The sequence below is a fragment of the Felis catus genome, chromosome C1, assembly GCF_018350175.1.
Source record: "Felis catus isolate Fca126 chromosome C1, F.catus_Fca126_mat1.0, whole genome shotgun sequence".
NCBI lineage: Eukaryota > Metazoa > Chordata > Mammalia > Carnivora > Felidae > Felis > Felis catus.
The window spans coordinates 98,338,910-98,588,882 of NC_058375.1; the positions used below are offsets into that span (position 1 = coordinate 98,338,910).

The window sequence follows — 249,973 nt, forward strand, 5'->3', positions numbered from 1 at the left end:
GATAGGAGCAGCTCAATCGATAGTTGTTGAACGTGGTCATTGTTGTTGTCATCTTCACAGATTCCTTATTAGTGTCCATCTGGTGCTGCACAGAGAGCTCTCCCACCCTGCGATGCTGACATATGAATATGGATGCACACATGACCATGGGAAGGCATCAGAAAGTTATGTAACTCGCCAGTAGAGAATACACATCAGTTACACCTAAAGGTTAAGTGCATTCTGGAGGTCAGAAAAAGCGATGAGTGAATAATTGAGGTAAGAAAGTAGCTTGCGGGAACCACTTTAAGACAGATTGATGCAGGGTGGGGCAGGGGAAACTGCTTATGTGATTAATCTAAGACCTTCCAGAGGAAGTGGGCCTTCAGGAGCAGATGGATTGGAGAAAGGGATAGGCTTGGTGAAGAGATGGCCAGGGAACATTCCAGGCACATGAGTGTTGTTTCCGCAGGCTGAGGTGCTGAGATGCCCTTAGGGTGGTTCACTCCTTTGGACTCCTTGGAGTGGCTAGAGGTATGTGTTTCTGTGTGTGTGTGTGCATGCTCACGTGTGTGCCTGTGTGTGTGTGTGCGCGTGTGTGCAGCAGACAAGGAGGAGGGCAGTGAGACTGTGAGGTGGGAGAAGAAAGATTGATGAGTGAGGAAGAAAGTGTGAGACTGATCAACTCCAGGTGTGAGATATTTCAGAGGAACCTCATCAAGAGCTATCTTTATGTCTAATAAAGATGTCCCGGCTTCTGTGTTTGGATTCAGAACCTGGACTTGGGGTGAGATTAAAATCAGAAGCAGGGATAAGGCAGAGTAAAGAACCTGGGTGCAAAGATCCATACAATGATTTACAGATCTTACTAGAATTTGGCTGAGACCCAGCCAGTTGGCCTAGCACCTTTCCTTTTGAAGGTTTATCATTGAAATTGAGATTTTATTTCCTTGCTGCTGTTGTGGACCCTCATCGTCAACCCCCTTCATTCCCATTCGTTCTAGGCCTCAGAAGGGAGCAGTGTGATCAGGCAGCCATGTGACATTGGTCTGCACTTCTGGATGTGCACATCCCCTGGAAGTTAGGAGGAGGACCGGCCTTCCCTCTGTCCAAGCCAAGAATCCAGACATGATCTCATCAGGGCCACTCCCTGGGGGGAAGCGGGAGGCATAGGACTGTTTCATCCCATTTCCAGATGGAGAAACCGAGGAATGGGAGGAGTTTAAGGACCAGGCAATGAGCTCGCTACAGAGCTGAGAAAAAATTGGGCTCCTGCTCAGAGGGGCTGCCGTCCAGGACAGTGTGCACGTGCATGTGTACGTGTGTGTGTGTGTGTGTGTGTGTGTGCACGCGCACGTGCTCCTCTCTGGTCCTCCTAAATCTTCAAAAAGGACATTGGAAGTGACATAGTTTAAAAACAGACCCCAGTCCATGAGAAAGAATGTGTGGCATTTGGAGAATTACATAATCTTTAAATTTAATGTCCTGATGTATAAAAAGGGAATAATTTTAACACTTACCTCATACCACCATTGAGGTCACTAATGGATCTAAATCTCAGGACCCAATTTCTGACCCTATCTGACCACAATGCCCACTTGGTGGATGTTCGTCTACCCGAGCTGAGCCCACTCTCGCTTACCCTGTTCAGGAGTGGGAGTCATGTCCTGGTTGGCCTAGACACCAGCTAATCCAATGTGGGTCTGTATTCTGTTAGATTTATTTTCCTAATTGTTTTATCCAAGTACGTATGGGGGGGATGGAACTAGCTTTGAGTGACTACTAGGCGGGGCAATTTTCTAGGTGCTCGATATAAATGATCTCATTGAATTCTGGTGGTCCTGTGAGGGGTGTTATCAAGCCAAGGGTTTGCATCCTCTTGGAAATATTTTACCTGGGCATTCCTGGATGCTGAGTGGTAGAAGGAGGCAAGACCGATGTTTTCAGAATGCAAATCGAAATGATCAGGAAGCCAAGTGTGAGACCACACTCCCTCTCTCAGCTTCAGGTACTCTTCAACAAGACCTGTGGTCCTGGTGGTCATTGGTGGAGACTGATCGCACGCCTCTTAAAGCTGTCTCTCCCATGGCTTCAGTCCTTTCTGGTTCTCCTTCAACTTCAGTCCTTCCTCTTGGTCTCCTGGTGGTGGGGCGGGGCAGCTTTTCCTCCGCGTGCTTCTTACAAGTTAGCTTCCCTAAGGATCTACCCTCAGCTCCTTCCTCTCTTCGGGTTGACTGTGCACCTGCAGACATACTCCCTTCCAGTGCCAACCCCCAAATCAGTTCCCGGAGCTCCAGACTAAACCAGGCAATTGACAGCTACCTTCCAGAATTTCCAGACACATCCAATTCTAGGTGTTCAGAACTGAGCTCACCTTCTTTCTTCCCGATCGGCTCCTCTTCGTTTCGGGTCTGACAGATGACGTCACGGTCATGCTAACCTGCTTCCTTTACCCTCCGCACCCCGTCTAACCAAGTCCTGTAGATTTCCTTCCTTCCCATCTCCTCTTCCGTGCCAGCTTCATCCTCAGTTATGCCCTGGTTTTTTTGTTTTCGTTTTTTGCTCGACGTTCAACGTCTGCCCCCTTTACCAGAGGAATCCTTTCAAATTTGTAAAATTGACTGATGTCGCTCTGGCTTCTATCACCTTTGGGATGAAGGCCAAGCCCTCCATTATCTGACCCCCCCTCCAGCTTCTTCTCTGGCTGTGGCCCCCACCTTCTGTTTCTCCCGGGGGGGGGGGCGGTACTGGAACACCTCCAGTCCGTGCTATCCTGTCTGGAAGGCCTGTTTCCCACTCACTTATCTGGCAAACGTCTCAGCCCGAGGGTCGCCTCTCTGGCGAAGCCCTTCCTGTGCCCCCACTTCTGCCTCTGCGTGGCCATGGCCTCGACACACACTCAGCTACCACGACTTGTCCAGCTTCCCCAACCAGCCCGAAGCCCTCTCGAGGGAGCGATTACGTCCCGCTCGCCTGTCTACCGTGGTGTTCAGCGCGTAGCGGAGGTGCAAGCAGTGTTTGCGGAATGAATGATGAGAGGAGGTGACGGAGGTCAGATCCACGCCGCGGCGCGCAGACCTGAGGGGTGGCGAGCGCTACTTCCCCCCGCTAGAGGGCACTCTCGCCGTGCGCTTCGCTGGGAGCCGGGCGGGTGTGGCTCCGCCTCCGACGGCCTCGCCGGCCCCGCTCGGCTCTGCAGTGTGGCCTCAGCGCGTCTTGGTGAGTGCCGTCGGCCCGGGGGCTCTGGGCTCGGGCCAGCCCCTTACCAGCCTCCAGTCACTCCTGTCACATGTATCCTTTATTTTGCGTACTACCCTTCCTTACCTCCTGCTCCCCTGGATGTAGACGACCCTCACCTGTGGCAGATTGGGGACCTGTCCTTCCTTCCTTTGACGGTAGCCAGTAGCATCGTCTGTAACCCCAGCTAAGACCCTAATTGTAACAAGTTGGAAGGGGGCATCCTCCTGGTGACGTGGCTGCATCCTAACAATTGCTTTCAAGGCCTTTGAGTAACATGGTGGGTGCCCTGGTGGTGGCCATATTTTGGTGGGGAGGGGGGGTGGGGAACGGGACGCTCTCAGAGCCCCTCCAGTCACCCACAGGGCGGCCTTTCGCAGTGCTCCATCCGCACTGATGTGCTAGGGCACACGTCCCTCCGCGGCCCAGCCGCAGCACGCCTGCGTCTGGAGAGTTGTGCCCACCTCTGACAGTTAGTATCCAGGTTTGAACCAGGCGGTACTTTCGATTCGTAGAAGATGTTGAGAAAGCAATACATTCTTTAGCTTCACTGAGGGAGTTTCTTCTTCATGAAAAGTTCCACCGCGCTCTGCGTTGCGAAAGCCCACTTCAATTACTTCATTCTGTTCCGAGCCCCTCCTTTTAAAGGCAATGGGGATTATTTAAGGATAGTATCAAAAGGAGGGTGATCAGAATGGTGGAGGCTCTGGAGGTTGTGCCATTTGGGGGTCCGATGGGGACATGGGGGCTGTGTAGACAGGAGAAGAAAAGAGGTAGGGAACATGTGATAGCTTCCCGGCGTGGGGGTGCTTCTGTTTCCACCAACATGTTACAGAGGAATAGAAAACAAGTGTTTTCAAAATCAAGGAAGCTTCTGGGCCTTCTTTTGTAGTGCAGAATCTGGGTGGTGGGTAGGAGAGGAAACAACAGAAAGTAAGAGAGCTAGGGAAGCTAACATTATCCACGAGAGCTGTACAATCAGAAGGCAGTTGGGGGAGGGGCGCTGAGGTCCATGGGCAGGCTTGCTGGGAATGGTTCAAAGGGAGGGTTTGGGGGGTTTCTGCACTGAGTAGGAGATCGAAAGAGAATTATGTAGAAAGAGGACCGTGAGACATGGTCGTTGATTACTTGATGGCCTTTTAATAAAATCTTTAAGAAATTCCAGGCCAGTTTAGAATTGTATCTTCACCTATTGTTGGTTGTTGGACTGTCTCACTTGAATACGATGTTATTGCGACTGGAGCGCAGGAAAGTCTATGATTATTATATGGGTGACACGAGCAAGCATTTTCTAATAATCGGTCAAGAATAGGATAGGCTCCCTCATGATGTGGTGGGACGTGCTGAATTGGGATGAGCAGCACTTCAGGGTGCTGCAGAGAGGTGTTCTGCTGGGGTGAGGGTGGGGAACGTTGCAGTAGCTTCTAGGAAATGACAGTGACATGAAAATGACAAATCGCTGGGCAAGTGTGGGGGGGCCCACCTTCTCACCTGTCCTCCCCCAGTCTGATGTGGAGTTTATACTTGACATATGTATGTGGAAATATATATGGAGATGATGGGCCTCCAAGCTATGCTGGGCGGTTTTTTTTCTGGTTTCTAATTTAGCTCTAAGAGACCCTGGTTCCCAAAAGACCATTGAAGGATCACCCTGTTTTATTGTGCATGCAGTCAGAACAGTTAAATAAAAGGCAAGTGATCAGCTCTACAGAGGTCTGCTGCATGCATTCTAGCTCCTAGGACAGCCCTAGGAGCTAGGGGTGTGTCACTGAGATACAGTCCTCATTCCCTTCTTTAAAATATTTTAGTTATTAAAAAAAGTTATTATTGAAGTATAGTTGATATGCAATGGTATATTACTTTCAGGGGCACCACATAGTGATTCGACATTTCTGTACATTACACAGTGCTCCCCATGATAAGTGTAATCACCATCCATCACCATACAACATTATTACAATATTGTTGGGTATAGTCCCTATGCTGTGCCTTTCATCTCCTTGACTTACTTATTTTATGACTGGAAGCTTGAACTTCTTCACCTATTTCATCCATGCCCCCCCCTTGCCTCTGGCAACCACTAATTTGTTCTGTGTATTGATAAGTCTGTTCCTGTTTTTTGTTTGTTTTATATCCCACATACAAGTGAAATCATATGGTGTTTGTCTTTTTCTGACTTATTTCACTTAGTAGAATATATTCTAGGTCCATCCTTGTTGTTGAAATGGCAAGATCTCATTCTTTTTTATGGCTGAGTAGTAGTCCATCGTGTGTATATGTATTATGTATGTATATATATGTGTATGTATATGTATATGTATATGTAATATCTTCTTTCTCCATTCATCTGTTGATCGGCACTTGGATTGCTTCTGTTTCTTGGCTATTGTAAATAATACTGCTATGAACATAGGGGCATACATATCTGAATTAATGTTTTTACTTTCTTTGGGTAAACAGTCATAGAATTACTGGATCATATATAATTCTATATTTATTTTAAAGAATGTTTACTTATTTATTTTTAAGAGAGAGAGAGCGAGCGAGCATCCCAAGCAGGCTTTGCGCTGTCAGTGCAGAGCCTGATGCAGGGCTCGAACTCATGAACCATGAGATCATGACTTGAGCCGAAATCAAGAGTCAGATGCTTCACTGACTGAGCCATCCAGGCACCCGATGGTTCTATATTTCAATTTTTGAGGAACCTCCATACTGTCTTCCATAGTGGCCGCACCAATTTATGTTCCCACCAACATGCACGAAGTTTCTCTCCATGTCCTCACCGACACTAATTATTCCCTACCTTTTTGATAGCAGCCATTCTGACCGGCGTGAGGTGGTATCTCACTGTGGTTTTGATTTGTATTTCCTCATGACCCTTGTTCTAGAGGAGTTCATCTTCCGTGGGAGAGAGTCACGTAAGCCAGTGGCTGCATCCAGTGTCCTGGGCATGGATAGAAGTATGCACAAGGTGGGGTGATGAGCAGGACAAAAAGCTTTGCTGGGGAGATCATTCTTGAGCCAGTTTTAAAGAGTGAACAAGGGTTTACCAAGTGAGCAAAGGTAGGGAAAGGGCATTCCAGACAGATGAAGTCCCATGGGCCAAGGAGCAGATATGTGAGGCCACATGATGTACTGGGGGCCTTGGGGCCAGGGAAACAGAGGCCCCGTCCAGGCTGGAACTTCTAGTTACAAAGTTCATGGTGTCAGACTGTGGGGTTATAAAGGTCTTTCTCTTCCTTGCTAAGGGACTTTGGCTTTATCATACCGGGGCTTTGGATCCCAGAAGCATCTTAATCCTGTCAGTGTTTGGTGAGCAAATGGAGGGCGCCTTGGAGAGGTGCGATTGAGTGCGAATGCACATATCTGGATGTACATGGTCGGGATGACATTAATCAAAAGGTCTACGGATGTGGGGGCCTTCCCAGTGGTCAGACTGACAATGTACTGTCCGTCCTTAATTTGTTTCCATCCTTAATTTGTTTCCCTTGCCTCTCATGAAATTAAAAAAAATTTTTTTTATTTCCCTCAATTCTCTCAACTGACAGAGAAGGCAACTGGGGATCAGAGTGGGACAGCCCTTTACCCAAGGTCACACAGCTAGGAAATGCCTTTGTTTTCTTGGCTCTTAATCCAGTGTTCTCTTCATGATGTCATTCTACCTTCTGAGAAGCTCCAATAAGCACAGGGGAAAGTTGGAGCTCTGGAGAATAGTAGATAAAGCTTTGGCAGTCTGGACACAGCCGTCTTTCCTCCCCAGGGAGGACCCCCCAGCACACAGCATGCCTAGGGACACCTCTGTTGTGTCATTTAAAAAGCTCCTGATACTCTTCTTCCTAAAGAACCCCTACTCTTTCTTTCAGGTCCAGGGTAGAGGTCACTTCTTATCTGAAGCAGTCTGTTACCTCAGTGACCCCTCTGGGCAGAATCAATTGTATTACTTCTGTTAGCACAGCACTCAGTATGGCAGGTTTATAAGTCTTCTGCCCCATGAGTCTTGACGCTTCTTGAAGGAAGGCATCGTTTCCATGTGGTGCCTGGTTATAGCCCCCAATGCCTAGCATGGTACCCAGCACAGAGTAGATGTCCAGAAAATGTCTGTGGAATGACGAAATTGATGCATGTATGAATCAAGAGTGTGACCCTGAATCCTTTTGTGGGGCTCTATTATGAAGTTTTCAGGGCTCTCCCAGCACATGGTTTTCTTATTTTATAGTGGCCGAAGCTGGTGTTCCAAGTAGAAATATGTTAGAGCTAGGAAGCTTTCTATGTGTTTCTTTGTCTTTTTTTTCCTAAAGCAAAGTGAACGTGGTGGCTCCGGGTTCATTGTGCCTTTGTAATTCTTCTGTAATACTCTGACCCCAGGAAATTAATTTCCCTTGGACACTGACACTTTCAGCCTAGAAGTTTTGTTTTTGTTTTTGTTTTTGTTTTGTTTGGTTTGGTTTTTTTTTTTAGCTGCTAAGAGCTAAAGCTGTTTAGATTTGTTTTGGGTCTTTTGGTAAGAAAAATTCTCTCGCTTTTTTTTTTTTTTTAATTTCTTCCTTCTCCCTCCCAAATTCCATGCTTGTTTAATCTTGTTGAAACAATTAGATTCATCTTAAGGAAGCCAAATATGGAACCACTTTGGGGAGGGGGCTGGGGACCCGCACTCCTGCCCAGCCAGCTTTTTTTCTCTTCGAGAAGAGCCATTTCCATCTGTGCCCTTCTGCCAACTGATTAACACCTTGTGATGAAGCACCAGGCTGTGCATTTCCAAGGGGTTAGCTCTTTCTGCGTGGTACTTGTTCTTTGTTTAAGGGAGAACTATTTACTTTTTTTTTTTTTTTTTTTTTGCATTTGATTAAAACTCCAGGAGTGGCAGACTCCTGGGTCTGGTCCAGGCAAAGCTGTGAGAGGGTGATCCTGGGGCCTGGGTGGACCACATGTGAGAAAGCTCTGGGCTCTCTTTTGAGGAAAACAGCAGGAGCCCTTTGGTTGTAGGTGTGCAGACACTTTCTGTCCCTCTGGCTTCATGTGTGCTGGAGCCTCAGCTCCCTGGGGCTCTTTGCTGGGGGGCGGGGGTGCTGTTTGTGGCTGTTGTGAGTTGGTGGTTCTGGGCAGAAGCTCACATACCAGCCTGGAAACCAAGTGGTGTAAAGCATTTCCCAGAGCTTGGGGAGGTCTGAGGGCAGAGCAGCTGTGGGGTGACAGCCCTATGGCTGTGGGGAAGGGAAAGGAGTGGCATTTGAGGATCACTTTGCAAGTGTGAGGAATTGGGCTAGGCATATTTAATTTTTTTGTTAAAAAATTTTTTTTTGATGCTTATTTATTTTTTGAGAGAGAGAGTGAGACAGAGTGTGAGTGGGGGAGGGCCAGAGAGAGGGAGACACAGAATCCGAAGCAGGCTCCAGGCTCTGAGCTGTCAGCACAGAGCCCGACGTGGGGCTCAAACCCACAAACCATGAGATCGTGACCTGAGCTGAAGTTGGATGCCCAATCGACTGAGCCACCCAGGTGCCCCGGGCTACGCATATTTAAAATGCACATTCATTTATCCTGATAATAACAATCACTAACATTTATTGAGTGCCTACCTCACACAAGGCACATTAATATACGGTTACATTTAGTCCTCAGAAGGTTCTGTTTCCATTTTACTGATGTGGAAACCGTAGCTGGAAGAGATCTGGTCAACTGAAGAGCTTGCCCTGGGTGGGAACCAGACCAGGCTCAAAATCCCCTTCCACCCATGTCTTGTTATGGAGTCTATCCGTTTTTTTTTTTGTTTTTTTTTTTTCTGAATGCCATAAAATATGATCTCTTGAATTCCTTCAAATGATTAAGGGGCGATTTCCCCCAGCAAACATGATCGTATTAAACCACAAACACCAGCAGCCAGGGCCACAAGAAAGCAAGCTGTTGAAGGATGCAAGGGTATTTGTTTTGGAGTTTCTCATTAATAGTTTCTGCTCATTCATTTATTTTGTCTTATGCTAGCTCTGGCTAATAGGCAAGTGGTAACAGGCAGCAAGGCAGAACAAAAATTTATGGGAGAAATGCCTACAATTGAGAAAAGTCTGTCAATGTTCACATTTTTTTAGTGCATTGGGAAAGCTGCTAATGTTTGATTGGAGCAGCGCAGGCATGCTTCTGCCCTTCCTTTGGAAGGTAATGGTGGGCGGATGGGTAGGGTGGGGAAATAGTACTAAGGCTACAACAAGGCCAATACATTTCTCCAGCTCACCTCTGTTGCCAGTCTCCGCAGTGAACAGAGGCTGGGCTCCAGATGATAAGACACTAATGAAATGATTGGGCTGCACTTTGCACTTGTAAAAAAGAACAAATGTTAAATAACAACAACAATGGTAGTAATCTGATTTTGGTTTGGGGCCGAGGCCTCGGGATTTCAGAGACGGAGCGCATATGGAATACATTCGTAGGTCTGTATAATGCCCTATAAACTGATTGGGTTCAGATGAGAAGCATTTGTCCGCAAAGTTCCCATTACTGGGTGTGGTGGGGTCTGGCCTGGGCTCTTACTGGAGGGGCTGCCTTCGGAGACAAGATGCTATTGTTAGCTGCGGTGGTGGGAAATGTCCTGTGGGGGAACTCTCCTTGTCTTCATATCAGCTCCAAACCAAGGAATGGTTGAGATGGTGAAATTGCTCGTTACACTCTGGTATACCGAAGATGTGTTGTATCAACAAGGAAATGCTAAGTGCATGGGAAGACACCTCCTCAAGTCACGGGCTTTGAGAATTTCAGATTTCAAGCTCTTCCTCATCAGACCCAGTCATGGGATGTTGTTGGTGAAGTTTTTGTAGGTTTGAGTGATCTAGAAGACCACGTATGATGAATTCCAACATACTGCTGGTTGTTTGTGGTAGATCGTGGTACAAAGCCCCTGCCCTTCCAGTATTCGGGCCGGGCACCCCTTTCATGATAAGATAAACCACCGTATGAGTACATTTTTGTTCTGGAGAAGAGGAAGCTGAAGGTTTTCCCGGAGGGCTGTGTCCCTGAAGTTTCCTGCTCCTCTGTGGTTTGGCTTCCCCACTTGGGTGGCCTTAGTGGTCTGCTGTTTTTATCCAATTTCCTTGCTTCTATTTTGATCATCATTGCCACCAGTCATTGTTGCATGTTCTAGTGGAAATTTTACAAATATTTAAAATGAGATTGAGTTCGAGGTTTATCAAATGGAGATCTTTGCCACATTCAGCGAGTATAGGTTCTTACATATGCAGAATACTTGCAAAGCCAAAGTCTATTTTAAGCAGGTTTCTCCTGTGTGACATAAATCAGTTTTTTTAATTTTGTTTTATGAAACTCGTTCTTCACTGGAACTTATCAGGGATACGGGTCAGTTTGAGAGCTTCAAGGAGCCTGGAGGGGAAAGGCGTTGGGAGCAGGGGCAACAGTGGGAGGACGGACAATTAAAGGAGGGGAACTGTGCACGTGGCTGCTGTAGTAACCATCAGTATCACCAGATCACATCATTTAGCATGAAGTGCCCAAGTATACCACTAATAGTAACATGGGGATGTTACTAAGAAAATCTAAGAAATCTAAGAAAAGTGGCAGGTAAGCTAGTGGTTCTCATCTTATCAAAACAAGGGGGCTTCCTGGAGGAGATGAGGCATTTGGAATGATGGGTAGAAAGAATATTGGCTGGGCCAAAGGGCAAAGGTTGGCCTTGCGTCTGGGGCAGCCTGCATGGGCTGCTGGTCTTTTCCTATTCATTTTCTCTATTTCTGCTATTTTTGCCATTTCTTGATCTATTCACATATTTCAAAGCAGTAGGAGAATTTTAGCAGAGAGATGTGCTAACTTCTGGAAAGGCAAGCTTTGCTTCTACTGCTTAAATCATTTCCCCCTGTTTGTGGGACTTCTCCAAATGCATGCCTAGTTGGTACCTCACATCTGAAATGTGTAAAATATAATTTTCTTATCATTCCTCTCCTGACATCCAATTTTACTCTGAAATGAATTCCACCTTTTTTTTTCTATGATTTTTATTCCTATCATGACCACCACGATTTTCTTTTAGGGCCAAATTATGTTGTGATGCGTGCACTAGCATGGTTATCTTTCCTCTTACTCTCCCCCACATTTTCTCTTCTTCCGTGCGCTCATCCTAGAATGGCTTCCCATATATAGTCCAGTTAAATAAGTATTGACTGAGCGCTTAATATGTGCACTCATAGGCCCCCAAGTAATCACAAAGCCAGGTACAAAGCCATAAAACAAATCACTGAACAAAGGAGGGGAAAATATTTGTATAAAAGAAAAGGATTAAGAACTTTCTAGGCACTATAAGATCGTAGTCCATGCACTTGCAACCAAGTGCAATACTATACTTACCAGGTGCAGTACTGTACTTAGTTACCAAGCACAGTACCATACTTACCAAGCACAGTACTGTACTTACTGGTTATAGGACCTTGAGCAAGTCATTCGCTATCTCTGAGCCTATGTTTCCTCATTTTCAGGGTGAGAATTAAAACCTAGATCATCACCACGGTCCCTTCGAGAGGAGAATTCTCTTGTTGTGTTATTGACTTGTGGTCATTTTCTAGCTCTGCTAAGCCCAAAGGCTTAGGAATGGGGAGATGATTGGTGATTCAGTTCTGAAATAAGTAACTCAGTAGCTTATTTGTAAATATAAGTCCTAGAGATAATAAGCACAACAGGCCTGCCAGTTTATGTTGAGCTAACAGACGGAGGCACACAAGTGACATCCTCCTGGAGGACTTTCATCTGCATTTCTTCCTGGTTTGGAATAATGCCAATGTTTGTAGCTGTCCACCAAGACAGGTATGTCTGCAAGTTCCTCAACCTAGAGTAGGGCTTAGCCACCAGCCCCTATCCCTGCCCCCTGCTCCTCTAAGAGTTCGCCTTATTCTTTCTTTACTCTCAAAGCACAAAGTTCCACTACAGTTCTTGCTTATAATGGTCTGGTCAACGCTTCAAAAGGCCCAGACATGGGGCACCTGGGGCTTAGTTGGTTAAACCACTGACTCTTGATCTCAGCTCAGGTATTGGTCTCAGGGTTGTGAGTTCAAGCTCTGTTTGGTGCTTCAGGGTGGATGGGAAGCCTTCATAAAAACAAAACAAAACAAAACAAAACAAAACAAAAGGCCCAGGCGCTACGCCATGCTGGATGTTGAGATAAAGCCTGGGACTTTGGCTAGTTAAGGTTGCCAAACTGTGGAATGCAGAAAGGCTGCTCTCAGCCTCAACACAGGCTTCTGAAAATCTCGTTCCAGAGTATATATTAACTGAAATGTCAGGAAAGAAATAATGAGATGAATACAACTCCAACTTGAAATATTGCCAGCATTTATTATTTTTTTAATTGGCTAATGTCAACTACATGGCCTAACATCTAGTTTCTCTGGCTTATTAAATGTCAAAATATTAGTTCTGAAGAGCAGCACTATGGGCCTGGGAATGAGCTCAGGAAAAATGTATCATACGTCTTTTAATTCTTCCCAAAGCCCAAAGTGGGGAAGGTTTATAAAGGTTAATAAATTTGGTCAGCCTGACAAGTCTAGGAAAAAAAATAATTTGGGTCCAAGGATAAGATTAATAAAATCATCCGCCATATGCATTCTTTGCTCTTCCAGCCAAGCTAATTGGCTCTTAGCTGCCTCTTTCCCCAGACAACGTTGTATTCCTTCACCTCTGGCAGGGTTTGACTCTTCCCTGTAATGACCTTCACCCCCTCTCCGTAGAATTGTGTCATTGGAATCTTCCCAAACGCATTCCTTCTGGAAGTTTTCCATTATCAAGACAACCAACTGGAGGATCACATAGTTGTATGGTAGTGAGCAAGACTCTTAACTCTGGTGCCTCATTATTTTTTTTAATCTTTGAAATGAGAGGGTAGAATATTAAGGGCCTATCTGGTCTCAGGGCTATGGCTCAAGATGTGGAAGCCTGTATGCATTTACCTTCTTTGTAAGAACTTGACTGCAGATGCAGATATAAGGAGAACACAAAGAGGTTGTTTGAATAAAAATAAAACACAGAGAGCACACTTTATCTCTCTTTGCAAAGATGATTTTCATCCTCTTCAGATTAATGTTATCTGCACCCTTCCTGACATCTACCCTTGTAGGGGCAGGGTCATTTTTCATTCTTCCTGCTCCTGTAGGCCCCCAACAAGGGGGTGCCATATTCATCACAGTCTGACCATCATTGAGGTCATCATCGCTTGAATCCTATTATAAGGTTGAACCATATGAAATTGCCTTTTTGATTTGGTATGTCAAAAAATGGTCTAATATTGGCAATTCCATGTGGTCAACCTAGTATATAAGGCCTTTCCCGAAGCTGTTCCCTCACTCTTGCTGCTCTTGTCATCTTCCCCGACCCCTGTCATAATTCTTTGACCAACTGACAAATTTCTGGCCCTCTTTCAAGCCTTTGCTCAGGTATGAGCCTTATGTCTGCAGCTTTCTGTGAGGCTTGGCCTCTCACGGCCCTTCATGCTTCACGTGTTTCACTTGTGCTCTGTGAGGTCAGGGTGCCCGTAGGGAAGAGAAGGCACATCCAACTGGGAAATGAAGGAGAGCTTAAGGAGGGGACTATTAATAAAGAAGTGGTCAGAATGAAGGGAAATCGAAAGGATGGTGAAGCCACCGGGGCTGGTGATGGCAGGGAGCCATTGCCTCCCTCACCAGGTCAGAAGAAGAGAGGGGAAAGTGGGGGGTGGGTGCAACCTAGTGAGAGCCATGGCAGAGCCCAGGAGAGGCCCACGTTTAGGAAATATGGCCTTCAGTAGAGACAGACAGCAGCTTCCAACCGGTAGGCCTACAGAAGTAAGCCGGGGAATAAGTACCCAGTCCTTTTTTTTCTTTCTGTCTAGCCATCTCAGTTTCTGCCTCCTGTTTACCAAGCGCCATCGGAAGCCAGAAGGCAGGGACCGGTTGTCTTTACAGGTCAGCTTCCCAGGGTGTAGAGCAGGGTGGAGGGGGGTCTGCCTAGGTCAGAGACGCTTCTGTGTCAGGAACAGCCTGGAGGAGAGTCGACGACCCTACTGCCAACTTTCGTTCATCATAAATTTCCATTTGCTTCTTGAAGAAGCAGAAAAATCTGGCAGAATCAGACAATTTATCCTTTGTGAAGGAGGAAGGAGCCTGGAGAATGTTTTCAGAGTGGTGAGTTACATCCATCATTTTTCTTAAGTTAGACAATATTTCAAACATGATACTGCACAATAATGCAATAGACACTCAATACACCCACCATCAGATCTAAGAGATTGTGAATATTTTCCCGTGTTTGTTTCGGATACTTATTGAAAGAAATAAAACGTTAGAGATTCAGCTCTAGCCATCTTCCCCAAGTCCCAGGACCTTTCATAAGTGACCACTTTCTTTCCCTCTCTCTCTAATTTTGCTACATCTTCATAAGCAACATGCCTCCTCTTGAAATGCTTCAACGTGTATAAATGGCATCATACTACAACTTGCCTTTTTTACTCCACTATATATTTTTGAGATTTATTCCCGTTAATAAATTAGATCCAGTTCACTCATTGAAACAACTGCTCACTCCGCGACTGCTCTGTGATTTATAGATCTGTGCCTAGATTGGTGGATATGTAGGTGGTTCCAGGTTTTGTGTTTTTATATTTTCTCTCTCTCTTTTTTTTTTTTTTTTTTTTTTTTGCGACGACAAATAATGCCACGTGACATACCTTTGTACCTGGGTACTGTGTAAGAGATCCTCCGAGATACATATTTAGAAGTGGAATTGTGGGGTCACTGGAGATGTGCATCTTCGACTTTACCAGCAGGGCTAAGTCGTCCTCCAGGTTGGTTGCCCCAGTTTACAGAGTTGTGGAACAGAAGGCAGAGGCTTGTGAGGACGCTTGTGAGCCCCCCTCGCCTGCCCCCCCTTAGTTTGGGCCTGCTGGAACAATGAAGGAATCTGCCTCTGGGCCCCTTCCATCATCTAGAACCCGGTCCCAAACGGAGAGGGAGAGGAAGGTCAATATTTGCCTGCGACAGCTTTTTGTTTTGGGAGAACAAAGTCTGTGTATTAGCTCAGGGGTGACAGGGGTCCTGGGAGGATAGTAGTAGAAACTATTTTCTGTGTGCTTACTGTGTGCTTACAGGTACTTTAATTAATTTTATTTTAACTTCTTTATTAAGAAATATAACACAAATATATATATATATACACACAATATATACACTACATATATATTTTAAAAAGAAATAAGTGTGCACCATAAATTATAACAAAGCAAATACCTGTGTAACCCCCACCAGGTCAAGAAAAAGAACACTGTTACCACCAAACAAACTGTTCTGTTTGCACACTGGAAACTTCCTTGAAATTAACCATTGACGTCTAATGCTTTAAGTTTACTTTTGCCTGTTTCAAAGATTATCTGACTAGAACTACACCCTAATTTTTCTTTTGTGCCTGCCTTCTGTGGCTCATTTATGTTGTTAAAGGTACCTGGAGTTTATAAGTTTTGTGGCTGTATGATGCTACATTGTATACATACACTGTAATTTACCTATAGGTATTGACTGTTGATGGACATTTGGGTTGTTTTCAGTTTTCGCTATGACAAAGAAAGTTACCATGAACATTCTTGACCATGTCTCTTGGTGCCCAGATGCATGCATTTCTGTTGGATCTATGCCTGGGTTATAGGATAGCAGTGTCTTTACCTTTATTGCTTAATAAACTGTTTTCCCGAGTGGCTATGCCAATTTATGCAAATGAGAAATTATGTTGTTCTAAATTTGTACCAACACTAATTATTTTTAATTTCTTAAACGTTAGCTATCCTGGTGGCAATGTAGAGTGCTAGTGTTTTATTTCGCATTTTCTTTTTATTTAACTTAAAATTTTTACATTTTCATTTATTTTGCATTTTCTTGATGACTGATGAAGTTGAACCACTTTTTCTATTTACTGGCCATTTGGGTATTATATTTTGTAGAGTGCTTGTTCAGATCTCTTTCACATTTTTCTATTGGGCTCTATATCTTTTTCTTATTAACATGTAGGAATTCTTTATATTTTTTCTGAATGCACACCTTTTCAGTTACCTAAGTTGCTGATAACCTTGTTTTACTTTTTGACTTGCCTTTCTAGTCTCTAAATTGTGTCTTTTGGTGAACAGATGTTCTTAATTTTAATGTATCCCATTTTATCAATCTTTTTCTTTATGATTGATGCATTTTAACCTCCTGTTTAAGAAATATATCCCTCACAGTCACGAAAATATTCTGTATATTAATGTCTAGAAACTTGATGTTGCCTTTTCCACTTAAAGCTACATTCTTCTTGGAATTGATTTTTGTGTATGGTGTGATGTGGAGTTCAGTTTTTTTTTCATATGAATATCCAATCAATTCAGCACCATTTATGAAAAATATCAGGGGCGCCTGGGTGGCTCAGTCGGTTAAGCGGCCGACTTCCACTCAGGTCATGATCTCACAGTTCGTGGGTTCGAGCCCCGCGTCGGGCTCTGTGCTGACAGCTCAGAGCCTGGAGCCTGTTTCGGATCCTGTGTCTCCCTCTCGCTGACCCTCCCCCGTTCATGCTCTGTCTCTCTCTGTCTCAAAAATAAATAAACATTAAAAAAAATTTAAAAAAAGAAAGAAAAATATCATACTTTCCCCACTTATCTGAAGTATCACTTTTGTCACAAATCAAGTGGTTTTTTTTGTGTGAATTTCTGAAATTGCTACGTTATTCCACTGGTCTGTTTGTTTATTCCTACTCAAAAATCATTTTCTTAATTTTGTGGTTTTAGAATAAGTTTGATATCTGGAAAAAATGTCCTCCCTCTTTGTCTCTGTCAAGGGTGTCTTGGCTATTTTTGGCCTTTGAGTTTCCATACTTATTTTAGAATTAGCTTATTAAGTTCCACAAGAAAGAAAGAAAGAAAGAAAGAAAGAAAGAAAGAAAGAAAGAAAGGGAAAAAAAAGAAAGCCTACTTGTTGATGCAAAATGGACAAAACTTTTAGAATTTCTAAAAAAAGGAAGAGAGCTTTATTCAAGACTGAGTTAGGACAGCTACCCAGGATATACAATCTTCACAAAGAAGAAAGTACTCTGGCAAGGGAACGTTTGGGGTAGGGTTATATACATTTTTTTTTTTTCATAAAAAGTTGCAGATTATTAGACAAAGAACATGTCAGCAAGTTGTAAACCCTATCTTTAGTTTCTAGTATATGCAGGGCTCTATGCCTTTAATCTGATAGGAACCAGGGAAGTTTCTTACTTTTTCTTATCTTTTGTGTTCAGAGTGATTCTTTTTTATTATTTTCTTTAATGAAGCAGATGTATAATGTGTTCTTGGGGCATAAATAGAGCCCATGCTTTGAGATTTTGCTGAATCATTTTGACGTTGGTAAATGTGAAGGCATAGCTTCCCTGGGAGCCTAGGAACAGGCCCCACAAATGTTAAAAGTTGAAAATTTCCTTTATCATACTGGAATTTTTATTGGAACTGTGTTGAATTTAAAGATCAGTTACGGAGAATTGATAACTTTACGTGGTTCTTCCAAGCTGTGAACATGGAATATCTTTTCATTTATTTAGGTCTTCTTCAGTTTATCTCAGTGATGATTTACATTTTCTTCTCTGTGAAAGGTTCACACAGTTGTCATCAGAATAATTTCCAGATATCTGATATGTTTAATGGCTTAATAAATCACATTCCCTTTTTAAAATTGAGGTTTAATTTATAAACAGTAAAATGCATAGGTTTTCAGTGTATGGTTAGATGGATTCTGACAATTGTATGTTACCAGTATAACCCAAGAAATGGAACACTTCTTTCACCCCTGAGAGATCCCCTTTCTCGCTTTGAGTCAATCCTTCCCTCCTCCCCCACCAGAGGTAACTACTATTCTATTGTTCATATTTCTTTCACTGTAGATTACTTTTGCCTGTTCAAAAGATATATAAGTGGGATAAAACAGTATGTACTCTGTTGTATCCAGGTTCTTTAACTCAGTATATATTTTGAGGTTCACCTACATTGGTGTGTGTTCCAGTAGTTCTTTCTCTTTTATATTGCTAAGTAGTATTCCACTGAATGGACATACCACAATTTGATTTTCCTTTGTCCTGCTGGTGAAAATTTAGGCTATTTTTAGTTTTGGGGTGTTATGAATAAAGCTGATCTGAACATTCTTGTTTAAGTCTTTATGTGAATATATGTTTTCATTTCTGTTGGGGAAATACTAGGAGTACCTGGGTCTTAGGGTAGGTTTATGTGTAACTTTATGAGAAACTGCTAGACTTAGTTCCAAAGTGCATGTGCCATTTGGCAGTCCCATCATCAATGTTTGAAGTTCCACTTACTACACATCTTCACCAATATTTGGTATTGCCATTCAATTTTAATTATAGTCATTCCAATGGATATATTTGTAACTTATTATGGTTTTAATTTTATTTCTCTGATGACTCATGATCTTGAGCATCTTTTCATGAACTTGCTGGCCATTTATGTATCGTCATTTGTCAAGTCTCCTGCCCATTTAAAGAAAAATGGATTGTCTTTTTATTATTGAGTTGTGTGTTGAAAATATACTCCTATATATTCTTTTTTTAAAATGTTTTTTTATTTTTGAGAGAGAGAGAGAGAGAGAGAGAGAGAGAGAGAGAGAGAGAAAGAGAGAGAGAGAGAAAAGCATGAGCAGGGGAAGGAACAGAGAGACAGGGAGACACAGAACCCAAAGCAGGCTCCAGGCTCTGAGCTGTCAGCACAGAGCCTGACGTGAGGCTTGAACTCATGAACCATGAGATCATGACCTGAGCCAAAGTCGGACGCTTAACTGGCTGAGCCACCCAGGCGCGCTACTCCTATATATTCTTTAAACATGTTTATTTATTTGTTTTGAGGGAGATAGAGAGTGGGTGGGGGAGTGACAGAGAGAGAGGGAGACAGAGAATCCCAAGCAGGCTCCACGCTTGTCAGCACAGAGCCCAATACAGGGCTCAAACTCATGAACTGTGAAATCATAACCTGAGCTGAAATTAAAAGAGTTGGACACTTGACCGACTGAGCCACCCAGGCACCCCATGTGTTCCTATATATTATTGTTATAAGTCTTTTGCCAGATATACATAGTAGAAATTTTTCTTCCAGTCTGTGTCTTGCTTTTCATTTTCTTCACAGTGTCTTTTGATGAACAAAGGTTTTAAATTTTGCTAAAATTTCGCTTCCAGTTTTTGTCTTTTATGGTTACTGTTTTCTGGGTCCTGTCTAAGAAACCTAAATATTGTAAATATTTCTTTCTATCTTGTCCTCCAAAAGCTTTGCAGCTTTCGCTTTACACTTAGGTATATCCATGTATAATTAATTTTTGCATATGGGTTCTTTTTTCGGACATGGAAAGGCAATTTTTCCAGCATCATTAAAAAAAAAATTCATTTGCTTTGACACCTTGGTAAATACTAACTGACTATATAGTATGGGTCTATTTTTTGACTCTGTTTAGTCCATTGATCTATTTGTCTATCTTCATGCCATTTCCACATTGTCTTGATTATAATAAGTCTTGAAATCAGGTAGAATAAATTCTCCATGTCTGTTCTTTTTCAAGAATGTTTTGGCTATCTAATGTCTCCATATAAATTTTATAATCAGCTTATAAGTTTCTACAAAGAAATTTTTAAGGACTTTGGATATATAGATCAATTGAGAAAAACTGACATCTTAAAAATATTGACTCTTCCCAGATATGAACATGGTATATCTCTCCATTTACTTAGATCTTCATTACTTTCTTTCAGCAATGTATATTCTACATAGGTTTTCAGATTTATCCCTGAGTATATATTATGTTTTTTGATGCCACTGTGAATCAAATTTCAAACATTTCATTTTCCATTTGCTTTCCAGCCACACAGAAGAAATACAACAGATTTTTATATATTGGCCTTATTAGTTATCAATTGTTGTATAACAGATTGCCCCCAAATTTAGCATATTAAAAAAACAAGCACTGTTTCTGAGGGTCAGAAATCCAGGAGTGACCTGGTTGAGTAATTATGGCTCAGAATCTATCATGAGTTACGGTCAACTCTTGGCTAAGGCTACAGTCATCCAAAGGTTCAACTGGGGCTAGATGATTTTCTAAGGTCACTCAAGTGGCTCTTGGCAGGAAGTGTCAGTTCCTTACCACATAGGCCTCTGTATAAAATTGTGTATGACATGGCAGTTGAATTTCCCCTGAGTGAATGATCTGAGAGAGCAAGAGAATATCCTATCACTTCTGCCACGTGTCATTGGTCACACAGACAAACCTTTGTGCAACATGCAGGGGGAACTACATGGGATGTGAATAGCAGGAAGTGCAGCTCATCATGCAGGACCCATCTTGGACTCTGCCTACCACAGTCTGTCCTCTAGTCCCTGGTAACCCATCTGCCTTACACATACAAAACACACTCATCCCTTCGCCAGGCCCACAAAAGTTTCATCCCATTATAGCATTAGCTCCAAGTTCAGAATCTAATCTTCTGAAGCAGATCCAGGTTCTTGGATGTAATTCCCTTAAATACAGCTTCATGAGCATAATTCCTCTCAATCTGTAGACCAGTGCATGATGGAACCAAGTTGGGTGTCTCTTGTCCTTACGACATACAATGTTGGCACAGCAGAGGATAGCCTATATAGACACTCCTGTTCAAAAAGGGGGCAAGTGAGGCACAAAGGAGACACTGGTTCATAGTCACCCTGAAATCTAGCCAGACAAATGTTGTAAGTTTCTTGATTAGGACTCAGCACTACGCCTGCCTGGAAATGACTTTGCATAGTTTTTGGTTCTGTTCTCTGGGCTCTTAGTCCTCCTTTGGAATCATCCTTCTCTTTTCATGGAACTTACCATGTGTTTGCAGCTGAGTGGTTTTCTCAGCCTGTTTCTTGTTTGTAGAAGTTTGGGGGTTCAAAGGCTTCTTTTTTATTTTATACTATTTTTGTCACTTTCAGTTCAACCTGGCAGTATTTCTGGTCATAAAATTCTCTCAAACTTTGTGGTCCTCCTGTGAATCTCATTGAGGTTTGCTCCATTCAACAAATCCACACCTACAAATCTCTTTGAGATAAATCTTCTATACTTTGGACTTCTGCTAAGATGGATGAGGGACAAAGCCCGTAAGCTTCTGAGGATCCATATTATTTTATTTATAGGTGCTGTGAGGCAAATCTTTAAACTCTTTAGAGGGCCTTTTGTCTGTCTGAATATAACCCTGAAGATCCACCTTTTAACTTTCTGAGGTCTTAACAAAGGATTCTACAGACATATTCTTGGCTTTACCTTTGGAACATTGTTTCCTGAGCGTGTCCTGGATTTGATCTTTGCGTGGGAGCAATTTCTTAAGTTTACTATTGTTTCCCATTTGGGGAGCCTCAGAATCTTCAGAATCAGCAATTCCCATCTTCTTTTGGTTTAACAGTCCTTCCTTTAGCTCGTCTGTCGCCTCTCATATTTTAACATGAGCAGTAACAAGAAGCCAATGGCACCTTCAACACTGTGGCTGAAAAGCTTCTTAGCTAAATTCCCCTTCATGTGACTGACTGCAGGAGAGAGTGCTGCTAAACTTGCTGCCACGAATAACAAGGATCCCCCCCCCCCCGGTCTCAAGCTTCCAACAAGATTTTCCTCATTTTCCTTTAACACCTTACCAGCTACCTCCTCAAAGTGTGTTCAAGGTAATTTAGGCTTTCAGTACTGCTCTCCTAACGTCCTTACAACCATTCCAGCTCTGCCCATTGAGTGGTTTCCACACCGCTCCTACATCTTACGTTTTTATTATGGTAGCACTTCATTTCCAGGTACCAACATTTGCACCAGTTCAACCACTAGAAGGTGCGTATTTTTAGGGCTTTTTGGGGGGCAGTGTAATACACCCAAGGATGGTAATCGAGAAGTGCCTTGGCATACACTGATTCTTTCAGTGGAATGGTCATCTGGGTTCATCTTGAGACCCTGAATAGTTGGAGTTGGATGTGTAAAACTCTAGGGACGTAGGGCTGAGTTAATGATGAACACATATGGAAGGATCTAGATCGGTAGTAAATGTTTAAGAAAATGCACACACACACACACACACACACACACACACAGAAAATCAAGACTGGACTCATTTTACAGGTGAGGAAGCTGTGATTCAGAAGGATAAAGAGACTTGCCTAAGGTCACGTGGCCAATTAGTGGTGGAGAAGGGAGTAAATCCATTTCTTCCAACTCTTTATTCAATGCACATTCCAGGTACCATATAGCCTTAGGTTTCTATCATGTTCATGCCTTGAAGAAAGCATTTCCTGAGAATTCTCAGTGGCAGTGCGTGAGAAGAAAACAAAGGGAAGAATCTTAGGCTTTTCTGCTGAAACATTCATTGTTTTTTATGCTCTGCAGTAATCCAGCTAACTAATGTTTGGATGACTACTGCTGTTCATGGGAACCTTTCCCTTGGGATTCTGAAGATATGAGGACTTTATTATGACCAATTCAGAGATGAAAGGGTGGAAGATTACCTCTGGCTTCTCTCGTCTTTGCTTTTGTTTCATGAGTAATGAAGCAGGGATCTTTGAAGACACTTTTCATTTTCTTAGTTACTTTTTTCTTTGGAAACAAAGTTTTCAGCACACCTTTAAAAAAACCTAGATTTTTAAGAGTTTGGTTCACCTGCGTCTATGAGTGGTCATGAGTATAAATCAGCCAATGAATTCTTCTCATGTCCTGATGCATATTTACAAATGTCTACTGAACTTTAGGACCCTGGTCCACAGATACCTCCAACTCAACATGTTTTTTTTTTTTAATTTTTTTTTTACATTTATTTATTTTTGAGAGACAGAGAGAGAGTGTGAGCAGGGGAGGGGCAGAGAGAGAGGGAGACACAGAATCCGAAGCAGGCTCCAGGCTCTGAGCTGTCAGCACAGAGCCTAACGCGGGGCTTGAACCCACGAACCACGGGATCATGACCTGAGCCGAAGTTGGACGCCCAACCGACTGAGCCACCCAGGTGCCCCTAACTCAACATGTTCTTAACTCATTGCCTTTCTCTCTCAATCTACTCAGCCTCCTATATTTTAAAAAATCTTAAAGACCTTATTAGTCAGACAACATGGAAACTTTGGATTTTTTCCATTTTCCTCAGACCAAATTCTTTAGAATCTTCCCCAGAAAATATTTCTTGAATATGTCCTTTTCTGTACATCCACACTGTTGCTGCCTACTTTAAGTCCCCATTGATCCATTCATCTATGGATGGCACTTATTGCCTGCCTATACTATGTATGCCAGGCATTGTGTTCTGGGCTGGGATACAACGCGAATAGGATGTGGTATCCACAGGGATTTATCTGTATGTGGGGTTGGGGAAGGAGACCAAAACGAGTGACAGTAAAATGTGGTATGTTGTACATTTATCATTTCTCTGCTAGCTATTGTAGTAGATCTTGATCTTTCTCTTTATTCTCTCCCTCCCAATCCATTGTCTTCCTTGCTATCAGAATGACCTTTCTAATATACAGTTCGATCATGATCAGTATTATCTTTGTCTCTTTGTTACCTAAAAAAGTGAAGACCATAGCCCTTAGTCTGTTGTTGTTCCTTCACAGGCTGGCCTAAACCCGCTTATCTTCCTCTGTATCCCTTTGTGTTCTTGCTTTGAACCCTACACTTTAGCCACATTAGACTAGTAGGAGGTCTCCAAACACTGCTCAGGTAGGCTCACACTTCTGTGTCTTTTTTTTTTTCTTCCCCCTATTTCTCTTGCCTTGAATGCCCTCCTTCAGTCTCATTCATCACCTGGCTAGTTCTGACTCATCTTCAAATTCTTACTCACTGTTTAAGACTCGCCTTCCTCAGCTTCCCTGCCCTGAGGCAGAATTAGTTACAAACCCCTTTTCAGATGCCACCATTGTAGAATTTATTTCACTGCGTTGTAGTTAATTCATAGTTTCAATACTGAGTTCCCTCCCAGCACCTAGCACAGTGCTAAATATGTATTTGTTGAATCATTGAAAAAAAAAGGATAAAATATTAAAAAAAAATGCAGTGTACCATTGTAAAGGGTGTTTTGATTTTTACGGGTAATATATTGTGAAAAAGTAAACAGAGTCCCAAGGGCCTGGCCAGGGTAATCAAAATAACTGCATTTGGAAATCAAAGAAGTTTCCACGTCTGTTTTTCATCCCTTCTTTCATGTAAAGTTTGGGGATATGAGTTGGGACATCTATTGGGTTATCCTGAGTTTCCAAGATGTAAGATGGAACTAAATGACCTCAGGGTTTCCATCAGAGAAGTAAGTGGTGGCGAGAGAGAGCATTCCTCAGGGATGCTGGAGGTCAGGAGAAAGTCCCACTTTCACTTCTGCCATGTGATGGAAGCTCTTTCACAATCCGCCTTATGGTTCTGGTGGTGTGAGGTGTGTGTGGATGTGTGTGTGGCAATAGTTGGCGATGCTTTAAAACCTTAGACATGAGATGACCCAGACGTGATTCACCAATCATTGTCAGTGCATCTTCCCCTACAGCTTTATGAGTAAGTGGCAAGATATCTGGGCCTCAGTGCTTTTTTCCTACCAAACCCTGCCTTGACAATGCAAACAGGATGCTTCAGAGGAGAATCTGCCCCATATCCAATTGGATAAAGATTTCTCATACATTTGGGAAAGCTCACTCAGAAAATTTTCAGCCCCTATTGCAGATGAATCCCCAGAATTTCATTTCATGGAATGTCCACTATTTCAAAACATCTCCCACAGGGAATCCTACCAATGGATAGAAAGTCTCCAGGAGGTTACAGATAAGGGCTAAAACTTTTTCCTTTTTTTTTTTAAGCTAAATTTCCAAAAACGAAACCACATGATTCCTAGACCTGGTTTAGGTTTGCGTGTTTTCGGGCTCCTAGAATGTTGGAGCTGGAAGGGAGTTGAGGGAACATCTGGTTCAGCCCCCCTCCACTCTACAAATGGTGTCAGAGGTGAATAGCTTTTTAAGGTCACATAGCTTGTCGGGCTGGAGCTGGGACAAGGACTCAGGTCTCTAAACCCTCAGCCTAGGGATCTTTCCTCCCTATGAGTTTAACTACAGGCAGGTACCTGTATGAGATGCGTGGGGATGTTGTAAATAATAGATATCGGACTTGAAACATTTTGAGTCTGGACAGTTTCAATGCTCTCCTGAGACCTGAACTAGATCTCAGAGGCAGGCCTCCCTGCGAGGGGCATGCACTGTCAGCCCTCTTCTTGGACCTGCTCTTAGAGGAGCCAAGGACGTTGATGATGGATCAATATTTAACTCAGATTATGGGGACAAGTTAATTCAGTGAATGTATCTGGTATCTGCTCTGTCCTCCCATTACGATCGGGAATCTGCAGCCCATCTTCAGCCTTCACCTCCTCAGGCAGTGCCTCCTGTCCTCCTCTTTTTCTATCCAGGTCAGTCCCAGGCCTACCCAGGGCCCCTTTGCTTTGCTTCTATGGGACTCTTCTACTGAGTCCAGGAGAACCCTTGTATTGTTGAGGACAAGCTCCTCCCTCACCTTTTCTTAAAGCCTTCTTTCTGCCTCCTTATCACAGCAGAAAGTGGCCTTTTCCCTGGATACTGTTCCCGCAACTTTCTCCAACAGAGACCTTCCTCCTCCCACTAGGAATGGCTCATAGAGTGAGGAGAGTGAAGTGAGTGTGCTCTTTCATTTTCCTCCAAATTATGCGCATTAGTCATCCTTTGGTCCTTGCTATCTATTTTGCAAAAAATCATTACTGAATCACCAAAGCTTCCTCAAGGAATCTAGTTCTTCCCAATCCTTTCTTCTCTCTTTAAACCTTCTACAATATTTCTACTTCTACATCTACATCTACTTTGTAGATGGCTCCGTGTCCTTCCTTCAGAGATGACTGAGACTTTTCTTCCTTCCCATCTCAAAATTTCTGTGTGTCTTTCCCCATAGTTTTGTTCTTCCTTGCTTTTTCGGAGGAAGAAGTCAAGACTTGAAGGCTAGCTTTCTCATGGATTCTTGCTGTGTCTGCTCTAGGACCTCAAGACCCCCGTCTCTGAATTGCATCTCCTGGTGTTTTGTTTTTGTTTTTGTTTTTGTTTTTGTTTTTTTCCCACTGGATGTAGCCTTTCCTTCCCCATTTGTATCAGAATCATTCCCAGTATTTCACAGGTGTGATTTCTTGGGCCCTTTTCCAAAGAGTGCTGTCCAGTTAGTGCTGTATCTCCAGTGCCTAAATAAAAATTTTTGGGTCTGGTGCCCAGAATCTGCATTTTGACAGATGCCAAGGTAGTTCTTAAGGACAACAAATGTTGAAACTAGAGTCATGTGCAGGCATCCCTTATCAAAGATACCCATCCTGAGGTACCTGGGTGGCTCAGTTAGTTAAGTATCATACTCTTGATTTCAGCTCAGGTCATGATCTCATGGTTTATGGGATTGAGCCCCGTATCGGGCTCTGTGCTAACAGCGTGGAGTCTGCTTGGGATTCTTTTTCTCCTCTCTCTCTGTCTCTTCCCCACTCACATGCATGTGCGAATGCTCCTCTCTCTCTCTCTCTCTCTCTCTCTCTCTCTCTCTCTCTCTCTCCCTCTCAAAATAAATAAATAAATATTAAAAAAAAAAAACCCATACCCATTCTGTGTTAGATCCGTATTGCTGTGTAGGAAAATTATCCTAAATTTAGTGGCTTACAGCAGCATTGCTTATCTCCCAGTTTTCTGTAGGTTAGGACTCAGGATGTGGCTTAGCTGAGCTTTGTGTTTTGGGGTCTCTCAGAGGCTGCAGAGTGTTGGCTGGGGCTGCTGTCCACATCAAGACTCAGTCATGGAAGGATCTGCTTCAAGAACATTTGTGTCATTGTTAACAACACTCAGTTCCTCAAGGATTGTTGGCCTCAGGGCCTTAGTTCCTTGCTGGCTGTTGGCTGGAGGTCATTCTCAGATTCTTGCCATGTGGGTCTCTCCACGGGTGGCTTGTAACATGGCAGCTTGCTTTGTCAGAGTAAGCAAACTGAGAAAAGCCAGGGGAAGACAGAGTGCAAGTAAAACAAAATCATAGGCTTCTGTATCTTAATCTCAGACAAGACATCCCCTCACTTTTCCTGCATTCTGGTTGTTAGAAGTGAATCACCGGTCCAGCCCATATACACAGGGATGGGATTAAACAGGGGTGAGTATCAGTAGGAGGGATTTGGGGGAGCCTTTTAGAAGCTGACTATCATATACCCCAACCCTAAATCCTTTTCCTTAAACCTGCTGCTACCCATTTAGGATGGCAATCTATTTTTCCCCTTATATTTACCACTCAGCTTCTCAAGGGAGGGGTCTAAATTGGTGGACCCATTTTCCGGCCACATGCTCACTCCTTAACATATTCCATGGTGGCTTCCGTTCTTGCCACTCTACACAGCTGTTCTCTTGAAGGTCCTAAGAGAACTCCTGAGAGCCGAGTCCTTTTCTTCTCCTCCTGTCAGAGCCTCTCTTCAGCATCTGATTGCTCCTTTTTTCTTAAGATTCCCTCTTTTTTGGCTTCCATGATACTCTACTTTCCTGGGTTCTCAAGCTTTTCTGCGTGTTTCTTCTCTGTTTATTCCTCTACTGCCCCCGCCCCTAATTCTGATCAATTACTACAGTGGGCTAGACATGGTATCTTATATTTTTGATAGGACCTATTATTTGAGAGAGACTGAAGAAGTTTTGGGGCCAGCTCACGATTCATGTAGGCACAGAGAAATGACCAATTCATTAAGCCTGTTTGGAGAGACAGCATAAGGAAAACTCTAGTTGTTTTAAAAATGCATGCTCTCACCTGTCACAGTCATGAGCACCCTAAGGAGACATAGTGACTGAATGCAGTGTGGTCCCAGCTAGGACCCTGGAATAGAAAAATGCCATTTGGTTAAAAATGAAGGAAACCCGAATAAAGTATGCACTTTTGTTAACAATAATTGATCAGTATTGCTTCATTAGTTGTGATACATGTGCCACACTCCTGTAAGATGTTAAAGTGAGGTACTTGGGTGTCGGATATATGCGAACTCTGTGCTCTCTTCACCATTTTTCTGTAAATCTTAAAAGTATTGTAAAATACAGCATTTATTTAAAAATTTTTTTAAACGTTTATGCATTTTTGAGAGACAGAGAGAGACAGAGCATGAGCAGGGAAGGGGCAGAGAGAGGAGGAGACACAGAATCCAAAGCAGGCTCCAGGCTCCCAGCTGTCAGCACAGAGCCCGACACGGGGCTCGAACTCACAAACCACGAGATCCTGACCAGAGCCGAAGTTGGACGCTCAACCGACTGAGCCACTCAGGTGCCCCTGCAACATTTATTTTTAAAAACGCACCCCCTCAAGCTCCATTCTTCCCACAGGAAGGTCACACTAGTATTATGTACATTTACCTTCATGTCTCGTGTCTCTACAAGATTTTGCCCTCAGCTCACCTTTCTACCTCTTTAGAAGTGAGCCCAGGGCCCTGCACATTCTACATTGTTGTTGAATGAACGAGCAATCAAATGTGTGATTGGGAAAGACCCAAGTGAACTCTTGGACGGGCTGTTCTGTCAGGACGTAATTAACCCAGATGAAGCCCCGGGGAATGGGAACATTTCACTGGCCTTTGTTTTCAGTTCCTTCGGTTCGACCAAACCTCCGAAGTGGCATGTCCCCACTTTCTTCTTCAAATTACAGGTTCTGCTCTGTTTTTATCTCCGTCACATCCTCTTCTCTCCCTTCTTTTTTCTCTCTATTGTTGTTTCTCCTACCGCGGTTCCCTTTCCACTCATTTTGACCCAAGCAATGGTTGTTCTTCCTAGTGAGTTGTGGTCTAGTGGGAAGTTTCTTGAGCGTCAGTGATGAGCTTGGGCTGAAGGAGCACAGAGACGTTCGGTTCTGGATGCGTGCCACCCAGGTAACCACAGATCCTAGATGGGAAGGCTTCGTGCCACTTCCCGTGGAATTTGTCAGAACGGATTTGTTTTGACTGGCACTGAACCATTCGACTTAATTTTCAAATTTCAAAAAAACAGTGAATGTAAATTGGAACAATTATTTTGGTTTCTGAACTACCTTCAGGTTTAGTGTTTGCTCATGGACAGGCTGGTCAAACAGAGAAAAAAGTCTCCCTTAATGGTCACTCACAGAGCTCCCGGCTCTAATTCATAATAATCATGACAAACCTTTGCATACTTAAAAATATTTGCCTCCTCCCCCTTGCCCTCCCCTTCCCCTCGCCCTCCCCTTCCCTCTCTTCCTTCCCTCCTCCTTTACCTCTAGATATATAGCTTGCTTATTCTTACACTTGGATTTCCCTGGGCCTTGCACAATGTCCTTTTTTGTTCTTTTTTCGTGTTTCAAAAATAACATGCCATCCTCTGTAAAGGAAGCCAGGGCTATTGGCTGGTCCTCAAAAAAGATGGATGGGAGTCAGCTGATTTCTATTGGTTTTAATCAGCCGTTTGGAGTTTAAATCTGGGATGTGACATGAGAATAAATGCAGTTAATGAGACCACAAAGTTTTGGCCTCAGCAGCACAATTTTCTGATCCTTTGACCTGACTGGTTATAGATTACAATTAACAATGCCTTGTAATTTTACAGTGTTTCGTGCTCTTCAAAGAAGTTTATTTTATCTGGTTCTCATACCCTTAAGCCGCCATGGTTCTTTGTAGAGTTCTAGTTCTCAGGTTTACAGACCAGCATGGCACTGGGTGGGGAGCATGTCTGCAGGGTACTGGAAGTTGGGAGAGACTAAGCTTGGGGTGAATTCCCTTGGACTGTGTTTTGGAGTGGTGAAGGCTTAGTAAGCCCAGAAGGGAATTTCTGGTCCTTTGTGGAGGCAGGGACTGTGTCTGTCCTGTTAATACTGTATCCCCAGTGCCTAGAATAGCACATGGCATAAGGTAGGCATCCAGGGAAAGTTGGCTCAGTATCTCCTTCCCTTGGTGGAGATGAGAGAAGGAAGCTAAAATGGACAGAATGGTGATTCACTCCCGTCACCTGTGTCCCAAAATAGAGATTTCAATCAACAGTCTCGGGGAGGTTGTGGTTCCCAAATTGTTCCTATTTGTACGGGAGGATGAGCCTAGCTCTCTTTCCACTTCCCTTCTTGTGTCTGACAGGGAGGATGAGTTGTTAATTAGGTTAGTCACAGTTCAGAACACTGAGCCATATTTACTCATGGGTAGGACTTTGAGGACAATGGGCTGGTGTGTTTAGCAACCCACACAGGTTTGTGGGAGCTCATCTCTTTGGCCTTCTACAGCTGGCCAGAAGGTGGTAAGACCCTTCAGCCATGAAATTGGGGCAGTGTGTCAACTTATTAGGGGTTGTCCAATGGAGTTTCAGGCCCAAACCCAGTTAGATGTTTAGATAGAGGTATGTTGACCACGTATGTGCTATTTTCCCTCGTGCTCCTGTCTCTCTTAGGAACCCACAGGAAGGAGGGCTGGCTGAGCCAAAGCAGGTCTCGAGAACCGCTGGACCCGTTGTCAGGACCGTAATAAGAGCCCCTACGTCACCCAGATCCACGTGTAGACGATCTTACTGTCCATTCTCCCTATTCCTTTTTTTTTTTTTTTTTAACCTCCACCTCCAGGCTTGTCTACGATAGTTCTTGGAAAAAGGAGCATCGCATTAGTTTCCTGTGATTGCTGTTAACAAATTATCACAAAGTTGGTGGATTAACAACAGAAATGTATTCTCTCACAGTTCTGGGAGCCAAAAGTCTAACACCAAGTCAGCAGGGCGTACTTCTCCTGAGGCTCTCTCCTTGCCTGTTCCAGCTTCTGGTGGCTGCTTCATTTCTTGGCTTGTCTCTGCCTTACTCCAACCTCTTCCTCTGTCTTCTCCTAGCTTTTTCTGCTTCTGTGTGTGTCAGGTCTCCCTCCGCCTCCCTGTTATAAGGACACATATGATGGTCCTTGGCACTCACCCAGGTAATCCAGGATGGCATCTCCATCTCAAGGTCCTTAACTTACTTACATCTGCAAAGACACCTTTTCCAATCAAGGTAACATTCAAGGTTACAGAGATGCAGACCTGGTATCTCTGGGGCCACCACTCATCCCACTATTAAGCAGTCTCCAAAATCTTGCTTTTACCTCTTTTTCCTCCTCCTTTCTCCCTTTAAAAAAGAGACTGGTGTGTCCACAACTGAATTTCTTTGGGCAGGTTAGGCCCCCAGGTCTTGTTCTTGGGTACGGTGCTGAAAAGGACAAACAGCGCCTTATTTCTTCTAGTGATTGTGACATACTCTGAATTGGAATAAAAAACACAGGACTTCTAGGCTGGTTTTACGTGACACCAACATCTGGATGAAAAGCTAAAACAAATGAAACAAACAAACAAACAAAAAACCCAGCCAGTTAACCAGTTGCTTGTTTCCAAGCATCTAGATGTTGGGTCCTTGTATTGGGGGTGGAGGCAGTCTTGAGAAGAGGAGGAAGGTCACAGGTGGCCTGATGACAGGATGTCAAGGGTCTGGAGTGGAGGGCACACTCTTAGGAGTGGGGGGAGATGAGAGGGAAGGAGGAGGGACTGACTACCGAGTGCAGACCCGCAGAAGTGTGTCCAAAAACTTGGGGTGGAGGCACAATCAGAAGACAGGAGTAGCTGCAAATGCCCGGATCCTGGTCCCTCCAGGCAGCCATATTAAAGATCAAAGGGAAAAAGTCCGTACATTCCAGAAGGAATCAGGCAGCCAAGCGCCAGTATGAAAGCATTCTTGACTGTCATAGCCTCGAGTGCGGCGAGCGGGCTCTGTGCTCTGCCCGCAGAGTAGAGAATGCTCCTTTCGTCTTCACGGGGTCTGAGCTGTGACGGGGATATTTTCAGTACAATCAAAACAAGATGCTTGGGTGCAATGGCTCCTTTTTTGCTTCCCTGGGGACGTTTAGGGGCCTCTGGGAATAGGAGTATGAGGGGACCCTGTCTCTTTGGTTTCTGGCTTCTCAAGAGCAACTTAACCCATTTACATTTAGGCCTAGGCTTTTGGGACAATGACCTGGTTGACAGCTCCTTTTCCATTTGGGACTTTCCTGAGAGCTCAGGACTCCAGGATCCTGATTTGAGGGTGCTGCTGAGCTCGTGCCTGAGCGCAGTGGGCCTGACAAAAGGATGGCAGGAAAGTTGCTTGGGTCTGAGCTCCTAGGCCTTTAGCCTGGGGTGGTGATGTGCTTTCTTTTCGTCTCAAACCACAGCGGCGACTCCCCCTCCTCCGCTGCCTGGCCTGGATTTTGGATTGGCTAATGGACGCGGGCCGTGTGATTTGGCCATAGCTCAGCTGAGGCCAGACATCCATTTGGGTCCTAGGAGTCAGTGCAGTTGGCGATTAAAGGCCCAGGCTGTGAATTTAGTGATCCTGCCACTTACGAGCTGAGTGGACTCAGATCTCTGCTGCTTTCTCTGTGGGAGTATGAGGATGCCCACCTTTCAGGCTGTTTGTGAGGATTGCATAAGAGAAATTTGGAAAGCACTAGCTCAGTGCTATAGTGACCTATAGTAAGTGCTCAATAGATGCTAGCTATTTTTGTGGCTATTATAAAAGCACTTCTCAGAGAACATCCATTTGCTCTCTTTCCCTCCTCTGGTCTCCCCCCACTTTCCTTTCCTAATAGGAGTCTACATCTGGGAACCAAAAACATGAGAGAGAGAGATAGAAAGAGACAGAGACACAGACAGAGACAGACAGATGATGGATGATGCTTCCAGAGATCCTCTCAACTTGGCTGGGAGCTTCTTTGTCCATGGTAAGCCAGTTTTGTTATGTTCTAAGGCAATTAACAACTTAAAAAAATATGTAAATTTTAATTAATGCAAAAATTATGAACCACTATTAAGATTCCCAGGGAGGGGCGCCTGGCTGACTCAGTCGGTTAAACATCTGACTTCAGCTTAGGTCACGATCTCGCAGTTCATGAGTTCGAGCCCCGTGTTGGGCTCTGTGCAGACAGCTCGGAGCCTGGAGCCTGCTTCAGATTCTGTGTCTCCCTCTCTCTCTGCCCCTCCCTCACTCATGCTCTGTCTCTGTCTCCCCAAAATAAATAAATGTTGAAAAAAATTTTAAAAAAAGATTCCCAGGTAGAGTTAAATCCAGTTGGTAGGTTACTATGCCTGCGAAATCCTGCCTTTTGTACAAGAAGTCAGGGCAAGAAGTGCAAGTGATGGGTATAATTGTAAACAAGGCCTTTGAAGGTCATTTTCAGATCAAGAATCATCACCTATAAGAAGAGTGATAACCAATGGGGCGCCTGGGTGTCTCAGTCGGTTAAGCATCCGACTCTTGGTTTCGGCTCAGGTTATGATCTCACAGTTCGTGAGTTCGAGCTGACAATACGGAGCCTGCTTGGGATTCTCTCTCTCCCTCTCTCTGCTCCTCCCCTTTTCTCTCTCTCTCTCTCTCTCTCTCTCTCAAAATAAGTAAACTTAAAAAAATTAAAGAGAAGAATAAATAACATTTCAGACACTATAAATTTCTTTTCTTTTTTCCTCCCTGCCTCTCTCTCTCTCTCTCTCCCCCTCTCCCTCTTTCTTGCTTGCTTGCTTGCTTGCTTGTTCTTTTTGTGTAGCTCATGCCTACCTGATTTTGGAAATTCTAGTGAAAAATTCTAATGAAAAATTCTAATGCTTGGCCCATAGTAGGTGCTCAATAGAATTAGTTTGAATGAATTTCTTCCTTCCTTGGAAACATTTTTCTAAAATATTATTTTATATACCGTGTAAGTTTTAATATTTTTCTAATTAAATTTTCTACTATAAGTGAACTTTTAGCTATTTCCTTCACCACCCTCCATGTTTATACATTGAAATGGAGAAAGTGCTTTTGGGTAGCACTGGACTTGGGAGCTAGGGACTGGAAGGGACAGGGCAATATATTTTCCTCTCCCCTCGGCTTCTCCACACATGTTAGCTTTATCCTGCTGTCACTGTGGAGATGCTTTCTAAGCTTTACTGGTCACATCATGGGAAAATTGGTCCCCCCCACCACTCCTGAGTCTTTACATCTTCCTTGCTCAAGCCTTTGGTCCAGACTGAGATTGGCATTTCTGAGCCCCTATTCAGAATTTCACAGAAGAGATTCAGACTGGCCCAGGTTAGGTCAGGGGCTCACCCCTGAACACTTGGCTGTGGCCAGGGCCACATGGCATGGACACAGCTGCCAGAAGTTCGTTCTTCCCACCCTCCATGTGGCTGGCAACAAACTACATACAGTGTTAGGAAGACACATTTTGACTGAATTTGGTATGAGATGAAAGTTTTTGAGCAGTAAGCTACATGTGAGGAAGGTTAATCCGGTAGTAATGTCAGGAATGATCTCAGTGGTGAGAAGAATGATTTACTAGGCATTCTTCTAGCAGAGTGGGGGGAGGGCATTGGAAGGCATTGGGGCCTTCAAGAATTCTCTGGTAATAGATTGCAATGGCCATGGAAGAGCTGCTTTTTCTACAATTGTACCCTAGGAGATGATACAGAAGCAGGTTGCGGTAAGGGGAAGAGAGGGGCAGACTAGGGAGGACTTTTTGAGGAAGGGGAGAGAGTTCCTGGTAGGGCTCAGGGTAAGCAATGTGCTCAGCCTTGGGCCTGGACCTCCTTTTCATTGGGGCGCCCACAGAGGGCCTGGAGGAAGCATGTGGCTCCTGGAGACTGACAGAACCTGGCTCGTAAGCAGATCTCATGGCCCCTGACATACCGTGAGGCCTGCCAAGCTTCACCTCTGTTGGAAGGCATTTCTCCTGGGGGAGGGCAGGTAAGCGGTGAGTCACTGACAGGGCAGCCCAGTAACACAGCTTGAATAAAACGTGAGAGAAGCTCTTGACTCATCCTGGCTGCTGTTGTCTGCTGAGTGTGTTGGTATAGACATAAACACACGGACGTACACATGCCCCCATACCCTCTCACATGGGAGGGCAGGTCCACAGGGGGTCAGGAGGTGACTCAGAAGGTAGCAACACAGATAACCTGCTGACTCACAGTTTTACACTCCTCAGCTCCCTCCTCCAACAGGGCCTGGGTTTGAAGGACAGGTGACTCACAGACTGACCCTTTCCTCTCTGGTCTGGTTTTTCTCAGTGCTACCCTTAGTTCTCCTGATCACCCCAACCTCTAGGGCATCCCTGGTGTGGAGGCCAATCCAGCCACGTCAGGTCCTCAGCCCCCTCATTCACTTGCTCACTGGGATTTCTGTTCCCTCAGCCTTTCCATTCCTCATCATTCAGTCAGTCAACAAGTATTTAATCAGAGTCCACGATGTGCCAGCTCCATGCTGGGTGCTGGGGATCCAGCCGTGCACAAGAAATGACCCCCGCCTCAGGGAGCTATGACCTCCTTAGGGGGGTTGTCCTGACTCACTTTCTGTGGAAGTTGGTCCAATCAGGAAAGAGATACCTCTTCAAACGCCCCTGTCTCCATAGCTCCATGAAGCTCTTGCTTCTGGGTGGTGACTGGTGGGATCTCTAGTCTGGCCCAAGTGGCTGAATCCTTTCCCATGTACCTACTTCATATTTTCTGCCACCTGAAGAGATTTTGTAGGCAAAAGGCTGGGAATGTGTACAGAACCCCCCCCCCCCCCACTAGCCCCTAGCCCTGCTCCTAGACACTTGGTCACTGCCCATGGTCTTGCCCTGGGAGCAGCACTTGCTTCATTGACTGAGCCTTAAGGTTTTGCATGTATTTGATAATCACAATGACTCTATGAGAAAGACTATTTGTCATCAGTTCATAGTATCATCATCATTGTCTTTCATCCCAAGAAACTTAGGCTAAGAGAGGTGAAATCCCATTGATCACACAGCTTATAAAGAGACACTCCTGGTCTGCCCAGAACCCATTGCTCTCAATGCTCGCACGTATCGGACAAAGAAAATGAAGGACTGAGGAGATTCCATAACTCCTGGAATGGTAGTAGGCCTGGGACTTGAACCCAGGCCTCCTTTCTGTCTGGTGCTCTTTCTCTGACATCACCTTTCAGCACTCTGACCAAGATTTACAGGAAGCTCTAAAGTCTTGCAGTAGGGCATGAACTACAATGCAACTTTCATCCGTGCAAGTCTACACAGATGGGCTCCTCCTTCCTCAGACCTCCCCTCCCCCAGTGACGTCTTGCTTTCCACCCCAGGTCCCCTTGGGGCCCATCCTTCCCCACACTTTATTTATGTTGTCTTCTATTGTAAAGATCCTCGGTGTAAGTTACTTTCCAACAATGGCATTCGAGAGTGGAAAGTTGAACCGTAAGTTTGGCTGGAAGAGCAAGCATTCTGTTCATCTGCAGACGTCCTCTTTCTCTCTCTTTTGGCACTCATGACTGTTTTTTTTTTTTTTTTTCTTTTGTGGAAGAACCTGTGTTTGGCCGCATAGGCCTGTCAGCATCCTTGTAAACTACAGCTTCTCTTAGTGAAAGGCCTTGCATAGTGGGTGCTTAGCTTTCTTTCACGGGCTCCGAGGACTCTCCTTCTGGGAAGATCCGCAGTTCCCTTCCATTCTGCCTTGAGGTGGCAGGTGCTGCAGGCAGGCTTTGTTCCTGAACCTACTCTGAGTCCCGACCTGAGCACTTGAATGGCAGTGAGACTTTGGAAAAGATACTTAACAGCTTTGAATCTTGATTTCCTCAGCTGTAAGACGGGCATCTTGAGGAACACGCAAGGAAAGGAGAATGAAGGCATCTCACACGCAAGATGGTCCAGATGCCCCCTGGAAGAGGCATCTTCGTCTTCAACAGATTGAGGACAGTTGGCTGCCATTCACTGCTTGCGAAGGTAAAAAGGCTTAAACTTCAGGTAAACCCCACAGTGATCTCTTTGGTACCCACATATTTATGACATAATCGTTCTCTTGCTGGTCTCTGTGTGTTTTTCTCCAGTGACGTGGTGGGAGACGGTTTGGGGGTGCTGTTACCTGTCTGTGGGGAGAAGTAGGCCAGAATGGGGGGAAGTGTGGCTGGAGGGCCCTGGTCCTTCCCCAGATGCCATTTGCCGGTGGTCCCGAGACTTTGGGCAGGACGTTATCTTCAGTTTTTTCCTCTATAAAGTGACAGGAAGCCTAAACCCTTTGTCAGGCTGATGAGCAATGAAACGAGATAGGCTTGGGAGCATTTTGTGCAGTGCCTAGTATGGAGTGAGTGCTGCGGATCAAATTGGCATAATTTTGGAGGGTCCTTGTTTCAAGGGTATTTTTATTTTGTTTATGAGGCAACATCTTCTTGTAGGAACCTCCCCAAAGAAGTGATTCCCCCTCAAGTTATTCCTTGAAGGTCCCCCTGAAATGTTTCCAGTTGGCTGGGCCGTGTTTCTGATTTCGGAAATAGAGGCTCTTCTCAGCAAGAGGGTCCCTGTGCATGAGGACGCTGGCCTATGTAAGGAAGCATTGCTTGTTGTCAGTCCCCTCCACTTTTTCTGGAGCTTGAGGATTCATAATCTTGACCTTGATATGACCTTGCAGCACAGAATTTGGTCCATGGTGTGTTGCTCATTCTGGACCCCACCTGGGATTGGGGGAGAGAATAGCGTTTATTTTCAAAGTGTCCCCATACTGTATATGCTGTTTCCTCTGCCTGGAACAGTTTTTGTCTTCTCATCTCCTCTGGTAAATGTCTGGCCATCATTTAGGAGGGGTGAGTGTGTGTATGTGTGTATGTGTGTATGTGTGTGTTTGTACAAACTTCTCTGGGCCATCCTAAGCGAATTCCATGGCTCTCTTCTCTGCGTACCCATAATGCTCCTCTCACACCGCTATGACGCAACTGTTGTGCGCTGTGCACGGAGGCCCTGCCTACTATCTGCTTTCTGTCTCACCTGTACCCACATTTTATACTCGAGTCTTACTGTGTTCCCTATAGTTTTACAAAGTGCGGACACACTTTGTGTCAGTTCTGTGACAGCATTGTGTGCCCCTCCCCTGTGTCCCACCCCCGTGTGGTGAGCCCCTGATCATCATTGGGAGTCTGTTGAACACCCCCTGCTCCGAAAAGATGTCCCTGAGCACCCACGTCTGGGTGGCCCTCCTGTGGGCTTCAAGGACACCTTGTCATGGTCCCTGTCACACACACTGAGCGGTCACTTTCTGCTTTCATCTCTTTGTCCCTGCTGGACGGTGCGCATCTCAGGGGAAGGGGCCATATATCTTGTTCCTTATTGTATCTCTGAACCAGCCCAGGCCTGTAGTAGTTGCTCGTCGTATTAAACCATCACATCCATTTTCATTGCGAGGAGGGAGCTTGTCTTCATTATCTTCATGTCTGCAGTGGTTAGCACAGGCCTGGCTCACGAGAGTGCCTCATCAAGGCTGGCTTACGGCATCGACTCTGAGGCCCTGTTGCAGTGAGCTCCAAAGCTCCTTCTTCCTGGATAATCAGATTGCTCTTTTAGCATCAGAGCACTAAGAAGCTGGAAGGGGTCCCTGAGGCCCATCTCCTCACAGAAAGTTCCAGCTCCCTCCTCTCTCCCTGGCAGGTGGTCCTGCAACACCTTCCCTCCCTCCTCAGCACTTCCACTCGCCCCCCGCCCAACACCTAGCTGAGTGGTTATTGGCAATTCATGTAATGTTTCTGGGCCTTTCTTCAGGCTTAGACTCACTCTGGTTGTACTTAAGAACATGAATTGGCGTTGTCCAATGTTAGCAAATGTTCGCCCAGATCTGGCTGTTGCAGACCTGTCTCTGTCCCCTTCATCTGATCAATATGTTGAGCACCCAGGTCAATGGGAGTCACCCCGTGAGTTCCTGGCCCATTTATTAAAAATGTGGAACAGTTTAAGTTCTTGCTGCCTTGACTGGAAGTCGTTGAGCACATGTTGTTTCCAGCAGGCTCTGGGGCTAGGAGGTCAAGTTTCAGATGCGATTAATTCAGTGTAAAGGTGAGCCTGCCAGGCCTGGAATAAAGAAGAACTGACAGCTGATTTACGATGTGGCTTTTAAACAAATCACCCCTAAAACCCAACTCGTTTCATTATGGAAGGGGTTCAATTTGTATTAAAGTGTCATCCTTGGCCCCTGTAGTCAGCAGCTGGTGGAAAGAAATGGGATTTCAGCGATTCCAGAAAGTGTCTCCACAATGTTTGGCAAAAGCAATGCTGGTGCTCAGGTCCCTCTTACATTTACTTAATGACAAAACATGCTGTTGGCACCTGGGAGCGCGTGCGACTGAACAAAAATAGCTCTGGGAGGCCCCGTCCTTGTCCTCGGGGCTGAGGGTGATCCAGGATGTGCGAAGGCCCCCACGCAAGCTGCCTTTTTGCGCTGGTTGACCTGCTGTGGTTTCTGTCCCCAGAATGGGGAACAGGGATAGCGACAGGTCCAGAGAGGAAGCTGCCCTCTGCTTTGGGGAAGCAATGCCTATCTGGGAGCGTCCATAGGACACTTTCCCTAATTAAGGCATTTCAGTTCACTGCGTCCCATGCAGTAAATAGAAAGCCTGCATTAGTGTCCAGGAAATACAGAATGTGACTAAACCTTCTCCTAATTCTGGCGCTGACTTCCAGGTATTTCAGTGTTTAATGACACACCATCTTGTGTCTCTTTGCCCTTCCTGTTCCAAAGATGACACGGAACATTTTGGCGCCCTTCAGGAGCGCTGGGCTCAGGTGGAGCCCCGAGGGTGGCGGTGTAAAGAGAGGCTCTCGCAATAGCGACTTGCATTTTCATGGCTTTTGGTCTTCCTGTCCCCGTCCCAATAACAATGACTAAGCGGCAGAGAAGGTGGAGTCATTTCTGAATCCCAGACAGGCCGCCCCGGGGGGCTCCTCGTTAGTGGTCAGTCCAGCAGTGGCTGGCGGGCGCGGAGAGCGAGCCATCTGTGTGTACGTAAGAGGGCAAAACTTGGAGCAAGAGGCCCTGAAAAGGGATTGTGACCGTGGAAGGAAACCCCACCGTGACGTGGGTGCCGATTTAGCCGGACAGGGCTGGGTACCAAGCACGTTCACGTCCTGGGTTTCCAGGCTGAGCTCGGCAATCTGTTGGGCCCGAGGCGGATGTGAAATAGAAGATTGCTCCTGGGATGGGCAGCCCTCTCTCTGGGTGCTTGCACACAAAACGTCTGGGAGCATCTGGAACCATGAGCCAGAGATGCCAGCTTCTCTTGGCTGGGCAAGTGGCTTCCCGGACTTTGGAACTGCAGTCCATAAAAGGAGAATTTATGAACAAACAAGGAAACCGATCTCTCTTCTGCAACATTAAAAAATATTCTCAATGTGAAGTCTTTATTGCTGCCTTTTTTTTTCTCGTAACCCAGTCCAAGTCAGTGAATACACTATAGTTCCAAATTTCTGTCACCTACCACCTCACCTGCTGAGCCCCTCCAGCTAGGTCTTTGTGTTTCTTATTTTACATGCATCACATAAGGCCCAGTGTTTGGGGGTATTTATACTTAGATCTATGTCCTTGGTATGGCTTCATGGAAAGAATTTGAACTTTGGGGCCAGACAGATCCAAATTTAAATCCAAATCCAACTTTTCAATGGTTGTGTGAGCTTGAAAAATCAACTTAACTTTTCCTAGCCTGGTTTTCCTTGTATGTAAGATAGAGACAGTTCCTATTTCAGGGTGCAGTGGGGATTACGTGGGGCAATGCATTATAATTCCAATGTAGGAGGAGGCCTGGGGGAGGGCAGGCTTTATACTCTATGTTGGTAACCATCTCTCCACCAAGCCTGTTTGCAGTTTGCTTAAGGGAACACTGTATTATGTTTATTTCTGTATCTCTCTCAACACTCAACCCATGCTTTGTATATACTGATACTCCAATAAATAGTGAATGAACTACTTTTATTTTGAAGTCAAAGTGGTGTGAGGAAGGGATTCAAGGGCAGTGAAAGGGACATCTGACTGGGCCAGAGCCTCCCTACTCAAAGTGTAGTGCATGGGTCACCAGAGAACTAATAAAAATGCAGAATCTTGGGGTGCCTGGGTGGCTCAGTCGGTTAAACAGCAGGACTCTTGATTTTGGCTCAGGTCATGATCTCACAGTGGATGAGATCAAGCCCAGAGTCGGGCTGTGTTGACGGTGCAGAGCCTGCTTGGGATTGTCTCTCTCCTTCTCTCCCTCTGCCCCTTCCCTGCTCACTCTCTCTCTCTCTCAAAATAAATAAGTAAACATTAAAAAACACAGAATCTCTTGTGCTCGTTTCAGCAGCACATATACTAAAACTGGAACGATACAGAGAAGATTAGCGTGGCCCTTGCACAAAGATGACACACAAATTCGTGAAGCTTCCATATTTTTTCAGTAATAACCAAGTTATGGAAAGAGCCTAAATGTCCATCAACTGATGAATGGATAAAGAAGATGTGGTTTGTATATACAATGGAATACTACTTGGCAACGAGAAAGAATGAAATCTTGCCATTTGCAGCAACATGGATGGAACTGGAGGATATTATGCCAAGTGAAAGAAGTCAGTCAGAGAAAGACAGATATCATATGTTTTCACTCATACGTGGAACTTGAGAAACTTAACAGAAGACCATGGGGGAAGGGAAGGGGGAAAAATAGTTACAGAGAGGGAGGGAGGCAAACCATAAGAGACTCTTAAATACAGAGACCAATCTGAGGGTTGGTGGGGGGGGGGGGTTGGGGAAGAGGAGAAAATGGGTGATGGGCATTGAGAAGGGCACTTGTTGGGAGGAGCACAGGGTGTTGTATGTAAGCGATGAATCACGGGAATCCACCCCAAAACTGAGAGCACACTGTATACACTGTATGTTAGCCAATTTGACAATAAATTATATTTAAAAACATACAGAATCTCAGGCCACACCCCAGACCTACTGAACCAGAGTCCAAAGGTTAACCAGTTGCCCAGGTGATTCATGTGCACGTTAAAGTGCGAGAAGCTCTGTTGTCGATAAATGAAGGAGTAAGAATTAGGAAGCTAGCAAAATAATTTGCTAGGACCTACTGGTTTTATTTAAAGGGAACATTTGGGGTGCCTGGGTGGCTCAGTCAGTTGAGCGCCTGACTCTTGATTTCGGCTCAGGTCATGATGGCAGGGTTGTGGGATCGAGCCCCATGTCAGGCTCTGTGCTGAGCATGGAGCCTACTTGAGGTTCTCTCTCTCTCTCTCTCTCTCTCTCTCTCTCTCTCTCCCTCACTCTCTCTCTCTCTGCTTGCCCCTCTCCCCCATTCACTCTCTTTCTCTTTCTAAAAAATAAGAATAAAAAAAATTTTTAAGGAAAATTCTATTCACAATGAAATATAACACTAAGAATTTTAAGTCTGATGGCAGCTTTCCTCCACTTTCAGAAGACCCTGTCCCTGGTGGTTAGTCCATGGCCACAGACGGAGCTGCCCCTGGACTTCCCTTTCCCCTCGGAGCCCCAAGCACCCATCCCTTGTGCCGTGCTCTCAGGAGGCTGTGTCGTCCCTGATGGCCACCTCCTCTCCGAGGCTCTGTGAGTCGGCTTGCTGCCCAGGGTCTCCTGGCTTGGCGCCATGGCCCGGGACACACTCAGTCACCACAGCTGTCTGTCTGCCTGAGCGCCAAGCATGGGGACCTTGCTCAGCTCTGCACAGAACACCCATTGTTTCTGTTTGGATCGTTGCCCTAAATTCGGTTCGTTGGAAAGTGCTTGAGAGGATCTGTCCTCTCGCATCCACTTTTCAGAGTTGTGGTGTGTACCTGGAGAGTGGCATAGACCCACTTCTTCCAAAACAGGGTGAACCTTTGTCCTTCCCACCGGCACAAGCCGTGCAAGCGTGTGGTCTTTCTCGCCTTCCTCTGTGGACTTAGGCTTGGTAAATAAGGCATCCACGCGGGGTCTAAATCATGCTTCTGTCTATGCAACCTGCCTTCCATGGGGGTGGGAGCAAAGTGCCTGTGGGTTCTACTTCTAAAATATGTTTCCAGTCACGTTCCTTCTCTCCACCCCCCTCAGGCGCCACCTGGCGGGCCACCACCCTCCCCGGTACCCTCCTAACTGGGTCCCTGCAGGTGAACTCTCCACACAGGCAGCCAGAGAATTATTTCTTAAAACATAAATTGGATAATGTCTGTTTCCTGCTTAGAGGCTTCAATGTCTCCCCACAGCGCCGCTCTCCAGTCTCCTCTTGGGGACCTCGGGGTGCTGTCTGTCTCCCGCCCTCCCTTCCGTCACCTCTGCCCATCCAGTGCTCCCTAATCACGCTGGTCTTTCACTTCCTGCACCCACCAGGCCCTGTCAGGTTACAGCTGGGCCGACCCATCCTCAGACAGGCCTTCCCGTCCACCTCAGCTAAAAGAGTCACCTGACTCTTATTCTCCATGCCATTCATCACTTTTCATTTGTTGGCTTTCTTTTTTGGCTGTCTCCTCTGCTAGACCGTAAGCCCCACGAAGGCAGGGAGGGTGCCTCACCATTGTGTCTCCTGTGTCTGCACCGGGGCCTGGCATATGCCAGGAACTCTCTAAACGGCTGCCAAATCGAATGAATGAACCCACTGTGTGCTCAGCATTTTCACCCCAAATCCCATATCTGCCATCCGGAGGCACCTCCTTCACTCCTCTGGGCTTTCTCCGGCAGGTGGATAGACTTGTTTCACGAAGCCTTCCTAATGCACCCTAGCCCAGAGTCATCTTCTGTCTTAGAATCTACTGTGGTACCACTCACCACCCAATCTCTCCTCTCTCATACGTCCCCCGTACACGCACGCTGACACGCTCACTTATAGTTACACCTGTTCTCTCTGTGTTGGCTAGACTTTGTTCCTCTGAGAGAGGAGGTGGGGACGGTGGGTAAGCTTGGGCTCTGGAGCCACACCGCTTGAGTTTGAATCTTGCCTCTGTCAATTACTTGTTGGGCACCTGACAAATTCTCTGCGCTTCAGTTTTCTTATCTGGAAAGCAGGGACAATAGCAGAACCTTCCTTACATGGTTGTTGTGAGAATTAAAAGGCCTAAAACATGTAAAAGAACAAGAACAAAGAACAATGCTAGGCATGTAGTAAGTGCTATATAAGGGTTAGGTATTATTATTATTATTTAATTGAGGAAGAAACCAAGGACCAAAACATGATTTTGCCCCGTGACGTTCTCCTGGAACTGGGCTTCGAATCCACAGAGTTTCCCTAGACCAAGAACCTTTCCACCTTCACCGTGGCTGCTAGAGGCTTCCTTTGGGACCATATCCCTGGGGTCTCCTAGGGCTCGGTCACGGATGCATGTCAGTGAAAAAGAAAAAGCAATTCAGGTATTGAGCAAAATCATACGTTCATTCAGCAATTTACATCATTCTTCCCTGCTGGCTCCTCAGCTGCAAACGAGAGGACAAGCACTGGCCATGGTCCCCAGGACGGGCTTCCAGTACAGGTCCATCGAGTGACGCACCTGAAGGGAGGGCCCTACCCAGCTGTAGTGTCAGGGCCAGGTGCGAGGAGTCCTTTCCTTGAGCCCAGCCTCCCCTCCCTCCATCTGCCCTTCTGTCTGCCAACTTCTTGCCATCCCTGCCCTCACGGTGGAATTAAGGCTTCTTTTCGTATTTGTCTTGAGTTGTACATCTCACCTTGTCTCCATCTTTCACCACATTTTCTGCCCTTCCCCCAGCCCTTCCCGCGGCGAAGCCTGTGGAGCTGACTCATGCTTCCCAGGGCTCAGAGCCTTCCCTATGTTAGGGATCATCTGGGGCACAGGTTTATCAGGCCTTTCTCCTGCCTTCTGGATGCAAGTCCTTTTACAAGCACTCCTAGTGACTTGTCTTTAGGGAAGCTGGGGAGTCCCCGCCCAGGGCTTACTCATGTTCCTTCTCCACAAAATCTCCACGGTTCTCCCCCAGCCCAGGCTGCATCGAACGCCTTGACCTGGTGACGATTCTGGTTGTGGTTCTCTGTGTTGCTGTCTAACCCTCCACAATCCATAGCTCTTCTGCTCATGCAATAGAAATTTCTTGACAGTAAGCATCACGTTTTCTCTCACACAGTGGACCCTCAATACATAGTTGGTTGAAGTTCTACTTTTTCCCTCTCGTTGTATTCATTTTGGATGAACACTGGAATGGTTTTACCTACACACCATCACAAGGCAATGAGGGAAGAGACTTCGAGATACATTAAGCAAAAGAGGGGCAGTGTTCATTGTGATTAAACACGTCTCACACACTGCGGTCTGGATTACTTGCTGATGCCTACAGGAGAAGATCCATGGACGGAGCTGGGTTGGGTTTCTTGTCTGAAGAGCTATTTCCATTCCCAGCTCCAACGTGAGCTACGTGTGTGACCCTAGGGAGATGTGTCAGCAATCCCAGCCTCAGTTTCCTCACTGTAAAAAGAAGGTTAAGACCCTATATCGTTGGGATGGTTGTGAGGGTAAACGAGATACCAAGTACGAAATCACTCTGTAAACTGTAAAGTGCTGTGGCGATGGTAGTAATTACCCTTAGTCGTCCCTAGAGTTGGTTTTCCAGCTCACCTGTTTTCTTCATAGCCTGGCAGCTTTCCTACCTGGGGCATGTGACTAGAATTTAAATGCCATGCTAGGGAGCCCAGAAAAATCTACTTCCCAGCAAGAGCTGTAAAACATCCCATCCTAATCGAGAGAGACAAAGAGGAACAATGACTCAGAGGCAGCTCCAGGGGAGCGGCCAGCTCAGACAAGAGACTCCTCAGACCTCAAAACGTCTTCTTACATGGGTGTGCCAGAGAATGTGAGCAGACCCATTGTAAGCTTTGGTCGTTCAGGGAGAAACTTGGAAACCAGACTACGATTGGATGGGTGTTTAACGTCACTGAGAATGAACAAGATTGTCAGATGGTAACACTTAAAATCTGAACAATAACAATAAAAAGACAATAAAGGCATTACAGCGAAAGGGGACTGTTGTCCTGTAAATGAACTCTTAGAAAATCAGATTTTTCTGAATTTGATAAGAATGTATCAGAGGAGGCAGTTTGCAGAGTTCCGTGGGCTCTGGAGGGGCTGGGCTGAACGTGTGAGAAGAAAGCAACAGATTTAAAAAATCTGTACAAACACCAATAGAAATAAACTTGTAACTTGTTGCGACGCACCCACATCGTTAGAGACTCTGCCCTTAACATCTCTCTTTTAAATCTGACTCCAGGAAATAGATTTGGAACCGGATCAATCCCATCCTCGACTCTGCCATCCTTCTGTCAGAATTATAAACAGAAGATGATTACAGCACATCCTGCATGTGCCTTCCATGTGGCTCCAGTCTCGGCCTCACAAACGCAGCGAGTAAACACTCTCCAAGTGCAGTTCTGAGGCGTCGCCCTTGTGGTTCGCTCTCGAAGGGGGAGAGGCCGGGAGGCTGGGCCCCGGGGGGCGTCTGCCCTGGGAGCTACCAGCCTTTTCCCTTCTCCTGGTGGCAGACAGGAGGTGGCGGACCCTTCCTTCAGTGCTTTGCGTGATGGGGTGGGGTAGGGGAGGCTACAAAGGACAGTTGGAAACGTTTTCTTTTCTTTCTTTCTCTTTTAAAAATCCGTTTCATTCCATCCCATTCCTGGAAAACCACAATCCCCCCAGCAGTCTCCCGAGTCCTTCGGTTTTGAAAAACTCACATTTTGTCTGCTACCCTTTGCTTCTGTGGATCTGTTTCGAGCAGCAATTACTTTCCGTGTAAATGAGTATGGAGCTGAGGCTTTCATTAATGTGTCAGGACGCCAGGCTCCTGTGGTTTGACACCATTTAAATATACAAATTGTTAACTTTATGATTTTTTGACAAATTTCTCCCCTCTCCCGAATCTCATATGAATCTCATTTTCCAAGGAACTGACCAAGGAACTCTGACCTCTTGCCTCAGTCGTTTGAGGGCCTCTGGTATTTTTTTCTTGGCCTGCTACTCTTGAGATCCGAAGGTGAATTGAACTTCAAAGGGCAGCAAGCCAGATGTCTTCTGTCCCCACGAAGGGCTGGTTTCCTCTCATTTGTCTGCGTTCTGTGTGCGTGAATTCAGGTCGGTGTCTTTCCCCTGGGCCTCCCCTGCTCCCAGCTCTGCCCCCAGGTCAAGTTCCTTGTTATTTGTGCTGCTCTGGCATGAGTGTGTGCATGCATGTGTGTGTTCCCCATCAGCACCAGAGGACGCCGGGCTCACACTGTCCAATTCAGCAGGCCGTAATTCACGTGGTTCATGTTGATTCGTACTAAGCGCTTGAAATGTGGCTTCTGAACGGAGAGGTGCTCTCAGTAAAAGACGCACTCGATGTCAAAGATTTAGTACGGAAAATAAAGCGTAACATGTCTCAATATGCTTTTATATGGATTACACACAGCATTGATAATATCGTGGATAGATTGGGTTAAACTAAATATGTTATCCATATTAATTTCACCTCTTTTTAAAGCGTGGCCACGAGATCATGTAAAATGACATATGTGGCTCCTGTAACATTTCTGTGGGACGGTGGTCATCTGGACTGATGATGGAGACTTTGAGATGCATTAGCCGAGTCACAGGCTTTGTCTGCACTTGCGCTGGTAACCTGCAAATGTTAAGGCTCTGTGTGATGAGTAGGTAGGCTTTCAACAATCACATTCCATAACTTGGAACCGCGGAGACACTCTGTCGTCATGTGTACCTTCAGGATGCCACATCGAGTCAAGTTTCTCAGGTGGTCCCTCTTCCCTGGCCAGGCTGATGTCCTGTGCATGTCCTCGTGTGTGGCATAGAGAGCCTCGTGCTCACTGGCTTAGGGCTGGACGGAGGCTGCTGGTGACTCAGACCTGGCTGCAGACCCCCCGTATACCATGAGTATGTTTGTCCTAGGCAGTATCCAATCACTTGCCACCAAGTCTGGGCTGGATCACTTCTCTTTGACCTTGACATGTTTAGGATGCAGCTCAGCAGGAAAGGACTTTAAAGATTAGGTAGTCTAATCTTTCCATTTCACAAAAGAGGGCACCAAGACTCAGCCGTATGGGGCGAGAGGGTGGTTTTTATGAGCTTTAGACGTTGGCAGCAGAAGTTGCAAGTTCAAATCCTAGCTCTGCCACTTCTTAGCCAGGAGAACTTGGGTAGGTTAGTTGAACATTTCTGGGTTCAGTTTAGATGCCTGTCTAATTAAATGAGGATCATCATATCTCTCTCAAGGAATTGTTGTAAGAATGAAATAAAAGATGCTTGTAAATGCCATGGACTAAATATTTGGGCCTCCTCTCCCCCCATATTCATATATTATTAAACCTACCCCTCAAAGTGTTGGTGTCGGTGGGTGGGGCCTTTAAGCCCATTAGGGCTCTGCCCTCTTGTATATGATTAATGCTCTTATAAAGGGGACCCAGGGAGCTCCCTCATCCCTTCTGCCTTGTGAGGACACAGCACAAAGACGGCCATTTACAGACCAGACACCGAATCTGCTGGCGCCTTGACCTTGGACTTCCCAGCCTCTGGAACTGTGAGAAATACATTTCTGTTGTTTATAAGCCAGCCAGTCTATGGTACTCTGTTAGAGCAGCCCAAATGGACTGAGACAGTAAATTACTCCTACTGTGATCTGGCAGAAAGTGAGTACTTGATAAATAGTGATTACTCTCGAAAGGTCCTACAGCCGATTCACAGCCGAGGTTGGGCTTAGAGCCCAGATCTCAACTTTCTATTCCAGTGTCCTTGTTTTATGGGATACACCAGGCTGGGCATAACCTGTCGCCTCTAAAGTCAAATCACCAGGTCTCAGAGATCAGTTGCCCACAGCTCTGCTAAGTGTTCCTGCAGCCTCCTGGTCTGCCACACGAATTGCACTCCTGTTTTGTACCGCGCTGAGCCATTGGCTTGTCTATGTCCCCCGGGCTCTGCAAGCTCATTGAAGGCAGGGTCTGTACCTCCTTCACTATCACTGCCCTTTTATTCTTTCAACAGTATGCTGAGGACTATCCTGCACCAGGCCTTTTCCTAGACTTCTGGGGTGTATCAGGGAACACAAGCAGACAGAGATCTTGCCTTTGTGGAGCTCAATTTCTAGTTGGGGGAGATGGATGCCATATTGGAAGGTTATGCAGGATTCAGCTTATGCACAGTCAGGATCCATGGACTGGCCTGGCAACGGCTTGGTCTGTGCCTGCCAGCCTGGGGCCACTGGTGCCTGCATTTTGAGGCAGTCCTGGGGCCACCCACTGCTGCCACTCCTACAGCTCCGGGGCCAGTTGCAAGGAGTGTCCCTCAGGTTGCTTCCAGGCACGCCCCATAGGCACTCGCCCGGTGCCTGTCCTGCATCTTTCAACTCCCACCTTCCACTCTGCGGCTTCCTGTTCCCATGAAGGTGAGGAGCCCCCTCTGGGCTCATCTGCTTTCACATCGCTTGGATGTATGAGGGTGTTCAGACCCACAGGGTGGACTTTGACCAATGAGAGACAGAGACTGAAGGCTACATTCTTCTCTCTTGGGCAGATTGTTTGGAGATGCACTGCTTCATCCAGACTCTCTGAAGCTGTCCTGTGCGACCCAGCCCTCACTTTTTACAACACTGTGGGCATTTGGAAACATTTTCCCTCAGGTTTATTCTCCCTGCTTTTGTGCTCTACCCCCTTTTCCCTCATGTCCACTTCCCTGGATCGTATTCCTTTAAATTACATTTTCTAGGGAACCGGGCCAAGGAAGTAGGGTGATAAGTGCTGCAGAGAAAGAACATTTAGAGCGGGTAAAAAGGGGGGTCAGGTGTGCTGGTGAAGGGTGGCAGCTTCCAACAGGATTGTCAGTATCAGCCTTGTGGAAAGGTGATATTTGAACAAAGGCTCGAAGGTGAGGAAGTTAGCCACTCTGGGGAAAGGACATTCCGGGGTGGGGAAAGGAGGGAACAGCAAGGCATCAAGCCAGAAGGGGGCAGGCGTGGTCACGGCACAGCAGCAAGGCCAGGGTGGCTTTGGAGGTTCAGAGGGAGAGGTGCAGGAGGTGAGGTCAGAGGGCTGTGGGGGGGGGGGGGAAGGGGGGTATCTTACAGCTTACAGGTCACTGTAATGATGTGAGCTTTTGCTCAAGTGCACAGGAGGCTGTGCTGAATTTTGCCCAGCGGCGTGACATGGCACCTTGGTGCGCCTGATAGATAACGCCATGCCTGGCACACAAGGGGCGCTCACTCAGTGTTTGTGGACTTGAAGCAGGATGAGCAGGTGATCTTTCATGGACCCTGCTGGGGAGCAGTGCCCTGCAGAGGAACCCCCCCCCCCCCCAGCCATGTAGAGGCTAGAGGCTGACTTGGACGTTTCTAAGCAAGAGTTGAAAACAGATGGAAACAAAATGCCAGTGTTAATCCAAAAAGCATGTGGAAGAAAGATCAAATGGGAGAAGAGAATGAATATGTTTTCAGAGGAGCTGTCTGCCTCCTTCAGAACCAGATTTGTGGGAAGCCAGCCGAAACAACCTTGTGACTTGCGGCAGAAAGTGGGTTTTTGACTGTATCCGGGGAGTTGGGAAAAGTGTATCCACCTTCCCCACACCCTAGCAGTGAGGGGAGGGCTCTCCACTACCAACCAAGCAAGTTCTGTGAGCTTGGATTTGCTGGAAATGTACACAACCGAGTTTTCCATCGTTGGTTCTATGAAATCTCTTTGTGGGGGTCCTTTCGGGTTCGAGTTCTGTGGATCACGTACTTTTGGGTTCTGGGTGGATTTAGTGGCTGGATCCATTACCACCCCCCCCACCCCCACCCCCCCGCCCCCATCATGGCTTGGTTGAGGGCAGCAGGAGTGTCAGGAACAAGAATCCTCATCATGCATCCTCGTTTTCTCCAGGGCTTGTCTTCTTCCCTGACTCCTTCTCTTTGTCTTCACCTCTCAATGATTACGAGTGTCAGAGGAGAAAGAGTCTGGGGTGGTGCCTGGGGAGTTCGAGTTCTTGGAACATAGACAAGGCAATAGGTCAGCGGGAGCATCTCAAACATCTTCTCTAATAAGGAGCAATGCCTGCTTCCAGAGAGCAGAAAAGAAGGAAAATGTAACAACATGAATCCTTTTATTCTGGGTGCAACGGGTCAGGGGGAGGGGAGATTGAGTGGGTTTTAGAGTCTGAATTGGACATGATATTGATGATTAATTTTAAGGAAATCTGGAGACTTGTGCCCGGGCCAAGGAAAATGGCTGGGCTCTTTGTCAAGAATCTTGTACGTCAGTCTTCCTAATCACGTTATGTTGATGTGCAGCTACCCCTCAGCTATGCTGCTGGGAGAGAAGGCAAAGCTCGAGGATTCTTAAGTATTTTCCAAGAAAGACCACATAAATGTTTGGAATCTAAAAAGATCATTTAGTATCTAATAGGTGAAGAGATTGAGCCTTGGGAGAGTAAATAACACACTGTGTGTCCGCAGAACATCTGAGAGCCTTACAAGTGGAAGCAGCCCATTGGGCAAGAACAGGTCTCAGACTTGTATAGGATGTGCTGCCATTACCCAGATGGGCAGTTGGGGCCACAGTGAGGCCCAGTTGTTCACAGGCACACCGCTAGGCGTTACCTGGCTTTCTTGGTAGCCAGAGGAGCATATCATAGTCAAAATACACATAGCTGTTGTTTCGTTATGGGTTTTCTTGAATACCATAATATGGTTTATAGAAATATAGGAAGCAGGATTTCAAAATTTAATTAATATAAAAGCAATGTAAAACCCCATCGCTATATCCTTGATTGTGGGAAAAGGAGTGGTATGGCCCATTCCTAAACCACTTATCATTAGCCAGGGAAGCCCTCCATGAAAGTGTAGAAACAGTTCTGTTTTTCACTTTCTGCCCTATATCCCATCCCATCTGGAACCCACAGGAGTATAGGTTTGGGAATGGCTTTTCTGTGTTCCTTGACCTGTCCCAGCTCTTCATCTATACGGGACCTTTATTCTAAACCAGGGATGGCAAACCACACTCCACAAACCAAACCCAGCCCATTGGTTATGTTGGTATGTGAGTTAAGAATGGTTTTTACATTTTTAACTGATTGAAGCAATCAAAGGCGAATGTTTTGTGACGTGAATATTTTACAAAATCTAAATCTCAGCCTCCATAAACAAAGTTTTACTGAAAAAATAGCTACTCTTCTTTATTTACCTATTGTGCTAAATGGCACAACATGCTAAGTGCCAAGGGGCAGAAGTGAGTGGTTAAGACGGAGACTGAATGTCCCACAAAGTCTAATATTTCCTGTCTGACCCTGTGTACTCCTATGATATTCAGATCGGTAAGGGGACCTCTTGCCCCGGACACTGTCTTTCTCTCCTTTGCCCTTGACCCCTCAGTCATTTTAACACTTTCTTCCCCACCCCTTCCCATCTTACTTTTCTTTGTTCATTGGCACAGCTCATCAGTCAGTCCCTGGATGGCAGGGAGTGGGACTGGAGGTGGGGAATGAGAAAGCCAGAGCAGGGAAAGGAGGTTCTCCCCTTGTCTGGCCACAGCCTGGAGTCACCAAAAGACCACCAGAGCTTTCATGCCATCAGGAGGGACTCCGTCTTTTCCTTTCTGGATTATAGTCTAGAAGAATTCCTGAATTTTTCTCTATGTTTAGCTCATGGTAACCTCTTTATGCCTTAGGAAAGCAGGGGTTTGGGGAGGAAACAATCTGTCCTGCATAAATGCATTCTCTGTATGGGGATGAGAATTTACAATGTAGAGGGCCTGTCAAAGGTTACACATTCTTACTGTCAACTGACTGACTTCTTCTGTGAACACAATCTCCATATTATGGTTTCTTTGCCTTTGTTAATTCCTTTTCTTCCACTGGGATCTGCCCCTTTCTCCACCTGTGTCTTCTCCTTCTTTCAAGAGCTGCTCATGTCCTCTCTGCTCTACTAAGCTTTTCCAGACTGTCTGTTACAAAATTTTTTCTCAAGTCTTAGGAAAGTACTTCCTTTCTATTTTTCACTGGGCTCTTGGGATTGTTCGGGACTGTCTTGCTGTCTGGTTTCCATCACCCTGATCTCTGTGTCCATGATCTCTGTTCCAGTGCAGACTCACCTTTCTCCTGAACCCCTAGAGGTGGCCCTAAACTGCAACCCACTATAGGCTCTGGAGCATCTGTCTGAGCTGTAAAGCTGACCACCTTGACACCTGCTTCAAACCCTTCACTGCCCTCTGGAGAAGGTGTATGAAGCCTCATTTGAGCTGGTTCCCATCTCCCTCTCCAATCTCATCTCCTGCTTCAAATTCCATGCTCTGGAAAAACCAAATTAATTATTATCTAATACACCATTCCTTACATCTTCCTCTCTGCCTAGGATGTTTTTCTGCCGTTCCACCCAGTACCCTCCTTTTTAAAATTTATATTCAAATTAGTTAACATACAGTATAGTCTTGGCTTCAGGAGTAGAACCCAGTGATTCCTCTCTTACATATGACACCCAATGCTCATCCTGAGAAGTGCCCTCCTTGATGCCCATCACTCATTTAGGCCATCCCCCCCTACCTCCAGCAGCCCTCAGTTTGTTCTCTGTATTTAAGAGTCTCTTATGGTTTGCCTTCCTCCCTGTTTTTATCTTATTTTTCCTTCCCTTCCCCTATGTTCATTTGTTGAGTTTCTCAAATTCCACATATGAGTGAAATCATATGTTTTCTTTCTCTGATGGATTTATTTTGCTTAGCATAATACATTCTAGTTTCATCCGTGTTGTTGCAAATGGAGAGACTTCATTCTTTTTCATTGCCAAGTAGTATTCCATTGCATATATATCACATCCTCTTAATCCATTCATCAGTCTATGGACATTTGTGCTCTCTCCATAATTTGGCTATTGTTGATAGTGCTTCCATAAACATTGGGGTGCATACACCCCTTTTAACCAGCATTTTTGTATCCTTTGGATAAATTCTTGGTAGTGAAGTTGCTGGCTCATAGAGTAGTTCTATTTTTAATTTTCTGAGGAACCTCCATACTGTTTTCCAGAGTGGCTGCACCAGTTTGCATTCCCACCAGCAGTGCAAAAGAGATCATTTTTCTCCACATCCTCACCAACATCTGTTGTTTCCTGAGTTAATTTTAACCATTCTGACTGATATGAGGTGGTATCTAATTGTGGTTTTGATTTGTATTTCCCTGATGATGAGTGATACTGAGAATTTTTTCATGTATCTGTTTGCCATCTGGATATTTTCTCTGGAAAAGGGTCTGTTCATGTCTTCTGCCCATTTCTTCACTGGATTATTTGTTTTGGGGGTGTTGAGTTTGGTAAGTTCTTTATAGATTTTGGATACTAACCCTTTATCTGATATATCATTTGCAAATATCTTCTTCCATTCTGTCAGTTGCCTTTTAGTTTTGTTGATTGTTTCCTTTGCTATGCAGAAGGTTTTTATCTTGATGATGTTAAAGTATGTTCCTTCTATCCTAATTTTCTTGAGGGTTTTTATCAAGAAAGGATGCTGTATTTTATCAAATGCCTTTTTTTCGTCTATTGACAGGATCATATGGTTCTTAGCTTTTCTTCTATTAATGTGGTGTATCACGTTGATTGATTTGCAAATATTGAACTGCCCTGCAGCCAGGAATGAATCCCACTTGATCATGGTCAATAATTCTTTAAATGTACTGTTGAATTCGATTTGCTAGTATCTTGATGAGAACTTTTGCATCCGGATTCAACAGGGATATTGACCTATAATTCTTCTTTTTAGTGGAGTCTTTGTCTGGTTTTGGAATCAAGGTAATGCTGCCTTCATAGAATGACTTTGGAAGCTTTCCTTCCATTTCTAGTTTCTGGAACGGTTTGAGAAGAATAGGCATTGACTCTGCTTTAAATTTCCAGTAGAATTTGGGAGATTTTTGATAATTGATTCAATTTCTTTGCTGGTTATGGGTCTGTTCAAATTTTCTATTTCTTCCTGTTCGAGTTTTGGTAGTGTGTAAGTGTCTAGGAATTTGTCCATTTCTTCTAGATTGTCCAGTTTGTTGGCATATAATTTTTCATAATGTTCTCTTCTAATTGTTTGTATTTCTGTGGTGTTGGTTGTGATCTCTCCTCTTTCATTCATGACTTTATCTATTTGGGTCCTCTGTCTTTTCTTTTTGAGAAGTCTGGCTAGGAGTTTATCAACTGTCTTTATTCTTTCAAAAAACAGCTCTTAGTTTCAGTGATCTTTTCTGCTGTCTTTTTTTTTTTGTGATTCTGTATCATTTATTTCTGCTCTAATCTTTCTTATTTCCCTTCTGTTGCTGGCCTTGGGCTTTATATGCTGCTCCTTTTCTAACTCTGTTAGGTGTAAAGTTACGTTGAATTCAGCAAAGTTGCAGGATATAAAGTTAGTGTACAGAAATTGGTTGCATTTCTATACACCAATAATGAAGCAACAGAAAGAGAAATCGAGGAATCAATCCCATTTATAATTGCACCAAAACCCATAAAACACCTAGGAATTAACCTAACCAGAGAGGTACAAGATTTGTACACTGAAAACTATAGAAAGCTTATGAAATAAGTTGAAGAATACAGAAAGAAATGGAAAAACATTCCACGCTCATGGATCGGAAGAGCAAATATTGTTAAAATGTCAATACTACCCAAAGCAATCTACACATTCAGTGCAGTCTCTATCAAAATAACACCAGCATTCTTCACAGAACTAGAGCAAACGATCCTAAAATTTGTATGGAACCACAAAAGACCCTAAGTAGCCAAAGTCATGTTGAAAAAACAGTCCCCTTTTTTCTAACTAACTCTTGTTTATACTTAAAGGCTCAGTTCTGGGGCCAGTGCTTCCAGAAATCCTTCCTAGACTTCCCTCATTTTCCCTCACCAGGTTGGATTAAGTGTTTATTGATCTATGTTTCCAAATGCCTAACTTTGTGATTATGTTCTCTACATTATATTGTATTTGTTTCCGGGATTATTTCTCTCCCAGTAAATTATCCTAAGGACTAAGTCCTATGTATCTTTATATTACTAGTTGTTCCTTTGGCCTCCGAATTATAACAGGTACATAATAAATGTTTATGAGTAGGCAAAAAGATAGATGGTAAATCCCTTCAGGACAGATGGTGTTTTACACATTTGTATTCCGAGGACCTGGCTCAACACGTGTTTTCACTGCTGGTAAGGACGATTCCACATTGTTGTTCTCTGGGTTAAAGATGTCATTGCAGACTTTTGGCCAAACCTGTGCCTTAGAGCAGGCCCTGCAAGTCCTGTCTGTTCTCCAACACACTTCTTGGCTTATATTATGTAATAATAATGATAAAAATAATCACAGTTTGAGTGGTTGGTCTTTGTGTATTAGGTGTTCTAATACATAATCACTAATCCTCAACAGAACCCTGCAAAATTAGTATTATTCTTTGCCAAAAAAAACCTGATGTACAGAGAAGTTAAATGAATTTCCCTACATTGTATAGCTAGTCACTGGCAAAACCTTGATATGAATCCAAGTGTGCCCAGCTGCAAAACCTTTCATCTTCCCATGTTATCTATCTCTTAAAAAAATTTTTTTTTAATGTTTATTTATTTTTGAGACAGAGGGAGACAGAGTGCGAGTGGGGAGGGGCATAGAGAGAGGGAGACACAGAATCTGAAACAGGCTCCGGGCTCTGAGCTGTCAGCACAGAGCCCGATGCGGGGCTCGAACCCACGAACCGTGAGATCATGACCTGAGCCGAAGCCGGACGCTTAACCGACTGAGCCACCCAGGCGCCCCATCTATCTCTTTTTTCATACCTACAACTTATATTTTAACATCAACAAAACTAATAGTAATTAGTAATTACTAGTTAGTAATTAGTAATTCCAACGAAAGTAATAGGAGAAAGAAAGAAAAAAAAGGAAGGAAGGAAGGAAGGAAGGAAGGAAGGAAGGAAGGAAGGACGAAAGAAAGAAAGAAAGAAAGAAAGAAAGAAAGAAAGAAAGAAAGAAAAGGAAATTTTAGCCACTAACTATCCTGCTACATGAAGAAAATCCAGCTGTTTAAATTTGCCCATGTTCTTGTCCTGTAACTGTCCATATGTGTATCAAGTGAACATGGGTAGACATGCTATTTGTGCTCTGTTTTTTTTTTTTAACCCAACATTACATCAAAAGCATTTTCTAATGTCTGGTCATAATCTTCAAAATTGTAACTTTAATGGCATATACTTAATTTCTCATCTTGGTGTTAATAACAAGGCTCTTCCAACTCCAACAGCACCTCCACCCCTTTCCCTTTCACTCCCTGCTCTACTAGTGCATCTGGGCTTTATTGGAGGCAGCCGTGAAGAGAGTACTGAACTTGGAGCCAGAAAAATTGGATGGTGTCCCAGATCTGACAGTAAATAGCTGTGTGACCTTGGGCAAGTCAAATTCCTTCAGTTCTGAGCTCCTCCTTTGGTCTGTGGGCACCTTTAGGGCAGAAACTGTTTTACATCTCTATTGTAGGCTTTGTGTCTGTCACAGAGTATGAGATCAAAACATGCTTAAGAAAGGCTCTCAACTTCCTCGTCTGTAAAATTGGATAATTAAGCCTATTCCCTAAGGATATGGTCATCAGATGAAGTTAAACACACATACACACACACACACACACACACACACACACACACACTTATACATATATGTACCCTGCAGTTGTAAATCATGGAAATATAAGCATAACTGCTATAATTGCTAGGTTTATACAATTCACAATAAAAGTCTATTCAATTATCTGGAAGAACAGTGAAATTCTTGATGGAATGTTGCATCTTCTATCCAGATGTTTGGCATCCTGTAGGCACAGTAGACCATAGACTTAAAGAAATTGTTATTCACTGTTTATGTCAAATTGTCTGTATTCCCTCTTCATGATGTTCTCTACTTTGACAATAGAGGCTGCATGTGCTTAAATTGCTGGGTATGGCAGCTTGCTCAGCCATTCCCTTAAAGTGCACTTTGGTATTAATATAAAAGATGAGGAATATTAAACATTCAAGTCTAAGGGATGCAGTAGTTTGCAAGAACTCATTCTAGTTAGTGCAGTCCTTTGCCTGGGGATAGAAAGTGCTGGGATGGTTTGGTTTTATCCTTAAAGAAACAGACCAAGAGCGTGGGGACAGTTTTCTATACTTCTTTAAGAATTAGGACAATAGTCTTACAGAATATCAGGAAGTAGTGCAGAAGCCTGCTTTGTTTTGATTACCAGTTGCATGGAATATGTTTTTCCCTTTCAGTCTATGTGTGTCCTTAAAGCTGAAATCTCTTGTAGTCCGCATATAGTTAGATCTTGTTTTATTTATTTATTTATTTATTTATTCATTTATTTATAATAAACATCCAACCATGCCTTTTGATTTTAGAATTTAGTCCTTTTACATTTAAAGTAATTATTGATAGGTATATTATTGCCATTTAAAAAATTGTTTTCTGGCTATTTTGTAGTCCTTTTGTTCCTTTCTTCCTCTGTTGCTATCTTCCTTTGGGTTTTGATGATTTTCTGTGGTGGGATGCTTGGCTTTCCTTCTTTTTCTCTTTTGTGTATTTACCATAGGTTTTTGCTTTGCGGTTAACATGAAGCTTACTTAAAACTTCCTATACTTATAACTGTCTATTTTAAGCTGGTAAGAACTGCAAATGCATATAAAAACTCTACATTTTTATACTCTCCCCCACATTTTGTGTTTTTTTTTTTAAATTTTTTTTTTCAACGTTTATTTTTGGGACAGAGAGAGACAGAGCATGAACGGGGGAGGGGCAGAGAGAGAGGGAGACACAGAATTGGAAACAGGCTCCAGGCTCTGAGCCATCAGCCCAGAGCCTGACGCGGGGCTCAAACTCACGGACTGCGAGACCGTGACCTGGCTGAAGTCGGACGCTTAACTGACTGCGCCACCCAGGTGCCCCACATTTTGTGTTTTTTAAAAAATATTTATTTATTTTTTGGGGGGGAGCGTAAGTGGGGGAGGGGCAGACAGGGAGACAGGATCTGAAGCAGGCTTTGCACTGATAGGCTGATAGCAGAGAGCCAGATGTGAGGCTCGAACTCAGAAATGTGAGATCATGACCTGAACTGAAGATGGATGCTCAACCAACTGAGCCACCCAGGTGCCCCTCCTCCCACATTTTATGTTTTTAATGTTACACTTTACATCTATTTATATTGTATATACCTTAACAAATTATTGCAATTTAGTTATTTTAGTACTTCTGTGTTTTAACTTTTATATGACAGTTATAAATGATTTGCCTTCAACCATTACAATATTAGAGTATTCTAAATTTAACTTTACCAGTGAGTTTTATACTTTCATATGTTTCATGTTACTAATTAGCATCCTTTCATTTCAGCTTGAAGAACTCCTTTTAACTTTTTTTTTTGTTTGTTTTTTTTGGTAAGGCCAGTGTAGTATTCCTTTAGCTTTTGTTTGTGTGGGAAACCCTTTATTTCTCCTTAACTTCTAAAGTACTGCTTTGCTGGGTAGAGTATTCTTGGTTGGTAGTTCTTTTCTTTCAGTACTTTGAATATATCATCCACTCCCTTCTATCCTGCGAGGTTGCTGCTGAAAAATATGCTTAGTCTTAGGGGTGTTTCCTTGTATATAACAAATTGCTTTTCTCTTGCTGCTTTTAAGATTCTCTCTTTGTCTTTAACTTGACGATTTAATTGTAATGTGTTTTGGTGTGAGTCTTGTTAGTTCTCCTTATTTGGTACTCTTTGGGCTTTCTAGATCTGGGTATCTGTTTCTTTCCCCAGAAAGATTAGGGAAGCTTTCAGCCATTATTTCTTTGAATAAGCTTCTGCCCATTTCCTTCTCTCTCTTCTCCTTCTGAGGTCTCCATAATGCATATATTGGTTCTCTTGATATTGTCCTATAAGTCCTTTAAACTATCTTTAGTCTTTCATTCCTTTTTCTTTTGCTTCTCTGATTGGATGGCTTCCATTGCTCTGTCTTTGAGTTTGCTGATTCTTTCTTCTGTTTGACCTAATCTTTTGTCAAACCACTTTACTGAATTTTCATTTTAATTATTGTATTCTTCAGCTCTATGATTTCTGTTTGTTACTTTTCCGTATTTTATGTCTTTCTTGAAATTTTTACTTTATTACATGCATTGCTCTCCTGGCCTTAGTGAGCATCTTTATGAACATTATATTGAACTCTATTGGGTAAATCACTTATTTCCATTTCATTGAGATTGATTTCTGGAGACTTATCTTTTGTTTGGAATGCAGTCCCCTAGTTCTTCACTTTCCCTGGCTCTCTGTGTTGGTTTCTGTGCATTAGATACCACAGCTACCTCTTCCAGTCTTGACAGATTGGTCTCATGTACGAGTTGAACCTTGTCAATAAGCCTGTCCAGAGCTCCTGGTTGACTCACAAACTTCTGTGATTGTCCAAGCTGCTGTCTTTGTTCTTGGTGGCTCCCAGCAGTTAAGGGTGTGCCAAGACCTGTCAATGTCTCAAAGGGGAGGATCTCAGTCAGCACCTAGATGCAGGTTGGTTGGAAAAAAGTTGGAACAGTAGATACTGAGTCCAAACCCATCACTCCTCAAGGAGAAGCAGGGATTTGTAAGTTCCCTCTTGAATGTGTGTTGCCATGCCAGGGGTGGGGTTTATGGAGAAATTCTGTCTCAGCTTCTCTTGTCCTTTTTTTTTCTCATTTGCCCCATGTGTGGGATTTACTCAGCTAGTTTCTGGATTTCTTTCAGGGCCAGTTGCTCCATATGTAGATGAGATTTGGTGTGTCTGTGGGAGGAGGTGAGTTTGGGAGCCTCCTATGTTGCCATCTTGAACCATAACTTCTTACAATTTCTTTTTGACATTTTACTGGAGGCCACAAATGATAATCTTGCACATGAAAAATCCTAAAGAATTCACAAAAAAATGATAACAGTAAAAAGTGAGTTTAGTCAGGACACAAGATAAAAAGAATATATAAAATTTAGTTTTAATTCTATACCTTAGTAATAAAAATTGGAAAGTTAAGTTTAAAAACAATACAATTTATAAGAATATAAAAAACTAGAAATACTTAGGGATAAACTTGACCATTTTGTGCCAGACTTGTACAAGGAAAACTATAAAACACAGTTGAGTGAAATTAAAGAAGATCTAAATAAAATTGAGAGATAAACCATGTTCCCATATCAGAAGACTCAATATTGCTAAAATTCTCCCTAAATGGAACCATTGATGCAACAGAAACCTAACAAGAATTCCAGCATGTTTTATCATTAAAAATTATACAGGCTAATTCTAATATTTTATGTAATTGCAAAAGACTTAGACCAAAATACTTTTTTAAAGAGGAAGAAATTGAGAGGACTAAACTGCTTGATTTTAAGACTTACTATGAAGCTACAATAAATAAGACAGTGTAATACTTATGTAAGGGTAGACATGTAGATCAATGGGACAAAACAGAGAGTTCAGAAAAGACCCACATATATATGGACAATCGATTTCCACTAAGGTGCAAGGTAATGCAATGGGAATAGTACATTTTTTTCAGAACAGTTGGCAATCCATTTGGAAAAAAATGAACCTCAGCACTTAACTCCCTCCTTATACAAGTATTATCTTGAAATTAATCATAGATCTAAAAGTATAAGCTAAAACTAAAAAACTTCTTGAAGAGAGCAAAGCAGAAAATCCTCGCAAAATTGGAGTAAGCAAAACTTTTATAGATGTAGCAAAGAAAAAAAACGGAACTATGAAAATTGTTAAAAATTGTTTAATTTTCATAAATAGTAAAAAGTTTTGCTCTTTGTCACCATTAAGCATATGAAAAAGGAAGGCCATGACCTGGGAGAAAATGGCTGTCTTACATGTATCTGACAGGACTTCTCTTTGGAATATATAAAGACTTCTTATAGAATAATAAAAATGTAGCCTAGTAAAGATTTTAATAGGCACTTCACAAAGGAAGATATACAAAACCCTTTGAAGCAAGTTAAATGGATAGAAAAAAAAAGAGCCATTTCACAATGATAAATGTGAAACATTTCATTATGATTTAATCAGGAAAACCTCATCATAAATGAGTACTCACTTAACAGCAGGGCTTTTATATCTATGAAGCAAAAACTGACAGAACTAAAGGAAGACCCAAATATACATCACAGATGGAGTTTTTAAAGTCTTCATTCAGAATTCCGCACCTTACATTTCTACACTGTGTGTTGCCCTGGGCAGTCCGCCCTGACCACAGGGAATGTTTTATCAGGCACCAGGAGGTCTGCATTTCATTCAATTAATCAACAGAGATAGACTAAGCTTCTTGCATGTGCCAGAATTTCCTGGAGGCAGCAATCCAGAGGCAGTCTGCCTTCTGGGTTCGTGGGTTAATGAAGCACACAGGTAAGTACGCCTCCCTGAGCCTCAGTTTTCCTGTTGATTAAGTGTGGGTAACAGCAACATGAAAATACTGTAAATGACCAGCAGCATATGAGTGCATCACTAGATTGTGATATAAACTTGACAGTTCTATACATCAATGAAAACAGATAAGCTAGAACTACATTTGTCAATGGGGATAAGTAACTTAAGTGAAAAAAGCACACTGGAGAAGGATACATTTGAATGATCATTCATATAAAGGTTTAAAACATGCAAAACAATAATAGATTATAGATACATCTTTTTATACAGCCCTTAAAAATCTTAGTGGTTTAATGAAACCAAAGTTTGTCATTTATGCAAAGTATTTCAGGTAGTCCAACTCTGCCTTGTAAATATGTCACCTGGATCATGGGTCTCCTGGGGTAAGTAGTTGTGGGAGGGGAAAATAGGCTTTTACAAACCAGGCACACTGGTTGGTAACTTTCTTAGCTTGGAAGTGACATGTGTCACTTCTACTCTAGCCACTTGGCCCTAATCCAATTGTAGACAAAGCTGGAAAACCTAGGGAAGCACATGCAATACTTAATGTTTTGCATACCAATAATTGGAAACAAAAAAGATGGTCCTTTGCAACTGGTCATATACACAAGATCAGGAAGTAAAATGGCTTTGCATTTCTCAGTAATAACATTGGAAATCCGAAGGCAGTGGAGTAATGCTTTCAAACATTTCAAAGTGATTTGTAACTTAGAATTTGATACCTAACCAAACTATCAGTCAAGGGTCAGTGTAGAATAAAGCCATTTCAGACAAGCTCTCAACCAATTTGCTTTCCATAGATCCCTTCTCTGGAAGCAGCCAGAGAATGTACTTCATTAAGTTGAGAGAGAAAACTAAGTGGGAGGAAGACAAAGAATATAGGACACAGGAGAAAGGCAAAAAGAATTCTCAGGACTATTGTGGGGGAGATCTCCACAATAGTGGGGCACCTGGCTACAAGGAAAACAGGAGCAGGTGGGAAGACTCCCAGAGAGGCTTCTTCAAGACAATGTAATTGACAGACTACCTGAAGTATCTGAATATACTGAGAGAAAAATTAAACAGTTGCCAATGAACTTGTTGCATTAATCATAGTTATTTAGAAAACAAGGAAAATGGAAAAGGTAAATTATTAAATACAGAAAAAACAAAAAGTTGTGCAGGGAAGGAATTTAATTATAGCTTAGCACACAACTCAGCTGTGAATTGCAGAGTGGTTATCATTGTGTATCCTGAATATTGATCTATTCAAAATTGTGCTCTAAGTATATTGGGAGAACGAAGGGGTGGGAAGGATGCTTGTGGGATGGTGCAGTGGGAGGGAGGAAAGAGAGCCAAACTTCATCTTTTACCGTGGGAAAGTAATTGATAATTTCTAAAACTAATATATATATATATATATATATATATATATATATATATATATATAGTAGCAAGAGGTATGAAGTCAGTACCGAAAGAACCAGACAGAGGAAATCAGCAAGTGGTTGCCTATGGGAAGGAAGAAATGGGAGTGGGAAGTCTGGGGATCACTCTTTGACTTAATAAACCTTATTGTCCTAGTTGGCTTTATAAATTATGTGCTTGTATAGCTTGGTTAATAGTAAAAAGTTAAAAAAAAAAAGAGCAAGTTCTAGACTGATAGATATAGCCTGATACAATTTTTATAAATGCCACCACACCATATTTTATAGGCACACTCAGGTGTGTGCGAATGACCGGAGAAAGTCTAGGATATCCACCAAACTGGAAACCATTATCCCTGGGGAGGTCAGCCTGGCATTTGAAGCTATGTATATAATTTTTGATAAAGAATTTGGCTTTATTGTTCTGAAAAATGTAGTCATATGTTATTCGTGAAATTAAGTGTAAACAAAACCCAAATTTTGTTATTTATAGAAGGCAAAACAGTGTTTTGGGATGTAAGTCTGGGATGTAATAGCCTAATTAAAAAGCCATTTTTGAACCTGCCTCACTTTTGCAGAGCTGTTTGTGGAAATGTCCACAGGGAGAGTCAGCCTGAGCAAAGGGACAGCCGTGAGAGGGAGTAACAGAAGGGGTACCAAAGTGGACCACACAGGAGACTTGCACTGAACCTCACCACTGTAGGTACCTGTGTGGCCCTTGCTCAGTCCGAGGCCCACAGAGAGGTCTGAACATTTTCTTTCTTCCCCCACATCCATTATTCACTATCATATTCATTCAAAATCCATTTGCATTCATCTTTTCACCATCCACTTGCCATCCACCCATCGTCCTCCGTGTATACGTTGAACCATCCGTTAACCGTACACCACTCACTACCTACCACCCAGCTTTCATCTCTCCTCCATCTACCATGTACCATTCACCTTTTACATGACAATCTTCTATGATGTAGCCATCCATCATCTCACCATCAGCCATTCATCACCCAGTCATCGTGTACCCACCACCTGCCTTCCATCTACGATTCTACAGTACACAACCCATTACCCACCCACCTAGCAACCACCCATTTATTTGCCATTTATGTCCCATGCATGCATCATCCAGCCACCATCTACTTGTTCGCCACTTTCAGTTAGAAGGTCCATTCAGGAGGAAGCTGATTGTTACTATCCTCATATTCCAGGCAGTGAGGGAAAGCTGGGATAGAGAGGGTGGGTGAGGGACCTGGCTGATGTCAATCAATGGATCAGGAAGTGTGTCAAGTTGCCGAGGAGTTTCGTCCCAGTTACAACTTCTCAACTGCTGCATACTCAGGCAAAGCGACCTGGGTTTGAATTCTGAATCCCCTACGTATGGTCTCGTGAGGTCAGCAAGTTCCTTAACTTCAATGAGCTTCAGCGACCTCTCTCTTAAAATGCTAATAATGCATGTAAAATCCTTAGTGATGCTGTATTGTGTGCCTGGCACATAGTAAGCACTCAATAAATGTTGATAATAATAATTATCAATACAAATCAGCAAGTGAAGGCTTTTATCTTCCTTTCCTCAGAAATCAAATGGGGTGTTCCATACCCAAATAGATATGCTTAGGGTTATCTGTTGTTTGGGTTCTCCATACTACCATAGAATTGACTGATTATAGGGATTTAAAAATTAATTATTTTTATGAGTTCAATGTAGTATTAAATTAGTTTATTTCTATATATTTCGGGCAGACCAAAAACGTAAGTAATATAACAAACACGCAGGTACCTACCAGCTCATTGAAAGGATAAAACATTTCAGGTTCAATGGAAACTCCTGAGCGTACCTTCTGGCAAAGTCCTGAGTGTACCTTCCAGTGCATCTCCCTCCCCAGGGGTAATAGTTTTTCTAAATTTGACATAGCATTCCCATGCATAATTTCTTGCTTTTATTACAAAGCATTACAAAGGAATGTATTTATAATCTATTATTGTTTTGCGCGTTTTAAACCCTTATATGAATGATCGTGCAAATGTATCCTTCTCCAATGTGCTTTTTTCACTTCACTTACTCATCCCTATTGACAAATGCAGTTCTAGCTCATCTGTTTTCACTGCTTACACCGTAATCTAGTGTTGCACTCATCTGCTGCTGGTTGTTTACAGTGTTTTCATGTTGTTGTTGTCATCCACACTTCATCAGTAGGAAAACTGAGGCTCGGGGAGGTGCTATTTATTTGTGTGTTTCATTAACCCATGAACCCGGGAGGCAGATTGCCTTTGGATTACTGCCTCCAGGAAATCTCTGGCACTTGCAAGAAGCTTAGTCTCTATCTGTTGAATAACTGAATGAAGTTTGCTCAGAGACACCCAGAGTCAGATCCAGTCCCAGAACGGAAACCTCCCCCATTCCCTGCGGTCAGGGAGGCTTGCCCAGGGCAACATAGGGTGTAGAAATCTAAGGTGAGGAGTTCCTTCCCTTCCTGTGTGTGAATGGGTCAGGACCTATATCATTCATGGGATTAACCGGGGCAGTAATTCTGCGTTCTTGACGAAACGTTGGTGAAATCAGGGGAACTTGAGAGGGGCGTGCTTTACCAGGAAGAAGAGCCCAGGACTCTTGGCTTTGGTTAGGCTCCTGAATTCCTGCCTATTCCTTATTACCCCACTTGCGGCCAACAGGAGATGCCCCTCACCTGCCCCATTCCTAAAGAGTTTGGGGGAAAATGCTCTCCATTCAGGCAGAAGCTCCAGGGAGGTTATAATATTCCCAGCAAATTCAGAGTGGGGGCTGGTACCAGGGCTTCTAGGAGAAGCCATATCTGTGACATGTGAAGGCTTAATTTATTCACCCAGAAGTAGGCACCCGTTGAGCTGGCCAGGGAACAGTCTCTGTTTACAGGCTGTCCAGGCCCTGCCGTGGCTCCGGCAGCAGCCCTGCCTCCACCTCCTGTGTGGAGAGCCTGGGCAGTTCACAGCAGGACCGTGCCCTGTGCCCTCTTGGTGACACACCATGCTGGGATGGTGTCCTCTGTGGAAACCTCTTGAGCGCAAATGGCCCCTTTATGACAGAAACACCACAAGAACATTCCCCAAGGGTGCTGTTTGCTCTGGTAGTTTATCTACAGATTTTCCCACCAGGATCCTGGAGCAGGTCCAGTGCACAATTGCCACTGTCATGAGATGGGAGCCGATGACCAGGGACTTAAGTAGTAGCCCTTCCCCCTTCCTTCCCCAACCCCTTGATTTCAGAGGAGTTGTTAGTGGTCAGGAGTCCCGCACCTCCTTTTTGAACTAGGAAGACGTGGGAATGAGAGGTCTTCGGGGCACTTAAAAGCAGCAACAAATAGCCCACAAAACCACTATCTGCAGCTTGAGCAACCCTTGCTATGAACCTCCCTGGAGCACAGCCAGGAAAACAACTCAAGTCAGCCCCCAAAATAGGCTCTGCGCAGGCACTTTCTTAAAGGAAAAAAGAGAGAGAGAGAGAGAGAGAGAGAGAGAAAAGTAAAACAAAACTCCACTCAGAAGCAATAATAATATTTGTAGAATGCGTTTTTAACTGTTGCTTCCTTGGCTCAAGTCTAATAATCTGGGAAAAAATATGTTATCAGCTGACAAATAGCATGGCTGTCAAGAGATTCATCACCATTTTTTTTTCCCCCAGAAGCAGCTGATTTCGGATTCAAGCGAGAGCTCTGCATAGTGTTGATTTTGCCTTCACCAAAGCTGTCAACAAAAGGGCCTGTGAGGCAAGGGCAGACGCCTTCTGAAGGTGGTGCCTGTATTTTCCCTTGCATTTTTCTAGAAGGCTTTTCAGGTTGAGTAGAGCAGACAGCCCTTGGCTGAAAGAGGCCTATGTTGTACTGGATACTTTTGCAAATGTTTGTTCCTTTGGTCCTATAACAACCCTTCCTGGTAGACACCACCAGTGACCCCACTTCCCAGACGGAGAAGCGACTTGCTCAGTAAGTGACAGATGATTCTGGTTCTGTGCGGCTGAGTGAGTGTTCTTTACTCTCCTTACGACTACTCATTCGTTTTATCACTTGACAAATTCATGAGAGGAGTTTAATGAAAGATTACCCTGAACCACATCCATGTCCTGCCAGTTTACATTTGTGACTTGCCAGCCCGATCTCTACCTGAAATTCTGGGCTCATTTCCAACTGCTGACTCAACATCGCCATTGGACATCTAGTAGGCCTCTCCAACCTGACCAGGACAAAACAGATCTTTTTAAGTTTTGCCTCAAAATCTGCTATGCCTGTAGCTGTGTTCATTTCTGTAAATGGTCTCAGCATTCATCCACTAATGCAAGCCAACGTCTTATCCGTCAGAAGCTTGCTGAAAAATATAGCAAAATGAGTCCCCACTTCTTTCTTTCCCACTGCCACTGGCCAAATTCTTCTTCTGTCTCTCACCTAGATTATAGCAGTAGTCTGTTTGCTGGAAGTCTCTTGCTTTCGACCTCCTTCTCCATTCCTCGTACGCAAATCAGACATGCGGTGTCTTACCTAAAGCTCTTCAATGGCTTTTAGATTAATACCCAAACTCCTACAGGGCTTCCTTATCTGACCCTCATCTCACACCGTTTTCCCATCACCTACTATGCTCCAGTTACTCTGGCATCCTCTCTGTTTCTTGAACATGAGTCAGGGCACTTGAGCCTCCCCGTGGCCCCTCATTGCCACGTGTCTGGCTCCTGCTTGTCATTCAGATCTCAACTTAAATGTCACTTCCTCGGAGAGCTCTTTCCTGAACACCCAACTTGAAGAAACCATCATCTAGTATGTCACCCTTTCTTTTTTTTTTTTTAATGTTTATTTATTCATTTTGCGAGAGAGAGAGAAAGCGTGAGAGCGAGCGTGTGCAGGGGAAGAGAGAGGGGGGTGAGAAAATCCCAAGCAGGCTCTATGATGTCAGCACAGCTCAGTCCCACAAACTGTGAGGTCATGACCTGAGCCAAAATCGAGTCGGCTGCTCAACCAACTTCAGGCACCCCACATAACCCTTTTGAAATTTCTCTTTGTAGTACCTATTACTACCTGGTTGTATTCATATACTTGTGTGTTTACCTCCCCCCAAAAATGTAGATCTGAACTGGTCTTTCTTGTTTATCTCTGAAACCCAGAGCAGTTGTTCTCAACACCTAGAATAATGCCTGGGATATAACACGCACATCATAAACATTTGTTGGTTGAATGAATGAATGCTTTTGTAAGTAGTGGCAAAGGAAAGTTTCTGGATGCCCTCTATGACCCAGTCCTCAATGGCAGAGATGTATACTGCTTTGTATTATCTATTTCCAGATAAAAAGATGGCAATTCTAGAAACCAATATGTATCCGAGGACATGAATGTAGTCATCGATGGTAGAATAACAACTGGGCCATAGTTCTTTTTTCACGAGGCTACTTTCACTTTTCTAATCCCACTCTGCCTCCTCAATGCCACAGGCTTGCTGGGTGAATAGTGAAGTTCTCTTTACCCTCCTCAAATAAAGCTGTTTCTCTATTCTTAACTCAAAAAATCCACTCGCGGGGCGCCTGGGTGGCGCAGTCGGTTAAGCGTCCGACTTCAGCCAGGTCACGATCTTGCGGTCCGTGAGTTCGAGCCCCGCGTCGGGCTCTGGGCTGATGGCTCGGAGCCTGGAGCCTGTTTCCGATTCTGTGTCTCCCTCTCTCTCTGCCCCTCCCCTGTTCATGCTCTGTCTCTCTCTGTCCCCAAAATAAATAAACGTTGAAAAAAAAATTAAAAAAAAAATCCACTCACTTATTTAGTTTGCCATGCCTTCATCAAATATATATACTCAACGTTCAGTATTTGCAAGCCTTTGCTATGATAGTGGTAGAGGGTATGTATTTGTGATCTGAGCTTTCTGAGAAAAAAGGCACTGATTACAGCCTCTGGGAGGTTTCTGGCCAATCAGAAGAAACACTTGACTAGAGGTGAGGCAGGGGCTCAAAGACCCCACTGCCCCCATAATATCTCCCTCACTGTGTTTGTTTCCAGGAGTTATGTGGGTACTACTGTGTATGTATCCCCACAGGACAAGACGCATAGGACTTCTCCCCCATGGACCCCTAGCTTGACTACCTGGGGTCTAGTTGTAATCCTACAATTGCTCACAGGTGAAGGCAAATAGAATAGTCTGGGCCAGTCTTATGATGAAGATGAATTAGACTCTGACCTTCATGGTCACCTGTTTAATACTTCCCCCAGTGTCCTACCCTCCCCTCATCTTATATACCCTGAAGAAAGAAACTAAAGAATATATTTGGAGCAAAATTACATGAGTGAGGTCTTTGTTGACTTCCTTATTTACATTTATAGCCTTGTCCCCACCCTGGCACTTCCTGCCCCTATCTCCAATCTACTTTTCTCCATAGCATTTAGTACTTTCTAACATACTAGGTAATATACTTTTTTCCTTATTAAAGGGTCACTCCAGTGAAAGGTAACCTCCTCTATGACAGTAGGGGTTTTGTCTGGTTTTCATACTTCCCTATCCCCAGTGCCTTTAAGAGTGTCTGGACATTATACATGCTTAATAATTATTTGTTGAATCTATTAGTCAATCAGATACTTTGAAATGTACAATATATATTTTTGGCCTAGAAATTCTATTTCTAGGAATCCATTCTTCACAAATTGGCTTGAATGAAAGAAAAGTGTGTGAACCATCTCTTATTATTTATGAGTGTGAAAAATAGGAAAAAACATAATCCTTTAGCATTAAGTGATTATATAGATTGTGGTATGTCCATACAATAGAATGTTATGAAGTCATTAAAATTCACTTCTTAGAAGAATCTTTAATAATGTGGGAAAATGTTAAGAATGATAGTCATTAGTATTTCCTGATTTGATTGCCAATTTATAAAATGACTATGTATATGTGCTTTGAAAAAGTAATGGAATAATGGAATAACAGTATCTGTGGGAGATAGGATTATCTCTGGTTGTTTGTGGGAAATAGGATTATCTCTGGTTGTTTGTGGGAGATGGGATTATCTCTGGTTGTTTGTAAGAAGCAGGATTACAGATTATTTTAATTTTCTTTTTTGTGCCTTCCCTGTGTTGAATTTTCTAAGAAGCAGAGAGGGAGAAGCTGGCAGCAGTGGTGGGATATTTCCCTTGAGCCTGGGGATTTGGGAGAAATGGCCTCCTCTTTAGTTACCTCCTGGTAACCACACCCTCAGATAAATCCCTCCCACACTGACCCTGGGGTTAGCTCATGTGTCTCAATCTGGCCAACGGGACTTTAGCAAACATGAAACAGATGGGGGTTTGAAAGTCACTTGCGCATTGGCGTTCTGTTGCCAATAGGAACTCTCCCTCTGTCATGCAGACAAATCTGGAGGATGAGATACTATGTGAAGAGAACCCTCAGCCATTCCAGCCATCCCATCTGACACCATAGACATGTGAGTGAGATTCTAGACAGTGGCTGTTGAGCCACTAGTGAAATGTGGCTAGTATGAATTGAAATGCATTGTTGTTTTTTTAAGTTTTTATTTATTTATTTTGGGAGAGAGAGAGTATAAGACGGGGAGGAGCAGAGAGAGGGGGAGAGAGACTCCCAAGCAGGCCCCACACTGTCAGCGCAGAGCCCGATGCAGGGCTCGAACCCACGAACGACAAGATCATGACCTGGACTGAAACCAAGAGTTGGATGCTTAACTGACTGGGCCACCCAGGTGCCCCTGAATTGAAATGTATTGTAAGTGTAAAAATACATACTGGACTTTAAACACTTGTATGATGAAAGAATGTAAAGTATTTCACTAAGAATTTTTATGTTAATTAGACATTGAAATAATAGTATTTTGGACATATTGTGTTAACTTAAACTTCACTTGTTTCTTTTAGGTTTTTTAAATGTGGCTACTAGAAATTTCAAATTTCAGATGTGGTTTGTATTACACTTCTATTGGATAGCTCTATTCTAGACTGTTTAGCCACAGACAAGCCATCCCAGACCAGAAGGACCAACAGGATTGGAGCAAATAAAATTGTTGTTGCTTTAAATCACTAAATTTTGTCATGTTCTGTTATGTAGCAAAAATGATCTGTTACCAGAAGTATACTGTATTTTACAGATCCTCCCAATTCAGCATCTTGGCCTTTATGGGAATGAGCCAGACCCCCAAGGAAGCTTGGAAAGAAAGTGGTCATTGTGAAGAACAATGACCAGTGATCTGGTGCTGGAACTGGGAACATCAGTGAAAAGGTTGCAGAGTTTGGAGGGGCTGGAGACTGTTGAGAGAGCTTCACCTTCTCAGATTCCCAGCCTGGAAGACACGCCTCCTCAGCCTGCAGCTCTGGAGAGCAAGGGCTTTTGGGAATCCTGGAGAGGCCCTTCCTCCCCTTTCCCACTCCTGTTCTCCTTTCCTATCTTCTCTGTGTGTGCTCTGCTGTCCTATCCCACAGAGCTCTGTGGGAAAAAAACACTACATCAACAACAACAAGATAATAAAGGGCATGTCAATGAGAGAACAGGAGGAGGGAGGGGAAAGGGTGATTTTGGCAGCAATAACCCATCATCTAGAGCCTCTGTGCTTCCCTCAACTCCCTCCTCCCTGAACCAGATGGGACTAGATGTCAGAGCTAGAGGAAGCCATAGAGATCGTCCAATCTAGCCCTCTTCCTCTTACAAATGAGTTAAGCCAAGGCTCAAAGATGTTAAATGACTTGCCTAGGGTCAACAGGAAATGAGTGGTGGCAGGTCTAGGGCCCAATTTCTCAACTTCTGGGCATAGCACCTCTTTGGAAGGCCAACCCTCTCATACCACTCTATTTACTGGCTTTTGCTTTCATCATTTGATGTCTTATGGATACTCTGGTTCTTGATGACTTGAGCACAGTATTAGAAAGTATTCATCCCAGGGACTTTGGCATCCATATGGGAGCATCTCTGCCCTCCCAGGTCAGTTCTTTGAGGAAGTCAGTTCCAATGACCTTTATCTCTGTTCCCTTTAGTTGCTCATCAGCCATATATTAGGTATAGTTGCTACACCATGGCTCAACTCAGAATTGCTTTTCTTCAAGAGTCCAGCCTCCTGTATATCGAGTCTTCTCACTTGCCTGCTTCTGTGAAATGTTCTCTTAGGTTTCCTCTGTGCTGAGGTGATTTCCCCCCAGGGTGGAGGTGCTCAGCACTTCCTTCCAGGAGCTTGCCACCCTTCCTTGGAACAGAAGAATGCTCAGCTGGAAGGCTGCTTACTGTTGACAAAGCAGCCTGCAAGAAGACATTGAAACCAATAACCGAAAAAGGATCTGGATAAAGGATGAAATCTGTCTGGTATCTGGAACCTTGTCACCAACATGCTAAGCATCCTGATTTTCTGAAAAGATTTTTGACTTTTCATCCAGGTGTTTAAAGTCAGGAAGACACATCCAATGCTGTATAACTACAAAGCTGATCGCCATCTCAGTATCAGAAGGCACAAATAACAATGTGGCTCAATCCAGGGAAATCAGCCAGAATGACGTTCATGGGCCTAAGGAGCTGGCCTTTGGATTCTTTCTGGTCCACCTGACAAACACTCCAGGTGGCTGTCTCGGTCCATTCTGGTAGCTATAACACAAATACCACAGGCTCGGAAGCTTAGAAACCACAGGAATCCACTTCTCACAGTTCTGCAGGGTGCGAGTCCAAGATCAGGGTGCCAGCACGGTCAGGCTCTGGGGGAATGTCTCTTACGGACTGCAGGTTGCCCAGTTCTTGCTGTGCCCTCACATGGTGGAAGGTGCAAGGGCTCTCTCTGGAGTCTCCTTTACAAGGGCATGGATCCCATTCATGGCCTCACAGCTCTCACGACCTAGTCATGTCTCAGAGGTCACAGCTCCTAGCACCATCGCCTTGGGTGTTTCAACATAGGATATCAACATATGAATTTTGGGGGGACACAAACACTCACACCATGGCAGTGAGACAGAAGAGAAAAGCTCCACGAAGTGATGTGAGAGTGGAAAGGAGAAAAGCATGTGATGCTATCCAGGAACCATCTAAGGAAACAACTCTTCTGAGGCAGATTGAGAATTTTAAAACAACACTCTCCCACCCAACTGCCCCATGACATCTGTTAACACAAGAGGCAGAGCTATTTCCTGGAAAGGCTCCTTGTGTTTACAAGGGTGAGACCCTCTTGATGTTTTCGTAACTTTAATTAAAGAGCTGAGGGATGGATTTATATCCTCAGCAGTTCCCATGGGGGAACACACAGGCTGGTTGTACACAATGCAGCACATTCAAATAAAAAAGAGAAAAAGTCAATCAATTATCCAGATGTTTTTGCATTTTACATGGATGTAGCCACAGTGGGGCTTTGGTCCTTGATAATAATGGATTATTCTTGCAAAATGGTGGAGAAAAATGTTCTTGAAAGGAAGGAAAAGGGTGTTTTCCCAGTACTCTTTTGCATTTTCTTTTCCTTTGTGAGTTTAACAATATCAAGCAGAACATGGAGACAGAGGAGACATGACAGAAAGAAGCCTAAGACATGCCCCTCCCTTCAGACTGCAGTGGGTGCTTCTGGTTGGAATAGAGCAGCCTTGAAGTGGCGGGTAGGGGGGTGGAACATCTCTTAAGCAGAGTCTGCCATTCTGTAGTGTGCAGAATGCCACACAGTAGGTGTGTGCTCACAAAGTGTTAATGGTGGGGCGCCTTGGTGACTGTCGGTTAAGCGTCTGACTCTTGATTTTGGTGGTTGTCACGGCTCGTGGGTTCGAGCTGGCGCTGGGCTCTGCGCTGACAGCAGGAAGTCTGCTTGGGATTCTCTCTCTCTCTCTCTCTCTCTCTCTCTCTCTGCCCCTCCCCCACTCTCTCTCGAAATGGATAAACTTTCTTTCTAAAAAAGGAAGTGTTCATGGCATTCAACATGAGTTTCTGTTTCTCATATAGTTCTTTAATCTTTCTCTGAAATCTGAATTAGAAATCTAGTTCTTTTGGGGCGCCTGGGTGGCTCCATCGGTTAAGCTTCTGACTTCAGCTCAGGTCATGATCTCGCGGTTCGTGAGTTCGAGCCCCGTGTCGGGCTCTGTGCTGACAGCTCGGAGCCTGGAGCCTGCTTCGGATTCTGTCTCTCTCTCTCTCTCTCTCTCTCTGCCCCTCCCCTGCTCCCACTCTGTGTCTCTCTCTCAAAAATAAATAATAAACATTAAAAAAATAAATCTAGTTCTTTGGCTCAAGGAAAAGGTTCTGAGACATTAGTGTGCCTAAGAATTGTCCTAGAAATTAAGATGTTAAATTACAGGTTTCTGGGCCAGTCTCAAATATTCAGATTCAGTAAGTCTAGGGTGGAGGTTTTTAAGAATCTGCTCTATGAAGAAGCACCCCGATGGTTCTAGCATGTCTTTGCCTTGAGAAATAATTAAGGCATTGCCTATTCCAGCTGTTCTCTTCAAAAAGGGCACACACAGGCTGACAGAGCAATTGTCCGGCCAGTGTGGGAACTAGGTTCCGGAACACTCTGATCAAGTACCAACACCCATCTTTCTAGCTCTGTAACTTTGGGCCGGACAATTCAACTCGAAGAACCTCATCGAGTTTCCTCATCCACAAAACGGAGAAGAAAATCTCAGCCCTACCTAACTGAGGAGCCAATATCAAAAACATCACCAGGTGAAATAACAAACGTAAACGTTTTGAAAAGTGTCCATCACTTGGAAAAGATTTCATTGTGTACGTATGTAAAGCCTTGTCATTGTTATTTTCCATTAACAGCCATTAACGCATCCATCTGAAATTGTTCGAGAAATTGTGTGACGGGGCAAGAGGCCAACTGGGGCACCGGGGCTGCTCAGGAAGGGGGCACGTGGGTTGTGCTGCTCCCAGGCTGCCAGGAAAGCTCAGGGAGTACCAAGGGGGGAGAGAGGCAGGCAAAGTGTGTGTGTGTTGTTGTGTGGGTGGAGGGGATGTTGAGTGTTGGAGACAAACTTAACTAACGCAAAGCTACAGTTTTGTATCGGGTTTCAGGTTACTGGACACGCATAACATGCTTGGCGGGGTCCGGGGGGGAGGGGGTAGTTCTCTGGTTTTTTTCCCCAAGATTTTTGAATAAGCCTTGAGAGTCACACATAGTAGAGTATAGGAGGATAGCTTTTCATGGAAAAATAAATAACAAAACGGAACATTATGGAAATAGTATGGGAAAAGAATCAACTTTAACATAAAACTTAAAGAATGTGTTCCAGCTAGCCACAGAGGGCCTCTCACCTTCTGGATATTCTCACTCTCTTTTTGGACAATGGGAATGGCCAGCTATCTTCCTATCCCCGAGGCTGGTTTCAAAATAGCCGCTTCTCTTGGGAATTCAAACCAAAAAAGAAGCCTGCCTGCCTTCCAGGAACCGGGAATGGAACTACGTGCGTGCGCTTCATCTCGCACAATGTGGATGGCTGTGTCTCTACCTCCCCCGCGATCCCCCACGATTAGGGAAATTATGCCTGTCCCCTCCTTGGCACAGACCATCAGAGACTCCAAGCTGTGCGTCTTCAGGGAAGGGGAGACGGTACGGGGTGGAGAGGGGACCAGAGCCACTGGCAAGAGGAGCCCCCAGCCCGAGGTCAGAATGGGTCAGCCTCTGGGTCCAGTAGATTCCATCTCGACAGGTTAGACTCACTTCACTCTGAATGGAGACAGCACCTGCGGTCCCTGCCCGCACCGTCTCTCGGCACACAGACTGGAGTTTGCACGGCAGCTTGGTGTGGCACCAGGGATCACTGAGGGCATCCACCCCCACTGGGTGGGAGGTGGCAAAGGGTTTAAAAGTCAACAGAGAGGGAGACGGGAAGTGAAGAGGAACCTATCTCCCATTTAAAGTTTTTTGCAGAAGGCAAACAAATGGAGATTGGATTATCAGCTCGGAATTCGGCCTGGAACAGTGGAACGTTGAAGGGACGAGGTCCAACCTTGCCTGCAGAGGCCCGGGGAGGCCTTTTGTGGTCAGGCCTGGGCTGCTGGGCGGAAGAGGATGCTACTTTGCTAGTGAGGCCCCCGTGAAGTCTCTGGTGCATCCTGAGCTTGGAGAACGGACGGCGCCATGCAAATGCGGGGCTGTTTTCACATCCTTAACACGTCCCAGATTTGTGCTGCCGAAGGCCAGGTCCAGTTGTGTGAAATTCCTGCTGGTTTTCCTTTTTGAACAGAGCCCCGAGTGAGATGTCAGACCTGCTTCTTTAAGCAGGATAATAGAATATGCCACAGTGCAGTTGACTTCTAGAGGAACAGTGAAGCAGATAATCCCTAGCTCTGGAAAAATCCCCAAATCACATGTAATTAGCTTTTGGAGAGAGAAAGAGAGAGAGAGGGAGAGAGAGAGTGTGTGTGTGTATGGGGGTGGGGGGGTGGGGCAAGAAGAACATATTTAACTGTATCATGCTTGCTTTCGTTGATATTAAAATGCATAAGCACACCCTAGTCCTCGCTGACTAATGACAGGTGTCGGAACGCTCTGCAGCGTTTGTGGGCACAGGGGGCCGTCACCCTGCAATGGCAAATGGGGTGGAGCATTTGTGAAATAATGAAGTCACGTGTGTGTAATGAGGTGTTTACTGCCCTTGAGTATTCTCTTTAAATTGCACATGATGTAAACTCTCGGTTAAGCTTCTGTTCCTCTTAACTCGGCGATCTAGGGGTGGAGCGGGCTTTCTTGTATGTGCGAAGTCGGTTCTCCAGCCCCTGAGGATGAGCCTTGTCCCGGAGGTGGCTGGCAATTAGAATGATTCGTTTGTGGATGTGCTCCTGGGAAGGGAACCTTCCAGGGGGAAAAGCACAGGTGGACTTGGGAGAACTTTGGCAGAAGTCCCCCCGCCTCCCTCACAGCAGCACATGTTTTATGAGCCTTGACTTGAGAGCCGTGCTTTGACACCCCTTGAGACGGCATGCTCCAATTTTCCAGACACCTGAAGGCGAGAAGTCCTTTCGTTCTGACTTTGTTTCTGATGTTAACTTTACCCCTTCTGGTTGGGTAGAACGTTGAATTCCCTGGCCTATCAGAATGTCTACACCTTGCTTACTTGGGCTCTTTTCAAGTGTCGCTTCACGTCCCACGCCCGACTTGACACAGCCTTTTGAAAATTTCTGGAGACGTAAACTGGAGTCTCCCCTAAATTTTCCCATAGACCAATCAGCCCATTCACCACCTCAGCTGGTTATATTTCTGGAGTACCTGCTTTACTTTCTCTGTGGGGCAAGGAGGACACAAAGTCCTCCCGGCTGTGTCCCCCCGAAGGTTGTGATCTCATGAGCAGGGTGATACCTTTAGCAGATATACAAATAATGGCTTTTGAAAAATGCCATAATGTGCTGTGGTCAGAGGGGGAAGGTTAGCTAGGGCTGGATTTCCCCAAGGCAAGAGTGAGCTTCCCCCCTCAGGTAGAAAGCCTTCAGGGAAGACTTAGGAAGCTATCACACCTTCTGGCTATTCCACAGTCACCAGCAAACAGAATTGGGTGAGTTTTAAAGATTTATCCTTGGTAACAGCACCCCGAGTGTAAGTCTCCAAGATCGTAGTGACCCTGGGAAGGTTGTTAGACTTTCCAAAGGGTCACCAATGGGATTCTTTGTCTCCTCATGGTGGAGGGGAAAGTGGCATGGAACAGATCTGAATCCTTACTCTGTTTATATTTATATTTGTCTTCTATAAAATGAGGATGATATTACCTACGTGCAGAGTTGCTGTGAAGGTTAACCCGTGTAACTAACTGCCCAAATACAATGGCCCATTGTAGAATCTCAGTTGGTAGCAGCTATTATAACTTTGGTTCAATCCTAAACTCTCGAGACAGATAACGTCTTTGAGACCAGTCACAGAATTCAGCTGGAAACTATTGAGGAATTTCGGCAGTAGAAACAAATGAATTGTACCATTTTATCACTTAATAGCTCTGGGACCGAGAACACACATACTCTGTCTAAGTCCCAACCTCCTCGTCCATAAGACATGCTTTATAGGTTTGTTGGAAGAATTGAAACAGTAATCATGAAAACGTTTTCCCCTTGAAATGTAAAGCCTCCAGATACGATTCGACTCAAATTTGTGCGGATAAATATGTGCGTTTAGCAAAGCTGGAGAAAAGTCAGGTGCCTCTTTGTGGGTCTGTAAGCAATTCCTGGGTTCAGGAGGAAATGATTTCTTATTGAAGTCTTTCTTACTTAAACAGGAAAATTGAGACTGAGAGAAGTTATGACATGTGTGACATGCCCCAAATTGTGACAAAGCCGAAGAGGAACTTGGTCTTCCCATCTGGTATTTTCTGTCAGACCAACTTTAAGAGCAGGTGATGGACGAGCATAACTGAAGGAGGATTTCCCACCCTGTCTGCTCCTGGCTCTCCCGAGCCAGGTTTCCTCTCGTGCCCACAGAGTGTTCAACCCCATTCTGGCAAGATTGGGCAAATGGCTCCACTGTCTCCAAAGGCCGATGGTAAATGGAGTTTCAGGTAGTCGCAGGGATTGATTTTAGTCTTAGGTACTGTAAAGGAAATACTTTTAAGGCTCTTCTAAAAATAAAATTCCTCTGACGAGATGTTTGGCCTGTGGCTGATGTGTTTGGAAACCTGTTTTCTGTAAAACTCAACCTCATTAATCTACTTGCAAATCCAGAAAGACAGCTTTCAGTGCACACATCAGGGCTTGCCCCAAACCTTCCATGCAGAGAAATGAACCTCAGGCTCAAGGTGCCTCTATCTTCTTTTCCCCCCAAACAGTTCAGGAACTGAGGATTTGGGTGTCACGGTCAGCCACACCTCAGCTCTGGAAGCCAGCACTCAGGGCCCAGGCTCTTCTAGGGAGGCCATTTTCTCTCCCTGAGTCTTAGTACTTCCCATCCCCAATGCCATAGGGGACCTTGGAAGGGGCTGAAAGCTGTCACCCTCTTACAAATCAGGGAGAGTCTCTCCTCTCCAAGAAAGGCTTTTGTATCTTTCTGGCTCCTAGCTATTTCCACAGTTCCTGAAGAATCAGCCTCTGACATTCCAATTATTCATTCATCAGAACTGTCAAATCTTATGAATCTCTTCCTCCCTTCCTCTGGCTGGCTTACTGTAGACACTCATCTTCAACAAGTTTTGAAATCATCAAAGACAGTGAAAAATACAAAGAACTCAATTCCAACCAACGCTGTAATTTACTGCTATGTAATTGGGGGAGTTGCCGTTTCGTAAATGGAGGTGACTGTCTCCGAAGGAATTAAATAGTCAGGTGAACTCAAGGACCAGGACTTGGGTGCTCATGACCTCCAACTTTTCTTCTCTATTTTACAAGGTTGTTGATCCAGGTGGGGGGAGGGTCGCAGTTTATGTGATGTTCACAGGATAGAGATGCATGTTGTGAGTCTCCAGCAAAGTCCTGGTGTGTCCTCAGTGTACCCAGGGTGAGTCCCACACGGAACAGACTTTGCCACCTTTCGTCAACTTTGCTCAAGACACGCTCCTTCAATACCGTGCCTTGACCTGATGTGATTTCCTGTAATAAAAGGATTAAAATCCATGCTTGTTGACCTACATATTCCACGTGCATATTAAGAGGGTCGTCCCAGTAGCAGCGGCTTGATGTTGGGAAATCTGAGCCTGGATCGTGTGCTGGGGGAACTTTATGAGGCATTCCACGATGTCTAGGCTTTAATTTTGCTTTTATTTCAGTGTGACAAGATGTGTTCGACTGAGATGCCTTTGGGCTCTAGCCCTGGAATTTATGAAGAGAGAACACTGCAGGGTTATGGCATGGGCGAGACTGGAAGATGTCACCCACACACAGGGTTCAGCACAATAACACATGTTAGAAGAATAAACTAACACTGGAACAGTAAACACACACACACACACACACACACACACACACACACACAGCAAACCCAGTGTCAAATCCTGGACACCCTCCATTTGGTCCTCTCAGTCTTGTGAGGTTGGGGAACAGTTTCATTAATACTGTCCTTTCTTTCTCCCTCTCTCACACATAGGACAATAAGGGAGGACAGGAGCCAGGAGCTACGTGTCTGGGCCCCTCTCAACCCTGCCTTCATTTCCACTTATTATTGTAAGTAATTTATCACTATTCTCTCCTCTCTCAGTCTCTCTCTTGAGCCTTCCCCTGAGCTGCCTCAAAGGTGGCAGATGACAGGCTGGTCTGGCCAGGAACAAAGACAGTTATCCTTGACTGCCACCTGTCTCTCTATGGGTGCCTGCCCTGTCTTGTTGCACTCCCTCTGTGTGTCTAATTTACACGGCAAGCCCTCTGGGCAGGGGCTTTTTTTTTCCTCTGCTCTCCTTTATGGTTATGGCTTATGTCTGATGTTGAATTGTTCTACCTCCACTCCCCTTCACTCTTAAAAAAAAAAAAAACACCAACAGAAAAATCTTTAACATGTTTGACTGCTGTTAGATATACATAAAAAAATTTTTTTAAGGGTAAAATGAGACTTGGGAGGTGCTATGGTTGGAATGTCTATGTCCCCCTGAAATTTATATGCAGAAATCCTGCCCCCCAACGTGATGGTATGGGGCCTTTGGGAAGTGATTATTAGGTCATGAGGGTGGAGTCCTCATGAATAAGATTTGTGTCTGTATGAAAGAGGTCCAAGAGGACTCCTTCACCCCTTCCACTATGTGAGGACACAGCAAGAATGTAACCATCTATGAATCAGAAAGGAGGCTGTCATCAGACACTGAATCTGCTGAAGCCTTGATCTTGGGCTTCCAGCCTCCAGAGCTATGAGAAATAGATTTCTGTTGTTTATAAGCCACCCAGTGTATGGTACTTTGTTATAACAGCTTGAACTAACTAAGACAGGAGGCTTTTTGTGGCCATTATTGGGTGTTTGGTGCAGCTGGTGATTGCCAGGGAGAAGACCTAAATTAGTCCTCAGCCTTACTGAGAATGATGACCTGAACACAGACCAGGACCAGGACCACTGATTGCTTTGCTCAGAACAGAGAAGACTTAAAAAAAAAAAAAAAGAAAGAGAAGACTTTGTGATTTGGACCTTGAGGTCGGGAAGTTTTCTGGGATAGAAAAACTGGCCTCATTGTCAGAGAAAAATACCTCTTGAGTACTTTTCAGAGTACTATGCTGAAGATTCCATACCAAATATAGGTCATTTAGGGTTAGACAAGGTCCAGGGCCTGGTGGAAGCTATTATGTATTTCTTTAATCCATCCATCTATCCATCCATCCACTCATACAGACTTTAACTACAGAGATAATTTTAGAAGATAAACATGGTAACATGCTCCCAAACTGTCATCCACTTGCACATAAGTCATTGTAATGTGACTAGAAGACCAGAGGGCTACAGATGAAAGGGGAAGGACAATGATCTGGCTAGGAGAGGTCCACACAGCAGGTTTTCTGGAGGAGTGCTCGGGGTAGAAGAGAAGGGCTGCAGAGGAGACGAAGCATGCCGTTTGGGAGGAAGGCCTCTAGAATGCTCGAAGGTGGAGTGAAGGGGCCGGTGGTCATGGCCTAGGGCCTGGAATGGGTGCTCAGTAATGAGGGCAGTAATGACAGCGGGGGGCAAGCTAGAAAAATAGAAAAGAATCATGGTAACCGTCAGGGTGTAGTTGGGAATCCGATGAAGAAGCCATGCATCATAGGCCTAGAGGCTCATTTAAGGAAGTGGAACAAGCAAGGAAATGGTTCTCAGTACAAGCAAGGATGAGCATTCCATATCTGACATCTGCCCTATGTTTGAGAGCCCATGCTCACAGCTCTGAGTCTGTGGCGGAGGAAACGGTCTGGTTGAGACACTGATAATGTGCAATGTGTTCATGCCCAAACGGCCAGGGGCTGCTCCTATGGCACAATGAACGCATTGAGAGTCAACAGTTCTAGAGACTGGGAGCTCCAACAAGATGCCAAGGCCTAGAGAAGTAAGACCTGAGCACATGCCATGAAGGTGCAGAGAGCTGTGGTCTCAGACCTTGGAAACATCATCAAAAGAAGCCGTTCAGAGCAAAATGCATTCCATGTGTTGGCTCTGCCCATGTGTTTCTTGTCAACGAGGCTGATCTTCCTGGGTTCGGAGGGTTTCTGTTTGAAATTTTATGAGCCTTGGCTGGGAAGCAGCATTTACCCCTGAGCTGTGGGAGTTAATGGCTTCTTCTGGCAGCATGACTCCGGGGGCCTGGGGGAGTTCCCAAATGCCAGGCAGGGATAAACTTATAGCCCATATTTCAACTTAATATTGCACTTTACTTATAGGAAGCCAGGGACCAAAGGCTCCTCAGAGCTCTTCTTCAGCATCACCTCAGAATCTGATGTGGTGTATCTGGGTTCACAGGACCTTCCTTGGGTCAGTGCTTAGAGCGAAGAGCAGCACTTTTATGGGGAAGATGCCCAAGGTCAGTGCCAGTGCCAAATAGGGACATCAACCTACATCCAGAGCAGAGGCTGTATTTGCTCCTTAGTCTTCCATTGACACTAATGGAACACTAATAACACTAGTTATTGACACACCACTGTCTACTTAATTTAACTCAACCAACGTTTATGGGGCAAAGACTGGGAGTGGATCTTGTATCGGGTGCCATGATGAATACAAAGGGACAACATTGGGCTGGGAAATCCAGAGGATGATGGTTCATGCTCTGCCCTTCTGTAATTTATCAAGTTTTGTCCCTGTGACAAATCATTGCCCTTCTCTGGGCCGCTGTTTCTGCATTTTACAAATGAGAAGTTTGGATCAATTAGCGTGAATCCAGAAGAAATTCAAAGTAATGGAAAGATTCTTAAAGTATTGATCTTTGGATGAGCGTTGAAGGAGACTTGTGGAATTTCTGCAAATATTGGTGTTTTGTATGAGTGTCACTTAACTGCTTGTGATCTCTGGTAGAGTATCTACCTGGAATAGCCTAAGAAAAACTCCTCACTGCTGCCCAACTTAGCTGTCTGGGACCCCTTGCCATCCTGTGTCTTCATGCCAGCCTGACATCTTATATGCTAATTTCCTACAGATAAGCTGCTGTTCACAGCAACGATCCCAGACCAGGTTATTTACCTGCACCATCCCAATATTCTTTCTGCCTGAGCCCGACTCTTGGCTCTACCTCCTCTTTACTGTCTTCTGTCCTCTGGACTTAGGGTTGTTCTTTGTTCTTCTTGGCTTGACTCTTAGCTTTCCCTCAAGGTCTTGGCTGGGACCCATGCATGGACTCATCTCTTTTTCACTACCTCAGTTAGGATTTGAGTGCCCCATTTGATCCCCCATGACTCAACTCCTGTTGCTAGGCAAAAAAAAAAAAAAAAAAGAATGAAAATCCGGGGAATTGGAAACTCTTGAATGTAATACTCCTAGCTGGGAAGTAAGCACCTTACCAGAATTTTAGCCAAAAGTAATGTGTATAAAGGAAACTGTGGAAGATAAGCTAAAATATGACTCATTTCAGATTCCAACCATTGGTCCCAGTTTTATCTTTTGAGGTCACACATGAACAAGTTTAATTCCTTCCTCCTATGCCAGCTCTTCACATATTTCATTACAATTATCAAGCCCTTAACCTTCTGTGATCACCTCACACCCCTGCCAAGTCAGCTCTTCTCCAGGCAAAGCATGTCAGTTTTTCCAACATTCCTTGGATATTATGGTTTTGAGTATTTTTGCCAACCTAATTGCTCTGCCTAATCTTGTCCAACTGATCTCTATTTCTCTTCCTTTGAGGTGTCTGGAGCTACATGCTATACTCTAGACGGGCTCTGCAGTCCTTTGCTTCTCGAAGTGAATTCCACTCATCCCAGCTTCTGTGACATGACCTGGGGCCAGGGCTCGGGGCAGGGGGTCAGTTTGTTGCAGTCAGATATGTTTGGGAAATCCTGTGGAGTACCATAAAGTCTTGGAGATTTCAGAATGTGCTTCAGAGTACTGAAGGACCTGAGTAGTCCTCTTGATCCTTCCCTAACCTACTGTTTCGTAAACTAATTTGACCACAGAGCTGTTATCTACACGTAGACACCCTACCGGTCCAAAGCCTTGGAGAGCACTGCTCAATTTTCACCCCTGCCACCTAAAATAATTGATTTTTCCTCTATCTGTCTTCCTCTCTTCCTCTTTCCCTCTTCTTTCCCTCCCTTCTCCCCTCCTTCTTTTCTTCCTTCTTCTATCATTCTGACTTATTGAGTTTCATACCCGTCAAAACACTTAGATATTTTTCAAATCCGTTGCTGATAAATCATGACCAACTCCTCCTACCCTCTTTCCTGTAGCTGGGCAATTGGTATGAAGCATAACTTGTGTATCTTAACTTAAGTCATTAATAAAAATATGGAACTTAACTAATATTTTTGGAAAAATTTAAGTGTAGGGCTGAGGACCACGTCCTTCCAATACGGTAATTCAATTAGTTATTAACTGTCTTGATTGTATTATCCAGCTAGTATATCTTGGCATCCAGCCCTTGTTTTCATGCTTGGAGTCTATCTTGAAATGCTTGTCAAATGATTTACTGCAGTCGTATTCACTACCCAATCAGATTCCCTAATATACCCATATTCTAGATATGCAGTCTAGAATCAAACTGTCCTAGGAGGAGAGGAAATTGAGACGGAAGTACTTTGTCCTTTGGGATTCCATGCACAAGTTTAGAAACAGGTGAGCCTTGAATAGTGGGCAGATTTTGAACAAGCATAGGACATCAGGAAGGGGATGGTGAGAGGACCGGGGTAAACATAAATAATGGACTGTAGGTATGTGTAGACAGGCTTGCAGCAGTGAAGATAAATTCAACACATATTCATCCAGAGTTTTCTGTTGTGAGGCTTTATGCAGGGAACTGGAAGGAAGGGAGCTGAATGAGATGACTAAAGAAGTATCCAATGATTAGCTTTGTAATTACCACTTAAAGGATAAAATATGACAAGTGTTATGTAAAAGGAATGAACAAAGTAACATAGAACTTTTGCCCTTGGGGGAGTCAGGAAAGGCCCCCAAGCTAAGCATAAAGACTGGGCAGTCTCTGCCAGAGGGCTTCAGAATTCAAACAGATCCCACTGCTCACGAGTTGAGTGTGACTAAGGGGAGACAAAACTTGGTGGGGATGGGAGTCACTGACATGTCATGGGGGCATGGTATGAGAAAAGACCCCTTCTGCAGACAGTATTGGAGGGAAGACATGGGTGGCAAGAGGGTCATAAAACAGGTGCAAAGGGGATGAGGGCCTGGGCCGGGGTTGTAGTCTCATAGGTAGAAAACCAAGAGCAAATGCGAATACTTTTCAGAAGAAAAATTAGCAGGATCTAATGATGTTGGAATCGGAATAAGGAAAAGAGTCAACAATGCTCGTAAAGCTTTCAGTCTGTGAGGCTGGAGGGAGGGCCATGTGGGGAGGGGAGGTAAGGAAGAGGATGAGTTCAAGCACAGGGAGGGGGTTTTGCTGGTAAATGCCCGTGTTACCCATGAGTGGCTGAAAACCCTGAGATTAAACATTCTGAGTGTTTGGAATTGGTCTAGGGCCAATTAAGGTTTTTATTTTGTTCCAAACATTTCTGGATGTGGTGAGATTAGTTCATGTCATTTATACGAGCCAGTCTCACAGAACAAACACATTTTTGTGTTTGTTGGACACAGGGCCGTGCAGGAAGTAATTCTGGTGTATGTTGCCCTGGAGCCAGATGGCTCCACAGGGTCTTTTCTTTGGGGGTTTTCCACTGTGGGACTTTTCAAATGTTCAGACACTATGGCTTCTGTTCTGGGGCTGGTGTGTGTCTAAGACAAATCCATATGGATCCCTAGAACCTTCAAACTGGCTCCCTTCCGCTTTTCTCCACTGCTGCCTCTACCAGCCGGAATAATCCCAATCCATTCATTCATTGGTGGATTGCCTCTTTCTTTTGAATATGTTCTATCTGCTAGTTTCTTATTGGTTCTTTTGGGAAGGAATAAAGTTTTATTTGCTCCTGATCATTCCTTGCTCCCATCTTCCCCAGAGCCTCACAGCACATTTCTTTGGTCTGTTTTCCTGCCAGTTTATATTTTCTGGATGAGGTAGGCACTAAGAGGAAACCTTCCTGGCGAGCTTATAGGGCCGTGATGACCATCCACTGTCACCCATCTTTCCACACTGCCATGTGTTCATCACCTCTCCACCCCTAAATATGCTTCAAGGTCTTAGAGGACCACAGAGGTGGTGGGATAGCGCAGCTCCGGTATGATGAGGAATTTGTGTGGGTCCCTTTGTCCCTTATCTCTTGTGAGAAGTGACTGGCTAGCTCTGTCCAGGCCAGTGCTCCTCCATAATGAGTAGACCAGCATAAAGGGACCAGGTGACAAAGGGACACTGTGTGTGAGAATGGCAGAGAGTGGTCGCAGTGAATGTTTTTTAGCCAGAAAGGTACCTTAGAGCAGATGCTTTCCGTTAAGGATCTCCGGTCCCTGTGTGCCCTCCTTCTCATAACTTCAGCCCTTCTCCTCACAGGGTCTCTGCCCCCCAGATCCTTCTCCTGAGACAAGCACTTTCGAACTCTTTGGGAGAACCAGTTGGACTCTATTTCACCCATTTCTTTTATATAGAGATACAATTTCTCTCTAATATGCCTTTAAAAGAGCAAACTTTCTTCTGCTGGGAGACTTGGAGTCTCAAGATTTATTTAAGAAAAGTTTATATACAATAGGCTGAATTTGTCAAACAAAAGAGCTTGGCTTTGCGGCAGACCTCACCACGAGTCGCCCAAATGATAATAGTTATAATCTAATAGTGCTAAGAGATCTTCGCACTATTTCATTTCTTACAAAGACCTCATGTGATAAGTGATTAGCCCCATTTTACACATCAGAAAAGATCAAAGAGATACAAAGGGATTGAATCACTTTCCAGAGGTCCCGCAGCTGGCAAGCGAAGGAGCCAGGATGCAAATCAGAACTGTGCCCCTTCAGGAAGGTGCCTGTAGCCTCCGCACTATGGGGCAGCACCCTGTACACCTAAAACGTTCACACTGTCTTCCTAAGAATGCATTCTTGGGGTGAATGTCCCCCTTTTCTTCCCTTTCCCCTGAGGTTCTTAGCATTGGACCGGCTAATACCTCCTAGCTGTATTTCCCAGGCCCAGGTCTGGGACTCTGGTGGAAAGTTCACAGATGATAAACTGTTGACAGTTATCCTGAGTTTCCCCGGACTTCTGGTCCTTTGCTCCTTCTAGTAAAGCTGGGACCTCAGGTTTGAATTAGTTCAGAGCTTCACAGAGAAAACAAGAGGCTGTACTTGCCCATCTAAGAGGTCATCAGGGTGAATGTGGTTTTGAAGGAATTGCTTCTCCTAAGTGTAGCCTGGAGTCGCTTAGTTTCTTATGTGGCTGAGCAGACGGGGTTGGGCATGGGGAGGGGGCAAGGGGCGGGGCCACAGCTCTAGGCCAAACACCAGATTAGGCCTTTCTTAGCCCCAGAACACTGAAGGATTTGGGGATTCCTTGTGATTAATTAATATTAATAATTTAATTAATAATAAATAATTAAATCTCAAAGAAAGTAAGTAGGAACTAACCTGACTTAATGTTAGCTAGGGACACTATTCAATTCGGCGTTGTCCATTTAAATATTGTTGAATGTATGGCTTAGAGAAGAGGGACCTGTGGGCCTTTGTCCCAGCGGTGGGGACTACATGTGTAGGGATGCAAGAGGAAGGGGAAGTTGAAGTGTAGGGTCTGGGAAACAGGTTGAGCAGATGGATCTGGGAAGTCCTGATGGGATGGAGCCTGCAGTACCCTGTGGATTCCACCTGTGCCGACACGTGCTCCATGGGTGAGGACACTTCTCTCCCAGTGTACTAGGCCTGGAATGACCACCCTGGCTCACGCTCCTAGAACGCAGGCAGGCATGTTCGCTCCTTACAAGTCAACAAGGCCACCATTTCATTTTATACTTGAGGAATCCCTGGCTCCCAGAAGCAAGACCTTGTCCAAGGTCATCCAGCTAGTTAGGGGCAAAACAACAGCTAGAATCGACTTTCCAGATTTCCAAATTCATGAGCTCTTTCTTGGAATTTGGGTGAGGTCCTGTGGAATCTTAGAGCTCAGTTTTAGCATCCTGCACACTACTGGCACTGTGACCTTGGTCTTTGTCTGAACCCCTCTTTTATCATCTGTACAATGAAAATATTAGTACTATCGCGGTGGTGAGGGTTGCATAAACAGGTAAGAAAATCTACCTACCAGAGGTGCTTAATGAACCATCTTCTTCCCCACACAGATTGGCCTCCCTGTCCTGTGTGGACTCAGTGTGGAAGAGGTGGCCGCTGAAGGACAGTTTCCTTTGGCATTGGCCCGGGGCCGAGCAATCGAGGTTCAGAAATCCTTGTCTAGCTTCACCCTGATGAGGCTGTGGCACTCTGGTGGTGTCAGCCTAGGCCCCAGGCACATGGGGCACCTCCTCCCTATGGACTACAAGGTCAATGCCATTGCCTTCTACTATGACATCTTCTCCAAGGGGCTGGCCCTGGCTTGACCTCCTCTGAGCCCAGTGGACTTTGGGTCCTGGAAGGAAGGAGGACTTTTCTTTCTTTGTTTAAAATACATATAGAAGAAAATAAACTCACTTTATCCACCCGCCACACCTCCCAAAACCCATCTTTCCCAACTATTCCAAAGAAGGAAGGACAACCAGTGCTCTGATCTGTTGACCCAAAGATCCTAAACCCAGACTCTCTTAAGTCTTTCACTCCGTTCAACTCTGACCAGTTGGTTGGCGTATTGAACCCTTAATAATAATTGGTGATAGTTATTACAACAATAATAGAAATGGTTAGCAGTTATTGTTTTTGGGAGGCTCTATGCCAAATACCCACATTATCTCATTAAGTCTTTACAGAAGTGGTATGAGGTGGGGTTATTATCCTCACGTGACAGAGGAAGAAACTGAGGCTTAGAAAAGTTATATAATTTTTTCACAGTTGTACAGCTAGCCAGTGGCTGAACATGGATTTGAATTTAGACTCCAGAAAGCCGATTGCGAGCCTGCCACCCTAGACTGGGTCCACCTGCCTTGGAATCACACCCTCCCCTTTGACCCCAGATCTGGAGCAAGTTGGCAGGCCCAGCAATGTCCACTGCCAGGAGGGACTTGTCTTCATCACTTCCACAGAGACTGCAACAGAAGCAAATAAAACATGAAGAAAAGGCTTCCCAGAGTACCCACCCTCCCCTGGTGGGGCTGGCTGTTTTAAATCCTTCAGCACAACATGAAGGTCATAAAATAGGACGCTTGCAATTTCCTCCCTTCTGCGCTGGCTCTGGTGGCAAACAGAATTGATGGAGGAAGGGGACACCCTGGTCGGGTCTCCACTCCTTGCTCAGCAGGCCTGGGATGTTTCATTGGCTGTGCTGTAGTTGGGACTGAAATGGCATTTCCATCTCCGTTCAGAAACTTGAGGAGTGGTGCCCAGCAGAGAATATCAACCACCACTAACATTTTCTTGAGTTTTTTAATTTACAGAACATTTGTACTTTATACCTTGTACCTGTATCTCCTGATTATTTTCCAAATTTCCTGAGCCAAGTCTGTGAGTCCTTTTGACCTTGAGTATCGAAGTTGCAATAAAAGGCTAGGGATTTAATCAAGAAAGTTGTCAAATTAGTTTGGCCCTTTTGCCCTTGAAAGAGCCCTGCATTAAGAGTCAGAAGAAATCGATTCTGAACCTTAGTTTTCTCATGTGTAAAAAAAGAACACTGATCTTACCTGCTGTACATGGATATTGTGAATATCTAATGAAATGTAAGTAAGTAGGTGTTAGAAGCCCTAAAGTCCCCAAACCAGGTAAATTAGAGGGAATTTATTATCGCTACTACAAGCATTATAATCGAATTATAAATGCATGCATTTAGCTCCTTTTGTTAAAATTTTTTTTAACATTTATTTATTTTGGGGAGACAGCATGAGCAGGGGAGGGGCAGAGAGAGAGCGAGACACAGAATCCAAAGCAGGCTCCAGGCTCCGAACTGTCAGCACAGAGACCGATGAGGGGCTCGAACTCACGAATCGCGAGATCATGACCTGAGCCGAAGTCGGACGCTCAACCGACTGAGCCACCCAGGCGCCCCTAGCTTCTTATTTACACACTGCAGATATTTCATTGTTCATCCCTGAAATTTATTGATCTTTTTAAAAGAATTGCAATCAATGAACTTCTGTTAATTTTTCAATGCATGATCTTTTAAAAAAAAACACACAAAACTTCATTGTTTAGAGCAGTTTCGGGTTTACAACAAAATTGGGAGGAAGGTACAGAGATTTCCCACACATCCTCCACCCCCACACATGCATAACCTCCCCTAGGATCAACATCACTTCTCAGGATGCTACATTTTTTACCAAGGATGAACATATATTGACACATCATAATCACCCAGTTTACCTTAGGCTTCACTATTGGCGTTCTACTTTTTATGGGTTTGGACTAGTGCATAAGAACATAGACCCATCATTATAATACTCTACAGAGTATTTTCACTGCCCTAAAAATCCTCTGTGCTCTGCCTATTCATCCCTCCCTCACCTCCTGCACCCCTGGAAACCACTGATCTTTTTATTGTGTCCATAGTTGTGGTTTTCCAGAATGTCAAAAATATCTTCTAGGTGGCTGTGTCCTTTCGCATCCTTGCCAGTAATTTCTGTGGCTCCACATCCCCACCAGCATTTGGTGCTGTCAGTGTTCTGGATTTTGGCCCTTCTAATGGGCGTGCAGTGGCATCTTGCTGTTTTAATTTGTATTTTCCTGATGACATATGATGTGGAGCCTCTCTTCATATGCTTTATTTGCCACGTGTACATCTTCTGTGGTGAGGTGTCTGTTTGTTAAAGTCTTTGGCCTATTTTTTTTTTAAGTGAGTTGTTCTTTTTTTTTTTTTTTTTTGTACTGTTGAGTTTGAAGCGTTCTTTGCATATTTTGGATAAGAGTTCTCTATCAGATGTGTGTTTTGCAAATATGTTCTCCCAGTCTGTGGCTTGTCTTCTCATTCTCCTGATATTCAGGGAAGAAGTTTTTCATTTTACAAAGTCTCACTTATCAATTCTCTCTTTCATGGATTGTGCCTTTGGTGTTGTATCTAAAAAGTCATCACCATACCCAAGGTTTTCTCCTATGTTATCTTCTAGAAGTTTTATAGTTTTGCATTATAGACACAGGTCTCTGATCCGTTTTGAATTAATTTTTGTGAAGGGTGTAAGGTCTATGTTTAGATTCATCTTTTTGATCCAGTTGTTCCAGAACCATCTGTTGAAGAGACCATCTTTGCTCCATTTTATTGTCTTGCTCCTTTGTCAAATGTCAGTTGACTGTATTTATGGGGGTGTATTCCTGGGCTCTCTATTTGGTTCCATTGATCTAGTTGTCCATTCTTTTGTCAACACCACACTGTCTTGATTACTGTAGCTTTACCATAAGTACTGAAATCAGGTAGTATTAGTCCACAATTTTATTCTTCTTCAATATTGCATTGGTTCTTCTGGTCTTTTGCCTCTCCATGTAAACTTAAGAATAAATTTGTCAATATCCATAAAATAACTTGTTAGGATTTTAACTGGGGTTGCACTGAATCTATAGATCAAGTTGGGAGGAACTGACACCTTGACAATATTGTCTTTCTATCCAGGAACATAGGATATCCCTCCATTTATTTAATTCTTCTTTGATTTCTTTATCCCTTTTCTGATATAACAACTAGGATCAGTAATATTCATTTAGCAATAAATCATGAATTGTTTCATGAGAACTCCACTATTATTTTGAGCTCTTATTATCATGTGGCATTTTATGTGATAATAATTCCTCGTCTTCTAATTATACTGTAAATGCCATCGTAGTGGGAAACAAATTTTAGAAAGTTTTGGTATACTGCCCAGGGCCATATGTGGCTCACCTAAGTTAGAATTCTCTACGAGTGGCAGCTTGACCAAGCTTCCCTTTCCCAACAATAAGGGTTTCACTGCAAATGTCAGTGGGATCCGTTTCAAATAGTTCTTAACATCCCCCTCCCCCAAATTCTTTAATGTTGACTTTCAGTAAGGGCAATAATAAGATGGTTGATAGAAACTGAAACTATACTATAGAGTGAACTAGATAGAATTTATTAAACAGTTCATTTAAGAGCATGGTGAGTGCATGCGTGTGTACCCCAAAACACATACATGCTAAATTAAAAAAAAAACAACAACAGGTGGTATAGTTCTGGTTCTGCTGCTTATTAAAAAAAAAAAAAAATCCTTGCTCTGTAGAACACCAGTGAACTACTGAGCCAGAAATGATTAAGGAGCATTTTTTTGTGGATTCTCGTTTTGGGCCGCTACCTCTGTTGTTCTTTTCTGCATGTCAAACTGATTCAGGATAGCACATAGATATTGGTCACTGCCTTTGACTAATCTGGGGGTTTATGCTAACTGTGGACAATGTGCTCCTATGATTCTCTGCCTATGATTGGTTTAAGAAGCAGGATTGCCTTCTCCTTTATTATTGCAGTCTTCACTCTGGTCCTGCTGTTTGTCATGCATTTGTGTAATGCTGAACCTAAAGAAAGAGGGACTTTGCTGGACTATCTTTTCTGTGAAATTTCCTGCTTTGATGGCATGCTATATACAACACCTGCTTTCTATGGCCTGTGCAGTTAAAGAGGAGTTATAAGGTTCTACAAGACACACTGACCTCAGGGCTGAATGATGCCACCTTTGTCTTCCCCCATCACTTAGGGTTACTTTCTGCCATATATCAAACCCTCCTCTCCTCACCTGCTGAGACAGGCTGAGCATTTGTTGTTGGACAGCAACACATTTGCTCTACATCTTGCACATAAAACTTCCTTTATAAATTTTGTTAATGTGGCTCTTATCTTGGTTTTTACTGACCAAGGTGGAAGGAATACGGCAAGACAGAGGTCAGAAGAGGGTGTATTCTGAGAGGGAAGACAGGGATAATGTGTGCCAAGGACAGCGTGAATGAGGGAAAGATGGCAACAGGGGGAGAAAGAGCAGGATAGAAGCGGTGCCTTTGGAACTATGTGTAGACAGCAGGTGTGAGGGTCCACCCTAAAAGGTGAACTGAAATACCTGATAAATTCTGGTATTACTTCACACATTTCTCTCTTGGAAAACGGAAGAAGCAGTCCAGTGAACTGTCATTCTGGACTTAATTTTTTTTAATGTATTATTTTATACATTGAAGACAAATATGGGAAAGTACCAAAAATAATCTAACAGAAATGAATGTACCCATTCCTCTCCAGAATTAACAAACGTCACTCCTTCAAGATACCTGCTCTAGACTTTCATAGAAGTAAACTCTTTGCCCCTGCCCCCCCACCTCAGTTCTATGTCCCTCCCTTTCGCCAGAGACTGCCACTATTTTGAATTCGGGAAGGTCCTCACAGTCTGTGAACTCAAAGGTGATCAAAAAGAAACGACTGATTTTGAAGATAAGGAAATGACAGAGAAATTGGGGGAAATAGTCCTAGATAGAAGTAGCCAAGGACGGCAACCCTGGTACCTTCCCTAGATTTAGGGAAACGAATGCCATATAAAATCAGATGTAAACTCAGGTCTCTGTAAAGCGGAAGCAGACTGAAAAGTCCGGGGAAAGTCTCGGAAATAGATTTGGGACTATTCAATGCAAAGGAGTCCGCTGAAGAAGAAAAAGGGAAACCAGCCCTTAGCAATAATGTAGTTGCCTTCAGAGCTCTCCTTGAATTCAGCTTTCCAAAAGCACATCCTGGAGACCGGAAGGCGGTGACTAATCCAAGGTTAGCAGTGAGGGAACAAATAAAAGAAACCTCTTTTCAAAAGGGTTCAGGGAGCCCTGAAGGGGGAGCTGTCACGCAGGTCCCACTCATGGCAATCTGCTGAACTGCGGAAAGGAGGAAGATCAGGATTATCTTGACACGGGAAGACATTCTTCACATAGGAATTTCACCTCCTGCTTTTAAGAGATCCCTCCCTGCCAGCAACAACTCAGTAAGCACGCTTGCAGCCCATGAGAAGCCACCTCAACCTTGAACTCTTGTTCTTCCCCAGTGAACGTTTGTTTAACACGAACTTCCGTAATTTCCTCCTAAAACCTAATAAAAGCTGACCTTCTTTTCTGTCTCTTCAGACTTGCTAAGGTTCGCCATAGTTTGCTTGTCCCGAATTGCAACTCCCCTGCTTTTCCTGAATAAACTCATTTTGCTGATAAACTAACTGGCTATTTTATCTTTAAGAAGAGCGTCAGAGTTCTGAAATTGTTAAAGGAGATGAAGCTCTCAGCCGGTGCTGAGAACAAGAACAAAAGAGCTGCCTTTAAGACTATGATCAGAACAAAAGAAAGATCAAAGGGGTTGCCGGCCCCGCCCACTTCTTGGGATCGCTGGTGAGATGTTAATGGATGGTAGAAAGAATCCAGAACAACTCCTTCTCCGTTCTAGTTCATTTTGTTCTTTTGTTCATTTCATCCATTTTTCCACGTAGGAAGAATGTGGAACAATCAGTTACGCAGAGCCCGAGGTCTAAGAGAGGTGAAGAGCTGTAAGTGAACACGCAATATGGCCGGATGAGCGACAATCCCAGAGGCAGCTGAATTATGTCCCAAGGGATGACTACAATCGCAGATAGATTATAGAATCTTAAGTGCTTCCAAACTTGGGATGGGCGGATGTCCTGATTTTCAAAATGGTGGGAAAAAATTTATTCAGGATTTAGAGACCAGAAAACGTGCTCTCTTTCTTAAGATGTACAAGGTAAGATATGGAGAGAAGCCTATAGGGGCAGATCTTTGCTAAGAGGTTTCCTCTACCCGAGACCCTTCAGTTCTTGGTGGCAAAGGAACCAGGAGACAGAATCTCGAGGGGACACCCTACCTCCAAAGGGTGTAGTTCAGAATGGAACTACCAGAAGGCAGTGTGTTCATCTTTGTGACCTTTAGGGACCCCTCCCATCTGTGAACCTTTTTTGGGAAGAGTGTCCAAAAATCTTTTACCAGCCTTAATTTGACGGACATGGAAGCTTGGGTGCCTGGACTGGCGAGGTCCAGAGAGAGGAAGCAACCTGTCCAAGTTTACATAGCTGTTAATGGCTGAGCTGGGATCAGAGCCAAGTGGGTTGACTCACCACCTGGGGTTCTCCCCCTGCATGCCACACTCGCCCTGCCTAGCATGGACTTTTCACTGGTGCCTATATAGCTTTTATCTTCCCAAGAAGATTACATTCATTGCACATTGGTTGAGCATTCATTGTGTGGCAGGCACTATGCTAACTGCTTTGTGGATATAAAGATGATGAAAATCTTGTTGTTGGATTTGGCAAGCTTCTAGTATAGCAGGGACATGAGCAGTGATCCACTCACAGTGTGAGTCTCAGAAGACGAACAGGCACAGTGCTAGGGGATCACGGGAGAAGGTGCCATTGCGATCTGGAGGATCCAAGGAGGCTCTATCAGGAGACATGAGCTTCCTTTGGGCAGGGACAATACTTTACACAGCTTTGTATTCATCCCAGAGCATTTGGAAATTGAGCAAACTGCATTGCCACAGTCATCCAAGACCTCACTGAACTTCTTGTTTGAGAATTCAGAGCACTAGCCCAACCTGCTCTTGCCCTCTGCTCTGAAGGATACCTGAGACCAAGATCTATCTCTTTCTCCTTCCCCTCTCTCTTTTTTCTTTCTCAACCCATTCAGTTCTCCTGGGCTCCCCTTCAAAGATTTGATGAAGATTAAAATTCATTTTTGAGCCAAGATATGTCACTGGCTGGGAAATGAGAGACCAATGAATCATAGGAGGAGGCCGCCAGTTTCTAGTGCTTGCACTGGCTCTGAGGCTGGACTGCACCCAGGCCTGCCTGCGGGAATGAGAAGGAGTTATGGGGTAGAAAAATTTGCATCGTGGGGCCTCCCCTCTGAGGCAGCATAGAAGCATCCACAGCCCAGTGAGGAAATTCAGAGAAAGAAATGGAATCAAGGACATGGAAGTTAGGAATACATTCTTTCCCATTGAGCCTTGCTCCCTGGGGTGCAGGCTGTGGGGTGGTTTGGAACAGAGACAGCTCCCTGGGTGCCTGGACTGCACTAGCAAGGACTGGATTTGACCTGGGGCTCCTTCAGGCTCAAGGCCAATGGTGAGAACCAAGATACTGTGCGGGCAGCCTGCTGGGGTCTCCCCCCATCCCCAGGTACACATTAACCTGCACTGGGTGTCTACAGCAGGAGTCTTGTCTAAACTAGGCAGAGGGGGTTGCGGGGGGTACTGTGCTGTTAGAGACATCAGGCTTTAAAAGTCAGCCTCATTCTCATATTAGGTTGGCCTTCAGTTCAAGCGCACATACCTAATTCTCCAAGGCTAAGAAAAGGACTTCATGTAGCTGATGGGTGTTTGGAACGGAGAACCCCTGAAGCTCTTTCTATCTCAGGGATCTGGGGTTCCACAAGAAAGAGTTTGAGAAAGCCCACTTGTCCCCTTTTCCATCTTTGTTGCTATGTGGCCATCCTCACTTACCAGCCGTGTGACCTTGGGCTCTCACCTTCCCTAAGTGTGAGTCTCCTCATTTGTTAAATGGGCATAAAACTTCCTGCTGCCCCAGGTTATTGCAAAGACTAAATGGAATGACAAATGTGAAAGTGTGTGTGTGTGTGTGTGTGTGTGTGTGTGTGTGTGTATGTGTGTGATCAAGCTTCATAGGATACAGTTTCCTCCCTTTCTCCCTTTCTGGCTCTCCAGTATCTTACAAAGAAGCTGAGACGGTCAAGCGTAAAAACTGGAAGCAGGTCTTATACAACACTGAAGTTGCTCACGGTGAATAGCATTAAGAAGACCCTCCTTGCCCTACCTTAGACAAAAATGTTATCTTCCAAACCCTGTGATGACTGTGACTGTGATAATGCCTGGTGAGGTGCCATTAGTCATTTCTTTTATCATATGATATCGTACTATACGTATTAGTCATTAAAATCTCAGTGGGAAATAATTTTAAAACCATAGCTTCTCAAGGTTGGAGGTCACTTTGTCCAACTTCCACCCCCCGCTCCCAAATTGTGTTGATAACGCCCCGGTGGATAGCCATCCAGACTCTTCTTGATTCCAATGGCAAAGTGCTCAGTACTTTATGAGATAGGTAGTCCATTCTACTGTGGTAGAGCTGAAGTTGACAAGACATTCATTTATAAGTTGAAGGAAGTCTTTCTCCTTTCTCCTTTCTCAGGTCTTTGTTTCATTGGCCTGAGTTCTGTGAAATAGAGCAAGCATTCTGCTCCCTCTGTCATTTGACAGCTGTATTTGAAAACAGCAATCTTCTTTCCAGACTCTATAAGTTGGTTTATCTGATTGCTTCTGCTGTAACAGTTTCTAGGTCCTTTACAACCCAGGCTGTTCTTCTTCTCCGAGGTTGCCCACATTTTCCAGTGTTCTCTAAAAGTCTCCCCTGAGCTACACCAGGAGGGTTCTAACACCGTGGAGGCCAGAAGGTTAAATCTCCCTCGGGCTGAATTTGGGCTGATAGCATTACAGTATTTGTTTTTTTTTTTTTTTTTAAATCAAATTGCATGATTGTTTAATATTTCGTGTCTAATGCATTAAAACTTCAAGACATGTCCATAGAGATTGCTATCAAGTTAGGCGTTACCTGGATTAGACTAGTATATTAAGCAATTAATATTTTAATCTAAATGCAGATAACTTAATCATTAGGTAAAAATTTCTCTCTCTCTAACCCTTCTGTTTCAGGCCATTGTTCTTGTCTGTTCACTCAATCTTAATTTGTTACCCCACCTACTAGTGGCTACTCCTGGCTTTGTATCATCTGTAAGTCTGAATAAGCAGATCCAGTGAGAGCCCTTCAGCCCAACACTGAAGTCTTTCCTAAAACTGGCACATAGCCACCATCCCCGAATAAGGTTGCTGAACTGCAAAATTATTTAATAGTGCTGTCATTGGTACAGTCTTGAGAACTCCCAAGCCCAGACACTTCCATAGTCATTCAGTTAGCGAGTGAAAGTTCATTCGTTAATAATCTGAGTAGGATTCTTAACATGCACATGCTTGGCAGACAGTATTAATCAGTATGAGGTTTCTGGATGCCTGCAATGCCACCTGCACGCTGGAGTGGCTCTAGCCCAGAAGCAATAAACTCATTCGTTGTATAACAGGAATATTGAGAAATGCACATGAGAAATTCTGGATGTGCCTTGATGTCTCAGAAGGTTGAGGAAGAGCTGGCTGGATTTAATTCTGACAGCAAAAGGAATCCTGATTGACCCAGGGGTTAGGATGCCCAATCTTCAAGGGCTTCTCTGTTTTCACCTTGCCCCATAAACCAGCCCTCTGCAGTTGCTAAGAAATTCAAGGACTTGGGGGCGCCTGGGTGGCTCAGTTGGTTAAGTGACAGACTCTCGGTTTTGTCTCAGGTCATGATGTCACAGTTCATGGATTGAGCCCTATGTCAGACTCTACGCTGACAGCACAGAGCCTGCTTGGGATTCTCTGTCTCCCGTTCTCTGCCCCCTCCCCTGCTTGTGCTCTCTCTCTCTCTTTCTCAAAATAAATAAATACACTTTAAAAAAAGAAAAGAAAAAAAGAAACTCAAGGACTTGGACAATAGGGGAAGGAGGAAGGACTGTCATTGAGAGGAAACCCTAGCCTTAGAAAAAGGAAGCTTTGAACACTGGGCTCCATGTTGGGAGAAGTAAGGCTGGGGACTGAAGTCAGTGGGAGGAGGAGATTGTGCTATATAACTATTTTCCTGAGACCACAGGCTTAGCTTGGACAGTTGAGTTGGTTTTTTCCTCCATGAACTGGTATGCATTGTAAGAGACCAGTATGAAACCATCACCACTCTCAAGTCTGGTCCCAAATATGTAGAATCCCTCAGCACACTGGGGAAGCCAGTCATCAGCGTCATAGTCTCCTCTGGAAACATTTACCAATTTATCAGGGATGTGGAAGACCAGAACTTTGGGTGAAAGTAACATGGTAATATATAACTGGTCAAGGCCAAGGGAGGCAACATCTTGTTGAAAACGGCATATGGCTTCAGGTTACCAAAACAGCTTCTCAAAATATTCCAATGGCATAAATACCCCTGAAGGATCAGCAAAAAAGACAAAAATGAATGCAACTAAACTAGACTAAAAATGATGGATAACCTAATACTAGAATGTAAGAAGAATCTCTTAGGTATAAGAGAGAAAGAACTAAATTAGAGGAATAAATCCTGTATAGGTTTGTCTTCCTGGCACTTTCAGGTTTTGCTTCACTTCATAAGACAGAAGACCTGGGGGAAAGAAAAGTCACTTCATAATCCTTGACATCTGCTTCATTGATCTGAGGCTGAGGGTTTTCACAAACCAGAAAATAAAGAATAAAATATTCTTTTAGGGCTCAGGGTAGAGCACCTTGAGTTTTCCTGAAAACTTCTCATACCACTTAGCCATCTTTATAGAAAGACAGATATAGTCTCATCAGTTATGAAGATGATATCAGTGAGTGTACTGGGAAAAACTACTGAACTGCTAGAAGATAGTCCAGTGGCAAAAATGGACAGGCAGGAATTAGCTAAGAGGATGGGAGGGAGCTGGAGAAACCAGGGGAACACTGCATTTGAACAGGTATATTCTTGAGTAATGTAGGTTAGAAAGACAGCGAAATAACAATGTCAGAGTGAAAAGTAATGTGATAACAACATAAGCAGAAAACTAGATTTTCTTTAGCCACATTTGTTCAAAGTATTAGAGCCTGGAACAATAAGTTTGGGGAAAATGCCACTGAAGCTGACCAGCGGAAGTAGATATTGTAGCTGCTTGACTGTGAATGTCAACTTGCCCTTTAGCTGTGGAACTGAGGAGAGTCATCCATTAGCCTAGGAGTGTAGCCAAGGAGAGTTCATACATGCTGTTGTTTGTAGAGATTCTGAATATACAGATCCTGCCTCATGTGAGAATGAGTGACGAAGAACATTGTCCCTGGAGACGATCTAAAAAGAAATACTGTAGAACAAGGAAAATTTAACAAGATTGTGAAAACTCAGGAAGAGGACTTCAGTTTCTCATGACATGGAAGAGACTGGAGAAACTCTCCAAGTGCAGAACACCTAAAGATGCCGGGTAGTTTATTTAAATGCTTTGCTTAGTTGATGGGAAAGTAAAAGAAATCTTCAAAATCTGTAAATGACAAGAAAGTTCTGGCCAACACTTGTCCCGGGGTTTATGTGAATCTCTAGAGCTTAGAATTTAACGGGGCAGAAGACAGAGCCTACGTAAGGCAGAAGATTAGTCAGATCTAAGACTTCTGCTTAAAGCTGACATCACTGAAAGACAACATCCTCAGTAGTAAATTCGGGAAAAAAACCCACACCACAGAGGTAAATAGTGGGAATCCTTGTGTGTCTTGGCTTTGAGTTTGGGTGGAGGAAAATAAGGCGAAAGTCTTCTACAAGAATTCCTAATCCCAAGCTTACTTCGGGGTATCCAGGACCAAAATTTACAACTGTTTTAAGATTTGAAAGCCAACCTCCAAGGTGAATACTTATTTTAAAGAGATCTCAGGATTGGTTGTCCACCGGGTCCTTAAGAATTAAATGAAAACTTATCTGTGGGAACATTTGTTAAATTTCAGGACTTGAAAATTCCTATAGGTAAATTTCCAAGGACTATGAGCTCTCTCTCTCTTCTCTCTCTCTCTCTCTTTCTCTCTCTCTCTCTCTGTCTCACACACACACACACACACACAGAGAGAGAGAGAGAGAGAGAGAGAGAGAGAGAGAAATTACCATGCACTAGAATCAGAAGACACAATAAACTTCAGAACAGAAACAGAAAGTCAAAGCCTGAAGTTATTGAAATTGTCAAAAATAGAATGTAAACTATGTTCAATAGTTTAATTGAACAAAGATGGCATTTAAAATGCTACAAAAGGGAAGAGGATTATAAAGAGTGACCGAAAAGAATTGAAAAGGAACCAAATGGAACTTCAAACTCAAATTAGAAATTCAATGTGAGGATTATTGGGTGCCTAACCTTGGCCAGGCACTGGGGAGAAACGTGACAAAATAGATTGGATATTTGTCCTTATGAATCAGTAAGGGAGATAAAACTAAATAATTACACAAATACAATTACAATATGTGGTAAGTGCTATGAAAGCAAAGCAAAGGCAGTGAGAGAGTTTGATGGGAGTCCTTCCTTGAGGAAGAGGCATTTATTATTATTTTTTTTATTTATTTTTTTATTTTTTATTTTTAAAAAATTTTTTTTTTCAACGTTTATTTATTTTTGGTACAGAGAGAGACAGAGCATGAACGGGGGAGGGGCAGAGAGAGAGGGAGACACAGAATCAGAAACAGGCTCCAGGCTCTGAGCCATCAGCCCAGAGCCTGACGCGGGGCTCGAACTCACGGACCGCGAGATCGTGACCTGGCTGAAGTCGGACGCTTAACCGACTGCGCCACCCAGGCGCCCCGAGGAAGAGGCATTTAAGCCACTTCAGTGGAATGCGTGCCAAATAGAAGGCACCCAGTGTCTATAGTTTTTGAATGATTGCTACTTCTACTTTCTCCATTCATTCAACAAATATGTATGAGGAACCTCCTCGGTGCTAGGTATTACTATAGGTGCTGGAGGTACAACAGTATCTCCTTGTAGAGACACAGCCAATGAACAAAGAAAGTAAATTGTCTGCAGTGTTTGAAGGCATTGAGGTCTATTGAGAAACTTAATGAAGGAAAGTAGGCAGAGAGTACTGGGAGGGTGCTGGGATTTAAAATAAGGTGGTCAAAAAGCTGTATTTCCTCGAGAATGTGAAATTTGACCAAGGCTTGAAGGTGGTATAAAAGCAGGAAAAAAAATGATCAATATACAAGGGGAAGCATAGAGATGGTTAAGGGGAAATTGAGGCCCAATTTAGGTAAGAAGTAGTTACTTCTAGTTCCAATTTCCAAGCCCAGAGACCATTCATCATCCTAAGGCACTTACGAGAAGGCATACAGAATCTCTCCACTCAAATGGAGACGCTGAAATATTCTGGGTTTTTTTTTTTATTAAAAATTTTTTTTCTTAACATTTTTTTATTTTTGAGAGAGAGACAGAGAATGAGTGGGGGAGGAGCAGAGAGAGAAGGAGACACAGAATCTGAAGTCAGCACAGAGCCCGATGTGGGGCTTGAACTCACAAACCATGAGATCATGACCTGAGCCGATGTTGGACGCTTAACTGACTGAGCCACCCCGGCGCTCCTTGAATATTCTGTTTTTTAAAAAATAAGAAAAGGTAGACTCTGGCACTGATCAGCTTGTTACATTTCTCTGCATCCTTCACAGAATTCTAGAATGCGTAACAAATATGTGATTTGTGAGTATTTGTTTCATTATTTTTTTTTAAGTAAGCTCTACACCCAGTGTGGAGCTTGAACTCATGACTGAGTCAGCCAGGCACCCTGATTTGTAAGCATTTAGAGAAGGAAATAGTGGGTGCCCCAATATATCCTATTATATAATATATTTCAATATCCTTACACTAGTTTTGTGCATGTGCGTGCGTGTGTGTGTGTGTGTGTGTGTGTGTGTGTGCAAGCACAGCACAGATTCCAGGGTCAACTAATGTGAAATTCTGCATAGAATACCACTCTAACTAAAGCTTCGAGGTGCACATTAGCATATTAAGAGCTCCACAGTAGATGAACTAATTTAGACTCTTTTTTTTAACCCAAGAACCACTCCTTTAAAAAAATCTGGCAGAAGGCATGTTCCATGAAACACACTTGTAGACCCACTGTGTGAGAAGAAAGGATCAAAGATGGGGCTAAAATGTCAAGGAATTCGACTAGGCAGGAAAGGGTTTGGGAGCAAGACTGGGCTGGATTAGACTAAAATAAGCAAGACTAGCTCGGCTGAATGACTCTGAGTAGCTGGGTAAGTGGTGTAGGGAAACCAGGCTGCCCTGGAGGGCCAGAGAAGGGCGGATAGCACTGAAGCCAACATAGATCCTCAAAGAGCAAGGCATCCTAAATAATTCTTTTCCTTGATGGGTGGACTGACCTTGCAGATCAAGGCAACACCATGTAGACAGTGTTTTGATTTCAGAAAAGCATTGGACAGAGTTCCTTCTAAGATTCCTATGGAAAGGATGGATGGAAACAGGTTAAATGATAGTACAAATGTTGGGGTTCTAGTTGGTTCACCCAACTGTTCCTAAAGGGCATTGGCTGTTGGTTTAATGATGTCAAAGTGGAGGGAAGTCTCCTGATGGCCTCCAGCAGGGGCAGTGCAGAGCAGTGGGTAAGACCACAGGCTCTGGAACCAGGCTGCCTGGCCTCAAATCCTGCCTCTGCCATTTACTAGCTTAGGGGCCTTGGCAAGTTACTTAACCTCTCTGTGCCTCAGTTTCCTCATCAGGAAAGTGGGGACACTAATTACACCTATATGTCAGGATCAATGTGAAGATTAAATGTGTTAATTCATGAGACGTGTTTACAACAGAGAGGGTGGCAAACCGTAAGAGACTCTTAAATACAGAGAACAAACTGAGGGTTGCTGGAGGAGTGTTGGGTGGGGGGGATGGGGTAAATGGGTGATGGGCATTAAGGAGGGCACTTGTTGGGATGATCACTGGATGTTATATGTAAGTGATGAATCACTAAATTCTACCCCTGAAACCGTTATTATACTATATGTTAACTAACTTGGATTTAAATAAAATTTAAAAAATAATAATAATAAAAAGAAGTGTTTAGAACAGAGCCTGGCACATGGTAAACACTCAGTAAATGTTGTTAACTGCTGTATATTCTGTCCTGGGTCCTATTGTATACATACTTTTTTTTATTATTATTAATCTTGGGCTTGGATTAAGATAGAGAAGTCACTTTCTTCCTAAAACTAGGAGGGAGGGGCACCTGGGTGTCTCAGTTGGCTGAGCATCTGACTCTTGATTTGGGCTCAGGTCATGATCCCAGCGTCATGGGATCTTGGAGCCTGCTTAAGATTCTCTCTCCCCACCCCTCTCCCTCACTCAGTCACACTCGCTCTCTCTCTCTCAAAGAAAAAAGGAAAGAAAAAAAGAAACTAGGAGGGATACAGGATATGTTAGATAACAAAGTCACTTGGCTAAAACAATTTCAATAGGCGAAACGTAGCCTTTAAACTGTGAAGATAACGGTTTCAGAGGTAAAGGTCAAGGTCAGCTCTATGCTTCAAACAATCAACAAAGTCCAAGATGAGCGAAAGGTGACTTAAAAGCCAGTTGCTGCAGGACAAAAACACAGATAAACTACAGAATGCTATGATGGTGTTGCTTTTTAAAGAACAAAGGCTAAGAGAGATAATGATTCCAGTGTCCTCTGTGCTCAGCAGACCCTGTCCAAAATTTTATTCCCATCTGGGAGTGCCCAGCCTTCCGGCAAGACATCTACAAGCAGGAGCGCGTCTGGGGGCTGTCTAGATGGGGAAGACCTTGACAATCCCATCGCTTGTGGGCCAGTTTCAGGAAACCAGGACTATTGAACCAAAAGAATGAAAGACTCGGAGGAGGCCAGACAACCATTTCAACATATTTGACTGTCTGCCGCAGAAAAGAGGGATCTGATGTATCCTTTGAGGCTTCTCAGGGTAGAACAGGTCTGATGGTTCCAGTTACAAGAAGCAACTTAGGGTGGAATATGGAGATGAGCTAATAAATAAGAGGCCTGGACTGCTCTTGAGGTGGCGATCACCTGTCATCGGGAGACCCCTGCAGATGGAAACGACCCCCCTCAGGGCCTTGTGCCGGAGGAAATTCCCATGTGGGGAGGAGTGTCCCGATGCATGGCCATTAAGGCTCCTGCCCACTCTGAGATTTGCCACTCCGTGAACAGGCTCTGGTAGGTTTGGGAGAAATTCCTTTGAAGAACAAATTGCTGGAATCTGTCTGGAGGGAAAGGCAAGGGGGCATCTGGGAACTGGTCTATTGGTTCTGGAAAGGTGGCAATGGAAGAAGCCACTGCCCACCTTCTGGGCTCAGTCCACTGGCCTGGAACCTCTGTCACATCATGGAGCCTGTCTTGGCGACAAAGCCATTTTTGGAAAAAACCACAGGGAAATAAAGCAAGAGTGTGCACTGTAGAAGGGAGCACTTGTTTGGAGACATTGTTTTATTCTCCCTTGGTTATTTTCTGAGCAGCTTGGCAGCAGGAACTGTTAGAGATGGCTTCTGTGCTCCAGAGTGTGTTTCCAAGCATTGTAGGCACAGATGTTTTGGAAATCTAAACAGGCTTTCTGAAGCTGGTTTTTAAAGTGAAGGACTGTTTTTAAGTAATGTGGCAGTCCATTTGGACTGAATATTTAAAAAATATTCTGTGATTGGATAAAGAACAATTTTCACTCCATGGCCTGACCATAACTTCTTCAGGAAGATGATAAGAAGAAGTTCTGTGCTATTGAAATCTGGGGTCACAGAGAATGAATTCTACAGCAAAAGAAGAGGCCCCCACACCCAGCGACCCATTGTTTCCATCCCTGGAGGACCTTTCTCCTGACTTCTCTCATTTCAGGGTGGATTTAATAAGGCTCCTGTGTCCTTGGTTCGGAGTGATAATACAGTTAGAAAAACAGGGCCCAGGTCTTCAGGAAGCTTAGAAACCAAATTGGGAAATGGTTTTACCTGCACCAAGTGGCTTGAGGTTAATTGTAAGGCAATTAACCGATAAGCAGGTCTGGCCACGGCAAGCCATATTCATGACCTCACACGCCAATGCAGTTTTTTTTTTTCTTTTGTAGAACTACTCATATTATGGCAGCTTCTTAGGAAACACAATTACAGAGAAGGGTAGTTCCAACGCCTGTTACATAAATCTCAAAATGCCACGGCCAATGCAACTGCTCTACTTGGCCTCTGTTCCTCAGGAGGCAAATTAGAAAGTATCAAGGAGGAACTTGGTATGAACTTGCTGGCAGAAAAACACGCATATCTTTCACTTGGCTTTGAGCAAGAATGGAAAGCAGTAATAGATCAGACAACTTCACTGAGTAACCCTGGCTAATTCACGCTCATCAGACGAGGTGATGTAGACCATCAATCAGCATTCACGTTTTGAGTCTCTTTTATGGGCTGACACCTGCTACATGTGCGCTACCGGATTACAAGGGAGAGCTTACTCCTGTGGGGGAGACAGGATTGGGAACACAAATCCCAATATGCTAGATGTAAAGAATTAACCAAAGGCATCCTGTTTTCCGGACAAAAAGCGATTCTCCAAGGACTGCTTTCCTTGTCCAGTCTTCCAAATGGAACCTTAAAAGAGTCTTTATTTTTTTAACTTCTGGTACGTGGTGATTAAAAAAAAAAAAAGCATTGATAGGAAGTGGTGAACTGTATTTCATTTGGGTTTGGGAGAATGAAGAATGTGTATCTTCTCTTTCTCATAATAATCACCCATCTGAAGGGATTATGTCATTCCGTGACTGATCCTCATGAACCTTATTAGTGACAATGCTTTCTACGTAGTGACAATTACGTAAAGAGAGGGAAATTGGACATAAGACTCATTCTCTTACCATGGATGGCTTCCCACTGCGTCCCTTGCTTGAAGGACAGGAGCGGTAGAAAGGAAGTTGGGTTTGGTTAACCAACCACATGTAATCATTACATCTCTTTCAATATTGCAACATGACATCCCCAGTCTCCCTTTCCTGTCAGGATTTTTCCCTCATGAGTTTCATTTCTTTAGAGAAGATGGGGACCATAGTCCCTGGTTTTAGGCTGGACACACATCCTTCTCTTAGAGCCTGCAGGTTCTAGAGAACCTGTATTCTAGAGAAGACCATCCACCGGCATGCTGGGCATGCATTAGCATCTCAGAGTCTTCACCAGGGAGCCCAATTTATTTGGTTCCTTCTCTCAGAACTTTTTTGCTAAGTAAATGAATTATATGTTACTTCAATTTCCTTGCTCCCAGCTGTCTGTCTGCATAACGAGAATTGATTATCAAACTGAACAGAGGGCTTTGGGGTGGACCATCCTTATTGGAGACTTCCCTGAGTCTTAGTCGTCTCATTTGTCAAACATATTGAGGGACTTTAATGGGCGCAGAGGTTCTTTAGAAATGATAAAGGGCTATGGAAATGCAAGGCATTATTGTGAAACATGCCCCTAGAACCCTAGAATATTGCAATGGCAAGAAGTTTCTTATCAAATTCCCCTTACCTGGAAAACTTGGAGCCACTTTAAGCCCCTTCTTCTTCTTTAGCAACTATATCCAACTTTCTAGCCAACCCTCCTGATTCGCCTCTGTGGCACCTGGTATTTTCTTCCCATTGTCGCCACCCCAGCCCAGGCTGCCACCCCATCCCTGTATCTCCATCTGTGTTCCCCTCTTGGGTGCCCAGACCACCGCTATGCTGCTCACTGCTGATGCCAGCCATCCCACCTCCTCTTTCTGGCTTCCGAAGCCTACCATCAACACTTCCTAGACCCCCCTTCTCTCTGCCTTATTTCTTCTGATTCATTCACATGCATTCCCCACTTTTAAAAAGGAAACAGATTTGCCACCACAGGAATGTGACTTCAACTGTCTGATTTTTTTTTTTTATTCCTTTAACCATTTCAATAAGTGATTTTTTTTTTCCTTGCCAGGCATGGTGTGCTGTCGATGAGTCAGAGTTCTACAAGACATAGTCCTTGGTCTCAAGGCAGTACTGTGGAGTAGGAGAGATCTGAGTTCGAATCATGGCTTTGACATTCAGTGATCTTGGGTGAGACGCATAATCTTTGCACCTCGAGTTTTTCATCTGGTGCTGTAAGATGTCAATGAGATAATGTGCCTGACTGACCTATCACGCTGGTCTTCTGTAAACATGGGGTTTATAGTTGTTATTATTGTTAATATATTATTCTTAAAGGGGCAGGTCAGCCACCCCCTGGAATTCACTCACTGTAAAGAGCTAATGCAGGAAAGGAGATGGAAACCCCTGCCTGTGGGAGACAGGAAGACTGTGTTTGAGGTAATGAGCGAGCTACTCCCTGGTGATGTCATGAGATGATTGAGAAGAATTTGGTGGGAAATACCAGTTTGTTCTCGTGTTGGGTCCTCCTGTGGCTCTTGTGGCTTGGGGAGGCACAGTCACACTCAAGGGAGGGGACGTTCCCCTAAGCACCTGCCTGGGAACATCAGGAATACCTACATTTACAGGGTGTTGCCCAGCTTTACACTTTGTGCCTCTGTTTCTGCTATGTAGCCCCTACTACAGAGTAACTCTTTTATTTCCTCAGGTTTCGTAAGGTCCTGGAAGGCCAGGAGTCTTTGGCTAACATTTGTGCCTCCCATAATGTTATAGTAGTAGGGTGCTTCAAAAGGATGTTATATCTACTTAACCTGAACTTCAGTGATTTCTCATTGTCTTAGTTCCACACTCAGCCCACGGCCGAAATTCTTCACTAACTTTATCTTCCGCTGTTCTCCAGGGCTGCCTTAGGCAACCCTGTCTCCTTGTGGTCCTGGGAAAAAATAGTGCTTATTGCCTTTTTGTCACGGAGTAGAAAATTTCACAGGCTTTGGAACCAAGGACTCTTGCATTCGAAGGCCGGTTCTGTAATTATTGGAGGTATGCTTTGGGGAGAACAAACTTCATGGTCAATCTGAGACCCAGTCTTATCTATAACATGGGAATCATAAAATGTAAACCTCCCTACAAAGTACTTAGAACAAAATAGGTGATATATAAATTTTAGTTCTCTTCCCACTTTTCTCCGTGGTTCTCCTCTCTTGTGGAGATGCTATTTTCCTCTCTGTGACCCAGACCTAATTCATCTTCCCACTTTTGTTTATTTATTTTTTACTTTTTTAATTTTACTTTTTATTTTTTAAAATTGACATCCAAATTAGTTAGCATATAGAGCAACAATGTTTCAGGAGTAGATTCCTGAGTGCCTCTTACCCATTTAGCCCATCCCCCTCCCATAACCCCTCCAGGAACCCCCAGTTTGTTCTCCATATTTATGAGTCTCTTCTGTTTTGTCCCCCTCCCTGTATTTATATTATTTTTGTTTCCCTTCCCTTATGTTCCTCTGTTTTGTCTCTTAAAGTCCTCATATGAGTGAAGTCATGATTTTTGTCTTTCTCTGACTAATTTCACTTAGCATAATACCCTCCAGTTCCATCCACGTAATTGCAAATGGCAAGATGTCATTCTTTTTGATTGCTGAGTAATACTCCATTGTGTATATATATATATATATATATATATATATATATATATATACCACATCTTATTTATCCATTCATCCATCGATGGACATTTGGGCTCTTTCAATACTTTGGCTATTGTCGATAGTGCTGCTATAGACATGGGGGTGCGTGTGTCCCTTCAAAACAGCACACCTGTATCCCGTGGATAAATGCTTAGTAGTGCAATTGCTGGGTCGTAGGGTAGTTCTATTTTTAGCTTTTTGAGGAACCTCCATACTGTTTTCCAGAGTGGCTGCACCAGCTTGCATTCCCATCATCTTCCCACTTTTAATGGTGTGATCAAGTCCTACCTCTGCTGCAAAATCTTCCCTTACGTTCAACTCACATGGACTTCTCGCTCATTCATTAATTCTTCATTCACTTAGCATTTTCTTCATTTAGACCTTGACTAAAATCGTCTTAGGTTGTTGTCCAGTTGTTGCGTGTATTTGTGGGACATTTGTATTTGTATTTGATGCATCTGTGTTGGTGATGGACATCCGTATTTCTGGTCCTCTTCCTTGTGGACCCGGTAGGATCACACTTGCTGCCTCTTAAAGTTGGTCATGCCATGTGACTTGCTTTAGCCGATCAAGTCAAGCAGAATTGACAAGTGTCACGTTCAGACAGAAGAGGAAGAGTCAGTACAGGACTCTCCCTCTTCTCCTCCTGCCGTTGCAGTGACCTTTGACTCTCCACAAGTTTGAGCCTCTGTCAACCTGGATGCCTGAGGATGACAAGGGGTAGAGACCTGCCCCCTCCACGACTTACAAAAACATGCAGCACATATGAGCGCTTAAGCACTGGTCATTTTAAGCTTCTGAAATGAGCCTAACGGGGTGTCTTGTTTCCGAGTAAGGCTAAGCACAAGGCTGGAGTCTTCACTTGTTTCTGTGTGTCTCGTGGTATCACAAGAATATCGCACACACACCAGGCTCTTAGTGTTGGTTAAAGGAACATACTTTCATTCAATCATCCCACCTTAGGACTGAAGGGATAACTAAGGTCATCTAACGTCAACACTTATTTGTTTGAATCTCTTCTATAACTTTTCTGCCTGGTGCTCAGTCTATTTAAATAATTCCAGTGATGGGAGACTCCATTCATTAAAAAAAAAAAAAATTACGCTAGAAAAGCTCAGCTTTATGTTGATCCAAAATTGATTTCAGTATAGCCTCCTTGGTTTGAGCTACCTCTCGAGCTGTAAGGAAAATGTTGGCCTTTGAGCCCAGCTTCTCACTCTGTTGGTGCAGAGGGGAGGGGTGGCTCCTTCTCACTTGAGAGAATTCACATCAGTGAATTTCATGACCCAGGTTGAATTTTCCTCCCTGTTCAAGAAAAGCCTCGGGACATTTGGGGGGCTCGGTCTGCTAAGCCTCTGACTCTTCATTTCAGCTCAGGTCATGATCTCATGGTTCATGAGTTCAAGCCCTGCATTGGGCTCTGTGCTGATGGCTCTGAGCCTGCTTGACATTCTCTGTCTCCCTTCTCTCTCTTCTCTTTCTCTCTGCCCCTCCCCCATGTGTTCTTGCTGTCTCTCTCTCTTTCTCTTTCTTTTTTTTTTTTAAAAAATTTTTTTTTCAACGTTTTTTTTTTAATTTATTTTTGGGACAGAGAGAGACAGAGTATGAACGGGGGAGGGGCAGAGAGAGAGGGAGACACAGAATCAGAAACAGGCTCCAGGCTCCGAGCCATCAGCCCAGAGCCTGACGCGGGGCTCGAACTCACGGACCGCGAGATCGTGACCTGGCTGAAGTCGGACGCTTAACCGACTGCGCCACCCAGGCGCCCCTCTTTCTCTTTCTTAAAAAAAAAAAAAAAAAAAAATATATATATATATATATATATATATATATATATATATATATATAAAGGCTTCAAAAGGCCCCAGATCGCTTGTGGAACAGCTTTCAAATGTATTGCTGTGCTGTGATCTCCCATCATGTGAAGGGAGATCTTTTCTTTGTCCTCTCCCAAACTGCACAGCACATTGGCAGGGGTTTGAGGAAAAGTGGGGTGCTCTGTGGTTATGAATTGTTAGCACAAATAGTCACTATGAGGGACTGCACTCATTCATCCCACAGATGTGATAAAGCACCCTCAACTGATGGCCACAAAACCACACGGAGCGACTCACCTCATCGGCCCCGATCTCAGCTGTGCTGTGTCTGGCCGCAGCCCCTGTGCTTTCTCCAGGGAAAGTTCCATGATTAAAAAGACACGGGAGGGTCCGCTTGCAAGGCCGCTGCTGACACGGGCCTGAATAGAAGCCCGGGGGATGGTGATTTATTTCCCTGAGCTGCATCTCTGGGCTCTGCAGCCAGTGGCGGACTCTGCAGCCGCACGGGGCCTTTCACCCTCCAGAGCACTCACGGCCTCGGAGCTTTTCCAGCCTCAGAGGAGTTTAGAAAGTTGAAAGCTCAGCAGAGGAAACAATATCACAAATTAAATGGTTTTGAACCATAACAAAATGAGTTTTCCTTGGAAACTGTTTTGTTTCTTTAAATCAAAAACAAAACCTCTCAGACGGTGGAAAAACACGACCCAGAGACTTAGGCAATATGGGGAGGCTGGGTACTTCTTTCTGCCCTTGCCTCGGCCCTTGCCTCCACTTGGTTAGTCCAGGAGGCATGAGGCAGGGTCAGAATGAAGGCTGGTGATGTGCAACTTCTTTGACAGCTGGACGGTCCCCAGAAAGGCAGGTGATTTTCTGAGGCCAAGAGATTGAGTTTTCTGGAGGAGACTAGAAAGAAGACAATAGAAAATGTGAGGAATTTATTCAGTTCCTCCCCCAAACAATCTCTTAACCTGTCTACTTTCCAAGGGCTGGAGATGTGAGGAGGAATAAGACAGCCCCTGTCTTCAAGGGGGAAGAAAGAGCCATTCAGTAAATAATGATGCCTCGATATGTAGATGTTATTCATTCTATATGAATATACTGTATATTTGTTATTAAATAGTAGATATCTTTGTTATATTTTAGTTATTAAATGTTAAATACATTTGTTATAGATTTATAGCTGTAAAGCATCCTTCTTAGGAATAATTCACATTGACTGAGAGCCACTATGTGTCAAGAGTTCAATATTTCTCACTAAAACCCAAGGGATATAGAGATACCACTACCACTCTCTCTTTCTGGATGGAGAAACTGAGGCCTAAAGTGTCTAAGTAGTATGCTCCAGGTCACACAGCAGGTAAGAGGTGACCTGATGGCTTGTACCAGATCTGTTTCTATCCCCAGTGGACTTAACTACGGAGTCATATACACGCACTTTGTTTAACCCTCCCGACAGACCTAGGAGCTGGGAAATCATATCATCGTTTTACCAAATGAGAAAATGGAGACGGACAGATCAAATAATAACTTGCACATCATCTTGCATCTAGTGAGTGGCAGAGGCAGGGTTTGACCCCAGGTTTGTTTTCAGCAGTCCGCTCCGGGGGACAGTTCTAGGCAGCTGGTTAGGACAAACTTATACTCTCAGATACAGGAGGGGCTTTTCGTATCGGCCAGCACTCACATGGTGCCTGGCACCTGCCACAATCTCCATAGGTGTTTGTTGCATAAAATTTCACTTATACTTTAATTCCCTTATAAATGAGGAGACTGAGAATTGGAGAGGTTAAGTGACACGTTTGAGTTTGCATAGCTAGAAAATGCAGTGAACTAAAACTGCATGGAACAAGAGGGTTTTTTGCACAAAGAAGACAAGGGCCTGGTTGTAGTAACTGGAGTGAGACAGTATATCTGTATTCATCAGGATAGGCTGTGTGTGTGTGTATGTGTGTGTGCACGCACATTTCTGTGGCATCTCCAAATCTCAGTGGTTGAAAAGTCCATAAAACAAAGGTCTGTTTCTCACTCATGCTTCAACCCTGTAGGTTGATGGGGAACTCAGCTCAGCTTGGTCGTTCAAGACCCAGGCCGACAAAGGCCCTACCCTCTTATGATTCCACCATGTCTCCAGAAAGCTCTGGAGTTCCTTAGGGAAGAAGATTATCGAGAGCTACACCCTGGTGTTTGCCGAATGACCCACATCACTTCTGCTCATGTCTCATTGACTGAAGCAAGTCAGGTGGCTGCTCCTAACTTTACGGAGGCTGGGCGGTGTAATCCAGGGAGCAGGGAACTGGAACCACTGATAAACACCAGCTGTGTCTTCTTCAGTGGCAAGTGGTTATGTGCGTAGGCTCTGGAGTTGGACAGTTATATCTTCGAATTCCATCCGAGACACGTGATCGTGACCGAGTTCATCTCTCTCAACTGTGGTTTCCTCTTCTGTAAAATGGCAACAGTAGTAGTAACACGTAAAGCATTTAGTCCAGCGTCCGGCACAGTGTAAGGCCTCGATAAATGTTGTCACCATCTATGAGGTCACAAGCACTTGGAAACTACGACGGTAATATTTGTGGTTTAGATAGTGTGAGCTGGGAGGGGGAGGGGACAGGTATGAAGGCGACAAGACTGGATGTGGACACATCAGGGAGGAAGCTATTACCATATTCCAGGCAAGGGATAATGAGGCTTACCACGGGGCAGTAATTGCTGGGAGAGAGGGAACAGGTTTGAGAAAACCAGAAGCTAAAACTGGCAGGATGATTGTTGATTCTGAGCTGCGTTTTAAGGTGGTTTAAATTCTCTTCACTACCTCAGCGATCCATAGTTGGTGGCCCCAAGGGGGAGCGAGGCACTATGGCAAAGCAGTGGTGTAATGGCTTGGGAGCAGTGGGACCCCAATACCACTCCTTCTCTGCTCCCACCTTAGCCTGAGAAACCCTGGAGAGGGTGGTGGTGGGGGGTGGTATCCTCAGGAGATGTCAGACTTTGGCTAAGGCCAGAGGGAACGAGTACAATGGGATGAAGTTTCTGAGGGTGCAAAAGGATGAGAAGAAGGTCCCAGGGGAGGCTCATGGGAACCAGGGATGAATAGCACAGTGCCACGAATACTTATCAGTGGATTTGATTTGAAGCCACTCCCCATACCCCCTGGGCTCTAGATCCCCACAGGAGAGGCCAAAACCTGCACACAGAAGGTCTGACGGTTGCCAGTACTTTGACCACAATCAGACCACGAGTGTCTGGTTTCTCTATGTGGTCCTGGGATCGTGCACGTGGCATGGGGTCCCTGTCTGATCAATGTTTGTTGAGTTGGAAGGAAGATTCAAGAGAAAAGAGAAGATTTTAGAGATTTTAGAGAAAAGAATGAGCCTAAAGAGTCCTCTTCCCAGCCAGACCTGAACACTAATGTTGGACGAGGACACTAGGCAGTGTCTCCACCGTCTGAAGCTGGAGAATTTGCAAGTCTGCCCTTGTAAATTCTTCCTTAGACATTACGTGCTGTGATTTTTGTCCTTGTTTATCTTTGAGCAGGGCCGGGAGTGTCCCTGAGCAGAGGGTTCCCTGGACAGCCTCCCTGACAGGGAACTCTTAGAACTCCAGAGGAGAGTCGGTGGGAGTGAGCATGTGGAAGTATCTCTATCTCGCTGTGTCTCTGGAACAGCTCTTCCTACTAGGAGCAGCTGTGTGCTCAGAGACTACCAATATCAGCCCATTTTAGGACCGGTCCAAGGAAAGCAATCATAGAAAGAGAAGCAAGCGGCTACGTTTATGTCTGTAGCTACTTGCATTTTGTCTTCTTTGGTGCTTTCTGGAGAAACACAGAGGCACTTTCTTTCCTTTATTTCCTCTGGGTTACCTATAAGGCCACTCTACTCCCTATGGGTAGTAACCCAAAATATTATTTCCTAGAATATAATTGACAGATATTCCCCCTTGCCCCCACTACTTAGCACCTAGTAACACCCCATACAACTAGAACACATTCTGGGAAGAACTGAGCGAACTGTAACTGTATTTCCGGAGAGTCTGGGATGGTCATTGATGTTAAGATTTTCTATCAAATAAATCAAGGTAACAGCTCATGTGAACAGCCAAATGTATATGGGCCAACCAATCACTGATGTCAGATGGGTTAAAGTTCTCTGTGACTTTTCATGATCACAAATTATGTCTCTACATGGCTGCCTGGGTGATCTTCTCAAGTGCAAATTGGGGCTTCCCAGGCTTGCCTTTGCCTATGGGATAAAATCTAGATTCCAGAGAACAGTGTTCAGGGCTCCTCACAAGCAACTCCTAACTGCTTTTCCAGCATCATCTTTCTTCTGACTCCTAAGGACATCTTGGACTCTGTTCAAGCCACCTTCCTCCAGTTACCCACAATCCCAAACTCCCCTTTGCCTCCATGCCTTTGTAAATACTGTTTTCTCTGCCTGGGACTTGCTTTTGTCCTTGTAGTATGCTTCTACTCATCCTTTGAGCCTCAGCTCAAATTCCTTCTCTTGTAAAAGGCCTTCCTGGCCTCCATAAGCAGAGTTCAAAGTTTTCTCTCACCTCATGTTACCATTTATCACATCCACATCGATTCCATTCCTCACTAATTAGATTGTGTCTGGTTTTCCCACTAGACTGTGAGCCCTCAGAGGGCAGATACCCTGTCTTATTCATGTTTTTTCCCCCCAATGTCTAGCACATGGTAGAAACTTAATAAGTGTTTGTTGAAAGAATAGCTGATTAAATAAAAAAAAAAAACAACAATAAAAGTAGGGGATGTTACTGCCCAGTTACAGATTTGTAGCCGGTGTTCAATAGTCCAGGAATGAAGGAAAATGAGCTTGAAGTTGCTTGGTCACCAGCTGATATTTCTTACCAACAAGGAAAAACATTGAACAAATGGAAAGCACTGCTGAGTGATGTGATCCTTAAGGAGTAGTGAAACTATTCAGAGAAGATATCAGGCAGGCACCTAGTCAGGAAAGACTTTGTTTTTCACTCACGTCAAAGCTTCTCTAGCATCCGTAGCTTCTCCCTCTTTGACTCCTTCCCTACGCTTCTAAGTATGTTCATACGTTCCATGTTAAACAAGAAAAGCAAACAAGTAACCTCTAACTATGCCTGAAGCTCTATCTCTAAGATCCGTGATGGAACTTCTCAGGGTTGTGATAAACACATAAAGTATTTTGACTTCCTCAAGGCATTTGACCACATAGCTCATGAAATCCTTGCAGAGAGGATGAAAAAGAAGTGGGTTAAAGTTTTACGACAGTCAAGTTTAAGGAGCACTGGCTGTAGATCGATACTACCCTGGAGGCAGGTCTTGGTGACAAGCCAATGGCTGTCTTCCATGGCCTCATCTTCCTGTAGGCTTCCTTTTTCTGCATTCATTCCAGCCATGCTGGCCTCTTATCAGCTTCCAGTACTTTCTGGGCTCTCTTCACCACCAGATCTTTTGTAGAAGGCCTTTGCCTGGAAACCTCTTCACTCTCTTCACCTGGTTTGTCCCACACATCCCTCACCTCACACATGACTTCCTCCTCCCCACCCAGGTCCAATCCCTTTATTGTAGTGCTCCTGGTCCCACACACTTCTATTTGTAGCACTCCTCATGGCTACAGTTTATTTATTTGTGGGTTATCTTTCTTCTTCATGAGATCCTAAGGAGAGGTTTCTTTTCCCATGTCTGAGTTTTCTTACTGGTGCATTCTCAGTTCCTGTAAAGTCCTTGGCTTGGATCAACAAGAACAAAAGAATGAATAGGAAAGCTAAAGTCCAAGTTAAGCAAATGCAAGCTCTGAAAGTATGTGGGAGGCTGCCCGGGGTCCAAAGCTGACAGGAACAAGCAAACAAATAAAGAGAGTGTTCAGACAAAGTGAGTTTGCAGTGAATTCCTTGGACCAAGGTCACATACATTGGTCTTTCTTTTAAAAGTTCCAGGTTGCTGTGATTCTTCCTCAAGTCACAGTTCTCTGGAGGCTGAGAGAATTGATCAGTATGTTGGATCACCGGATCAGTATTCAGAAAGAACACAAGACCAGTGATCCTTCAAATCATTGAGCGTCTCTTATCAGTCCTACACTCTAACCTCTAGGGGGAGCTCAAGGCTTCTCCTCTCACCAGGTGACCAAAGGAGAAGGGGTGGGGCTCCCAGTGGGAGGAATAATGTGATTATAAATGGAGCTGGACTGAGCAAATGTCCTTTTATCCACCCTCCCCGTTTCACAGTTTGCTTTTGCTCTTGGTGTCTTTCCTTTTCTGCTGTGCTGTGTTTGTCCATCAGATGGGCTTGTCTGGATGAGTTCACGTAAGTTCTACAAAAGCCAGAGATGCTCCAGTCAAGGTTGCCAGGATGGAAGACATTATAGGGATTTGGGGGGCAATGCTATAATTAGGAGGAAAGATTAAGCTTTTGCCTCGTGCCTTCTTGGTGCTTTTATGCCTTGAGCTGTCATCATGAGGAGAGGCAGCCTGTAGAAGACACACCCAACATGTCAGTGAGCCAGGCACTGTGCTAGGCTCTGCAACACCATGATGAGTTAGACATAGTTCCTGCCCACAGAGGCTTTCGGTCTCACTGGTTTAGTCCGCCACACTCCCGTGTTTAACTTAAATAATCGTTGGCAGAAATGCAAGATGGAGGAGTCTTGGTTTAATAATAGTAAGAAAACAAAACACAACAAAACCCCAAGGAATTATAATTTACCATAAACTCAAAATGAAAATCTAGAGTGATGTGGCAGCTGCAAAAGTTTTTGTAATTTTAGGCTCCATTAATAGAAATATACTATGTGGATCAAAGGAGTTAATAGGCTCATTGTAATTAGTGCTGGTCAGTCCACATCTGGAGTATTGTGTTTCCTTCTGGACACCACATCTGAAGAGACACGCGGACAAATTAGAGTGTGTCTAGAGAGGGCTGCCCAGGATGGTGAGGGGGCTGGAAACCCTATCATACACAGATAATTGAAGGACCTGGGAATGTTTAGGCTAGGAAATAAAAGACTTAGGTGGGGGACATAATAGCTATTTTCAAAGATTTGTCATACAGAAAAGGGCATAGGCCAACTCCATGTGTTGTTATAGAGAACGCTTCTCAGGAATAGCACTTGGGTGAACTAGTGGAGATGTTAGGGAAAGATTTTTAGTTTGACATGGGGAGAAGCTTTGTAGCAACCAAGCTGTCCAATGGTGGACCGGGTGTTCTCTTTTCTCAGCATCTTTCTTTCTTTCTTTCTTTCTTTCTTTCTTTCTTTCTTTCTTTCTTCTTAAATATATTTAAGTTTATTTATTTTTTGTTTATTTTTATAAAATTTTTTTTTCAATGTTTATTTATTTTTGGGACAGAGAGAGACAGAGCATGAACGGGGGAGGGGCAGAGAGAGAGGGAGACACAGAATCGGAAACAGGCTCCAGGCTCCGAGCCATCAGCCCAGAGCCTGACGCGGGGCTCGAACTCACGGACCGCGAGATCGTGACCTGGCTGAAGTCGGACGCTTAACCGACTGCGCCACCCAGGCGCCCCTATTTTTTGTTTATTTTTAAGTGTATTTAATTATTTTGAGTTTATTTTTTAATTTTTTACAGTTTATTTATTTTGAGAGAGAGTGAGCGTGAGTGGGGTAGGTGCAGAGAGAGAGGAGAGAAAATGTCAAGCAGACTGTGTGCTGTAAGCACAGAGCCTGACGCTGGGCTCAAACTCAAGAACCGTGAGATCATGACCTGAGCTGAGATCAAGAGTCGGACGCTTAACCGACTGAGCCACTCAGGTGCCGTCTGCCTCTCTTTCTAAGAACTGGTTTGCAGGTTCCCTTTTCCTCCCTAATGATCTCAAATCCCTCATTTTTCTTGGTCATGATGGAATGAGGCCTTACAATTTACTTCTGTGTGAGTGAATGGTAATATTGGCAACCAACACTATGCTAAGCACTTTATGCTAAGCACTTTACAGAGGTGATATTGATTGCTTAGTGCGAAGCATGGAATAAATATAATCATCATTCCATTGTATAGAGGAAGAAACAAAGCTTAGATAACTTGTGCAAAGTCACATACCTAGTGCTATGGACTGAATGATGTGCCCCCTAAATTCATACATTGAAGCCCTAACCCTTAGTGTAGCTGTATCTGGAAATGGAGCTTTCAAGGAAAAAATCAGTTAAATGAAGTCTTAAGGGTAGGACTTCGATCCAATGGGGTCAGTGTCCTTATAAGGCCTCTTCTTTTTCCTCCCCTTTCCCCCCCCCTCTGTCTTTCTCTTTCCTCCAAGGGAGGACGTAGTGACAAAGCACCATCTATAAGCTAGGAAGAGAGCCCTCACCAAAAACCAAATCAGCCAACACATTGATTTTAGACTTCCCAGCCTCCAAAACTGTGAAAAATAAATTTCTGTTGTTTAAGCCACCCAGTCAATGGTATTTTGTTAAGGCAGCCCAAGCTGAGTGATATAGTCAGGAAATGGGAGAGCCAGGATTTGAACCCAGAAATTCTACTTTCCCAGCCTTTTCCTGCTATACATGCCTTTTCTCCACCAAAATATAAACTCATGGAAAAAAAAAACAACAACAACAAACATGTAGATTAGGAGTTTGAACCTAAGTGGATTAATGGAGTAGAATACTTTTCCCAGTGAATTAGGGGCAGAAACACATGGCAGACATAAATATGTAGCTTGTGTGCTCAGTGTGTTCTCCCAGACTTGCCACTTCTTGCTACTTTGACTGTGCAGAGGGTCTTTGTTAAAAGAAAATGGTACTCAGATCCACCCCGTAGTCCAGATGGCCTGCACGTGTCACCAGGCTGGGCCTTCTTTACTCAGTGGCACAGCCAGGATTCTGATTTAAACATTGCTTTCTTTTCCTGACACTCTCCCCCGGTTCTGTGGGGATCTGGGTATTCCATTTTAATTGTGTCTTTATTGCTTTACGTAAGACAAAGTCTTTTATAATGAATAAGACAATTGAAAAGCTCTTTCCTCTTAAAAGCCTCTATGACTCACCAAATACACTCAAACCACAACTCAATAAAGCCATGATTAAAGTCTATGTCAAATAAATCCCTCAATGAGCAGAGTTTTGCGTGCTGTTACCACAAGTCATCGAAACCCTTTGATGTATGTTGGGCCCTCTTGCTCATAGACCTCTGTCCTATCATCACTTTCCCCAGCCATGAATCTTATGCCCATATGATTTCTCAGTGGAGAAGAAGTCTTGTCTAACGGGAGGCACAGAGGGAAGGCTTCCTGGAACATTGGAGGAAAACCAGGAAAGTGACCCAAATGAAAGGTAAGACTAGAAGAAGAAAATCAGCAGCAAATGGATAGCTTTCCCAGCTGGCATCCTTGCCTGTGCTGAATCCAGAGGCTGCTGGAATAAGTGAGCAAGACTGATTTAGAGGGAGCTTTGCCCACATTTTCATCTTCTGGCTCTTGTTCTGTGTAGAATCATGTTGTGAAAAAGAAAAAAAAAAAAAAAACCACCCTTCAAACAGTGTCTGAAACAAAATTCTTTCCAGAGAGACATTTATATTTACCACCTGAGGCTTCCAGTCCCAATACCAAGAGGTTCACTGAGTTACCTGAATATACAATCTTGGTATACACGTACAACATTTGCTTTGATTTTATTGCTTCCAGCAACTATTAATTCAGAGAGAACTAACTGGCCATCTGTTCTGATAAACTTGAGGTGGCTTCAATTCTTTGAAAAATTTTTTTCCAGCAAAGCTTCTCTTCGGGCCATTGAAAGCCTCATTTCTTTGTGTGTTCATGATATTTTACTCAAAATAGTGATCTTTTTACTTAATGGATAAAGGAGAGATTGTAATGATAGCAGCAACCGTTAGCGATCCAGCAAGGAGCCCCCTAAAGAGAGAAGACTAGAACTGCTTGTTGTTTCTAAGTGATAGTCTTCAATGTCGGCCAACTGTAAGTTGTATGTTGCCCTTTAAGGGCAAGGGCCTAGAGGTGCAAACTCCACGTATGAAACTCCATCCAGAGATCTGGCTTGGGGTTTTCAAATGCTTTGAGTACTCCTGACACGGTTGGGCTATGGAATTCATCTATTTCAAGCTGAAGGGAGACAAATCCTGAGACCAATGGGAGCTGCTTGTTTTACACACTTAACTGGGACATTTGTCATTTTTACAGCCATTGCCGATAGTTATATTGAGTGTCATGTAAACTGTCCCGGGTGTGGTAAAGACAGCCCCTCGGGGCAACTTTAAGACAGACCAGAATGTCTGACGCCCGTTGAGGATGCCTTTTCATCCCTCTGTTATCAAGATGAAGAAACAGAGGGTCAGAAAGGAAAGGACGCTCACTCAGATTTACTTTGAGAGGGAAGGATTCTGCATCAACTTTCTGTTGTGGTGCTTTGCTCGTCACTGAGTTTTTCTGCAAGTAGGACCGAGCCTGGGTGGCAGGATCTGCTGGGTGGCAGATACCTCTTTCTGCCTCGCCGCTAAACATACCCCTTTGAGGTCTGCCTCATGAAACCCTGCCTTGGCCACTGGCTTCCCTTTGGGATGAATTTCTACCTCCTCAAGGCTTGGTTGGAGCCCCTGTTGCGCTTTTCCCAGTATTATATGTGTGAGTCAGGTCTGCTCCCTTCTGACTTCTCCCCATCAAGGGAGGAGGACTGCGGGGAATCAGATCCCCAGGTCATTCAGGTGAATATTAAAGTCTGAGAAACACTTCCCAGGGCGGGACCAAGGTCAGGGGCACAGGCAAGGAGTTTGGAACTCAGTGGGGGTGAGATGGGAGTAAGCGTAGGTCAGGACAAGCAGGTGGGGCCAGGGTGAGGGGCAGGGTGGTTACTGCCGACACCAGGGGGTATTTGAGCCTGCCGCCTTGTGCTGTGGCGTGGGGTACGTGGATACATCCAGCCTAAATGCTCTTTTCGGCTTTCACCTTGGATGTAGGGGCCTGGAGGGTAGCGACCTACCTTACCCTCTGTCTCCTCGGGGCCTAGCATGGCACTGGCACATCAGAGATGTGCAGCTGGTGCCTGCTGAACTGAATAGGCCTCCTCAGCCCCTCCTGAGCTTGGGGTGATTGTAGTGGAGAGTCGCCACTGATTCTGCATATCCCCCAGGGCTCTCCTGCTAAGATAAAGACGTTTTGGTATTTTCTTCAGCAAAAACCATCCAGCTGGATCAGAGAGGCTCCAACATCATATCCCTTGAAAAAGCCCAGGCAGTGCCCAGAAGACCCAGCTTCCCACCCGGGGGGGTAGACCCATCAGCGTGCCACCCCTGCACAACGGAAAATGGACCTGCGGGTTCTTGCTCTTATTTCTGGAAGAGTTGGTGCCGGACGCCAAAGGCAGAGCCCTGCTGGGCACTGGGGGGGGGATCGTGAGTGCCAGCCTCTGCAGAACCTCAGGAATGAGCGCGGCTTGCCGCGGCCTTCTCCTGGCAAGAGTTAACGCTAAGGTGCAGCCGAAAGAATGTGAAGGCGGCAGAGCCGGCTCGGGGGATTGCTATTGCAATCAGAGGACGGCCCAAGTCAAGAGTTCCAAAGTCCTTTGAAGGGATGCCAGCTTGGACACATGCTTCCAATTATCATACGCAATCTCGAGACAGTGTGCAAGTTGCACTTTCATTATGTCAAAGCGAAAGGAATAGCGAGGGCGAAATAAAGGGGGGGGGGGGGAGGCCGCCAGGCCAGAGACGGCACTGAGCTGTGGCACCAAATGTCAGCCCAGGCGCCTAGCAGGCCTCCGACCCGGGTCTGTTCCCAAAGCCAGGGGCTTTTGGGCCCACTCTGAGGGCCAGCCTTTCTCCTACTTATTTGGGGGGTTAAGGAAACCCAGCTGATAAGGCTGGAGGGGGTCCCATCTTCAAGAAGCTATTTGCCTGCCCAGCTCTTTGGCATCTGGGCTCAGTACAAAGATTTTGTGGGTAGCATGAACCTTGTGAGCCTTGTGTTCATCCGCGGGATTTTACACCGTTCTTCCTCGGGTTTCCCCAGGGTCTGTATTTGCAGGAGAGACTAGTTGCTTTGCCAGCTTGTAGCTCAGAATGAGGCGAGAGAACAGGGGCGGTTCTTCCGTCTCTCCCGCCTGGGGCCGGACGACCTCTTGGGTGGGTTTTACATTGTTTGTAAATCTGGAAAACCTCCTAGCACAAACAATAATTTCATTCAACTCCTTTTTCCAAACACAGTTTTAAAAGTTGTTTCCTTCAGGAAGTCTTCCCTGATTCGCTCTTTCCACCCGGTTGCCTCTTATCAGTGCAGCTTTGGTTTTGAGTGTTTATCTGCACTGATTTGTTTGTTGCTCTGTGTTTTCAAGTCAGTGTGTGAGTGCATGTGAGTGTAGACGTATGCTTCCTGGCCGCTTCTTAGCTCTCGGGGGCTCTCTGTGTATTTGTATGTTGTGCCTGTATGTGGACATACATGTACGTGTATTTGTATGTATTTGTGCATGTATTTGTATATATTTTACATACAATTGACAACATGCCCAGCATTGAGCTAAGTGCCTTACAACTCAACAAAGTAGATTCTATTGTTATCATCCACATCTTCTGTATAAGAAACCAAAGTGCAGAGAAAGAAGGTAATTTGTCTGATATGGCTCAGTCAGGTCAGGCTTGCGGTGAGGCCAGGATTTGACTGTGGCAGTCTGATTATCCTCGTGGCCATGACACCACCCTCTGAAAGCTTCTCGGATAACTCTCCTGCAATGGCCTCAGGACGGACCTTGTCTTTAACCCCTTAACCCATTTATTGCTGACACAGGGGAGGCACAGACAGGGTGGGGGTGGCGGCGGTAGAGAAAAAAAAAAGGAATTAAATGGTTTTACCTGTCCTACTGCCCTGATCGAGCGCCTGTCACGTGCAAGATTGGGCCAGGTGCCACGGACACGCAGATGGAACGCATCCTTGATTTTAAGGAGCAGTCCGGGGTTGGAGGGATTCTCTTCAGGCTTCTGGTGCAGGAGGGCCCCCCCCCCCGTTTCATCTTGGCTCTGGACCTCCTGAGCCACCTCCACAAACCCAGGTGAATTTTGAGAAGGTCACAGCCTTTTTTGTGGCCGACTCAAGTGAGCTGGAGCGAAACAGATCCCATACATGCTTGCCGCGCGGAAATGCTCAGAGCCGATGGTCGCTCAACTTGCCAGAGGCTGGAGGACTAAACCCATCCCAGAGAACCGAGAAGGAGTCCTCCGGCAGTGAGGCAGGCAAACAAAACTTCTGGCGCAGACTTCTGGCACTCTTCTTAAGGTGGTCTTCGTGTTAGAACCCAGACACTTCCTCAGAGCTAATCCGCACGAGCTGCTCGGTACTGAGCTGGCACATAGCAAGCTCTTAGTAAATGCTCACAGTCACTATGGCATGTCACGGAACGAACCGGCGATACGTCTGCAAAAACTGTCTGTTCACAAACCTCCTCGCCTGGTTGAAAGCTGTTCCACCCTCTTCTAACATCCTATTAGGGGTCCCCAGCCAACTCGACTTTTCAAAACTAAGTTTTATTACATACTTCTCAAGTGCCAGGCACAGTGTGTGTATTTATGTATTATCTCATTGCATATTATATATTATCTCATTTAATCAGCTCTAGGCCCTCTGAGAAAAGTGCTATTATTATCCCCATTCCACGGATGAAGAAACTGCAACTCAGAGACGTGAAGCAACTTGGCTAAGGTCACACAGCCTAAGTAGAAATCCTTTGCTTGTGTGGCTCCAGAGCCCATACCCTTTACCGTGAGGCTAGAACCTCTGGAATGTACGGGGCTTTCCTGAGCTTGGATTCAAACAGAATCTGAAGCTGAAGGACTGCTGTCCTTGCTCTTGACCTTCCGGGCCTGGCTATGCCATACCCATATTCATTTTCCATGACATCCGCTGACCAGAGGGTTTCCCTTGCCCAATCCATGCCTCTGCCAATAAACCAATGTTTAGTGAGTGCCTGTCCTACACCCAGTACAGGAATTGTTAAGAGTAGGATAAATTACTTTGCCTTACACTTGCATGGGATGTGGCTGTTTACTTTCAAATATGTGGTTTTGCTTCCTGGTCCTAACTCTGGGAGATAGGAATGATTATTTTCATTTCACAGCTGCAGGATCTGAGGTCAAAGAGGAGCCGCGGCTTGCCAAAGTTCACAGATAGGAATGGGGGAGCGGGGCCTAGAGATAGCTCTGTGGACACCAAGTCCTTTGTTTGAGGCATCACACCAGCTGCTTCCTCAGCACCAGGGGCCTGGGGGCTCCCATGGTTCCATTCAGGCTGCTGGAAGAAAGACTGAGGTCACTGCCAAGCTGGACCCCTCGTGATCTTCATAGCCCACACTTGCACTCAGTTCCGCACCGCCCCCTTCCCTTTTCTCCAAGGAGCAGGCAATATGTGGCCCAGGGCAGGGGGCAGACCCTGCCCCTGTGTCCTCTGTCCTCCAGGTCTGCGGTGGGCCCTTCTCCCATAATGCAGATTATACTGAGGAGGAAGTGGGGCGACTAATGAAGAACATTCCCGTGTCTCACGGGGGTGAAAATAGCCGCGTGCTGGCTGCTGAAAATCTGTATCTCTGTGCGTAGGTTGTTTTGCTAGTAGCGGAAGCAGATCTAGGGGAGGCTGGCGCTCTGGCTGGGGGAGGGGAGGCCAGCAGGACAGGCTCGGAATATAAACTAGAGTCAGGCACCATGTTGCTCTTGTCTCCCAGAACCAGGAGATTGGCTTTGCCGGGAGGGCTGGGCCGTGTCGGGCTGAGGATGAGCCAGGGTCTGCACTAGTTTTCTCTGGCATGCCGGAGGGAGGCCCTCTGATGAGGCTGCGAGGGGAGGCCATCTGCGCTGACCCTCCCGGCTTTGGGGGTGCTGGGGTGGGAAACCTCAGTGAGGCCAGTGGAGGAAGGGCTTGTGCGATCTGCAGCTGCCGTCCCCGTAGAACACAATGGGTGGGTTCGAGCTGTTGTTTCAACGTGTTCGAGTGTGTCTGGCTCCCTGATGACCTAGGCCAGCCTCTCGGAGGCTGGCCCGGCTGGGTCCGGAAGCCAGAGCTCCCCCGCTCTGTGTGTGTGTTGGGGGGGGGTGGTGCAGAGTCCAAGCTGCAGAACCACCAGGCTCGGGGTTGATTTTGGACTGCTCCAGCTCTGTTAAGCCAAACTTCAGCCAAGCCGAGAGCTCCAGGCATGGTGTGAAAACCCTGACTCCCACACTGTGACTCCAGAGGTGGGCCTGGAGCCCCGGCACCTTCGGGGAGGGCCTTGGCGTTAGTGGGGTGAGGGGGGCCTCCTTTTACCTGACCCTTGGCCTCCGTCCTTCCTTAGAGGTTTGGAGGCTGTCAGCCCTCCGGGCAGGCCAGGAGAGTCCCAAAATATCTTCTTGAGAGGTCCCAGCGGCCCGTAGTGCCGGGAGTAGCTCCCCAGACCCTTCGTGCTGGCCAAGCTGCTCACCAACGAAGCTTCGCGGCTGGGAGCTTCCTAGATGCCTCCCTCTCAGGCCTGCCAGCCCCAGGAGGAAGGCCCCCCGGGAACTGTTTGCAGGCGGGGCCAGGGGGGCTGAGGGCACTGGAGCCCAGCAAAAAGCCGCAGACACAGGCCAGTGGGAGGCTCCCTCCCCCAGGTCTTTATCTGACCAAGTATCTCGGCACACAATGTTCTGGTTGGTGTTTCTTGAACATAAATCTTTATTCCAATTGCAGTAGCTTTGATGGAAAAAAACAGGGCACACTTCATCGTGCTTTTACCCTAATCAAACGTCTCTCTTGCCAATGCTCTCGACGTGTCTAACTTGCCCTATTTGGATTGGGTTGGGGGCAGATGGGACAGAGAAAGTTCTAGAGGAATGAATAGGACCATTTGCTGTTTTGTTTTTTGTTTTTTTAACCAGAGGGACAAGCTGGATCTAAAAACTAGAGCAGGGCTTTCACCCCGTGCAGGAAGGGGATGGCTAGGGAAGTGAAAACTTGGTTTCAGTGTATGTGTTCTTCTGGGGGAAAAACTGTGCCTTCAGGAAAAAAATTAAAAAATCGCAGGGGAAGGTGGCAGCTTGAGGATGGGTGGAGCCCTGGGCCAGGCTGCCCCCTGGGGTCTGTCTGTCACCCCCATCTCTTTCTAAGACCTCTTGAAGTAGTCAGTGTTGATGAGGACAACCCCCTCAAAACATGACTACTCACGGTGTTGGCTTTCTTGGAAGCCCGGGATCCTGATGCTGGTAAATATGACACACCTTCCTCCTCTTTCTGCTCCATCGCCCCCCTCTCTCCTCCATCCCCCGCCTGCCTCTCCTCTCCTCTCTCCCGTTAGCTTTCCCATCAGGGCAGGCAGGAAGCCATTGTTCCCTCCTGGCGTGACCCCCCTTTCCTATGCATCTCCCTGGCTTTTGTGTTGGTTCTCACTCTGTTTCTTTTCCTCCCCCGCCATCTTCTCTGCCGGTCCCATGACCCCGTCCACCTTTGGTCACTTGTGGACATCACCCAGTTAGAAATCAAAAAGTTCTTTCTGGCTCCCTGGCTCGTAGGCCAACGCTGGGGCCCCTGGAAGTTGCCGTGGGGCCGTCAGTGGGTGGGAAGAGTGTTGGAGGCCCTCCTGTTTTCTCGGATAATGAAATCTTTCTGCAGGAAGCCACTGGAGGATGAATCGAGGACCAGCCGGTAGTACTAAGGCAATCTGAACATGAAATCAGATCCACCATGACAGCTCTCATGAGATTATCTCGTTACCGCTCTTCTGGTCAGCATTTCTGCAAAAAGCAGCTCTCCCCCTAAGAACAAGCCTACCTCACAGGTCTTTGGTGCACGTCTCCTCCTATCTAGATGGTGAGGGCCTCCAGGACCCAGGCTGGGCCTGAGGCGGGGGATCTGCTTCTGATGAGGCTCCACAAACCTCCCCGCGCGAAGCAATCAAGGCTCCTGCATCGGGGCGGTGGGACAGGTAATCCCAGGATTAGGTAGCTTTGGCTCTGGAATGCAGAGCGAAGTTGCAATCCAGCAGACTTCCCTTTCTAATCATGTCCGGCTTAGGCTAATATCTGAACCCAGTCAGCCTTCCCTGAAGTTTTTGCAGAGCGGGCTGGGGTGGGGCGAGGGTTCCAGCCAGGGGTTGCTGTGGGCAGTTCACCCTGCGACGGCCCAAGCCTCGTAGGTGGTCACAGTGGGGTAAAATGACTGGGGCTCCGGCACAAGGGATGCTTCCAAAAATTTAATAAATAATGATTTTTTAAAACTGTATAAACTATAAATTACCATGCAGTCCTTATAATTTAAAATAATTTACAGGTTGAGGTAGGGAGGGGCCCAGGAGGGTGTGGAGGGGGAGCTCGGGGAGGGTGGGGGCTGTCCTGCAGGTCAGGCTCTTCTCCCAGCCTTCCTGCTGAGCACACACACACAGGCCGTGTCGATCCGGATGAACCGCCAGGCGGCCTGCTTGCCGTCCATGGTCAGCGCCTTGACGAAGGTGTGCGTCGTGGTACAGTATGAGTTCCAGTGCTTCGAGTCGATGCCCCTGCACCCGCTGTCCACGGGAGTGGGGTCCCGGCACTTGGTCTCAAAAAAGTACTGTTTGAACACACTGTTGTTAATGTTCACCTCTCCCAGCACCATCACCTCCTTGCCCTTGATGTCCGTGGCGGTGGTCTTGTCCCCCACCCACACGCTGACGCTGTCGCACACCGAGAACTCCCCCCGGTGGAAGACAGGGTGCGACGACGACCGCTTGCTCCTGTGAGTCCTGTTGAAGGAGGCAGCACCACCCGCCTCCAAGTCCAGACCCTGAGTATCTGCAGCCACAGGTGGGGGGTGCGTGCTGAACAGCACGCGGGGTGAACGCAGTCGCCGCTTTTTAAAAAGTTTGGGGTCCACAGTGATGTTGCGGGTCTGCCCTGCCACCCTCGCGGCTATTGCCCCGGCCGGGGTGCTGCGGGCTCTGCGGAGGGCTGTGTCGAGGGAATGCTGAAGCTTAGTCCAGTGGGCTTGGGGGATGGTGTGTCCTGCTGGGACATTGCTCTCTGGGTGTGGTTCTGCCTGTATGCCGATCAAAAGAGCTGTGATCAGAGTGTAGGACAACATGGACATTACGCTATGCACCTGGAATGAAACAGAAACGAGGATTATTCCACGGTGCGCTAAGTTTTGAACAAAGGCGGTTTCTGGGTCTTGACCTCCCTAGAGGATCATGAGGTTTCACCTGGGAGTCTAAGGGCAAGGTGACCTGGGATGTACCATTCAAACTGGGATACCCTTGAGAGTGACAGGGGCTGCGAGCTACAGTTACCTGAGCAGGCATGGACGGGCCGGCTCAGATGACCTGGGGGTATGGTCATGCCATCTAGGGGTGGGCTTTTTCGGGAGGGACAGAGCCCCCGAACTTGCCAGCAGCTCTTACCGAGTCCTTTGAGTTGTCTGCCTGCCAGCCTGGGGCAGCTGTGGGCGGGCAGTATGTGTCTGACACCTGTTCCCAGCACCGTGTCCTGCCCGAAGGCTTGGCTCCCCTGGGAAGGCTGTGGGAAGGGCTGCCGGGGACGTATCTTGAAGCCTTGGCACCGAATACACTTTCTTCAGACAGCAGTACCAGGTCAGATCTGAGATCTGGTGACTCGGAACCCTTGCTACAAATCCATGAGGCATCACGTTTGGCAAAAAGGTATAGAGCTCTGGGACCGTCATCGCCAGCCTAGTCAGCCGCCAGCCAGCACACACAGATACTGATACTGATAATAGTTCCTGGTCGTGGGACATTCTTAAACTTTTCAAATGCATTCATTTTGAATTTCTCATTAATCTGTGAGTTAGGTTAGGATTCATCATCTTTCTGTCATGTACAAAGAGAGTGATCCACACAAAATTAATGAACAGGCCTAAAGTCATCGGCACAAACTAGACTAAGAATAGACGCCAAAGCTGACCTTACTAAGCCAATCTACCCTTCCTCCCTCCCTGTCCCCGCCTCCCTCCATTCCTTCTTTCCTTTCCTTTCCTTTCCTTTCCTTTCCTTTCCTTTCCTTTCCTTTCCTTTCCTTTCCTTTCCTTTCCCTTCCCTTCCCTTCCCTTCCCTTCCCTTCCCTTCCCTTCCCTTCCTTTCCTTTCCCTTCCCTTCCCTTCCCTTCCCTTCCCTTCCTTTCCTTTCCTTTCCTTTCCTCTCCTTCCTTCCTCCCTTCCCTTCCCTTCCCCTTCCCTTCCCTTTCCCTTTCCCTTCCCTTTCCCTTCCCTTCCCTTCCCTTCCCTTCCCTTCCCTTCCCTTTCCTTCTTTCCTTTCCTTTCCTTTCTTTCTTCCCTTCCCTTCCCTTCCCTTCCCTTTATTTCCCTTCCTTTCCCTTCCTTTCCTTTCCTTTCCTTTCCTTTCCTTTCCTTTCCTTTCCTTTCCTTTCCTTTCCTTTCCCTTCCCTTCCCTTCCCTTCCCTTCCCTTCCCTTCCCTTCCCTTCCTTTCCTTTCCTTTCCTTTCCTTTTTCTTCCCTTCCCTTCCCTTCCCTTCCCTTCCCTTCCCTTCCCTTCCCTTCCCTTTCTTTCCTCCCTTCCCTTTTGCTTTCTTCCTTCTCACTTTCTCTTTCATTCTTAAACATGCCTTTTCTTTTTATTATTTACTTTTATGTGAGTATAGACCAAATGGCAGAAATCCGTCTGTCCCCAAGAGGCAGTACTAGCCTCCCCTAGAGCCTGGGCCAGATAGGGCTCCACACTGCAGTCGAGTGACCACCCCCAGGCAGCTAACTGTGGAGTTACCTCTGCTCTTGAACTCACTTCTGGTGGGGTCCTAGTCACACCTGCAGATGTATATCAAGTGTCACCCCCTCTCTTGGTAGGGTTAGAGGCATCCCCTGGAGAGGGTGCTCAAACTTCCCATTCCATCCCTTCCCCCCACTCCTCCCCACTCCCACAGGTCATTCTGTGACCTGCCCTCTTTTCCAGCCTGCCTGCCAAGACACCACCTTCTCCTTGAGGCTCCTCAGATCACCCTAGGAAAAGTGATCTCTTTCCACGCTCAACTTGTGAAGTGCGTGTGCACACGGGTGTGTTCTCTCCTACTAAATCAGTGCAATGACAGGAACTCTGCATCGGATCTGGGGTTAGAAAGCCTTGTGTGGATTCCAAACTGGTTAGCAAAGGGGAAGTCACTTAATCTTTCCGAGCCTTAGTTTCCTCATTGATAAAAAAGCAGGCAAAACTATGATTTCGCAGGGTTGTCCTGAGGACCGATAGATGCCCACACACCTCCTTAGTCCGGGGTCCTCCCAATGTCCTGTGGTCAAGGACTTTGTCTTCTTCAGTCACAATGCTGCTCGTTCACTCTCCAAGCCTACTCCATTGACGTCTTTTCATAGCACTGACTACCCCGATTGGGCTGTTTTTCAAGCCCAGTGATTTGAGCCCGTCTCCCCACTGGCTGCAAGGACCTGGAGCGCAGAGCCGCGTCTCCTCCACACGCACTAGTCACTCCATCCCTCGGTGTGCACCTCTCTGGTCTTCCATGATGGCTTGTGCGTAGCCCTCTCACCTCTCCTCGCGCTGTGGGCAATCGTGAACACGTCTGTCTCATAAGAGCACGTCAGACGGTGTGCCATTTGAAGTTAAGTATCTCGGGGACCATGCGCAGTTCCGGCACACAACAAACAAAAGGAAAATGAATGGAAGAGTGAATGGGGATGGCCCGAGAGGCTCACTGCCTGCCTTCTCTTCGCTGCGGTGCACGCCTTCTTTTGGATTTTGTGGATATGGCTACGTGCTACGTTCCTAATCTGTTTTCAAAGGGATGCATTCTTCTCAACTGTGCTTTATTTCAGCTGGCAACAGGCAGCTCTTTGGTGAGATACCAAGAAAACCACCAAATTCTTTTCTCTTGGGTTACTTAGGAAAACATCGGTGTTTCCTCCAGGCCTCCAGCCGGCCACGCAGAGCCGGGCTTCTGACCGCCGCTGGTTCTGCCGGCTAATGGTGTGATAGTCCAGCCAACGGCCACAGAACTGATCACTTGTTGGCAGCTAAGTCAAACCCCTTCGTTGGCTCCTTTCCTTTCTCCCCAACACACGGTGGCTCTCCTCAGACAAGAAGGAGAAGAAAGGAAACCGAAATTCATCCCTTTATAACCAAATTAGTAACACTTAGAATTTGGTTGGGGAAATGGGAAAAAATAACCACTAAGAGTTAGGGGTTTGACGGTAATAAGGGACCTACTGCTCCCTCTCTCCCATGACCACAGGTCCCCACCCACTCCTACAGTCTCCCCTTTGGTAAGCTCATCCTCTTGTAAGAGTCCCCTCTTCTGTGGGGCTGACGCCCATACCGGGACCTCTAGCCCAACTGCTTGTTTGAAAGCCAGTTCCGAACCTCCAGCTTCCTCGTGAGCAACTTTCCATGGATACTGACATTTAAAAAAAAATTTTTTTTCAACATTTGTTTTTTGAGAGACAGAGAGAGACATAGCCTGAGCGGGAGAGGGGCAGAGAAAGAGAGAGTCACAGACTCCAAAGCAGTCTCCAGGCCCCGAGCTGTGAGCACAGAGCCCAACGCGGGGCTCGAACTCACGAACCGCGAGATAATGACCAGAGCTGAAGTAGGACATTCAACCAACTGAGCCACCCAGGCGCCCCAGATATTTTCAATGACATTTTCAATGCAAGGCATCCCAAGCAAAAACCTTCACACCCATACTCCTCATTAGGATGATCATTCCCTGCCCCCGGCTTTACTCAACAACCACTTGATGGTTTATGATGGAGTTCCACAGCTGCTATCTCTTGTGAACATCTCCCCCCATACTGCTAAATGTGTTTCCCCAACCTCTTCCTTTTTCCATCACTGGAACCACCATCCCTTTGTTCACCAGCTCCAAAACTCCACTCTTCGTTGGCCTCAGCTCCTTCCTCCTGGCCTCCCCTCCAGCCCTTTGCCTTCGGCTTCCGTAGCATCTCTTGAAATTCTGTTTTATTCTCACCTCTCTGTTCCTAGTTCAGGTCACAGAACAGTCTCCCAACTGATGTCCTGGACCCCCACCTCTCTTCTTCCAGTTCCTCCTGTCCCTGGCCACCCGATTCAACCTCTTGAAGCACCACTCTCATCCCATCACCTTGCTCAGAGGGTGCAGTGGTGAGCAATCGTCTAGGGAGCCAGGAACCCATCAGACCCTGCCCTCCTTCTACTCCCCTCCCATATATTTTTTTAATATTTATTTATCTTTGAGAGAGAGAGAATGAGAGAGAGCAGGGGAGGGGCAGAGAGAGAGGGAGACACAGAATCAGAAAACAGGCTCCAGGCTCCGAGCTGTCAGCAGAGAGCCTGATGCGGACCTCGAACTCATAAGCCGTGAGCTCTGACTGAGCCACCCAGATGCCCCTCCCCTCCCATATTTTGCATTCCAGGCAAACAGAACTCCTGTCACAGTGCCTGCCCTGCGCTTTCCCACCATTGCCCTTGGTTCAGACTCTTCTCTGCCAGATACTCCCTCACGCCCTCCCTGTGCCTTTCCTGTTCCCCACCTTTGCTGGTTGGAGTCCTGCCTGTCGCCTTTTAACACCCGACTTAAATACCACCTCCCCTGGGGACCTTTTTCTATTTCTAAAGAGATAAACTCTCTCCCTTCTCCACCTCTGTAGAGTATTTCTTTCGCCTGTCTTAGGGCCATTGTATTCTCATATCCTCCCACCTGCAGGCAAACACCCCGGAGGCCGAAAGGCCTCCTGTTCACCTTTGGTGAGTCCAGGTGACCTCTAAGAATCAGCGAGTGTGTGGACAAGTCTCCTTGCTTCTGTGTTCTTTCATTTCTCCACGTGACTGCTGATGCTTAAGGCATCTTCCAACTCCGACATTTTTCGAGTTTAAGCAACCATAAAGGTTGCTGCGCTGCCTAGCACTCTGCAGGCTCAACTGAATTGACTTCACAAAGTTCATAAAGTCAAATTTTACTTCTCAATTCGCTGTCAGGATAACACGTGGTAGCTGATGGCATTTAATCACCATAAAGATTTGCACCAGGGACAGATTGTTTCATTAAGATTTGAAAATGTTGCAAATATGTGCTCACATTTGGGCTCTAGATTAAAAGTTTTTTTTTTTTTTTAATTGGATGACTCATCATAGCATGCCCCTATACCATAATCTTTTTAAAATTTTTAAAAAATATTTAAAATACACTTCCTAGCTTTTCTTTTTTCCGAATGAGAATATTGCCATGCCTGACATTATCTCATAATGCAGTGACAATATCAGATATCTGTATTTTTATTTATTTATTTTTATTATGCTTTTTAATTTTTTTTTTAACGTTTATTTATTTTTGAGACAGAGAGAGACAGAGCGTGAACAGGGGAGGGGCAGAGAGAGAGGAAGACACAGAATCCGAAACGGGCTCCAGGCTCCGAGCTGTCAGCACAGAGCCCGACGCGGGGCTCGAACTCACAGACCGCGAGATCATGACCTGAGCTGAAGTCGGACGCTTAACCGACTGAGCCACGCAGGCGCCCCATGCTTTTTAATTTTAATTCCAGCAAGCACACAGTGCTGTATTAATTCCAGGTGTACAATACAGGGATTCAACAATTCTATACATCGTGACCAGTGTGTTCTTCCATCCCCATCACCTCTTTCTTTTTAAATTAAACAAGTCTTGGGGTGCCTGGGTGGTTCTGTTGGTTAAGCACCTGACTCTTGGTTTTGGCTCAGGTCACGATCTCACGGTTCTTAAGTTTGAGCCCCACGTCAGGCTCTGCGCTGACAGTGTAATACCTGCTTGGGATTCTCTCTCTCTCTCTCTCTCTCTCTCTCTCTCAAAATAAATAAATAAACTTAAAAAATAAGTTAAAGAAGTTTTTCTTTTTAAAAGCCATCAATGGATAGAGAAAAAAAGAAGAAATGAGTGCTATGTCTATTCCAGTGGTGCTAGTGGGTCAAGGGTCATTTTCGCTGTCCACTTGGCCTTGCTCTAAATGTAAACATGCAGCTGACTTCAGCTGTGAAGATTGGGACGCCCCCAGTTGTCAGGGCCTGTGTGGAGTGCAAGAGGCGTCCTGCAGCTCCTCAGCTCCCCGGGGAGGTACCCCTGAGGCCGCAGCAGAGAAAAGCCTTGACAGGATAGAGCCCAGTGAGCGCCTCTGTGGGCATCTCCCGGGGGGAGGCTTGGACTGGAAGGGGCATTCCAAGATGATCAAGTCCAGAGGTTCGGGGCATCGAAGCAGCTGGCGGGTCTGCCAAACAGCAGACTGCTGGGCCCCACTCCCAGAGTTTCTGACTCAGCAGGTCTAGCGTGGGGCCTGGGAATCTACGTTTCTGACAAGCTCCCAGGTGATAGTGTTGCAGCAGCTCTGGGGGCTGCATTTTGAGAACCACAGGTCCGGTCCGATCCTTGAACTTGACGGAGGAGAGACATGGGTGTCGGGAGGCCGGGGGGGGGGTGGGCTCTGGGTGGCCTGGGACTCTGCAGCTGAGTGGCAGGCTCTGCCTGTGGGCACTTGGCGCTGCTCAGCCCCAGCACCTTCCAGAGGAGAGAGCCCTGAGGGGGCACACAGGCCGTAACTGATGGCGGTGCTTTCCCAATCACTGACATCAAAATGAAAATTCCGTTCAACAGACGGTAAGTTTTGCCTTCCTCGCGCCACAAACCTGGACACCGGGGAACCCCTGGATAGTCAATTATTTTAACATTTCGCTTATCAGGTTTCCGGGCATCAGGCAGATTTGGTCCAAGAGCACTTAAAGTGCCCATGATAGAAATATGCCTCCAGAAAGCACTCGCAGGTACCTGTGGCTTTCCTGGGACCAGAACCTGCTGGTCTGAATTCTTAGACACACATCCTTAAATGAAGGAGGTGAGATCATAACGATCATCATTAGCATTTATGGGGCACAAGTATCTCCTTAACCATCACAACAAGCCCGGGAGGAGGCCTTATTCTTCCTGTCGTACAGAGGAGGACACGGACGCAGGAGAAGGAACGCGATGTGGCCGCACACCCAGTAGGAGCGGAACTCAGAGCTGGCCTCTGTTCCCAGACCTGGAGCTCCATGGCCAAGAGCATGACCGTGATCAAGGACATTTTGTCTCACAGGGTCGCCAGTGCAGACAGACCAGGAGCCGTGTGGAGGGTCTGACTGATGTTCTCTGCCTATTCGAGGCCCTGTGTTCTGCTATTTCAGGGGTGGGCAGCTCAGACTCTCAACATGTTCCTGGAAGCCGTGGGGCCAGACTGAGAGCCCAGGGGGATTTCTCTTCCAGTCGGGCTAGGAGGGCCACATGTGTTGGATCACTAGGACCCACCCCAGGCCTCTGCTAGTTAGCAGTTAGATGTGACTTCCCTTCTTCAGCCTGGGGCTCATTTCCAGCTGTCCTGGATGCTCCAGAGCCAGGAGCCTTGGCGAGGCAGAAGCCCCTCAGGCGCTTACCTCAGTGTGGCCAGGACAGAAAGCTGCTCCCTTGAAAAAGCCGTTATTGGGCCCGGACGCTGAGCTGAGCTTGGGTCCAGCATGCCATCCAGCCCCCTGGACTGCACGACCACGGGCCAGGACTCTGCGGGAGGAGAGAGCTGGCATTAGATGGGTACTTCACCGTATTCTGCAGCAGGTGGATAGCTGTACCCTAGGCAGGAGGGGAGGGATGTGCCAGCGGGACAAACCCGATTCCCTGAGTTCTGGGACTTTACCAGCATCAGAGCCCAGGCAGGAGAGAGTGTCTGGCTCCCGAAATTGCCACGGGCTGACCTTGCACGGACCTATGGTGGCACCTGCCTCCCACTCTTGTGCCAAAGCCCTTGGTTTCTGCCTGGATGTAGTCCACAGGTCCCAGTGAGATGCTTGCAGTCCCACACCAGAGTCCTGCTCCAGGAGACCCCTGACCCAGCATCAAAATGGAAATTATTCTGTATATCACACACACATGCAGATGTAGCAGATCCAACTTTGGACAAGCCTAACTTAAGATAAATTATACAGAAGGAGCACCTGGGTGGCTCCATTGGTTAAACGACCAACTTCAGCTCAGGTCATGATCTCATGGTTTGAGCCCCACGTTGGACTCTGTGCTGACAGGTCAGAGCCTGGAGCCTGCTTCAGATTCTGTGTCTCCCTCTCTCTCTGACCCTCCTCCACTTTCTCTCTCTCTCTCTCTATTTATCGCAAAAATAAGTAAACATTAATTGCATGGGTCCACTTAAAAAAAAACAGATAAATTATACAGAAGAAAACATCCTGACAGTTGAGAACAAGTTGGTCCTTTGATAAAGATTCAGAGAAGTTATGGTGGCAAATATGACAATCTTGATAGATAATAGAAAACTCTTATCGAATTAGGTTGTGGCTCTCAGAGAACCAAGCCAAAAGTCAAAATTTATCAGTCGGAAGATACACAGATGATACGGTGTGAAAAAAAATGCTCTTCAGGTTTAGGTTGTGGTTCCTAGGAACAGTGGAAGGGTTCTCTTCTCCTCTCCCTTCTATAAACTTCATACATGTAGGTGCTTCCTTCATTCATTCAACAATATTTCCCGAGCACGTGCTCCATGCCAAGCACTGATCTAGGTGCTGGGGACCCAGCACTGAATAAGACACACAGGTTGCTGCTCCTATGGAGCTCGCAGTCTTATGTAAACAAACAAGGTACCTTCTGATTCTTTTCACGTCACGGAGGAAATAAACAAGGCAAGATGACAGAGGGTGACTGACTGCAAGGTGGAATGAGGTCATCCTGTAGACAGGCTGCTCAGTGAAGAGTGCTTGGAGGAAATGGTGTTCAGGTTGAGATCGGAAGGATGAAAAGGAATGAGGGAGAAAACTTGCAAGTCAGAAGGAATGGCAAGTGCAAAGGCCGTGAGGTAGAACAGGTCAAAGTTGCTGAACGTGTAGGGAAATGAAATGGAGAGGCAGAAGGAACCAGGTCTGCAAGGACATAGCTGGAGCTATGGCTTTATCCTAGGGGTAATGGGGAGGGGCAGTGGAGGGCCTTAAGCAAGAGAGTGGCATCACATTTTTAATAAATGAATGAATGAACTATTATGTCCATCATAGAACTTGTAGGGTTGAGGTACCCCCCCCCACTAAAAAAAAAAAAATTCAAGAATGATATCTGTAGCTTTCCTGTTTATATTCTCTCCAATTCCCCAACCCCTTTGCCCCATCATGTTTTTTTTCCGGTGTGGACCCCATCACTCATCCTCCTTCAACCCCTTCTCATCTTGTACTATAGAAGCAAATGTCAAGGAAGCCATCAAGTCGCTACTCACATAGAGGAGGTGGCACGGGACAGGGGGTTAGAGAGAGCATCTGGAGTGGTTTTCCTGCTACTAGATGTCATGAAATTAAGGACCGAGGTGCTTTCATTCCTCTTCCTCACCCACTCAGCTCAAAATATCCTTCTTGCCGCAGAAGCACCAGAAAAACCTTCCAATACTCAGTTGGGGTTCAGGTCTAGAGATGGAAATTTACCCGAACGCCCTTTTAAAGGGTTAGATTCCGTGGCAAAGTACACAGTCACGCTCTCTCAGGCTTGGGTTTAGCCCTGGAGGAGCATGACGTGTTCCCAGGGTTAAGAGGTGGGCATTGTGGGGCCTTCCATCGCTCCCAGGAAAGAGGGTCTGGATCCAGTCCACAAATTGTTCAGCTGGCCATTTGGCCAACACTGACTGACCACTAGTGGAGCCCACAGAGCTGCATCTGGGTCCAGTTCCCTCTGATTCCCGGGTAAATCACTTAGTATCCTTAAGCATCTCTGGGCTTCCTTGTCCCGACGGCGAACTGCTGTGATAGCTAAGGTCTCCAGCTCTGATCATCTGTAGTTCTCCGAGCTCAGTTAACATTTTGGGGCCCGTATCCCTCCTGGATTCTTAAGCAATGCTTTCCCCCACCCCAACACTAGAACTCATTTTTTTTTTCCTGTTAATTAAATAAAACTCGCAGGCCCTGTGCCAGCCGCTCTGTTAGGTGCTAAGGACACAAAGAAGAATATGACTTAACTTCTAAGAGCAAATAATCTAGAGGTGCGGAAAAGCAAGCATATGAACACGCATTTAAAGCACAGTGTGACAGGTATGATGTGTATGTGACATGATATGGAAACCTTGTGGAAGGAGGAACTTCAGCTTAAGTCACGATCTCACGGTCCATGAATTCGAGCCCCATGTCGGTCTCTGTGCTGACAGCTCAGAGCCTGGAGCCTGCTTTGGATTCTGTGTGTGTGTGTGTTTCTCTCTGCCCCTCCCCTGCTCATGCTCTCTCTCAAAAATAAATAAAAATTAAAAAAAAAAAAAGAATTAGCTGGAGAATTTTAATAAATAAAAATTAAAAAAAAAAAAAGAAAACCCCAGCTCAGGACGGGGTTTCAGGTTGGGTTTAAGAAGCGGTGATGGGCCGTATATATCGGTAGGTGCCTGTGAGCTTGGGGAGCCCACCACAGTGGCCTGCCCACTGACTGTAACTTCCTGTGTGACAGAAAAGGCCTCCACTTTCCACCCAGGGAAGAGTGACTTTCGCTAGAAATATTCTGGATATTCTACTATAAGCCAGGATGGCCTCCAGTTTAGATCTCCATAAAAAATCCCCCAAATTCTAGGCAGAGCTACCTTCTTGGGGATTTTCCCTAGACCTATCACAAAAATTTCCCTGGCCCTATGGATGCAACTTGGGCCAAGCCACCCTCGTGCACCAGGGTCACCTGCCAATCACATCTAGATGCCTGAGGGGTAGATTTGAGACCCCATCTCACATCTCCTATGCTTTTGACCTTCTCTCGATCAGCATAGGTATAAGTAGTTTGCTTTTGGAGAGAACAATTCACTGTCAAGAATACTGAAACACTAAATGATTTTTGTTTTAATTTTTAATATTTATTTTTGAGAGAAAGGCAGAGCGTGAGAGGGGGAGGGGCAGAGAGAGAGGGAGACACAGAATGAAGCAGGCTCCAGGCTCCGAGCTATCAGCACAGAGCCCGATGCAGGGCTCGAACCCACATACCTCAAGATCATGACCTGAGTCATGATGCTTAACCGACTGAGCCACCCAGGCACCCCTAAATGATTTTCACAGAAACTGCTATCATTGTTTTTAGTCTTATGCTAGTGAAGGCTGGGGTCTAAAATTAAATCTGATTTAAATATCCCCGATTTCTGATGCAAAGATATTAGGGGCAACCAACCCCAGTGCATATCTATTTTAAAATGCTGTCTGTTCTCATGAGGCAATCACTAAATCAGATGGCTCTCACCCTTTTACAAATGCATGAAAATAAAGCCAAGCTCATTGCAGACCCGTGTTCTATTCCTTCTTACAGGGCATGATGGAATGCTCTTGAAGTCTAGGGTACTTCTTCTAGACCAGGACAACCCTGGTCTGTCCAGGGCCCCCTGTTTAAAGCAGTGATTCTCAAAGTGGGAGCCATGGTAGTATCAGCAATGTCTTGGAACTTCTTAGACATGCAAGTGCTTCGGCCCCATCATAGACCTAGCAATGCTGAGTGAGACCCGGCCATCTGTGTTTTAACCCCTCAGGTGGTTCTGTGCACACCTAAGCTTGAGAATCACTGCTTTAGAAGGTCCACTGTGGCCCTCCTCCATCTGCAATCTCCCCATGGGGTGAGGGAGCCAGGGCCAAGAGAGAGCCAACCCAGAGGAAGTCTACTGCACTGGGCGACCTGCTTGATGGAACTTTCCATATTATAGTCCACGTTATGTCTAGACCATGACCATGACCATGGGGTCCAGAACCCCAGAACAACCAGCCTCGAGTCAGCTAGAATTAGAGGTTCTCCTGAGGACCTCCTGAGGTTTAGCCTATTTGTATGGCTCTCTCTGTTGATGCCTGTGTCAGTGACCCCTTCACTTTCTTAAGGTCTCAGTGATATTTTGGTCAATTTTAGCCAAGAAGCTTAGAGGAATGCAAACTGTTGAAAACCCAGTTAATATACAATTGGAGGAACCCACGCCTCTGCTGGAGAGTTACTGGGGAGTGAGGGGCATCAGCTATAGCAATTGCAACTTGCTAAATGTCAATCAGCATCCTTCGAAGTTCTCCATGCTCGAACTTTGTGGAAGATTTCATCTACCTCCTAGCTCCCCCATTCTGCTGCTCTCCCCCCGCTCCCCAATCCTCTACAGCAGTGACCTTCCACCCAGGCTGAACACTAGAACCACCTGAGGAGGTTTACAAAGTCCTGACACCTGTCCCACCTCCAGAAATTCCAACTTAACTGTTTTATTTTAATGTTTATTTATTTTTTTTGAGAGAGAGAGAGAGAGAGACAGCAAGCAGGGGAGGAGCACAGAGAGATGAGGACAGAGTGGGCTCCACGCTGACAGCAGCAAGCCCGATGCGGGTCTCAAACTCGTGAACTGTGAGATTATGACCTGAGCCAAAGTCAGATGCTTAACCGACTGAGCCACCCAGGCACCCCCCAACTCAACCGTTTTGGAGTGCTGCCTGGGGATCAGTATTTTGTGAAGCTCTCAAAGTGATCCCAAGGAAAAGGGCTGAGAACAACTGTCATACAGGATGAACAGGAAGCTTGACATTGGCTTTGATGAGCTAGCAATTAAGAGAAATTATGAGGAAATTAATATAGCTCAGAAAACGCAAAGTGCAGGTACGGTCACTTTGAGGCAACAAGAATACAGTGTCCAGACTCTCTGGGAGATGTGAACCCCTTCTCACCACCCTCTGCCCTGCCAAGTATCTAGATATAATTGACATATGCGAATTGGAAGGTCTCCTCTTTACTCCTTGCAAGCCACTTAACATGTTGTTTGATGGTTGGAGTTACGGTTAGCTTCTTATTAAGCCCAAGGATTATTTGCTGGCATTTTTAATACCAAAGATTTGGGGATGCTCGACCACAAAGAACTCTTGGACGGTTCCTCGCACATGCTCGGAAGCGACGGCTGGTCCCAAGAGCAGTTTCTGCCACATCAAAGGTGCCAGAGCCCCTGGCATGAACTACAGTCTCCTTTCCCCTAGCTTCCACCTGCCAGAGGCCTGTGTTGGGGAAACTCACGGGGGATGTTGGGCATTAAGAACATGTAGTTGCGGGCATGATAATAATCACTGTTGGTGCTCTCTCTGTGATTGTCATCATTATGACTGTTCTCCCTTGATTCTCTCCTTTTCTCTGGTGGTTCTTGCTCTACGCCTGCACACAAAAAGGAAATTTGGAGTCTTTCGCGTTGTAAGTCTGTTTTCCTAATTTTTAGCCTAATCAGAAATTTTCTAGTATGGAATACAACCATGAGGTTTGCTGACTAAGAGTTCTTGTTTGGGTGGCGGTGGGGAGGGGATTCAATTTGACCATTTAGAGATGATTTGATGTGTTTTAACTATTTAGTGGTTTTGGCAAGTCCAATAGGAAAATCGTACATCTGGCACCAAGGACTTAGGAAGACATTAAAGTTCAGCAAAACTGCTATTCTTTTTGACTGGAAGTATTCAATGCTAACAATTCTAAAGAGTCCTGCCACATTTTTCTAAAAGAAAAATGGGCCTCTGGCTCTTTGGGAGATTCTGAGGTAAATTACAAAACCCTAGCATTTCTCCAGAGAGACAGGCAGCTTAAGGAAGAAACCACCAAGGTTGGCTGACCTTGAACTTCAGAACCAAAGAGCATTTGCTATGCATGTGCAAGGCCTCTTGGTGTGTGCGGCTGGCCACGGTCCGCGTGGTATTTACCTGCCTAGATTCATGAGCTGTGCAATGCCCACACCGCAGAGAGGTTTTCATAGCGTGGGTAATTACAACGTCAACGTGGTGGTAGGAGATAAGACATCTAAATGCACAGCGGCCTTCCATTACAGAGCTGAGGGCAGCGTACTTTTGCAAGAATGCACTTCTAAATAGCAGTTCTTGTACTATAGCCCATCAGCTTAGCAATACTAATGATATATCTATAATCTATGCTTCAGTGCCAAAAACAATCCAATATGCTTTCAAACTTCTCTGCAACCCTAAGAAAACATCTCCTTGGTTCCAACTGGCTGATCCTTAAACCACAAGAAAAAGATCCATTTCAGCTCTGCTTTTGGCCTTTCCCTGCCTGCCGTTCCCATACTTGGGACTAAGAGCAGACAGAAGTATTGGGGGAAAAAGGACTCTCAGGCTGGTTGGAGTCAAAGGTTGCTTTCGAGAATCCTGGCACCTAGCGAGGTCTCTCACCCGCTGCAGACCTCGGGTGGCCACCTGGGAGGGAACGTGTGAACGAAAACAAAACATTGTCAGTGAGCGACAGCTCAGATTCAAGTCTCACTCTTCTATTTGCTTTATAGGATTAAATGTCCTCAACTCCTCTTGAGCTAGCCTTTTCCTCTCAGTGTGTGGTATGTTTTCCGAGCAATAGGTCAAGCAACGTTACAGCACATAAGTCTATAATGCAATTCAGATGTAACTTCAGAAATAAAGACAAGCTAAAGATCTATAGTCTTGTAACAGACCGGCAAATATCCTGGCCTAACAGACACAGAACATTCTAGGGCTTTTAAAAAGGCAGGCAGGCCATGTTTCAATTGGTGAGGGATAAGGGATGAGCTATGGGACTTGAATGTAAGGGTCCTGGTAAAATGTCACCCACACTTGTCCCTGAGACCCACATTTGTCCCTAAGACACCCTCACTGTCTATGAGACACTCACACTTGTCCATGAGACACTAACACTTGTCCCCAAGACACATTTGTCCATGAGGCACCCATGCTTGTTCGTGAGACACCCACACTTGTCCCCGAGACACCCACACTTGTCCCTGAGACACCCTCACTGTCCATGAGACACTCACACTTGTCCATGAGAAACACACACTTGTCCATGAGAAACACACACTTGTCTATGAGACACATTTGCCCATGAGACACTCATGCTTGTCCCCAAGACACACTTGTCCCTGAGACACCCACACTTGTCCATGAGACACCCCCCACTTGTCCATGAGACACCCTCACTGTCCATGAGACACCCACACTTGTCCCCGAGACACCCACACTTGTCCCTGAGACACCCTCACTGTCCATGAGACACTCACACTTGTCCATGAGACACTCACACTTGTCCCTGAGACCCACATTTGTCCCTAAGACACCCTCACTGTCTATGAGACACTCACACTTGTCCATGAGACACTAACACTTGTCCCCAAGACACATTTGTCCATGAGGCACCCATGCTTGTTCATGAGACACGCACACTTGTCCCCGAGACACCCACACTTGTCCCTGAGACACCCTCACTGTCCATGAGACACCCCCCACTTGTCCATGAGACACCCTCACTGTCCATGAGACACCCTCACTGTCCATGAGACACTCATACTTGTCCCTGAGACCCACATTTGTCCCTAAGACACCCTCACTGTCTATGAGACACTCACACTTGTCCATGAGACACTAACACTTGTCCCCAAGACACATTTGTCCATGAGGCACCCATGCTTGTTCATGAGACACCCACACTTGTCCCCGAGACACCCACACTTGTCCCTGAGACACCCTCACTGTCCATGAGACACCCCCCACTTGTCCATGAGACACCCTCACTGTCCATGAGACACCCTCACTGTCCATGAGACACTCACACTTGTCCATGAGACACTCACACTTGTCCCTGAGACACACTTGTCCATAAGTATGTTCAAGGCCACTTCCGTTTGAGCAGCTGGACTTCAGTCTCACTGCAAAACTGCCGCACCTCAATCCCCCTGCATCCACGAAAACCTGGATCACAGGTAGCCAGCACCAAACACATCACAAGGGGAAACTGAGTCCCAAAGATGGGTTGGCCACCTTCCCACACCACAACACCCTGGAGTGACAGCTGCCACCGTCTCTCCTGCTCCCTCGCTCTTCCGTGCTGACATTTCCTGGCTTGTTCACTGATTTCACACCCAGAAAATCTGACTCAAGGCACGAGAGAGGTAGCTCAGCCCAGCTCTGCCCAGGCATGCAGCACATGCAAATCGTGGGTAACCCGAGGCTAAGAGAAGAACTGGGAAGGAAGAATTGATTTCCACGTGTGTGTTTGTCTGGGGGCTTTATGCTGTTTTAGCTACTTCCTGTGTATGGCTTTAACTATCCCAGTCCCGAGCAGGCTCGTACCACACATAGATGCCTGATGGGGGATGTCAGAACATCACTAGGGTGGTTAACTGTAATGAGGGGCTATTTGATGGGCCTTTTTCAGCTTATTTGAAGGAGTTCCATCTAGCTCTTTCATTATGTTAGGAAAAAGGTCAGGGGAGATGAAAACCTGCTGTCCCTTCTAAAGTCACTTGACTCACATATAATTATATTTCAGAACATTCCCAATCTTCTAGTGTTTCTTTTTTAGGTTTTATCTGACCATGACATCATGAACAAAAGAAAAACTCGGCACTGGTGCATTTCAGTCCGGAGCTAACAAGAGACCCACGGCGCACCTCTGTCTCCGGGGACCCGGAACACTGTGGGTAATTAGAAATCCCAAAGATGAGGGCAGACGGTTTCTCCCGCTCGCTCACCACACATGGGCACACGTGTGTGCACACACACACAAGTACCTACACACGCACAGACACCGGAAGCTCATCCCGCGGTTTCTAAAGAGGTAAGTCTGGATGTTTAAGATCCAAAGAACTATACATGACCTTATTTTAGACTCTCAATTGTTATCTTAATGATAGACTGTTAGAGCTGTAGAGAAAGGGCCACTGGTGATTCTGCAGTCCAGGTGCTTCCCTTACAAGCTGGCCAACTGATGCCCTGAAGCCTGGGGTTGGCTGTATTTTAGCCCTACCACTTACCAGCCGTGTGACCTTTGGCAAGTGCCTTAACCTCTCTGTGCCTCGGGGTCTCCTCTCAAAAATTACAGTAACTCTATCTTCCACACTGGGTCATTGAGAGGCTTAAATAAAATAAGCATTTAGCCCAGTGCTTGGCACCTGGCTATTAGCTAGCATCGTAGCTATTCTTATGAATACCACTGAAGACATCCAGCTAGAATCAGGCAATCAGTTAGTGGCAGGCTGGGTGCAGAACTGAAAGCGACGCCTCGTGTCCATCTCGCGTCCCCACCTGGCTGTCTCTGGCAGGAAGAACCCTGCTTTTTGTCCCAGTCTTGGACGGAATGGCTGGCCACGCACAGGCTCAGTGGCCCCGTCTGCAGCTGCAGGACAATTATCTGCAATCGCTTCCCAGCGAAAACGCTGAGTAACGAACTGAAACGTGTGCTTTTGGAATGATCCATTTTCCTCAGCCACGTGGCAGTCGGAGGGAGGAAGCTGCTCCAGCTTTGACTGCATTTGGGGAGCACAGTGCCCGCTCGCTCTTTGGCCATCACGAAAATGTGCCGGGCCCCGCAGAGTTAACAGCATCTTTACTTAGGGTAGTTGCTGCCTTACAGGGAGCGTGGATCACAAGTAGAATACGACACGGAGGTATCCTCATGGTCAGATTCACGCTCCACTATCCAGGCGCTGGGGACAAATTCAGGCAGCTGCTTGACTGTTGACTTCTTGAGGTCTTAGGTGCTTTTCTGACCATGGGCTGTCCCAGGGTAGGCACTGAACGAGTGTGTATTCAACAGAATCGACAACTCTTCCCATGGCTGCACCAGTTTATTCAAAGTAAATCATGATTTCATATTACATTGGGAAATAACAAGTGCTCCCAATTTATATTCCTGGATACCTGGGGAAGCCCCCCATTTCGCTATGGCGAGGCTTCATTTAAGAAGAAGAATGCCCCATTGGTAGGCTGACAGGTGCACTGCTGAGGAACTGTCTTAGCTCTCAGCGGACCCTCATCCCGCCTCCGTTAGCAGCAGGAAAGAGCACACACAGGTGTCGTGCAGAACAAATTCCTCACTCCCAGCATGCTCATTTTTCTCGTCCAGAATTTACTTGGGGAAAGCTATGCTCCAACCCAGCCACTGGTGCCATTGTGCAATCCAGCGGGATGGCAGTCACCTTGCTGTTTAGTTACGACCCATGAAAGGATGAAAAAGAAAGAAAGAAAAACACAGAGCATACACACACAGAACGAGGGTGGAGGCTGCGTGATGATAATGAAAACCATTTGTCAGGATTTCGCTCCTTTCTTTCTGGATCGGCCGAGTTCCTGGCACCAGGCCTCTGTCTGCGAAGGGAGCTGCACCCCTAAGACCTTCCAGGGGCTCGTTCACCATGTCCAGTCCATGTCACGCCGTGTCCTCAGAAAGGAGGGCACTTGATTGTCCCGGCTCCCTCTGGGCCACAGCCTAGACTGGGCCTGGCTCCAGTCTCACCTCTGTCTTAAGGGGCCTCCCCCACCCTGTGGAATCAGGCATTAACCTCAGTTTCCAGCTCTGCCTTAGCCAGACTGCGGTTTGCTGTAAGAAGGGCTCTCCCCTTGCTTGCATTGTGTCCACCGGCAGTCCCCGCTTCCTTTTGAGCTGTTCTACTTTCCTTCTTTCCACAGACCTGATCTCCATATTCCCAAAATACAGATTCACACCTTTGTTTTTAGGATAAAAAAGCAAAATAAAAATTTAAAACGAAAACAAAAAAGTGTCAACAACCCCCCCCCGGCCCCCAATTTACAACCGGTGGAACAGTGTGTATCTGCCTGAGCATGTTTGTGGTGCTTGCATCGTCCCTGAGAGAGGAATGGCCTCGAAAGACGTGTGTTGTAGTTACAGTAATGTGCACTTGGGCCCGTGAAGTCCTAGTGCCTAATTGTCCACCTCTCGATCTGCCCCTTTCTCAAACCCATCATGGCATTTGCCCCAGTCATGTCTCTCATTCAGACCTGTGGAGCACGGCGGCATTCTCTCCACCCTCTGCCACCACCACTCTCCCCACCACCATCATCACCATGACCAGCTCCTCCTCCATCACCAGGACCACTACCCTTATTGCCATCGCCGCCTCCACCAACATTTCCACCACCAGCTCCACCGCCATTACCTCCATCACCGTGACCGCTACCCTTACCGCCATCGCCGCCTCCACCAACATTTCCACCACCAGCTCCACCGCCATTACCTCCATCACCGTGACCGCTACCCTTACCGCCATCGCCGCCTCCACCAACATTTCCACCACCAGCTCCACCGCCATTACCTCCATCACCGTGACCGCTACCCTTACCGCCATCGCCGCCTCCACCAACATTTCCACCACCAGCTCCACCGCCATTACCTCCATCACCGTGACCGCTACCCTTACCGCCATCGCCGCCTCCATCAACATTTCCACCACCAGCTCCACCATCACCATGACCACCACCATCCTATCATCACTACCATCATTTTCCCCAACACCTCCTCACCACCGTCACCACCACCACCACCACCAGCACCACCACCAGAGGACTCCAAGAACTTTCTGGAGTCAGGGAAGTCTTGCCAATGTTCCCCCAAGATCTCCTCTTAGGCTGTCAAGAAAACGAGCAGAACCAGAAGAGAGCCACACCCGGGGGTCATTTATTCTCTCCAGAGTTGTTAAATGAATTGTTTAGGTCCATATTGCTTCCAATGGAGTGGTGACTAGAGCCACGTCTAGAAATCAATATTCCTGCTTTCCCGTCTCTTCTATTATACTGTTTTCCAGCACCTCTTCTGGAAACTGCTTTTTTTCCCCTTCCCTCTCCTGAGATTTTCTTGTTTGTCTTGCTGTTGCTGTTACCTTTGCTTTTCTAATAATGTAGATGACAACATTATTCAGTTTAGACCTGGATAAAATTATATCAAAAGAGGAAGATCTATGATTGTCACAGTGACATTATACACACACACACACACACACACACACACACACACACAAATTCACAAAGGTAAATAAGGAGTTATGTACCTTGGCCCTCCAAAATGAGGCGGGTGCTTCCATATGTCTAATGCAATGTGTTAAGGATAAGTGTACAATTGTTGCTAGCCATCTTTGAGTTTTTCTATTTCTTCACATTTGAAGCCAAGTGGACTTTGTGTTTAGGCCCATGCAGGCCTCCCTGACCCCTCCCAGCAGCCTCCAGAAGGAGGTATTCCTCTGACTAGTTTGATTCCATAGAGGTGATTGGCTCCCACTTGCAAGAGGGGAGTTCCCTGCGGGCCCATGTATGGCTCTCTCCTGGCCCTTCTGTGCCGGAATGAGAAGAGGCCCATCAGCTGGACCAGGAAGAAGCTTGGCCAACTCCCTGCCATGCTTCTTCCTTGGCCACAAGGGTGAGCACACCAATACTGGAAATCTGAGTCTGGGCTTTGCGGGGAGAAAAGGCAAGGGTGGGATAGAAATACCCCCGAAGATTCCCCTTAGGCCTCTCTCTTAGGCTGTCTGAGAGGCATCAATAAAGATAGCACTGCCTATATGTTAGGTGTAAAATTAAATGTAATGTAATATGATGTATTAAAATATGTCAAGCCCTTCACTGGCGTAAACTGTGGGCCAGAAGTGAGTATAACTGCTACCACCGATAATATATGACAGTTATTGTGTATTATGTGCCACTCTACTAAGGGTTTTCTTTTCTTTTCTTTTTTTTTTTCGTTTATTTATTTTTTGGACAGAGAGAGACAGAGCATGAACGGGGGAGGGGCAGAGAGAGAGGGAGACAGAATCGGAAACAGACTCCAGGCTCTGAGCCATCAGCCCAGAGCCCGACGCGGGGCTCGAACTCACGGACCGCGAGATCGTGACCTGGCTGAAGTCGGACGCTTAACCGACTGCGCCACCCAGGCGCCCCATGGTTTTCTATAGATCAACTTCTAAAATGCCTATTAAAAACCTCTGAGATCAGTATTATCCCCATCGTACAGATAAGGTAACTTCCAACTCAGCATGAGGTGGAGAAGTGCAAGGTGACCCTGCGTAGGGGATGGTGTTATGGACAAGAGCCCGGCCCTCTTGCTCTGGGATCCCCTCCTCCACACCTACTCTAGATTGCTCACAAGTCTGACCATCCAAAGGGGCAACAGCTTCATCCTCTGGCTTCTGGACTGAGGGTCGATTTCTGCTTCTGCGACATGGGTAATGGACAGGTGGAATGTAGCTATTCTATTATTTCCCACATATTTTTCATTCTCAAATTTACCTAACTGCTTTTAAAAATCTAGTGCTGATATCTATAATTTTCCAATTATAAAATACCTTGACTTCTCCACTTCTCTGTCACGAGACTCTCCTTGTTTACAAACTTGAGAGAACGCATAGACCATACTCCCGCCTCACGAAAATAACCACCAAGAAATAGACCCAGGAAAGACCCACTATTGACAGAAATGTAGGCACAGAAGATAGATGCTTGGAGTAGGCAGCCGTTTCTTCCTGAGTAATTTACAGACATTGGAATGGAGTTATTGCACTTACTTTCATATATTTTGTTTGAGATTTACGCCTCATTGTGAGACCATGAACAAAAACCACAGGCAGGACAAGAACTACTCACTCTGGGCTGGGATGTGATTCTCTGTTAGTTGGCTTTTTGGGTGTGAAGACCAAGCCAGAGGCCAATGGAACCAAGTGGAGTCTGTTAATATTTCCATTCATGGACATGCAATAGAAAACCATCTCATACATTTACAGGAAAACATCGAATATAATATCGTTGTGGAGCTTAATCAGAACCAGAGTAAAATTCCAGTCGCCAAGAATAGAAACTTACCCTAATGATTTCATTTTTAGTCCAAAATATACAGTGTTTTCGCTGCCTGCTCTGTTTGTCACTTTCTAAAACAAGAAATTACCAACCTATGACTTTGGTTTGAGGGATGGGTGGAAAGTAATAAACACTGAACAGAAATGCAAAGAGATCGAATATCAAGGGTCCTTGGTGAATGAGCATTCAGAAGTGGATTCAGTCTGTGAATTGTTGACTTTATTTCCCAGAACTGTGTGAATTACTCAATCAGGGTTCAATTGTCCAGGCTTCATGCTGTCAGCAGTGAGTACTTCTTACAACAGGAGTCAATCAAAAGGCAAAGAAGAGGAGGTTGAGTTACCACCAGTGTTTTTGTGTTTTGTTTTGTTTTGTTTTGTTTTGTTTTTAGGCAGACATGGCTGTTTTCACTATTAGCAGGTGAAATGGTTTTTCCTGGGCGAGTGAGAATCTCGCACTAGGAAAAAACAGGATACCTATTGGGAATCTTGCTGCTATGTGTGCAGCCGAGCGGGGGTTCCATCTTAAGCTCTAGAGTGAAAATCTGATAGTCCCTTTAGCTCACCAGCCCACTGCCTCCAGAGACCCTCTTGAAAAGACACAGGGTCTCTGTCTTCTTTTAACTTCTCAAGAATAGCATGAGCAGGAAAGTGCAAATCACAGGAAGGCTCTTCACCAATGAGCAATGGCTGTCACCTATAGGCTGACAGTGCCATTTTGGCAGACACATTAGAGAGGCACACACTGGCCATGAATTAAGTGGCTTGGCCCAGTCCCCACAGGGCACCATGGGGGATCTGAATAATGCTGGCACGGGGATGGCCCTGGCTCTGGTGCTGGACCTGCTGTTTCCAATTAGGGGCCAACCTGGGGCCGAGCCCAGGTCAGGGACAGAGGGAGAAGACGCCTTTCTCATTTCCCATCAGCTGGGAGCCTGAAGGGTGTTTGCGGCATGAATAGATGAGTCCTGAACAGATGGTATCAGACCAGCCAAACACCTGCAGACAGTGGGACAAATTGGCACAAGTGGGCTGGGATTCGCCCTACCCTGAGGAAACCTGATGTCATTGTGGAGGGGAACTGAAGACGCAGGGTGAGAAAGAGAGAACTAACTACAGCCAACCTTTGAACATCGTGGGGCACGAGGGCCCCTTGTGCAGCTGAAGATCCACACGGAATTTTGACCCCCCAGAACTTAACTACTAATAGCCTACTCTTGACCAGAAGCCTTACCGATAACATCAACAGTCAACTACCACATATTTTGTACGTTACATGTATCACGTACTGTATTCTTACAATGAAGTAAGTTAGAGAAAAGAGATTGTAGTCAAGAAAATCCTAAGGAAGACTGGGGCATCTGGGTGGCTCAGTCGGTTAAGTGTCTGACTCTCGGTCTTGGCTCAGGTCGTGATCTCATGGTTTTTGAGATCAGTTCCATGTCGGGCTCTGCACTGACAGCATGAGGCCTGCTTGGGATTCTCGCTCTCTCTCAAAATAAATAAACTTAAAAAATAAAAGAAAATCATAAGGAAGAGAAAATACATTTACAGTACCATACTGTGTTTATAAAAAAAACTCCATGTGTAAGTGGATCTGTGCAGTTCAAGGGTCAACTGTATAGCAAAAAGCAATCAGGAGAGGAGGGGAGTGGGCAACACAGAAGGAGGGTGAAGAGGGAGACCCAAAGGGCAAAACAGCAACAGCAAGGAGAGGGAGAGTAGCCTGGGAGAGGAACCAGAGAGGGCAAGCAATGGAAGAAAGAGACAGACAGAACGCATTCAAGATGGCCTCAGGCTCAGCTGTAGTGAGGTGGAAGAAATCCCCGGCCAAATCACAAGCAGATTCACACTCCTCACCCTAGAGAAAAAAATCCAAGCAACAGGTAATCAGAGCCCTTTCTAATTAGCAAGTCCCCCCAAAGAACCCAGATTTCATCAAACTGGCTTCTGGTAACCTTACAAGATCATCCTGACGGTGTTTCAATTAACAGTCTATTACAATAGGATTTTTGCTGGAAAACTTCCAAATATGAGCCCAAACCCAATGATAACATTGCCTTGGCAGAATGACCCAGTGATTTCATTCCATAGGGTAGGATGAGGCCACATCCCAGGGTACACAACATCTTCCACACAAAATCCTTCATCACAGGGCCGTCGTGCTGGGAGTGCCAGACTGGCCCTTAAAATAAATGAGATTGGATGACCTCACCATTATCAGATTCAGAGCAAATGACTTGGAAAAGAAATTGTGAGGGAGAAGGGCGAGAGGACAATATCAGGGGAATTGGGGCTTCCCATTGATGCTTAGATCCAGCTGGAGCTGGTTATAGTGGAAACTTTGTTTAATCAAATCCTCTGTCATTAATAAAACCCCGAACCAAATCCAAACACAGACAACTGGTGATGTACTTGGATTTCACATGGGCTTGCATCATTGCTTCCCCAGGTGCCATCCACAAATCTGGAAATCGGGCTGCTGGAGCGAGAGGTGCAGAGAGGAACCAGAGTCATTCCGCTCACGCCCTGCCATTTCCCTGTTACTGCTGCTTAGGCCGCCAACGAACTGAGGGGACCCACAGGCCTCCTCTCCTGGGCGCAGCAAGCATTCAAGGCAAACCAGGAAGGCGAGGCAACTGGAAACCACTCCAGAACAAAAATGACTGGAGGAATTAGAGATGTTACAAATTCAGGAAGGCTTTCGCGGGCAGGGAGCGAGGAGCTGCTCTCTATCGCGCCAGGAGACACAACGAGTGACCCGCTGAGGTAAATTCCCTGTCAAGATCCGTGTTCAATGCAGGCTGAATAACTGTAATGGCCTCTCATTACAAAAGCGTGAAACCTGTATGGATTCAGTTGTAAGCAATTAGAACAAATAAAAGGAGGAGGGAGGAAGGAAAGAAGGAAAGAGGGAGAACAGATGACCCCTTCCCAGTGAGGGTGATTCTTCACATGGCCCCACCCAATGAGCACACGAGATGGAGACCATTCTTTCATCAGTGTCAGTCCCCAGTGACCTCTCATTCTGTGAGCCTGTGTGTGAATTTACTGTCAGAGATCTGTATGCTTTTTTTCTTAATGTTTATTTATTTTTGAGAGAGGGGAGGGGCAGAGAGAGAGGAGGACAGAGGATCTGACAGCAGTGAGCCCGATGTGGGGCTCAAACTCATGAACTGCAAGATCTTGACCTGAGCCGAAGTTGGACGCTCAACTGACTGAGCCACCCAGGCGCCCCAGAGATTTGTATGTTTTACCCAGTACGGCCCCTTTGCAAGTCAACTGTTTCATCTGGTGCTCAACCAAAGGAAGAGCGATCTGTTCTCACACCAGAGGAAAACTAGCTGGTTGGACTTATTGGGGGCATTATGTTATTCTCCAACATAGGAGACCCCTTCCTTAGGGGTTTTTGAAGGTTCATGTGGCTATACTTCACAGATTTCTTCCACAGTGACTTTATTTTTTTTGTAAAATATAATTTATTGTCAAATTGGCTTACCTACAACACCCAGTGCTCATCCCAACAAGTGCCCTCCTCAATGCCCATCACCCATTTTCCCCTCTCCCCCACCCCCCATATCCACCCTGTTTGTTCTCTGTATTTAAGAGTCTCTTATGGTTTGCCTCCCTCCCTCTCTGTTTGTATCTATTTTCCCCCCTCTCTTCCCCCCATGGTCTTCTGTTAAGTTTCTCGAGATCCACATATGAATGCAAACCTATGATATCTGTCCTTCTCTGACTGACTTACATCACTCAGCATAATACCTTCCAGTTCCGTCCACGTTGCTGCAAATGGCAGAATTTAATTCTTTCTCATTGCCAAGTTCATATATATTCATATATATGAGATTTGTTCCTATATATTCCAACCACATCTTTGTCCATTCATCAGTCGATGCCACACTGACTTTAGAACACAGCCCCTGCACGAAAGCAGTCAGGGCTTTGTCTGATAGGAGTGCCCATGCTAGAGAAGGTTGGCAAGGAGGGCAGATAGATGGCCTTTCACAAAAGGTGGATGATGTGGAGGAGGCTTCGGGTGTACTGAAGCAATTATGGCAACCCCCGAGCCTCCGTCACACTCAAACAAGACCCCTTAAATATTGAATTACTTGAATACTGAAAATTACTCGAATATTGAAAACTTGAATTACTCCTCTGACTGTCTTAGTTGAGGCCAGAACCACCTATAACTGCTTCTTCAGAAAGCCCTATCTTGACAATATTACCACAAAACTAATTTTAAATAGTTGCACATATTAAAGACAGACACGGAAAACACTAGGAGGAAATGCAGCACATGTTAGCAGCAGTTGGGTTAAAGGATTAGGAATGATTTTTGGGGGCGCCTGGGTGGCGCAGTCGATTAAGCGTCCGACTTCAGCCAGGTCACGATCTCGCGGTCCGTGAGTTCGAGCCCCGCGTCAGGCTCTGGGCTGATGGCTCGGAGCCTGGAGCCTGTTTCCGATTCTGTGTCTCCCTCTCTCTCTGCCCCTCCCCCGTTCATGCTCTGTCTCTCTCTGTCCCCAAAATAAATAAACGTTGAAAAAAAAATTAAAAAAAAAAAGGAATGATTTTTGTTTTCTTTTGTATACTTTCCTCTATTTTCTGAATATTTTGCAGTGTGCCACTGATAGCTTTTATAATCAGAATGATGCATTTAAAATTTTGGACAATCATATTTAAAACTGCAGAGAAATGTTCATAAATTTTACCTATGAATCCCACCTTTGAGACTTGATTCTAAGAAAGTAATCCTAAAAGGGAAAAAGCTATATTCATGATTTTTTTTTTCTAAATGATTTATAATTGCAACATCAGAAGCCAAGTGTTCTTCAGCAATGGGGTAATTAGTTACTTCGTGGAAAACCTTTTCCAAGAATGTCTCAGTAGTGGGGCGCCTAGGTGGCTCAGTCGGTTGGGCATCTGACTTCGGCTCAGGTCATGATCTCGCGGTTCGTGAGTTGAGCCCCAAGTCGGGCTCTGTGCTGACAGTTCAGAGCCTGGAGCCTGCTTCGGATTCTGTGTCTCCCTCTCTGTTTGCCCCTCCCCTGCTCATGCTCTGTCTCTCTCTCTGTCTCAAAAATAAATAAAACATTAAAAAAAAAAAAAGAATGTCTCAGTAGTCATTAAATAAGAAAACTGAAAGTAATAAGAACAGAGGGTGGGGCGCTTGGGTGGCTCAGTTGGTTGAGTGTCTGACTCTTGATTTTGGCTCAGGTCATGATCTTGCTGTTCATGAGTTTGAGCCCCATGTGGGCAGAGCCTGCTTGGGATTCTCTCTCTCTCTCACTCTCACTCTCTCCATCTCTCTGCCTCTCTCCCCCATGTCTCTCTCTGCCCCCCTCTCTCACTCGAAAGAAATACACAAAAGAACAAAGGGGAACACTCGTGTATCTAGTACAATATGGGGGGCAAACAGGTCAGAGAAGACTAGGCATGAAATCATTGCAGCCAAGGGAAATCACACGTGCAAAGGAACCAGGCCTAGAAGTAAATATGTAAAATGAGAACATTCGCACTCAGTGTGAGAACTTTGGGGAACCTCCTTCTCTTCTCCTCCATATTGCCAGTGGTTTGTAATGTTGTTATAATGCCTGTATGATGAGAATAAAGTCCATAAACCTTTCCAGGTGTTCTTTCTGTAAACCCTTCAGGTGTGGAGCGATACCAGATATGCTCCCATGTCAGTGCTCCCCCCCACCATGGTGGCTCGTCTGGGCTTCTTCATTCTAGACTGGTGCTGTCAGTGTCACTGACTGAGCCCCCAGGCTTACTCTACGGCTTTGGGTAGGTGCGGCTTGGGGATACGCTCAATCTGTGAGCAGGCTCTTTCTTTACTCAAGTTACAGTTTTATCTCGTCAAACAGAGAATAAGAAACGGATGAATGGTTCCGATGTGTGTGGACACATTCCCTATATTTGGCAGTTCTTGGGCATAGATGCAAAGGAGGACTCAGATTCTCCTTTATCTCTTGCTGACTTAGGCGGTTCCATCCTCCAAAGCTCACATAAGGTTTGGATAAAATGTCAGCTCCTGATTATCTGTTCTATGGAAGGAAAGAATTGGAAACAAACCACCAAGCTATTTGTAGTGCACATCATTTGGTTGTGTTCACCGCTGACTTTGGGGAAAAAGGAAGAGCAGAAGGAGGAGGAGGAGGGGGAGGCGTGGGAGGAGGAGGAAGGGAGCTACCGACATTTAATACATGCCTGCCACTTGCCAGGTATTATACTAGGGGCTTTTCAGCATGCTGCTAACTTACATTCATCAGACAAGGGAACTGAGACTCTGAGAGGTCAGGTAACTTCTCCTAAGCCACACAGGCTAGAAAAAAGGAATCATCTAGTTCCAAAGCACAGTGAGCCTTGGTCTCCATGCTCTGGGCACATACTAACGGACAATCCACAAAATGAAAAATAGCTAGAACTGACTTGAATCACCAGGGGGTTCTTTTATCATCGGTGGTTCTCAAGCAGGGGTGACTTTGACCCCCAACCCTATCCCAGGGGGCATTTGGCAACCTATGGAGATACTTTTGGTGTCATAATGGGGTGGGGGGTTGCTGCTAGCATCTTGTAGGTAGAGGCCATGAATGCCGCTACACATCCTATTGTGCAGAAGGCCACCTGCCACAACAAGGAATCATCTGGGCCACAATGTGTTGAGGTTGAGAAGCTGTGCCATGTCGTAATAGAGCCCAGTGTAACTTATCCCCACTACATTCACGTCTTTGTTCACTTACGAAATTAAGTTTCTGTGGTTCTGAACAATTCTGAAATACATAAAGCATCCGAGGTGCTGTCTGTTGACTGATCATACAATTAGGAACCACTCCGCATACATAAATCAAATAAATGTGCATAAAATCTAGACGACAATGCCAAGTTTAAATCTAAAATTTATGAAGGGAGTTTACAGTGAAATTGCCAGCCAGAAATTAACAACTCCCCAAGTGTTACCAATTGTGGCTTAACCCTAATCTGTATTAAATTCTACAATGAATAGCTAAGCATTCACTTGAGTGTCAGGATTCCCATATGTAAAATCAGAAACTTGGCTGTTTTCCGATTACGAGGTCAAGGCACTAAATTTTAACACTTAAGATGTGTCTATAAGCAGAGAGTAAATGGCTTTAGTTTGCTGTGGCTTGCTTATTTGGAGGGGTAGCACACATTAATTTTGATACTTCTATGGCATTAAGACAGCTCCTGGAAAACTAGAGCTATGAATTATTCAATATTTTTATGGTTCACCATAATTTTGTAGGCATAGGGTTGTACCAATATTTGACAAATGCTCTTAAAAACTCTGCAAAACTAAAAAGGACTAAGGGATCATCTAGTTTAGGCTTTTTTATTTGTTTTCATTTGGGTAATGAAATCAACTAGTTAATCAATCAACTAGTATTCACTGGATGACCTACTATGTGTCCAAATCCATGCTCAGTACCATAAATACAGACAAGTATAAAGCATGAGCTTTGCCTTCAAATAGTACACAACACAGGGAAGGAGATAAGACCAGTGCACAGGAAATATTTAGCGAATAACCTGGGTTCTAAATTGTGCTACATAGACTGTCAGCAGCAATGGGGTGCAGAGAAGACTGTATCATATGAAATTGTTCATATTTGGTCACATTTATCATTCCCATTACATTGACCGGAGTGCAGGGACCTAGATACTTTCTTCTTTGTAACTGTCCTGGAGTGCAGACAGAGCCTGACCTGGAGAGTCCATTAGATTAGTGTTCACTTAATCAGTGAATGAATGATCTTGGTAAGAAGTGGACCTTGATCTCAGCCTTGGGGTCACAAGAATGTCTAAACCAGGGTTCCCACCCCTAGGATGTCAAAAGAGGTTTGGTAAAACAAGGGTTCCATGGTCAAAGGCATTTTGGAATTATTGGGTTGGAAACAGCTCTCTTCATCAAAGCATTACATATGCCAGCATGCACTGGGACTCTCCAGAAGGATTCGCTTCTGTGAGGTCAAACTTACTTGATCATGGAAACATTTTTTGCTGAAGATTTGGTAACATACATTTGAATCAATATGCCAAAAAATTCACTTTGAGAATAATTAGCTTAAACTATCCAAAGAAAATGGCTTCTTGAATTCACCAATGCTGTGATCACCAGTATAAAGGAGCCTCGAAAATTGCGATTTGGAGGTTTTCTAGAGAGAACAAAAAGGAAGTCCTGCTGTTCTAAGCCAGGCCCATGTGAAGGGAAGACCAGGTTATTTTTTACGCCGCCCTTAAGTAGCTTTTCTAAGTCACCTCTTTGCAGCTCTGGTTTATAAAGTCTTGCTTTGGCTTGTTGTAATGGCTTGAGCCCTGGATGCACATTTTTCAAAAATTTGGATGAATCTATTCTTAATATTCCCAATGGGCCTGTACTTTTATTTTTTAAATGTCTTTTGCCCTGAACTGCTCAATTGGACTTGATAAATTCTCAGCAGATTGCTGGCCCTGGAGCCCTGGATGATTTGGGACAGCTGCTGTTTGTTTCTCTGTAAATCTGCACTTGCTTTCATTTTGGTGGGTTTCCTTGCACAGTTTCCAATGATAAGGATCACTTACGGGCACCAACCCACTAAAAAGGTAAGAGCAAAAATACCTAGCATATTAAGTTTCTTTACCTTATTACAGCTTTTCCTTTTTTTTTTTTTTTTTTACTTTAATATACCTTTCAAACGTATAGTTGTTTTTCCTCTTCTCATTAACTTTGGAAACAAGCCTTCCAGATCCCAAAGGGTTTTTATTCAAAGTCAAAGCAGTTTAAAAATAATTGACGGTGAACTGGAGGGTTGAGTAACATTCTGCTCCCACCAGGAGAAAAAACACAAGCAGTGACACATTTTGCGAATTATTTCTATTTAAACATCTGAGCCTGAGGATACAGTCGAGGCAGAGCTAAATCCATTCTCTCAAGTAGCTTTGATTTTAAGATAAATTTGTAAAACGATTCCTAGTATATCGTGTCATGTTCTATCCCAACTTATAATCCTGAATTTTGTTTCTGGATGCCTTCCAAAGGCGCTGGTTATTGGGAAAGGGGACTCATCACAGCACAGCCTCACCCATACCAGGGCCTCCGGGGATGGGTCCTGAGGGTGGCATTGTGGAATGGCCCAGTCCCCTACCGCAAATAAATGGGAGAGACTTCAAAGCCGAGGAACGAAGTTGTCAGCTTCCGCAGTAGCGTAGCAGGGTAAGACAGGAGCGCGAATCTTGGTGTGTCTGACTCACCGAGGTTTGTCTGCATGGTGCTGTGGCGGCCGTGTGGTTTACCCTTCCCCTCCAAGACGGACCCCGTGACCCTAGTGGCTCAGGTCTAATCAGCCCCTTTGGTCACATTTGCTTCTGCTGCTTTCCCCAGAGCTTGGCTCTGAATGCTCAGGCCTGGCAAAAGGTCGCTGCAAAGAGCTGTGCTGTGTCTGTACCTCCCTGTTTTCTCGATCGCACAAAGCTCCATTTGTGCCATACCCCCCCCCCCGGCCCGCCCCCCAGGCCCCCAAAGCCCCAAGTTCTAACAAAATACCGGGACCGTCTCTCAGGAAAATTAACAAAGCCTTTGGGCAAAAGGCCTCCCGGAGATGATACGAACTGGATTTAAGTCACATAATTTGTGGCTAGTGGTTGGCAATTGTTCCATTTAATTCAACAAACATGTCAGGAGCACCTGTTCCATGCAGGTGCACTATGCTTAGAAGTGCAGGAATTAGAGGGGAATAAGGCCGGTCTAGTCGGGGCACGAAGAGAAGTACACAAACTAAACAGAAACACAAAGTATATTGTGGATTCACTGATGCAGCAAATATATACCAGCAAATATATACTGAGCACCTACTGTCTGGCAAGGCACTGCTTCAGGTATGGCGATCCAGTCGTGAACAGAGTGGAAAAGTTCTCTGCTCTCAGGGAGCTTAAATTCTAGTAGGGGTGGACAGAGAACTAAGAAAAAAAAAAAAAAAACAGCCAATAAAATGTCCCTTGGTGGTAAGTGATGGAAAAAACAATGCATGGTAAGGTGTGGGAACTGTAAGTCAGGAAAGTCCTAGTTTGGTCAGAGAAGGTCTTTCTGATGAGGTGAAGTTTACAAAGAGACCTGTGTATATGGGAGAGAGCTGTGCAGAAATGTGAGAAGAACATTCCAGGCAGAGAGGATGGCCCGTGTAAAGGTCCTGAGGCAGGAGCGTGCTTGGCAGAAAACCGTGAACATGCCCCTGTGGCTGGGGCGGAATGTTCGCCCAGGGGAATGCTGAGGATGAGCTCTGAGACACAACTGTGGCTAGCTTTTCTAGAACTTTATGGACCCTGGTGAGGCTTTGGACATAATTCTAAAGGAGAAAGGAAGCCATTAGAAGGTTTCGAGCAGGAAAGTGAGCTGAGGTGTTCAGGTTTTAAAGGAGCACTCTGGCTGAGCCTGCAAAGTCGAAAACAAGAGCAGAAGTGGAAAGACGGACGGCTCAGGTGGTGCCTGTCATCATCTGGGTGACAGGTGGTGACTCACGGTCAGGGCTAGGATAACGATGTAGGGGCGGCGAGAGGTCACTGGGAGTGAGCTGTGTGTTAGGAGAGAGGCAAATAGGATTCCCTACTGGACTGTGAGGTGGGAGAGTGAGGAAGAGGAGAATCGAGGATGGCTCCGAGGTTTTAGCTGCCAACTGGGCCGAAGACACTGCGGAAGGAGCAGGTTTGAAGGACAGAACCAAAAGTTTCGGTTTGGATATGTTACACTTGAGATCCCTATGGGGTCTACAAGTGGAAAGTCTGAGTGGGCAGCTGACACAGAAATCGGGAGTTCAGAGGAGACGTCAGGGCTGTAAGTGTACATTTTGGAAGTATCTAGCTGTGGAACTCATCTGGGATAAGGAGCCTGGAGAAGTGCACTGAAGTTTATTATGTGATTTGATTTCTGACCTTCAATCTTCTGTAGAGGAAATTAAACAAGTCTCCCCTCTCTGAGACCCCCCCCCCGCCACCCCCTGCTGTGCCTTCCCGGGTCTGTCTTTGGAAGCTTCCTGAAAGCAGAGACTGTCTCATTTAGCTTCCTATCCCTTACACTGCAGGGGTATGTACCTGGCAACTCAGAAGCCAAACGCCATTGTTGAACTGGACCGGCAGACCATATACCAAGACCATATACCATATACACGCACAGGGCTGTGCTGAACGCTGTGCGATATTACCTAGTGGTACAAGGCATCAGTGGGGAGTCAGTGTCATTTGGAAAATGGTCTGGATCGATCATCTCTAAGATTCCTTGTGGTCCTAAATTCTGGCTTCCCCAGATTAAGCATTACACGGAGTCTGGAGGGCTCGAGCTGGGCTCTGGATATTCATTTTACACTCACATCTGTTCCAGATGAGAGACATTCAGAAAAAGAAACAATATCTGCTCTCTGGCTCACTTATTTTTCGCAGCTCTTGGTAGCATCTTTAAAAGGAAACTAAAACGAAATACGTATATGCCTTTCATCCAAATGAAATTTTCGTATATACATATATATGGCTAAAGATAGCTAAACTTTACCAAATACCTGGTATGTGCCATGTATTAGAAACACTTTAAGTAGACCATCTCCCTCAATGCTCAGAGTAGTTGTATGAGTGCAGTTGTCTGCTTTGTGCACAGAGGAGGAAACCGAGGCTACTTATGTATTTGCCTAGGTAAACGTCAAAAATCAACCAAATAACCAACAGAGTCCCACCAACTTCACGTTTTACGCGGATTACATAGTTTTAACCTAGAAAATCTCAAAGAAAAGTCAATATGACTTACACTTCTAATTCTTAGAGCAATTGAAATCATTTTTTTTTCAACATTTATTTATTTTTGGGACAGAGAGAGACAGAGCATGACCGGGGGAGGGGCAGAGAGAGAGGGAGACACAGAACCGGAAACAGGCTCCAGGCTCTGAGCCATCAGCCCAGAGCCTGACGCGGGGCTCGAACTCACGGACCTCGAGATCGTGACCTGGCTGAAGTCAGACGCTTAACCGACTGCGCCACCCAGGCGCCCCTGAAATCATTTATTAACTCGCTAGAATTTTATGCTACATTTATCTTGAAGGATGTTGCATATTAAAAAAAAAAAAACCAGGAAGCCTCGGAAAATTCTTTGGGGATTGAGTGGAATTTTCTCGAACAAGTATGCGCAACTCCAGATATGCCATCTTGGTTTTCTGTCCCAAAGCCACCTACTCAGAGATAACTAATATTAACATTTATGGCACAATCTTCTAGAATCATCTATGGCATTCACATTTTTGTACTACTTTAGCTGTCTAGAAGGACTTTCTTTTCTTTCTTTTTGACGCAGCCTTGGGCCCTCCGAGCGTGTGCTAAGAGAAGGGAAGTCCTTTCTTCTTGCCCAGTTGGTAAAAATGGAGTTTCACATGGCAGTGAGGAGATGTAGTCATGGCTCTTGTAATTTTCCAAAGTGGTGGCGCTTGCGTGGAGTTACCGTCTGTTTGCAGGGCAGCCCTGAGGGCTGGACATCTGATTTCAATAAACCTGGAGAGTGGTTCCATCCTACAGTGCGTTAGTGGGCAGCTCTCTTTCCACACTCCAGAAGCCAACGGAAAGTTGGTCTCGTGGAGCCCAGGGTCCGGGTTGACAAGAGAAGACAGTAGTTGCTGTTGGATTTGGTCCAATCCCTACGGAGGTCAGGTTTTGACCCAGAGCCTTTTGGAGCTTAGATGCCAGGCTAGCATTGTTCTTTATCGTTAGTTATGTCGTCTCAATTAGAAAAAAAAAACTATGAAGTCTGGATGCAGAATTCTCAAGTCTGGAATTCCTCCCACGTATGGAAAACAAGACTCACTCAAGGACACAATGCCACTGTGTTGATCACCCACATACTTTGGGATCTGACCACGGAGAAGGGGGCTCGCCCTGTAACTGGAAATGCATCCCTGCCGCTGGCAGGAGCCCCGTGTTCACTGTGATCTCCGGATAATTATCAGCAAGAAGATGTTCTATTTAATAATATTTAGACAATAAACATAATAATATAAACAACTTAACTACATCCTTGTTAATGGGGATAAGCCACCCTTCAGCCTGCATTTCGCCGGAGTAAACAGATAAGCCTATTCTGGCTCCAGGAGTCATTAAGTGATCAACACTGGTCTTCACCTTTCCCTTCCAGAAAGGCGGCCCCTTCCCTGTCCCCTGAGGTACCTGCCTTCCCCCTTCTCTGGACTTTCCATCTTCTCCAGAGGCCTCCCCTGCGGGGTCCGAGGGGTTTCCCGGGATCAGGCTGCAGCGGGGCCATATGGAGCCTTTGTGTGAATTAGGAGAAGGTGCCCCTTCCACAGGCAGCCCCAGGCCAGTGGGGTGGCTGGGTACGCAGAGTCCACACTCATTCCCTCGGCTAGACATGCCATACAAGACACAACCTGCACAACCGTACCGGAGACTGCCTGCTGTCCCTCCACTGGTGGCTTGTCGGAGGGCCCCTGTGGACTTCCTCTCTGACTCGCGGTGCCCGGGGCCCGGACCCTCGAGTGGCCAGAAGCGCCACTAGACATCCTTGGGCCCCAAGGCAGTGTCAGGAAAGCTACGGGGGTGGGGGGGAGGGGGAAGCGGATGTAGCTTCTCTGCAGGGCAGCTGGGGGCTTCACATCCACCTGCCTTTTCCTGCGTTATTGGGGCGGCTCCCCTGGTGCAGACCTCCTTCCCCACCACTTCTGCAATCCCAGCCACCCTCTCCTTCGCGGTCTCCCTGGTACTCTGAACACAGAGCACCTACAAACGCAAGTGCTCCAGCAGCAGCCCCTCCCCACCACCCTGGCAGCCCCCCCCCCCCCCCCCGCTGGCCTCCCTCCCACACCCACTTCCGGAGGCCTCTCTCCCTCGGTGTGCAGCCTGATCCTCTGAGAAGTGAATCCGAGACCTGGTGTTAGTAGTAGGTAATGCTGCCCTCATCACTTTTGGCTTTGCTTTGAATGGAAGCCTTCTGGAGACTCACTGTCAACCCAGGCGGTGTTGCCTGGAGCGGGGCTCCAGGCAGATAATGTTGGGTGGCTTCACCCCGGGACTCAGTCCCTGCGTACACAGGCCTGGCTTTCACAGCAAATCCTGGCCGGGAGACTTCCTGGTGTCACCGAGCTTTCGAGTCAGATTAGAGGTCAAGGAAGTACTTGCATAGCACCTGGGGTGCTTCCCCAGCATGGGCCAGCTGTGGTAGTTACTGGCTCCTGCCCAGGAACTGGGAGAGATCAGTGGGAAGGGGCTTCCCTCCATCTCCAGTGCCCACCTTCTTTTCCTAACTGGATGCCACGGCTGGTCTCTTCCTTTGGGATTCTCCATCTCACAGCCCCGTCCGCCTCACGTGCACCTGCACCACCATCCACAGGCACCGTTTGTCCCCTGTGTTCTGCACGCACAGCAGACACAACACGCACACACACACACACACACACACACACACACATACACACAGATGCACACACGCCCGGGAAACAAAGGTGCTTCTCCGGCAAATCCCACCCTCCGGGACGCCCACCCGGCCTTGCTCAGAACCCACTTTTTCTTCTGACAGCTCTCAAGAGGGCTGGCGTGGCAGTGAGGGCGCCGGGGTGGCAGCATCAGTTGTGTTTAAAACTTGGCCATGTCACCTATATGGTGAACTCCGACCTCTCTCTGCTCACTCGGGGTTTCCTGTGCCCAGGAACAGACCAGGGGAAAGAGCAGTGGTACCAGCTCTCAGTCTCCTTCAGCCCCTCGTTCTTGGGTCCTGAGCAGCCCAAGTTATGTTAAGGAAGAACAATGTCGGCCTAGCAGCCTCGGCCAGGCCCCGAATTCCTGAGGGGTCAAAGCCTGACTTGAAATCTGCCTGGCCAAGTGTCTCATGCAGAGCTGGGCCGGCGTGGGTGGTTGATAAAATATCATTAGATGGCAGGGGGCGTGACGAAGACCACAAGAATGGGCTCTTTCTTGCTTTCTAGTTGCTTGCTATTAACTTGCTGGGGTGTCCTGGATCCCAGGAGAAGCCAGATGGCCCAGGGTCTGAGATAAACAGCCCTGAGGCTCCAGTCGCTTGTTGACAGTCCTTCCTGGGAATAGGCTCTTGGTGGAGTTTCTCAGGAAGGGGATCAGGCATTTGGTTAAAAGGGCAGGGTCTCTGCTACCCACAGTGAGGAAGCAGGTGGAAATAGGCGGAGCCCTGGTGTCTTGGTAAAATCGGCTCTCCAGAGAGAGAGAGAGAGAGAGAGGCGTCTTGATTGGTAGCACCTGCTGCTTCCCATGATGTGACTACTCCCACCGTGGCCAAGTGCCAGCTACCGGTGTGACCTCACTGAGTATGAGCCGGGAAGAGAAGCTCACAGGGGAGCAGGTGCAAGCCCGGGTGAGCCGGCCGCAGCCCAACACCGTCCGAACGAAGCGTTTTCCTGGACGGGGAAAGAGGACTTTCCTTTATCTTGGAGGCACCTCCCCTTCTCCCTCTGCCTGCCTTGGAGGTCTCAAACGAACCTCAAATACCTTCCTGCCGGAGCTCCCCTGCCCTGCTAATGCACCCTCTCTAGGGGCATGTGAACCTCTTTTCGTGTGACTGTTGATCCCTGTCTTCCTCGCTCGTCTGTGAGCCCTGTGAGGGAGGGGACTCTGTATAGTTGTGTCCCTGGATCGCTGGTGCCCAGCACAGCGCCTGCCACCAAGTTAGTGCTTAGTAAACAGCTGGTGACCAAGGAAAGAAATGAGGTGAGGCCTGACCTGGGCTTTGCTCCCAGCTCTGTGATCTTACCCAACCAAGGCACTTCATCCTCTAGCTTTTGGTTTTCTTTCCTTCTTTCCCTCCGCCCCCCATTTGCATATACATATACATATTTTTAAAAAGAATGCAAGATTTCAGAAGGGCAGTGTGATTTTCAAATGTTTGCAGCCCACCTTAGCAACGTGTCCACTTTTTTGTGTGACGTGTGTACGTGTATGTGTGATGTGCATATAGCATATGTGTGTTTGCAAGTGTGTGTGAGAGAGAGAGAAGAAGGGAAGAAGAAAATCTTATAATGAAATGTTTTTGTTTCCTTTTCATGTCCAAGGTCACTGGGTCATAGAAGAATCCATCTGACAGCCAGCCCTGCTGTATTAGATTCATCTCCGTCATTGTTTTCCCAAAAGACTCAAGGCTTCCTTGGAATTCAAAGGGAACTAAGAGGTGCCAATCAGCTCGTAAGTGCCTGTGGGCAGGTCTAGGTCTTATATGGCCCTGTGGCCCCCTAAAGCCCAGAACAGGGCAGTGCACACAGTGAGAACTCGGAGGCACCTGCTAAACACTTAGCTTCGAGACAGACCTCACCCTGGCAGTGAAAATTCGTCCTCAATACCAGTTTTGGAGGGAACAAAAAGTCCCTCCATTTTTTACATGTTTGCTTAGGGACACATGAACAGAAACATCTCCAGAACACTTGATAGGTTTTGGTAGCTTTGATCATAAAGGCGACCACCTACAATGTATTTCTCCCCGGAGTCTAAGAAACACAGAAGATGCCTGTCTCTGGGATTTCTCTTCTGTCCCGGTCCAGCACTTCCCGGCAAAGCCAAAGGCAAAAGCTAAGTTTGGGGCCACCTTTCCCTTTGGTGGCTCATTTCAGGGGCCACAGCTCCCTTGCTTTTGTGACCATCCCAGGAATGAGAGGTGAGGGCCAGGTAGGACCATCCCCAGGTCCCTGGTAGGAAAGAAAAGACAAGGGGCTGTTCCCCATGTGTTCAGAACATGACATTGCCTTTCCATGGGACAAAGCCACATGGAGGCAGCAAGGAGTGGATCCCAGAAATCTATGGGAGTGATATTTAGCTGGCTGCAAATGCCCCGTGGCAGGAACAGACCCTGATGGGTGGTGGGGAGCGGTCCTGGCCTAAATTCTGGAATGGGGCTTAGGAACCTGGTTGCACCTGTGTATGTAGAAGCTGGACCGGAGGAAAGGGTTGAAAGAGGAACTGGCATGAGGAACACAGGTTGTGATTATGGTAACATACAATGCTAGACCCTTCAAGGCTTAAGTGCCAGGTGCTATGTTAGCCATTTTATAAGCATTACTACCCCGATCTTACAGATGGCTTAACTGAGGCTCACTCTACAAATGAGCAGTAAGTCACAGCAACGCCACGACACTGACCTTCTGTCTTCCTTGTTTGGGGATTTAAGCTCCATTCCCTTCCGTCTCGCTTTACAAAGACCTTAAGCTCCAAAATATTTCCATGAGTCATTGACTGATGTCTGAAATTTAACTTTCTAAGATTGTAATAATTCAAGGAGAATATCTGCTGTCTGTTGAAGAGCTTTTAAGTGCCAAATACGGCACGATTACATATTTTCTCTCATTGAACCACCACTTCAAAAAGGGGGTATTGTTATTATATTCCAATTGTACAGCTGAGGAAGCTGAGAATCAAAGGGAGAGTATGTGATGTATTTAAAGTCACCCATCAGTAGGAAGAAAGGACCAAGGCCAGCCTTTTGCTTGCGCTGTTGTCTGTGAGTGGTTCACTGCCTTCCAATGGAGACAATGTGACGGCTGCTAAAAGCATTTGCCCCTAACAGAAGCATCAGGCTGAGCCTTACCCAGCATGCATTTCTTAGTACGATGAAGGGTCAGAGATCACCTTTTGATGGAGCCAAAGTTTGAAAGCATCAAACCTCTGCATACCAAGAAGGGGACCTAATGATGGAAGGGGGCCCCACCGGCAAGTTGGCCCATAGGTTTTGTAACCAAAAAGCCAAAGTCAGCGAGCGGTTCTCTGAGGGAGTCGGAAAGGGTTGGTCAGCTCGAGCGTTTTATGACTTCCGAAGCTATGTGACAGACAACCTCATCACCTTAGCCCTACAAAGCAGCTATGAGACCACGTCTGTGGGGAAATACATATTTCTATGGACTGAGTCAGGGCTAAATTAGACATTAGGGTAAGGCAACACATCTGACTTTCATCACCATGACATCATCCTTTAGACCTTGTAAATGTTCATAATGATATTTTTGGTAGGCTGGAATAAGCTGTCTCCATCTGAGGTGTATTACTTTAAACCTACATTTAACAGACTAATAAAATGAGGTGTCGGCCAGCTAATCCCCTGTAGTCATATCCTCAGAAGTATCCAGGCAGCAAAATGAACCAGTTATGAGTAATTGTCCTGAGGTGGCCCTGAGGGCACAGACCCTGACCATCCTGTGTCACTTGGAGTAGTGGGATGACCAGAGCTGTGTATCTGGGACCGGGCATTCCCCTCCCACGGGAGACTCCATGGTCTACATCCCTCGGGATCCTGAGACCTAGGAAAAGGATCCGTGGTCTGAAACATCCCCCACCCCCACCTCAAGAACAGGGGTTGACCTCGGGCTGGGGGACGCCTGCCTCATCTACCATGTTTTAAACACGGACCGTCCGTCATTGCAGGTGGCATTATGGGAATTCCTTTTTTTTTAACTGAAGCATAGGACCAATGTCTGATACTGAAGGCTCTCCTGGAACCACAATTTTCATAATTATCGCATGATAATCATACTAACTCAATAGAGGCCAGCGTGTCTGTTCAAGACCCAGTCTCGGCCGGGCTGTGTGGGATGCTTGATTTCACCCCTCATTGGCCTTTCCGGTACACTTGGTCCTACTCAGCCCTTCACTGAGCTCCTGAAAGTGATGGCATAAGATCCCCCATTCCTTCCCTAGGAATGACCAGTGGCCCTTCTCCATTGATCTTCAGGATCCAGAGATTTCCCCCTGGAGATGGCCTCTCTTCCCTCCCGGGTCTCAGCCTCCCTCAGGTAGAGGGAGGAAGGGAGGTCAGGCTCTGCCCCTGACCGGGACCCACTTGAGTTTAGATTTTTCCCTCCTGCTCCTGTCCTTCCCCCACTCACCTCCCTTCTCTGACTCCTCTCTTCAGTCACACGTCTCAGAGCCTTCCAGCCTCGCTCTCTGTCCTGCTGAATATTAAAGCTCACGTCCAGCTCTGGTCTACAACAGCTCCTTGGGCCGCCGTGCATTTACCAGAGGCAGCCAAGCCTCCACAGCCCTGCTCTACCTGCGACCCCTTAGCTGAAAGGGACTCCACAAACTATTTGTGCAGCCCATGTCATGCCTCCTCCAGGAAGCCTTCTTCCAAATGCAGATCCCACGCATCTCCTTTCCTAGCCTTCTGTCATAATCCACGTCTATGCCACACTTACCAACCTCATGCATTCAACCAATGCTTTTTGAGCTCAATATAGCAAAGCTCCAACCCTCATTCTTACATTCCTGTGGAGGAAACAGCACACAAACAGACGAATACTAGAATTAAGTACTGTAAAATAAAGCACGGGAAGGGGCTAGCTAGAGTCTACCGGTGGCTGGGTTTGGTAGGGAGTGGAAATAGATATTTTAAATTAGGCAATCAAGAGGTGACCTCCGAACAGAGGTTAACAAAAGTTAGCCATGCAAAGAAGACCTGTGGGCAGAAGAGTCCCAAATAGCAAGCGCAAAGACCCTGAGACAGTAAACAGATTAGTGTGCCGGAGACCTAGCCAGGAGATCAGTGTGGCTGCCACAGAGCAGTCAAGGAGAGGAGAGATCCAGGATGTTGGAGACAGGGGCAGGGTCCAGACCATGGAAAGGCAGGGCTTCTCCCAGTAGGGTTTCAACCCTACTGACACCTGGAGCCGGGTAACTCTTTGTTGCAGGTGGCTGTCCTATGGACTGTAGGATATTTAGAGCATCCCAGGACTCCACTCCCTAGATGCCAGTGTCACCATCCCCACCTCCCACTTGTGACCATTAAAATTTATCTCCAGAGCCTGCCAGATGTCCCCCGGGTGACAGGGGACAGGTAGAAGTATGGATTGTATTCCATGTGTAGTGGGACGACATTGGAAGGTTGAGGCCTGAGAAATCATGGGACGTGACTGACACCGTTAAAAGGGCACACTGACTGCAGCGGGGTTAAAAGAGTGGAGGCAGGGGGCTCCATGAGGAGGTTCTGGAGTAGTCTGGGGGACAGGTGATAGCGGTCTGGACCAGGCAGTGGCGGGATGGTAAGCAGTGATTGCATTCAGAATTTATTTTGAAATCAACAAGACTTGCTGGTGGATTGGATGAGAGGTGACCAGGAAGGTAGACACAAGGATGATTTCTAGCTTTGGGGTCCGAACAACTGTGGGGATAATGATGTCATTATCTAAAATAGGGAAGGCTAAAGTAAGACCTAAATCTGCAATATCCAAGTGGACGGGGCAGTAGCCCATGAGACCTAGGGGCTCAGGGGAAAGGTCCACATTGGCAACAGACACTCAGAAGTGGTAGACTGTATTTAATGCCTGGGGAAGATGAGATATCCAGGAAGAGAGTGATACAGAAAGGGAAAGAGCCTGGACTGAGCTCAGGGCATTCCAACATTTAGAGGTCAGGAGAAGGCAAAGCCACCCAAGGGGACAGAGAAGGGAGAAGGGGCATTAGGAGAGCTCATGTCCTTGCGGCATCTGACCCTGTAACTACCTCCACCATATCCTGTCCACGGCCGGGTCGACAAGTAGCTGAGCAGCTCCTGAGGCATCCATCTGTGCTCAGCGTCAACGACCCCTACGACACCGGGTTTTGGGCAACCAAATGACATAGCAGAAGTCACCTTGTCTAATCCTTCCCAAGAAGTTCTGTTAGTCCCATTTACAGCTCAGGAAATTAGAAGTCAAAAAGGTACAGTAACTCACTCTCAATCACATGCGTTTTTAGCCCCCCCTGGACCTGGAATCCTGGAGGGGCTGATTCCACATTCCCACTTTTTCCACAGTGCCCTTGGCCTCTTGCGTTAGGCCCGTTCAATGCCCGGCACAGGCTCCGTTCCCATCATGGCAGGAACAGCTCATCTCTTCCCAAGCTTATGCGAAATGCTTTCACATCTGCTGCTGCGTTTGGTATGGGCGGGAGGGAGCTAGCATCACTCACGTAGGGCAAGTGACTGTCAAGGTCCCCTACCCAACCAAGGACAGAACCAGCGCTGGTACCCGGAGCCCCGCACTCCTCGTCCAGGGCTTTCACGCTTCACTTTGTTTATCCACAGCCAACGTGCTTCCCCAGCTGGCAGCCATGGTCAAAGCAGCAGCCCTACGCGGTACAGAGGGGCAATATCATTACTCTCATTGTACAGATTAAGACTCGGAGGCTCAGGGAGGTTCTGCGATTTGACCAGGTTACACAGCTAGAGAAGGCTGAGCCAACGATAAACCCCCGGTCTCCCGAATCTGAGTATGACCGAGGTGAAAGAAGTACTCTATACCCGACTTAGCCATTTTTTCTTTCTTACATAACAACCTTTCCAGCCCATGAAAGAAAGAAACTCCAGACAGGTTTGTGGAGTTCTCCCAAGCGTGAGTTTGCCAGTCAGAATTCTGTAATGGGGCCATAATCATTCAAGAAGTTGACATGATGAGAAGGGGACCTTCTGTGTGCTGTGCCAATTTAAATTATTATTTTGCTTAACCATCAAGATCCTTTAAAAAGAACCTTTGAAACATATTTTTGCTTTATTAAGCCGTCCACTTCCTCACATGCCCTGCTCTTTTTTAGAAAAATTCAAAACAACAACACTGAAAAGCCCTTCCCCCGCCCCAAATATTTCCTTCCATTTCCAAGACACAGAGATGCTGACTGACACACGGGCGTGAAGTCTGGAGTCAGGCTTTGGGTGTCTGACCTCTTCAGAAAAGAAAACGAAAACATTTCTGGGTGTTCACACTTTCCCCCAGAAAGGACAGACACCACACTCTTGAACCCAGATGAAAAGAAAGGTAATTCATTTCATGCCTAAGAAACATTCTTGGTCGTGTGTCATGTTCTGGGACAATTGATTCCATTTGTCACTGCAAGTTTCAGGAAGGGTGGAAATATGCTTCCCCCACCCCCGCCTTTGGGGCACAGAAAAAGTAAGTCGGCGTTTGTTTTTTCCTTAAAAATAAAAACAACCACAAAACCAGGTGCAATGATGATGTATTTAAACAGCGTCTTGGCTGTTTCGCCTGCTGTCCGCGCAAGCTCCAGGGCTCGGCTCAGTATAACCCGCCTGCTTGGGGGAAGGGACTGGGTACCTGCAGGAGTGTCCCTCTGTTATAAATGTTAGTTACAATGTGCAACTGACCTGGTGATGTTAATTTCATAGGGCATAGCCCAGTGAGTGGTGGAGGGGAGAGAATTCCCTTACAGAGATGGAAATTAACACTAGGACCAGGTCCCTTTTCTCCCCTTCTGCCCCACTGCCCTGAAACCTCAAAGAGAGATGTCTTAAGTGCCCGGAAAGGAGCATTAAATCTTTGGTCTGGACAGGAATTCAGCATTTGAGGAGATGTCACTAATAATCCTCTTTGAGTGTTAGTGGTGAAAATGGGGCCCAGGGGGAGGGCATTTTATGGGGAGAGAGCTGGAATGAGCCCCAGGGGAGCACGAAGAAACACAGATGAGGGGGGGAAGGTGACAATTCCACGTGAACAAAGAGGCAGGCAGTTTGTCATCACCGATCTGTCTTCAGGGGCTGCATTAGCCAGGCTCTCAAGAAAATTGGGACATTTCACCTTTGTGGCCCCAAACTAGGATTCCGGTGTGGGTCGCTCAGGTACCGCCTGCCAGGAAGGGGAGGTCTTGGGTCAATGATAGATTGTGGGCCAGGGTGAGGGCTGGAGTTAGGATTAGGGTTTGGTTTGCCCGAAGGTGGCTGTCCCAAGTGTCCACATTAGGAGCCTTTAAGCTGTTTGTACCAGGAGAGAAACAAACCCCCGGCATTGGGGCAGTCTGGAGCCTCGCTCATGAGAAAATGTTAGGCTCTCTCGTCTGGGCAGGAACTTCTTTAGTATTTTGACAATGTCAACATTTTAATGGTATCTTAGCTCTGCTGCCCTTATAAAAATATACTAAAGGGGAAGGATGTGATTTGTGGGAACAGAAGCTCCCTCCAGAGTCACTGCATCCGCACTAGGACCAAAGCATTTGTCCTAGTCCCAAGGCCAGGAGAGGCAACGATATCCCTCTGGTGGTTCCCAGTGACAGGGAAGGATGCCTTGTGCCCCTTGGACAATGAAGCCATGGTCATGAGAGGGCAACAGGATCACAGGGAGATGGCTCTGCAAGCATGAAATGGGAGAAACATGATCTAGAAGGTGGGAACGAAGACAAGCTTGGTTTGCCAGAGAAACAACAAAATTCAGGGATGATAAAATGGAAGTCATAGTTCTGATGAGGTTGAGTAGTGATAAAGGAGAAGGAGGGGGCGAGGAGGAGGAGGAGGAGGATGGGGAGGAGGGGGAGGGGGAGGAAGAGGGGGGAGGGGGAGGAGGAGGGGGAGGGGAGGAGGAGGGGGAAGGAGGAGGAGGGGGAGGGGGAGGGGGAGGAGGGGGAGGAAGGAGAAGACAGATGATAACAGCAGCTCTCACAGAGGGCCACTTTGGTGGCAGGCACTTCATACATCTTTGTCACTTAATCTACACAACAGCCCTATGAGGATGGAATTCATCTGACCGCCCAGAGAAGGACACTGATGCTGTGAGAACTCAGGTTACCCAACATCACACAACCGGGAGTCACAGAGCTGGGACTTAACTCCAAGTTTGTCTGGCTTTGGAGCTACGCCCTTTTCTAAACCATGCCACTGTCTCTACCAGTAGCTTTTAAACTTTTTAAACCATGACTCGTCATGAAAAAATTCATTTTCCATCATGATCCGGTTTGCACATACGTACGTGTAAGCATGCATACCACTAAAACACAAGTTTCATGAATACTTTTTGCTACATGCAATGCATTTTGATTTTTAAAAATTTTATTCTACTCTCTTGCATTGAGAGAGAGAGAGAGAGAGAGAGAGAGAGAGAGTTATACTACTAAATTGGTTTCATATCCCCCTGATGGGACTCAATCTGTATTTTGAAAAAAGTTTTCCTTTCCTCTACTCGATGGCAGTTGATTTGAAATGTTTTTCAACTTCCTGCTTGATCTTGCTGGATGCTGGGCAGCATCTCTGCTTCTGAGGCATGCTGCTACTCATGCACTCAGGACCATCCCTCTGGTGGAGGGGGTCATCATCAATCAAATATTTCAGAAATTACAAATATCTGACAAAGCCATTTGCTTGGAGAACAGTCAGTCCAGGAAACCATCCAGAAAACATAACCACTGATCTCAGGCACCAACTAATACAATATTTTAGGCAGTTGACGCATGCTTGCAAAAGAACTCTTTTCACTGCTTTCGGAGCCTAAAGGACTCCTCTCGCCTCACGAGGCAGTGTGTGCTCACGACCTAACAATAACGCCAGAGGGAAAGAAACACACAAGGTCACGTGGGGAATCCATCAACCCACCGTCAAGACTCACGTTGCCTTTCTCAATTTTTCGTGAGCACACCTAGGATCTGAAATTGGACTGCTCTTTAGGGGAGGGTGTGTGTCTCCACCCTGGTCTGGGATTTCGGGGATAAATCTGTTTCGACAGCTAGGGACAGTGACAGGGTTGGTTGCATCAGGGTCAGGTCATGGAAAGTGAAGTCCAGATCAGATGGCTCAGCACGAGTCAGCCCTGATGAGCCGTGGACTCGGTGACTTCACTCCAAGCAATGTGCACGCTAATTGAGAAAACATGTTCCTGTGATGGCCTCATGCAAAAATCCAGATTTACGAATTTTTTTTTTATTCCTAAGAATTCCTTGAATATTTGCCGTGCGTGTCTATACAGCCTCCTGGAGTCCTTTTCCTTCTTACTGAGTAGAGCTGTGTTTTTCTGCTGTGGCTCAGGTCAGGTTTTTAAAAGGGTGGGATCCTGATGGAGAGCAAGTAGGCAGGTGGCCACAGGCCATGGGGAGAAAGAGGAGGAGGGCGAGAGATGAGAAAAATAACTACACCTTCTGTCCTTTTTCTGGGGCAGAAAAAGCGACTGAGACCCAAGTCCTTACAAAGCAATGATCCACAAAGCTCAGTGAGGGGCCCATCTCCTTCATGCTTCTGGCTCTGTATTCTTAAAGCCCCCAGAGCTGGCCAAACCCCCACCCACCCCCAGCCAGCCTGAGGAGCAGGCTTACTGGGCACTCCTGCATTGCAGGTTCTGGGCTAAGTTTGGGCCTTCCAGCATCCACTTCTCTGACCTCTCGACTGCCCGCTAAGATTGGCATTGTGATTCCCTCTTACAGATGAGGAAACTGAGGCACACAGGGATTAAGGAGCGTGGTCAGAGAACCAATAAGAGGTGGAACCATGGGATCGGGAGCTAGTTCTGTCTCTTTGTGTGCCAAGGTTCCTTCTATATCCAGCCCTACCCCCCACCTCCAGGAAGCCCCCCTGGAGTGCACCATATCATTCAGACTGCTCCCCTCCTGGGGCTCCTACAGCCACCACATTAGCACTTCTTCAGCTAGCTCCCCTGGTCCCATCCTCATGCTGCCCTCAACTGCTCCAAGTGTGTTAATCTAACTGAGAAGATAAAAAAGCCTGCTGACAGATTCTGTTGGGTCTGCATGGGTGTTTTGAAAGTGAGGACATAATACATTTAAGCTCAAAGTTTTGACTTCTCTTGAAAAGTTGGAAGACCTGGCCACATTGGCCCTACAATCCCGCAAAGCGACAGATGGCTTGTCCCCTTTGGACGGGGCGCACTCTGGAGCTCACCGTGGTCCCCACCAGCCTCTGGACTTACCTCACTTATGTTATCTGATGAGCCTGTAAAGCCATTTCAATCTCGACTCCTGAGCAAACTCCTTGATGAGATGGGATCATGATTTATATGGATCGTGAACCCCCCCCCTCCGCATCGCGCCCAGTCTCCCTGGTTAGTGCCTCAATAAAGAGGCTGAGAAAAAGGAAAATCAATCCACAGGCCTGATGTCTGGGGGACCTGCCTCCCCAGTGGGGTGGGGGCCGTGTCCCCTTTAACCACAGGCTATAGGTGGTTCAGTGACAGCTACTCAGCCAGGGACCCTTGGTCGGGAGAAGCACAGCCGGCCCGCTGTCATAGAAAAATTCACTTCCTTCTTCTTTCTCCTCTTGTAAACTTGATAAGATACATAAAATCCCCAAGACACAAGTGGTTGGAGGAGGAGGCGTTGGTATGTGGGGTAAGGAACCAAAACACTGTTAAAGCTGCCAGTGCAAATGGCCATTCTCAAGAAATGCCTTATTTAGAGAGCACTGCCTAACGTCGCTGAAGTAAAAGTCTGAGAAGTTGGCCTCTGAAAGAAAATTATCCACGCGTCGTCTTTCCCCTGGACGTTATGAGGCAAAAAGAATTCAGAAATGAAGGCTTTGGTTAAAATTCTATCAAAATGAGTATGTTAATTACAGAAGGTCCAAATATAGGTGAGTAAGTTCCTAGAAAAGCCTTCAATGCCGTTAAAGAGATTTCTTCCCTCAATGCAGCAAAGCTTTAGATAGAGACGCAGAGATCTCAAAAGCGTAAGGATGGGTGGCTCAGTCGGTTAAGCGTCCGACTCCGGCTCAGGTCATGATCTCATGGTTCGTGGGTTCAAGCCCCACATCGGGCTTTGTGCTGACTGTGCGGGGCCTGCTTCGGATTCTCTCTCTCCCAATCTCCCTACCCTTCCTTCCCTCAAAATAAATAAATAAGCTTTGAAAAGGAAAAAGTGCAAAGCTGATAGTGTCTGACCTGAAGTGAAAAAGCATGACGGGATGACCTCTTCAGATGAGTCCCTCCGAGGGAGAACACGAGGGAAGGAGAATCGTGCCTGCGCGGTGCCTCCCGTGTGCCCGGCAGGTGCTGGCGTGCGTCCCACTTACTACGCACCACAGCCCGAAGGAGCGGGTACTACTCTACTGTTACTTCTGTTTCATGGAAGAGGACCCCATACCACAGGTGACCCCTTGCAGCTCTCTCTGCTGGGTGGTCACCCCTCTCCCCTCTGTCACCTATGTCACCTAGTCCAGCATCTCGTAGGCAGTTAGAGCCCAGCATGGCTCCAACTTCAAAACCACCGTCCAAAGGGACCCTGCCTCTCTTGGCATCTCCCACACACCTCGGGGGTCCGACACCTGATTATTGACAAGGATGAGGCGGTAGCCCAGGGACTCAGCCTCCGAGCCAGGTCTGCCCGAGTCCAAACATGGGATGGCGTGTCACCAGATTGAAAGGCAAGTCACTTTGTCCATGCCTCAGACCCACAGTGCTGAGGGGAGGCAGGACCTCCCTCCACCACCCACCTGGGCTGAGCGCTCATGGCTTCTACCAGACGGCCGGGCCTCCTTCAGCTCACTTGGGGACAGCATGCAGAATGCAGACACACGAGCACGTCACCAACCCTGGCTACCGAAGGAACAGCCAGAGGAACTGGGAGACTCAGCCCATCTGTACTAAGTGGTTATCGGGAAACGACTCCGGCAGTGGTGGATCCTAACTGCCCTCGATGTGGGGTGGCTTGGGCTGTTCCCTCCCACTGACTCGGGAGCCAGGTCCCTGCACTTGCAACCCTCCACCTGCGGAAGCCAGCGCAGGAAGGTGCCAGAGCATCTCCAACTGCTTTGCCTCGTGGTCAGTTTTCGGGAAAACCCTTACTGTCTGACTCTGACTAATCCTACTACTAATGAAAAGACTCTCTGCATGTGGAAGGGGTTGGCCCAAGTCTTGGGCAACTTAAAAAGCCACTGTTGCTGGTCCCACCTGACAGACTGCATCACCAGACCATTCTTGGCCTCATCAGGGATCTCCTTAGGTCTCCTATGTCCTTCCCCCACCCCCTCATTAAGAGTCAACTCTAAACTCTGCCAGCCCTCTTCTATTACTTGGGGGTGGGGGGAGGGGTGTAGCAAGCAGGTGTTTCTAGAACACCCTCCCAAGATGGCATTCATTTCAGCCCTCTGCACTATGAATAATCAACCGGTTCCATCTTTTGTCCTACAGTGAGAGCTTGGGGCGGGCGTAAGTATAACATGAGCTGTTCTCCTTGAGAATAAACCCAGTGTTCCAAGCACCACCCCCTCCAGTGTAGCATTGCTGGCTGACTTTTTTCAATCAAATGTCACATTTTTGATTCCCATTTATTCTCACAGCTTGGGCACAGTTGTATTAATTTGCTATCAACATGGCCCCATGTTGTATTAAGTGCCGGCAGTGCCGGAGAGGGTTCTGCCTTCTCATTCTCTCATTCAGGAAAGGGACCTCCTGGTGCCAGAGTGTGATCCATTTAGTAAAGGAAGGAAGGATTCCCTCCCAGAGCTGTGGACACCCGGGGCAAGCAGTCTGCCTGTGTTTTTAACAGCATATGGCAGGGAAGGAAAGCTGCCATGCTCTAATACCACCTGTCCCTTCCCCCCACTCTTGCTCGTTTTCTTTTCATGTGGGTCATTTGTGGTCGTACTCCAGTGACAAAAGGGACAGAGTGATTCCTGGTGGGACCACAGCACTGAGGTTCCTGCCAACGGCCTCCTGGAGACTGATATGCTGGTTCTTGGAGATGAAGCCCCAAGTCAATGATTAAATAATTGATGCCCCGAGAGTGGGGCCTGGAAGAAAGGCACTTATTGGTAATTCCCAAGGGAATTTTTGACCGAGAAGAGTATTATCCTTTTAATAGGCATTTACCCATATATGAGGGGCAGTGGCGGGGGGTGGGGGACGTGAATTTTTGGTTGTCGCCATGACTTCTGGCATTTATTTGGTAGGCAAGATACGGATGCTAAGCTTCCTGCATTATGTAAGTAGGTCACCCTTAACCAAGAATTGTCCTCAAAGTAAGTCCCATTGGGAAACACTATTAATTCAATACAACTGTCCTATAGATTGGAAAAGTGAAGCCTGACAGGTTGAGTGACTTGCTCAAGGTCACAAAGATTTTTTCTCTCCTGTCTCCCAACTCAGGACTACTACAGAACATTTGCCCACAATACAGCAAAAAAATGTCAAGAGATCATCTCAGTGTTTCAATCTGATTCCTACTATGTCAGAGTCTGAGGCCAATGGTCTATAGAGGCTCCTCAAAAACATGTAAAGCAGCCAATAGAAGAAGAATAAAAAACATCAGGAAGCTTGAGAAACTCTTTTTTATTGTATGTTGTCATTATTCTGGTCTTGACCAATCATTGTGGCGGAAGGTCTAGCCTCCTTGGTTCTAACAGTGACAATTCCATCCCTGTGCACACCTGATCTAAAGGCCAATGACTCCAAAGCCTTGGTTTCCCCAGCTGCATTTCTGCCTCAGGGCCATCCTGGTGTTACTGCTCTTTGGAGTTAGGATGTCAACCGTGTGCTCACTGTCAAGACGCAAGGTCCCTGGGAATGGGTCGGGGAACGGTCTTCCACCTACATTTATCTGCCTAATGCTTAATGCCACCATAAAGTGTTCTGTGACACTGGTCCATCATAGAGTTGATTTCTCAAGACTGGGTGAGCTTGAGAGCTGACAGTTTAGGTGGTGGTTTGCAAGATCGGAAGTGCCAGTCAAAGAAAGAGAAACCCTCTGGGAACATAGGTTTTATTTTGCTCAGACCTAGCCAGAAAAATTTTTAAATGTTTTATTTATTTATTTTGAGAGCGAGCGTGACTGGGAGAGGCAGAGAGAGAATCCCAAGCAGGCTCTACACTGCTATCACGGAACCCGACAAGGGGCTCGATCTCACAAATCGGGAGATCATGACCTCAGCAGAAACCAAGAGTCAGATGCTTAACCGACTGAGCTACCCAGGCGCCCCTGATACCCAGAGATTTTAAGTGAATCCTCAGCAAACCTTCCACTGCCTCCTAAGAGCAGAGTATTTGCTGCCAGCAAACGTCTCCAAGGCCTGCTCGGGACCCCGAAATCCCTACCAGTTCTTACTGGGAGCAGATCAATGGCTCGGGCTCTGGTCCCTGGTCTTGCACTGATGTTGGCTCAGGGGTTTGGGCGTTGCCTCCGCTCCAGGCATAGTAGGGAAGAGCAGTAGGACGTCTCCTGGTAATTTCTCTGCAGCTCAATGCAACTGCCGCTGCAAAGGGCACTCGACTGTGCTGCAGGAGTGCTCAGTGCTTGTTGCAAAGTGAAGAGGTGAGACTTTCTCATCAGTTTCATCTCAGTAATGATGAGAAACTTCCCTCAGGCTCCAGCCCTGCCCTGCCATGCCCTACCCTCCCTGCTGATGTCGGCAGGCAGCCGGGGCCCCCTTCCTGGTCCTGGCCACTGCCAGAATTTCTCCACAGAGGAGAAGAAGAATGTCAAACCTCCCTCTGGGCCCCCAGCTGGGGGTGATGCAGGGTGGGTCATAGGAGGAGGTGAGAACCTCACTGCTTTGAGAAGGACTAAAGGTGCAGGAAGAGTCACCCAGACTAGGATGACTGTCCCCAGCGGACCCAATTTTCCCACTTGCTGGTAGGCTTGGGCTGCTTCAGGGGTGACAAGGCTGCCCAGGGAAGGGGTGGCCCCAGCAGCTGGTCATAAAATCCTCTGAGGGACTCCTACAAGTCCATCAACACATGGGTCCCCACGCTCCTGGGACCTTGGTTTCCCATTTGTGGTGCCTCCTAACATTTTCCCCTTCAAGGCTGCCCTTTCTTTCACCTGCATAAAAACATTGGGGAAAGGAGGAGGGGTTTGGCAACACGTGACGCGAACCCCACCCCCTGCAACTGACAGACCCAAGTATGAGGAACACCACGCGCTTCTTCAGGGAGTCAATGCCAGCAGCGCCAGACCCAGCCCCCAGACCACTCCTCCCGGCCCTCTCTGCCCAGTCCGCAGTCCCCTCTGAACCTCCGGGAACACTGCCCAACATGGATTGACATTTGGGTTGCCGAGGCTGACATATGACTTATTCCAGAATAAGATCCACAGAAGGCGCCCATCCAGATCTGATGTAGCCCTTTCCTCTGCAGAGGGAGCAAGTTTCAGGCGTTCGGTAAAAAACCGAAAACACTGCGCAAGCCGGCGGGCAGGGCCCAAGTGCTGCTGCCCTTTCTGTGCTGCTCTGGGAGGGAGAAGTATTCCCCTCCAGCGGACTGAATTGGCAGCTTCAAGAGCCTGAAGACCCTGCAACGGTGTCACTGGTGGGCCTTCCACCACCATGTGTGAATTTGCAGAAGGCAGCTGGCCCTGCACGTGGAGGGGAAGAGGGGGCTGGCCCTGGCAGTGGGTGTGCCCACACACAGGATGGAGCCAGGACAATTAATCAAGTGCCTTTTCTCCAGGATTTCCATTGGCCTCAGATGACAGATGGGGCAGAGGCACCCAGGAGAGCACTATTTTGGTTTCCAGCTGGGAACGTGCACTAAGTTTTCCTTAATACCCACAGCACCCAACAGGCTTTGCTGTAACACACTTTAATGCATGAAACACCCATAAATTATCCTTCAAACTGTTACAACTTCCAACCTGGAACAACTTGGAAAAACCAGCCTAGCAAGCAGGATCTTTTTTAATCTCTCAAGTCACAAGGGAAGAGAAAGTTCAAGCAGAAAACACCTTCCATGAGAATCTCAGAGATTTTTTTTTTTTTTTTTTGAAAGGAGAGTTGTAATCAAACACTGCTGAGCCGCTTGTTCGTGTTGACCCAAAGATGCCGCTTCCTGACCTCTGAGTCCTCTCTCTGCCTCCCCTCTGTCCTTGCCGTCTGGACCCAAGGCGCTGCCCGCCCCACCCCTCCAGCTTCTCCTACACCTGGCAGCAGACAGCTGGAGGTGAGGCCTGTGACCCAAGTAGCCGGGTTAAGCCTTGGCGACCTCGGTCCAGCGCGGCTCCTTGGAGGTCTCCTGGTGCACAGGCTCCTTCTGTCGAGCCCTGGGGCCCTCACTAGGGTCTCCCAGACCTCCAGCGACTCGCGGAGGAGCCCAAGGACCCTTACTCGGTTCCCTGCACCGCTTCCAGTGAGCCCTGCCCGGCTCATCCCCTCACCTGGGGGCGACGTAGCACTTTCCGGACTCCGCGCACACACCAGCCCGCGCGCGCTGCGCACTCGCCCGCCGCGGCGCAGACCACCATTCCTCCCGCCCCGGCGCGCTCGCAGCCCGCGCATCCCTCTCTCTACGCTCTTTCGCGCTCCCTCACTTGCGCGCGGTCCCCTTCGCCCTGGAGCTGGTAGTCCCTGGCACAGCCGTTGCGGCCACTGCAGGCTCCAGGGATGCCTCCCGGACTTCGGGCCATCGGGAGACCCGGAACTCCTCGACCAAAGAGCGAGAGAGAGCGCTGCTCTCCCGGACTCGCCCGCCTGCCCAGGCTCCCGCGCTCCCACACCCACTCGGGACACTGCTGCACTTCAGCCCGCGGGAGTCTCGGGGGGTGCCCGGAGATCTCGCCAAAACAGGATCCATGCACTCTCTCCCGGGGAGCCCAACCGCGCCAGCCCGCGCCCCCTGCCCGCGCTGCGCCCCTCTCCGCGCTCGGTTCGGGGCAGCCTGACTCACCGCTGCGCTCCCCTCCGGCTCCCAGCGCTCTCTGCTGTGCATGAGCGCCGAGCTGCTCTAACACAAGCGTCTTGAATTCTTAGCCCCTCCTCCCGGACTCCTGAGTCACTCACTCCAAATCCTTCCCCCCACTGCAACCCTCCCCAGCCCCGGCCCAGCACCTGCTCTGGTGGGCGGAGGTGTCGGGCTATCAGGGGTCCTGGGTGTTACAGATCGATAGCTCCCGGGAGGGCCGGCTCCACACAGCCAGGGAAGGGTTCAAGTCTCCGGAGGTCAAAGGGAAACGCACGGGGGTCGGAGGGGCCGCGCGCGCAAAGCCTGGACGGGGATTTTCTGGGGCATCAGGCGGGGGTACCGGCTCCGGACGCCAACGGGCCAGCAGGCCGTTGTGGGCGGAGTTGCCCGGAGCTCCCCGCACCTCCCCGCCCTTGCCTCGCGCGTCGCCTGCTGCAGCCAGAGCTCCCGGGGTCCGCCCGACGTCACGCTCGGTGCCCTAGGCTCTCTGGCTGCCTCTGCTCCTAGCAGCCAGAGAGAAAAGCCAAGAGAGCTTTCCGCCTGGGACGCCACCCGACGCCCGGGGAGAAAAGAGCACCCAGGGAAGCTTGGCGAGATGCAGGTGCGGGGCTCCTCTGATTCAAGGGAAGGAGGCGTCTCGGAAAACCAGAACCAGCTAGAAGGCCCCCAGGCAGGGGCAAGTCGGCGTGGGGACAAGGGCTAGAGTACTTAGGCAGCAGGACTTAGATTCAGGGCTAGAACTTAAGGGCCCAGATTCCAGAAGCTTCCTTGCTGCAATCACTGATCCCTCTGAAATTGCAGGCGAATTTGTATGGCTGTGTTTGATGTGTGGATTTTTCTGGGTAGAGGGTCTGCAGCTTTCTTTAGCTTTGTTAAGAGTTGTCACTCTAAACTGATCTAGGCAGAAAGAGCCTCTGCCCAGCCTTAGGCCCTAAACAAATTCCTTTTTATCCTCACCGTGTGGACTTTAAGTGAGACAGGATCTCTGGGATTTCTTGGGTTCCTGGATTCAGAGCCTGACAGGGGAGCTCATCTGGATCCACAGCCTGCCCTTTCCCACCCCAGCCCCAAAGGAGGAAGGCAGATTTTTCACCAAGTGTACATCATTAATTGTCATGTGCTGGGGGATCCATAGGTCTTTGAAAATTCACACCCCCTCTCCCTCTGGGGTCCAGCTCTTCAGATGTCTTCACTTCTCCCTTGAATAAATTGTATGCTGAACCCCCACCCTGTGCCTGATGTCACAAGGAGGAACAGATGTGGGGACAGAGACAGAGAGAAGCAGAGAAGGCATGCCAGCACAATACAGGCGAAAGTCACCCTCGCGTACTGGGATTTAGTGAGACCCAGGAGTGACTTCTGTTGTCAATCCAAGAGTAGCCCTTTACCCCCAGTGCAGGTCACTTGAACACAGCGAGGCTCTGCTTAGGCATTTCCAACCCCCTTCACACATATTGGCCTGAGGTCTTCACTTCTTTCTGTTTTCACCTTTGCCCCCATACCTAAGTTCACTCCATCGATGCGTACTCTGAGAAGGATGAGGTAGGAAGAAAGCCCCAGAAATTAAAAGTCAGCTTTAGCTTTGGTATGACCTCGTTGTTTCCCAGCAAAGGCGCTTCCACTTCTGAGTTGTTCAGATACAGACTGGTGGCTGAACACACTTTGGAGGTGGGTGCAAACGATTGGGGACACCATAAATGGCCTTTCTGCAAAGGCGGCATCAGACTCAGGGTGATGCGTTAGGAAATTAGCATCGTCAAATAAACAAAGGAATTTCCAGACAATAGGACAAATTCATTCATCAATCGTGTCATGTAGAAACTTGTTCCAAAGCACCAGCCCTACCTCTTACCTAATAGCTGCCTGAGAATTTAGGGATGAAGTTGACAATTCTAGAATAACAGAGAATATGGTTGTTGAACGCGGAGCTTTTGTGTGCAAACTTGTGGCGTCACCCAGAAGGACAAAAGGATTTGGGGCACTTGTGGTTCTTTTTCATGTGGTGTTTAAGAGGGAAATTTAAAATGATGTAAGCAGAATATAAGCCTAGATGCCCCACCCCCCAAATTGTTGATTGTATTCTGATGGCACATGTTGGTTTAATAAGAGCTCTTTCCAGCCCTGTGTAGCTCTGCTTCTGTCCCTGAACTTTAAGGATCTCAAATAAATGACATGTAAATGGCATGTAAATGACAAACAAATAAACAAACACTCCAAAGATTACTTTTTGAGCACTTACTGTGTGCCAGGCACTGTGAGATGGCCGTAGTCCCTGATCAGAGAGTTCATGTTCTTGTGGGAGCTGGATTATTAGTCCCTACCCACGTGTATCACAGTCTCCCCAGGTCCTGGTACGTGGTAGGTGCTCAGTACATGCTTGCTGAATCCAAGAGTGGTCAGAGCCATCTGTGGCTGTCAGACAACCCATTCACACTGCATCGGTTTCCAGCAGGTTGAGGATCAGGCTGACCCTGGCACAGAGACCACAGCCAGGTATGTCTTCGCTTGCCTTTTCCGTTTCCACGAAAGGCCCCAAAGGAAATGTCCTTCTCCTGGGTAATTGAGACAAGGACTTTAAGGCTTGGACCGGCTATGTTTATAGGAATGCAAAACAGTTGAGGGACAGCGGGCAGAAGGAATGGTGCAGACAGGCAGAGGATAAGAATGTTTTTCTGTACTAGATTTTCTCGAAAGAGCTTTTTATCTAGGGTATCAAAATAACCAGCAGCTGATGCATTTGCTGCCTTGGAGGACAGATTGTGGCGTGTGCAGAAATTGTTGTTATTTCTGAGGATTCAGAAGCCTGCAGCCGTCGAGTGCCTCATCAACAGCGACACTCAGCCTAGCACAAGGCTCCTGCCTCTCCCTTGCTTCATTCCAGAAGCCAGGACGAAGTGCACATGCTATTTAAAACACCAGGAGGCTCGGCAGCGATCTGCCAGCACTGATGGAATCGCCGGATCTGCTCGCAATACGTGTGAAACAGAAATATTGTCCCGGTTGCTGGGGGAGGTGGTAGCTTCAGCTCCAAGTTGTTTGGTTTTTTTTTCTTCCTTCTAATCAGCGTGGAGAAAGGCTTCAGAAGAGAAAACGCTTTGTGATGCTCACTGAGATGCCATGGCCCAAATCAGAGATGATTCCTCCCTCCCACCCCCTGCCACCTCATTGACATAGGAGGAAGCAGGGGCCCGGCAAGGACGAGGGCTCAGCCAAGTACAAATGGCCAGGGTCAGGGTCAGAACTTGGGCCTCTTCTTTCTACCACCCTCTCTGAAAGAGGCCGAGGGAAAGACCTCTGGCCCTAGCCTTCGTGGGGAGGCTGGTACCTGAGCAGAGGCAGGCCAGTGTGCAGAGAACAGTCAGGGGCTCCGCTCCGTCTTCTCATCTGGGGGCCATCCCTGCCTGCTCCCCGGGCCCGCCCCTGGTTTCTCTGAAATCTTTAGTTTCTTCTCTCCAGGTTACTCGTGAACATTCACTTGCCTCAAAGAAACTGCTGGCCCTCCTGCTGCCCAACCACCGGATTTCTCAACTTCCTTCCACTATCGAATTCCCCCGCAAAGTGATCTACACCCACCGTTTCTTTGGCTCCCTTTAACTTCCTGCAATCTGGTTCCCATCTTCTTCCCCTCCCCTCCCCTTCCCAGTACTGAACTGATATTTTCTCCTTAAAGGTCACCAGTTGCAATAACAACACCGCCACCAACATACTAATCACAGCGTTTATTGAGTGCATGCCGTGTTTCAGGCGCTGGGCAGGGCATCATACGGGCCCAGTCCGTATCATCTGTTTGTAAATAAGGATGCTGACAAGTAGGAGGTAAGTCTCTTGCTCATCCTAAGTTGCTAGTAGGCAGTAGAATGGCCAAGTACAGATTTGAACAGGCTCTTGCCATGAAACTCTGTGCCTTTTCCTCCATGCAGCCAAGTTCAGCAGACTTTGCCAGTCCTCCGTCTGGTCTCCTGATGATTTCCTGCACCTCACGCTTCCCTTCAAGCCTCTGTGACTGCACTGTCCTGGCCTACCATTGTTCTCTCAGATGTCCCTGCCTGCTCTCGGGATGCACGCACTTCCATGCCTCAGTCCTGGGGCTTTCCATTCTTCCCCACTCTCAGTCCTCCCGACGTTAGGATTCCTCCCCCAGCCCCCGCTCTGCCCTCTCTCCCATGCTCTTTCGGGCACTAACATTTTGAGCATTCCTATTTGCAGAGCCCACGTTTGCAACATGCTATCTAGGTTCTTGTTTTGGGCCACCTGTACGGGCCCCGGCAAAGCCTATGCAGCCATCCCACCTCTGATCCTCAGCACCACCGTCCAAAGTTCTTGGTCTCAACTCAGCCACCAGAGCCTCCCAGGTCTCGTCCTTGAAGCAGGTCAGAGAATCTAGTTGGGCTCACAGCACTTCAGCTCTTCTCCAGCAGGGGCACCGCAGCCCAGGAGAGCCACCAGCTTGGAACCTGGGAAGACTGAGCTCGTCTGTCCCATCTACCCTCTAAGGTCTTGTGATCTTGGGAGAAAGATCTATCTTCTTTGAGCTATGATAACACGAATTCCTTGTAATAATATAACTAGGTATATCAGGTGACTAATTTCTGAGCACCTGCTGGGTGCCAGTCCCGGTCTAGGTGCTGGGGATTCAGCATGTGAACAAAACAGCCACTAGCCACGTGGAACATAATTCCAGCAAGCGGCTTCTCTCATTTAATAAATATTTATCCAATGTACATTGTATACCAGGCCCATACAAAGAAAACTGTGATGCCTGGGTGGCTCAGTCAGTTATGCATCTGACTTCGGCTCAGGTCACGATGAGCCTGGTTTGGAAAGGAGGGTGAAACAGACATAGAAACCGGCATCGATGATGCAGACAATGATCTCCTTAGTGCAAAGCAAGTGAAGCAAACCTCCCAGCACATTGGAGTCTGTCCTCTGCTCTCCTGACCCGAACAGCTGTGAGCCTCCAACTTCTGACTGCTCTCTGTCCCCACAGGGCCTCCAGTGACCCCATGGCCACCCCGTGGACAGCGAGCGCAGGTCTTCACTGGTGCTGTCTTCAGAGACCTCCACGGTTGTCAGAGGGGCAAGCCCTCCGTGCTCCTCCTGAGCTTCCCCAGCGCTGTACTGCCCGAGTCTTCTTCCGGATCCTCCCCACGCATCCCCTCGCTCCTGGTGTGGGCCATTCCTGCTTGGCCACCCCAGAGATGCCTCTGGGTCAGGGATCCTCAGTGGTCAAATTCTGCCTGCAGAGCATCTCAGCTGCACTTTCGCGTCACCTGGTGTGGCGTTGACAATGAGGACTCTGATGCTGAGGCAGGGGGGAGCCACACGCCTTCCTTTGTAGGTGGGCTGTGCTGTGATCCGGATGGCAATATGTCCCTTCCGTGGACCAGCTGAATGCATTCACGACAATCCTGTTCTGGGGCAGGATCTGTATCAGGTGTAAGGGAACGGAGATTAAGAAATGCTTCTTGCCATATCTGAATGCGCTGTCCACTGGGGAAGCAGGCGCATGAACTGACAAGACATATCCCAGGGAAGATGTGGGAGCTCGGGGATGGAGCATTTGACCGGCTCGGAGCTTCAGGGACTCTTCATCGTTGTGCCATTGCGCCGGCACAAATTCTATGTTCCGTAAAATGACACGAAGCCCTGTGTCGTCTCGCAACCTCTTGCCTTTTCATCTCCCCCCCCCCCTTGCCGCTTCCTTTTCTCTGCTATGACGCCATCCTCGGTCGCTTTTGTTGGTTTTCGTTCACTTAACCGGCTGCTCTGGCACCTGTGATCCACCTCTGCTCTGGCATCACTTCCGGTGCCTCAGAAACGAGAACCCCCACCTCCTTCTTCATCTGACCCCTCCCTCTTCCTTTGAGACTCATCTCTTAGAATTTTAGATGACACTTCTGATGGGGCGCTTTCCGTCCCCCAGGTCAAGACGAGGTGCCCTTTCCAGGTACTTCTGTAGCACTCGGTATCACACAGAGCAAATGCTTAATAAATATTTGCAGATGAGGTATTGCCCAAGCTGAGCTTTGAAGCATGAGAAAGAGCCAGGGAGGAACGCGGGGAAGGGCATCACTGCAGACAGAGGGAACGGCTTGAGCTAAGGCGTGCAAGGGCCAAACAGCGTGGTGCGAGCAGGAAGCTGCGGCCAGTTTAGAATCAAGAAGCACGAAGCTGCGGGAGACGAAACCAGCGTAGTTGTGGATGGATGAAGGAAGGCCTGGATTGTGGAATCGTGGAGGGTAGGGGCAAGGATGGGGGAACAACTTGGGGTCCAGGCAGAGCGATCACTCCTCAGTATTATCTCTGGTGAAAACCAAGGGAGTTGGGGTATTTATCCACCAATTCCCCACCAAAATTGGTTGAAGGTGGGGCACCTGGGGGGCTCAGGTCATGATCTCACAGTTTGTGAGTTCAAGCCCCGCATCGGGCTCTGTGCTGACAGTTCGCAGAGGCTGGAGCCTGCTTTGGATTCTGTGTCTCCCTCTCTCTCTGTCCCTCCCCTGCTTGCACTGTTTCTCTCTCGCGCTCTCAAAAATAAATAAACATTAAAGATTAAAACAAAAATGGTTGAAAGTGATTTCAGGGGAGGGGAGAATGATCTCCCATCACTAGTGGCCTGCCTCTGGTCCTCCTTGAACACACTCCTGCATCCAGAGAAAACCTCCACGTGCTTACAGAGAATGGCCATCGGTATGCACCACAGCCGTGGTATTGGAGGGGATGGGCCACGGCACAGTACTTCATGCTGCGTTCTCAGCCTGATGCCCCAGAGCCCTTCGTTGTCTCCGCCCAGTTTGCTCTCCCAGTTTCCTAGGATTGAAACAGAAAGTTTTGATCCAAGTCAACAACAAAGATGGCAGCCTGAGCGGGGCACTGGGAGCTGAGCGTGGAGAAGAGACAGATTCGAAATAAATCCAAGAGGTAAATCTGTCAGGCTGTGGGGAATGGTGGGTGGTGGGATGAGGGAGAGGAAGAGGTCTCTGGCGTGCGCCCTGGATTCCTGATTTGCCTGACCGGATAAATAGTGGTGCCAACTGTAGAGATGGGGTGTCTGAAGGCGGAGCCCGTGGGAGGGCCGGGAAACAGAGGTCTTCAGTTCGGGACTTTTGTGGGACCTGTGGAACAACATTCGAGGGCATCTGTGCAACACAGAAGTCTGAAGGTCAGGAAAGGCGTTAGGGCTAATGGTTTGTGCACACTGCATGCAGGCTGAAGGGAGCCAGCGGCGCTGTCTCAGAGTCTCCACTGAGGGCTTCCCTCCCTCCCCGTCGATGCCATACTCGTTCCTCCACCATGTTGGTACCTAAGCCAGCTGCGGGGCATCTCCCAGAGGCCTGCGCCCAGGGAAATGGGCTCCTTGCTCCAGCAATCTCCAGTTCTCTCCCGTTTCTGTAGCGCTCCTCTGCACCCCCCACCTTTAGGGACAGGTGCAAGAGTGGGCCTACGATCCCCACTGAACCATAAAATCCTGGGACCTCTCAGTTCCCAGGACCTGTCATAACACACAGAGTATAGTAGGTCCTCAATAAATGCACGTTATATGACTGAATAAATTGAAGCTCAGAGAGCTTGAATAACCTGCCTGAGGCCACACAGCCAGTAACTAATCTAGTGTGTTGGCCTATGAAGCCCACACCCCCAGTATATATATATCTTAGTGACTAATATTTGGGAAAATGATTAAAGAACCCAGCCTCGGGTCTCTAAAATCATTTCTGCCAGTATGGTGGAAGCTAAGAAGACGGTGCGTGCCGGCAGGTTTAATTCCACTGGGACCCTTGGCCGTGGGGTCAAGAAGCCCGTGCAGATGCCACCTTTTTGGCAAGAATCGGTTCCCGCAGGATTTCACTTCTGACAAACCGTGAGCCTGGCAAAAACTGCCTTCCTCGGGGAGACCTACCACCACCCTCCGGTCTTCACCCAACTCTCAGGAAGTGGCCCGGGATCCTCATGGACCCCAGACCTGAAATGGACTGAAATCCGCAGTTGGTGCAAGGATGTCTGACTTTCAGTGGGCCGCAGTGCTGATTGGAAACAGAGAAGAGCTACCTTGTAAATTGAGAGAACGAGATATTCGGGGGAACACAGGGTCTTGGCTGGGTGGAACTGAGGTCATTTCTCATTCGGGATACAGACTAATCGGGTAGATTTCCACGGATTGTGCTCTTGTGTTTCTGGGCCTTCACGCATGCTCTTTCCTCTTCCTGACACGTTTTCCTTATTCCGCGTTCTCTTCACTGAGCGGACTCTGCTTCCTGCCGGAGGCCTCAGCACAGGTCGGACTTTGGAGGCAGCCTGACTGCTCCACTCTGGGGCAGGGTCCCCCTCGGTGGCCCCACCGCCTTCTCTGACCGGACCTCCACGGTATCCACACTTGATTATAGAGATCTGCGTTCATTATTCCAGTTCCTTTGCTTATTAAGCCCAACCCCTGTGCATTAAAATGATGCCCGCCTATGAGGCACAGGAGAGACTCTGTGTAGCAGGTGCTCGACACAGACTTGGATGTATCCCCTTCTCTGCTGCACCCCCATGTACACGTGCCCCGTGCATGCACACCCACACGCGCCCTGCCACGGGCCGAGCTGGATGGATTGCGGTGCTATTTGGGTGGACCCGTGGCTTGAGAGCCCAACACAAGGTCAGTGCAGGGGGGCTGCTGGACACTTGGGACAGCAGTGGTGGACAACTGTTGCTGGGGACAGCGGGAGACAAGGCTGCAGGCCAGAACACTTCTCCAAGCTGCTAGCTCCTCTGGGCGGTAGCATGTCCTCAGGCTGGCTTTCCTCCCCTCATTCTGCAAGCCGGCATAGCATTTCTTTTTTTTTTTTTTTTTCAGGAACGGAGATGCATCTATCGTCATTCTAATTTTAAAAGTCCTCCATGCACAGAGATGACTTTGATCTTCAGCAGGAGTTTACTTCTTCCCATTAGCATCACATTATACAATCCCTGACAGATTAATCACAGCTATTGTTCTACTGTTTATTCTGCACTCTGTATAATTTTACTTTCAAAATGTTATTTTAATTAAGAAGGAAGTGCATTAGGGGGAGACATTTTCCCGACAGGCGGGCTTCTCTGGCCCTGCCAAGCAGGTAAACCCCTGCTGCCTGCAAAGGTAATGTCTCCAGCAAGGAGCTCAGGCAGGAAGTGAGTCCTGGCCTGATATGATGTGATGGGAAGACCGGGAATACCCTGGTTGAAGACGAGTTATGTATTTTCCAAGAAACTTTCTTCTTTGTCTTTTTTTTTTTTTTTTAAATAAAGGAGCATGCCTCTGTATTATGCAGCATAAAGAATGCTGACAGAAACATGGCTGGCGTTTGGTAGAAGGCTGTCTAGGCATCGAGGTTGTCGGGCCCGTGGCCTTCCCAGTTTCTTCATCCTAGGCTTGAGCCCCGCCTGTCTTAGCCACTCACCACCTCCGTGACCTCGGGCAAGTGGTTTAACCTCTCTCTGGGCATCGGATTTCTCAAGGGAAGAAGAGCTCCGTCAGGGATGCATATGGAAACTTCGGGAGGTTTAAACGGGATGGGACGGCACGGGACGGTAAGGTAAGGCACTCGGGGCTGTGTCTTGGCACACGGTGAGTGCTCCATGAAGGGATCATTATTGATTCCACAGATGCATTTCCTTGTGCTCAGATCAAGCCAGGGATGCCAGGAAAGCGGGGAGGCCAACTTCACCAACTTGACAGTTTTGCAGAGGGCCCACCCCGGTTTGGAAAGAGTAACCGCTTTGAAACCACAGAATCCAAAAACACATTTCGACTTCACCATTTACCCTCAAGTTCTGGACCCAGAGCCAGATACCAGGCCGGTTGGAACAACAAGTTCATTTTTTTGAAAAAGAAAAACATTTTGCGGTGGGGAGAAAAATGAATGCAAGAGCCGCCCGAGCTGTGAAGCTCTTATGTTGGACGTCGTCCCCCTTGCCAGAGGTGAAGTGAAGGAGCTACTTTGCTACCGAGCTCTTAGGACGGTGAGCACCTGGGTGAAGCTCTGTATCTGATGTGTACTTTGGTGTAGATAATCCCCATTCAGCTGTGTGGTGTCAATGCCAGTGTCATCCTGGCAGTCCCGATTGGTGTGATTAAGGGCACAAGGGGGCCTTTTCAGACCCCCTTGGAAGTGAGTGTGTGTCGTCAGCGAGGATCCGCAGTTGCGGAAGGACCCCTATCCCTAGAGAGACCCTAGGAGCCATCAGACCCTGACCAAAGAGCTACAGAAATGAAGAGAAAAACGACGAGGACAACTCAAATTCCTAGAGAGTAAAACCGCCATCCCCTCTCGGAATTCTGTATTAGGTCCTATCAGAATAAAGTTCGAAGGAAAACCACAGTTCTTTTGTTGTGTTGGAATTTTGTCATTTCGAAAAAGGAGCCCCCTGGGATCAGATACTTGGCTTTTTCTCATCTCTGCATCGGCAGATCTGAGGACATACGGCACCTGGCAGAGTTGCCTTCAATAACAGTCGTTAAACTGAATGGGGTAAGATGATGCCAAGAAATGGGCCCTCGCTTGGGGTGGTTCGTTATAGGGAACTCTTTATTGTAATGAGACTTCGACACTGTTCTTTAGTAACAGCTGGGATGTGTTAGGGTGGAGTCAAGGTAGAAATGGGGGTAAAAACTTAAGAGAGCACACATGGCATTGTCATTAATGGCATTGAGAGCGCAGTTAATATATGAAACAGGCCGTGTGTCCAGAAGCAGCGCACAAAGTCACGCTGTTCCAAGAGTGGCTTTAGCAACCTTTCCAAACTCCTTGCACGTGTGTAGGGAGAGACAGATCGGTTTGCATTGGAAGAAAGGAAGGTTTACCCAGGACATCAAGTGCAGTATTTGCCAATCTCCCAACAGAGGAATGAGGCACAGATTATGCCTTTTTATGGGGACATTTCTTTTCCAATGAAAGCAAGATCATTGGAAACGTTCTTAGTTAACATTTTTACAGGCTTTGATATACTTTTCGGCACTTTTATATGATGCAGATATTCACTTAGACTTCAGAAACAAAAGTTAACACGATGTCAGTTTAGTCCACACGTTTTTCCAATACTGGGGCCCGGTAAACATTCAGGTGTCCCTGGGCCGCCAGTGGCTCTGAAAGTTGCTACTTGGCCTCTAAAGTGAATCTCTTCGGGTAACTAATTCTTTTCCTTCTTCTTAGAAGAGGACATTCAGATCGAAACCTGCTTGTTGCCTCTTACCGTTCTGCCACTCACGGGAAATTTCTGATCGGTAAACTACCTGAAAAGGTGGTTTGGTTTCCCTAGACCCCAGGGTGGGTCTAAGACAAAAGTCACTAAAAATGGCCTTTGTCCAAGATTTGCCAAAGGCAGGGAGGGGTCTCATGGTTAACGGTTTCAAATAGCTGTTTTAAAAGGTACGACTAATAATAAAAGTCTAATAAAAGTTCTAGTCAGGCACTTTGCAAATTTAGCGCATGACATAAAAATGCATAATACAAATGATTCTAGTCAGTGTGCTAGGAGACAGTGTGCTGGGATCTGAAGAGTTGTGTTGGCACTGTCTGTTTTTAGCTGTGCCCGACCCGTGGGGTGCAGTTCAAAGAATGCTTTGCAGGAAGAATGGCACCAAGCTGGCAGGGCAGGAAAGTACCAAACAAGACAGAGGGGAGAAGGGACTTGAACGTGCTCCATGCTTGGTAAATGTGAGTGTCAAACACACTCACACACAAAGTTGAACGGGATGCATTTTTTTTTTCCAGTGTCTTTTGATAATTTTCCTTTTCGGTTTTACTCTCTGATTCAGGACCAGCAAAGTCAAGGTTAGTGTGAAGGAAGGATTTGTTACCTCAGGAAGGTCCTGAGTCCTGCTCAGGACTGGTCTGCACAAAATAGTGAAGAAGAGACTGCTCTTTTTACATGGCTCCCTCTCTCTTCCCTGCCCCCACCCAAGACCCAAGCACAATCCGAGCTCTCTGCCCAGGCTGGACAATAGGCAGGGAGTCCGGGAGTCCTTCTGTCTGGAGCTCAGCTTGACTCTATAATTTTTTACATGACCTTGAGTGAGATCATTTACCTCTCTGGACCTCGGTTTCTTCAAATGCAACAAGAGGCTTGGGCTAGATGGTTTCGAGGGTGTCTCTGAATTGCAAGTTGCTAAAATAAATCAATCCACAGTAAGCAACCTTTCCAGTGGGTATTTTCATTTTGAAGTAAGCTGCCTGAAAAGGGCAATGCTTATCCAAGAGGAATGACTGTTTAATGGCGAAATTTCGGGCATCTGCCAAATGAAAAACAGAGGTCTTTTTTTGAAAAGTGTGTGCGTGTGTGTGTGCATGTGTGTGTGTGTGTGTGTGTGTGCACGTGCGTGTGTGTTGCACAGAAGGGATGGTTGGGACGGTTAAGAGCTTTTTCATCCTTCTAGTGGCCCACACCAAAAACGTTGGGGACATCTCTGACTTCTTTCTCTCCCATCCAGCGTCCAGTCCACCAGCAAATCCTAGTGGTTCATTCAACTTCACGTATCTAGCTAGAATCTGATCACTTTTCATTATCTCTAGTGTTCCTGCCCAACAGATCATCATCCTTATCTCTCAGCTAGATTATAGCAATACCCTCTTAACTGCTTTCTCTGCTTCCGGCTGGGTCTCCCTTCAGTCCAACTGCTGCCAGAAAGATCCCACCAAAAGTCGAAACCCTCTCTTGGAATCTCTGAGTCGCTTTGGGCTAAATGATGCTGAGATCACAAACAACACCCAAATCTCAGTGGCTTAACCCAATAAAGCTTATTTCTCCACCAAAGCTTCTGCATGAAAGTGACCACATCCCCTCTGCTCCCATTTTGTTGATGGAGCGAAGTCACATGGCCACACACAGCTTCCCAAGGACAAGGAAGGGCAACCTTATGCTGTGGCCAGACGGGGAATTTTTGGCAGAAGGGTAATCATCTCACTTGGAAAACATCACACGTCTTCATCACAGCCTTCAGGGCCCTGCAGGATGTGACTTCCAACTCTGACAATTACCTCTCTGGTCTCACCTCATTCTAAGGTCCCGTTCCCTCCACTTGAGCTGCTTCACACTCTAGGCAGGCTCCCTGAGACATTGTGACTTCTAATAAGAAAGGTATATTTGGTCTTGGACGCAGAGCTCCTGAAACCCTTGGAATTTCCTGTGATGGGAGCATAGAGGTGTCTCTTATTATGTTAATGAGGTGACTTTCGGACCACACCTAGGGATGGGGGCTGGTAGCCAGGAGAATCAAGCCCTGAACAGGACGTTGGAATTTTCAGTCCCACCCCCTGACCTCAGGAGGTGTTATCAATCTCCAGTGGCCAATGATTCAATCTATTATGCCTATGTAACGAAGCCTTTTGAAAGGACCAGTGTCTGAGTGTGTCTGGCTTGGTGAACTTGGCGGCGATCTGGGGAAAGTGGCACGCTCAGAGAGGACCAGGGATCTCAGCACCTTTCCCACATACCTTGCCTTATGAGCTAGTCCATCTGGCTGTTCCTGACTTAGATGCTTTTACATAGAACTGGTAATCCAGTAGGTAGCATGTTTCTCTGACAGGCTCTGGCAAACCAATCGACCCCAAGGAGGGGATCGTTGGGACCTCTGATCTATAGCTGATGGGTCAGAAGCACAAGTGACAACTTGGATTGGCAGTGGGCATTTGAAGTCAGGCGCCGGGGGTCAGTGTCGTAGCACTGAGCCCTTAGCTTGTGGGCTCTGTCGCTATTCAGTTGAGTTGTGGGACACCCAGTTGGTGTCAGAGAATTGCTTGCCGGTGTGGAACTCTCCCACCCCCGTATTGAAATTGGGTGCCAGGGCCTTTGCACTTGCTATCTGTTTCTTGGAAGGCTCTTTCCCCAGACATTTGTAAAGCTCACTTCCTCTCTCCCTTCCAGTCTTTGCTCAAATGCCCCAACATATTGAGGATTTTCCTGACTGCCGTAATTAAAAATACGAATCACTGTCTCTCACACATACGAAGCACCCCAGCACTTCCTAGCCTTCCTCCCCGGTCTTTTTTTTTTTTTTTTTCCCCCACTGACTTTATCACCTCCTAAGATAACACATATGACTGACATTTCTTTTCCGGCAGAGACTAATCACGGCATGGGCCTGCATGACCTCTGTATTACTTACGTTCAAATCCTTGACCTCTCTACTTCCCAGCTAGTGACCTTAGGGCAGATACTTGACCTCTGTGTGTCCCAGTTTCCTCGCGGGTAGGTTGGGGTTAATAATAGCGCCTACCTCACGGGGTGGCAGCGAAGGTAAAATATGTAAGGCACTGAGAACTGGCGCGCAGCAATAGCACTTGTTATTCTGATTTGTTGTCTGATTTGCTGCCATAGGCTGTCAGCTCCATAGGGCAGTGAGTTTTATCCTTTTTCAGCCCTGGCCCCACAGCAGTGTCTGGCAACAGTTGGCACGGCATAAATATTTGTTGCATGAACGAATGAGTGACTGCTTGAACGCCTGGCACGTTGGGCAAGCTGGCCGGCGCTCACTCTGTTCTGGCCCCTGCGTCACCCTCAAGTTCCTAGGCCTCGGCCTGGGGAGGGCTGAAGAGGAGTCAGCTCCTAACGGCAGGCCAGACTGCACAGGCTCAGGGTCCCTGCGACACCTCTACAGGCTCCTAGGGACCTCCTTAGATGTAATGATGTGTGATGGGTGACGTGGTTCATTGTAGCAGGAAGTATCCCTGCTGAACTTGGAATCGGAGTATACAAATTGATCCCAGAGCGTGGACGAAACCGGATTCTGCTCTGTAAGGGCAAACACTTCGCTGGGTCAGCCTCAGCGGTGGCCTTGAACTCTGCCTTCTGCTCCCCTGCCCCAGGTATACTTGTTCCTATTGCAAGTTAGCCACTCACCGTTGTCATGATTTGTCTCCAGTGTGTCCCCTGGGGGGACATCTGGAGGCCCAGCGGCTGCCACCGGGCCAGGCGCACAGTAGGTGCTCAATACCGACTTTTAAATGAATGAGCCAACAGATTCAGAACCCCACTGGGTGGAAGTCAAGTTCCCCTCTTGAGTAGCTGCAGGAATTTTGATCCCCTACATTGTGGGAAATTGCAAAGAGAGCTATCATCAGAGGCTATTTTTTTCACTCGTAATTGGACCCATTAATTCAACATCATAAACCTGAAGTGTCTTAACAAGGAGCGTCTGGATTTAAGGGACGTTGTGGCACATTGGGTCCAACATATTGGGCCGTCCCGGGCGGGTGGCTGCCTGAGGGAACTCGGAGCCCCCATCTAGGGTGCGTGGTGGAACACGCTTAGGGTTACAAAGCAAAGTGTAGATACTGAGAGAAAATTCCTGGCAGTGAGGACACGCCAGGACGGGTCATGTTTTTAAATACATTACATATGTCAGGCTTTGAGAAAGGGAGATGCAGGGACAGTATCAGGTGCCATAATACTCAGTGCTGGACTTGATTCTGTTTGCCAGCATCTGGTTCTGCGTGAGGCCCGAGGGGAATCTTTTCCTGTCTGCAGCCACGCTTGACCTTTAGGCCCCGAGTATAAAAGGTTGGTGGGACAGACACATGTTTGTGATTGATGGGAGATAAGAAGGAAGAATCACTGGGGTCCTTTCTTTTCCAGCCTGGAACCTGGTAGGGGAAAATGAGGACAGACACGTTTGCTCGCATGGGTGCCTGTCTTGACCCTCGCTTCCTCACTTGCTGGGTATCTGCTCTCACCCCACTCGTGCCTGTTCTGGTCCTGCTCTCTCTCTGGGAAATCAGAGAGCTGGGCTGTGCTTGTTCCAGGGCTTGCCCTAAGAGCAACTGTGCGACAGGTAAAGCCTACCTGTCCTCATACTGTTCTATCCCCTTCCCAATCCCTTCATGTCTCAAAACCCTGTGTGGCCCGACAAGTTCCTTACTATTCTTTTTTTTTTTTTTTTAAACGTTTATTTATTTTTGGGACAGAGAGAGACAGAGCATGAACGGGGGAGGGGCAGAGAGAGAGGGAGACACAGAATCGGAAACAGGCTCCAGGCTCTGAGCCATCAGCCCAGAGCCTGACGCCGGCCTCGAACCCACGGACCGCGAGATCGTGACCTGGCTGAAGTCGGACGCTTAACCGACTGCGCCACCCAGGCGCCCCAGTTCCTTACTATTCTTAAAGGCGAGCTTCCTCATCTCTAAAATGGCATTAATGAGCATATGGCTGTCCATAAAGTTGCTTGGGGGATTAAATGAGGTAGTTCCCAAAATGAATGATACCATCACTCCTGCTCCTCAGGAAAGGCTCTGACATCCATAAGGTCCATGTTAGTGGAGTTAAGCCTGCATTTCCCAAAACAGTTGCCTTTGAACTTGAGGAACAGAGCAGTGTGACCGCTTTGGTCAGTGTGACCAGGTCAGTGTGACCAGGAGAGCACCTAGGGGAGATGTTCCTTGGGGTGAGGCACAAGCCCCCCCCCTGAAACCCTGCTGGGAAAAGAGTCACCTGCTCGCTCCAAGAAAGACATTTTCTGCTTCCTTCCTGGGAGGGCAGAGGGGCTGGTGAAGGTAACTCCTTTGCAATGTGCCCCTCCCCCATTTATGCTTGAAAAAGACACCTGGATGGGGCACCTGGATGGCTCAGTCGATTAAGCATCGGACTCTTGATTTCGGCTCAGGTCATGATCTCATGGTTTGTAGGTTCGAGCCCCGTGTTGGGCTCTGCGCTGACAGCCTGCTTGGGATTCTCCCTCTCTCACTCTTTCTCTGCCCCTCCCCTGCTTTCTCTCTCTCTCTTTCTTTCAAAATAAATAAATAAACTTTAAAAACATTTTTTAAAAAAGAAAAAGACACTTACTTTATAGTGGCTCAAAACATGTCCTCTTGTCCTCTTTGCCTTACTTTCAGACGTTTATGTCAAGAACATATTCATAAATCCTAGAGCATCTCAGCTAGAGGACAGCGTTCTTAAAAGACTGCCATACAGGCCCCCGCTGAAGGATCTCTCTCAGTTCCAAGCCTATTTAAGAGAAAACTCCTAATAAGCACTTGTGTTCTAGTACTGATGAAATATCAGCTTTTATCAACAGTTCAAGTGAAATTTCCAAATCAACAAATCAGGACGATCTACACACGATCTATGCCTACTTTGGCATCTGTCCTTATGGCCCCGCAACATAGGTGGATGAAGCTCTGAGCTCTGTTTCACTTAGCTGGAGAGCCTTGTGAATCAGTGCCATCAAGATGCACAAGGGCCTGACCTTTGATCCAGTGGAAACAGTGTTGAAACTGAATTTTGTTTATTGGCTCGGGGAGCACTGGCTCCTGATGTCTTTCTGCTGTCAAGTCACTGGAGGGCCATTTGTTTATGGGATTTGTTGTCCAGGGAGGAACACGGTCTAGGGAAGTGAATTTAAAGAGATTTAGTCCTACAAAGAGGGACTCATATGCAGAAAGATTGTTTGGAGGGAAAAAATTAAGCTTCCTCTGAAGGTACTGCTACGGCGTCTATGGATTTTGGAATATGGTGTATGGGTGTGTGTGTGTGTGTGTGTGTGTGTGTGTGTGTGTGTTTTAAGAATACTACCAAGGCCTCACTTTAGAAAAAGCCAATAAGCCACAACCCAAATTTATAGTGAAAATAAAGGAGATTTTTCACACCATAGATGAAATTCTGCAATGCCTCTTTAAGGGCCCCAAATTGGAAAATACAATCCATTGGTCTCAAATTCAGTTTATACACATGATTTCAGGAATGAATGAACAGTGAAAAGTGAGGCACACCGGTATTTATTTAAATAGAAAACATTTCTTTAGGATCAACCAACCCTTTTGCAGAATTCTAGGCACAGCATTTTGGAGCTTAAGCTCCATAAGGTAAGAATCTTCATCTTAACAAAGTCTACCTTTTCAGTTATTAGTTGGGATAAAACATTTCACAGCTTAATGATAAATTCAGTGTACCGGGTTATTGAGACAGGCCAGCCTGTATTTGCTGGTGTTTATCTGTTCTCTCACTGTATCACTCTTTTTTAATTTTTTTTAATGCTTATTTATTTTTAAGAGACAGAGAGTGAGAGAGAGAGAGAGAGAGAAAGAGAGAGAGAGCACACACACAAGCAAGGGAGGGGCAGACAGAGAGAGGGAGACACAGGGTCCAAAGCAGGCTCCAGACTCTGAGCCATCAGCACAAAGCCCAACTTGGGGCTCAAACTCACAAACAGTGAGATCATGACCTGAGCCAAAGTTGGGCGCTTCACCGACTGAGCCACCCAGGCACCCCTGTTTCACTCTTTTCTTGTCCTAGGGGTTTGATTTTGAGAACTAGCCGGGCTCCACTAACCTATTGTAGTAGGCATGTGCTCTTTGGGTCTTCAGCCCCCCTACCCAACCTCATTCTGTGTCTTTTAGTGGACCTATGTCTACAGAATCAGGGTAAAACATGTGGCCTAGGCCTAAGTCAGGTGACACATCACATTCTATGGACACAGATGGCTTCACGAATGGGCATGTGGCTCCATCAGAGCCAGTGAGATGTAAATGAGATTTTGCTGGGAATTCTGGGACAGAAGGAGATGACCCGGTCACGTCCTCCCTTCCAACTTGACCCTGGGAAGCCATTTTTGTTTCATTGGGGCATTAGTTTTTCTGGAGCCTTGGGAGAGCACAGAAGGCTGACACGCTAGGAGAGGGAAATAAGCTAATAACAGCAGCTCTGAACCCTTGTAGCCAGCCATGCATGAAGCTGGACCCGCGTCTTCACCAGCTCAGGCTGCTGTAACAAAATGCCATAGACTGGGGGGCTTAAATGACAGAATTTTATTTCTAACAGTTCTGGAGCCTAGAAGTTTCAGGTCGCAGTGCCAGTATGGTGAGGTTCTAGCAAGGGATCTCTTCCTGGCTTGCATATGGTGCCTTTCTTGCTGTGTGCTCACATTGAAGAGAGAGAGAGAGAGAGAGAGAGAGAGAGAGAGAGAGAAAGCTCTCTCATTGCCTCTTATAAGGGTACTGATCTCATCACAAGGACCCACCCTCACTACCTCCTCTAAAACCTAATTAGCCCCGAAGGCCCCACCTCCAAATAACATCACAGTGAGGGCTTAGGGTTTCAACATATGAATCTGGGGAGGGGGCCCCAAATATTCAGTCTGTAATAACCTATCTCCACACTTATCAGTTATGTGGGCCTATACATGAATATTTTGCTTTAGACTTCTTTAGGCTGGGTTCTTTGTCCCTTGTAGCTGCGCTTGAACTGATAGAGAAATACATCTTGGAGACAGACATATTCAAGCCCCACCCATTAAGGATTTCCATTTGTTCCAGGATTAAAGCTATTTCTTTCTCCTCCACCCCATGTTTCTTCGCCTCCTCCTGAGCGCAGGTGTGTCCCACATTGGAACATTGTGAATCAGAGTTTTTGCTTTGTGTACCTGCTCCCCGGTTGGGAGGCAACTTAGCCAATTACTCTAATAGAAAGGTTATGGAATGATTTAAACTAAGTTCTGTTTTCACTTTCCTCCAGGTTTCCCTCCACTGCGACGCCCACATATACTTCGAGTTTATTTGGGGCCGTAAAGGGTTCCACGGCATCAGTCTCATGAAGGTGGCCATTGCCTGCTGGTTCTCAGACTGTCTGGAATAAAACATCCGGGCAGCCAGAGAGCAGTGGGATGCCCTAGAATGTGGCAGTGGACAGCCATGTTTCTGTCCAAAATATTCCAACTTGGGAGGGCCGTTTGCACATATTGGTCAATAGCTAAAACTGTGGCAGCCGCTCAGGTGGGTGCTTTCACCACACTGCTGGAGTCTCCGGCAGCCACTGCCAGTCTTGTTTCCAGGGTGCATGGGGCGCTCCAACCGCGGACACGGTGTGTGTTACAAAAAAAAAAAAAATATGGCAGGTGGTGAAAAGATGGGCTCTTGAGGCCAGACAGATGTGGGTTCCCAGGCCACCTCCGGTGCGGAAGCTGCGACGAGTTAACTTCTCTGAGTCTTGTTTTCTTCATCTGTAAGGTGGGAATAATAATGATACTTAGCTCATAGGGCGGTTACGGGGGTTTAAAGTTCCTGAAGCACCGCCTGACGCAAAAAAATGCACTAGTTTGCTCCATTCCTCCACCATAACACAGTGGGCCTAGGCATCAGGACGTCCCGGTTGAGGCCCTGGCTCTATTCCTCATCACTGGGTCACTGAGCGAGTCTGTGTCTCTTTTTCCATTGTGGTACCTTACTGCTACTTTATAGACGAGGAAAAGAATGTTGAGAGGCTTAGAGAAAGCCACATGCAGGTGGGTAGTAAAACTGGGAATTTAATCCAGCTTGAAAACCGAGGCAGATTCTATCTACCCATCCCCTTCCACCCACCCACCCATCCCTTTGTTGGGCAAATATTTGAGTATCCTCCCTGTGCCAGGCAGAAGAGTGAGAGCTTAGGTTACCACGATGAACAAAGAACTCAGTGGTCTATGGAGTAAGTTTCCTTTCTACCTCGCAGGGCAATCCTGAGCCTACGTGAGGGACAAAACGTGAAAATGTTTTGTCAAGTATAAAACACAGGCGAATTTAAATATTACTATTCTCTGTTCAAACGTATTGACGGCGTTGCCCGCACAATAACGTTTTCCTAGATGCTGATTTGAAGTTGAGAAAAATACCTAACATAGGTAAAGCGAGGTGGGAAAGTTGAAAGATCTTAGTTCAAACTCTCAAGTTCTAAAAGTAGACTTCACGGCTGAACCCAGATGTGGCCCCAGGCAAACGACAGGGAGGTCCCTGTATCTGAATCCTCGTGCCCGAGGAGGTATTCTGGGCTGTGTCTCTTTCAGTGCCCGCCCTGGATGTGGGGGCGGCCTGTGGCCTGGGACCTGTCTCATTGCATCTGGCCTTCACATGGATGCTTTCTTTGGACGCTCTGTCGGCTCTTGGTTCTGGCATCTGCTTGGCTCCTGAGACCTCTTCTCCCTGCCCAGCCCCAGCTCCCAGAACCAAGGATTGACCCACAGACACTCTGCTTGTCCTCCAAGGCAGTTTAAACATTAGAAAGGAAACCCAGTTGTGAGAAAGTTGCATTAAAAAAAAAAAGTACCTCCCATCTGACCCCTACTCATTTCATTGGCGTTTGACTGACTGCCCCTGGGCTGCCTGTCAGTGGAGAAGGTCCTGGACTTGAGAAAACCCTCCCTGTGTAGTGGCTTATGGATGCTGGGTTCCCAGCGAACATCAAAAGAATGATGGGGGATAATCTTTGACGACTACAAGGCGTGGCCTCTCTCTACTCAGGATGGAGCCCTGGGATCACTTGGTTTTGTGGTCAAGCTCATGCTGGGGGGCATCTGAGGTGAGCCGTCTGTCAGGTTTTCTATTTCTGACAGGTGGACTCCCTCAAGATTTCACCACACTATCGTCCAAGATGACTGAGTGCCTTCCACTTTCTGGCTGGCCTTCCAGGGGGATCCCAGCCTGTGTGCACTTCGCCTCACCCCAAAGTGAAGGAGAATGGCACATAGATGAAGCCTTGCTTCTCTCTACAGACAGTGGACCCAGAGCCCAGGGTCTGTGCCTTGCCTCTCTCCTTTGAGGTCCCTTTTTTTTTTCTTTTTCAGAGAGAGAGAGAGAGAGAGAGAGAGAGAGAGAGAGCAGGGAAGAGGAGCAGAGGAAGAGAGAGAGAATCCCAAGAAGACTCCACGCTCAGCAGAGAGCCTGATGCGGGGCTCAATCCCAAGACCCTGGGATCACGACCTGAGCTAAAACGAAGAGTCTGACACTCAACCAACCGAGCCATCCAGATGCCCCAATTCCTTTGAGGTCCTTGAATGTGGAGCCGGAAGCAAGGCAGTGTGGCCCTTCATGACCAGGCCAGTAGTGCTACGTTGCCCAACACGTCATACACTGTTGCTGCCTCCAGGGCACACCAGCTCTGTCCTGCCTCGAGCCAGCCTTGCCGATCCGGGCCCCTGTGCGCGCATGGTGCGACTCCTGGTGTTTCACGAAGTCCCTGACTGGAACCTGTGTAAGCCTTTTAATATATGGCTGGGAAAAAGCAAAATGAATGTTCCCAGTATTTTTCCCATTCCCATTCCGTCTTCTACCAAGAAGACCTTAAATGAAGAGGGGAGGGGAGCTTCATACCAGAGGCAAGTTTGCAGTGAGAATCTCTGAGTCTATTTTCGTCCAGTACCATCTGGACACAAATCAAGAATCTAATTTTTCCCACTACTTTCTCTTTTTTTTCACCCCCCCCCTTTGTACTTTAGCTGACTCTGAGAGCACAGAGCCTAAAACCAAGTCTGGACCACAGAATTCCATTAAAATATAAAGAATAAACAGAGAGAAAATGTCAGAGTTCCATGGATGATTTCCCCCACCTACGGGGTCCATGGCGGCTAGAGCCCCAGAGGCCCTCCTTCAAGAACCTTCCAGATGCGGCAGGAGGTGCAGTGAGGAGCTGGGTGAGAATGGCAGTGGCTGCCCCCTCCTGTGCCGCCTCACACTTCAGACTGTGGCTGGAGTGTGCTCTGAGCTCCAGGATGAGGCTCTGGGTCCAGCCATGTGATAGTCATTAGCCAACCTCCAGGCAGCGCCCGCAGTCTGCCAGTGGGATGAGCTCAGGCCGCCCGCTCCCTGCAGTGCGCCTGGAAATCCTCTCGGCTGAGCGGTATCACCCAAGTGACAGAGACCCTTGATGCAGGCCTGAAATATCACCCAGCTCCTTCTGTGCCCTGGACCGTTTCCCCTTCTCCGTCCTGGCCAGAGCCCTGGGCTGCCGCACCCCCTGAGATATCCCTGCAGGGCACTTCCTTAAGAGTCTACTGGGTGAGGGTGTCATGCCAGGGAGGTTTGGGTGGAAGGTCGGGTTTTCTTTAAAGTCACTGGTGCCAGACAACTTTGGCTTGAAAACGAAGTACCTGAAGTTCTAGGCTGGGTCTCTTGTACAATAATAAACATACTGACTCAGGAGTCTGGAAACGGGGAATTTAGCTTTACGCTCTCTTGGCTCATCTAGCAGAACCAGACAGATGAAAGTGGGGGCTTCGTTTCTTGTGTTTCGAGGAGAATGTTGTTCTGAAAGCAGTAAGGGCTGGCACAGTCTGGTCCTCCGGTCTTATTCTCCCTGCTGAATGTCTGGATCTCCCTCGTGCACCTGCTGGGGTGGGAGACCGCTTATGGCATACCAGGCCCATGATATGCCCAGCCCATCAGGCTGCCCTGGGCGGGACCCTCGCTTCTTCCTGAGTGAGGAGTAAGTATCAGGGGCCTCCTCATTGGACTGAGCCTCTTGGAAGAAGGCGAAGAGCCAGCTGGACGCCTAGTGGGCCTCTGGCTGCCAGCAGGACAGATGTATCAAGTCAGGTTTATGGGAGAAGTTTTCCCAGACTGCTATGTCCAAACTTCTGTCCCTCCTGCTATAACCTCTGCAGTTAGATGGATGAAAACCAGACCAGTCCAGCCTTGAACCAGAGCTGCACAGATAAGAACCCAAAGAAGAAACCGAAGGAGTGTACTCTTTGCACTTGAGCAGAAAAACCAGGGGCTGAAGGGACCTGAAGAGAGTGGCCTCTGAATGAGATTTGGTGACAAGACAGCAGGCGGACATAGGGCCGTTTGCTCCGGGGAGATTTACTAGAATGTCCCATGGTGTACCGGACCTGGGGCCTTCTGGATATAGAAATGACCATAAAAAGAAAGCAGACAGATTCCCATGCAGAAAAAGTGACCTCTCCTCTGAATTCCATGCTTGGAAAAATACTTATTTAAAGGAAGAAAAAAAAAGTCCAAACACAGCAAAACCTGGCTCACTTGGATGCGTTGGCCAAAGAACATGGCAGAAGCTGAGCTGAGCCTGCCTACTGCACGGGGCTAAGGGGGAGTTGGTTGCCTTCTCTGAGTCCCTGGCCCTGAAAGTATGACATTGAGAGACCATGGGTGTGGAGAAATCTGTCTCATTTCAATCAACCGTGTTGCAAAACGTGCTGAGTCATGCTGGGTCATTCCTCTGGACTAGAGCAACCTGGATGGGCTCTTTGGAACCGGTCAAGGCAACCCCAAGGCCAGCTTTGGTCTCCACCATAAATGGCAGGTGAGGTAGCAGGAAAAGGCTTGCTCATAGGACAGTCATCAGGGAGAGAGATGCTCTGAGAAACAAATATTAGGTCAGGCAAATGTAACACAGTGGATTGTAGAGGCTACTATAATAAAAATGTAGTATTGGTGGGATGTTTTAACTCCAAATTTTATATGATAGCTGTTATAGATGGTCCTAAACTTGAAGAAACCTATCAGTAAGAATGTTAAGAGATTACATGTACCCTCTTTTATTTTGCTTACTCTATTTGCTAGCTTTCCAATTTATATTAATTAATTAATTAATTTGGTTTTGAGAGAGAGAGAGCATACATGTGTGCACAGGGGAGAGGGGCAGAGGGAGAGAGAGAGAGAATCTTAGGCAGGTTCCACACTCAGCACAGAGCCCAATTCAGGGCTTGATCCCACGACCCTGGGATCATGCATGACCTGAGCTGAAATCATGACTCAGACATTCAACCCACTGAGCCACCCAAGCGCCTCTCCAATTTATATTTCAAAGACAGGTATATTTCTTTTTTTTTATGTTTATTTATTTTTGAGACACAGAGTGCGAGTGGGGGAAGGGCAGAAAGAGAGGGAGACACAGAATCAGAAGCGGGCTCCAGGCTCTGAGCTGTCAGCACAGAGTCTGTCGACACGGGGCCCGAACTTGGGAACAGCGCGATCAAGACCTGAGTCGAAGTCGGACGCTTAACTGACTGAGCCACCCAGGCGCCCCGCCAGTTATATTTCTGATTAGTTGGAATAAAAGGAATTTTCCTTTATAGAATTTTTAAGGTTGTTTTCTTTTGAAAATGTGAAATCATTTAAAAAATTTTAAATTACTTTAAACATGTAGAAAAATTTGCAGAAATAGTACAGAAGTCCCTTCACCCAGTTTCCCCCTAATGTCACTGTCTTGTGTAACAACAATACATTGATCAAACTAAGAAATGAACATTGGTACAATACTATGACCCAAACTATAGACTTTGTTGCACTAAAGTCCTTTTTTTTCTAGCTGGGGATCCAAACCAGGGTCCCCTATTGCTTTTAGTTCCATAAGTACATCTCCTCCAATCTGGGGATTTTCCCAAAATTTTCTTGACTGTTACCATCTTAACATATTTTTTAAAAATTCTTATTTTGAGATAATTGTAGATTCATCAGCACTTGAGGAAATAATACAGAGAGATCCCAATGCACTTCACCTGATTTTCCTCACTGGTAACATTTTGCATAACTACAGTCGAAAATCACAACCAGGAAATGGACATTGATATAATCCATGGACTTTATCCAGATTCCGCCACTTTTGTATGGATTTTTGCATGTATATGTGTGGTGTGTTTAGTTCTTTGCAATTTTATCACATGTGGATTTGTGTGACAGCCACCAAAAAACAGTTCCTTGCCAAGGATGCCTTGTGGTATGCAAGGAAGGAACCACAGTTATCTCCCTGCCTCTCTCGCTCTCCAACTCTGGCAACCATTCATCTGTTCTCCATCTCTAGAGTTTTGTCATGTCAAGAATGCTGTGTAAATACTATCTTACAGTAGGTAACCTCTGGAGATTGTTTCATTTCACTCATTGTAATTCCCTTGAGCTCCGTCCAAGTTGTGGCGTGCATTGATTGCTTTCATTCTTGCTGAGTACTCCACGGTAGGGTGTGCCCCGGTTTATTTAAGCACTCACCCATTGAAGGACATTTGAACACTCTCAACTCTTTGAAGAGCACTGTTTAGTTTTTTGTAGGATGTCTCTTGATTTGAGTTGGTCTGAGTGTCTCATGATGAGATTGTGGTAAGCATTTTTGGAATGAATACCATCAAGTGATGTGCCCTTCTGTGCTCATCACATCAGGGAGTACCTGAAGTCAGTATGGCTTATTACTGGTGATGTTAGCCTTGACCAGTTGGCTAAGTGTGTCTGCCATCTACTACAAAGTTACTGTTTTTCCCTTTGTAATTAATAACTATCTTGGGAGAGGTAGTGTTCTTCATTAGAACTTTGATAAGTAAGGCGATGCATTCCTGGCTTTCTTAGTTAATCTTACCCCACGAGCCTGTGCCTGAATCTCTAGGCCACTTGTTCTGAAACAATTCCAGAGCTTTCCATGACGTGGCAGGGACTGGAGGAGAAGGCATTATCCAAGGAGGAAACTAAATATACTTCCTAGAACATGGTCTACCATGGCAAACCTTGAGAGGAAAAGCCCAACTAGAGATGCTGGCACTATGAGTACAGTCACACTTTCCACAATTTCTTCTGGTAGGGCCTGGAAGCAGCCCAGAAGGCAGAAAGCTTGTGCCTGTGACAGTAAATGTGGCTGAAGGTGTGCAGTGGGTGGCTCCACTCAGATTGCCAAAGGGAACAACAGTAGTTGGAGTCACCTGTTTAGACTGGGCCCCATCGACTCTTCATTCTCTCCACAATAAAGAAGGGCTCCCTCGCCTACCTGGGCCAGTTCCTTCCATATGTGCTTTGACTCCCATCCTCTCCTGCATTCTTGGGAGCTTAATACTATAATGTTTACCATCTTTCTTTGTTACAATCGATTAGCCATCATGGCATGAACCATAGAGAAACCCGTTTAAGTCTCTCTCATATTAAAGATTTAAAGGATATTATAAAATAACTGAGTAAGTAAAGAGGGAAGGAAAGGCCCAAGGGCCCCAAAGCTCTAAGGATATTTCCATTCCCCTTACAAGTGACTGGCTCCATGGCCACGTAGCCCAGTTCCGACCCAAGTGATGCCAGGAGAGATTTGCTGGGAAAGCTTCTTCTTGCTCTTAAATGAAAGACCCCCGAGGTCACACTTGCTTTCCAGGTGGATGGGAACCAGGAAGCATGTAGCCCTGACTTCTACAACAGCTGTCCTACAGCCGTGATGTGAGCCAGGTTTAAGATGAAGAGCCATTGCAGACAGTGAAATGGAGAGACCAAACACAGCGAGTATTTAAGAAGAAGCAGGATATAGCGTGGCTTCAGGTAAACCTAGTTTTAAGGTGTAGCTCTAGGTTGTCTTGTTCATCCTCAGCTTCCCCATGAAAGGACAATAATAATTGCAAGAAGAATCAGCACTAATTGAGAGCTTACGGCCCAACCAGTGTTCTAAGTCACTGCATCAATCATTAAATATTTACATGACCCTGTGAAATGGACTCCCATTGTCCACATTTATGGATGAGGGAACAAAAGCTCAGGGAAGTTAAGTTTCTAGCCCAAAGTCACAAAGCTAGTAAAAAGAGGGCCAAAATTCTACCAGGTTCTGTCCAACTCCAAGTTCAGACTACATATTTGGGAGGGAAGGTGATTTGAGTTTGGATCCCTACTATCTAGCACAAGGTGTTCAATAAATGTTTGCCGAATGAATGTGGACTCTTTTTTTTTTTTTAAGTTCACTTATTTATTTTGAAAGAGAGTGAGAGAGAGAGAGAGAGAGAGAGAGAGAACAGCAGAGAGACAGAGAGAGGGAGAGAGAGAATCCCAAGCAGGTTCTGCCCTGTTAGCACAGAGCCCGATGTAGGGCTTGATTCCATGAACCGTGAGATCATGACCTGAGCGGAAATCAAGAGTCAGACACTTAACTGACTGAGCCACCCAGGCCCCCTGAATGTGGACTCTATGTACTTCCTGCCAGCACAAAAATTGAGATGTTCCTTTAGTAAGCAGAGAAGTGCCAAGAGAGAGATTAGAACACAGAAGAACTCCGACTGCCGAGGAGTTCTGATTTTTAGCAGGGGGGACTGAACATCACCAAGCCATAAGTTAGTGACATGCTTTGTGTCCCTGGAAAGCAAAGCTGTGCTTTGGGCCACGTAGCCAGGGAATTGTACACAGTCCTCTGGCACATATAGCTCTCTTTACACCCTCTTTACTGATGAGGGAGTAAAATATTTTTACCTGCAATCCCAACAGAAGGAGATTCCAACAAGATGGCGAAAACGTCTTCACTATGAGGAATTTCTCAAACAATATCATGGCCATCTCCCATTGAGTAAAGGTGGGAAGAACATTATTTTGAGTATGTTTAGGTTTAGTATTTGAGTATGTGTTCGTTTAAAAAGCCAGGGGATTTCAGGCAACGTTGTAAAGCTCTGCAAAACTCGACAACTCATGTGTTTTAATTCTTGAATATGAATATCTTCTATCAGATAAAGCAGTCAAGCCAGTGCTGATGAAGCCTCAGTTTCTAATGTAATAGCTATGGTGGAAATGACCCTTTGAGGAGTAGGCCTGTTTCTCATGAATGGAGCTGGTAAGGAGCACTAGAAGATGCCAGAACCTAGCCACAGCCAGGGATCCGGTCATTGGTACTACATCCATGCTATTTAGATACACCAAGACCCAAGCCTATTCCTTTGGGTGTCCCTGGACCAGAATCTTGGCAAAGACCCACATGCTTCTGAACTTTAGTCCAAAGGAGCCATTAACACCTCATTTGTCATCCATCGCATCCATCCCTAAGGGGAAAGTGCCTGGATTATGATAATATCCTGTCCTAAGATCAGGGCTGGGAGAGTCGGGACCTGAGCAGTTGGAGCCATTTCCTTCTTTGTCTACCTAACAAAAAAGAGATGCCTTTTCCTCATTATTAGCATTCTGATTTTAAGAAATAACCTAATTTGTTCAGATTGTGCTGATGGGTTACAGACACTAAGGAGATGCTATCTTTAATTGCTTTGAATAATTCAGGGGGCTGCATTCAAATTTGGTATATATCCCCCACCATGAAGGATGCCATCCACAAAAGGTGACCACATGGCTTCTGCCCCAGTTTTTGAAGAAGATCTCCCAGCAATCAGATTGTAGTAGAGCCGGGCTCTTTCTATCAGTTACGGCCTTCCTATCATAGTTCACATAATCCAGAACTCCATGCTGTGACCATCATAGTCTGAAAACCAGGGCTGTTCGTGTATTCTGCCTGTTTCTCCTCTTTTAACCACTCAGTCTGGTGGGTACTTAGCAACTTCTGTCCTTAAAACCTTTATTCAGTGGCTTGACTTACCAATTCTCTCACCTTTGCCTCCCAAAGACCCCTGAATTGGCTTCCTTGAGGTTCTTCTGAGGGATTTAGTATTGCTGGGTACAAGGTTTTTTTTAATGAATACTATTTAATTCAGACATTTCCCCTTTCAATTGTTGTGACCATCTCATTCTGCTTCACAAGTGTGAGGTGACTTTTCCTTGTTCTCCCACGAGGTCAAAAACACATTGCCCACCATAAATGGCAAGGTTATGCTGTTTCGCTTATTTTTTCCCCAACATGTGCAGATCTGGAGAAATACTTCATAACTTCAAAGATGACGCTATCATTGCCATATTCAAGGTGAAATAGGAAAGCTGATGACAGTGACCATTACAGTAGGTTCTATGCTCCATTTTTCACAAAATCTCTGCCTGAATCATCTTAGAGAAGCTAGTGAATGTGGGCTTTGGGGCGTATAGATCAGGGTCCAAATCCTGGCTGCTCTACTTACAAGTTCTGTGACCTTGAGGAGTCTTTTCAGCACTCTGCCTTAGTCAGGATAAGCCAAACTATGCTGTGGTAACAAACAGTCTCAAAATGTCAGTGGGTTGAAACAAGGAAGGTTTATTTCTTGCTCAAGCAAAGTCTGATCCGGGTCTGGCAACTCTCCAGCACAGCTGTTCTTGTGATGGCTCAGCATTAACTCTCCATGTCTACACTGGTTTCCATGATCATCATGGCGTAGGGGAGATTGGTGGAGAGTTAAATACCCGCAACTAAGCATTTCCATCCAGAAGTAACACATACCAGTCACATTGCATTGGCTGCATGTCATATGGCCACAACTAATACCAATATGGCAGAGAACATGGTGGGCAATGTGTTTTTGACCTCGTGGGAGAACAAGGAAAAGTCACCTTACACTTGTGAAGCAGAATGAGATGGTCATGACACTTGGAAGGGGAAGGGTCTAAATTAAATAGTATTCATTCGAAAAACCTTGTACCCAGCAATACTAAATCCCTCAGAAGAACCTCAAAGAAGCCATTTCAGGGGTCGTTGGGAGGCAAAGGTGAGAGAATTGGTAAGCCAACCTTATTTCGCCCTATTTTGCATGAAAGGAAAATAAAAGGCATCATGCCAAGAGCTCTATACAATATTTCCAGTTATCAGCACCTTCATGGTGTAACTGCCATTTGAGCCGTGTAAGTTCAGGAGATAATTCTTTGCATCAGGCAGAAAAAAGACTGAGGACACACACCGAAATGTTAGCAGGGCTTGTCTCTAGTTGTGAAGTCATGAGTAATTTCTTCCACTTCTTCATCAATTCTGATTTTTATGGATTTACTGCCTTGAGAACATATTATGAATACTGATAGCTTAATACATGCCAGACACCCATTCTAATTTTCATAATACATTATTATATAGATACTATTATTGCTCACATTTTAGTTGAGGAAACTGGGACCCAGAGAGGTTAAGTAACTTGCCCAAACAACGAATGGTAGAGTCAAGATTGTACATGAATCAGAAAATGATTAATATAATTTGTAATGGTACAACAACATATTCATGACCCCAATATTAAGTGCACGGTATGTACCAGGTGCATTAAGCCCTGTGGCCAAGATGAGAAGGATACAGCCCCAAGGAAGGACCCTAACATCTTGCTGGCGAGGTAAGCCACATATAAACACAAAAGTCCATGCTGCAAGTCAGTGAATTAGAGACAGTTATTCAAGGGCATGACATGGCTTTTTTTTTCCCTCAGGACATGGCACAGAATAGCTGCTTGATACTTATTTGCTGAATGAGTCAGTGAATAAATAGAATTTCAGAGCCTCTAATTTTAATGACAAGAAGAGGAGAGTCCAGAGAAGTTACTTGGCTTACAGCCTCCACCTGCTCCCCTCCCCAGTGTATCATACCAGTTTCCCCAGGGGAGAGACTAACTCTGGGGTAGGTCAGGCTGAGCAAGCTTCTGCTTTGCCATGTCACAGTTAGAGGGGTCACCCTGATTCATTCTGCACCACCAGGGCCTGAAATGTCTCTCCTCAAGGTCACCCGTGACCTCCATGTTGCCACATCCTGTGGGCACTTCTCTGTCTCCATGTCACTTCACCTTTGAGCAGCATTCAATGCACCTGACCATTTCCTCCTTGAAAGACTTTCTCCTCCGGGCTTCTGTGACGGCACAATGGCCTGTTTATCTGACTTCATTGACCAGCTGGTCAGGTATCCTTTGCTGACTTCTCCTTCTCTAGCTGACCGCTGAATCCTTAAACTCTTCAGGGGTGAATCTCTCTACCAATCCTCTCTCTTGATGTAATCCCAATGGTTCACATTGTTCAGCTGTCATCTGATGCAGACGACCTGCCAATTTGTATCTCCATTCCCAGTCTTCCTCTTAGTTTCAGATTCTTGTATGCTTACTTGCTGTTTTCATATGGACACCTACTATACATCCCAAGTAAACTTCTAGAACTCAAATCTAGTTGCCCCCCACCCCACTCCACCCCACCCCATTTTGGCAAATGGCATCAGATGATAACCTAGGAACCATTTGGAATGCTTCCTTCCCTGAACGGTCACATCCATTCTACCAGTAAGTCCTACTGTCTGCTTCAAAAAGTATATTCCCAAATTCATCCACTTCCTCCATTTCTGCAGCTCTCATCCTCATTCTTGCTTGAACAACTTCAAATAACTCTTAACTGGCTACCTGCTTCTATGCTTGTCCCTGTTTGAGTTCATTCTCCATCTAACAATAAGAATGATCATTTTACAGTGTAAACCAGATCTTGTCCCACTTCACTTAGAATGAGATTCAACTCCTTGCATGGAAATGCTGGCATTTGCCAACCCCTCTGACTTCCTACGCTCCTTCCTCCTCAGTTCCTGTACCCAGTCACCCTGAGCTCCTTCCTTTTACAATGTCTTTCCATGTGTTCTTCTTCCTTCTGGAACATTCTTCCAGTGGTGTGCTGGAAATGGTCCTTCCAGGCTTGTCAGAGCCAAATGTGTACATTTTCTCCCACTCTTGAATTCAGTGGTATCATGTTGGCGCCTGTAAATTGGTTGGGTGTATTTACACCAAGAAAATCAACAAAACTGCAAAAATTTTAAATCTTTTTTCTTTTTTGAGAGCCAGTTTACCAGAACACCTCTGCCCTACCCCCAGCTCCAGGATTTAACTCAAATATTACTTTTTCAGAGAAGGTTTTTCTGACCTTCTAGTCTATATCCAAATAGTATTCTCTTCTACCTCTTACTCAATATCTACCAAATCGTCCTGCTAACTTCTTTCATAATACTTAATTTATCAAAATTGTCTATATTTGTTTACTTAGTGTCTCTTCCACTAAAATATAAACTTTGTGAAGGTGAAGAGAATGTCTATTTTGTTCTCTGCTGTATCTTTTTTTTTTTCAACTTTTATTTATTTTTGGGACAGAGAGAGACAGAGCATGAACAGGGGAGGGGCAGAGAGAGAGGGAGACACAGAATCGGAAACAGGCTCCAGGCTCTGAGCCATCAACCCAGAGCCCGACGCGGGGCTCGAACTCACAGACCGCGAGATCGTGACCTGGCTGAAGTCGGACGCTTAACCGACTGCACCACCCAGGCGCCCCTCTCTGCTGTATCTTTAGCACTTGGAACAGTCCCTGGCACATAGTAATTGCTCAATAAGTACATGTTGAATTTTGAATTAAAAGCTCCTGTCTTGCTTCACCATTTATCCTTATACTGATCCTGGCCTTCTCCCTCTATATTCACCCATAGCTGCTCCTTCAAGCTCCTTACTCAACCCTCTACTGTTCCCTCTGAGAAGATCGGAGTCACAGAAAATAGAGAACTCATCAGCTTACTGTTCCTCACTACAAACATCCAGTCACACCGTCCTTTCTTCTTTTCTTCCCACCCTAGAAAATGGCTTCAACATTTATTATCCACTTGCTGTGCAAAGATAGGTACCATAATTCCACTGTCATCAAGGATAGGACAGACTGCTGAGGAATAGGGGTCCTTCTTTTTTCCTTTTGAGCTCCCTTGTACCTCCCGTCTGTTTTTGGGTACTGTTCTTTCTTAGTTCTCCTGTTGCTTTTCTGTAATTCCAGATTCTTCTTCTCTCAAATGGTTTCCTTCTCTCCACCATGTAACCATGTATGAGTCAAGCCTTTCCTACAAAACAAGCAAAGACATCCCTTGATGTCTTGAGACCTGTCTGGCCTCTCCTGTCTCCTCTCTCCTGCATCCCCCCGACCCAGCCAATCTTTGTGGGACCATTAATGCATGTGTCTCCACTTGCTCACCTCCTTGTCTTTCCTCTGGCCACTAAAATCTGGTTTCTCCTGTTATATCTGGAGAGAAGCTTCTCCTCAAAACAGGTCACTGGTGTGGCTCTTGCAATTGCTGATGAGAATTTTCTTCTCAAAATGGACTCTTTCTCTTTTGGATTATGTGACAAAATACTTTCTTTCTTAGTTCCTCTTCCACTTTCTGGTCATCTTTTATACTGCTCATTGAGCATATGATGTAGTAATTATTATCACATCCTTATCTTGCAGATGAGGGAAATAAAGCCCATGAGGTTATTACTTGCCTAAGAAATGGCAGAATTTGTAGTCAGGACGCTTGACTTTAGAGCCCCAGGGTCTTGATGGAGCACTGGCGCCATATTGCTGCCTTTACCTTCTCATCCCACACCCTCTCCCTGTTAAGCAGCCTCACTCATTTGGCCTTGGCTTTGATCTCACTTATTGCCCTGATTATTCAGAAGTCTAAATTGTTTTTCTCTTGAATTCCTAACCTGTATATAAAATCTACTAATATGGAAATCTACTCCACTTACCCACAGACACATCAATCCAACATATCTTCTAAATTACTTCTATTATACTCCATCATGGCACTCTTCACATATTCAATGATTTAACCAACATCTGTTGAGTACCCATCATCTGCCAGGCTCCACCAGTAAGCACCAGGGATCAATGGTGACTAAAAAGAGTGGGTCCCTGCCATTAAAGAACTTATAATCTAACTGGGACAAAAACATGTATAAATAAGTGATTACAATACAACATATTAAATGCTAAACAAGCATGAACATAGTTGAGTTTGCTACTGAAGCACTTGGGAAGGGTATCTAATGCACTCTTGATTAGGTTATTAGGTTGTTACACTGTAGGCTGGGAAAGTGCTGTTCAGACATAGCACCATTTGAGTAAGACATTTGACGGCTTCTCATTTTATCTTTTTGAACAAGACAGAAATCAGGCCAGAGATACTTGGTTGAAGGACCATCAACTGTGTTGACGAATGAATTGGTATAAAATTGCAGAGGAGGAGGAGTCCTTAACGGCATATCAAGGAGTTCCATATTGAGCCCGTCCCATGCCATGTTTTCATCAATGGCCTACATGAAGACAAAGGATAAGTTTGTCAACTTTTCAGGTGAAACCAAGCCTGAAGAGAGAACTGTTAGGTTTGTTGGCACAATTGGCAAAAAACAAACAAACAAACCCAAAGCCAACCCAAACAAAACAAAACAAAAAACACAACCTTGGAACAACGAACAGGAAGAATGAAACAAGATAGGACTTAAAAGCAAAGTCCTACCTTTTAGTCCCAATGGTCAAATACATAGTACTAGACAGAATAGATACAACCTGACTGATTATTTAAAAATATATATAAAACATTGAAGGATAAGTTAATTATAAGGCAAGAATGCTTCTAGAGGAAGAAAAAAGAAAGCAGAAGGCATGGGATCATCTGTCGCGCTGCACTGGTCAGGCCCCACGAGGAGTTTTTGAGATCAGCACAAAAGAGGAAAGTTGACAAATTGATGTGTGCTGAGAGGCAGGTATCATGATAGCAAGGAAACCCTGAAGGAAATTAGAAATTTCCATTTGAAGAAGGCAAAAGGGAGGATATAAGATCTGCCTCCAAAAGACTTCCCCAGGCTTATTCTGTGTGTGTCTACAGGGCCCTAGAAATAGGTGGAAGTTACATGAAGGAAACCCTTGCCTTGATAAAAGGAAGAATTTTTGAGTTCTTAGCGATAGGTGACAATGAAATGGGCTACCTTTTTGAAGAGCTAAATATCTTACCACTGAGAGTTACAAGTGGGGGCTGCAGAATGGCGGATGGCTGATTTATTTGGATAGTTGGACCTAATAATTTTTAACTGTCCTTCTAATGCCACATATCTCTGATTTTTTGGAGAAGATCTGAAATGAAGAGAGAGAGAGAGAGAGAGAGTCACAAATGACACAGCTTGCAAAAAGCAAAGAGCGGATTTTATGTGCATGTACCTTGGAAGATGTAAGTTCTTCGCCCAACCATCTGTGCATACAATTAGCAGTCACTATCAGCGGTGTTATCTTTAAATGCAGAGCACATGACATGGATGAAACGTGCACAAATACATTTCTGCCCAAGCAGTCAATCAATAAAATAAACGATAGTGGCTTAAAATGCCTAAATATATATTCATATGTTTAAATAAGAGACCAGTTCAATTTCAGCTCAGGAACACTTTTATAACCCACTGTGAAAGATGGGGTGATTTAAAAAAAAACTGTTTGGTCTTTGTGAAGAGAAAAGGGAAATTAAATATACAGAGCACTATTTAAACAACATCAAGGCTATGATTCAAGAAAACAAAAGGCAGGAAATTCAAAGTTGAGGTGTGATGTGTTATCCCTCATTCCAGCTGCTGTGTCCATTCATAGTGGCAGCTGAAAAGAAAATTGGAGCATTATGTAGGCACAGTTTTAAAATATATTTACTTAAGAGAAAACATGGCAAAGATCTTTCAATCCTATTTATGGAGAAGGGATTAAACACTGACTCATCAGAGTGTCTTAAAAACATTTTACAAGTTCAGAAAATATTTGCTAATTCCTGTTTTACTTACCATATGTAAATCAGCTGTGTGATTCGGAGGCAGGTTTTCTAGAAACTGATGGAGTTAAGTGAATCTGTTTGAGTTCTCTTTGATTTCTAAGGGATCATGTTAAAATAAAGTATTTATATTGAATCCTGTTGAAAGTGGCCGCATAGATGGAGCAGAAGCTGGAAAAGAAGACAGAGACTACAGGGGGCATAAAACAGTGATGCTATCCCTTCTTTTCCACACGGGTCAGAAGAGGAGGAAGTGCCCAAGGCGCGGGCACACTCACCTGCTGTCCGAGGGGTAATGGTGTCTCCATCGTAGGACTGACATCAGCTGCTCATTCAAGTCAAGGTCTTGCTGATACATGTGTCCTGATCTCCCCATCTTGCTTGACAAAGGGACAAGAGGGCATGTTTTTACAAGTGGCAGTCAGAAATGACATGGAAGAACAGAATATGATGGGTTTGGAAAGAAAGCAAATCCAGGGTCCTGGATAGAGACAAAGCCCGAAGCAAAGACCAAAAAGGATCCGGATAGCCAGGAAGGACACACGCCCTGGGTTGTCCAGTCACAGGAATGGGTTTGCCTTAGTCTCTCCAGAGCCTTCATGTGACTCCTCCAGCCTCCTTAGCATAGCGTTCAAGGCCAATCACAATCCATCCCAACCGGCCTGCCTTCTGCCAATCCTTTCCTACACAATCCTCACACTGAACGACTCACACTCCTGCCTTTGTTTCTGTTGCCAATTCCACAGGGACCCTTTCCCACCCAGCTCTGGTAGTTCATCCTGGGGGCCAGCTGGGGGCCATCCAGCTTCTTCTCTGCCTGCTCTCCATAAAGCAGGTGGCACACTGTTTCACTGTTGCTTGATTCCCTGCTGTCCTCACATGCCAAGTTTTAGGCTGCTAAAGGATAAGAAGCTTGTCTTTCTGTTTCTTCATTTATTCCTTCACTTATTTATTCTTATATACTGTATTTGTTTTCATGTCTTCAAGAGTCAGCAGGGTGCCTGGTGCATTGGAGTGTACTGTAAACTTTAGACGACTAAATTAATGCCACTGGTATCAGAACTGACTTTATTATCTTTTAGTAGCCCCTAGTTTACCAGTATAACATTGATATTATGTTAGGGGGTTTTATGGCATCAAATCAAGTTCTTTAAGATGATTCTTTCCGGATTTTGTTTACTTTTCTAAGTATCATTTTGTCCATTAAAACAGTGTTGCATGCTTTTAAAAGCAATAAACCCTTGGGAGGACTTGGGTAGCTCAGTGGCATTGCAGTGCCACGGGGAAGCATTCTGAGAAATAGCACCCGGCCATAGACTCAGGCACACACCTGCCCAGATGTCTGCTCCGGAGGACATGCCACCTAGTTGCACAATGCAGTTAGCAGGCAGCCTGGAGGGACCAGTGCCTGGGACTGCCTTGGCTGCAGAGTCCTCTTGCTCAAGGTCACACTCTTTCTGGGGCAACCCTCAGCCACTGGCTGAGTGACATAGGCATGATCATTCGAGCCCGGTGGGGCCACTCTGGGGGCAGCACTCACCCCAGAGCTCTCCAGTGGGTTGGCCAAGACTTTTTTGGGTCACACGGTCACGTGACTGATCTTTTGGCCCAGTCCTGCTTCCTCTCCCTTCCTTTCACAGGGATCACAGAATCTTCACCCCAAACTCTCTCAGCTGCTGCTTCCAGAGACAATAGCCTGAAGTGGCCAGTGTAGAGCTAACTTGGGGAATCTCAACTAAGGCTGAACTGCTCTAACCATTTGTGCCTAGGGTATCAAAATGACACATCCCAGAAAATTCCCTTGTACGCCTTGACGATCAATCCCCTCCCCAACCTTTGGTCCCTGGCAACATTGACCTCATTTCCGTCACTCTGATGATCGAAATCTAGAATTCACATAGAAGACTACATCATAGGCAGTCTTTTGTGTCAGTCCTCCATCTTCAACAAAATGCTTTTGAGGTTCATTCATGCCATTGTAAGTATCAGTAGTTTGTCTCTTTATATTGCTGAGTAGTATTCCATTGTATGGATATACCACAATCTGTTTATTCACTCATTAGTTGGTGGGCATTTAGGTTGTTTCTATTTTTTTCTTGGCAATTATAATAAAGTTGTCACCAATATTTTCCCAGAAGTCTTTGTGTGAACATGTCTTCATTTCTCTTGAAAAGATACCTAGGAGTGGAAATACTGGGTTGCATAGTAAGTGATGGTTAACTTTATAAGAACTGTCAAATATTTTTCGAAGGGGCTGTACCATTTTGTAGACCTATTAGCAATTTATGAGTGCTCCAGCTGCTCCACAAATCTGCCATCGTGGTGTCGTTAGATCTTTATTTTTTGGGTTTTGTCTTGTTTAAAGAAATCGTTAGCCATTTTGATGAGTACATAAGCAGTACCTCATTTTGGTTTTAATTAGAATTTACTTGCTGGTGAATGTTTTTGGGATTCTTTTTATAGGTTTCATTTGCCATTTGTATAATCCTCTTTGGTGAGTTGATTGTGAAATCTTTTGCCCAAATTTTATTGGGTTCCTTTTCTTTAATTGACTTGTCAGAGTTCTTTATATATTCTAGACACAAGCTGTTTATTAGATATACGTCTTGCAGCTGTTTTCTCCCAGGCTGTTGCTTGTTTTTCATTTTTGTAACAATTTCTTTGAAGAACAAAAGTTTTATTTTAATGATGTCCAATTTATTATTATTTTTCTGGGGCCTGCTCTTTATCAAAAAAGCTTTGGCTTACACAGGTCACAAAGATTTTATCCTACATGTTCTTAGAGATGGTTTTATAGTTTCAGCTCTTACGTTTTGGTAGATAATCCCTTTAAAATTAATTTCTTACATAGTGGAAAGGTCCTTTTTTTTCCTAAAAGGATATCTGATTTTTTCCAGCACCATTTATTGAAGGGTCTCTATATTGTTTCCCCATTGAATTACCTTGGTACTGTTGTTAATCAACTGACCAAATAGGTATTAGACCAGCAGTTCTCAACTGAGAACCATCTTGTCAACCTGAGGAACATTGGCAATGTCTGGAGACATTTTTGTTTGTTATAAGTGTAACGGGATGTTACTGGCATCTAGTGGGTAGAGACCATGGATGCTGCTATACATTCTTCAATGCCCAGGCAAGTCTTCCAACAAAGAATCGTGCTGCCCCAAATGTCAATAGTGCAACTGCTAAGAAACCCTGTGTTAGGCTATTTCTGGATTCTGTTTTGTTTTACTGCTCAGGGACTGGAAAACTTAATCAGAGGACCAAAGAGTGAATATTTTAAGCTTGTGGGCCAGGTGGTCTTTGTCATAACCTGTCAACTTTGCTGTTATAGTGCAAAAGGGGCCGTAGACATCACATAAATAGGAATCGCGGTGTTCTAATAAAGTTTTATTTATAAAAACAGGAAACTAGTCTGTGGCTTGAAGTTTGCCAACTGCTGATCCATATGTCTATCCTTATGCTAATATCACATTTTGTTATTACTGATTTACTTTATAGTAAATCTGACAATCAGGTACTCTAAGTTCACCAGTTTTATCTTTTTTTCCCCCCAAATTGTTTTGACTAATCAAATCCTTTGATTTTCCATGAAAATTTTTTAGAAAAACAGTAAATTCCACACAAATCTGCTGGGATTTTGATTGGCATTGACTTGAATCTATAGAACAATTTGAGGAGTGTTATGGACTGAACTGTGTGTTCTCTTCAAATTCATATGTTGAAGCCTAGCCCCCAGTACCTTGGAATGTGAGTACATTTGGAGACAGGGTCTTTAAGGGGGTGACCAAGTTAAAATGAGTCTGTTAGGGGTCCAAGCCCACTATGACTGGTGCCCTTATTAGAAGAGGAACAGACCCCAGGGATATGTATACACAGAAGAAAAGGCCATGTGAGGACACAGAAGAAGGCAGCCCTCTACAAGTCAAGGAGAAAAGCCTCAGGAGAAACCAAACCTGCCATCACCTTGATCTTGGCCTTCTAACTTCCAGAACTATGAGTAGATAGATTTCTGTTGTTTAAGCCACCTAGTCTACAGCATTTTGTTATAGCAGCCTTAGCAAGCTAACACAAGAAGAATTGGACTTATTAACAATATTGTCTTTTAATCCATAAATAACATATCTTGTGCTACTTAAGAATTCTTAATCTCCTTCAACAATGTTTTGTAGTTTTCACTGTACAAGTCTAGCACCTATTTTTTAAAATTTATCCCCAAGTATTTAATACTTTTGATGCTATTTTTAAAATTTCAATGTCTAGCGATTGTTTATCGTATATAGAAACACCACTGATTTTAGTATATTGACCCTGTGTCCTGCAATTTCACAAAATCCACTTATTAGTTCTAGTATTATTAGTTTATTAGTTCTTTTCTGTAGATTTCTTAGAATTTCCTACATAGATAATTATATTGTGTGCCAATAAAGGCAATTTTACTTTTTTTGTTCTTACCTGAATGCATTTTTTCCCCTTTCTTGATTGGAGTAGCTAGGATCTCAGGTAGACTGTTGAACAGAAGTACAATTGAGTCTTGAACAACAGGGGTTTAACCTGCATGGATCCACTTATATGAGGATTTTTTTTTTCTTTCTTCCAAAACTTCGTTGTTCACATTTGGTCTACGGCTTGGGAGAGAGCTCCAGGTGGTTACAAAGCTGGCTGGTGGCTATAAGGATAGGGTCAGACAGAGGCCCTGACACTGGAGGATGCCAGAGGGACCCCTCTACACTAGAGTCGCTGGACTCAGGAGGCTCCCAGATGGGCTTGAGGGTGAGCCTTTCAAAGAGATACTTTCAAAGACAGCCCAGCCCAGGCGACTGCCAGCCTGCGGAGTTCGCCACCTTCTTGATGAGTTTTACCTCCTCATCCAGGAAGTGACTCTCTCAGAAGTCCCAAAGGCTGTGCTGGAGGAGCCGGGGGCTGGCAGATCCAAGAGGCCTGGGGTCAAGACTTCTCCAAGACCCTGGCGGCTTTCATGCCTCCAGGGTCTACCTCTCTCATCTTGGGATGTCTTCTGCATGTCCTGGAAGAGGTCCCGGCTGCACCGGTGTTGCCTCTTCAAGAGACACTGGGCATCCCCATGTTTCTCCCCAACCAGCTGACAGAAGTGGCCCATGCCCTTAGGAGCCATACTTTTGGTTTTGGTGGAAATAGCAGCCCAGAGCGCAGAAAGGCTTCAGATGCATGTTGACCAGGCAGATTAGGAGGACCTTTACCTCCGGGGGATAATTTTGAAGAATCCGGGAGCTCATGGTTGAAAAACAATAAGGAGCTAAGCTCCAAAAACGATGTTGGCTGGTCCCAGATTCAGAGGATGTCTGAAAAGATGGTTCTGAAGATTGCATCTAGAAAAGAGGTTGGAGGATGGTTGGAGGTTGGAAGAAGGAGTGTTCCTGGATGTGTTCCATCCAAACACTGTTGAAGCAAGGCACAGATCCCCAAGACCCACGACGCACTACCTAATGTGGATTTTTTACCATCCAGTAGGGTAAATGTATTTTCTCCTCCTTATGATTTCTTAATAATATTTTTCTTCTCTATACTAAAAAGTATACTAAAGTATACTTTATACTAAGAATATGGTACATAATACATATAATACACAAAATATGTGTTGATCAACTGTTTATGTTATCGGTAAGGTTTCCAGTCAACAGTAAACTATTATGTTTTGTGGGAGTCAAAAATTATACATGAATTTTCAGCTATGGAGAGGGTGGGTTGGTGTCCCTAACCCTAGAGTTGTTAACAGGTTAACTGTAGTAACAGCAACTTTCAGTCCTTTCTCCTGATCTTGGTAGGGAAAACATTCAATTTTTCAGTATTTCACTGTTGAGTGTATGATAGGCTATATATTTTTCCCATATGCCTTTTATCAGATTAAGAAAGTACCCTTCTATTCCTCTTCCTAAAATTTTTTTTTATAATCATGAATGGGTGTTGAATTTTATCAATTTTTTTTCTGCCTCTGTTAAGATGATTGTATGTTTTTTTAATTTCAATCTGTTAATGTGATGAATTATATTAATAATTTCTGAATCCTAAATCAAACTGGCATTCCTGGGATAAAGCTCACTTGGTTTATTTGTCATTTTATGTCTCACTGCATTGGATTTGCTAAAATTGTGTTAAGAATCTTTAAATCTATGTTCAAAAGTGATATCGATCTACAGTTTTATTCTCTTGTAATGATTTTATCTCCTTTTGGTATCAGGATGATGCTGGGCTCATAAAGTAAGAAGTCCTTTTTCTATTTTCTAGAAGCATTTCTATAGAATTGGTTTTAATTCTTTCTTAAATGCTCGGCAGACTTTACCAGTGAAACTATCTGGGCCTGGAGTTTTCTTTGGGGGAAGACATTTATCCATAAATATTTCTTTGATAGACAATGGGCAAGTCAGATGATCTATCTCCTCTTGAGTAAGCTTTGGTAGTTTTACTTTCAAGAAATTTGTACATTTCATCTCAGTTGTCAAATCTATTGGCATAAAGTTGTTCATAATATTCTCATTATTTATTTTAATGTCTTTGGGATCTATAATGACATCTCTCTTTCATTCTTGATATTAGTAATTTGTGTCTTATCTCTGTTCACTCTGATCACTCTGGCTAAAGTGACCAACTGTTGGGATTACTTAGGACTGAGGGACTCCTGAAATGTGTAACCTTTAGGACTAATACTGGGAAATTCCCAGACAAATCAGGATGAGTTGGTCAACCTCAATAGACTACAGGCTTATCAATTTTATTGATATGTGCAAAAGACCAGCTCTGGTTTTAGTCTTTTCTCTGTTATTTGCCCATTTTTAATTGCGTTGGTTTTAAAACTTACCGTTATTATTTCTTTCCTTCAGCTTACTCCAAGTTTAATTTGCCCTTTTTCCTTCCTTAAGGTGGAAGTTTAGATAATTAATTTAATTACTTTTAACTAATATCACTTAATGTTATAAATTTCCCTCTAAGCATTATTTCAGCAGCAGTCCTCCAATTTTGATACGTTGTGCTTTCATTTTTCATTCAGTTCAAAGTATTTTCTAATTTCCCTTGTGATTTTTTTTAACCCATGCTATATTTAAAACTGTGTGGTTTAGGGGCGCCTGGGTGGCGTAGTCGGTTAAGCGTCCGACTTCAGCCAGGTCACGATCTTGCGGTCCGTGGGTTCGAGCCCCGCTCGGGCTCTGGGCTGATGGCTCAGAGCCTGGAGCCTGTTTCCGATTCTGTGTCTCCCTCTCTCTCTGCTCCTTCCCCGTTCATGCTCTGTCTCTCTCTGTCCCAAAAATAAATAAAAAACGTTGAAAAAAAATAAAAAATAAATAAAAAAAATAAAACTGTGTGGTTTAATTTCCCAATATTTGGGGGTTCTACAGCTAACTTTCTAGTAATTTCTGGTTTGGTTCCCCTGCAACAAAAGCATATACTTTTCGTATAATTTCAGTCTTCTTGAATTTCTTGAGATCTATCGTAGGGCCCAGAATGTGATCTAGGTGAACGTCCTGTTTGCACTTGAGATTAACATTTATTCCGGGTAGTATGGCCTGTAAGTGGTAACCGAGTTGGTTGGCGGACAGTACTGTTCAAGTCCTCTATACCCTTACTGGCTCTTGTGTCTACGTGTTCTATCAATTTCTAAGAGAGGACTGTTAAAATCTCCATCTGTAACCATGGATGTGTATTTCTACTTTCAGTTTTCTTAGGTTTTGCTTCATGTTTTTTTATCCCTCTATTATTAGGCGTACCTGTATTTAGCATAGTATGTCCTCTTTTGTTTTCTGGATTAGTTCTTTTCAATAGAAACTGTGCATGTTTAAATTGTATGGCATGATGATTTGATATATGTATATCTAAGGAAATGATTGCTACAGTCAGGATGCCTTCTTGATATACTAATCCCTTTATCATTATGAAATAGTCGTCTTTATACCTGGTATTGTTCCCTTTTCTGAATCAAATTTCTGATGTTATTATATCCACTTCAGTTTTCTTTTGTCCAATGTTTGCATAGTATACTTTTCCCTATCCTTTTGCTTTTAAAATATCAATGCCTTTATATGTAAAGTGAGTATTTTGTCAACATCACGTACAGTTGGCCCTTGAACAATGCAGGGAGTTAGGGATGCCACCCCTCCACCTCCCTCCAGCAGTCAAAAATCCATGTATAACTTTTGACTTTCCCAGAACTTAACTACTAATAGTCTACTGTTGACTGGAAGCCTTATCGATAGCATAAACAGTCGATTAGCACATATTTTATATGTTATATGTATTATATACTGTATTCTTATAATAAAATAAGCTAGAGAAAAGAAAATGGTATTAAGAAAATCGTAAGGAAGAGAAAATACATTTACGGTAATGTTCTGTTTTTTTACTGAAAAAAATATGTGTGTAAGTGGACTTGAGTAGTTCAAACCCGTGTTGTTCAAGGGTCAACTGTACTTAGAGTTTGCTTTAGTTTTAGTCAGATCTGACAATCTGTGCGTATTAATTGGAGTGCTGAGACCATTAAGCATTCAACTTAATCACTGATACAGATGTGTTTAAACCGACCATCTTGTTATTTGTTTTCTGTTTTTCCTGCTAGTCCTTTATTCTTTTTTCCCAGTTTTTTAAAAAGACATTAATCATTTTTACTTGTTTATTTCCGTTACTGGCTTATCAGCGATACCTCTTTGTTTCATTATTTCTGTGGTTGTGCCAGGGCTTGCAATAACACATCAGTAACCTATCACAGTTTAACTTTAAGTAGTATTGTATCTCTTCATGTATATTGGAAAAATCTTATCATCATGTACTTCCTTTCCACCTCTTTCTTTTACACTGTCATCGTTATATATTTTATTTCTACGTGTGTTAAAAATGCCACAATATGCTATTAATTTTGTTTTAAGTCATCTGCCACCTTTTAAATAGATTTCTCAAGTCAGAAAATTATCTGCATATTCTGGTGATCTTTATTCCTTGGTCCAAATTCAAATTTCTTGATGACTATTTTCCTTTTATCTGAAGAACTTTCAATTAAAACAATTGTTTTACTGTTTATTTTATTTTTAACAGAAAAAGACAGAGAGAGATCATGAGTGGGGGAGGAGCAGAGAGAGAGGGAGACACAGAATCTGAAGCAGGATCCAGGCTCTGAGCTGTCAGCACAGAGCCCAACCTGGGGCTCGAACTCACAAACCATGAGATCATGACCTGAGCCGAAGTTGGACGGCCAACTGACTGAACCACCCAGGTGCTCTGATTTTTTTTTTTTTAATGTTTATGTATTTTTGAGAGAGAGAAAGTGCAAGCAGGAGAAGGGCAGAGAGAGAGGGAGAGAGAATCTGAAGCAGGATCCAGGCCCTGAGCTGTCAGCACAGAACCCGACATGGGGTTTGAGCCCATGAACCATGAGATCATGACCGGAGCCAAAGTTGGACGTTTAAGTGACTAAGCCATCTGGGTGCCCCATATCTGGAGAACTTTTGAAAACTTGATTGTAATACACATCTTATGGCAATGAAATTCCTGAGTTTTTTTTTAAAGCTTTATTTAATCTTCATTGTTGGAAGATATTGTTGTTGGATGTAGAATTCTAGGTTAAATCGTTCTTCAATATGTTAAGGATATCAGTCCATTGTTTTCTGTCCTACTTATTTTCTGTCTACTTGCTTGAAATCTCATTCAAATATTTGTTTCTCTGTATGTAATTGTCTCTTTGCCCTCTGGCTATTTTCCATGTTTTCTCTTTTTCATTGGTTCTCAGCAATTTGATTATTATGTGCCATGGTATGATTTACTTTTGTTTATTCTTCTTGGGATTTGTGGAGCTTCTTGAATCTGTAGACTCCTACTTTTCATCAAGTTTGGAAAAATATTGGCCACAATTTCTTCAAATATTCTTTCTGGTTCCTCAATTTCTTCTTCTGGGACTCTATTTATACGTATATTAGACCATTTGATATCGTCCACTGATCACTGAGGTTCTGCTCACTTTTTTTTCAGTCTTTTGCTCTTTGCACTTCATTTTTGATAGTTTCTATTGCTGCATCTTCAAGTTCAGTGATGTTTGCTTCTATAGTGTCCCATCTTCTCTTAATGTCAACTGATACATTTTTCTTGTTTAGTTACTGTAGTTTTACTTCTAAGTTCACTTGAATTTTTTTAATATCTTTAATTTCTCTTTCCATCGTGATGATTCTGTCTTTTACATTCTTGAGCAGAATTGGGCTTGCTTGGGCTGCCATAAAAAATCCCCCAGATTGTGTGGTTCAAACAACAGAAATATATTTCTCACAGTTCTAGAAGCTGGTAAAGCCAAGATCAAGCTGTCTATTGAGTCGGTTCCTGGTCAGAACTCCTTTCCTGGCTTACAGACAGCCACCTTCTCATTGTGCCCTCACATAGGTGGGGACAGGGGTGAAGAGAAAGAGAGAGAACAAATTTAAAGTTTCATGTAAGTATTGTCTTATAAGGCACCTTCTTTCCTCTGTGGTGTCTCTTCTTATAAAACACTAATCCTATTGTATTAGAACACTACCTTTAGGACCTCATGTAACCTTGTCTCCTTGTAGACCCTATTTTCAAATATAGTTACATTTAGGGTTAGGGTTTCAACATATGAATTTTTGGAGGTGACACAATTTATTCCATAGCAAGCAGCATATTTATAATATGGCTTGTAATTTATTGATGTAATTTATTGATGTCTTTCCCACTAATTTCATCAACACTGTACTTTCTTATTTTGTTTCTGGCTAACTTTTGTCCTAGTTATGGGTCACTTAATTTTGTTTTGTTGTGTTTTTTTTAGCACATAGTTAGCAATAGTACAGTGAATGTTACATAGTGTGAATTTTATCTTCAGTGCTCTAGTTTGTTGTATTACTTTAAAGAGTATTGAACTTTTATTGGTGGCCAGTTATGTTATCACAGATGAGTTGGTTTTATCCTCTTGTGGTTTGTTTTAAACTCTTTTAAGGCAGACTAAAGTTGTCTTCATTCTAGGATTAATATAGCCTAATTCTAACAGTGGACCATTTGGAAATCTGTTATTTTATACCCCGTGCATCATACATCGAGATTTCTTTATTTTGTCCAAGGGGAATTTGAACAATTCCTGGTCCTGTGTGAACTCCTGAAATGATTCATCTTATAGCTCCCAGTGATTGTCTTTTTCTCTGATGTCACTCTTGTTTGGCCTCATTGGATTTCCTCTATATGTGTACAATCCCTCTGCGGATTTCTGGAGCTCTTTCTTGGTGTCACTCCCTTCTCTTAGATATTCTACCTTTGAAATTCTAGCTGCCTCAGTTTCCCAAAGCTCTGATGTTTGTCTTTTCAACAAAGCAAGATTGGTGAACTCTTCCTAGGATCCCCCTTCCTGTGCTACAGTCTTGGAATTACCCTGGACAGAAAGCTAGGCATTGGTAAGCCTCACTTCATTTGTTTCCTTTTTATCAGGGACCTCACTTCTGTGCTGCCAATATTGTCCAGTGTCTGAAAAAGTAGTTGTTTTCTGTATTTTTTTTCCAGTTTTTAAATTATCCTCAAACTTGGGAATTTTTTTTTTTTAACCACAGCACCCACTTCCCGCACCAAATTATGTATGCCTGGTCAGAGAAACGAAACCACTATGAATGATATGGAATATATGATTTATTATAGGAATTTGACCTTACGTAAATCAACATTAGCTAAAGATGTTCATTCCCTTCATTTTTGCAAATCATTTACAACTACTGAATAATAAGCCCAAGAATGACTTCAGGGTTTGGTGGCCCGTGTCTAGGACGGCCAGTCCTCTCTCTGCTTTGATGTGAGCATTCTGCTTCCAGCTTATCTGTGCAAAACCTCATGGTGCCCGTAACAGCACCTTGCTAGCAGAGTTTCTTTCTCATTGTTGTCTCAGTGACCTTGTCAGGTGTCAACTCCAAATTTGTCCACCTCTTTCAGTTGGCGGCCAGTGGCTGGCTCCTGGCTCTACTTTTGCCTCTGCTTGCAACATTGGTCTTGATGTTTCAAAGCGATCATTCTTTTTCTGGCTGGACTGTCATCCCAACCTCAAACTATAGCCCTTCTGCCACCGAACTTCCAAAGGCTCACCCAGGATTAGGTCCTTGACACTCTTACCCTAGAGGGGATACTGGAGAGGAAGCTGTGTTTGGGGGCGCTCCGAGGTAATGAGGGAGAGAAAGTAACTTTCTGATTGGAATCCCAAGTGAAAACCAATTATTCCCACCTACTTTACGGTAAGAAATAGCCAACATGATTCTTCTTTATGGTCACTTTATATATACTTTTAGACATGTCTGATGTTGATAGCAGCTCAGAGATGTTCCCGTTTGACAGTTTAATCTTTATGGCTAAGACTGCCAAACACTAATATATTGCTTATTTGGTATTTTCTATTAGTTTAATAACAGAAATGATAGTTCCCATCTCTTGAACACAAACTATATGACCAACACTCAGCTGAGCGCTTTGTATACACTGTCTCATTTAACCCTTATAAGAACCCCAGGAGGTAGGAAGCATCCCCATTCGGCAGACAAAGAACACAAGGTAAACAGATGTTAAATAACTTGCTAATGACCACATACCATTTGAGTGTAGATCTAGTCAGGGTCTATCCTCTTAATCACTGAGTCAGGCTGTCCAATACTTGCAGACCAGGAACCAAAGCATAAAGGCTGAGTCTTAATTTCCCAAGAAGATGATGGCATGTGCTTAAGCCTCTGCCTGTGACCTGCTAGGTGGGTACAGACCCTTCTGACCAGGAGTACCACATGCCTCTGGAGTCTGGAGCCACATGACACCAGAAACACACGGTCCCCATCTAATCCAGACAAACAACATTAAATATGTGGCAGGTTTTCTGTTACTTTAGAAGTTTTTCCTATAAGACTAAATGAGTAAGACATTACCATAAAACAAAACTTTAGAAATCTGTGTTATAAATGGTTGAAGGAATGGAAAGATCGGTGCATTTACTCACGGGATGAATTTTAGACTTTCTCTAGGGAGTTCATGTGACATCCTTGAAGCTTAATTCAGAAAGGATCCCATAAGCTTTTAAAGATCTACTTATCTTTTGGAGTTCTAGGGGAAGCATATTCCCAGATGCCATGAAGAGGGACTTATTTCCACTGGAAATTACTATTTAAGGTTTTCTCCACTGACACAGATACCATAGTTTAACTCTTCATCATTGCTTGGAGTCAGCTTACTCACAATTTTGTGTACTCATGTCTTAGATTGGTGTTAGGCTGTAAGTTCTTGACTAATATTGCACTGGAGGTATTAACCAATGTAACTAGATAAGAGAAAGCAATTAGAGACATAACACTTAGAGAGGAATAAGGAAACCTATCTTCATTTTTAGGAACCATGATTACATGTTTGGAAAACCCAGAAGAATCAATAGGAAAACCTATTAAAATAATAGAATTTAGCAAAGTAACAAGTTATACAATTCACACAAAATCATTCGTGTATACATATATACATATATATGAAAAACAATTAGAGACTTAATGGAAGAGAACACCTCATTTGTGATATCAAATAACAAAATAAAATACTTATCCATAAAATTAACAAGAAATGTCCAAAACCTGTAAGAGAAAAACTGTAAGACTCTCCTGAATGATTAAAAAAAAAATAGACCTGAAGAAATGGAAGATATACCACATTCTTGGATAAAAAGACTCAAAATTACAAGAAGTCAGTTCTAAGCTCATTTATATATGTAATGCAGTCCCAAGAAAATGCCATCAGGTTATTTCTAGACCTAAGCAAGGTGGTTATAAAGTTTAGTTGAAAAAAAACAAAGAAGCATGCATATATACATAACCTTGAAAAAGAAGAGTATTGAATTGTACTTACAATACTGAACGCTAAAACATACCACATAGCTTTGTAATTCAAATGGATTTGTGCTAGCGCATGAATAGACAAACCAATAGATAAGAAGAAAAACAATTAAAAAATAGGTCCAACAGCACATGGATGCTTAATATATGATAAAGACAGCATCAAAAATCGGCAGGGACAAGATCAACTTTTTAAAAAGTGGTGTTAGGATCATTGGGTAGTCATAGAAAAATAATATAATTGGAAGCATCCCTCACACTGTGCATGAGGATAAATTCCAAACAGATCATACAAATACAAGTACCAAAGAAAAAAAAATGGTTGAATTCCTCTATAATCTGAAACTAGTGAAAATTTAATCTAAATATATTAAGGGAAAAGATTGATAAATGATCACATAATTGTTCTTAACTTTTACATGGGAAAATACATCATAAGTAAGGTAAAAGATAAAAGATGAAAAGGAAAAATATTTGCAACTTATAGCACAGACTAATGGCTAATATTCATAATATACAAAAAATTTACAGAAATACGGAAGTAAAAAGCCAACGACCCAAAGAAAAAACAGGCTAGAGATATAAACTGTTGACAAAAAAGGTGGAAATAGCTCTTGAGTGTTATGGAAAATGCCCAACCCTACCAATGAGAAGCGAAATGTAAAAGAAACCACACGGGGTGCTCCTGGTGGGCTCAGTCAGTTAAGTGTTGGACTCTTGGTTTCAGCTCAGGACATGATCTCATGGTACATGAGTTCCAGCCCTGAATCAGGCTCTGTGCTAACAGTGCAGAGACTGCTTGAGATTTTCCCTCTCTCCCTCTTTCTCTGCCCCTCCCATGCTCTCTCTCTCTCTCTCTTTCTCAGAATAAATAAATAAACTTAAAAAAAAAAAAGAAAGAAACCACACTGGGATATCCTTTCCCATCTATCAGATCGGCAGTTCAAGTTTGACACCAAAATTTGTTGGTGCATCTAACGGGAAATGGGCACCCTCAAAACTAGGGGGTGGTGGAGATACAAAAGGTTGAACCCTGTGGAGAGGCATGTGGCAAGATCTAGTACAATTGTTTATGATTTACACTTTATCTGGGCAATGTACTTTAGGGAATCTTTCCAAAGACACACCTGCAAAACCATGGAAAGGTACATGCACGAAGCAATCTATTGTAGCAGTATCGGTAATAGCCAAAGACTAAAACAAGCTATCTATCTATCATAAGGGGACAGATTGAATAAACCGTGCTGTGTATGGGGTGCCTCAAGCTTCCAACTTTTGATTTGGGTCAGGTCATGATCCCAGGATCATGGGATTAAGCACCATGGCAGGCTTGCGCTGAGCATGTAGCCTGCTTGGGATTCGCTCTCCCTCTCCTTCTACCCTCCCCCTGCTCTCTGTCTGTCTGTCTGTCTCTCTCTCTCAGACAAACAAAAAAACCCACATAAAACAAAACACTGTGCTCTGTCTGTAAATGGAGCACTGTGCATCTGTGTAAAGGAACAGGGAGTATCTCCTTAGGCATGGTCTCTTGGATATACTGGTAACAAAAGACATGCTGAAGAGAAGTGCGTATAATATTCCACCATTTATCTAGGAGTGGAGAAGAATACATACACGGCTGCACATATGTACATGTTGATATTTAAACTTTGGGAGACTGTGTCATAAAATTTTTAAGTTTTGATTATTGGGAGGGAGGGAATAAGGAAGAGGGAGAGAAGCTAGATTTCTAAAAATATATTTTCTGGTATAAATTTGACTTTGAAACCATGTCAACATTTATGTATTATTTTTTACTTATTTTTATTATATTTTATTTTTAATTACATAAAAAATTATAAGCCAAAATTAAAATTTCAGAAGCAGTCTCTAAAAACAAAAGTAAAATGAACCGAATAACCCTAATGACAGACGCATCTAGTTGATCGAAACTGTTACAAGTGACCTTAAAGGACAGCAATTTGTTCATCCTTAATCGTGTATAATCCAAAGCAAACAACAACAAAACTTAAAAGAACTTAACCTGTTTTCAGTAATCTATTAGGGTGGTATTATTATTGTTATTTTAACATGGCGTATTGTGGGATAAAGCAAAGTAATAATGTGGAGTTGTCAAGAAACAAGATTTTTGGAGTGGGAGGTAAGAACAACAAGGATCAGTGAAAACCTTGTATTCCTGAACTTCAACTGGAAATATCTCTATAAAGTCATGATATTTCTAGCTTAACAGTACAGTGAGCAGTACAATAGCACTGGGCACCCCTAGGGCCTAAATTATTGCTTATAAACCTAATTTCCAAATAAAAGGAAGCATGGCTTCTTGGAGAAATTGCTGATTCCAGGTCTGGGGCAGAGATATACAAGATGAACCTAAACATCCTGTCCTACCCAAATTAAAGGTAGCTACTGGCAACAACTGGGGTCAGGTCAAAGGGCTTGGGAACCAATTCAATAGTCTCCCTTTGGGTAAAGAGGGAGCAGCTTGAACATCAATAAGGCTAATAACCACAATACGTGAAATGCATCGATTATGTTTAAACCCATGAGTTCATAAAGATATTTTATATATTTTTTCATTTATCACCTCTGAAGATTATTCGGGAGCCACTGAAAACTGAGAAATGAAACAATCAAGTATTTATTCTTGATTAAAAAACAAACAAACAGGGGCGCCTGGTTGGCTCAGTTGGTTTAGCGTCTGACTGGGGCTCAGGTCACGATCTCACAGTTTGTGGGTTCGAGCCCCACACGGGGCTCTGTGCTGACAGTTCAGAGCCTAGAGCCTGCTTCGGATTCTGTGTCTCCCTCTCTCTCTGCCCCTCCCCTGCTCGTGTTCTGCCTTTCTCTCTCTCTCAAAAATAAATAGACATTAACAAACAAACTAGCAAACTAACTCCTAGCTTAGGGCAAATAAATAGTAGGTGAGAGAAAGTTCAAAGAACAGGATTCAAATTTTACCAGTTCACAAAACCTAAGGAAATAACAGGTAGGAAACTAAAAGTTAAATAATGTGGTTTCTACAAGGACAACAAAAAAAAATGCAATTAAAAGAAAAAAGCAATAGGGAAATATGCCATAGATCAAAAGAAATTTAAGAGCCACCTTTACCAGTCACAAGGTATAGACTTTATTCAGATTCTAATCGAAACCTCAAACTTTTAAAAAATATATAAAAATAAAAACAAAACACATAAAGGACATTCAAAGATGTTTGATAATATTAGGGAATTTTGGCTTTCTTTGTGCGATGATGGTATTGTGATAATGACTGAAAAGAAACGCTTGTCTTTTGGAGACACATACTGAAGTATACAGATGAATTTTTTTAATGCAATAAAATCAGAATGTAAGGTAAAAACATTTTTTATAGACAAACAGTATCCTTGAAAAATCCCTTAAATTGTCCATAAAGTCCAAACCAGAGTCTATTATCTTTAAACAAATCTAACAATTTCCCCCTTTACTGTTGGAACAAACGAGTGGTTCTTTGTGACGAACGAAATAGATGGCACATGTTTGGAGCCAAGTTGTATAAAAAATATGTATCATTAAATTCTAAAACCATAAGCAGTGCTGACAACAGATAGTTGAATTTATAAAAGTGAAGGTCAATGTTAAACAAAGTATTGTATCATGGGACAAGGCAGTACAAATTCCAAATAGGACAAGGAAAGCACTCATGGCTGGGGCAGTGGGCAGTAAGTAGAAGGGAGAGGGAGTGTGGTTCAGGCACTTGAACTAGAGGGACTGAGGGAAGGGAATAGTCAGTGCAGTGGATGGGAATAGTCAGCAGAGAGCAAAAAGGTCTTAGCTCAGGCCATCCTGATGAGTAGAAGGCATTCATTCATTCATTCATTCATTCTTCACTTTTTTTTTTCTTAAACTTATTGAATGCTCTATGCTAGACACTATTGTAGATGATGGGGATAAAGAGATGAATGCATATTCCCTGCCCTCCAGTTGACTGTGGAGAACAGATGAGAGCATCAATGATTTCACTGTGACTTAATAGATAGTGATAGGTAGAGATGTGCCCAGGAGGCTATGAGAATCTAAGGGAGGAATGCATATATCATATGAGGGTGGCAGGCTTGGGTAGGCTTCCAGGAGGAGGTGATGACTGAGATGAACTTTGAAGCATGAATCGAAGTCAGTGAGGTGAAAGAGAGTTTGGGTGAGAGACAATGATAAATATGAGAGCGCCATGGCATGAAATAGTATTTGAGAACCTATGCATTATGAAAGCTAATGGTAATCTGGGGAAAGCAACATTTGAGAAAGTCAGACACCTGCTCTTCAGGAACAAAACAGATAATAGACTTGGGTGCTAGGGCAGGATTCAGGCCTGGATAGATAAGAGGAAGGTAGGAAGCCCAGTCCTGGTGGTAGGTTACCAGAACAGAGCAATGGCAGAAGTCCAGTTGTCTAAACTAGGATTTAGGGCAGGGGCAAACTAGCATATGGCTGATGTGCACTAGGGAACAAGACCTGCCTTACTCCATGGTTCAATAAACATTTGCTGAATACCTGCTATGTGCCAGGCACTGGGGACGATGCTGGGAATACAAAAGAAGACACAGTCACTGCCTTCATCTTGAACACCTCTTGCTGCCTCCATAAGTCATAAAAGCAGATAGCAGGATGGGTCTTACTGTGGGCTTGGTGCCATTGTCTGCTTACGTGTATTTAAGTAGTTTGGTATTAAGAACCTCTGGATATAGACCAAGTGGCTCAGCTTGGGAAAAGTCGGGGCTCAGACTGGAAGCCAAACCTCGTTGGGTCCGGCAGAAAGGGATGGGAATGTTGCCACCTGTTGAATCCCGGTCTTCCCAGGGACCTTTGTGTCCAACTGTGACTGATACAAGTTGGCTGTGGCTCCTTTACTATTACCATGGACACAGGTAATCATGACAATCTGTAATCTCTGTGAGCCTGTCCCATAGATGGATGAATGGCTGCTGGATGAGGCACTCCCAGTGGCTTTGAGGTTGTGTTTAGAACAAGAAGCTTCCTTTCTACTTTGTATCTCCTACTTTCTCTTTTTGGGTTCTAGCCTGCCCACTGATGTTGATGTAGGTTGGAGTTATGGCATTGCTTGGACCTCAGGACTGGCCAAGGGTATTCGAATGCTTTCCCTATCTTGGTGGCATCCCAATCCTGCTGATGTCCTGGGTACCTTTAGGAGGACTTTTTCTGCTATTCCCTCCTCCTTTCTCCTCTGTATCGAGGGCCTACCCAGCCTTCAAAAATGATCTATTGCATGGAACTTTCCATAATAGCCATCTATTCATCATTTATCATCCATCCATCCATCCATCCATCCATCCATTCATCATCCACTCATTCATTCAACAAATGTTTATCAAGTCCCCACTATGTCATAGACCCTGGAGATATAACAATGAACAGCCAGCCACAGTCCCTGCCCTCATGGAGCTTAGCCACTCCAGCTATGGGGATCTTTCCTTTCCATGACCTGCTCAAGTTCTCTTTAGGGAGTTAGTCCCCCATCACCTCCTACTGTTCCCCAAGCTTTCATGCATTTGCGACTTGTTTCTCTAATGCAAGTATAAGCAGAAAAAACAAGAGATGTGTCTGATACTGTTCTGATATCTGTCATAGAGCAGGCTCAGTGTGCTACACAGAGAGTGTTCAGTTCATACTTTTGAGTGAGTGTATGCAAATGTTCTGCCCAAGTAGGGATGGAAGGTTCCTTTAGTGACTGTAGTAGGGCTTTGAGACACTGACTCATCCCATCCCCAGCAGGTTTGCACTGGCCCACGGGGTGGGGACTGAGAAATGAGATGCTTTCCACAACAATCAGATCTAAGAACAAGGACTGTCATGTTACAATAAAACTGAAAAAAAGAAAACAGTGAAATAGAACTCTGAAGGTCCTTGTTGAGGAGCTGTGACTACAGCTGTTTTCTTAGAGTGCCATGAGGGCAGGTGACATCCTGTCATGTCACTGGGTACCTACTGCAGTCTGACTGGTTCTGGACCAGAAACTCTCATGCGACTACAAGCTGAGGCAGGAGAATAAGGGTGAGGTGTCTTAATCTTGATGATCAAAACCATCAAATTTGTCTGTCTTACAACTCTTCAGAATCTCAGATATTGGGCATCATTCTCATGTGTGAATTTTTTTTTTTTTTTTTCTAAACTGTGACCAGGGCTGGCCTTTGGCGAATCGCAAGTGAGGAAACAAAACAGAGCAAAGCGAAAAACAACACAAAGATAACTCGGGGTACCCCCAAGACTTTATCTTGTTCACTCTTCCTCCTCTCTTTCTGCCTTAGCAGAACTCTCTTTTCACCATGGTGCCACCAATCTCCAGAAAGAATCTGGTAAATTTATTCACACCAAGGTGTAAAAGGCAGCTATAGGGATAGCGATACTTTAAATAGGATCAAGAAATATGATCAAGATGATATGAGCGGTATGAGAAACATTTGGGGAGGAACATAAAGTGCCTCTGAAATCACACTAATTTCAATGGCTCGAATCTCCAGTTCTTGCATTCCCTCCTTGCCTTTGTTTCAGGCAGCTCATCCTAAGCTCAATTTTTTTTTTTTTAAGTCAACTTTTTAGCTTTCGCTATCGTGGAGACATGAGCTATAAACAAAGGGCATGATTTCGGAGATTTCTCTTTCCCAAATGCCTCTGTGTATAGGGTTTGGTCACGTGGGTCTTTAATGGAATTGGCTAAAACTGTAGAGGTTGTCAAATTTCAAAGCAGAGTTTCTTTTGCTGACCTAAAAGATGAACACATGTGATAAAGCCAGAGACTGTTCTATTATCTGGTGAACTTCGGGGTCACTAGTATGTGTGGGTAATTCAAGCCAGAAAAGTCATCACAGTGTGATAGATAATCACTGGCGGCTAGGATGATCCTGAGTTCATGAGGGGAGTGGTCAATTCTACGGGGATTGGAAATCGGGAAAGACTTCTTGAGTTGAAGCCTTGATCCTGAACAAAGGTCATTTTTTCCATGAAGTCTTGCCTGATTTCCAATCCCGATGGAGTCGACCGCTCGCCTCATTTGGAACCTCTGCATGTCCTGAACACCGCCTCTTCTACGAGGCTGTGAGGCCTTCAGGCAGAGACTGGACCACTCACACTTGTATCCCCAGTGCTTATAAAGTGTCTGGTACAAAAGGATGCGATAAAGTATTTTTGAATGATTGAATGAATTCAGCCTTACTTCATTTGGGTGGATGAACACATTCTTTGTGGACTGAATATAAATCGCAGAAACTTTGGATAAGATAACTGTTAAATCTTCACTAGTCTCACCCACCTAAGGCACTGGATTACAGACATATGCAGAGGAAGGTTAAGGGTGGGGACAAGGATACTCTATCAATTTCGGCTTCCCAGATTATAGCTCAGATAAGCCATCAAGTGTGTTTTGACAGGCATGATTTGCCCAAGAGTTGGTCAGAGCTCCAGGAACCTGTGGGGAACACTCCAGATACGGTTATTTTAGTGACTATTTCCTAAGATAGATAATTCAAGTTTAAAGTTGAACCATTCCATGCAATGATTATACAGAAACCTGGGGCAATACTTTATCCTATTGAAAATAACTAAACTCGTCGGCATTGAGATAGTTCCAGTCAGCAAGGATATTAAAACACCTCCTCTTGCCAAACACAACACACAGCATGAACCCAGAGCCAATCTGCTAAGACACTGAAAACAAACAGAGGCGAGCAGACAAACAGCAATGTACGTTGTGTGTAGTATAGGTAGTTTTGGACAGCTTGAGCATTCTGCATCCCAGCCAAGTGGTAGAAAGTTACAGGATGTTTTTGCCTCTTGTTGAGAGAGGTGGGCCTGCCTGTTCTCTCAGAGCATGGGACCTGGCCCTTCTTTACTGAGCTGAGCTCTTGTCCACTGAAAGCTATTCCTGCCCCACCGTGAGCCCTTTGGCCTCAGAGTAGCCAGCTCCTTAGAGATACCTAAAAGTTGCTTCAGCCCCCATTCATGGGATATTCCTCTCCATCAACCTCACCCTCGCCCTCATTTCTAGGTGAACTGTCTGATGATTGCAAGCCACTTGGCTCTCCTTTTGGGTAGAGGGAAACACACTGTCAGCAGTGGAGAGAAAGAAATTCCCTTCCGGAGAGGATTTGAGTGTGTGATGAGAACCACCATTGACTGGGTTCCACTCCTGGGCCAGGCACTTTATACCCTCATTTCATTTAAGCATTCAAACAATATTGTATCATTAACTCCACTCTATAGATGAGGAAGGAGGTTCAGAAGGATTAAATAAGCCACCAACTCACACAGCTGGTATGAGGCTAACCTCTGATGATTCTGCTTATCCTGCTGAACGATATGGTCATCTCTCTGTCGTGTTCCAGAGGAAATCTCCCTTAAGGTTTGGTTCCATTTCCTCCATCCTCCCTGCCCCAGGACAATTGAGGCAGGGAGAGATGCACCCTGGGCCACTCCTGGGATGAGAGGAGGCTCCACTCCAGAGCCCAGGGCTCTAGAGAGTGACTTCATGCCCCATCTTCATTCTCCTGTGTGATGGGTCTTGGCAGGAAGTAATCAAAACAAGATGGCAAGGATGACCTTATAAAAAGCCCAGCCCTCAGAGCCTGTGGTCCTAGCACGGGTGGACTCCCTCTCATTCAGAAACTCCTTGGAATCGATTTTGTAGAATTGAAAAATTTATTTTCCTAATATAAATGGTTACATTTATTTTTCTTTACAACCACATATGCGTCACTGTGCTAGGGAAGTGATGTCTCATAATGGCCATTCTTGGCTTTCAGGTCTTTTCTGAGCAACTACTTAGTTACTGAAGGGAAATCGCACTTAAAGGCTTGTCTTTTGACAGCGGCAGCAGGGTGATAGAAACCTTAATCTCATGTTTATCCTAGTACGACATTATTTAAGCAACAGGGGAAGAAGCATGTTGGCCACTAGGACCAGGCAGCAAAATGATGCCTTAGATAATAAACTACCTCCTAATTGTTATTTCTGCCTTTTATTAGAACTTTTCCGTCATCATCATCCATACTTTTAGCTGCTATTTGGTATCACTGGTGGATTTTTATTTCAAAATTCTTTTTTTAATTCAAAATATTATTAACGTAGTGTTACGTGAGTTTCAGGTATACAATATAATGATTCAACAATTCTATGCATTACTCAATGCTTATCGTGATAAGTGCACTCTTTTATTTTTAAGTTTGTTTTATTTATTTTGAGAGAGAGAGATTGTGTGTGCCAACACATGAGCATGGGAGGGGCAGAGAGAGAGGGAGAGAGAGAATCCCAAGCAGGCTCCACACTGTCAGAGTGGAGCCCCACGCAGGGCTTGAACCCACAAACTGTGAGATCATGACCTGAGCCAAAACCAAGAGTCAGATGATTAATCAGCTGAGCCACCCAGGTGCCCCATGATGAGTGTCCTCTTAATCCCCTTTACCTATTTCACCCAACCCCGACCCCCTTCCTCTCTGGTAACCATCAGTTTATTCTCTATAGTTAAGAGTCTGTTTCTTGGTTTGTCTCTTTTTTTATTTGTTCACTTGTTTATTAAGTTCCACATACAGTATGAGTGAAATCATATGGTATTTGTCTGACTGACTTATTTCACTTAGCAATAAACCCTTGAGATCTATCCATATTGTTGAAATGGCAAGATTTAATTCCTTTTATTTTATTCCAGTGTGTGTATGTGTATATATATATATCCATTCATCCATGGAAAGACACTTGGGTTGCTTCCATATTTTGACTATTGTAAATCATGATGCTATAAACGTAAAGGTACATATATCTTTTCAAATTAGTGTTTGCATTTTATTCAGGTAGATATCCAGTGGTGGCATTATTGGATCCTATGATAATTCCATCTTTAATTATTTTTATTTTTTTTTATTCTTTTTTTAACGTTTATTTATTTTTGGGACAGAGAGAGACAGAGCTTAAAAGGGGGAGGGGCAGAGAGAGGGAGACACAGAATCGCAAACAGGCTCCAGGCTCTGAGCCATCAGCCCAGAGCCCGATGCGGGGCTCGAACTCCCGGACCGCGAGATCGTGACCTGGCTGAAGTCGGACGCTTAACCGACTGCGCCACCCAGGCGCCCCTCCATCTTTAATTTTTAAGAAAACTCCATATAGGAAACATAGGCAGTAATTCCTTTGACAACAGCCATTTTTCTAGATTCGTCTCCTCTTTCAAGGGACACAAAAGCAAAAGTAAACTATTGGAACTACACCAGAATAAAAAGGTTATGCACAGTGAAAGACACTATTAACGAAACGGAAAGGCAACCTACTGAATGGGAGAAGATATTGCAAATGACAGATCCAATAAGGGGTTAATATCCAAAATATGTAAAGAACTGATACAACTCAACACCAACCCCCCCAAAAACACACAAAAAAACCCCAAATAATCCAACTATTTCAATATTCTTAATGGGTTTTTATTTCAATATCCTTACATATTCCCACTAGGAAACTATTTTTACTATTCACTGTAATTGGATTGTTAAAGTTTCCTGTGCAAGAAAATTAGCATTTTTCCCATAGTTGGGGGGCGGGGGAGGGAAGGCAAACTCATTTAAATAAATAAAAAAAAAAAGACCTTAAGAAACTCAATTGGTGCTCTTGAATTGTGATGACTTTTTCTGGTTCATTTTTAAAATATTCATTCCTCAAGGCCTCTAGGACGTGTTCATGTTACAAAATACAGTTAACTTAGTTATAGTTTATTTGGAGTATTTTTGTTATCTAGCTATATTAGAGTATATGTTTAGATATAGTTCAATTATGCAAACAATAGTTAAGTGAGTTACAGAAGCTAGACTATAAAATCCTCATGAAGGAGAAAGAATCCAGGGAACCCATGTCTGAGAATCCCTAAGCTCTGCAGCCTGCCCTGTAGGTCAAGAAGCAGGAGTGGAATGAGCTGATGAGAAGTCTCTAGAGACATCCTTTTCTTCTTGAAGAAGTCAGTGAGAGCAGGGGAGAGGAGGGCATTCCAAGTCTCGGGCTGCTGTGCCCCGACGGAGGACAACCTGCTATCATGAGCCAAAATGCCACTCCATAAATGTTTGTTGATTTCCTTGAGAGAAATGAGACTTCCCAGCACCCAGCTTCGGAAATACCAAACTCCATGCCTTGAGCAACACTTTGAATTGCGCTCAGATGCAGCAAAGGAAACGCAGCCTTTGGCGGGCAAGCTAATGTGATGGGGACAGTTGGTAATTAGACGATTCTGAAATAGTTCTCCTTACACAGAGCTTGTATTTTGACGCAAACAATGCATCACTCTTCCCTTTAAACTCTGTCCACTTCCTCTGCAGACCAAATCACAGCATGACCTTTACAAGCCTCGCAGTCTGAAGTTTGCTTTTCCTTGGCTTGACTGTGCTCTGTTGTGGCCATTCTCTGTAATAATACAGTATTGATGTTGGCTCCTAGAATAATGGCTATTTCACCATGACACTGACTATGGTAACCAAAGAACCAAAGGATTATTTGAAACAACTGCTTTTCGAAAGGAGCCCAGTGGGAGAGGACCGTCTTCCTGGCTTAGAAGGCACAGTCTTGAGAGGAGACCATAGATGTTACATTTAATCCTGGAAATAAGGTAGATGATAAAAACTCATTGTTAGAGCCACACGTGGCCTGTCTAAGGGAGCCTTGCCCCCTGTCCAGCCCTCCATTCACTACACATGTCACCCACGCAAGTACGTACACACACTTACAAGGCAGCTGAAGTTGTCCACCCTCTGCGAGGAGTCCTTGCCCCTTGCCTTCTTCCCCCATGTCTATATCTACTCAGAAAATACTCATCTTTCTAGATTCAAGCTCAAGAATTGCTTGCTCCATAAACCTTCCCTGGCCTTCTCCAGCACCCCGTGCTGGACCAGACTCACACTGCTGGCAGAGTTGATGGCGTGAGTGTCTTCCCAAGTCCTTGTTCGGTGACTTCACGTCAGTATCTTGAAATCAACCATGCTGGGAGCATTCATACCAAGGAAATCAGCATGTGCTCCAAATAAGTGCTTTGATTTCCCCCTGAAGAGCAAGCTTTTACACATTTACCAGCACGCCACTGAATATAACCCAGAAGGTTCCTTCACACGGAGAGAAAACACTCTATGGCAGTAGAACAAGGGCACACACACTCTTAGTTCTTTTCTGCTAATCCCAGTCTGCCGTGTCTATACTCACACGTGGGGTTTTTCAGTAAGAGGGCAGCTGCTTCTGTTCCAGCAACCCTGGGGGTAGCAAATCTTTTCCCTAGAAAAGATGCTCCCGGAACGCAGTAAGACAAGCTGTCAGTGAAGAAGGCTAAAATGTTGGGCTGGGGGCAGTGGCCAGGAGGTAGGGGTGGGGCAGCTGGAAGCCCCGCCTCCCCGGACAGAAAGACTCCAAATCTGACCTCTTGACCTCACCGTGGCTAATAACCCTAAGCCACAAAGCTGAGGTGGCCTTTTACGATGGAGGGACTCCATCCAGTCTGTACTTTGTTATTGGCTTTGCTTTCTTAGCTAAAGGGAGGACTGGGGACCAGGGCTGAGTGTGTGCATTGGGCGGGGGGGGGTGGCAGGCAGCCGTCAAAGAGGTGCCAGCAAAGCTTTCTGGGAGCTAAGCCATAATTAAGTGATAGGACAAATGTCAAATTTCAACAAGTGAAGCTCAGGAGAATTATCTGGATATGTTTATATCCCACATGAAAACACAGGACTAATCCCCCAACAGAGAGCTGATAACGGATACCAGGAACTAACCCTTTACCACTGAGACTCTCTCACTAAGGAGTTTAAAGCCAAGCTAATTCCACTTGAAAGGTGGTGAAAGTTAGGACTTTTTTTTTTTTTTTTTTGAAATCTACTTGATTTCAGACACATAAAACACTGCCAAGTGAGCTCTGATGAGACTTCTCTGAAGCCTTCAGGTAAAACCAAACAAAACACAACACAACGACAACCCAAAACCAAGTAAAATTTCCAATATAGTTGAGGATTATCATTAGAAATGATACATCCCTCCTGGACTCAGTGTTAGGGTGGGACAGTGATAGTCACTGAGGTTGGTATTTCTAATAAAAACGAAATTGTGTGAGCAATCCGTGGTCCTTAGCAGTATTTATTTTCAAAGCTCAAAGAGTTGTTTATGTATTTTTCTTTACTCCGTGTTCTTCAAGCCAATTAGTCATGAAGTGGTGTCTCCCCACTGTCTTGTTTTGTGGTATGTTTACCTTCAGTCTGATAGTCGAGCTCTGGCTCGAGGGAGGAGGTCAGGGGGCGATCTGCTTCCCAGAACTAAGCTTGAAAAATGCTTTTCTTTCCCTTTAGTTTGTGGCTATCATCAGCAGGGCCACAGACAGGGCTATGTGTTCCAGAAATGGATTCTTTTCTACCCAAGCTGGTGCTACCTATGAACTCTCCCTCCCAGCCTTGAAGGAGAGGTCTAAGACGCTAAGTGTCCTTGAACTGGGCTCTCACGAGAGGGCGCGAGGCACAGTGGCAGTCCTTGAGAGAGTAGAAAAAGAGAATTTCAGTAGGCCCTTTGGGTGCCCCTGAGCCTCCCCTACTCATCACCCCATGAGCAAGGCCCTCTAGAAGCTGCTCACGAGGTTGACAACCAGCTCCCTCTGTTTGGACCCAGATGATCCCAGAAACACAGGCTTTCAATGTGTCTATGGCATTTGTCTCTATTAGCTTTAATACATTCTTCCTGCACTCAGCCTGCAGCCACAAAGGGATATTATTAAAAACACAAAAGAGAAGTAGATAAGAAACTTAATATGCCAGTTAAAATACCAAGCAGAAACCATTCTCAGACCCAGAATTCCCTGGACACATGCAGCACCGAAGAAACTCCAGAAAGTACTACCCAGGCTACAAGGAACATCTTGTAGTGATCCCAGAGCATGGAACTCACTTAGAGCTGAGATACTTAGCTCGTGGCTTAACAGAGGCTTTACGCTGAGTTATTTGGCATTCCCAACTCTTATATATTGGTGGCCCTATAATTGCTTGTGAGTAGTCATAATAACTGTCACCATTTAGTAAGTCCTTATTTGGGCCACACACCGTAAGGTACTTATATTTTATATTTTATTTTCACAAGAATTCTATAATGCCGGCATTAATATTCCCGTTTTACAGACGAAGGAATTAAAGTTTTAAAAATTGAGAATGATTTATTAATTTCCTTACTTTATGCTGGATACCATGCTAAGGGCTTTACACAAATAATATCATTTATCCTTCATTGATTCACCATGTACCATATGCCGAGTACTGTTCTCAGTGCTTTGCACCTATTAACTCACTTAATCCGACAGCCCTGTGAGGCAGCTGCCATCATTATGTCCATTTCTCAGATGGGGAAGCTGAAGCAGAGAAGTTAAGGGCCTTCTGGAGAAAGCGGAAAAGCCTGAAAAAGAACCCAGGCAGTCCAACATCGCAGTCCACGTGCTTTGGGTAACCACTTGGCTGTGCTGGCTTTTCTCACCATTACCCTCTCGGCCACCTGGTATTGTTATACCTATTTTTATTTTATTTTATTTTATTTTATTTTATTTTATTTGAGAGAGAGGGTGCAAGTGATCGAGGGGCAGAGACAGAGAGAGAAGCAGGGCTCACCTGACGTGGGGTTCATGTCTTCCCCAAAGTGGGGTTCAAGGTCGCCCAATGTGGGATTCGAACTCACGAGCCCTAAGATCATAACCTGAGCTAACGCCATTTGCTTAACAACTGAGCTACCCAGGTTCCCTGTTATACCTATTTTTAGGTAAGAGCACTTGACCAAGGACCCACCAGGCAGAAGAACGGTCCTCTGAAGCTAGGTCTCTGGGATCCCAAGGCCTTGTTCAAGTAGCATGCTCTCTGTCTCTGTACTGCTTTTCCCCGTGAGGCCCTAGGAGGTTCAGCTACCTTAGCCTGGTCAATTGAATTCTAAAGCTTCGAAGGTATAAAAAGCTTTACTTACTATGTGTTCACCAGAATGAAGGGCTCGGTTCTTAGTATATAGTCAGTAAGTGTTCTTGGCTAATTCTGGACATTAATAATGCGTCACTTATGAGCGGATGGATGTTCACATTAGCATGGGTCAGGTGGCCACTAAGATGTCTCTTTGGGGTCCTATCCAAGCTTAACACGATAGAAATCTTTGCAAACAGGACTTGTATAAATGTGATGAACATTGTGCCAGATGCTGCTTATCTTTGTGATTTGGTTTTATTTTTTTAATATTTTATACACTGCAGCCAGTACGAAGAGAGCAGTTTCATGTGGTTTTTGGAGTGCCCATATACATTACATATGAGATCTATCTATCTATCTATATATAGATATAGATATAGATATAGATATAGATATAGATATAGATATATCTGAAACTTATATCTACATATAGATATAGATCTATATCTATATCTATATATCTAGATCTATATCTATATATATAGATCTATACATATATATCTATATATATATCTACTATATCTACATATAGATATAGATCTAGATATATAGATATAGATATAGATATAGATATAGATATAGATATAGATAGATATAGATATATCTGAAACTTGTTCCTGAAAATTGACTGTGTCAAAAAGGGCATGGGAATGGGCGCCTGGGTGGCTCAGCTGGTTAAGGGTCTGACTCTTGATCTCGTCTCAGGTCATGATCTCACAGTTTGTGAGATCCAGCCCCTATCAGGCTCTGCGCTGACCCAACGTGGAGCCTGCTTGGGATCCTCTGTCGCTGCCCCAGACCTTGTCCACGCTTACTCTCTCTCTCTCTCTCTCAAAATAAATAAATAAACATTAAAAATAATAATAATTGGGGCGCCTGGGTGGCGCAGTCGGTTAAGCGTCCGACTTCAGCCAGGTCACGATCTCGCGGTCCGGGAGTTCGAGCCCCGCATCAGGCTCTGGGCTGATGGCTCGGAGCCTGGAGCCCGTTTCCGATTCGGTGTCTCCCTCTCTCTCTGCCCCTCCCCCATTCAAGCTCTGTCTCTCTCTGTCCCAAAAATAAATAAACGTTGAAAAAAAAATTAAAAAAAAATAATAATAATTTAAAAAGTTCATGAGAGATGCTGAAAGCAGGTGGAATGCTAGTTTTACCTAAGGGACGGCTTAAATAGAACTGGTTTTTGTAGAGCGAAGAATATTTTAGGACATAAAAACGAGCTCGGGAAGATGATTTGCACAAGGCCCCCCCACCCCCGGCACCCACCTCCTGGTGTTCATGTCCTTGTGTAACCCCCTGCCCTTGAGTGGGTTGGACTTCCTGACCCACTGAATGCTGTTACAGGTGCTCGGCTATCACTTACAAGAGTAGTTTATGAAAAGACTGTGGCTCCCCACTTGAGTGTTCTCTCCCTCTAAATTACTCACCCAGGGAAGCTAGCCATGTGGAGAGCTGCCCAGTGGAGGGGAATTGATCAATTTCTTGCCACGTTGCCTCTCCACAGCCAGGTGATTGACTGGAGGTGCTGACGGCCCCTGGCCGACGCCTTGATTATACCGAGAGACCCCGAGTAAGAAGCACCCAGCTAAGCCACACCCAGGTTCTTGACTCATACAGCTTGTGAGAGGATCAGTGTTGTTTTAAGCAACTGGAAATTAGTGGTACCATGGAAAATCAATAAAGTAAAGTGGGGGGAAAAAAGGCACCGTCTTTGGAGTCAAGCAGAGCTTGACTACAG

At 45.5% G+C, this 249,973-nt stretch overlaps 2 protein-coding genes and 1 non-coding gene across 7 annotated transcripts; 2 read left to right on the forward strand and 1 right to left on the reverse strand.

Moving 5' to 3' along the window:
* The first annotated feature begins 29,570 nt into the window (after positions 1 to 29,570).
* LOC111561798 (cell wall integrity and stress response component 4-like) lies at positions 29,571 to 154,727 on the forward strand. Of its 4 annotated transcripts, XR_006582895.1 has the most exons (6): positions 29,571 to 32,946; positions 36,805 to 36,969; positions 71,082 to 71,157; positions 80,695 to 80,771; positions 145,893 to 146,147; positions 153,620 to 154,727. XR_006582895.1 is itself a non-coding variant. In XM_045033320.1 (3 exons), exon 3 carries the CDS (start codon positions 148,151 to 148,153, stop codon positions 149,027 to 149,029), a length of 879 nt encoding a protein of 292 aa, XP_044889255.1. In that variant the 5' UTR covers positions 69,416 to 71,157; positions 80,695 to 80,771; positions 145,893 to 148,150; the 3' UTR covers positions 149,030 to 149,851. The 4 variants fall into 4 exon arrangements, 1 of the variants encoding a protein (XP_044889255.1); XR_002744679.2 differs by lacking the exons at positions 80,695 to 80,771; positions 145,893 to 146,147; positions 153,620 to 154,727 and adding an exon at positions 71,603 to 71,769 and having other exon boundaries at positions 29,584 to 32,946; XR_006582896.1 differs by lacking the exons at positions 71,082 to 71,157; positions 80,695 to 80,771; positions 145,893 to 146,147; positions 153,620 to 154,727 and adding an exon at positions 46,211 to 46,367 and having other exon boundaries at positions 30,811 to 32,946.
* Positions 41,300 to 41,406, forward strand: LOC111562034. Its single transcript, XR_002745095.1, has one exon. It is a non-coding gene; the product is annotated as a U6 spliceosomal RNA (small nuclear RNA).
* On the reverse strand, positions 128,813 to 183,814 carry NGF (nerve growth factor). Of its 2 annotated transcripts, none has more exons than XM_045033321.1 (3): positions 183,665 to 183,814; positions 136,994 to 137,117; positions 128,813 to 129,711 (listed from the first exon to the last, which is right to left on the reverse strand). In XM_045033321.1, the coding sequence occupies exon 3, from the start codon at positions 129,697 to 129,699 to the stop codon at positions 128,974 to 128,976; it is 726 nt and encodes a 241-aa protein (XP_044889256.1). In that variant the 5' UTR covers positions 129,700 to 129,711; positions 136,994 to 137,117; positions 183,665 to 183,814; the 3' UTR covers positions 128,813 to 128,973. The 2 variants fall into 2 exon arrangements, with proteins under 2 accessions (XP_044889256.1, XP_004001166.2); XM_004001117.5 differs by lacking the exon at positions 183,665 to 183,814 and adding an exon at positions 183,504 to 183,616.
* Positions 183,815 to 249,973: the final 66,159 nt, after the last annotated feature.

Excerpts from the sequence above, each read along its gene's own strand:
- NGF (XM_045033321.1), bottom strand. The coding sequence starts at position 129,699 with ATGTCCATGTTGTCCTACACTCTGATCACAGCTCTTTTGATCGGCATA.
- LOC111561798 (XM_045033320.1), top strand. The coding sequence starts at position 148,151 with ATGTTTGTGGTGCTTGCATCGTCCCTGAGAGAGGAATGGCCTCGAAAG.